At 44.7% G+C, this 288358-nt stretch overlaps 2 protein-coding genes across 2 annotated transcripts; one reads left to right on the top strand and one right to left on the bottom strand.

The window, feature by feature from the left end:
* The first annotated feature begins 30436 nt into the window (after nt 1-30436).
* On the top strand, nt 30437-54645 carry LOC137327163 (pyruvate dehydrogenase E1 component subunit alpha, mitochondrial-like). Its single transcript, XM_067992683.1, has 11 exons — nt 30437-30574; nt 40926-40994; nt 42443-42616; nt 43647-43773; nt 44849-44940; nt 45133-45225; nt 48848-49003; nt 50302-50373; nt 51350-51417; nt 52660-52768; nt 54126-54645. Exons 1-11 carry the CDS (start codon nt 30524-30526, stop codon nt 54288-54290), a joined length of 1176 nt encoding a protein of 391 aa, XP_067848784.1. The 5' UTR covers nt 30437-30523; the 3' UTR covers nt 54291-54645.
* A 2917-nt stretch (nt 54646-57562) lies between these two features.
* On the bottom strand, nt 57563-217655 carry map3k15 (mitogen-activated protein kinase kinase kinase 15). Its single transcript, XM_067992682.1, has 28 exons — nt 217144-217655; nt 188386-188525; nt 179840-180033; nt 172152-172320; nt 169795-169901; nt 156474-156644; nt 151069-151181; nt 147190-147349; nt 144033-144183; nt 127632-127739; nt 121593-121642; nt 119158-119253; nt 116920-117004; nt 114702-114835; nt 112320-112447; nt 97865-98001; nt 97088-97193; nt 94191-94348; nt 93314-93497; nt 86334-86511; nt 82128-82302; nt 80876-81061; nt 75504-75609; nt 72231-72474; nt 70857-70966; nt 70095-70201; nt 61479-61555; nt 57563-58717 (listed from the first exon to the last, which is right to left on the bottom strand). Exons 1-28 carry the CDS (start codon nt 217499-217501, stop codon nt 58654-58656), a joined length of 3996 nt encoding a protein of 1331 aa, XP_067848783.1. The 5' UTR covers nt 217502-217655; the 3' UTR covers nt 57563-58653.
* Nucleotides 217656-288358: the final 70703 nt, after the last annotated feature.

Genomic DNA, 288358 nt, shown 5'->3' on the forward strand with positions numbered 1-288358 from the left:
GCGTGGAGGGATTTGAAAACAAAGATGAGAATTTTAAAATCGAAGCGTTGCCGGACCAGGAGCCAATGTAGGTCAACGAGCACAGGGGTGATGGCTAGGAAAATGGATAGCTGGATAGTAATGCCCTCGCTGACATGGATTATACTCGGCTTATGAAGCTCTCGCACATAATGGGCCTGAATTTGCTGCGAGCTCACACTATAGTAATGATGTACTAATGGTGTGCGCCATTGTTAAGACGTAAAAAGTTCCAGGAATATTGGAGGAAGTGAGTTACGCCATGAGTTGTGTTGCGCCATTGTTTTCTGCAATATTTGCACATTAGCCTCACCAAAGCCAATAAAAGTCTGTTCTCGCCTCTCAGCCCTCCATTGTTGTCAATGCCGACCAGCAACTTGCTGGATTTTCGCCATTATTCGTGCTGCAGACAATTAGACTGGTGTATAACGGTGTGGGTGACCTGGTAATGACATCATTTGTGGCCAACACATGACTCTCAGCCTGGGAGGCCAAAAAAGGGCAGTGTCCTAGGCCCAACCATCTTCAGCTGCTTCATCAATGACCTTCCCTCCATCATAAGGTCAGAAATGGGGATGTTCGCTGATGATTGCACAGTGTTCAGTTCCATTTGCAACCCCTCAGGTAATGAAGCAGTCCGTGTCCGCATGCAGCAAGACCTGGACAACATCCAGGCTTGGGCTGATAAGTGGCAAGTAACATTCACACCAGACAAGTGCCAGGCAATGACCATCTCCAACAAGGGAGAATCTAACCACCTCCCCTTGACATTCAACGGCATTACCATCGCCGAATCCCCCACCATCAACATCCTGGGGTCACCATTGACCAGAAACTTAAATGGACCAGCCACATAAAATACTGTGGGTACAAGAGCAGGTCAGAGGCTGGGTATTCTGTGGCGAGTGACTCACCTCCTGACTCCCCAAAGCCTTTCCACTATCTACAAGGCACAAGTCAGGAGTGTGATGGAATACTCTCCACTTGCCTGGATGAGTGCAGCTCCAACAACACTCAAGAAGCTCGACACCATCCAAGACAAAGTAGCCCGCTTGATTGGCACCCCATCCACCACCCTAAACATTCACTCCCTTCACCACCGACGCACAGTGGCTGCAGTGTGCACCATCCACAGGATGCACTGCAGCAACTCGCCAAGGCTTCTTCGACAGCACCTCCCAAAGCCGCAACCTCTACCACCTAGAAGGACAAGGGCAGCAGGCACATGGGAACAGCACCACCTGCACATTCCCCTCCATGTCACACACCATCCCGACTTGGAAATATATCGCTGTTCCTTCATCGTCGCTGGGTCAAAATCCTGGAACTGCCTTCCTAACAGCACTGTGGGAGAACCTTCACCACATGGATTGCAGCGGTTGAAGAAGGCAGCTCACTACCACTTTCTCAAGGGCAATTAGGGATGGGCAATAAATGCCGGCCTCGCCAGCGATGCCCACATCCCATGAACGAATAATAAATAAGAGACCATTAAAGATGTGGAGCTTCACCCCAGCAGTTTGGAAATTGTTCTCAGAGTTTTCTTTTTATAATTCTCTCAGTTTTGGCAGTTTATTCTTGCCAGCTTTGTCATCCAGAACGCTGTTAGTGTCTGAAGGCAATTGCTTTCAGGGCCCCCACCTATTTCTACTAGTAAGGAAGGTGAAAATGTTGTAGTGGCCTGTTCACTGGGCATTCCCCTGTCCCTGAATATTATGGATGACCTGAAAGAGGAACAGTGAGAGCCGAACTATTATTATTCCAAGAAGAGCAAGAGAGCTTCTCCAGCATTTCTCCAGCCTCAATCAATATCTAAACCTGATGATCTGATTTGCAGTTTGTGGGATCTTACTGTGCGCAAATTGGCTTCTATGTTTCCTGCCTTACAACAGTGACTATTTCAAAAGTACTTCATTGGTTGTGAAGGGCTTTGGGATGTCCTGAGGTCGTGAAAGGCGCTATATAAATGCAAGTTTTTTCTTTCTTTAAGTGTCTCCAGCACTAAATATTCATTATTTAACAGCGTTCTTTGCTACCATTTGGTAAATGTTTTTTTTTATTAATCAGACTGTTAGAATTCCTACTCTTCTCCTTTTCCTGCACACTTTATGCTTTGTGCACCATCTTCAGATTAGCAAGATTGAAATGTTCAAATGTTCATATAATTTTAAGTGTCATTAAAATACATGGAATGTGAACAGCAGCGTTTGAAAGATGAATAATTCACATTGGAGAGCTTTAGAATAGATGTTTTAATCACTGCTTGTTCAGCTGTGATAAGCGGCCAGGGTAGCAGGGATCATATTTTACTCAGGGCGTAATGCGTGAAGCAAATTTCGTTGTGCGGTTAAGTGGTGTGGGAATTCTTTCATCGCACCTCAAGTACTTAAAATAAAGCACTATTTCTTGATTCCTCAAGACACCTTTCATTACATGAGGAGCCCGATATAAATTGTTGTTGAGGGAATAGATGAAAAGCTATACCGCAAAAAAACACTTTACAGAAAGATCTATTTAAAAACTTTTTAAGAACTCTGATGGCCTTGTTGAGGTCATCATGCAAAACTGGCTAGAACTCTGCTATGCTCAAGATAAAAGAAAACAGTGACAGAAACGGCAATGCAGAGCACACCTTCATTTTGTAAAGGAGGCAAGTCCATCAGCTGAGCTGAATTGGCCACAAATTTTCAACAGCACATCGGAAGGAACAGCATAAGAGCTGGTCCTCTGTTTAAGCATGAGGTGGGAGAGCAGCAGATGGAAGAGACAGTGGAGATGAATGCAAAGTGCATAGGAGGTGGACTATAGTATCTAAGAACGTCAAGCCCCAAATGGCTATCGCAAGCTCACATCAGACCAGTGCCTCATGAGGCTGAAGCTGTCCAAAGGCACAATATTTAAGCTGGGCTGTTTGCTCCATCCACAATTGCAGGGTCAGCCCATCTTTAGCACTAAATGCTGAGAGGATGTTTCCCCTGGCTTTTTTTTTATTCGTTCATGGGATGTGGGCGTCACTGGCGAGGCCGGCATTTATTGCCCATCCCTAATTGCCCTTGAGAAGGTGGTGGTGAGCCGCCTTCTTGAACCGCTGCAGTCCATGTGGTGAAGGTTCTCCCACAGTGCTGTTAGGAAGGGAGTTCCAGGATTTTGACCCAGCGACGATGAAGGAACGGCGATATATTTCCAAGTCGGGATGGTGTGTGACTTGGAGGGGAACGTGCAGGTGGTGTTGTTCCCACGTACCTGCTGCTCTTGTCCTTCTAGGTGGTAGAGGTCGCAGCTTTGGGAGGTGCTGTCGAAGAAGCCTTGGTGAGTTGCTGCAGTGCATCCTGTGAATGGTACACACTGCAGTCACTGTGCGCCGGTGGTGAAGGGAGTGAATGTTTAGGGTGGTGGATGGGGTGCGGGCTGCTTTGTCCTGGATGGTGTCGAGCTTCTTGAGTGGTCTTGGAGCTGCACTCATCCAGGCAAGTGGAGAGTATTCCATCACACTCCTGACTTGTGCCTTGTAGATAGTGGAAAGGCTTTGGGGAGTCAGGAGGTGAATCACTCGCCACAGAATACCCAGCCTCTGACCTGCTCTTGTAGCCACAGTATTTATATGGCTGGTCCAGTTAAGTTTCTGGTCAATGGTGACCCCCAGGATGTTGATGGTGGGGGATTCGGCGATGGTAATGCCGTTGAATGTCAAGGGGAGGTGGTTAGACTCTGTCTTGTTGGAGATGGTCATTGCCTGGCACTTTTCTGGCACGAATGTTATTTGCCACTTATCAGCCCAAGCCTGGATGTTGTCCAGGTCTTGCTGCATGTGGGTTCGGACTGCTTCATTATCTGAGGGGTTGCGAATGGAACTGAACACTGTGCAATCATCAGTGAACATCCCCATTTCTGACCTTATGATGGAGGGAAGGTCATTGATGAAGCAGCTGAAGATGGTTGGGCCTAGGACACTGCCCTGAGGAACTCCTGCAGCAATGTCCTGGGGCTGAGATGATTGGCCTCCAACAACCACTACCATCTTCCTTTGTGCTAGGTATGACTCCAGCCACTGGAGAGTTTTCCCCCTGATTTCCATTGACTTCAATTTTACTTGGGCTCCTTGGTGCCACACTCGGTCAAATGCTGCCTTGATGTCAAGGGCAGTCACTCTCACCTCACCTCTGGAATTCAGCTCTTTTATTCATGTTTGGACCAAGGCTGTAATGAGGTCAGAAGCCGAGTGATCCTGGCGGAACCCAAACTGAGCATCGATGAGCAGGTTATTGGTGAGTAAATGCCGCTTGATAGCACTGTCGACGACACCTTCCATCACTTTGCTGATGATTGAGAGTAGGCTGATGGGGTGGTAATTGGCTGGATTGGATTTGTCCTGCTTTTTGTGGACAGGACATATCTGGGCAATTTTCCACATTTTCGGGTAGATGCCAGTGTTGTAGCTGTACTAGAACAGCTTGGCTAGAAGGCGCAAGTCTTCAGCACTACAGCCGGGATGTTGTCGGGCCCCATAGCCTTTGCTCTATCCAGTTCACTCAGCCGTTTTGTGATATGACATGGAGTAAATCAAATTGGCTGAAGACTGGCTTCTGTGATGATGGGGATATCGGGAAGTGCCCGAGATGGATCATCCACTCGGCGCTTCGGGCTGAAGATGGTTGCAAACGCTTCAGCCTTGTCTTTTGCACTCACGTGCTGGACTCCGCCATCATTGAGGATGGAGATGTTTACAGAGCCTCCTCCTCCCATTGGTTGTTTAATTGTCTACCACCATTCACGACTGGATGCGGCAGGACTGCAGAGCTTTGATCTGATCCGTTTGCTGTGGAATCGCTTAGCTCTGTCTATGGCATGTTGCTTCCGCTGTTTAACACGCATGTAGTCATAGAGTCATAGAGTCATAGAGTTATACAGCACGGATAGAGGCCCTTCGGCCCTGTCTACTCTAATCCCATATTCCAGCATTTGGTCCGTAGCCTTGTATGCTATGGCATTTCAAGTGCTCATCCAAATGCTTCTTGAATGTTGTGAGGGTTCCTGCCTCCACAACCCTTTCAGACAGTGAGTTCCAGACTCCAACCACCCTCTGGGTGAAAAAGTTCTTTCTCAAATCCCCTCTAATCCTCCCGCCTTTTACCTTGAATCTATGTCCCCTTGGTATAGAACCCTCAACGAAGGGAAAAAGCTCCTTAGTATCCATCCTATCTGTGCCCCTCATCATTTTGTACACCTCAATCATGTCCCCCCTCAGGCTCCTCTGCTCCAAGGAAAACAAACCCAATCTTCCCAGTCTCTCTTCATAGCTGAAGCGCTCCAGCCCTGGTAACATCCTGGTGAATCTCCTCTGCACCCTCTCCAAAGCGATCACATCCTTCCTGTAGTGTGGCGACCAGAACTGCACACAGTACTCCAGCTGTGGCCTAACCAGTGTTTTATACAGCTCCATCATAACCTCCTTGCTCTTATATTCTATGCCTCGGCTAATAAAGGCAAGTATCCCATATGCCTTCTTTACCACCTTATCTACCTGTTCCGCCGCCTTCAGGGATCTGTGAACTTGCACACCAAGATCCCTCTGACCCTCTGTCTTGCCTAGGGTCCTCCCATTCATTGTGTATTCCCTTGCCTTGTTAGTCCCTCCAAAGTGCATCACCTCGCACTTTTCCGGGTTAAATTCCATTTGCCACTGTTCCGCCCATCTGACCAACCCATCTATATCGTCCTGCAGACTGAGGCTATCCTCCTCGCTATTTACCACCCTACCAATCTTTGTATCATCAGCGAACTTACTGATCATACCTTTTACATTCATATCCAAGTCATTAATGTAGACCACAAACAGCAAGGGACCCAGCACCGATCCCTGTGGTACCCCACTGGCCACAGGCTTCCAGTCACAAAAACAACCTTCGGCCATCACCCTCTGCCTTCTGCCACTAAGCCAGTTTTGTATCCAAAGTGCCAAGGCACCCTGGATTCCATGGGCTCGTACCTTCTTGACCAGTCTCCTGTGGGGGACTTTATCGAAGGCCTTACTGAAATCCATGTATACCACATCCACTGCGTTACCTTCATCCACACGCCTAGTCACCCCCTCAAAAAATTCAATCAAATTAGTCAGACATGATCTTCCCTTGACAAAGCCATGTTGACTATCCCTGATTAATCCTTGCTTCTCCAAGTGGAGACTAATTTTGTCCTTCAGAATTTTTTCCAATAATTTTCCTACCACTGATGTTAGGCTCACTGGCCTGTAGTTCCCCGGTTTTTCCCTACTCCCCTTCTTGAATAATGGTATTACATTAGCGGTTCTCCAGTCCTCTGGCACATCCCCTGTGGCCAGAGAGGTTCTGAATATATGTGTCAGAGACCCCGCAATCTCCTCCTTTGCCTCACACAGTAGCCTGGGATACATTTCGTCCGGGCCTGGGGATTTATCCATTTTTAGGCCTGCTAAAACCGCCAATACCTCCTCCCGCTCGATGTTAATATGTTCGGGTATATCACAGTCCCCCTGCCGTATTTCTATGTCTACATCGTCCTTCTCCATAGTGAAAACAGATGCAAAAAATTCATTTAGAACCCCTCCTACATCTGCCGGCTCCACACACAGATTGCCATTTTTGTCCCTAATGGGCCCTATTTTTTCCCTAGTCATCCTCTTACCCTTAATATACTTATAAAACATCTTAGGATTTTCCTTTATTTTGCTCGCCAGTGTTATTTCATGGCCCCTCCTTGATCTCCTAATTTCTTTTTTAAGTATCCCCCTGCACTTTTTGTACTCCTCTAGGGCTTCCTCCGTCTTTAGCCTTTTGTATCTGCCAAAAGCCCTCCTTTTTTTCCTAATCCATTCTCGTATATCCCCTGACATCCAAGGTTCCCTGGAGTTCTTGGAACCACCCTTGACCTTTACGGGAACATGTTGCCATTGTATGGTCTCAATCTCCCTTCTGAAAGACTCCCATTGCTCCGATGCGGATTTTCCTACAAGCAGCTGATCCCAGTCCATTTTGGCCAGATCCTGCCTTATCCTATTAAAATCGGCCTTCCCCCAATTTAGAACCTTTATTTCCGGCCCCTCCCTGTCCTTTTCCATGACCACCTTAAATCTCACCGAATTATGGTCACTGTCACCAAAGTGCTCACCTACTAGCACTTCTTCCACTTGGCCGGCCACATTCCCTAGAATTAGGTCCAGTACCGCCCCCTCTCTTGTAGGACTTTCTACATGCTGGCTCAAAAAGCTCTCCTGGATGCACGTTAAGAATTTTGTACCCTCTAAGCCTTTTACACTCTGAGTATCCCAGTTAATATTGGGGAAGTTGAAATCCCCCACTATTATTACCCTATTATTTGCACAATTTTCTGAGATTTGCCTACATATCTGTTCCTCTATCTCCCCCTGACTGTTTGGGGGCCTATAGTACACTCCCATCAAAGTGCTTGCCCCCTTTTTGTTTTTAAGCTCCACCCATTAGTCCTGAGTTGTAGCTTCACCAGGTTGGCACCTCATTTTTCGGTACTCCTGGTGCTGTTCCTGGCATGCTCTTCTTCACTCCTCATTGAACCAGGGTTGATCCCCTGGCTTATTGGTAATGGTAGAGTGAGGAAAATGCTGGGCCATGAGGTTACAGATTGTGATGGAATACAATTCTGCTGCTGCTGATGGCCCACAGCACCTCATGGATGCCCAGTTTTGAGCTGCTCGATCTGTTCTGAAACTATCTCATTTAGCACGGTGGTAGTGCCACACAACATGTTGGATGGTGTCCTCAGTGCGAAGACGGGACTTCATCTCCACGAGGACTGTGCGGTGGTCACTCCTACCAATACTGTCATGGACAGATAGATTGGTGAGGACGAGGTCAAGTAAGTTTTTCCCTCGTGTTGGTTCGCTCACCACCTGTCACAGACCCAGTCTGGCAGTTATGTTCTTCAGGACTCGGCCAGCTCTGGGTGGGGGACTTCAATGTCCATCATCAAGAATGGTGCTACCGAGCCACTCTTAGTGATGGACATTGAAGTCCCCCACCCAGAGTACATTCTGTGCCCTGGCTACCCTCAGTGCTTCCTCCAAGTGGTGTTCAACATGGAGGAGGACTGATTCATCAGCTGAGGGAGGGCGGTAGGTGGTAATCAGCAGGAGGTTTCCTTGCCCATGTTTGACCTGATGCCATGAGATTTCATGGGGTCCAGAGTCAATGTTGAGGACTCCCAGGGCCACTCCCTCCTGATTGTATATCACTGTACCGCCACCTCTGGTCAGTCTGTCCTGCCGGTGGGACAGGACATACCCAGCGATGGTGATGGAAGAGTCTGGGACGTTGGCTGAAAGGTATGATTCTGTGAGTGTGGCTATGTCAGGCTATTGCTTGACTAGTCTGTGGGACAGCTCTCCCAATTTTGGCACAAGTCCCCAGATGTTAGTGAGGAGGATGTTGCAGGGTTGACTGGGCTTGGTTTGCCTTTCTGAGTAGTCCCAGATCCCAGAGGTACATCCCCATCGCAAAGACTGGAGAGTTGACAAATCTGAGCGATAGGAAATCTATGCTTTGAGAATGACAGGGGAGATAAATGTGTCCGGAAGGAAATCTTTGGGGAAGATTCTTTTCTCTTGAAGTTCCATGTAATCCCATCAAAAAGCATTCAGTTATTCTTGGAACAGAAATTTACATGGCATTCCTATGTTTGCCAGTCACAAATATTGGCACTTTAGCCTGGATTTTCCATTCCCACGTGAGCCTGACAGGGTAGCGCATGCTTCGCGCCCACCCAACATGTTGAACATTGACCCCATGATAGCTTCCCGCGCAGTCTCATTCAAACATTATGGGCGAGCTACATGCATTAGAAACGCCTGCGATTGGGAGTTTGCTCACTGGGAGACAGGAAAGCACAAGCTGCCACAGGATTTAAAAGCCTGCAGCAACTTAAAGGGGCAGGCATTGTGCTACTGCCAATTAACAATGAGGCAGCAAAAGAATGAAAAATAAACTATTGAAAACACTGCCAAAAATCAGCAAGATAGGAAACAAGTAAGAATATGATCAATAGATTGGGAAGCATTCTTTTTATTTGTTCATGGGATGTGGGCGTCGCTGGCAAGGCCAGCATTTATTGCCCATCCCTAATTGCCCTTGAGAAGATGGTGGTGAGCCGCCTTCTTGAACAGCTGCAGTCCATGTGGTGAAGGTTCTCCCACAGTGATATTATGTAGGGAGTTCCAGGATTTTGACCCAGCAACGATGAAGGAACAGCGATATATTTCCAAGTCGGGATGGTGTGTGACTTGGAGGGGAACGTGCAGGTGGTGTTGTTCCCATGTGCCTGCTGCCCTTGTCCTTCTAGGTGGTAGAGGTCGCGGGTTTGGGAGGTGCTGTCGAAGAAGCCTTGGTGAGTTGCTGTAGTGCATCCTGTGGATGGTACACATTGCAGCCACTGTGCGCCGGTGGTGAAAGGAGTGAATGTTTAGGGTGGCGGATGGGGTGCCAATCAAGCGGGCTGCTTTGTCCTGGATGGCGTTGAGCTTCTTGAGTGTTGTTGGAGCTGCACTCATCCAGGCAAGTGGAGGGTATTCCAACACACTCCTGACTTGTGCCTTGTAGATGGTGGAAAGGCTTTGGGGAGTCAGGAGGTGACTCCACATTGATGCAAAACTGTCAGTAAAACTCCTGGATGCAAGACTCTTTCGGACTATGGCACACACTAAAATAAAGGGTTGTGAGATTCCCTCCAGGAACCCATCTCACACAGCATAGGTTTGGCACCAGTAACGTATAACTGCAGTCTGTGACTGTAACATTTGTTGACTTTCTTCTTTAAATGTCTGTCAGTTCTCTTCTTCCTGTCTTATTGGCTAACACTCCACGAACCATTCAGAGGAGTGTTGACAATGTCTGAGTCAAGACCACAGCAGGAGTGCTGCTTCAGAACAGGAACAGAACAGGAGACCTGGACCTTTAGGGAGGAACCAGAGTAAAAATCAGAGACTGTGCTCCAGACTCCAGGCTACCCATGAGCATCAACATGGAAGGCCTACAAGTGTTACATATATTTTATATAAATCATGCCCTTTGTTACTAGAGGAGGGAAAATACAAAAATGAATCCAGCACTAAATTCCTTCGTGATGCTGTTGCTCTCCTTGTACTGATGCAGTTCCATGTCTTATTGAAAAACCTATTAAATCCTGACCTTAATTGTTAGCCAAACAACAGTCTGTCAATTTCCTGACAGAGCACTGATATATTTTATTGTGACTTTTCATTTAGGAATCTTTAGCAATCCTTTAAAGGTTATGGTTTACTTTATGGAAGCCGAAAACCCCGTTTGAGTTAATAACACGTTTTTTGTTGACTCTAATTTTAAAAAGGGAGTGCAAAAAGAATAATTTCTCAATGACTGTGGATTACAATTACTTTAGGACATCCTGTGAAGCACTTTGAGATGTTTTACTAAATTAAAGGCACTATATAAATGTGAGTTGTTGTTGTTGTTGTGTCTGTAATCACCAAGCATTGTTCTGTGAATTATAAATGCGATTTCATTTCGAGGATTTCATTTTCACATCGTTCACCTGACGAAGGAGGAAGCCTCCGAAAGCTTGTGAATTTAAAATAAAATTCTGGACTATAACTTGGTGTTGTAAAATTGTTTACAATTGTCAACCCCAGTCCATCACCGGCATCTCCACATCATTACATCTACAAAGTGATGAAGCAGATTCACCCTGCCACCAGCATCTCCTCCAAGGCCATGAGCATCATGAACTCCTTTCTGAACAATAGTTTTGAGCGCATCGCGGGTGAGGTTTCCTGCCTGGCCCATTACAACAAGCGTCGACCATCAGCTCCCGGGAGATCCAGACCGCTGTGCGTCTGCTGCTGCCCGGGGAACTTGCCAAGCACATCGTGCCAGAAGGGACAAAGGCGGTGACCAAGTACAACAGCTCCAAGTAAAACTGGTCAATGTACTGAAAAAACACACCAAACCATTTAGCAATTTCACTATGGGATTCTGTGAAACTTTCAGCCCATTTAGCATGGCAATTACTTTCATCTTATCAGCAAGAGAAAGAACTTACTGTTTTAGGAGTCGGTGTTTCCATTGTTCTCAGAGTTTCTGCCACAGTTTGTTGCCAAACAGTTTGTGCACCGCTAAAGCGTGGGTCAGTTATAAACACCACGAAGGTTGAGCATTAGCACCTGATGAGGCGGTTTTAATACCTAAACAACTTATCGTATTAATTGCTAAAGTGCTTGAGCCGTAGCATGTGACGAGGTGAAAAAGACTCTAAAAAGTCACAAAATTGTTTACTAGGCAATTTATACATCTAGACAATAACACTTGTAAAAAGAACTTAACACATTGATTGGCAAAAAGGGTTTTACATATTGGCGTTAGTGAGCCAGTACAACACTTAAATGAATAAATCCAAACTTTTGCAATTCATTTAAACATTTTATTAGTTTAACATTTATTCATTTAACAGGGACAGCTGTCTTTGAAAAAGATAGAAAAGGGATTTGTGCATGGAGATTTTATTCCCTTAAACATTTTATTCTTCTATCAGTTATTCATTTCAGTGGGCTCGACTACATCATGCTGCTAAAGTGAAGGAAGGTGTTTAGTATCCAGGTAATTCTTGTTAGAGGAGTTGGCGACATATATTAGAAGACAGATATAAGAAGTGATTTTAACTCTACCTGCCTGGTTAAAATTGACCGGGTTACTTATCTGCCAAAGTTCCGCACCAATCCAGCTGTTTCGAATTTTAACCTGCTCTTCTGAGCAGGTGGCAAGAACACCCTCCTGAATCCGATGGTGTCCTTCTTTAGATATGCAAATTGGGGTCCAATGATATCATTGGGCCTTGACTACAATTTAACTGGTGGCCTGAGCAGGAAAGCTGTTGTTGGGCACGACAATTGGAAAGGATCCGGGGCTAGAAAAGGCCCAAACAGGCAGGCTTTTTTAAAACTTTATTTTTCTGTCCTTGAGGGGCCAGGAGGCACAGGAGTGCTCGTTTGGGCCCACAGAAGGAAAGGTTAGATTGTTCCTGCCCCGGGTTCCCCTCCTTCCCTTCCCTGAGACCCTCCTGAAACCACCTTCCCATGACTTACCTTGTTGCCAGCAACTGTTCCTTAGATCCCAGATGGCAGTCTGCTGCCACCTGAAATTCTGCTCGGGCCCATTAGGCAGCTGGCTGGCAGAATACAGATGAGGCACCGGGAATTAAAATTGCCAGGGTCTCAGCCGAGGTCAGGGGGGTTTGGCGATCACCTTGCCCCTGTGTGTCGATGCCCATTCCCAGTTAAAATTGGGGTTTAGTAAACCCTTGATCCACAGTGCAATATGAAAGGTCATTTATGCAACTATTAATTTTAGGGGGTGAACAGTGTTTTGGTGCCCAATAAAGAAAAGAACAGCAGCTGGTCTGGTATCTTGCCTGCCCTCATCAGATCTGACATTTTTCCAGCTCTAGCCTACAGCCCTGGATGTGAGAGAGGTGACACTCATTGCCACTGCCACCCTGCTCCAGATGGCACACGAGAACTTTTTCTGATGTTTCCACCCATGGGCACCCCAACAGTTTCTCCAACTCTCTCCTTTGGTGAATTTTAATCATAGAATCCTGGAATCATCCAGAAGTGTCTGAAGGTTGGCCCCTTTAAAATGTTGGGATCTTCTTTTCTACGTCCTTTCAGTGCCCTGCTCCCATTTTTCCATTGTCTTGATTCGCCAGTAGACGACATTCCTCAAATGTGGCACAAGATCTCACATGATCCAACTACGACAGTTACCTGACAGTCAACTCAGTCTTGCAAAACGTTTAGTACTGATGTGCTGCTGCTTCAGCCTGCTGCTGTAATCTTCAGCCAGTTTAAAGACCACATTTTAAGTTTCCAACCTCGCCAGCGTAGTATGTCAGTCGTGGTTCAGTCGGTAGCACTCTCGCCTCTGAGGCAGAAGGTCATGGGTTCAAGTTCCACTGCAGAGACTTGAGCACAAAATCAAGACTGACACTCCAGTGTAGTACTGATGGAGTGCGGCACTGTCAGAGGTGCCGTCTTTCGAATGAAACGTTAAACCAAGGTCCCGTCTACCCTTTCAGGTAGACATAAAAGATCCCATGGCACTAATTCGAAGAAGAGCAGGGGAATCCTCCCCAGTGTCCTGGCCAGTATTTATCCCTCAACCAACATCACTAAGATTATCTAGTCATTATCACACTGCTGTTTGTGGGACCTTGCTGTGTGCAAATTGGCTGCCATGTTTCCTACATTACAACAGTGACTACACTTCAAAAGTACTTAATTGGTTGTAAGGTGCTTTGGGACATCCTGAGGTCATGAAAGGCACCAAAATAAATGCAAGTCTTTCTTTCTCACACCCATATTGCGTGGCAGTTGTGCTCAGCCAATGCTAGAGGGTATTTAAATCAGCTAATAGCCAATTGGCAGTGGAGTGGATAGGCGGGCAGAAGTCCCAGCTCAGCAGCGCAAAATTGGGGCAAATAGCCATGTGGAAGTTCGGGGCCTATCACTAATTATACGTGACATCCCCTTGCACAAAATTGCTGTACATCCTGGAACACACCACAATCTGATCTCATTAAAATGAGTCCAACTCAAACGATTACTGGGTTAAATTTTCGCATGTCCGACTTGGCCTCAGAAACAAACAAAAACATCCTTTGTCACCCAGCGGTTTATGGCTGGGATTAAGGAAGCTACTGGTTTGAAATTGCGAAATATAAATTTAAATCTGCATCAACTCTTTATCACCACCCACAGCAACTATACGATTACAGCGAACTATCACCACACACGGTTACGATACGATTACAGCGAACTATCGCCACACACGGTTACTATACGATTACAGCGAACTATCGCCACACACGGTGACTATACGATTACAGCGAACTATCACCACACACGGTTACTATACGATTACAGCGAACTATCGCCACACACGGTTACTATACGATTACAGCGAACTATCACCACACACGGTTACTATACGATTACAGCGAACTATCACCACACACGGTTACTATACGATTACAGCGAACTATCGCCACACACGGTTACTATACGATTACAGCGAACTATCACCACACACGGTTACTATACGATTACAGCGAACTATCGCCACACACGGTTACTATACGATTACAGCGAACCATCGCCACCCACGGTTACTATACGATTACAGCGAACTATCGCCACACACAGTTACTATACGATTACAGCGAACTATCACCACACACGGTTACTATACGATTACAGCTAACTATCGCCACACACGGTTACTATACGATTAAAGCAAACTATCGCCACACACGGTTACTATACGATTACAGCGAACTATCGCCACACACGGTTACTATACGATTACAGCGAACTATCACCACACACGGTTACTATACGATTACAGCGAACTATCACCACACACGGTTACTATACGATTACAGCGAACTATCGCCACACACGGTTACTATACGATTACAGCAAACTATCACCACACACGGTTACTATACGATTACAGCGAACTATCGCCACACACGGTTACTATACGATTACAGCGAACTATCGCCACACACGGTTACTATACGATTACAGCGAACTATCGCCACACGCGGTTACTATACGATTACAGCGAACTATCGCCACACACGGTTACTATACGATTACAGCGAACTATCGCCACACACGGTTACTATACGATTACAGCGAACTATCGCCACACACGGTTACTATACGATTACAGCGAACTATCGCCACACACGGTTACTATACGATTACAGCGAACTATCGCCACACGCGGTTACTATACGATAACAGCGAACTATCGCCACACGCGGTTACTATACGATTACAGCGAACTATCGCCACACACGGTTACTATACGATTACAGCGAACTATCGCCACACACGGTTACGATACGATTACAGCGAACTATCGCCACACACGGTTACTATACGATGACAGCGAACTATCGCCACACACGGTTACTATACGATTACAGCGAACTATCGCCACACACGGTTACTATACGATTACAGCGAACTATCGCCACACACGGTTACTATACGATTACAGCGAACTATCGCCACACACGGTTACTATACGATTACAGCGAACTATCGCCACACACGGTTACTATACGATTACAGCGAACTATCGCCACACACGGTTGCTATACGATTACAGCGAACTATCGCCACACACGGTTACTATACGATTACAGCGAACTATCGCCACACACGGTTACTATACGATTACAGCGAACCATCACCACACACGGTTACTATACGATTACAGCGAACTATCACCACCCACGGTTACTATACGATTACAGCGAACTATCGCCACACACAGTTACTATACGATTACAGCGAACTATCACCACACACGGTTACTATACGATTACAGCGAACTATCACCACACACGGTTACTATACGATTACAGCGAACTATCGCCACACACGGTTACTATACGATTACAGCGAACTATCACCACACACGGTTACGATACGATTACAGCGAATTATCACCACACACGGTTACCATACGATTACAGCGAACTATCACCACACACGGTTACCATACGATTACAGCGAACTATCACCACACACGGTTACTATACGATTACAGCGAACTATCGCCACACACGGTTACTATACGATTACAGCGAACTATCACCACACACGGTTACTGTACGATTACAGCGAACTATCGCCACACACGGTTACTCTACGATTACAGCGAACTATCACCACACACGGTTACTTTACGATTACAGCGAACTATCACCACACACGGTTACTTTACGATTACAGCGAACTATCACCACACACGGTTACTATACGATTACAGCGAACTATCGCCACACACGGTTACTATACGATTACAGCGAACTATCGCCACACACGGTTACTATACGATTACAGCGAACTATCAACACACACGGTTACTATACGATTACAGCGAACTATCGCCACACACGGTTACTATACGATTACAGCGAACTATCACCACACACGGTTACTGTACGATTACAGCGAACTATCACCACACACAGTTACTATACGATTATAGCGAACTATCACCACACACGGTTACTATACGATTACAGCGAACTATCGCCACACACGGTTACTATACGATTACAGCGAACTATCACCACACACGGTTACTGTACGATTACAGCGAACTATCGCCACACACGGTTACTATACGATTACAGCGAACTATCACCACACACGGTTACTTTACGATTACAGCGAACTATCACCACACACGGTTACTATACGATTACAGCGAACTATCGCCACACACGGTTACAATACAATTACAGCGAACTATCGCCACACACGGTTACTATACGATTACAGCGAACTATCAACACACACGGTTACTATACGATTACAGCGAACTATCGCCACACACGGTTACTATACGATTACAGCGAACTATCACCACACACGGTTACTGTACGATTACAGCGAACTATCACCACACACAGTTACTATACGATTACAGCGAACTATCACCACACACGGTTACTATACGACTACAGCGAACTATCGCCACACACGGTTACTGTACGATTACAGCGAACTATCACCACACACGATTACTGTACGATTACAGCGAACTATCGCCACACACGGTTACTATACGATTACAGCGAACTATCGCCACACGCGGTTACTATACGATTACAGCGAACTATCTCCACACACGGTTACTATACGATTACAGCGAACTACCGCCACACACGGTTACTATACGATTACAGCGAACTATCACCACACACGGTTACTATACGATTACAGCGAACTATCACCACACACGGTTACTATACGATTACAGCGAACTATCGCCACACACGGTTACTATACGATTACAGCGAACTATCGCCACACACAGTTACTATACGATTACAGCGAACTATCGCCACACACGGTTACTATACGATTACAGCGAACTATCGCCACACACGTTTACTATACGATTACAGCGAACTATCGCCACACACGGTTACTATACGATTACAGCGAACTATTACCACACACGGTTACTATTACGATTACAGCGAACTATCAACACACACGGTTACTATACGATTACAGCGAACTATCGCCACACACGGTTACTATACGATTACAGCGAACTATCGCCACACACGGTTACTATACGATTACAGCGAACTATCGCCACACACGGTTACTATACGATTACAGCGAACTATCACCACACACGGTTACTGTACGATTACAGCGAAGTATCGCCACACACGGTTACTATACGATTACAGCGAACTATCACCACACACGGTTACTGTACGATTACAGCGAACTATCACCACACACGGTTACGATACGATTACAGCGAACGATCGCCACACACGGTTACTATACGATTACAGCGAACTATCTCCACACACGGTTACTATACGATTACAGCGAACTATCGCCACACACGGTTACTATACGATTACAGCGAACTATCACCACACACGGTTACTATACGATTACAGCGAACTATCGCCACACGCGGTTACTATACGATAACAGCGAACTATCGCCACACGCGGTTACTATACGATTACAGCGAACTATCGCCACACACGGTTACTATACGATTACAGCGAACTATCGCCACACACGGTTACTATACGATTACAGCGAACTATCGCCACACACGGTTACTATACGATTACAGCGAACTATCGCCACACACGGTTACTATACGATTACAGCGAACTATCGCCACACACGGTTACTATACGATTACAGCGAACTATCACCACACACGGTTACAATACGATTACAGCGAACTATCGCCACACACGGTTACTATACGATTACAGCGAACTATCGCCACACACGGTTACTATACGATTACAGCGAACTATCACCACACACGGTTACTATACGATTACAGCGAACTATCGCCACACACGGTTACTATACGATTACAGCGAACTATCGCCACACACGGTTGCTATACGATTACAGCGAACTATCGCCACACACGGTTACTATACGATTACAGCGAACTATCACCACACACGGTTACTATACGATTACAGCGAACTATCGCCACACACGGTTACTATACGATTACAGCGAACCATCACCACACACGGTTACTATACGATTACAGCGAACTATCACCACCCACGGTTACTATACGATTACAGCGAACTATCGCCACACACAGTTACTATACGATTACAGCGAACTATCACCACACACGGTTACTATACGATTACAGCGAACTATCACCACACACGGTTACTATACGATTACAGCGAACTATCGCCACACACGGTTACTATACGATTACAGCGAACTATCACCACACACGGTTACGATACGATTACAGCGAATTATCACCACACACGGTTACGATACGATTACAGCGAACTATCACCACACACGGTTACCATACGATTACAGCGAACTATCACCACACACGGTTACTATACGATTACAGCGAACTATCGCCACACACGGTTACTATACGATTACAGCGAACTATCACCACACACGGTTACTGTACGATTACAGCGAACTATCGCCACACACGGTTACTGTACGATTACAGCGAACTATCACCACACACGGTTACTTTACGATTACAGCGAACTATCACCACACACGGTTACTTTACGATTACAGCGAACTATCACCACACACGGTTACTATACGATTACAGCGAACTATCGCCACACACGGTTACTATACGATTACAGCGAACTATCGCCACACACGGTTACTATACGATTACAGCGAACTATCAACACACACGGTTACTATACGATTACAGCGAACGATCGCCACACACGGTTACTATACGATTACAGCGAACTATCACCACACACGGTTACTGTACGATTACAGCGAACTATCGCCACACACGGTTACTGTACGATTACAGCGAACTATCACCACACACGGTTACTATACGATTACAGCGAACTATCTCCACACACAGTTACTGTACGATTACAGCGAACTATCGCCACACACAGCAACTATACGATTAGAGCGAACTATCACCACACACGGTTACTATACGATTACAGCGAACTATCACCACACACGGTTACTATACGATTACAGCAAACTATCACCACATACGGTTACTATACGATTACAGCGAACTATCACCACACACGGTTACTGTACGATTACTGCGAACTATCACCACACACGGTTACTATACGATTACAGCGAACTATCGCCACACACGGTTACTATACGATTACAGCGAACTATCGCCACACACGGTTACTATACGATTACAGCGAACTATCGCCACACACGGTTACTATACGATTACAGCGAACTATCGCCACACACAGTTACTATACGATTACAGCGAACTATCACCACACACGGTTACTATACGATTACAGCGAACTATCGCCACACACGGTTACTATACGATTACAGCGAACTATCACCACACACGGTTACTGTACGATTACAGCGAACTATCACCACACACGGTTACTATACGATTACAGCGAACTATCACCACACACGGTTACTATACGATTACAGCGAACTATCACCACACACAGTTACTATACGATTACAGCGAACTATCACCACACACGGTTACTGTACGATTACAGCGAACTATCACCACACACGGTTACTATACGATTACAGCGAACTATCGCCACACACGGTTACTATACGATTACAGCGAACTATCACCACACACAGTTACTATACGATTACAGCGAACTATCGCCACACACAGCAACTATACGATTACAGCGAACTATCACCACACACGGTTACTATACGATTACAGCGAACTATCACCACACACGGTTACTATACGATTACAGCGAACTATCGCCACACACAGTTGCTATACGATTACAGCGAACTATCGCCACACACGGTTACTAAACGATTACAGCGAACTATCACCACACACGGTTACTATACGATTACAGCGAACTATCGCCACACACAGTTGCTATACGATTACAGCGAACTATCGCCACACACGGTTACTATACCATTACAGCGAACTATCACCACACACGGTTACTATACGATTAAAGCGAACTATCGCCATACACAGTTACTATGCAATTACAGCGAACTATCGCCACACACGGTTACTATGCAATTACAGCGAACTATCGCCACACACGGTTGCTATGCAATTACAAGAAACTGCCACAGGTTAGAAAGAAGTAATCAGAAAGCAAAGTAAGAAAACACATTTGAATAAAAGCTACTGAACAAAAGTGGGAAGAGAATGCGCCTTTGGTGTATGTATGTTGGTAAGTAAATACCCTCCTTTAATTTCCCTTTTTGAATATGTGCCCATGCAAATTGATCTCAGCAGGGTGCCTGAGGAGACACTACAATTGGCCTCATTCTCCATGGACCAGGGATTGAATTTCAGACATGACATGGAGGCGGTGGGGAATGTTGTGCCTTGGGCATTGTGCCCAACTGAGCTGTGCCAGCCAATCATGAGAAAGGCAACAGAGAGTTGGGATAATGGGTAGGTACTCACATTGGCAGGATGTGACTAGTGGAGTCCCGCAGGGATCTGTCTTGGGGCCTCAATTATTCACAATATTTATTAACGACTTAGATGAAGGCATAGAAAGTCTCATATCTAAGTTTGCAGATGTCACAAAGATTGGTGGCATTGTAAGCAGTGTAGATGAAAACATAAAATTACAAAGCGATATTGATAGATTAGGTGAATGGGCAAAACTGTGGCAAATGGAATTCAATGTAGACAAATGTGAGGTCATCCACTTTGGATCAAAAAAGGATAGAACAGGGTACTTTCTAAATGGTAAAAAGTTAAAAACAGTGGATGTCCAAAGGGACTTAAGGGTTCAGGTACATAGATCATTGAAGTGTCATGAACAGGTGCAGAAAATAATCAATAAGGCTAATGGAATGCTGGCCTTTGTATCTAGAGGACTAGAGTACAAGGGGGCAGAAGTTATGCTGCAGCTATACAAAACCCTGGTTAGACCGCACCTGGAGTACTGTGAGCAGTTCTGGGCACCGCACCTTCCGAAGGACATATTGACCTTGGAGGGAGTGCAGCGTAGGTTTACTAGAATGATACCCGGACTTCAAGGGTTAAGTTACGAGGAGAGATTACACAAATTGGGGTTGTATTCTCTGGAGTTTAGAAGGTTAAGGGGTGATCTGATCGAAGTTTATAAGATATTAAAGGGAACAGACAGGGTGGATAGAGAGAAACTATTTCCACTGGTTGGGGATTTTAGGAGTAGGAGGCACAGCCTAAAAATTAGAGCCAGACCTTTCAGGAGCGAGATTAGAAAACATTTCTACACACAAAGGGTGGTAGAAGTTTGGAACTCTCTTCCGCAAATGGCAATTGATACTAGCTCAATTGCTAAATTTAAATCTGAGATAGATAGCTTTTTGGCAACCAAAGATATTAAGGGATATGGGCCAAAGGCGGGTACATGGAGTTAGAGCACAGATCAGCCATGATCTTATCAAATGGCGGAGCAGGCACGAGGGGCTGAATGGCCTACTCCTGTTCCTATGTTCCTAATGGTGTCGGGCCTCAATGAGCACGAGGAGCGAGCCCTCGGCACGTAAGCTGACGGTGATTGGGAGCTCGCTAGTTTGGGCCCGTGAGATCTGGTGCAGTTGAAAAAGGCCTTTCGAGTTTTGTTGGGATGTGCAAAATGGCACTGCACATTCACAGAGAGGTATTCCATATGCTGCTACTATTTTTTAAAGGGATGGGGACCCAATTCTGAAGTGGGTAAAATTCAAATGTTCTTGCAAAAAAAAGACAGACGGATGGATAAACACAACCTAGCCAGTTTTGGCCATCGATCAAAATCAAATAACAATAAAATAAATTGTCTTCTTCTCAACTTCTTTCAGAAGAAACAAATATCACTAAGACAAGGCTTTAAAAAAAAACATTTTCCCCTATTTTCTCCCCTTTCTTCTCCTGTCCTGAAGGTATTAACTCCTTGTCAGAGTACTCTTTGATGGGGGTTGGTTACCCTCCAGTACCTTGTCCCAGTAACTGTTATTCATGAACCTTCACAGTGAGTGTTGGCAGACTACTGAACCAGAAGGGGTATCACAGCAAAGTCAAATCTTGTCCTCATGTGGCGTTTGCACAATAGGGGTCACTGGATAATGTTCAGGAGTGAATCCTGACCAATTTTCCCCTCCCTAACCTCAGAGTGTTGAGGCTAAATGTAGCACTGCTACTAGCACGCAACTTAAACCAGCTAACTCGGCATCGGCCAAGGATTAAAGCTGGGACCTCCCAGGTCTACATAGGCCAGCTACTCACTGTCTTAACCAACTGAATCATTGTTGAAGCCTCAACACTTCCTTTTAAACTCCCTCCTTTCCATCCTCACCTATTTTACTGATCTATTTTACACTGTATTTGTAATGGAAGTACTTTATTACTGTTCAAACAGACTTCGGATTGACGATCAGTGGTCCAGCTATTTGCAATTTTTACTGAAGCGGTTGAGAAGTAAGCAGCATTCCAACAATCTTGATCATTCAATGTCATTGAATTCCGAAACCTTCCTGAGAGCTCAGCATTGTTTATTACTATTACAGTGATCTTTACTAAACCCATAGTATTCTCCACACCCTCAATTCTTATGTATTGACTGTATATCCAAACAAACCTTTCCATTGACAAAGTGCATTCTGGAGCAGGCTTGCATTCTACCGGACTTCCCCATTCCAGTTTTGTAAGTACACCAAATCCTTGCTTTTGTTAGGTTCGTCCTTTAAAGCTTTATTGTGTTTCAATAGTTCCATTCACTAGTTCCATTCTGTTTGTTTGTTTCAATTGTGTTTTGTTCCATGTCTGTAATGGTGATGCTGCAGTTTTTTTCTTATTCCCAATTGCAGCTAAGCAGGTGTCCTGTCCCATGCCTCAACTCGCCCTCGCCATCTCTCCCTGAGCTCTGGCACTAAGCTAAAGGCCCTGAAAATACACAGGGCGTCACCTACCCGGGACATGTACAACTGGCCCTGTCAAAGTTCATGGGGTCGGGAGGAACATAGGAATTGCTAGATGAAAAAAGCCCAAGTTAGTTTGCCTTCTTCTATCCTGGTAGTTCCATGATACAATGATAATGGAGTTGTTGACTAATCATAGCAATCAATGTCTTATCAATTAGTCTACAACAGACCCAGACAGCTTTGGGAACCATAGTCACCCATTCCTCCCAAACCTGCTACTCTTACCATACCACATTCCAGTGGGGTCCTGTGATTAGCCTTCGGTGAGCTTATGGTGTATCTGGCATCACCGACCTCACTATAGAAAAGGCTGGAACATTCAGCTAAAGATTGGCCTGCTGGTAGAGAGGATGGTGCCAGGTTCCCCTGGAAATATCATTCAGCTGTTATGCAGCAGGGCTACATTTAAAGTACATTTTTTGAAAACGCTAAGGACCTCTTCAGAGGTGCCGGCCTGGACTCCTAGGTGGGCCTCACTTTTGTCTTGGAGGTAGCCAATATGCCTGCTTTCAGCCATGCCTGTGTACTGCTGCCAAATACATGCCTGATCCCTTTGAAGAGCAAAGTCACAGGAACTCCTGACGTATGTAGCCCCAGCCATCCCCCCGTTCGATAATGGACTAGTTTGGGGCTGACAGAGCATCCTCTCCCCATAAGACCACCAGGAAACTGAAGAAAATGGACCGCAACTGGTGTATCCAAGTCCCAGCCTAGATTCCAGTCATTCCGGAAGACTCCCACCAAAGTTATAGAGGGAATGAGCCAGAATGGCATGGATTTTCCACCCCAATATCTTTAGAACATCTTGGTAGTTTTAGGAAAAGGTACTGGCTTTCCAACTCAGAAGATATAGAGATTAATCTGAGCAGCTTAGTTTAGTTGGTACTGAAGCATGGGCCCAGGGGGTCAGGCCCAACTCCTAGACTTGAGCACATTATTTAGGCAGGCACTTCAGTGAAAAATTGAGGAAGTGCTGCACTGCTAGAGGTATCTTCCTGTTCAGATGGAAATAAAAGACTCCAAGGTAATATTCAGCCTCCCACCAATACCACCAAAACAGATTATCTAATCATTTATCGCATTTGCTGTGCACAAATTGGCTACCGAATTTGCCTAAATAACAAGAGTGGCTGCACTTCAATAGTAATTAATTGGCTGTGAAATGCTTTGGGACATCCTGCGAACAAGAAAAGCCTTATATAAATGCAAGCTCTTTCGTTCAGTCAAATGAGATTTCTTCCCGTACTGGTGAAGTTATGTTGAGGTTCTGAAGAACCAACAGCACTTCCGTGGAAATGCAAACATAGCTGAATTAGTTAATCTGGATATATTCAGAAAGGACCGATTTGAATGGGCATACCCCTTTAAACATGAATGTGCATCTATGTGGATAGATAAATTTACACTTTTGCATTGACTAACAAAATGGATTTCAAAGTTTTGAGGTGCTGTAGATTCCACTATAATTTAAATCTCCGCAACACCCTTTTCAAAATTTGTTGGCATCTGCCAAAACTAAATTTTAATTTTAAAATTAAAATTATGCTATTATGTATTTTTTCCAGTTGTTTTGCAGCAGTGTCTAATGAGAAAAATGCAAATCCACCTCCCTTTTTTTTAAACAGTTCCCACAAAATTATTCTGAAGGATAGCTCTTTGTCTCCCTCTGCTTGCATTTCTGGAGTATACATCGTATTACACAACGCTGCATAATGGACAGGTGAAAAGGGTAAATTCACTGACCCTGCACACCCAGAGTGGATGCACGGATTGGAATTCTGGCCACAACACGATTCTCCAACTTCCCGTTTGGGAGCACAGACTCGGTCAATTTAAACAACAATGAATTGTTTAATGACCATGGCGATCAATTAAAGACCCGGGTACTGCTTTCCCTCTGAGTTGTGCTGGCTTCCTAGTGTAACTGCAGCCGTCAGGGGCTCTGCTGGCTTCCCGCCACCTGCCACCATATATGGGATGTCCCGCCAGAAGTAATGCCAGGCATAGAATGCATCTGCCCAAATAAGGGCAGGCATTTGGTAATGAGGTGCAAATGACAGGAATACATCATACACAATGTTTCTGAATTTTTGCGGACTTTCGGCGAAGTTACGCTGGCGCAGTGGCAGAAAGTTTGAGGAAATTCGGGGCCCATGTTTCCCATCACACATGCTCTAGTAACGCAGGGCAGCAGGAACACCAGTGCATTCCTGGTGTTCAGGGATGCTAAGGCTGTGGCAAATGGACTTAAACTTTAAAGGGTCAGCTTGCCCAGTGCAATTGATTGCGCTAGGCAAGGAGGACAATTTTAAAAGTAATTCGACTCAGCAGCAACAGAATTTTCCTGCCCAGAGCCCCTGGCACACTCCCAGCGCAATCTGCCCCATGACTGGATCCAGCACCAAAAAGTGGGGCAGGAAACAGGAACGCCCAAGCAGGCTTGAGAAGGTGTACTCTTGGCCACCGGCATTGGTGCCTTCTGGCTGCCGGTGGAGAACAGCAGCCAGAAGGCCCCGCGGCTTAAAGATTGTCCAGGGAGGAGGAAGGAAAGTACCTGGACAATCTTCTCGGATGGTCTCCATTACAAGTTTAGGCTGTGCCTTAGATAGAGTAGTGCTGGTCACTCCCTTAAGTGGTCTTAGCATCTTACATTTAGAGGTATGCCCACACTGCCCAATGGCTAACTATATGATAGTCTAACTGAGGGGTGTAACAATAGGACTACTTTGTGATCTGAACTGGATATCTTGGGGTCTAAATTTGTTAGCACACGAAAAAAAGGGCAAAATGATCAGCCTGCTCCGATTGTGAGCCTGTTGATGTGGGTGTGGAGACTGTGTTAAATTGGTCCCTGTGCCTCCTTAACATGAAATTAGCATGCTGCCAGCCCTATTGGCATTGTTCATTGACAGATCGCCTAGTTGGGTTGGCAGGAAATCGGACATCACTGACATCAATTAAAGGCAGCCAGCACTTATTAAAGGTGAAGAAGTGTGGTGAGCTGTTCTTCCGGCCTTGAAGAGGAAAGGAATCCCTTCCTGTTGTAATAGAGGCCTTCTACGAGAGTACAAAATGCCAAGCAGGTGCATTCGATTGCCCCCCTGCACCTGAGGAGATCCAGCAACTCCCACAAGGCCCACCGTTCTCTCCTCCTCATTGGCAGCCTCCATTGGGAAGGTGATGAATTGGTGTTGCCTGCTTGATTGCAGTGTGCACAGCAAAATGAGAGATGTTACTGATGTCGCCTGTTGGATGTCGAATGGAGGCCGGAGCATAAATGGTTAGGGCCACAGTGACCTTCACAGCTACAGGCAGCACTGTGGATGCCCTGGTGCTGGGCTGAAATTGTTGGTTCAATACGTGGCAGAACTCAGTGACTGCCTCTCTGGAGAAGCGGAGCTACCTGGCCCACTGATCCTCTTCTAAGCTGAGGTAGGAAATCCCTTTCCTGTACACTCTCTCGGTGTAAGGCCTCCTCCGCTCTTCCTTCCTTCGCCCTCATGTGGAAGCAGCCTTTGCAGCCCTCTGCTGCTTTCCTTGCTGCTGCTGCTGCTCCACCTCCTCCTCTTCATGTTACAGCCCCAAAGGCAGAACAAGCAGCATACCCATTTTCCACTAATGTTCGCAAGTCAATCATGTGAAAGTTTGCAGGACCTCCAACACATCACTCTCTGATGTGATCAGCCAAAGAACCGTCAAAAATCAGTAAAACCACCCACCAGCAGCTTAAAAAGACAAACCAGTGACATATCTTGATGGCACTGAAGAGCCCTTTAAATAGCGCATCAGTAGTCTGCTTCCCAACTCTTCCCTCTATGATTTGCTGGGTGGGCTTAAGGACCAGCGAATCAGGTGCTGCCATAAACAGATTAATCAAAGGGTTCCTAAATCTAGTGCAGGACCCACATTTTAATGCAGTCAGTGCCCGTTGCAGGTGGGCACCAGGGTCGCCTAAAAAAAGGGCCTGAATTTAGTGACAGCCTGAACACCCACGCCTGCTAAATTTGTCATCATTGCACCCATTTTACGCCTGTAAAACAGGGGCATCGATGTCGAATTTATGCTCCTGTTTCTCTCATGTGTACTTTCAAGTGCACTTCTCCAACCTTCTCGAAGTTGTACTAAGAAATACTTGGTGAGACAAGGTCAGGTTGAGCTGCTTTATTTCAGAGACAGCAAGAGAACACACAAAGGAACAGTCAAAGCAAATTCCACTTACTTAACTCTATTTCAACTTCTATCTTTGAAAAAATGAGGAAAAAAATAATAAATTATTTTGCCAGCCGAGTCACTTGTTTTGGAGATGCTTTTCTCTCTAGACAACTTCTGATCATAACATCCTGTATTTTTAGCTTCCAGCTTTGCAGCCCTTTTATTCAAAACCTGACTGCCTCTGAACATGGGTTTTTCCTTATTGTTGGTTTTGACATTAAGAAGCATGGGGGCGGTGTCTCTGATACCTTCTGGAACAGGGACTCCCCAGCAGGTCTGTCATCCAAACTGATTACCCATCTCCTTGAAGTATATTCTCTGCTGATATCCTATACTGTGTCCACAGTGGGTGTGAATATTCGTTGGCCACCTGCAACAAGATGATGAACGTCCCTGGTCATCTTAGCTAATAGGCCTAGGAGGAGCCAATAGGTCCTTGTTGTACCAGTTTGAAATAGACTGCAAGTTGTGACACCTCCAAAACTGGCTCATGTAACTGTCCTGCAAATCGTCAATGCCTGGACCCTGTCTTTTTAAAAACCTGTGCATATTAACTTTTGTTTTAAAGCCTTAAACCTTTAAGGCTTTAAAACCCTTAAACATAACTCAATCCCAAAACCCTTTCTGTGAAGAAGAAAAAAATGATCAAAAGTCCCAAACATGTGACAGCTCCTCTTCAGTCTTCGGGCTGCCCCAGGACCCCAGCAGATCCCCTGGCCCTACTACAGACACAGGAGAGCCCTGTGAAATCTCGGGGGCTGTGTTAAGTCTGATAACACTGATTTCCCGGGCACAACAAAGGGAAAATCCACCCTAAAAAGACAAGTCCGATATACTGCAAAATGTACCGGGTAAACTGTAAACAAAACTAAAAATCGACATTTTCTGTGGGGGATCCCTGGGCCCCATGGGTAATAAATCTCCTCCTTTCTGACATTTCTCAATCAGCCATTGGGTAATTTTGAGGTAATGCCAGAAAGCGGTATTGCCATTGGAGATGCTGCACATCAGTCATCAACTCCATTTTAGGCTGTTCTAGAGATTTCAGCTTTTTGGGGGCTGTTGATCAGTTTTTTGCTAGCTTTTCAGGTAGGCATATCTGAAAATAAAAAATAAAAATAAGGAGTGGTATACAGGATCGTGGAATATGGCAGCAGTGACGGTTTGAAATTCCAGCTATTCTCATCAACAACAAAGAGGCCCCAGGTCTCTCCTTCTTCAGGGTTAGTGATCTTTCAGAATTACAAAGTCTTTGCATAAAGATCACTGGCTAGGTATTGAGTGTGGTCCCTGGTTTATATATTGCATCATCATTCCTCAGGATATATTTTCCAATACGGCTGAAAACCAGCTCTGGGACACAGAAGCAAGCATAATACTCACTGGCCATTTGTCCACCAACCAAATGTCCTATATATTAAAATTAATATGGTTATGTCACAGATGTAACGAGATTGATCTATGGCAAAGGTATGTACTCATTGGTGGGCCTGTATTCTTTATTTAAATAACTTTTAATTGAAGTTTTGCTTTTGTAGTTTTCCAAAGGATGTCACTTTGCCCAGTAGTAATTATGATCTGATTACAGCTGTAGATTCCCACACCCAGGGAGTGTGAGGAACAATGACCAATACTATTGGTTCAGTACTACGTCAATCATTCCAGCTGAATGAGAGACTGGATGAGTGGAGGTGGGATTAACAGGTCCATTACCTCGAGACTGAAATACAAAACCATAATATGAGAAGAATATATTATAACCACAGGTGGAACATAGGTATGAAACATTACAGTTGTAAACAATAACCCTTATGCTCACATACCTACATTGGCTCCTGGTCTGGCAATGCCTCGATTTTAAAATTCTCATTCTTGTTTTCAAATCCCTCCGTGGTATCTCTGTAACCTCCTCCAGCCCTACAGCCCTCCGAGATCTCTGCGTTCCTCCAATTCTGGCCTTTGGCGCATCCCCACTTTTAATCGCTCCACCACTTGCGGCCGTGCCTTCAGCCGCCTAGGCCCTAAGCTCTGGAATTCCCTCCCTAAACCTTTCCACCTCTTTCTCCTCCTTTATGACGCTCATTAAAACCTACATCTTTGATCAAGCTTTAGGTCACCTGTCCTAATATACCCTTCTGTGGCTCGGTGTCAAACTTTGTTTGATAAAGTTTCTGTGAAGCAGCTTGGGATGATTTACAATGTTAAAGGTGCTATATAAATGCAAGTTGTTGTTGTTAAAAATGGCAGACGGGCTCCTAAATGGACAGGCTTCATGGAAAGTATTTCACAATGTTTTATCTCTAGAGGAACGTGTGAGTTATTTTTATTGTAATGGCATCAGGCACACATGCATTTTGTTTTGATTTTATATTATCGCACGAGTATTTGAAAAGAGGCGAAAGTTTTTCCTTTAAGTAAGAGCTGCTGTTATTACCGGGTTCGGAGTTGCAGTGTTGTTGCGACATTGTCTTATTTTGTGAGACGACAGTTTTGGATTTAATATTACAGAGTATGATACTTTCACATCTCACTGTAATGTGATGGCATTAAATTATCTGACTGAAAATACACCTACACTAGTTCACACAAAACTGTCAACATTAGGGAAATGTTAGAAGTTTTGCCAAAATTTGTGATTACATCGACAATTTGTTGATTTTTCTCTATTGTTTTAATACCTGAGATTAATGGGAACAGAAGGGGTGGAGAGTAAAAACAAAATAGTGCTAAATCAACAAATCATTAATTCAATGACAAATATTGGCAACTGATTAACAAGAGTGAGACAGATTTTAACCTGTTTAAACATGCTTTACAGAATGATCTTCATCAAAATAGGTTATAGTTTTCAACCAAAATGAGTGATATTTGCAGATCTGCTCAATTATGTGAATGGCAAGAAATCCCTGAAAGAAACATTCCTCCAGTGCAGATTGGGGAGAGTTAGCTCTGGTTTCCTATGTGTTAAAAATTCCAAACAAGAACAAATCGGGGATCATTTCCTCTCACATTTCCAGTAAAACATAAAGCCTGTTCTTTCAGAACTCTTTTGCAGCTTCGCCAGAAATAATCTCCTCCCAAATGTGAGATCTGAGAGTTGGTTCTCACTCCGGTGTATCTGTCAGTCGGCCAGCCGCCACCTCTCTCCCTCTCCCCTCCTCCACTCCGGTGTATCTGTCAGTCGGCCGCTGCTCTCAGACTCGGGGCTGCGCGGCCTGGAGCTCGGGTTCCGGGGTGATGACAAAGATGCTGCGGCTCCTGGGCAACCTGATCAGGGGCGGCAACAGCGTGAGTACCGGGGCCCGGGGCCCGGGGGGGAGGAGGTGACGGGGTGACCTGGCCGGGTGTCGCCGAGCTCGGCACAGGCCGCCGCCGCCGCGTCTCACGAAATGGAGGTTCCGGGAGCCGAGGGGCCCGGGGGGGCGGCGGGTCGGAGCCTCGGTCGATGGAGGCCGCTGGCACGGCTCCGGGGGGAGACTGTTCCCGGGGCCGGCTGCGGGCCCGAGTTGCCGAGGTTGCGGATTTCCGTAGGGCCCCGGCGGGCTGTGAGTCGACTCTTCCCACGGGCTGTTGCCTGGTCACGCACCCCGCCCGGGCTTCAAGGTCACCCGGGCCCCCGGGGGGGGGGGGGGCGCTCCTGTCCGCCCCTGTCCGCCCGGCGGGTGCCCCGGGGGGGGGGGGGGCGCTCCTGTCCGCCCGGCGGGTGCCCCGGGGGGGGGGGGGGCGCTCCTGTCCGCCCGGCGGGTGCCCCCGGGGGGGGGGGGGCGCTCCTGTCCGCCCGGCGGGTGCCCCGGGGGGGGGGGGGGCGCTCCTGTCCGCCCGGCGGGTGCCCCCGGGGGGGGGGGGGGCGCTCCTGTCCGCCCGGCGGGTGCCCCCGGGGGGGGGGGGGGGCGCTCCTGTCCGCCCGGCGGGTGCCCCCGGGGGGGGGGGGGCGCTCCTGTCCGCCCAGCGGGTGCCCCGGGGGGGGGGGGGGGCGCTCCTGTCCGCCCGGCGGGTGCCCCGGGGGGGGGGGGGGGCGCTCCTGTCCGCCCGGACTCGCTCCTTCTGGTTTAAAGATGTCAGTTTTGATGTCTCTCCCTCTTCAAAGTAAACAGCAGTGGTGTGGGGAATGGCGGGGGGACGGTGTACGCACCGTGCGTACAGTCTGCAGGCTGGTGCAGCAGTAAAATCAGTTTGTCCAGGCAAATAATATAGACAAATAGCTCATGGAATTGTGAAAGTGCTGTAAATGCACAGATTGTTCCACATTACAACAGTGACTACATTTCAAAAGTACTTCATTGACTATAAAGCGTTTTGGGATGTCCTAAAGGCACTAGATAAATGCAAGTCTTTCTGTTTCTGGTCAGAAAAAAGACCGAGAAATGTTTCCGCTGTACATCTGTTTAAGATGCTGACTGACATGCTGTGTATTCACAGTCATTTTAAACACCGCTCTGGGTTTTAAATGGGTTGCTTCACACTGCTTGTGTCTCTCCCCTAATTGTTTTCTGATCAGGGCAGCTATAGATTCTGTTGCTTTAATTACCTGAGACGGAAAATATTGTGGAAATGCCTCTTCAGTAATGTCTGTCTCTATAAAACCCGAAAAGCTGTTGGCTTTTATTTAATGGCTTTTTCTATCTGCACTTGCACTTTCACAAAGTTCATTAAAACCTTCAGTGTCTTTCCATCGAGGGTATACTCCCAATCCTTATTTTTCTTCCCACAATATATTGCCTCACACATCTCCACATTAAGTTGCATCCAGCACCTGTCTGCCCATCTTCCCGAAGTCTTTTACAGTTCTGACTGTTTGCCACCCCCCCCCCCCCCCTGATTTTTGTGGCATCATTGAATTTTGAGATTGTGCTCCCCACGTCCAAATCCAAAACAGTGAATGCTGGAGTTCTGATTCAAACCAAAATTTGGTTTTATACCTTGTTTGTTTAAAACTGGCAGCCACATCAGTACGGGAAAATTTGATGTTAGATCATGATTGTAAGTATTGCATATTTAATGGAATTTGAGTCAATAAAACCCACTGCTGAAAATGCACAAAAAACTTGGCTACAGATTCTTGCCTCCTCCACTTTCCCTTGTGGCAGCAAGTTTAAAGCTTATGAAGAGTTTGAGAAAGCTGATCCAGTTGCATTGTTGACGGTGGCAAAGCTGTCTATTATAGAGGAACAAAAGTTAAAAATTGGGAAGTTAGGAACTAGAAGGAAAGTCAGGCAGGATTTTTTTCATCCAAATAATATTAGAATTGTGCAGTAAGTAATGAGGAAAGGCCACTGAAGTGGATATTATAATTGAGTGTAAGAGGCAATTAGAAGTGTTTCTGGAGAGTTTCGGGATTGAGGGATATGGTGAGAAGGAAGGTAAATGCAATTGTTATATCAAAAGGGGATGAGCTTATTGGGCCTAATGTTTCCTGTTCCTACAAATTCAGTTTAGCCAAGCCTCACCTGCCCTGCTGCTTCTACTGTGCCCTGTCAAATTAAATGTAATTGGACGAAAAGGACTGAAAATGTCTTTGTACACATGCAGCAGGATGCTTTTGTAGAATATAAAAGATAATCCAAGTTAATTTTGGGGCATGGTGAGATCAGAAGTGGTGAGCCAAGTAAATGCTGTTAACTGTCCCTTTATACCACTTCTTGTGGAAGTGGAAATGTATTGTGTGAAGCTCCCAGTCCTCTGGAATCTGCCCAGTTACATTGAGGGGTGGGTTTCAGAGCACTGGCAGCCCAAAGAAATAGTTGTCAATGTGCAGTTGCTCAAGTGTGTATTTCTGCTGCAGTTGTAGCGTCAATACTTACCTTCGCACAGATGCTGAGTGTAAATGCAGCCTGAATCCGGAGTTGGGGCCTGATCTGAGCTGAAAGTAATGTGAAGTTAGATTCCCTAGAGGAGGGAGCCTCACTTCACTCCTCTTTGGAATCAGTTCAAACTTCGACACCCAATTTACTCCACACAGATTTAGGCTTGGTGTGAAGCTGAAACTACTTTGCACCAACGCTAAACCTGTAGAGTAAATAAAAGAGAGACTTGCATTTGTATAACACCTTTCACAACCTCAGGACGTCCCAAAGCAGTTGACAGCCAATGAAGTACTTTTGAAGTGTAGTCACTGTTGTAATGTAAGAAACGTGGCAGCCAATTTGTGCACAACAAGGTCCCACAAACAGCAATGTGATAATGATCAGCTAATCTGTTTTAGTGATGTTGGTTGCACCAGAAAAGTTGAAAATACTATTTTTCAAGTTCTAGCCACCATGTCTGATGTAGTTCTGCACATGTCATCAATGTGAAAACTGCATTGCATCCTTTATAGGTAGAGAAAAAGCGCTCCCACAGTTGGCAATGATGGCGAACCTCCTCTTGACATGGCATTTTAATGTGCTAACACCAAAATCTGGGCCGCAACCAGCAGCATATTAATATAAAGGCAGTAAAAATGTGAGCCACTGCAAATGTGGTGTCCCTGCACCATGAATAAAATTAGCCTCTTATATGAATGTCAGGTTCTCAGACCTAGTGGCACATTTGTAATGCTTAGACCCAATTTGCAGTCCCAGTTTTGAGTACAAACAGTTTTTCTTAAAATGATCACCAGATGTTTCCTGGGTACAGTTCAGCACCATACTGTTTTTGAACTATAACTTTAGATTGCTTTTTATCCACAATTCTAATTGTAGTTAAATGGCCCTTTTCAGATTTGGGATTATCCTTCAAATTGTTTTCTTATAATTTCTCAGTATTGAGTGATAGAATTAAACTTTGAAATCTGTCCATATAGCAAAGCTGTAGAACAAGATCTGAAACTAGTTCTCTTTGCATTTTGCAGCAGAAAATTGTATATTAGATTGTAGAACTGTAATGTGTAGTGAGTACTTTAAAGAATGAGCAACTACCATGCAGCACATCTGGTTAATGCCTGTTTGTCAGTGCTCGAAAGGCATGGGGTATGTTAACAGCCAGCAGTAGCACAACTGCCCCCAAATCAAAACAAATGAATAGTCACCAATTTGAAAATCCCCAAATATCAGGCAGGGAGTTTTAAGGGTGGATTAAACCTGACTTCATTTGATGGTTATAAACCGCTTGTCCAGTGCTATTGTGGCTCATGATATTGCCTGAATTCCTTGGGTAGATTCTATCCTTGTAATTCAATCCAGATCCCCGCTGAACAATACATTTCACTGTATTTCTATTTCTAGTACAGGGCTACGTATACAGAAAGTTCGATGCAAGTGGATTTTAAAAGTTTCAAATAACAACAGTAAACCTGCTCATTACTCGTCAGAAGAGATTCATCTATTTTAAAAAAAAAGATCAGAGAGTTTTAACAGTTTAGTTTCTTTAAGTGTAAGGAACTGAATTGTGGAGTGGCCTGACCCTATCACCTCACAGAACTAGGTTCATTTCTAGCCTAGACTGATGAGATGAAAGTGGTTCAGTCTTTCTGCTAACTGAAATTATTTGGTATGTTCTCAACCCAGTTCCTGGTGAGCATAATTCTTTCATATAATTTCAACACTAAAGGAGATCGATTCTTGGACAAAAATGAGAGACTGCCTGCTTTTCCCTGTAGTTAACAATCTGTTAATAAAGTCTCGTTTTTACAAATCACGCACATCAAAGTAATGTGTTCCCACAAATTTGTTAGTTCCAGAGGAAAACGGACATTCTGCCACCATTTGTTCAGAGGAATTTATCCCCCAATTGGCCATCTTATTTGGAATACAAAAATGGCTTGTGCTGGAAATGGAAGCGTCACACTGTGCAGTTAGAGGGGGTGTTCTCAAATTCAGGGAGCGAAGGAGATGGAGCTTTACCCTGCTTGTGATGTAAGCTGTACCTGAGCTTGGAGTGCTTGATGCTGACACCTAGTGCAAAATGTGAGAAATTGCTAAGAGGTTGCCTTCCGCAGTGCTGACCTCCTCCACCTTGAGCATGAACATTTAGGAGCAAAGTCATAAGTGCAACTGGATCCATTTTTGATAGGCCTGTTTTGTATACAGGACTGAGGCTATGGTACATTGTGTTTGTAGAATGTCAGGCATGTAATAGCCATTCACATATAGTACTGTGTTTGAGGGTGACCTTGGATCACCTACGGCTGGATCAGTGGGAATTTGTTTATCGTTAAAGGTGAATTGTACCTATTTCAATAACATAAAAACAATTTTCACAATAATACTTCTACATGGCTCCTTATTAATGCCGAGGATTCGTGTTTTGAGTCCTTCGAGCGAGCACCAGTTTCTTTTTCTTGGCCTCGTAAGTGACTAAATTATAGTCAAGGTTAATGTTTATTCCTAGGAAGCACATTAGGCTGGAAAAAATCCAACTTAAAGGAACAAGATCAGGAAATAAAGTTAAAGTATAATAATGGAACTTGAAAACTTTTTTCCTAATATGTGGGCAGGTCCTGTCTTGAAGGTTTTATCATACCAAATATTTTGTAATTTAATAATGTTCCCATTAACCACAGTCCTCAGCATATGTACCTGCTAGAGCTGTGAGAACAAAATTTGACAGAGTGTATCCATTTTTAGACATCTTTAAAATAAGTATTTTAAAGAATATATTTTAAAATGATCTGACTCTGATCTACTGTACATTCCTCCCCCTCCACACTTCACCATCAGACAATTTCAACTGTCTCGCTCTCAGTTTCTGAATTCTCTTCCTAAACCCTTGCATCATTTCCTCCCATCTACAAAAACCTTAAAACCTGACTTTCTGACCGTACTTCCAGTCATCTCCCCCAACTCTTCTCCCTACTCTTGCTCGGGTTTAACTCTCATCTTCCAATGGTGCTCTGGAGTGTTTTCTGCATTAAAGGCGCTATGTAAGTGTTAATGTAAAATGGATGAGCACCATACATCATTGAAAATGAGAAACATTAAACCAACTCCAGAGTGGGGTTGCAAATTGACCATTTTATGCATTCAGTGGTCTATCTTCTTCATATCTCGGTTCTAATTTATACAACACAGTGAATATCTTGGTAATGGGCAGTTAAAAGTAATTTTCACCTTGCTGTCATGATGACATCCCACTGGGAGTGAACCCAAATGGTGATGGCAGCAGATAACACAGAGCTAAAGTGCAAGCAAAGGGGAATCTGTCTACGTATATGCGAATGGATGAGATTTTTTTCAAAAATAACTTGAATATTGTGTTCCAAATCTAAAACAAACTATTATTTTATATTAGTCAGTAAAATTCTAGTCTGTTCACATGGTACACATCATTTTGTACTGTCCGCTACAGTACTCTGCAGATAAAAAGTAAATGGTAAATTGAACATAAAGGAAAGGTAAATCATATGAAAAAGGACAGGAAAAAAAACAGCTAGTTCATCAAGCCTGTCCCTAAAAGATAACACATTCTGGAGAATGTTCCAAAGCAGTAACCCTTCTTCAAGCTGATTAACTACTGGATCTAAATCTTCTCGACTCCCATGATACCCCCTTTTAGCACACACCCAACACTCAATTGTATAAAATCATCACAACAGAATTTAATTGATTTCTGTTGCCTTGCTGCTTTATCTAGCTGTAACATTCTTGTGATTTGATAGTGAACCTTAAATACATTAACCGCATGTGACGTGCTCACAGTTGCTCTTAGTGTTTGACGTGTTTAAAGATAGTCAATCCCACTTTATGACCAAATTCTCTTTTGTATCCTGTCTTGTAGATTTCCTGTTCCAAAACCAATCAAGTTCAATGCATTATATTATTGATTATATAGAAATCCAGCATGTATGCAAGTAAACTATTCCTCCCTATCCCTAAAAACATGTCCTTTGTGCTTCTCCGTTCCCTTGGTTGCCTAGCTTTCTACACCAGCTGCCAGGACTGCTCCCTGCTTAGTAGTAAGAGGGGAGAACATTGGAGGTGCAACCATCAACAGTTTGAACTGGAGCGCTCACTACGGTCTCGCTGTGTACAGTTAGCAGAGCCTTTACACTTGCACTGCTACTGAGGCTGTCTCCCCATAAGTTTTTCTTGTTTTCCTGTTGAGGGAATCTGCCTCAGACAGCCCAGAAACTGAGGCAAAGGTGGAGAGTGGGCTGGATGAGCCGAGGAATGATATGGAGGCTGAGACCTAAGGATCAAAGTACTCTTGTGTTGGTAGGACTTCCAGTTTTATCTGTAGCCAACTTTTTGCTTGGAAAATTGGACTGGCATAGAAGTGGGTTTGATTGTAGATTCTGACCATTCTCCTTGAAACCCAAATAAGATTGGGTTTTGTTAGATTTTTAAAAAATTTTTACCCCACAAGTACCATAGTTCCATGTATAGTGTCCTTGAGCAGCTGGAGATGTAGGTAGAGTTTGTAAACTTGATTATGACACACATCAATGCGAGCACCTGTAATGTGTTTTAGTACCCCTGAAGTGATAAGTATTTTAAAAGATCTTCTGTTAGTTAAACCGAAAAATCAAAATGCAGCATTATACTGAATGAGCAGGCCCCCATTACACAAAAAATAGTGCATAATGCTGCATTGGTGAATTGTGATTCGAGTTGTAATTATTTGTGGTGCATTCACACTACAAATTTAGTGTCATATGTGGAGCACTTCCAATTTTTCACTGATGCTAAACATGAAGTATAAATGAGTGTCAAGGCCTGAAGTAACTTGGAAATAAAACTGGGTGAGATTACCTCCTCCAGGAGGGGTGTCTCTTCTATATCGGGTTGGGCTCTATCTCCACATTCAGGCTGCATTTCACTATAGTGTAAAACGAAGTAGCTTCCTGTTAACACTCCAGTTGTAGTATAAATGCACCCTTAGTTTTCAGAAAATGTATTTTACGCTTCCTTCTTTGAGCAGGTAGGCCTTCATCCTGTTCCTAGGTTTCTGCCATTGCTACTTATGAACCAAGAGCAGGACAGGTTGAATCTCCTTTTTTCAACATCTCTGAGAAATATGCCTTCTCTTCCCCTTGCTTCTCTCCCACCTCTCCGTGGCCTGGTTGAGTTTGATAACTCACCATTTTGGAGAATCAGCTGCATTCCACAGAGAACTGTTAGATTTTCATAAAGAGTGTTTTAGTCCGCACAGAAATGTTTATAACCTGAAAAAGAAAGTATTTAGATGAAGAAATTGGAATTTACACAGAGGGTTCTGCTAAAACTGTTGGTTAACTTATGAGTACTGTAGGCACAAGTGGGTTATGGTGGTTTCAGTTACTTGGGCAAACTAAACGTAATTTCTCAAAAAAGATCAATGTGTTGTATATTAAAACTGATCACACCCCAGTAACGTGATTTATGAACAAATCAACTACCTTTATCCTAAAAACTTCAATTTTATTTAAAGCACAGAGATATCTATATAGTCATTTTTTTTGTGCCTGAAGCCACTTATGAACTTTTTGATTGGCTCAGTCTAGACTCTTTTTCCAGTTTTCTGATTAGTTGAACCGATGCAGTAGAATAAGAAATTGTACTTCCCCTTTCTGATTGATTCCAACCAGATCATTGTTACTAATGAATCAATCAGAAAGCTCAAAATATAATCCAGCTCCCTGTCAGTCACCATCACTGCTCTCCACACAGCCCAGCAAGCATAGAAAACAAAAGCCTTAACTTACCTCTATAGCACATGTTAGCAAGTGCCCAACCAGCAGTGCCTCAGACCTAGCCTGCCCCTGGCTCCCCAACCTGCTGCCACTTGTTCCCTATGCCTCCCACTCATATGCCCTCTCCGGCCTCCGTTCTTCAGCCTGCAAGCAACTCGATGGGGGATGTGATCTGTCCATTGGTGAATATTCTAAATTTTTAAATCAAATGTTGAAGTGTTCTTTTTTATGATGGTATCTAGCTGTGGCTTTAAAAGCTACATTCATGTAGATTTTCTAATTAGCAGCAACGGTTCCCTTAATTTAGAGAAAGTCGGTTGGTAGTTGTTCACTGTATCCCACTATCGACAGATATACATTAAGCACTGGCTGTGCAAACAGAACCAAGTGATCTGGCACCATGATGTTCGGCTCCACTGAAAGGAATGTGGGCTGTCTATAATAATCAACCATTCATACTTGCACCGGAGTGGAATTCTTAATGCCACATCAGAACAGATTTAGGCAAAATGTTTGCTCCTGAGCTTCCTCTAAACAGCAGTTTTAAAGCTTTTAGTATGGTAACAATGGGAGACTGATGCTGATCACTGTATAGCTATACCCCATCATAGCATTCAGTAGAACACTTTAGGTTTCATCATAATGGGAAAAAAGATGTTAATGCATATACTGTACTATATTTTACAATATTGTGATAATAAAAGAATGAAATATACATGTATTGGGGCCTCTTGGGCCTTATATATTCATAGCCAATAATGCGTGGTGTAGCCTCATGGTCTCAAACACAGGATCAGAATGCTATAATTCATCTCTGACTTTTGTTCCAGTTGTAATTTGCAAGTTTTATGACACAACATCCAAATTCTCTTCCTGTAATTTTGAGTACCTGATGTCATGTTAATTTGTTCTACCATCATCAGTGACCTCATGTGTATAACCAGTTTACCTAGATTTAAAAACCCAGAAGCAGGGAGAGGAACTTCAGTGTAGTCAGCTTTGGCTCAGTGGTAGCACTCTCGCCTCTGAGTCAGAAGGTTGTGGGCAAGAAGGAAGAAAATCGGAGGGAGATTTTTTTCGTCAGTCCCCCCTTGTACTTTCCCAGTTATCTCGGAATGGCATTGATAGAGACTTGGGAGCAGATCACTGACTGCTCTTTTGGCTACAGTGGGTGGGGAAGAGTTGTGTCCGAACATTAAAAAAAACTGTGTGTCCTCTTTTAAAGTTTATTTTTTCCTTTCTCTTCCTGTCCCTTTTTTTTTCCCCGTTGCACTGCACCCCATCTCTAACCCTATTGTTGACTGCACCCAGCTCTCCACCAGCCACCTGTGGAAATCTGTTCAATGGTGCAAAGTCAAAGTCCCTTCCGAAGCAGAAATGACATTTCGAGATTTGAGGACTGCTGTTTTCGGGTTTGTTCAGACTAAACATTGTTTTTTGAATTTTGGAACATTAAAGAAAATGTCATTGTGGGTCCCGAATCCCACTCCAGGACTTGAGCAAATAATCTGGGCTGACACTTCAGTGCAGTAGAGTGCTGCATTGTCAGGTCCATCTGTTTGTTCTGATGGTTCAGATGGTACTTTTTGAAGAAAAGCAGGGAATTCTCCTAATGCCTGGCCAACATTCTTCCTTCACTCAACACCACCAGAAGCAGATTAACAGATCATTCATCTCATTGCTATTTTTAAGGTCTTGCTGTGTACAAGACATGTGCCCTGTTCACTCACCTAATAACAGTGACTGCATTTCAAAGTAATTCACCTTATATATGTAGCATTTTAGGATGAATCTGATGAAGCACTTTTGGGTAAATTCAGTGATCCATCGCTCCCAACGGGAGTATGAGTCCAAGATAACGCTATAACATTGTAATCTGCAATTCCATTCACCAATGCTTCTGCTGGGAGTGCAGGATTGCTGAATTTACCCTTCTATAAATGATAGTTTGTTCTTACTAACACACAATAGTCTGTGCTGTCCAATATGGATTTGGTTTCTTTCTGTTATCTGTCGCTGGGCATTTAGAATTGTGTATTTAATTTCTTTCAGCCTGCCAAAGTTCTGGTGGGATCCCGCAGTTATGCAGACTTTGCAACTGAAGCAACATTTGATATTAAGGTAATAAGTTTTTGTATATTTTCTCCCCAAAACCATGATGATTATAGAATACTAGTTCTGCATCAAGTAAAGCCTTGAGCTTCCTTATTTGAAAAGATGGAAAAAATTTGAAAGCCAGACACACACGATGTAATGTAAAATGAACATGTAAGAGCATGTCAGTGACTCGGAGGTAGTGTGGTCAGGAGTAAATTGCTACTTTGTTTAGTAAATTGCTACTTTGTTTGAAAAACTCCTTAATTTTCAAATGGAGTATTCTATATTTATTTGAAACGTCATTATTTCATTTTTTGAAACTTTGTCAATATTTTTACCGAAAGGAAATAATATCCCCTACAAAAAGTCTGCTGTATGAACTGGTGATTGTACATTCTGTTTAACCTTGTAAGAGAACAGAAATGAATTCATTACCACAGCCTCAACCAACCCCGTCTCAACACATTTTGTTTGAGCATTACTTCATTAGGGTTTGTGCCCCAGAAAGGACTTGCAAGAAGTATGTACTAACTGAAGCCCAAATTAGCAATTTTGTGCTATAATTTTTTTTTGTATTTTGTGGAGATGGTGTTATTAAGGACAGGCAGCACTGTGAGAAAAAGCTCACAGTGACACCTTATTCAATAGGATTTTATTTAAAGTTAGTATTTCCAACTGATTCTAATTTTATTATTTGCCTAATATGTGGTATGAATGTTGATTTGGAATAGAATTGGTTAAAGGGTTAAATACAAATTGAAAGGAACAAATATTTTGCAGGACCTGATTTTTCCTGTGCCTGAGCCTCCCTGTTGGAATAGTCTGATGTTCTCTGTCCAGGTTCATATGCGAGAATGGGTGAAGTACTAGGAGTACCCAGTACCTGTGGAACTTTACCATAGCTTGAGACACTACCTTGGGGAGAGCAGGTGTATGGCAGGAAATTAGAAAAGGAAAAAAAATCCACCTAGGAAGATGGAAATGATTTGCTGCCATCCTTGATCATTTTGGCACATTTCCAACAAAATCAAATCAGGCATCTTCATACCTCCACTCTCCTCCCCCTCCATATGTTTCATGAAGAAAAATCAGGTGAAATATTTAATATTTAAGAAAATTGTTCTAATTTTTTTTTTAATTCAAAAATTATTGGATCACTAGGTAAACAAGCCCTCACCAATAATTCTGCCAAAGCTTTGGTCAGTGACAAATCTTTATTTATCTAAACTCCAGAGACTCTCAGCATTGAAATGACTGATTCCATTCAGTACAGAATTCACGGTAGTCTGATCTCCGTGTGCTCTGATACTCTATCCAAATTCTCCAAAACGATTCCGTGCAACATTAGTATAGAACTTTTATTAGTTATGCATTCATAATTAGCATTTTTAGGAAAGTCTTTGTTTAATATTTTCTGCTGTAATTATTGCTGTTTTAGGACATTTGTCATAAAGAATTGTTTTTAAACATAGAAATGTGACTTGCATCGTCTTGAAGAAGGACCTCCAACCACAGCCGTCCTGACCAGAGAGGATGGCCTTACATACTACCGAACAATGCAAATGATTCGACGTATGGAGCTCAAGGCAGATCAGCTATACAAACAGAAGATCATCCGAGGGTTCTGCCATTTGTATGATGGCCAAGTATGTACAACAAAATGGATGCGAATGGCTCCTTCAGAGGAAATGCCTATATTAACCAATCTATAAAACAAGGTTTAGTCCTAATTAAAAGTGCATTGTAGGATCACATTAATTATACATATTCACTGTAGTGGCTCATGAAAGTCAATGGGGAAGATTTCCATCGTTGGGTATTTATAGCAAAATAATTTTTATACATGTGTTTACGATTGTGCTATAAATGCTGTACTGTGGAAATCTTCCTTCTGCAATGCGAGAATATTGGAATCTTATCAGGGTGATTCAAGTTTGAATTGCAGTGTTTAATAGCCATCGTTCTTGAGGTTCTCATAAAGGACAAGTTTGGAAACCTAAGCTGAGATGCCTAGCAGGGGAACAGGCTTATGGAATTGATCCTTCCCATGTAGCCCAGGAAGGAGTGGCGTAGGTCTCTGATGTTCACCCTATCAATTGAGGAGGATATTGAGAGATGATCAGGCTGCTTCTAGATATTCTTATTATTCATTTGCTATGTTCTCCTTTGATGTTTGCACTTTTTTCCTTTTATTTTTTAGTCATTTTCTAACTCTGTTTTATTTGTTTTCATTTTACTTTTTTGCTCCTGCTTATATTTTGTTTTGTCCCCTTTCTACCTTTGTAGTTTTTTGAATGCTGCCTTTTAGTTCTGTAGATTTTATCTGTATTGGTACTGTTGGTCTGACTTGTTAGCTTTGAGAACCAATATAAAGGTACAAATTGAAGTTGGTCACAGTAGTTAACCTTAATGTTAAATTGTACTGGCCAGATATGATGTCTGTGCTATTATGGCTGTTCCATTGTGCTCCACTTTCTAAGTAATGCATTGCCGAGTTACAATTGCTGTTCGGCCCACTTGCAGCAATACTCGAGTGTTCACAGTTGAGAGCCAGTCTGGGTGGCCCGCGTGAACACAGCCAGAAGTCCTTGTGATCTATTGTGAAAGTGCTATGTTGGATTACGACACACATTAAATGAACTCCTAAATGTAAGGCTATTGCATTTCTTACTACAGGAAGCTTGTTGTGTTGGAATTGAAATTGCAATCAAACCAACAGACCACCTTATAACAGCCTATCGGGCTCATGGCTACACCTACACACGTGGGGTCTCTGTCAAAGAAATCCTGGCTGAGCTCACTGGTAAGCAAAGTTGTGTTTAACCAAAAAAAAACAGCATTGTAAAGAAAATCGCCAGTGTTTTAAATTTGTCTACGTCTACATCATATTGAAACAGCAAGCAGATATCACATTGATGCTTAGATAAATTGAGGTTTATTACATTCAAATTAATTTTTGATCTGCTGCATCTTGTTTCATGACAGCCCCTGAACTTCAGAAAAGTAATTAATTGTGTAAAGTGCTTTGAAAAGTGTGCGATTAAAGCAAGTATTATTATATTACTATCTAATGAGGTGTCACAGTGAGGAAACAAAGGCCAGAATCATCCACATGTCAGGAAATTCTCAGACTAATTTCTGATTAAGTAGAAATGTGGGTTAGAGTTGAAGTTGTACCAGTTAGTCTGAGCTATCTCATAGAAACATAGAAAATAGGAGCAAGAGTAGGCCATTCAAAATTATCATGGCTGATTGTTTAACTCAGTACCCTGTTCCCGCTTTTTCCCCATATCCCTTGATCCCTTTAGCATTAAGTGATCCCATGTGAAAGTGGCAGGAGGAATTTTCCTGCAGAAAGTATTTTTTTCTCTCAATTATGATGCATCATTTAGAATAATGTGTATAATACAACAGTTCTTACCCACAACTTTCTAGTATACTTTACTGGGTAAATTTAGTCTTTGTAACTGTCCCCCTCCCATCCACACAACTTAGTATCACCTGCAAACTTGGATATACAACTCTTTATTCTTTCATCCAAGTTATTAATATATATGGTGAAAAGCTGAGGCCCCAGAATAGATCTCTGGGGAATATCACATGTCACATCCCGGGGTCTAAGGAGGATGTACGGGGGTCAGAGCTTAGAAAACAGGGCCTGATGTCGCATATTGATTATAGATTCTAAGAACATTGTCACATACCACAAAATTCAAATAGTTATCTTCAACTTATTATGTGTTAGCATTATATTAATATTATTCCCCACTCCTTTGACTCATGCAGCATCTTTTGTTTAACTAAAAGAATATCCTGAATGTATAACTCCTGGTTACCTCTACTCGTGAAAGTTAAAGTGATGTGTTTGCTCTCAATAGGTAGACGTGGTGGTTGTGCTAAAGGCAAAGGTGGCTCTATGCACATGTATGCTAAAAACTTCTATGGTGGCAATGGCATTGTTGGTGCACAGGTAAGGATGAGTCTGTAGGATCACACTGGCTCGGAGAATGTTTTTGATATAAAATACTGTGCAGATTAATTAATGGCTTTTGAGTAAAGCTGAGACTTGACACATAACATGGCATCTAATAGGTAATATAATTTTGCTAGATGGAAATGTTTTTGCACTAACACCTGAATTATAGTTGTTTCTCTGAATTAGGTTCCTCTTGGAGCAGGGATTGCACTAGCTTGCAAATACTTTGAGAAGAATGAGATAGCCGTGAGTTTGTATGGTGATGGTGCAGCTAATCAGGTAAAGCATGCTTTCTATTCAGTCATATAGTTGTGCACGACGACACAGCTAGGTAATCCTGCATTACAACAGTACCACAAAGAGTGGTGTGCGAATATATTGTGAGGTACAGCAATAAGACATGTCGTCTGGATACGAGAATGTGGAGATTTTGCTGGGTTGCCAAAGTCAAACCAAAATTGCTGAATTCAGCTTTGACTGTGTAATATGCAAGCCAATCTAAAGCCAGCAAACAATAATGCTGCAGCTGCTTTAACCAGCTCTGTAAATCTGGCAGAAGCTGCTTTGAGCCAATTTAGAATGCATCAGATGGGTTTATACTGTCAGTTTTTTTTTTATTCGTTCGTGGGATGTGGGCATCGCTGGCGAGGCCAGCATTTATTGCCCATCCCTAATTGCCTTTGAGAAGGTGGTGGTGAGCCGCCTTCTTGAACCGCTGCAGTCCGTGGTGAAGGTTCTCCCACAGTGCTGTTAGGAAGGGAGTTCCAGGATTTTGACCCAGCAACGATGAAGGAACAGTGATATATTTCCAAGTCGGGATGGTGGTGTGACTTGGAGGGGAACTTGCAGGTGGTGGTGTTCCCATGTGCCTGCTGCTCTTGTCTTTCTAGGTGGTAGAGGTCACGGGTTTGGGAGGTGCTGTCGAAGAAGCCTTGGCGAGTTGCTGCAGTGCATCCTGTGGATGGTACACACTGCAACCATTGTGCGCCGGTGGTGAAGGGAGTGAATGTTTAGGGTGGTGGATGGGGTGCCAATCAAGCGGGCTGCTTTGTCCTGGATGGTGTCGAGCTTCTTGAGGGTGTTGGAGCTGCACTCATCCAGGCAAGTGGAGCGTATTCTATCACACTCTTGACTTGTGCCTTGTAGATGATGGAAAGGCTTTGGGGAGTCAGGAGGTGAGTCACTCACTGCAGAATACCCAGCCTGTGACCTGCTCTTGTAGCCACAGTATTTATATGGCTGGTCCAGTTAAGTTTCTGGTCAACGGTAACCCCCCAGGATGTTGATGGTGGGGGATTCGGCGATGGTAATGCCGTTGAATGTCAAGGGGAGGTGGTTAGACTCTGTCTTGTTGGAGATGATCATTGCCTGGCACTTGTCTGGCACGATTGTTACTTGCCATTTATGAGCCCAAGCCTGGATGTTGTCCAGGTCTTGCATGTGGGCTCGGACTGTTTCATTATTTGAGGGGTTGCGAATGGAACTGAACATTGTGCAATCATCAGCGAACATCCCCATTTCTGACCTTATGATGGAGGGAATGTCGTTGATGAAGCAGCTGGAGATGGTTGGGCCTAGGACACTGCCCTGAGGAACTCCTGCAGCAATGTCCTGGGGCTGAGATGATTGGCCTCCAACAACTACTACCATCTTCCTTTGTGCTAGGTATGACTCCAGCCACTGGAGAGTTTTCCCCGATTCCCATTGACTTCAATTTTACTTGGGCTCCTTGGTGCCACACTCGGTCAAATGCTGCCTTGATGTCAAGGGCAGTCACTCTCACCTCACCTCTGGAATTCAGCTCTTTTGTCCATGTTTGGACCAAGGCTGTAATGAGGTCTGGAGCAGAGTGGTCCTAGCGGAACCCAAACTGAGCATCGGTGAGCAGGTTATTGGTGAGTAAGCGCTGCTTGATCGCACTGTCGACAACACCTTCCATCACTTTGCTGATGATTGAGAATAGGCTGATGATTGATTGAGAATAGGCTGATGATTGATTGAGAATAGGCTGATGATTGATTGAGAATAGGCTGATGATTGATTGAGAATAGGCTGATGATTGATTGAGAATAGGCTGATGATTGATTGAGAATAGGCTGATGATTGATTGAGAATAGGCTGATGATTGATTGAGAATAGGCTGATGATTGATTGAGAATAGGCTGATGATTGATTGAGAATAGGCTGATGATTGATTGAGAATAGGCTGATGATTGATTGAGAATAGGCTGATGATTGATTGAGAATAGGCTGATGATTGATTGAGAATAGGCTGATGATTGATTGAGAATAGGCTGATGATTGATTGAGAATAGGCTGATGATTGATTGAGAATAGGCTGATGATTGATTGAGAATACGCTGATGATTGATTGAGAATAGGCTGATGATTGATTGAGAGTAGGCTGATGATTGATTGATTGATTGATTGAGAGTAGGCTGATGGGGCGGTAATTGGCCGGATTGGATTTGTCCTGCTTTTTGTGAACAGGACATACCTGGGCAATTTTCCACTTTGTCGGGTGCATGCCAGTGTTGTAGCTGCACTGGAACAGCTTGACTAGAGGTGCGGCTAGTTCTGGAGCACAAGTCTTCAGCACTACAGCCGTGTGTTGTCGGGGCCCTAGCATTTGCTGTATCCAATGCACTCAGCCGTTTCTTGAGATCACGTGGAGTGAATCGAATTGACTGAAGACTGGCTTCTGTGATGATGGGGATATCGGGAGGAGGCTGAGATGGATCATCCACTCGGCACTTCTGGCTGAAGATGGTTGCAAACGCTTCAGCCTTGTCTTTTGCAATCACGTACTGGACTCCGCCATCATTGAGGATGGGGATGTTTACAGAGCCGCCTCCTCCTCCCGTTAGTTGTTTAATTGTCCACCACCGTTCACGACTGGATGCGGCAGGACTGCAGAGCTTTGATCTGATCAGTTGGTTGTGGAATCGCTTAGCTCTGTCTATAGCACATTGCTAAACAGCAGAAGCATACCTGGAGTCCTGAGTTGTAGCTTCACCAGGTTGGCACCTCATTTTTTGGTACGCCTGGTGCTGCTCCTGGCATGCTCTTCTACACTCCTCATTGAACCAGGGTTGATCCCCTGGCTTGTTGGTAATGGTAGAGTGAGGAATATGTCGGTCCATGAGGTTACAGATTGTGCTGGAATACAATTCTGCTGCTGCTGCTGATGGCCCACAGCACCTCATGCAAACCAGAATGTTCATAAAATATAAAGTTCTCCAGTTTCCAAATGACTTTAAGCAGAGTGCAAGGCAGGAGTGTCCAACATCTGGGCCCTGAGCCTGACATGCAGCCCTTGAGCCCAGGCAACTCGGTCCAATTTGCACTTACGCTCTTTTTTTGATTTGTCGTGTAAATTTTGTGAGCTTGGAGATTTGGAAAGGCTGTTTTTAGTGCTGTTGCCTCACCAGTGGATAAATCCTAAATCAGAAAGCAAGATCTGCTAGTATCAGTGACTTGAGGTATATGTAAATTAATCAGATCCTTAAACTTGGTATGTGGCTGTGAGGTTCTATCTATACAGCCTGGAACGCACCAACCAGGACAGTTCTGATGTAAGAGACCCACGGGTGGTTGACTCGCACCACAGCATTGCTTTAATTCGATGGCAGGTGAGAATAGGTCTGCAGAAATGCATTTTGTTAAATGTGTATATTGCTGTATGCTTTTTAGCCAAGTTTTGAAGGAATGAGCTTGATGGACTCATGGGTTGCATCCTAAATTTCTGAGTCATCCCATTGGATAGGATTTTCTGAGGTGTTGCAGGGTTTGAGAGGCTGTGGAAGTGAAGGGAAAATGGCACTGGAAGATTTATTTGAACACTTATTTTGTCATTTAATCTCTTACTACTGCATTATTTATGTTAATCTTCACCTTTTAGGGTCAGATCTTTGAAACCTACAACATGGCCATGCTGTGGAAGCTGCCCTGCATATTTATCTGTGAGAACAACAGGTATGGTATGGGTACCTCTGTGGAGAGAGCAGCAGCCAGCACAGACTACTATAAGAGAGGTGACTTCATCCCTGGTCTGAGGGTAAGATGCTGACCCATTGAAGAATATTGCACAAGTATTGTAAATCAGGGACAATTCAATCTGCTATGTAATGTACATCTTATTCCTTTCATACCCAGACTGGAGATGTCACCAATTGCATTTGTAGCTGGTATTTTTTCTGCACAATACGTAATTACACTTAAAATTACAGAATGGCACATGGCCATCCAATTGGGCAACAATGATATCCTAAGCAAAAAAGGCCCTCCTTTAAAAATAAAAGAACAAATTAGCATGTTTTTTGTGATCTGTAAAAGATTATCTCCTATTTTTAAAAGGTACAGAAAAATCAATAAATTTATAATCCCATCTTTCATATTTCTTTTGGTTTTCATTCATTTAAGCTCACTGCCTCATCAGATGTGGGAAACCCCTTTGAGAATCATTGAGTCTGAGAAAAGACTTTTTACCTGAATAGTTAAATTGCCTGACCATATTTTATCATAATATTCAATAAGCTGATCATTGTTGAGCTTATGACGCTTATTAGTATATTATAATTCGCAAAATGTGATTGTGCCATCTCTTCCCTTGGAACCATCAAACTGTATCAAATGCTGTTGGTGTTGGGTCTAGTCACATTTTCAACCACAATGCAAGCGTACACAAATAAGGCATGTATCATAAATAACAGTTTTGTTGGATTGAAACATGCAAACGAATAATGAGGTAAAATGTTACACCTTAGTTGTACCATAAGTACTTTGTTTAGACATAATAGAGACCCACAAGTGAACTATGAATGATGTAAGTTAGTACTGTTTGCAGAGATCACAGTTACCACTGCATTCGTGACTCGGGTAACTATGATGCAATGTAACTATGATGCAATGTAAATGCGTGTTCACGTTTTAATTTTCTTTTGTACAATTTTTGACTGCTGCTTGTTACCAGACTGAAGCGAGTTGGTTTATTTAAAGAGTGTTTATTTTTTAATTGCAAGGGTCAGTGTGGCACGACAGTTTCTTGGTGCTGTAGCACATTGCTACAAAGCAGCAGGATACCATCTAGTGCCTGCTGTTCTTTATAGAGTGTGATCCTGTTCCCAGATGTGTCAGACATATCCCACAGATTACTGTTGCATAGGAGCAACACTGCCGCTGATCTGGGAACAGACTGATGCTCCCTCCTGACAAAGGAACAATATGACAGAACAAAGGATAGGGGAGAAAAATAGAACAACAATAATTTTATTCATTTTTTGATGATTCTTAAGGGTATCTCTGCAGTTGCATCCATGTTATACATTAATCCATCTTATGCAAATCTGTTTACAGGTCGATGGCATGGATGTGTTAAGTGTCAGAGAAGCAACAAAGTTTGCAGCAGACCACTGCAGGTCCGGAAAGGTAACTTATTAAGAATGTGTCATTATTGAAATATGTAAGGTTTGCCTCCCTTTTTTAGTCAGGAATGGTTCGATTGTTAGAGCACTGGAGAACACTTTAGTTTTCTACTAATGTGCTTGGCTCAGTGAATGCTATTTATGCAAGTAAATTTATCAAAATAACTTTTGGACATGTGATACAGCAATGAACAGTGGAAGCATTCAGGAGTGTGTAATGAAGATGGGAATTCCTCCAGAGGTTTGGACATAAATCTTAAGTGATATATAAATGCCATATAAACGCTGAGATTAAATTGGTTGCCTATTGTGCCCCCTGTCATTTGTAACTTTTTACAACTTGCTATAGTCTAAATAAAAAAATACACCCCTAATAAATGACAAAGAAGGGAAATCTGCAAATACATTTATTAAAGTTTATGACAGCCTCTTATGTCCTATGGAATGTCATAGGAATGTATAGAGCATAATAGGTATTTGGGACTGCTACAAGGCAGTCAGCTCATTGAAGGATTCAAGCAGCACCATGAACCATAGGAATGCCACCTGACTAGTTTATAGCTGTTATCTTTTACTTGAGATACAATAATAGCCTTTAATTCTCTCTTATGTATCCGTGTCTTTTAATATAGTGCTAGAGACTTTCTGGGGGTGATTTTATTTTTGCATTTTTGCTACTGGTAGGTTTTAATGATGAAAGCCAGTAGCCTGTACACTTTGTAGTTGACGATATTCGCCCATTACAGGATTACCTAATGATAACTCACAGTTGTCCCCAGGGAAATAAGTCGGGCTGTTCAGGGAATTAATTTACAATCTGGAATTAGAATTGTAAGGAAATTAAGAGTTGTATATGTATCTAAGGGAAAAGAAAAACAGTAATAGAGGAGGATGATGTATTGGAATAATCATATTATGAATAGCTGGTATTGCAGCTTATTGCTATGTTCATTGAATTCTCACACTTTGTTCAACTCTAGGGCCCTATCTTGATGGAACTGCAAACCTATCGTTATCACGGACACAGTATGAGCGATCCTGGTGTCAGGTAATGATGCGTTGGATCTGAATGAGATATTCGAACACATAGAATATAGTGCAAGCATCAATTTTGAGTCAGATATTGGCCCAGGATATATCAATATACAAAAATGGATGCTCGCTGAATCACAGATACTTACGTTGAGCTGCTTTTTCAAGGCCAGAACCATCAAAGGATTCCATGCAAGTCATTGGTTTTCCCTTTGCTAGTTTATACCGTGTATACAGAGACTTTTTCTCTCCTGCGCATCTGTTTGTAGGAGGAAATGGCTGATGGGAAGTTGGAATGTTGTCGGTGATGAAGAACAATCATGTGTAATGTCGCAGAAGCAAGATTACAATGGCAGTTTCATGCCGGAAGTGCAGAATTAAAGACGTATAAGCATGTTGTTTACAGATTTCAGGCTTATAAGCAGTAAGGTTTTTAAATGGAACTGAAAGAAAAATGCAAACTTTTGTCAGTCACTAAATCTGCTTCCAGTGGTAGTGCTTTAAACTGCACCAGTAGTGAAGGAGATATGTAAACACACATAGTAATTTTGTAGCAGAACATACTGTTTCGTTCATGGTAACTGGTTGATCCCACACATTTTGTGTCAAGAATCAGTGCACTGTGCATCAAGTTCTTTTATTACCTGTTTTGAATTGCTACTTAGAGACAGCCTGTAACCTCTAAAAGTTGTACTTGAATAAACCCACTGTTCTTGTTCATACCACTGGAATGGAATATCATGTCAAGTTCACTACAAAATGACTACCCCAGGGCTACCACTAACCAGTAATTCTAAAATATAAAATATCAACAAGGACAACTGAGAGCCACCCTTATAAATACCTCCTTTAATAAACATTAGCATTATAGGACATCTCATTAGAGTATACTTCTCCTTTACTTTAGCCAAAAATGTCTATCATTGCTGCAGTAAATTTGTTTTATTGTTCGTGCGACATGTTTATTCCAGGCAGGGCTGGAAAATTCTTCTTTTCATCAGCTTCAGCAAGGTGGAAAATGAAGCAACTCGACAAACTCACAAGTTCACAAGATAGCTTTTGATGTGTGAAAAATTAACTTAACCAAGTTCACAGATATTCATAATGATTAAGAATTGAGCAACTTTTTTAAAAACAAAAAGTCTCCAAATTATTTCTCTCTTCAATGGGATCTGATAGTGTTCCAGATATCAAAGAAAGTTGGTGTCCTGCAGCATGTTCTAAAGAAATGTTTCTGGTTTTATTTTGATGTATGCAGTTATCGTACTAGAGAAGAAATCCAGGAAGTGAGAAGTAAAAGTGACCCTATTACCATGTTAAAGGAGAGGATGCTGAACAATAACCTGTCCAGTGTAGAAGAGCTGAAGGTATATTTCTGTCCATGGTCTTTGCTGGTAATTTGAATGTGACCGATGATCGTGAGCGTTAAGTCTTTGATTTTAAAATGACACATATTGATTGTGGGACATTCCTAGTGCAGAATAGTTGTCACATTTGCCTACATAAATTGCACTTCAAAAAGTGGTTTGAGATATTTTGTTGTGAAAGGCAACATGTAAACACAAGTATTATTATGAACAAGGATTTATTCAGCAAGGATGCTGATAGGACATAATTTTTCTCCTATCTCACTACTGCAAGCAAATGAAGTCCCGTAAGTGGGCCTCCTTTCTCCATTTTATACCAATCTGTTGAGTGATCGTTTAATTTTTGGAGGTAGGACAAAACAAGGTAACTAAAAAAAAAAAACCTTCCTTATTGGGTCTTTTGTGCGTCCATTCTTCTTGTAGCAAGTGGAGTAATGGGTTTTGAGAGTATGTTTGTTAAAATTGGCTGTGGTTTCCAGTCATGATCCCTGTTCTGTCACTGCAGCTAGAAAGTGCACTTTGGGCATTAGGGGAGGGCAAAGGAAGGTGTAATGTGTGCAGCAGTTTGGCAGAGGGAAAAGCTCTCTGATATTGGTGATTAGGTATTGAGAAAAGATGATGAATGATGTTAGAAAACTGAAAGTGGAATGAACTGAAGCAAAGGAAAGATGATCAGGAGCAGGGAAGCCTGCTGCTTTGAAAGAAGTTAAGGAAAAATAACAGACAAAAAGTCACATTGTGAAGGTGAAAGTAATTCGATTTTCAAATCTGTGAGAAAGAGCAACTGATTTCAGAAACTAGATTTTAAATGTTTAAGAAACCGCAATAAAATGAAAATGGGTGAATGCTGCATTAAACAAAGGCAGAAAATGCTGGATGGGTACAACTGTTCAGTCAGCATCTGAAAGAGAAGATTAACCTTTTGTGTGTGATATGTCTTTTACGGGTGCTGTCTGACCTCCTGTGCATTTCCAGTACTTTGTTCTAATTGGGGAAAAATGAAGTAATCTGTTTGAAAAATTAGAATTGTGCACCGTAAACAGTAACTTCCATGTGTGTAGACATAATTGGGGTAAAATTGGTCTTTGTTCAAAGGACTCATAGCGAATCGGCAGCCCATTTTATACTGCAACCAATTTTCTTTTCTATTTACCTCACTGGCTACCGATTCACTATGAGCCCACTTCGCGCTGCTGGCATAGACCATTGTCACTTCAATTCGTACGAGTGTAGCGACATAAGGGTTTACTCCCAGTGATGATTCTGTCTTTTCATGCCATTTTTACTACTTGATGGTTCTTGGTGTCGCTGTGCAGTGTTTCACTTGCAGTAATGTAACACCAGTATTGTTTTATAGGAAATTGATGCTAATGTCAGGAAGGAGGTAGAGGAAGCAGCACAGTTTGCCACCACTGACCCTGAACCAGCCCTAGACGATCTGGCCAACAACATTTACTGCAATGAAGCAACTTTCGAAGTCCGTGGCACCAACCCATGGATTAAGCATAAATCTGTCTCCTAAAAGAACAAAGCCCTTGGAATCTGTCACACTACCGCCTACAATCAACATGTACATTCTCAGATGGGATCAGAAAGCCAGGTTCACAAGGTTAAGCTTTAACTAAACAAAACTGCATATTAAGAAAATTAGGACCATTTATTGTTTTTGAATTTTGCCTCCCTTTTTATATGTACGTATGCAGTTCATTAGCCACAATGAAACTTTTATCTCCCATGATTTATTTAATATTTACCATCTTGTCCTAGTTAGGTTTATTTTAATTGCGGATGTTCTGTAAGTTGATCAAGGCTGCTGTTGATTTAGTTGATAGCTGCAGTGTCTGACATCAATGTAATAAAGACATATCTCAAAACTAGATGGCTGTGGCTTTGTGTAATGGTGGTTTTATGAATTAGAAGCCCTTTTCTTCCCTCCAGGGTCTAATTTATAGGTACACAAAAGGTTGGGGGTTCAATTATCTATTTTCATTAAACCGTATCTAAAACCCCCTCTGTCTCAACAGTGCACCAGAAGCCTAACTCTTGCGAAGAATGCTCCCTATTGAACCAGTGCAACACTTTACAACCAGCATGTGTTGTTATGGCCTCACTGAGTGAGATTCGTAATTTAATGCAAAGTTATGGCCGTTTTTATTTAACCACTGCCAGAAGAGATCTTCATTTTGTTGGTCTGGGCTGGATCCTGACCCACGTCCCAGAGATGAGAGCCTTCACACTAACCGATAGCTTCGTCAGTTCGTTGGGATCCAATAAGGTAGATATTATGACTGTGCACTCCTAGTGCACAAATGTGTACATCAGGAATTCAGACACGACGGTCATTAACATTAATACACAGAAAATGCTGTGACGTGTGCCTGAATTCCTAATATGTTAAAAATAGCCCTTATATACTTAATTTGTAGATTCTCTTTGGATTAGATGCAAGTGATTGGTTGGGTGTCTTTGATAGAATTTTGCAAGAATTAATGATCCAGTGAGAGACTTACAGTGTAAATGAACTTTTGATTTTAGGGTTAAACCCAAAAGGAAGATACAGGGACATTGAAAGAGAGCAGGACAGTAGGTTTCGTTTTGGATTATTCTAGCAAAGAGCAAGCATACAGACATTCTGGGCCGATTGGCCTCTTTCTGTGCTATAAGCTTCTATGTCATACAGTTTATGGAGCTGAAACTTGCACATACAGTGAGTAAAAAACATCAAATAATAATCATGGGAGATTTCAACTACCCCAAATAAACTGGTAAGAAGAGGTAGAGAAAGGAGAAAAGGGAATGGAGTTTTTACAGTGTGAACGGGACTCCTTTCTTACCCAGTATGTGAGAAGCCCAACAAGAGAGGAATCACAGCTGGATCCAGTAATGGGAAATGAACCAGAACAGATAGAAGTGTAGGGGAACATCTAGGCAATAGTGATCATAACATAAGGTTTAAAATAATGATTTGAGAAAGACATAAGTAAGACAAAGACTAAAGTAATAGATTGGAAAGAACCTAATTTTGAGGGGATGAGAATGGAACTAGGGCAGGTAAACTGGGAAAAATAAATCACAGACAAAGAAATAGAACAGCAGTGGGTAATATGTAAAACGGTGATCAATAGATTTCAGGAGAAATATAATCCTCTAAAAAGCAAGAACAAACTAACCAGTAATGAAACATCATGGAGGAATAAAGAGATAAGGGTAAAATTGAAACTAAAGACAAAGGCATACTCTAAGTACATAGACAATAAAGGAGAGGATGACAAAAGAGCATATAAAGAGGTTAGGAAAGAAGTAAAAAAAAAATTAGGAAATTAAAGAGGGTCTATGAGATTAAATTATCAAGGAATTATTCCACAGATAAATAAATAACAAAAGAAAAATCAGAATAGGGATAGGGTCACTAAGGGATACACATGATAAACACATAGGTAACGACAGTGAAATGGCAGAAATATTGAATAATTACTTTGCCTCCGTATTTACCAGGGAGACTAACATGGTGAGCAAGACATTAGAAAAAGAGGTGAAAAAAGATATTAAAACATTTAAGATCGAAAGGGTGGAGATAATTGATAAACTAATCAAATTTAGGGAGGATAAGACAACTGGTCCAGATGGATTACATCCGTGCAGCTTAATAAGGCCATTTCTAGAAGGATAGAATTGAAAAGCAAAGGGGTTATGTTAAACTTGTATAGAACCTTGGTTAGACCACGCTTGGAGTATTGTGCACAGCTCTGGTATCCATATTATAGAAAGGATAATAGAAGCATTGGAGAGGCTGCAACAAAGATTCACAAGGATACCAGAACTGAGATGATCTACTTATCAGGAAAGGCTGAACAGTCTGGGACTCTTTTCTCTCGAAAAGAGAAGGCTGAGGGTGAACTGATAGAGGTCTTTAAGATAATGAAAGGGTTTGACAGGGTAGATGTAGAGAAAACGTTTCCAATTGTGGGAGAGTCCAAAACTACAGGTCATAAATATAAAATAGACGTTAATAAATCCAACAGAAAATTCAGGAGAAACTTCTTTACTCAGAGTGGTAAGAATGTGGATCGTGCTACCACAAGGAGTAGCTGAGGCAAATAGCATAGATGCATTTAAGGGGACGCTAGATAAGCACATGAGGGAGAAAGGAATAGAAGGGTATCCTGATAGGGTTAGATAAAGTAGGGAGGGAGGAGGCTCATGTGGAGCATAGACACCGGCATAGACCAGTTGGGCCAAATGGCCTGTTTCTGTGCTGTAGTTTCGATGTAACAGTTAGTCTACCCACTACACTAACCATGGCTTGTGGGGTTATTAAGACAGTTCAAGATCTATCGTAAGTTTTTGCAAAAACTTCGCAGTTTAAAATTTAATTGTAACTAGTATTGTTTCACACAAAAATACTAACACCCTAGATTATTAAGTGGAACTAATATTCTCCATACTATGTACAAAATGGATTTGGCTTCTGAATGCAGGAAACAGCAATAATGTGGAGAATTGCATCCATTTTAATAACCATTCATCAGCCATTGAATGAAGGTAAGCACTTTCAATCAGATCGTTACTGAAACATCCCAAGAATTTTATACAAATGGGAAGAAGCAGGTAAAAGTTTTCTCAGAAACCTCTGCAGGAATACAAACTTTGCCACTGAGCTGCTGTAGCCACAGCAGAACAGCCCAGCCCTCTTCCTTCTACGTCCCATCAGGAAAGCAACTGAACATCTGTGAGTTGTGCAATGGTTTGCAATCTGAGGACTCTCGGTGATATCAGTAATTATTCCCAGACTACTCCAAGTAACATGTTTATTTACATAGAGATATGATGTACAATAATTCACCAAATACTAAAAGTGGAGTATATCTATACATACAATAAAATAGTCCTTAATGAGAATGACTTCAGAAGAATATAAAAGATTCAGATCACTGTTGAATAAAGATTTATTTTTTCTGACAAGAAAATTCAGCGCGATATTTTCTGTAATGGCACCATAACTTATTACTCAGGCTAGTCGTGACATGGAGTTGCTTTTGACTGATCACTTACCAAAATTTCAAAAAGAACTAACAGACAAACTCTGGTTTTTAATCCTTTCGATGTTGAATCCATCCATTCGGGAAACTCAAATCATTACCTTTCTCAGGCCAAATGAAATAATGGCTCCTGCCAGCCAATTGGCAAATGAGATTATTTAAGCAGAAAAAATAATGCTTCTAACATAAGATCCGTTAAACACAGTGTACAGATTCCACTACACATTCTGACAAACATGACCAATTTGCATAGCTAAATTAAATACAAATCTTAAACAAAGAATAAACTATTTCCTTCAGATGAAAGGTCCCTTACTGTTGATTACATCCAGGAAACCAACTCTTGATTTATTGGTCAAAATACACAATCCGTTCTTTAATTAAAAATGAAACAAGCAATTCAAAAACCATGACATATATATATATATAAAACCGTGTCTATAATGGAATGGGAAGAGGGAAATATAATTAAATTGACAATGCACTATATTCTTATAATGTTACTGAACTGAAGGAGGCAATGGGACTTGTCAGAATGAGTCAGCTTCAAGTTTGAGGAGGTTCAGCTGCTCTTGGATTGTTTGCTAATCCCAGATCCTGCAGACACCCACTATGTGACTGAGTACTCCACAATGGTTCTCGGTGTTACTGAGCATACACAATACAAATGCTGTACCCAAGGGTTGTGATGGCTTCAGTACTACACATACATCAAACTAAATCTGTGCAAACATGCAAATTCAATACATGCATAATCACTCTCAGTAAAATAGCAGCTTTGGTCATTTGTGTAATAAAAATATCACTGAAAAGGCTGGACAGCATAATTACTGTTTTTGACCTTATTCAATCCTTGGTTGTTTTCCTGAACTTTAATATGCCATTCCAGATTCGACAAACAATCCCTCCTCTGAAACATGGAAAACGACAGTGTTAGCTCCCAGTGCGCTCTTCTGAATGGGAACATTTGCTAATTTAATAGGATGGGATCATCTAATAAAGTGTATGTGACATCCATAGTTGCCACATGTCTGCATTATGTGCAGGCAGTATATGTTTCTGACCTCCGTTGGCACTGCTCGCTCCAAGCCTTATAACGATGTTATAAATTGCCCCCAAATACTTTGCACATTTTCCCTTCTGCACATGCAATGAAGTATGGTGCAGGATAGAAAAGAGAACACCCAACAAGTATTATGGGCATGTTCATCAGTCCCTGGGGCTCCTCATGTGAGAAGCGTTGGTAGGCATAAATGAAGCATGCCAGTGTCCAAACTTTCCAGTGTGTGAGCCAGATCGTCCTGCTGATCTAAGGATCAAGTTTCCAATTCGTTTAGCATAGCATGCAATTGCTCTTGCATAGAGCTGGCACGGACTCGATGGGCCGAATGGTCTCCTTCTGTGCTGTAACCTCTCTATGATTCCAATGGTCAAAAGGCTCTCTGTATCTATAATGTGCCTGGTGGTCTAGGAAGGATCTTCATCTCCCTTCCCTATTCACAGCTAAGTGTCTGAAGTCACACTGTATGGTGGGAGAGGAATTACAGTGTTGCCCTCAACTGCAATCTGCATTAATTTCTTTTGCACGGTGTAGAGTTTCAGTGGGAGCACGGATTGGAGAATTGGGCTTGGAGGTCAAGGTTGTAGGTTTGCAGTGCTCCCGATCTCCAGTGATTCATTTAAAGATCAGGAAAATCCGAAAACCCACAAATAAGGCACACGGACCCACATGAACAGAAATAGCTAACCAATTGTTCAGGCCTGTTGTGTTAGTAAAGGACATGTTGGCACTAAATGCTGCTTGTCTCCAATCTTCTCATGTAAAAGTGGCATGGTGATGAGAGGCAATAAGACTTTTTAAAAAACAGAACAGTAGGCAAGTGCCAGGAAACCCCATTAAAAATGGCTTTGTAATAGAAATGAAGAATCGTTAGATTTGTTGTTACATGATTTGAAAATACTGCTACCATCTCCCAAGAAGCTGAAGCCCTTTCTTTATCTGAATGGAATTACAAATAGATTGTGAGAACCAAACAAGTGGGCAGGAATTAAAGTCACCATATTGCAGCATTGCCACCAAGATACCTCGTTACAGCAGGGCTAGAGGAAGGTGTTAACTGGCTTTTGTTCAATGTCCGTTTCTTATTGCTGTGAAATCAGGAGGATCCCAACCAGTAACAGGAAAATTCCTCTCCCCTCCCTTCCCAGTATAATCCATTCCATCCAAACAGTCTGGACTGCAAAATTCAAGCAATCCTCTATCAGCATCTATTCTTTGATCAACCAGCAGAGGGCAGTGTTCAAGTGGAAACGCAGCTTCTTCAATAATTCCGGGTTTTTGCCTGCACCACTCTACCTGGATGTTCATTCCATGTGTCAATCATTCTCTCTGTGGAGAAGAATTTCCTGATACCAGTCGTGTCCTTTTGCCCTACTCTCATGGTTTAGTTTGAAGTGCTGTCATGTTCCATGCTGCTAATTATTTTATATACCTCTATAAGATCATCTCTCTGTCACCTTCCGTCAAGCCTTAAAAGCCTGAATTTCTCAAGTCCTTCCTCACACCTACAATTATCTGATGCTAGGGATCAGCCTCGTGGCTTTTTGAATTATGCTAAAAGGATCCTTTGTCCATTAAATCCATAAAACACACACTTCTTGATGAATATTGTTCAATTGTACAATGATTCCTAATGCTGCAATATCTGTTTGTTATATTTTCCAGATACAGAATTCCCAACTAACTGGTGCAGTATGTTTGTACGTTATGCTTTCACCATCTACACTAACAGCTACCGTCAGTGCAAACACTGACCAAAAGTGTGCCCCCTTCCCCGGTAGAAAATTTAAACAGCAAGACTAAAGACTAAGGTGATTTCAAGAGTAATTTCATCTCAGGATTCAGAGGGCTGTTATAAAACAATCAAGTTTCACTTCTGACAAATTAGAATATCATTTGAATCCCTCGATTAGATTACAGCCCTGTAATTGCTCCCAGGTATCCAGTGTTTTACCTGTATTAGCCTGACAGAATGGATTTTAAAGGGGACTTCTCAAGAGTTCAGGACAGCCAGGTCAGCACTGTGTACAATGGGTTGTTCTTAGTATTTGTATACACATTGCCACTGCTACTGAAAGCTGCTTTTAACGTGGTGGAAACATGCAGCACTGAGTCAAAGTGTCAGTCTTCACAACGCTTTTAGATCAGGGAAAAACAGCACTGGACATACGTCCTTCAATGTCTGCACAGAGCTCTGCTTAGCAGTGCCAAAATCTGGTGAAACTGTTCACGTTAGTAACCAGCTGGTGTCCTGTCAACTCTTAACTAACGTTAGAAACTTAAAAGGAGGTTCACGGGACTGCCTGGGAACCTTTTAAATTTTAATTTTTAAAGTTTAAGAAAGTTCATGCTGCAACAGTTACAGTTAAAGCAATGAGAGCTTCCTTCTTACACTCAAAGCAGGAATTCAAACTCAGGCCAGCCCAGGGGCCCAAACTTTTTTCTGCAATGCAAACAGTACAGTGTCATTCCCCCTCTTCAAGTCCCATTGCTAAATTTACTTAAAAGAGCCAATGTTTTATTCTCTTCAGTGGAGTACGAAGGAATGTCATTTTAGAATGTAGAGGAGAACGAACCGTCTATCTCTTTCCCCATCTAAATCTGCACTTACCTGAGTTGGAGGTATCGCAAATCATCTTTAGTAATATGTTTAAGAACATCAGGCAATGAGTAACCTTCTGCACACATCTGGAGAAGAGAAAGCTATTTAGAAGTTGGAAAAAGCAGCCTAATGGAAAGCAGCAAAGGCAGTTTAACCCATTCCTCACCTCCCCCCGTGAAGATTCTTTCATAATTTATTGATTGCAAAACCTGAACCCATCCAGAAATGAACCAACAATCATAATAAACTTCGGATCATTTCCTAAAGATGTAATTTAAAAAAAAATTTGTTCATGGGATGTGGGCGTCGCTGGCATGACCAGCATTTATTGCCCATCCCTAATTGCTCTTGAGAAGGTGGTGGTGAGCCGCCTTCTTGAACCGCTGTAGTTCGTGTGGTGAAGGTTCTCCCACAGTGCTGTTAGGAAGGGAGTTCCAGGATTTTGACCCAGCAACAACGAAGGAACAGCGATATATTTCCAAGTCGGGATGGTGTGTGACTTGGAGGGGAACCTGCAGGTGGTGTTATTCCCATGTGCCTGCTGCCCTTGTCCTTCTAGGTGGTAGAGGTTGCGGGTTTGGGAGGTGCTGTTGAAGAAGCCTTGGCGAATTGCTGCAGTGCATCCTGTGGATGGTACACACTGCAGCCACTGTGCGCTGGTGGTGAAGGGAGTGAATGTTTAAGGTGGTGGATGGGGTGCCAATCAAGCGAGCTGCTTTGTTCTGAGAGAAGGATAATCAGTAAATACTGAAAGATTGCACTTGATTTCAAACACTCCCAAAATAAGAAACACATAAGTCATTCTAAATAGTGCCAGTAGATGGTGCAGGGGCAATGGAATTTGAGTATTTACATGGGTACAATAGTGCAGTGGTTATGTTCCTGGAATAGTAATCCAGAGGCTTGGACTAATAATCCGGAAAACGTGAGTTCAAACTGCACCATAGCAGTTTGAGAATTTGAATTCAGTTTAAACAATCTGGAAATAAAAAACTGGTATCAGTAAAAGTGACAAAACTGTCGGATTATCACAAAAACCCAATTGGTTCACTAATGTCCTTTAGGGAAGGAATCCTACCATTCTTACCCGGTCAGGACTATATGTGACTCCAGTCCCACATCAATGTGGTTGACTCTGAATGGCCTAGCAAATTACTCAGTTCAGGGGAACTAGGGATGGGCAATAAATGCCAGTCCTGCCAGCGACGCCCACATCCCAAGAATGAATTTAAAAATCCAACTTTCTTGCGGATTACATATTTCTTCCTGTAGATTAAACCCCTCCTCCCCGAACCTCCCCCTCCAAAAAAAAAATCCTTGTGTTATCACAAGACCCAGGGCATACCAAGAAAAGTATGGATGATATATAGAATAGTAAAGAAATAGTTTAATCTGTCTGGGTCAGCTGGACCTCAGCAGGAAACATTCACTGAAAGCTGCTGAATTTTCTTTGGGAGGAATCATACGTCATGTCTGTTCTGTTTTACACAGTCCATAGCGTTTCATTTTTAACATCACTGCAACTTGCTAGAGGGTTATTAATGATCCAACAGGATACACCTTCTCTCATACCGCTGTGAATTATGCCATTTCTTTTCTGTGTACAAGTCACTAGTAATGTTAAACAGTGGAATTCCCTCAGATATGGGCAGACTGGTTTTGTCTAAATGTTGAAATGATCATTCAGTAATCCTATTACTCCCACCTAACAAAGTCAAAACACTCCTTGCCACTTTATCAGAAGGGGCAATAAAAACATTGGTCTGATTTTATTTGTTCCAACGGTGGTGATAACAGAAACTTTCTGTCGCCCTAAATGATAATACACCGTTAGTACCCCTGTCACTCAATGATCCCCAAACAACCATACAAATATAAGATTGGAGGAATAACGTGCGACCCTACACTGAAGTTATGGGCCCACAATTTATCTCAACCAATTTTACCGGTGAACGCCATAGCAGGAAATACCTTAAAGGCCGGGTATAGATTCTCAGCTGCAAACCATTCTCCACATCATCATCAACAACAACTTGCATTTATAAGAACATAAGAAATAGGAGCAGGAGTAGGCCAATCGGCCCCTCGAGCCTGCTCCGCCATTCAATAAGATCATGGCTGATCTGATCCTAACCTCAATCTAAATTCATGTCCAATTTCCTGCCCGCTCCCCGTAACCCCTAATTCCCTTTACTTCTAGGAAACTGTCTATTTCTGTTTTAAATTTGTTTAATGATGTAGCTTCCACAGCTGCCTGGGGCAGCAAATTCCACAGACCTACTACTTTCTGAGTGAAGAAGTTTCTCCTTATCTCAGTTTTGAAAGAGCAGCCCCTTATTCTAAGATTATGCCCCCTAGTTCTAGTTTCACCCATCCTTGGGAACATCCTTACCGCATCCACCCGATCAAGCCCCTTCACAATCTTATATGTTTCAATAAGATCGCCTCTCAATCTTCTGAACTCCAATGAGTAGAGTCCCAATCTACTCAACCTCTCCTCATATGTCCGCCCCCTCATCCCCGGGATTAACCGAGTGAACCTTCTAGTATATATAGCGCCTTTAACATAGTAAAATGTCCCAAGGCACTTCACAGGAGCGATTTTCAAACAAAATTGACACCGAGCCACATAAGGAGATATTAGGTCAGGTGACCAAAAGCTTGGTCAAAGAGATAGGTTTTAAGGAGCGTTTTAAAGGAGGAGAGAGAGATAGAGAGGTGGAGAGGTTTAGGAAGGGAATTCCAGAGTTTAGAGCCTAGGCAGCTGAAGGCACAGCCGTCAATGGTGGAGCGAATAAAATCGGGGATGCGCAAGAGGCAAGAATTGGAGGAGCGCAGAGATCTCGGAGGGTTGTAGGGAGGGAGATAGGAAGGGGTGAGGCGATGGAGGGATTTGAAAACAAGGATGAGAATTTTAAAATCGAGGCATTGCCGGTCCGGGAACCAATGTAGGTCAGCAAGCACAGGGGTGATGGATGAACGGGACTTGATGAGAGTTAGTATACGGGCAGCAGAGTTTTGGATGAGCTCAAGTTTATGGAGGGTGGAAGGTGGGAGGCCGACCAGGAGAGCATTGGAATAATCCAGTTTGGAGATAACAACAACATGGATGAGGGTTTCAGCAGCAGATGAGCTGAGGCAGGGTGGAGATGGGCAATGTTATGGAGGTGGAAGTAGGTGGTCTTGGTGATGGAGAGTATATGTGGTAAGAAGCTCATCTCAGGGTCAAATAGGACACCAAGGTTGTGAAGGGTCTGGTTCAGCCTCAGACAGTGGCCAGGGAGAGCAATGAAGTTGGTGGCTAGGGACCATAGTTTGTGGCGGGCACCAAAGACAATGGGCTCGAATTTAGCAGGCCTGCGGGTTCCCAGCGGGTGGTCCTCCGGGAGCGTCGAAAACGCGGACGGGTAATTGTTCGCGTCCCCCACGCGATCGCGGGATAATTGGACCCATTAAGGCCTGCTTCCGGGTTCTGCGCTCCCCAGCTGCGTGCCGGCCGGCTGCGCATGCGCAGTACCGTCGACGCGATGTAGGAGCTCCAGTTAAAGGGGCAGTCTCCCAAAGCCCCTCCTGCTGCAAGCAAGAGGTCTGGGAGAATGGCTCAACCAAGGGGAAAGGCTGCGCCCCGTTTTTCAGATCTGGCACTGCAGCTGATGCTGGAGGGCGTGAGGAGGAGGAGGGAAACACTCTTCCCTGAGGATGGGCGCAAGTTCCCTGCCGCCGCAACCAGGAAGGCATGGGCAGAGGTGGCGGCGGAGGTGAGCAGCAGGGGCAACACCCCAAGGACTTGGGAGCAGTGCCGCAAGCGCTTCAATGACCTGACTAGGTCTGGCAAGGTGAGTACACCAACGCACCCTCCCACATCCCGTCCCCACCATCACGCCAAGCAGATCACAACCCCCTCCTGCACAGCCACCACTGCGCTCCATCAGCAATCCTCACAGCCACTCATTCACCATCCTCGCCGTGCACGCAAGTACCCACCGTCCCTGACCCCACCCGAACACTACCACACACCCCAATCCCCATGCAATGGGATGGGCACGTGGCCCACACTTCCTCCCATCCGTTCCGCGCCACGCTCAACCCAACCACACCGATGCTCGATGCGTCTCACGATGCAAGACGCACCCACTCACACATCTGTGTTTTGCCTTCACAGGAGAAGAGGAGCAAGAACAACCGCGAAAGGGCACGCACCGGAGGTGGGCCGCCGCAAGTGGTGGAGCTCACCGACGCAGAGGTGGAGGCGCTCGACCTCGCCCGCACGCGACATTGCCTGTCGGTGGCCGATGGCGAGTGTGTCGCTGCCGAAATGGGCGGTAAGGGAAAGCTGACACTCAACACCCATGATCGCGAGTGACCGTATCATCACCTGCCATCAGGCGCACTGTCAAGTTGGTCCACATGCCTCAAAGTGCCCTCTGTTCTCTTGCAGGTGCGTCTTTGGATCAAGCGAGCATGGAGGGCGATTCCTCAGAGGACATGGCGGTCTCTGAGGGTGCATCGTCACATCAGAGCCAACCATCCACCAGCGCAGAGACACGCACCTCGGTGGGTCCCCCTCGCCAACTAGTTGGGGTAGCACTTGGTGAGTCACTGCGCACGAGTGAGCATGAGCAGACCCTGGTGGCAGGGGCAGCCGCGGAGGGTCCGCGACGGAGGGAGCACTCATCTCCAGGCTCTGCTCAGCCGGACCCAGATGCTGAACCCAGGGGGCCACCAGAGAAAAGGAGAGTCGTCGAGGGCCACCAGCTAATTGCTGAGGTGCTGGCAGAGGTGCCGCGCGCATTGTCCACAATAGCGCAGGCGATGGAGGAGTCCACCTCCTGCATGTGGGCATTGGTGGCGCAGGCACAGGAGGGTACCGGCGACACAGTGTTGCGGGTAGGTGCGGGACTGTCTGCGGTGGAGGACAGGCTGGCCTCCCTCGAGCGTCACGCACAGCTCCACTTCGAGTCCTTGCAGGCCCTCACAACGTCTGTACGGATTCAGGGTGAGCAACATTCCGACGCCACCAACAGGCTGAGGGATACACTAGGGGTGGCCTTGCAAGGCCTCACACATGCCATCCAAACTGCCGTCCAGCAGGGTGGAAGGGGTGATGTGGGCCGAGGCCAAGAGAGGGATGATGGTGACCGGGGACATGGAAGCGGGGACGCCTCTCAAGGCGTCCCCACGTCCCACCCGTCGCCCACCTCTCAACCAGCACCCGCAATGGTGCCTCCTCTCCAGGTGGCCGAGTCTGCCCCTGCCCCGGTGCAGGAGGAGCAGTCTGTGGAGGTGCCCTCACGGGCACCGAAACCCAGGGGCCGTCCGCCAAAAGCATCTACCCGGTCAAGGCAAGAAGACGAGCAACCTGCCACTACCTCTGCTGGAGCCACAGGGGTAGCACCACGTAGGGGTTCCCGGAGAAGAATTCCAAAGGCCTTATAATCACAAAGGGAATACACCAGGGTGTTTATTATTTTGTACTTTGTTTCTTAAATGATGTCACATTCCACATATTAAATAGTCTATTCTCACCACTCCTGCCACCTCTCGTCCATTCTTCCGCGGCTTGTGCAGTAGTTGCGTTCCGTGGAGGCCATCATGACGGCGAACACCTGCTGCCACCCATTGGGCACACTGCTGTGGGTGCAGGATTACTGGCAGCACTCTTCAGTGGAGGGGGCTGGTATGGCCGCTCGCATGTGCAGGTGAGGAGATGCGAGCGCCTCGCAGTGTCTGACTCTAGGAGAACCGTTGACGTATGAGTGCGTCCCTGGCCCGGCGACCATCCCGGTGAGTCGCGGCTCGGCGCATGGGTCGTCCAACATCCTCGGGCGCGTCCTCCTCCTCCTCCTCCGCCTCCTCCTCCTCCTCCTCCTCCTCCTCCTCGCCCTCGCCTTCCTCAATGTGGGTGGCGGGTGTGGATGGGGCCTCCTCCAGCGGCACCCCTCTCTGTTGGGCCATGTTGTGCAGGGCACAGCAGACAACTATGATTCGTCCCACTCTGAATGGTGTGTATTGGAGCGCTCCCCCAGAACGATCAAGGCACCTGAAGCGCATCTTGAGAAGCCCTATGGTCTGCTCAATTGTAGACCTGGTAGCAGTGTGGCTGTCATTGTACCGACGCTCCGGCTCGGTGATGGGGTTCCTCAGAGGTGTCATGAGCCACGTGTGGAGGGGATACCCCTTGTCGCCGAGGAGCCAGCCGTTGCCGGCGTTGGGTGCCTGCAGGATGGGCGGGACGGCGGACTCCCTGAGGACGAAGGCATCGTGGCAGCTGCCGGGGTATCTGGCGCACACGTGTAGGAATCTCTGGCGGTGGTCACAGATGAGCTGGGCGTTCATGGAGTGATACCCCTTCCTGTTGATGAACAGCCCTGGCTCATGCGGAGGTGCCCGTATTGCGATGTGGGTGCAGTCGATTACACCCTGCACCCGTGGGAAGCCGGCCATGGCATGGAATCCAACCGCCCTCTCCATCTGGCTGCGCTCGTCCATGGCGAAGTTGATGTAGTGGGAGGCCCTGCGGAACAACCCATCGGTGACCTGCCTTATGCACTTGTGTGCAGAGGACTGACAGACCCCGGTGATGTCCCCGGTGGCACCCTGGAAGGAACCAGATGCGAAGAAGTTGAGGGCAGTGGTGACTTTGACGGCGACAGGTAAGAAGATGCTGCTTGGTCCATCAGGGAGCAGCTCGTCGTTAAGGAGGCTGCAGATGTCGGCGACTACCTGGCGATTGACTCTGAGCCTCCGTATGCACTGCTCCTCGGAGAGGTCCATGAAGCTGAGCCTCGCTCTGTACACCCTGTGCGGAGGGTAGTGCCTCCTGCGACGCATCTCTCTCTGCGGTTGCCCTCCCTCCTGCTGTGCAGGTGGGTGTGCCGCAGCACCGTGTTGGGGGGCCCCACCTCTCCGAGGCGGACGGCGTGGACTGTGAGGCTGCTGGGGCTGGTCATCCTGTTCGTCCTCCGACGATGTCAACGCACCACCCATCTGGCAGGTGTTGGTGTGAGGGGTTGTGCAGGGTAGGTGGGTGGGTCCTCGGACTGGGGCTGCGGTTTCGTGTCGGTCTGTCCTCTGGCTTGGCGGGGGTTGGTGGAGGGCAGGGGTTGCCCTATGTGACGCGGTGGCCTCCTGCGTGGGTGAGGGCGCTCCCCCGTGGAGCGCACCTTGGCACCTGGCACAGGCTGCTGGCTGCAACACGCCTGGTTTGAAGGGTCCTGTTTCCCCCAGTGTGGGAAACTGACTGCTTTGACCGTAAAATCCCACACTTCCTCTTTTGACAGCTGCTTCAGCTCATTAACTGACCACAACGAGCAAGTTAAGTGCTCTCAAGTGGAACCCCGCTGGCTTTAATTGCCTGCGGGATTCCCACCAGCGGGGCTTGCGCGCGCAGCCCCGCACGTCAGCGCGGTACCCGGAAGTGGCCGGGATTTCGTCCGAATCCGGTCACGTGATCGGAGATCGGGATTTTCGGGGCCCCCCCGCTGGAAACCCGCCGGAAACCCGACCCTAAAATCGAGCCCAATGGTTCGGTCTTCCCAATATTTAGTTGGAGGAAATTTCTGCTCATCCAGTACTGGATGTCGGATAAGCAGTGTGACAAATGAGAGACTGTGGAGGGGTCGAGGGAGGTGGTGGTGAGGTAGAGCTGGGTTTCAACAGCATACATGTGGAACCTGATGTGTTTTCGGATGATATCGCCGAGGGGCAGCATGTAGATAAGAAACAGGATGGGGCCAAGGATAGATCCTAGTGGGACTTCAAATGTAGCAGTGCCATTTGTAACATCTGTAAATGACTTTTTATATGGAACGATAGCAAGTTGGGACTGGTACAAGAACAGACCCTCAAGAAAAAAATCAAACCATACCATAAAATCAATACTATACATTACTTAAAAAATAAATGCCCCAGACGTTTTTTCAGTCACCGTTGTGGCTTTTGTATCTTTTGCTGCTTGTTAATTTGCATAGTATAGGGGAAAGAGAGAGATAATAGAAAGGAGTAACAAAGAAAAAGGGAGAGAATGGAAAAAGAGAAGAAAAATAAAGAAAGAGATTGAGAACAGAAAGAATAAAAAGAAAAGCTGGGGAGAGAGAAGGGATAAAGACAGAGATGGGAGAGAGCAGGAATAAAGAGAGAGACACCAGGGAGAGAGGAGGAACAAAGAGAGAGACAGGGGCGCGAGTAATAGAAAGAGCAAATAGAGAGTCTGGGGAGAGAGGAGAAATAGTGAGGCTAAGAAGAGAGGAACAGTATAGAACAAGACTAGGAAGAGAGAAGGAATAAAGAGAGACATTGAGGAGAAAGGAAGAAAAAAGAGAGCGAGGGGAACAGAGAAGGAAAAGAGATGACTAAAGAGAGAAGCTGGGGAAGAGGAAGGATAAAGAGAGGTAAGGGAGAGAGAAGTGGAAATGAATAAAATGAGAAGAACAATAAGAACAATTACTAGTGGATACAAATAGTTCTTCTCTGGTCCAATTATATGGAATATATGCCAAACATAGTAATAAGCAGTTCAGTAGGAGTAATCATCCCATGGAAAGAATGTATTTTTGTAGTTTTAATCAGTTTTCAGAGGAAGGACAGCCCTAGTGTAATTTCCCCATCACAGATGCCACCCTTTACCCTGTTTATAGTGTCCTGGTCTGCTCCTTGTTCTTGCAGCCAGTTAGTGAGCTCTTGATCCAATGTGTGATGTGCAGGAGGCTGTGACACTGAAGGACCTGAGACATCTGGGAATGAAGAACACAGGCAATGCAGTCAGTTATTCAGTCTCGGCCCTGACCATTTGTTTTTCAGGAGTGAGCTAGTACAGGAATGTGCTGAAAGAGCCAAAATGATGAAGAAACTTTTTAAAAATGAGCTTAAACCAGTTTTTCATGACTTTAAACAAATGCAGTAGATGTGCTTCAGTGAGCAAGTCAAAATAAAACTAGCTAAACCTCTAATTCCAGCACATTCAGTATAAATGAATATTTCATCCTTTACAGCCAACGAAGTATATCTTTACAAAAATGTACGTCACTGTTGTAATGTAGAAAATACGACAGCCATTTAGCGCACAGCAAGCTCCCATAAATAATAATGAAATAAATGACCAGGCCATCAGTTTTAGGTGTTGGTTGAAGGATAAATATTGGCTAGGACACCAAAACTAAGGGCCATAAATATAAGATAGTCACTAATAAATGCAAGAGGGAATTCAGGAGAAACTTCTTTACCCAAAGAGTGGTTAGAATGTGGAACTCGCTACCACATGGAGTAGTTGAGGTGAATATTATAGATTCAGCAAGAAGAAAAGGATCTAGAGGAAGAAGATAATCTGCAACAGGCAGTTTTGAGAGTGGTTCTGGTCTAGGGTGTTCATGCTCAGTTTTATATACTTACTTGGCTTGGATTTTAACTGGAGATGGTATATGTCCTGGTGTCTCTGTTCAATTGTTTGTCGAAGAAGTTTCTGATATTCTTTTTCCTTCTGGACCAAGTCCTCCAAAAGCCTACAGGATCAGAATGAGATCATCTCACAACTCAACCAGAAAGAAAGTACTTGTATTTATATAGCACCTTTCATGACCTCAGGACGTCCCGAAGTGCTTTACAGCCAATGAAGTACTTTTGAAGTGTAGTCACTGTTGTAATGTAGGGAAACTAAACAGTACCTGGATTGCTTGCAGCAGTGTCCTGGAGATTAATCTTCATTTCCTGGAGACATCAGGACAATCCTGGAGCGTGGCAATCCTAGATTACATGACTGAAGCTCAACCAATTTAGAATCATGAAATTAGGCAACAACTTTGAATTGATGCTCCAGTTCCTGTTGTTTATAATAGAGACCTTTTAAATGTAATGATGGGGTGATATTCTTATAATTCACCAAGGACTATTCAGTTGCCTGTAACCCCCACTCTCCAATGAGTGAGTCTATATCCAAATTACATACAGGAGTCAGCCACAATCTCAGGATGTCCTAAAGACACTTTACAGCCAACGAAGTATATCTTTACAAAAATGTACGTCACTGTTGTAATGTAGAAAATACGACAGCCATTTAACGCACAGCAAGCTCCCATAAACAACAATGAAATAAATGACCAGACCACCAGATTTAGGTGTTGGTTGAAGGATAAATATTGACTAGGACACCAAAACTAAGGGCCATAAATATAAGATAGTCATTAATAAATGCAAGAGGGAATTCAGGAGAAACTTCTTTACCCAGAGAGTGGTTAGAATGTGGAACTCGCTACCACGTGGAGTAGTTGAGGCGAATATTATAGATGTATTTAAGGGGAAGCTAGATAAACACATGAGAGAGAAATGAATAGAAGGATATGCTGATAGGGTTAGATGAAGAGGAGTGGGTGGAAGCTTGTGTGGAGCATAAACCCCAGCACAGACCAGTTGGGCCGAATGGCCTGTTTCTGTGCTGTACATTCTATGTAATTCTATCTCATATAGTGCCATGGGATCTATTGCATCCATCTAAGAGGCCAGACAGAGGCCTCAGTTTAACAGCTCATCCGAAAGACAGCACAGCACTCCTTCAGTACTGCACTGAAGTGCCAGCTGAGATTATGTACTCTGGAGTGGGACTTGAATAGACAATCTTCCGACTCAGAGGCACGAGTACGACCAACCGAGCCGAGGCTGACACCAGAGTTCAGCCTCGCCGAGATTTTGTAGAACACTGAAGCTGTTGAAGGTGACACATAGGAATGAGTTACTACCTTGAAAGGACAGATAAAGACAAAGGCACAATACCTGTTTGTTTCCAGTTTTAATTTGCCCAGCTGCACACTCAGAGGCTTTTGTAGGTGCTGGAAGTCTTGAGATGCGACTGAACTAAAGGGGCTCACTCCGGAGGCAATGGGAGGCTCCTCGTTTACAGGTTGCCCTTCCTGTTGGTACACAGGGTCTTCCTGTTGGTACACAGGGTCTTCCACCTCATCTGTATCTTTTTCTGCCCCTTCACTCTCAGAGGCAGGGCCAAAGTGAGAACGCAGCTCTAAATAAACACCAAAATAACCATGGAAATATTAGTACACAATCAATAAACAATAAAACAAGAAGCTGTGGTCTTGTTCTTAAAAAATCATTTTATTAGAAACTATTATAAGACTATTTAATGTTCCACATGATTTTATACAAAATGTTTCTTCTAGCTTCAGATCTGTAGCTGTCTCTGAATTTCCTCCAGGATTCCGCAAGCCACCTGCCATAATTCTGGTGGGAGTCCAGTGGAACTCACCAGAAAAAGGCAGGGCCCACTTACGCCAGGCCCCTATCGACCCTGGGAGTTCCTGGTTGGCCTTGTAAGTGGCAGAACCTCCACTGCTCCTAACAAGGCCAATGATGTCAAGTGAGCAAAGCTGGGTGCGGGGACTCCCTACACAGGAAGTTCCCACTTCCTTGGCTCAGAAGGGACCTGTCATATTACTAGAGGCCTGTACGCTGAGAAAGAGGCATCCTGGCCTCCAGGTGGGCAGAAGTCAGAATCACCAGGAAGTAGTCCAAACAAGGGAAGCTGCTTGGACCCCAGGTTGCTATGTCAAAAAAAAATTAGATTGGCCTCATTACACAGGGTCTGAGGGGGATCTGGATGGGGCCTAGGGAAAGGGCCTTGACATCCCCTCCCTGATTCTGGTTGCATGGGGCCAGTGGGCCTAGAGATGCACCCTTAATATCATGGGCACCCACTGGCCTCATGCAAACAAGGTGTGCACATTGTCAGAGTCATCACCGGAGGGCGTTGGTGGGTTCAATCTTGGCATAACTGCCGTGATCTCAGCCTACCGATTTTCAGGGCCATGATATTTTGGCATAATATAAGGCGTGGTCTGGAGCCCAGCAGTTTTAACTTTACTTTCCACCTGGACCAGCTGATATGAAAGTGTATTTGTATTTTCAGTGCCAATGGGACATGGTGATAGAAGTTTAGACTAGATCCACAACAAATGATCAAATTGTACTGTTTTCAGCATGTTGATCATGGAATTTGGGGTCTATGTCAAATAAGAAACTAAGTTCAACCCAAGCACACAAATAAGTTACTTTTGATCGGAACACTATCAACAAGGTATAGTTTCACAAATACGTTCACTGCTGTCACTGTTCCATCACACTGATCTCTGGGAAATATTGTTTCATCAATAACTGATCCCAAGACTCAAACAGCACTGGAACCAATTAGTGCCTCACGCACCCCAGAAGGACAAGGCACATTCCTTCAGCATAAGTCACAGGCCTCAATTTTGCCATCGTCTTGGTCCTGGTGCACTTTAAATTATGTATTACATCTACAGAATACTGATCTAAGCACCATGAAGTTTGGAACCTAACCTATGGCAATTAAGAGGATTGAGCTACAACTACAATTCTAATTTTGTTTATATGATTTTCTTGTAGGTTCCAGAAAGTCCCAGAAAACTTCTGAGGCCGAAATTAGGTGGGAAAGTAAGCTGTGAGGAGGACACAAAGAGTCTGCAAAGGGATATAGACAGGTTAAGTGAGTGGGCAAGAAGGTGGCAGATGGAGTATAATGTGGGGAAATATGAGGTTATTCACTTTGGTAGGAAGAATAGAAAAACAAAATATTTTTTTAAATGGTGAGAAACTATTAAATGTTGGTGTTCAGAGGGATTTGGGTGTCCTCGTACAAGAAACACAGAAAGTTAGCATGCGGGTACAGCAAGCAATTAGGAAGATGAATGGAATGTTGGCCTTTATTGCAAGGGGGTTGGAATACAAGAGTAAGGAAATCTTACTACAATTGAACTAGGCTTTGGTGAGACCACACCTGGAGTACTGAGTACAGTTTTCGTCTCCTTATCCAAGGAAAGATATATTTGCCTTAGAGGGGGTGCAACAAAGGTTCACTAGATTGATTCCTGAGATGAGAGGGCTGGCCGACGGGGAGAGATTGAGTTGAATGGGCGTATACTGTCTGGAGTTTAGAAGAATGAGAGGTGACCTCATTGAAACATATAAGATTCTGAGGGGGTTTGATAGGGTAGATGCTGAGAGGTTGTTTCCCCTGGCTGGAGAGTCTAGAACTAGGGGGATTAGTCTCAGGATAAGGGGTCGGCCATTTAAGACTGAGATGAGGATGAATTTCTTCACTCAGAGGGTTGTGAATCTTTGGAATTCTCTATCCCAGAGGGCTGTGGATGCTCAGTCGTTGAGTATATTCAAGGCTGAGATCGATAGATTTTTGGACTCTAAGGGAATCAAGGGATTTGGGGATCGGGTGGGAAAGTGGAGTTGAGGTCGAAGATCAGCCACGATCTTATTGAATGGTGGAGCAGGCATGAGGGGCAGTATGGCCTACTCCTGCTCCTATTTTTTATGTTCTTATTATTTGAGGTGAGGGATATTCTGGCCTTTATATCTAGTGGACTAGAATACAAGGGGGTAGAAGTTATGCTACAGCTATACAAAGCCCTAGTTAGACCACACCTGGAGTACTGTGTTCAGTTCTGGGCACCGTACCTTAGGAAGGATATATTGGCTTTGGAAGGAATGCAGCATAGGTTTACTAGAATGATACCTGGACTTCAAGGGTTAAATTACGAGGAGAGATTACACAAACTAGGGTTGTATTCCCTGGAATTTAGAAGATTAAGAGGGGATTTGATTGAAGTTTTCAAGATATTAAGGGGATCTGATAGGGTAGATAGAGAGAAACTATTTCTGCTGGTTGGGGAATCTAGGACTAGGGGACATAGCCTAAAAATTAGAGCTAGGACTTTCAGGAGTGAAGTTAGGAAACACTTCTACACGCAAAGGGTGGCAGAAGTTTGGAACTCTCTTCTGTAAAAGGCAGTTGATGCTAGCTCAATTGTTAATTTTTAATCTGTGATTGATAGATTTTTGTTAATGGTATTAAGGGGTGTGGGGCTAAGGCGGGTATATGGAGTTAGGTCACAGATCAGCCATGATCTCACTGAATGGCAGAACAGGCTCGAGGGGCTAAATGCCCTACTCTTGCTGCTATGTTCCTGAGCTGCCTTTCCAGAAGCCGGGGGAATTATGTACCTGGAACGAGAATGGTGACTGCAGCTTGTACTGCACGGCGGATAATGTTATCCATTGCAAACATCCAGTGCGGCTTGATGTGATGGTGTCGCAGAACCCTATTAACCTAAAGCACGGCAAAAAGAAAGCAAATGAGTTATATCTGATGTAGAAGTCTTTATTTTATTGGAAAGAGAAAGAAACTAAAATCAACCATCATCTGCCAACTTCTGAAAACCCACTTCATTCATTTTGTTCTCAGTGTTGAGGCTTACCTCCTAAAGCTGAATCAGAACAATCTGCTTTGGACATACCTTGGAACAGTTGAGTGACTATAGATGTACCTGTGGTATGTGCTGCCAAACTCAGGGTAATTGAATTGGACAGTTACACAGAATTACATAAAAGTTACAACACTGATAAAGGCCATTCGGCCCACATCGGTCTATGCTGGTGTTTATGCTCCACCTGAGCCTCCTCCCACTCTATTTACTTCATCTCACCCTGTTAACATATTCCTTTCTCCCTCATGTACTTATCTAGCTTCCCCTTAAATGCATCTATGTATTGAATGATGAGAACAAAGGCTGACGTCCATCCAGCTTTGGTTTGACAAAATACTACAAAGATGATTGATGTTCAAATCACATGGTATAAGTTTGTACATCACAATTTGTGGCTCAGTTCTGTAGAATAGCATCACTCCACCAATGTGATATCAAGGTATCTGCAATCTGATTCAGTAGTCCCCAAATAACCATGTTTATAACTATTCAAACTCATCAATACTTGATAGCAGGACAAGTTTTGTTGGTGATTACTCAGCAGCTGCCGTGCAATTCAGGTACCAGTATGTGATTTTGCATGTTACACACAGTATCTCCTTGGTTAGTTATACTTTGAGTTTGATTGGTTAGTTGTCCCTGATGGAATTTAATATTCCTGGAAGTTTTCATCAAGGCCTGAGGCTGACACCATCATTTAGCAACACAGATTGGTAAGAGTTTAACGGAGAATTGGTTCTTTAACAGCCACATTATTACACCATTCAGTCAGTGTCATTGTTAGAGATGCCACAAGACTTCACCATCACATTACTGCCTCTGCCAGCTTCCTGTCTATTGTCACTTTTCCATTTAGAATCATAGAATCTTACAGCACAGAAGTGTGCTGGTTCTTTGAAAGAACTACCCAATTAGTCCCACTCCCTCGCTCTTTCCCCATAGCCTTGCAATTTTCTCCCCTTCAAGTATTTATCCAATTCCCTTTGAAAGTTACTATTGAAACTGCTTCCACCACCCTTCCAGGCAGTGAAAGGTTTTCCCATACAAATTCCCCGTATTTCCAAGTGTTTTTATCTCAGTTTTCCAAGGGCACCGATTGTCAGCCATACAGCACACGTGCCTGAATCTGTTCAATCTTCCTGCTGTAACACGCTCTGCTACTACACACAGTTCACCCCTTCTCGTTACTTCAGCTCAATGTGTCCTCTCAGCAGGTACCCAACATACTTCTTGATCATTGTTCCAAAAGTATCAAGTCTGTTTCTGAGCATTCAGCTCTCGGCACCACACGGTGCTGACTTCATGGACTTTATTTCACATCCTATGGTACACCTCTCCTCTTCTAGGATGGTTTCCATACTTTTTCACAAACTATTCCATTTTAAACAATGAGTTTCCGCACCTCTTTCCCACATCCACCTTCATTGAGTGTACAACTTCTCAGGCATACAACCTTAGCCGCCATTTCCTCAACATCCATGTTCACTTTCTTCAGCATTCTTGTAAACTTTCATGCTCTTCCTCACACTACATGCGTAATTTTGGAAAGCAGAATCTGAAACCCCACTTTGCTCCTTCATCTCCCAGGTTCTTTAGTCGTCCTGACGGCAGCAATCAAGAACATGCAGATTAGCACACCAGGTCCAGATCTTCATGCCTTCAGGATCACTGCCTTCAGTGCCTCTGCTTCCCATTGCTTATGATATGGTCTGATACAACCCTGTCAGAAATCTGTCTTTAAACTAATCGGACACTTTTCCTTAAACTTGCACACAAATAGTCTGACTCTTTCGAAGGTTATCGGGGGGATCTAATAGAAATGCTCAAAGTTTTGAAAGACTTTGAGAGGGTAGAGTGGAAGATTATTTCCACTCATCACTGAATTAGTAACAAAGGGGAATCAATCTAAAAGCCTGAGATTTAGAAGAAATTTATTCACACAAAGGATCATTAGAATTTAGAATGTATTAGTGCAAGTGTTTATTGAAGCTGAGTAAATAATGACATTGAAGAGGGACTTAATTAAACACTTGAAGAGGAAAAGTACTAAAGGGAATGGGGAAAGAGCCAGTAACCCTAGAAACTATTTATCCACAAGGAATTGTAAAGAATCATGGAGATTTCTGCACAGAGTGAAGCCTTTTATCCTATTGTACCTATCTCAGTGCTAGCTCCATATCAGAACTATCTAGCCTAAATTAATTTCCTAGCTCTTCCATTGCACTAATACATTCTAAATTCTAATGATCCTTTGTGTGAATAATTTTTTTCTAAATCTTATGCTTTTAAGTTGATTCCCCCCAGTGATGAGTAAAAATAATCTTCTACTCTTTACCCTCTCAAAGTCTTTCAAAACTTTGAGCTTTTCTATCAGATCCCCCTTTAACCTTCTCTGCTGTAGTGAACAAGTCTTTCATTGTAACTATATCCTCTCAACCCTGCTTTAATCCTAGTAAATTTACATTGCAGTTTTCCATAGCTTTCTGGACTGCGATGCCCAAAACTGCACATAATACTCCAACTGGGGCCTAACTAACGCCTTATACAGTTTTATCATCACCTTCTTACCAGTGGCAGAGCCAGTGGGGTTCAGTGGGGGGAGGGGGTTGCTGGTGGGTTGCTAGTCATTTTGAGGATATGGAGGACCACCTCCATTTCACTGCCAGGAATCTCTGTCACCCATCTCTGGCCTCCAGGTTTGGCCTGCAGGTCCGTGCAGTTCCCAGCTTGGCCTTCGGACTAGGTATGTCGGCATTCCCCAGTTCCCATCTTGTCCCATTCCTGCAAGTCGGTCAAACCTAGCTCCGTCACTGCCTCTTTGTTTTTGTATTCAATGGCACTATATATAAAACCCAGAATCCCATTTGCCCTTTATATGGCTTTTTCCCATCTGCAATCTTACTTATGAAGATTTTTGATTCTAAATCTCTTCTTCACTCCATTGAAAATTTTACCATTTAGATCATATTTGCCTTTTCTGTTCTTGTTCCCAAAATATACTACTCTGCGTTCATCTATGTGGAACTTCATTTGCCACATATCTGCCCACTTCCACACCCTGACTATGTCCCCCTGTAAGTTTCTTAGATTATTCCTCAAAGTTTTTTTAAATCTGGTGTGATCAGCAAAGTTTGACATTATTCCCTCTATGCCCGTGTCCAAATCATTTATGTAAATAGAGGTCAAGAAAGGTCTCAATACGGATCTCTGGAGCACATTACTTGTTTCATCTCGACTATTTGAGAAATATCCAATTAGCCCTTCTCTCTATCCTTTAGCCATCCCTCTATCCCTGCTGTCATGGCCCTAAATCTTTCCAAAACTCAAATGTATTTTGAAAGTCCAAATATCTACTGCATTTCATTTCTCCATAGGGTTGGTAATTTCCCTAAAGAATTAAAATTAAATTAGTCAAGCATGACTTGCCCTTTATATATCTGTAGTTATAGTTTTCTTTTTGCATATTAAGAGTGCTTTTTAAAATCTGTCTGAGTGGAAAGACCTGAAGAGCACATCGTGTCCTCTCCTGAAGCCACACTGACTTTCCCACAGCCTTCAGTCCAGGTGTCCCTGCATCCTGAAACAAAAACAGAAAATGTTAGAAGTACACAGTAGGCTGGCCAGCATCAGTAGAGGAAAGACAGCTTAAAGTTTCGAGTGTAACCCTTTGACAACTCAGGCAAATGGTTATACCCGGAATATTAACCTGTTTTTTTTTACAAATGCTGACTGACCCACCGTATAATTCCAATATTTTCTGTTTTTGTTGCAGAATTCCAGCATTTGCAGTTTTTTTATTTTTATTTATTCCTGCATGCTATTCAGGAGCAGACTATTGCCTTGAATTCTTGTACTCTTTACATTTACAATTGTAGGTCCTTATTATCATCTCTTCTCTTCACCGTTTCCATTTCCACTGATCAACTGGAATTCTTCCCTTTTGCATCTGAGTTTACAGGTGAGTTTTTGCTGCCTTTCCCTGAGCCCTTTTTACAACTCACTTTTCCTGCTCTTACCCACAGTTTCCACTATCTGCCCCTTTCCTTGTAATGGAATTATCTCAAATGAAACTCTTCCACCACTTCATTCCCCTGCCTCATCTTTGAGTATTTCAGCTGCTGTTCTGCATATGCTTGAGGCTTTTCCTTTCTTCATCTGCCTTACTGCCTGTTCAATCTCCTCCAGCGTCACTTCTCTCTCCACCTCTCTTGCTAACTTGGTCAGCTCTCCAGTTAGCCCTGTCACATTATTAGCTACAACGTGAGCCATAGTTGGAACTACATCCCCTTATTCAAGAGTTGCTATAATCAGTGCTAGAAAACATGCATGATTCCTTCCTCTTCACATTATTATGTTTTGCCTTCATCCTTTACTGGCTCAAAATACATATGAGTTCATTACCAATCTGCAAAGGGTTTCTTGCTACCAAGCTCTTCTCCTTTTCTCTTTAATTTCTGTTGCTTTATCCACCTAGAACTCTTGCCTCTCGTATCTCACCTTACTTCTGAGTTTTTGCTGCATTTTTCTGAGCCATTTTCACATCTCACTTTAACCTGGTTTTTATTTACAGTTTTGATCATCTGTACCTTTGTTTCTTTTACTTTCTTAATTGACTGAACGGTTACTTCAGCTGCTCCTGCTTTGTTTTTTCTTTCTTTGACCAAGTACCTCCACTGCGTCTCTACCACAACCTATGGTATGTAACTCACAGCCTCTGCTCATCTCCTTTCTTGAGCAGGTCAATAGGAAATGGTGAAAATCATCCACCTATTACCATCCTGAACTGAAGCTGCTTTGCTGGATCTTTCAGTTATTCAAGGTCCACACCCAGAACCAATCTCTGCTTGTTTCTTCTTTCTCTGCTTCACTTGCACTTTAAATGGAAGGGTCAGATCCAATTTCGGCTAATCATCTTGCATATGGATGTGAGGCTCTCCACTCTCAGCACTACATAGTCAAATTAAGCTTTCAGTCAACCTCATTTGATGAGCTCTAGCTCAGATCACGACTTTTCTTCTGGTGCCAGTGGGTGTTACAAATTACCAGTTGGCTCAGAGTAGAACAATTTGAACCTTACTGTTTACATTATTCCATTGTCTGGGAACTTACCGCATCCTGGAACCCAAACAAAACCAACTGAAACTGGTTTATGGAGATACTATCAAAATCCAAGTCCAGTTTGAGTTTGGAGATGGTGTTGGCCATCACTCTCCGCTCTGGGGAGCGAATGAAATCCCGCAAAATACCAATGATCTGCTTTATGTGGTCAACTGACAGCTTAAGCTCTTCATGACCCTACAAAATAAAACATGTAAGTATTATAGGTATGAGGAAAACTGGTGGGGAATGACTGCGAGCTTAAAGTGAAGAGCAACTAATAATTGAGTAAAAAAAGGTAAAACAGAATACAGGAGTACAGGTTATCCAGAAGGTCACAATGTTAGTGATTATGGAGGTGCACAGTATAATTTTAGCAAAGGTATGGCAATGAAAATCAGATATGGAGAACTGGATAATGGGTTAGACACTAACCTCTCATTTCTTGGAGTTAGTTCAAATTCAACCCAAATTGATAGCATATGAAGGTTCTACATGACATGAGTTTAGGCAGTCTCAACCCAGATCATACTGGGTGTGATTCCACAGCACAAGACTGCTCCTAATTAGCAATTTTACACAGAATGGGTGTAACAGGAAATAGAACAATGTGTTGTCAGTGCAGTTGTGGGTGCTCCCCTGAAACTTGGAGGGGGTGCGGTGGGGGGGCAGACTCATTGGTGGGGGAAGCTGAAGGAAGCTTTGTCAAGCATCTAACCATTCTGTTTCTGATACACATGGTGCAGACACCAGGTAGCCAGAATGGAAAAGTGCTCCATTCTTCAGCACTGACATCACTCATCCCGATCAGTACTAAATTCTTACTGCAGTGATCTTCTGAACCTCATTAAATTAGCAAAAATATTTGATGCAACCATCATAGGGGACAATTTTCTCTGTGCACTATGTGTAACAGAATTGTAAACCCATTTATACAGCCACAGGGAGTGTGGAAGAGCCCATTTATACAGCCACAGGGAGTGTGGAAGAGCCCATTTATACAGCCACAGGGAGTGTGGAAGAACCCATTTATACAGCCACAGGGAGTGTGGAAGAGCCCATTTATACAGCCACAGGGAGTGTGGAAGAACCCATTTATACAGCCACAGGGAGTGTGGAAGAGCCCATTTATACAGCCACAGGGAGTGTGGAAGAACCCATTTATACAGCCACAGGGAGTGTGGAAGAGCCCATTTATACAGCCACAGGGAGTGTGGAAGAACCCATTTATACAGCCACAGGGAGTGTGGAAGAACCCATTTACCTGCGTCAGACTTTCCAACAAGTTGGAAACAACCTGATCCTGGTCTGCATTCAAGATTTTATGGAGAATGGATCTGCGCTCACTGTCTTTCTTTAGCAGGAAGAGTCCTGTATCTATCTCATCAGAAGAAACTGGACTGTTTCGATCTTCTATTGATGAAAATTCATCAGGGATACTGTGACATGGAACAGTGACAGAGAAAGCAATTTTAAAGATTTCATCATCAAAACAGTACATTTTGGGAATATGTCCATCTTTTAATTCTCAATATTGCATTTATACGATTCTGACTGATGCGGTATCAGTGCTGCTGGATCTGCATGTATCCTTTCCCAAATGGAGGATATGTCACAGATCAAACTCATGAACAACAACAACTTGTATTTATATAGCACTTTTAACATAGTAAAATGTTACAAGGCGCTTCACAGGAGCGAAACCAGACAAAATTTGACACCGAGCCAGAGAAGGAGACATTAGGACAGGTGATCAAACACTTGGTCAAAGGGATAGGATTTAAGCAGCGTGTTAAGGGAGGAGAGAGGTTTGGGGATGGAATTCCAGAGCTTATGGCCTAGACAGCTGAAGGCATAGCTGCCAAGGGTGAGGCGAAGGAAGTGGGTGATGCACAAGAGGCCATAATTGGCAGGTTGATAGTGTGGCACTGGGTGAACCAAAAACAACTTCAAGCATTCTCATCAGGGCCAGGGGAGCGCCATTAATAAATCCTTGGCGACCCTCCCAAACTAAAAGTGTGTGCCAGTAACTTGTTACACGATAATTGTGAAATTGGGGTCAGAGTGTCATGTCAAAAACAGGCACCACTTGTCATTAAACAATGAAACAAAATTGTAGGCTTCTTGAAAACAACGGGCAACAATGCTTCTTTCAGTGCTGCATTGTGATTCTGGTCACTGCATGACTTCAATGCATTCATTCGTGGTAGGTAATTCCCTAAGGGAAAATGTGCTGCATGAATAGAATTTTAATTGAAATCGCTGCCGAAACCAGATACTTCCACGTAACAGGCAAATGAAAGTAACTGATGCAAGTCAACAGGCTCCTCTGAATCCCGTTAAAGATCACGTTTAATTTAATGAACATGCTGATTTGCTCTTACAATGATGGGTGTTCAGAACTGTCTGTTTTGATGCAAAATGGAGTTTGCAGCTTCTCAGGAATGAAAGTGGCTTCTACTTTCAGTACTTTAATCAAGTGCTCTTAAAATAAAACACAACTGGCAAATGAAGGATTTGGCTGTGTAAATGTACCTCATGCACAACACAAAAGATACAAATTAATTTATGAAGGGAATGGATATAATGACCAAAGCATAGAATTACATGGAATCTACAGCACAGAAACAGGCCCTTTGGCCCAACTGGTCTATGCCAGTGTTTATACTACATATGAACCTCCTCCCACTCTAATTGCCTCTTCTCGCCCTGGCCCCCATATCCCCTTCACCCTCGTGTATGCATCAAGCCTCCCTCTAAATGCATCACAGCTTTCTGCTTCAACCACTCCAAGTGGCAGTAAGATTCACGTTTTCAACGCTCGGGTCGATTTTTGTTTCGGGCATGGAATCGGTGTGGGATGGGCGAGGTGACTGCACCGTTCGCCCACGGCAAATCGCAAGAGGCTCAAACCATTTTGATGACCAGGCCTCATTATCCTATCACAGGCGAGCCGCTAGGGTTCCCAACCCGAGTCTCCAAGAATTAAAGATTAATCTCCAGGGCACTGCTGCAGGAAACCCAGGAGAAAAATCATAGGGGCATTAAAGAAAATTGTGTTTTTTTCATCTTCATTGACCATTTTCATTTATTAGTTGTAAAAATATTCAGTCAAGATTAAACCAATTGAGTAACAAAGAGTTTGTTTGCTTTCCAATTGGCAGAATGCTCGCGGGATGGACCAATGTCTGGAGAGTGGAGGTGGGATAGTTCAAGGCGGGAGGCCATGTGATGAAACCTCCAGGATTACGCCCAATCACAGCTGGCAACCCTACGAGCTGCCCATGAGTTTTCCGGTGTTAACAGGGCAGATCGCCAATGGGAGGGGTGCGATTTCCGGTGAGCCCATTGTCATGAAAAGGGAGGGGCAGCATCTCTTAAAGCGAGGACAGCAGGTTAGAATTGCAGCACTGAGAGGTCACACTTAGCATCGGAAATGTCCCAAGAAAGGGCACCACGATTCTCTGATGCAGCCCTGGAAAATTTAATGCAGGGTGAGGGCACGCCTGGATCTCCTGTTCCCCTCTACAAAGACCTGCATTCCCAAGAAAACAGTAGGCCTGAAAGGACATGACTGAGCAGGTCAATGGTGCTTCAACCCCAGGACATGGCTTCAGTACCAGAAGAAATTTAATGACCTTGCATGTTTGGCCAAGGTAAGAATTATTTCTTGTCATCACTCCTATTCTGCATCACATCTTGCCACATCACTCATATGCCACACTTCCCCAAGCCCTCTCATCCCCCTCTGCACCTGCTTATATTCGAATGAGCAATAAGCCTTTCCTCCTTCAACTTGCAGCTGAACTATCAGCAGCTGTTGTTGTTACCCTCACAGCAAGCAGATGGCCCATGCTACATATTGTTGGCATATGGTTGAACTGGGAAAGCTGTGCACTCTTTTCTTGTCCTTACCACCACATATCACCCTCCAGTCTCTTTCGTGCTCTGTAACACCTCCCCATTCTGCCCACTGTTTGTTCAGTGTCACATATCCCCAGCCTCACAACAAGTCTCAAGCCTTACATGGGGCCACTCACTAATAAGCTCCCCTTCTTTCTGCAGGTCAAGTTGGAACACAATGTCAGGGACCGGGCAAGGCAGAGGGCCTGCTTGCATCCAGGTCCTGACTTCAATGGAGCAGGAAGCCCTTCCTCTCAGCATCAGAGATGGAGAGGTGGGAGTAGCGGTTTAGCAGGGTCTGTGATTTGATCTCTTTTTTTCTATTTGTCTTTGATGTGCATCTCTTTCAGGGAGCTGCTGAAATTGTGGATGCCTCCCCACTCCCACATGTATGAGACTCCCTAACCTGCCTGGTACTTGCTATTCATTCATCCTTTTTCTGCTTCCAGATCTCTCTGCAGAATTGAACCCTTTAGAAGATATTGAGACGAGCCAGCATCACAAGCCTACACCGTCACCCCCTCAGCCTTCAGCACACACCAGCTCAGAGGTCAGCAGCCAGTGTGGCAATGATAGTGAGTTAGAGGGATCCGCACAGGGTGAGGTTCACATCGCAAGTGAGCAGGAGGTGGGAGTGGTGGAAAAGACAGCAGAGGACAGAGGAGGCAGGAGGGCAAGTCTGGATCCAAGCATTAGTGAAGAAGGTTGGGATATAGACCGCTCCCATGGCAGACATCGTGTAGATGGAGCGTAGCCCTTGTTGCCAAGGAGCCATCCATGAACTTGCTGGTCTTGCTTGAAAAATGTAGTCAGCATGCTTGGTTTCATTGGTCAGAACATTGAATGCAGGAGTTGGGATGTCTTATTGAAGTTGTACAGGGCATTGGTGAGGCCACACTTGGAGTACTGTGTACAGTTCTGGTCACCCTATTATAGAAAGGATATTATTAAACTAGAAAGAGTGCAGAAAAGATTTACTAGGATGCTACCGGGACTTGATGGTTTGACTTACAGGGAGAGGTTAGACAGACTGGGACTTTATTCCCTGGAGAGTAGGACGTTAAGGGGTGATCTTATAGAAGTCTATAAAATAATGAGGGGCATAGATAAGGTCGATAGTCAAAATCTTTTCCCAAAGGTAGGGGAGTCTATAACGAGGGGGCACAGATTTAAGGTGAGAGGGGAGAGATACAAAAGGATCCAGAGGGGCAATTTTTTCACTCAAAGGGTGGTGAGTGTCTGGAACGAGCTGCCAGAGGCAGTAGTAGAGGCGGGTACAATTTTGTCTTTTAAAAAGCATTTGGACAGTTACATGGGGAAGATGGGTATCGAGGGATATGGGCCAAGTGCAGGCAATTGGGACTAGCTTAGTGGTATAAACTGGGCGACATGGACATGTTGGGCCGAAGGGCCTGTTTCCATGTTGTAACTTCTATGATTCTACTTCTATGATTCTATGACTGTCGCAGTCTGGCTATAAATTTAGTAAAGTACTTTCATTAAACAGTAGAAAATAGGAGCAGGAAGAAGAACGTTTTTAAACAGGACAGAAAATGTTTTATTTTACCTCAGTAAAGGAGACCCTAAAACTCTGATCTCATTTTCTAGATTTGGTCTCTCATTTTTCTCAAAGAATACGTTGTTCTTTGAATCGGATTCTGGTGACACTGATCCATGGTCACTTCCGCTGCTGCCCAGGTTTTCGTTCTGGGCCGTGACAGGAAGGGACATGCTCCGACCACACTCTAGACAGCAAACGAGAGAAAAAAAAGAATTCACCTTCCTTATATTACTATTTCTCTTGAATTTCTCTCGGGCAGTTTTCTTTTAAGCTCACTCGACAGGGGCGTAGATTGGACAATCGGGTGCAGAGGTCAGTATGTCTGATTCGCAGTATCCAGCATACCTAAGTTGCAACGCTCTCGATTATGCGACCATTAATCTTAATTGCATTGAACGCAGAGAATCAGGCGCAGCAGCCTCCATGCCTAATTCTAGGATCTGCACTCCCATCAAGCGAGACTCTCTGCTGAAAGTGAAGTCTCAGAATTTTGATTTGTCTTCACTAATTTTCTGAATCTAAGCTCATCCTATAAGGTGATTTTCCAATCTCACACTCCCAGTCCCGCATGCCAGGAGTACCTATTGGAAATATATGCACGCACTGTACATGATTCTTAGCCCATTTCTTATATGTGCCCTAATTTCCAATATTTAGCACCGGTGGGAAAGGCTCCCTGCTGGAAGCATGAAGTCAGAAAATGACTCCTTATATTTGTTCATCTTTTGCACTCATCAAAATGAAAGGCACCAATGCTAGGAAGTTCAATACTTTCTCACTTTTGGCATTTATTGTCAGTATCAAGTATTCACACAGTAGGTGCAGCACAGCCATAAGCAGTATAATAGCCCTGTTGTACAGAGTATAATAGTACATTACGGTGTAGTAGTGGGAATGGCGAGGGCTCGGTTATACTGGCTGCTCACACTGCTGCACGGGTAGGTGAAAATGACCTGTTACTCACATTGCCTTCACAGCCAAGCCTGGCCTTTGTAGTCATCCAAAAGCCATAAATTTGTACTCCTAACAGGGGTCACATGATCATGGTCAGGAGAAGAACTCTGATCAAACTTTTCCCTCTTCAACTCAAGGACTAGCCCTGGCCGAGATCAGCTACCTCAGTACAGACAAGGGACTGAGCCTGGGACTTTCCACATCTGTATGGTTCAGTGCAACACCACTTAGGTGCTTATGTTACTTAACCATTGGGGTAGTATCTGTGTGCTCTTTCCAATCAATAGAAAATAGAAGAGCAAAATGGGAAGCATAGGAACCTAGGAATAGAGTAGGCCATTCAGCCCCTCATGGCTGATCTGTGATCTAGCTCCATATACCTGCCTTTGGCCCATATCCCTTAATACCTTTGGTTGCCAAAAAGCTATCTATCTCAGATTTAAATTTAGCAATTGAGCTAGTATCAATTGCTGTTTGCAGAAGAGAGTTCCAAACTTCTACAACCCTTTGTGTGTAGAAATGTTTTCTAATCTCACTCCTGAAAGGTCTGGCTCTAATTTTTAGACTGTGCCCCCTACTCCTCGAATCCCCAACCAGCGGAAATAGTTTCTCTCTATCCACCCTATCTGTTCCCCTTAATATCTTATAAACTTCGATCAGATCACCCCTTAACCTTCAAAACTCTAGAGAATACAACCCCAATTTGTGTAATCTCTCCTTGTAACTTAACCCTTGAAGTCCGGGTATCATTCTAGTAAACCTACGCTGCACTCCCTCCAAGGCCAATATGTCCTTCTGAAGGTGCGGTGCCCAAAACTGCTCACAGTACTCCAGGTGCGGTCTAACCAGGGTTTTGAATAGCTGCAGCATAACTTCTGCCCCCTTGTACTCTAGTCCTCTAGATATAAAGGCCAGCATTCCATTAGCCTTATTGATTATTTTCTGCACCTGTTCATGACACTTCAATGATCTATGCACCTGAACCCCTAAGTCCCTTTGGACATCCACTGTTTTTAACTTTTTACCATTTAGAAAGTACCCTGTTCTATCCTTTTTTGATCCAAAGTGGATGACCTCACATTTGTCTACATTGAATTCCATTTGCCACAGTTTTGCCCATTCACCTAATCTATCAATATCCCTTTGTAATTTTATGTTTTCATCTACACTACTTACAATGCCACCAATCTTTGTGTCATCAGCAAACTTAGATATGAGACTTTCTATGCCTTCATCTAAGTCGTTAATAAATATTATGAATAATTGAGGCCCCAAGACAGATTCCTGTGGGACTCCACTAGTCACATCCTGCCAAGGTGAGTACTTACCCATTATCCCTACTCTCTGTCGCCTTTCGCTCAGCCAATTTCCTAACCAAGTCTGTACTTTTCCCTCGATTCCATGGGCTTCTATCTTAGCTAACAATCTCTTATGTGGGACCTTATCAAATGTCTTCTGGGAGTCCATATAAATAACATCCATTGACATTCCCCTGTCCACTACTTTAGTCACCTCTTCAAAAAATTCAATCAGGTTTGTCAGGCACGATCTACCTTTCACAAATCCATGCTGGCTCTCTCTGATTAACTGAAAATTCTTGAGGTGTTCAGTCACCCTATCTTTCTTATAGACTCCAGCATTTTCCCCTCAACAGATGTTAGGCTAACTAGTCTATAATTCCCCGGTTTCCCTCTCTCTCCTTTCTTAAAGAGCGGAGTGACATGTGCAATTTTTCAATCCAGAGGGACAGTTCCTGAATCTAGAGAACTTTGAAAGATTATAGTTAGGGCATCTGCAATATGCTCACCTACTTCCTTTAAAACCCTGGGATGGAAACCATCTGGTCCTGGGGATTTGTCACTCTTTAGTGCTATTATTTTCTTCATTACTGTTGCTCTATTTATGTTAATTTTATTGAGTCCCCGTCCCCGATTCAATATTAGTTTTCTTGGGATTTCTGGCATGCTATCCTCTTTTTCTACTGTAAATACTGACGCAAAGTAATTGTTCAACATGTCCGCCATTTCCCCATTGTCAATGACAGTATCCCCACTTTCAGTTTTTAAGGGGACAACACTGCTCCTGACCACCCTCTTTTTCCTAATGTAACTATAAAAGTTCTTCGTATTGGTTTTGATATCCCTTGCAAGTTTCTTTTCATACTCCCTTTTTGTAGCTCTTACTATCTGTTTTGTGACCCTTTGTTGATCTTTGTTTCTTTCCCATTCGCCAGGATCTGTGCCATTTTTTGCCTTTTTGTATGCCCTTTCCTTATGTCTTATACTGTCCCTTACCTCTTTAGTTGTCCATGGCTGTTTTTTATGGCAAGTAGAGTTCTTGCCCCTCAGGGGTATAAATCGGTTCTGTATCTTGTTAAATGTTTCTTTAAACATTTCCCACTGATCATCAGTCGTTTTACCCATTAACAGATTTGCCCAGTTTACTGTGGACAGTCTCTGTCTCCCATTGAAGTCGGCCTTACCCAAGTCTAGAATCTTAGCAGCTGATTCACTTTTTTCCCTTTCAAACACTACATTGAACTCGATCATGTTATGATCGCTATTGGATAGATGTTCACGCACAGTTAAACCTTTAACTAAATCTGGTTCATTACTCATTACTAAATCTAGTATGGCTTGCCCCTTGCCCGCCTCTAGGACATACTGCTGTAGAAAACTATCCCGGACACACTCAAGAAATTCACTACCTTTCTGACAGTTGCTAGTCTGCTTTTCCCAATCTATGTGAAGGTTAAAGTCCCCCACTAAGACCACTATGCCTTTCTTACACGCTTGTCTAATCTCTGCATTTATACAGCACAAACTTTTAAAACTAGGTGAGTAAATGCGTCCACTTTACACCTCAACTACTGGAAACAGACTGCTTGGGCCCGATTTTACCAGGGGTGCGGGTTCTCGGCGGGTGGGCCAGCGGGCGCGTTGAAAATGCACCCGGTGAAATTAGTGGGTTGCCCGCGCGATCGTAGCAGGCAACACACTAATTGGATCCACTTACCTGCTCCTCCGGGTTCCCCGACGCTGATCTGCGCGTCGGGCGGGCTGCGCATGTGCAGTAAGATCTGTCAGCTGGAGGAGCTCTATTTAAAGGGGCAGTCCTCCACTGACAGATGCTGCCACAAACAGCAAAAATTACAGCATGGAGCAGCCCAGGGGGAAGGCTGCTCCCAGTTTAATGATGCCTCACCCCAGGTATCATTAGATGGGGTGAGGAGGAGGGGGAGGACAGAGATCTTCCACCCAGAGGGCGGGAGGAAGCGGCCTGCCTCTGCCACCAAGAAGGCCTGGCTCGAGGTGGCAGAGGAGGTCACCAGCGCCACCAACATATCGCCCACCTGCATACAGTGCAGGAGGCGCTCCAATGACCTCAGTAGGTCAGCCACAGTGAGAACACGTAGTCTTTCCCCTACACTCCGTCTGCCACAACACTGCCCCCACCCCACATCTCCTTCGGCACTGCCAACACTACTCTGTCACATCACCCCTCATACCCACTCAAACCTCATCCTCATCTTACCTGCACCTACTCACCTCGCCAGTACTCATCCCGCCACTACCACGCAACCCAATCCTCATACAATCTCATGGCTCTATCTCATACTCACCCTCTCGTGCATCTCTCTCACGGCCAGCCTCACTCAACCTGCCACCACCTGTGCTGCAGCCACAGGGCATGCATCACATATGTGCAGTAGGCAGCGTAAGGCAAACGTGTCGTGAGCATGAAGGGGATGCACAAGGGTGTTTGAGGGTTTGTCATGGTTCTTACTTCTATTGAATTAAAGAACAACTCACATCACACATTATATTGGCACCACTACTGCCATGTCTTCGCGAATCCTGTCCGGTTTGTGCAATATTGCCCGCTCCTGGGTATCCCTATGAGGACCCACCACTGATGCCACCCAGTGTGTCACTGCAGAGTGGGTGTAGGTGTATTTGCAGGGCTCTTCTGCGCAGACGACTGAGAGACATCGGGGATGTCCCCAGTTGCAGCCTGGAAGGCTGTGGAGCAGAAGTTCGGGAGGGCAGTGGTGACTTTGACAGTGACAGGTAGGAAGATGGTGCACGGGCCAGCCAGGAGCAGCTCGGCATGAAAGAGGCTGCAGATGTTCACGGCTACATGTCGACTGACTCTGAGCCTCCGTGTGCACTGCTGCTCAGAGAGGTCCAGGAGGCTGAGCCTCGGTCTGTGGAACGTGTGGCAAGGGTAGTGCCCTCTGCGACGCATCTCTCTCTGCGGTAGCCCTCCCTCCTGCTGTACAGGTGGCTGTGTCACAGCACTCTGTTGTGGAGCTCCACGTGTCAGAGGTGGACGGCGTGGATGGCGAGGCTGGTGAGGCTGGTGATGCTGTTCGCCCTCCAAGGAGGTCATGACTGCAGCTACGGCGGCCCCCATCCGCAATATGTACATCTGAGGGGGTCCGCAAGGTAGGTACATGTCTCCGGACCCCGGGGTAAGTGTGAAGGTTGGTGACTTCGACCATCAGGAGGAGGGTGGTGGAGGCCAAACTTTGTCCCAAGTGACAGAGCGGCCTCCTGCAATGGCTGAGGGTCTCCCCCCCAACACCTGTCAAATGGACCTTTGCAGCTGCCACAAGCTGACAGCTGCAACACGTCCATTTCAACTGGGAGTGTTTCCCCCAGTGTGTGAAACAGTCCCATGTTTATCCAAAATCACACACAGTCCCTTAATCAGGTCAGTTAATGACCTGAACAAGCAAAGTAAATACTCTCAAGTGGCATCCCGCTGGCTTTAATTGCCTGCGGGATTCCCACCAGCGGGGGCTGCGCGCGCACGCCGGCGCGTCATCGGGGAACCCGGAAGTGGGCGGGATCGAGGCGCGATCCGGTCCCGCACCTGGATTTCGGGATTTTCGGGGGCCCCCCGCCAAGAACGCACCCGATAGCGGGTGCTAAAATCGGGCCCCTTCTCTCTACCCTCTCCTGTCCTTTCATAATTTTAACACTTCTTTCATGTCCAGTAATCTACATTGTTCTAATGAAAAAAGACTCAATTTCTTTGTACTTGTATTTCTTAATATCAGGCAGCATCCTAGCAAATCTCCATTCTACCCTTAATATCCTTCATATATTGTAGAGGCCAATACTGCACATGGTACTCTAACTAAGGTCTTACTAATGTTTTATATAGACTCATCATTACCTCTTGGCTTTTATACCTCTTGTAATAAAATCTAGAATTCCATTTTTTTTAAAACCTTATCAACCCAAGGCACTGCCTTTAATATTCTGTGAACCTGTACTCCCAAGTCTCTCTGCTATTCCACAGCACCACGCTTACCTCAATTCAAAGTATAATTACTATTGGGTTTATTAAAATCAAAATGCATCACCTCACACATTGAATTCCATCTGCCATTTTAAGCCCATTCCCCCACCTTATCAATATCCCTTTGGTCTTCTAAAGAATTAATTATACTCCCTATTTTGGTATCATCTGAAAATTTTGACACTGCTCCCTCTAGGTCTATATCCAAATCCGTTGATGTACACAGTGAACATGTGGCCCCAGAACAAAACCCGATGAGACACTGCTACCTAACTCCAACCACTCTTAAAAACTACCCTTAACTCCTACTCTCTGTTTTCTTTCTTCTAACCAATTTTTATTCCAGTTTGCTATTCTCCCCCTGATTTCATGCATCTTAATCTTCACTAGTAATCTCCCACGTGATACCTTGTACTTCACAAGCCCTCACTGCTGGTGGGAAATCTTGCCTGCCAGGACTGCTTATAGGAAATTTGAACATGTGCTGCCCACTTTTTTCCAACTGTTATGGTCAGAAAATCAGAGGCAATGTGTGCTCAAATTTCTAGCATGCGTTGCCAATGGGCAAGACTCTGCACCTGCAGCATGGACTCATAAAATTACCCAGTGTGAGCCCAGTGTATATATAATGCAGCAGCCCCTATTTAATCATTTAGATACAGTGCTGGCTTCGCCAAAGGGCACTGGACCTTTGTGCATCTATCTCCTGTGCTATAGCTTACCACTTGGTTTGAAGGCAATTATATTCTTCTTGCTCCTATTTGTCTTCCTGAGGAAGGGGTCTTTGAGCAGCTCGGCAGCCATGGCTCGGATACAGGGATCAGGCTCAAAGCAGCGAAGAATAAAGGACTTTGCCTCTGTTGGCATAGATTCTGGGATTTCCGGATGGATTTTGAACATTCCGACCTGTTGAAGAAGCCCATCTCAGCTAAACAGGTGAATATCAAGACAGAACAAACCTTCATGGAGAGTGCCACATTCACACTATCTGTATTACACTCTAAAGATGGGAATATGGGGATGATAGAAGATATAGAAAACTTTTGGCTTTATTACGAACATACGAATAATGATGAACAGGAAAAAACCCTCTGGTCCATCCAGCCTGTCACACACAATTGCGATACCTTGTATATCACAATATATACACTCTCCACCCAACCCAAAGCCATGTGGTCTCCTGAGAGAGGCAAAAAAACAGATAAAAACCCAGGCCAATTTGGGAGGAAAAATCTGCGAAATTCCTCTCGGTCCCCCCTAGGCGATCAAAACTAGTTCAGGAGATCACTCCGGCCCTGATAATTCTATGCAGTACCTAACTTTTGCACAAGGTGATCTCTGCCCCAGCCAGAAACAGGTCCAGCTCTCACTTGAAGGAATATTGGGCAGGGTTTTCTTCAACCTAAATCATCCCTTTTCAATCTTGTTTTCCATTTCAAGTTTTTGTTACTGATTTTGTGGAAATATGCCCATTGTTTATTATTAAGCTCTACCCAGTTTTCCTTTTTCATACTAAGGGTTGAGATAGAAATACTTGTGAGCCTTTAGCAAAAAGGTTGTGCTTTGTAACAGCAAGGAGAAATTTAAGAGCAATCTTACCTTAAACATGGCTACTTGGGGCTCCCTTAATTCATAGAATGGTGGCTTCCCAGTTGCCATTTCAATAATGGTACAGCCTAAAGACCAAATATCTGCTGGGGCACCATAGCCTCGAGGACCCTTGTCTAAAATCTCGGGAGCCATATATTGTAACGTTCCTAAAGAAGGTTTGAATTAGACAAAAAAGCCAATTAAAAACAGAAAGCCCCACAGTCAAGCACATCCAAATTCTTTTGTCACATTTTAGAAGTTGTAGGATACTATGCAATGTTTTAGGGTAGATTTAGTGTTGGTATCACAAGGTAGTGGCAAGCAGAGGGCAGCTGCTTTTCCTCTCGGGAAGGAGGAAGGGAAAATTACCAGGCATTTCACCAGCTCGAGGGACATAGTCAGAAGCCTGGGGATGGGATATCATTACCACCTTCTGTGATTGAAAGAGAGGAAAAGAAGATAAAAATAAACAGAAAAAGCAGAGAAATTAATTAAATAAACAGAATGCATAGTAAGACAACTAAAAATTGAGGACAAATTTAAATTGTAAACAAGCTGCAGGGGGGCGGAGGAGATAGATCTTGGCTTTGTGCGTTAGTGTAAAATGTGTGATAGTGAGTCAGCAGCCCATTTTACATCTCTCCCGATTTTTATTTCCATTGACTTCCTGGGGCCTCATCATAATAATTAGAGTGCGCTACGGACACCATTCAGGCACCACAACGTAGCTCGCTTGTCAGGGCTTTTCCAGTTTCGCCCCGTGCCGAGGCCCATGGGTAAGTCAGGGGGCTGGATGGGGGACGGGGTAAGGTGGGCCAGCAGCGGCCCACAGTTGCTTTGTGGAGTCACGAGGAGCACTCCAAAAATTACAAAAGTGTTCAACGTTTTTGGGCCTTTTTTGAGCGATCACCAGTGGTCCCTTTAAGAACCGCTGGGTAGGTTGCTCAGGACCCAGAAATGCCAGTCGGAACTTGAGCGTCGCATTTACCATACGGGTCGGAAATGAGCGCAGGAGTACTACGCTCATTTTAGGCAGCTGCCAGGGCCACCTAAAAAAAGGCCCTGACCAATTTAGCAGTGGGCCAAACGCCCATGCAGATGTTGCACAGGTCACTGCCTTGCCTATCGTCGCATCCGCTTTAGGCCCATAAAATGGGCCCAACAATGTCAAATATAGACCCTTGTATTCCTGCCTTCAAACACTTGACCTGCATAGCTTTCACTTTGCTGCATGTGCCCATCATTCACAGAGCAGTTGCTCTCCATTCTAAAGATAGATGTTATATAATTTGAGCTCCATTGAAACATGAGGGGAAGTTTTCTGCTTTGATGTTCCTGGCACATTCCAGGGTTACACATCAGGAAATTTCGCACCCCAACAGATGACTTTCCACCATTAGTTTTAATGGATGGAAACTCACAGCAGGGCTGCACAATTTTCCAATATGCTGGGAGTTCCAAAGCAGAAAATCGGCCCTATGATGCCAGTTGAGATTGACACGATTATTTTATATAACATACATTTAAAGGGGTTTGTTCCTCATGAAGGATTGAAAGAAAGAAAGACTTGCATTTATATAGTGTCCCTCATGACCTCAGGATATCCCAAAGCGCTTTACAGTCAATGAAGTACTTTTGAAGTGCAGTCACTGTTGTAATATGGGAATTGCAGCAGCCAATTTGCTCACAGCAAGGTCCCACAAACAGTAATGTGATAATGACAAGATCATCTGTTTTAGATGTTGAATGAGGGATAAATATTGGCCAGAACACCGGGAAGAACTCCCCTGCTCTTCTTCGAGATAGTGTCATGGGATCTTTTACCTCCACCTGAGAAGGCAGACAGGCCCTCGGTTTAATGTCTCTTCTGAAAAACAGCACCTCCGACAGTGCAGCACTCCCTCAGTACTGCACTGGAGTGTCAGCCTAGAATTTGTGTTCAAGTCTTTGGAGTGGGACACAAAGACGAGAGTGCTACGGCTGACAGGTAGAGGTTATATCCTTCCCCAAAAAGAAAGGGGCAAAGAAGGGTTGGACTAGTTGTTCCCAAGCTACTGTCAGACAATCTCTGAGCCACATTTTCGGAGTTGCATTGATGGTGTCTGGGAGCAGAGCCCCCTGATGTAGGATAATGGGAAAAACACCATCATTGTCATCAACCACTTGTCTGGTAGGCCCATCATGAGTTAGCAAGATGGTAAATTAACTATGGCCTCAGCCATTTTTATATTTGCTTTGGAAATAATCTTAGTAATGAAATTGGTGAATCTCATACTTCTTGTGTAGTTACTACAGACAAAAGAACACATGAAAATATGCAATGGGACAAGGCTATCAGTCCAGCAAACCCGGAGGAGGCCACCGTAGCCCTGTAATTGCAGGGATGAGCTCATTACCATAATCAGGGTGGCGGGCCGCACCTGTAAGGATGCTTCAGAGGTGCCCTCCCCATTCCATTGGCGGAAGTTGGAGCGGCACCCAACTGTGTCACTAGGGGCAACGCTGAGACCCAGGAAGGGCTGAAGACAATAGTAAGAAATTATTTCTACTGCTCATAAGGAAGCCAAATGCCACATTAAAAAAGGTAATCGATCCCTTGGGGCCTCTATTAGACTGCGAATGGAACTCATGCCATGAGTTCCATTCATGGCCAGATGAAGGCATATAGCTGGAAATCCTGCAATGGCCTAGGAACTCCCCCATAAGTGCCCCCAAGATGCTGGGGAGGGGGCAGATAATTCATCCGCTCCTCCCAAAGACTGGAATCTGGAAGGTGGAAATCCGGCCAATCCGGGTTCTGCTCCAAACTCCGGAGCCCTGGCAGGTGATGAACCCGCTTTCTCTCCTCTCCAGCTCCTGGAATTTTGAGGCCTAAGAATCTTAGGCCTTTGGGTCTGACCTCTTACCTGCAAATGTTTCAGTGCAAGGATTCACTCCTGCCAGTCGTTTGGACGTTCCAAAGTCCGAAATCTTCACCACTCCGCTGTACGTATTTACAAGAACATTGTCGCCCTGAAAGTAAAAAGATCTTCACAACTTCAAAAATAATCTGACGAAAATAGAAGAGGAATAGGTGGCCAGTATACTAGCCAAAAGAAAATTAGATATTCTTTTATTGCAGTCCTGTGCAAAAGAAATGGACAATGATATTTAAATATCAGATATTAAGATCATAGCAACATAGGAACAGGAGTAGGCCACTCAGCCCCTCGAGCCAGCTCCACCATTCAATTAGATCATGGCTGATCTGTATTTTAACTCCATTTACCCGCCTTAGCTCCATATCCCTTAATACCCTTACTTAACAAAAATCTATCGATCTCAGTCTTGAAAGCTCCAATTGTCCCAGCATCACAGAGGGAGTTCCAGATTTCTACTTTAGATATCAATTAACCATCATATGGGATCTCATTTTTTGCTTAAAACAGTTGGATTATCCAAGGCTGTTGTGTTGGTGATGCTTTAATGAGAACAATACTGTTTATATTCTGGGACCTCCAAAATAGCTTAGCTAGGAGCATGTGCATCTCTGAAGGACATTTCAGGCATGACACAATGTAATTTCCCCAATGACCCATCTTTTGTACATACAGCTCTATCTTTTACTTAAGTATTATCTTGGCAGTCCAATTTGAACTCAGAGTGACACGGCGCCCTTTCTCACACCAACTCAAGTCAGTCACCTTGATGTCTCTGTGTACAATCTGGTTCTCATGAAGATATCGGAGGCCCTCCAGTATCTGTCTGGTGTAAAACACAATGGTAGACACGTTATCTTTCAATGGACCCCACTTTGATCTGAGGAGTGCAGAAAGGCTCCCTGTAAAGAATAAAGATGTACGTTACGACCAAAGCTTAATTTGTGTATTTCATTGCAGCTCACCAACTGAAATCCACATCCAAGACCGTATGCTGAAGTGTTTTTTATGGTGCAACTTATGGTCCTGATAGATCCAGAGTACGTGCCTTTGGAATCAGTGCTCAAGGTCAAGCAGATCAATTCTCTTAGTCTTCAACTGTATCCTCATCCTTAAGGCAATAATAAATATCCCTTGGCACCATACCTCATGTGTGCTGAATGGGTAAAGTGGAATGCACTGATACCTCCCACTGTGGACCTGTTCTGAAATTCATAGGCATCTGTATGAAGGAGAAATATATTTGTCTAACTACCTCTGACTCATTCTATTGTTCTGATGACAGGTCATCGACCTGAAACGTTATCTCTTGTTTCTCGCTCCTCAGATGCTGTCTGACCTGCCAAATATTTCCAGCATTTTCTGTTTTTATTTGGGATTTCCAGCAGCCACAGTATTTTGTCCTTCTTTCATTCTATTGTCTATTGGGTCTATTCAAAAACATTTCTCCAGATCCACATACAGCTAAGTCTTTCAGCAGTACGAATCATCATATTACGGAACAGCCTGGAAACATCTCTCCAGCACTTTACACAGCTGAAAACTCCGTGGGCAATAGTATTGCTAGAACAGGCCATTACTCACTTGGACCGTCTTAGGGAAGATTTCGGGATAAAAATGAGCTGCCTTTTGAGAATAGTGTGAAAATTATCTCTATCAGCACCAGGTATATTTATATTTGGATCTGAATATTGCAGAATGGGAAATGGTCGAAAAAAATCAGCATCATTTTCATTTCAAAATAATTTTAAGCCAAAATGTATAGGATGGTTAGTACAATGTACACGAAGCCGACCTTGAAACATGAATTTGATATTTATATCGGATTGGGTAACTGTGTCTATTCTGGACTTTTCAACTGATCTTCATATTGAATTGGTCACAATTTTACTTTAATTATCATGTCCTCCACCACAGCTGTACATGTGTGATATACAAATAACGTACAAAAATATGGTAGTCCTGGCTTATTAATAGACAACATCACCAGACTTAAAGGGGCTCAATTTTAACTCGGCAAAACAGGGCGGTAAGGGCATCGAAATGGGGTCGGTAGAATTACTGCTCCATGAACACTGGTGTTCTGGCCACCGCCATTTTTGGTGGCCACAGCTCCCGCCTGAAGCAGGGGGCAGGCCCCTTACCCATGCACATCGAGGTCCTAATGGCGAATACTGGCATCGAGCGGTCTAAACAGAGGTCCTTGAAGGGTCCGCTGCTCAAGAAATCGGCACAAACATTTTTTACATTTTTAGTTGAGCCAGAAGGAACAAGAGTTCTCCTCCAGGCTCCCGCTGGTGGCTCAAGGCATGTCACCTTCGACCTCACTTCTCCCCCCCATCTCCTCCCTAACCACCTCTCTGCAGGCCTGGGGCCTCAAAAATCATGGTGGCGGAATGGGCAGCTGGTCGGCCGCCCAAAGGTCAAAATCTAATCGCAAGACTTTCCTCATGACACAGGAAAAACTGTGGAACAAATTGAACTGAACGAAGCAACATGTAACAAGTCTAATTTTTGTTATATTCTGCTCATAAATTCCAATTCAAATAAAGACTAACGTTTCTGATTACAAATTGCCCATGATTTGTTACACAAATGCAGTAAATATACAATGTCCCTTCTTTGTGAATCTTTGGAATTCTCTACCCCAGAGGGCCGTGGCTTCTCAGTCGTTGTGTATATTCAAGACTGAGATCGATAGATTTTTGGACCTAAGGGAATTAAGGGATATGGGGATAGGGCGGGAAAGTGGAGTTGAGGTGGAAGATCAGCCATGACCTTATTGAATGGTGGAGCAGGCTCTAGGGGCTGTATGGCCTACTCCTGCTCATATTTCTTATGTTCTTTAGAGTACACAATTAAAAGTACCATACAATTTACATTTGGAACTATATTTACTCATTACAAACAGCTTCCAGAACATGGCCAGGTTTCACAGTCAGCTTCAATTGAATTAAATTCTCTTCAATTATCACAGGAATGTAAGCATAAAACAGGGAAATATATTTAGCCCATTGAACCAATTCCTTCCAACTGACCATGCACTGAATCCCCCAAGGGAGCTGATTTACCACAGATATATCTTCCAGGAGGAGAAAACTCAAACTTCTTCTGGATGCCTAAAGATAACCAATCTCCAGGAGATGAGTCCATCGTATGGACCCTGACCAGGTGACATTCTGATAATCTCAACTGGACTTGGGCCCCAGTATTCCATATAGTGTTTGATTATCTGTGTCCACAACAACAACAACTTGCATTTATATAGCGCCTTTAACGTAGTAAAACACCCCAAGGCGTTTCACAGGAGGGTTATCAGACAAAAAAGTTGACCACGGACCACATAAAGAGATATTAGGAAATATGACCAAAAGCTTGATCAAAGAGGTAGGTTTTAAGGAGTGTCTTAAAGCCGGAGAGAGAGGCGGAGAGTTGGAGAGGTTTGGGGGGGATTCCAGAACTTAGGGCCTAGACTGCTGAAGGCACATACTTATATCCCTATCAACCTCAATCATTTTCACAGATATTCATCTAACTCAATATCAAAGAAGATAGTTGAGATTGTATTAACTACCTTTGATGACTAATTATCATTAGGGCAAGTAAAGTGTTGCGTGAAATAATTTCTTCCTGCTCACATCTGCTGAGAAACAGGCATGTTCATCTCCACCAAGAATTCTTAAGCAAAACTGCATTATATGGGAAGCAAATCACATTACACACAGCAAACGTAGAAATTCACAGGATGTTGCAGCATGCTATATCAATTATCTTAATGGCCAAGTCAGAAAATCCCACATTTGCAAATATTTGGTCACCCGTCTCTTTAAGCTCACCCCTGGAAATGGGCATCTTTAAAGTCTATATTGGTCTTTTCTCACTCTACGGAATCACACTTTCTTAATCCCTTGCCAGATTTTAAGGAGTAGAAAGGGGGGCTCTGTTATATTTGCCCCTCACTGTGGGAGACTGGACTGAGAATGGCCAGTAAAAACTGAACACCATCTCCACCTTCTCTCAACTTTTAAACATTCTCAAGTGCCATCCTTGGTCTTTTATAGGCTCACAAGAAACTGCACATTTTGACTTTAGATTTGAAATCATGAATAATTAAGGAGCTTAAAATACTATTAATTCTCTAGGAGATTATCATTTTAATTGTTTCCACAAAAGCCCTGAAAGGGTAGACAGGGCCTTGTTTTAACGTCTCATCCAAAAGACAATGCATCACTCCTTCAGTACTGCACAGAAGTGTCAGCCTAGGTTATATGATCAAGACACTAAAGTGGGACTTGAACTCGCAACCTTCTTATCAGAGGCAAGAGAGTGACCAACTGAGCCCAGGCTGACACCTATTCACAAGTTTATCTACCAGAAATTAATTACACACTCATCTCTTTTGTATTTGAAATGCTTGGAAGTGTAGGTAACCCTGACAGTACAAAGGAGCTGAATTATATTGGTAGGTGTATTTTCAAAAAAAAAGTTTTAAAGTCCCTTTTTAACTTTTTTATTAAATATCAGATGCTGCAGAAGAGTTTACTTGTTTGTTTAAATGAAAATGATTAACCACAGATTCAATAGTTAATAAGCAGCATTTCAGATCAACTGTGTGCATTAATATGTCTCCCTCAAATTCTGCAGCAGTATCTCAAATGATATTAGCAGCACTTGCTGATACATCACAAAAAAATGGAGGGACAATAAAAAAAATGTCAGCATTAATCCTAATTTTTTGCAGTGTTGTTATATTTTTAAAAGGGGATCTAATAGGGAAGATTCCTTCCTTAACTTTTCTTGTGCTATCTGACGCTGAATGATACAAGAATGTTCCATTCTCCAGCTGTGATATTCTTCATTTTGATAAAGAAAGAAAAAAGGTCACTGAACAAATAGCTAGCAGTCAGCTCGAGGCATTAGTTCAGTCTTGGGAGAGAGGGAGCCACTGACATTGATAAACCACTTAAGCTTTGCTCTTACGGTTTACAGCATTACTGGAGGCACTTAGTCAAATGACTGCCTAAATAACCCATTCTCAGTTACCTGTTGTCCGCTTTATAGACAATTGCAAACAGCGGCATGGCAACATCTACCATAGTTTTGAAAATCTTTCTCTTTTTGACATTTCAACTCTCTGAGATCTCTGTGCTCCTTCAATTCTAGCCTCTCGTAGCCCTGATTTTCATCGCTCCACCATTGGCGGCCGTGCCTTCAACTGCCTAGGCACAAAGCTCTGGAATTCCCTCCCTAAACCTCTGTGCCTCTCTACCTCTCTCTCCTCCTTTAAGTCACTTCTTAAAACCTACCTCTTTGACCAAACTTTTGCTCACCTATCCTAATATCTCTTTATGTGGCTTGTGTCAAATTTTGTCTGATAACGCTCCTGTGAAGCGCCTTGGGATGTTTTACTACATTAAAGGCGCCATATAAATGTAAGTCATTGTTGTTGTACTGAAATCTTTATGTGAAAGAGTGACATTTTCGAAAAGTTAATAAATAATTCCTGCAACTTGAAGGACAGTAGTTTAGGAAGCAGTCAATACATTTTGCTTTTCTTGTTGTCTTAAACAGTAACAAACTTTACCTAGTTTGCACCGTACACAATGTTAGCTATTTCTTTGAGACAAGGCCTTTGTCCAATTGTATCTTTGCAGGACAAAACTGACTTCAGTCATAGAACAAGGATTATTTATAGCACAAAAGAAAAATATAACCCTTTCCTTAATCCTCATCAAAATTCAGAAGAGAAAAGAATGGGAAATTTGATATATGGAGGAGAATTTAATTAAAACAATAAGAGCTACAACTCGTTATGAGTGCTGAAACAAATCTAGGAACTGAGTCATGCTTTGTTAATGCACAAAACCCCTTTTTGTCCAATTTTGAGATAGCCAAGCTAACAAGATATGCGGATCACAAAACTATTTTCTCACTATACTGGCAGTTAGTGGCTTGCATCTATGACTGTTTTTAAATGATTTCAAGTCAATTGGCACCAATTTTAACTCCACTCACCTGGTGGAAACCAGGTGGAGGTGGCAGTTAAAATGGAACGGGGGACTTACCTACTCCTTTCTCGCCTGATCTGACCACCTGCAAATTTAAATGGCAAGTGGTAAGGTTACCAGCCCCAAGCTTGTGGGGTCCTCTTTAAATATGCAAATCGGGCTACGATGATGTCATCAGGGTCTGATCTCCTACTTTAACCTGCGGCCTGAGTGGGAGAACAGTGGTGGCTTCTCAGCCAGGTCAAACCTGCCCGGAGGTGGATCGAGGGCTAAAAGATGCGCAGAAAGGTAAGTTTCACATTGGTTTTAGTTTCCCTCTGGGCCAGGAGGAGCAGGTATACTCCTTCGGGCCCCACAAGGAAACATTGGACCTTTCTTGCCCCGGGCTTCCACCCCTTCCCCGATTACCCATGGACCCCCACCCCCCCACCACCACTTAGTGACTGCCAGGGACTGTTCCCGCGAGTCCCTGGGGGCAGCCACATGCAGCCCAAATTCCAGCTCTTGTCCACCGGCCAGGCAGTGATTCCTGCCAGGTCCGGGTGGGAGTCAGGGCCTGAATATTAAAATGAGGCCGGGAGTTATAATCTCTCCAGGCCTCGACATGTGAGCTTGTTGCTCGCCCCAAACCCCCGCACAGACCAACCCCGTCCCACGATAAAATCGGGGCCAATGATTTTACTTAGCTGGGGCGCGGGGTGTAGGCGGGAGAATCTATCGGAGCTTTTGCCCAGCATGGCCTTTACTGCTTCTTTATAGTTGATGAGACTTTTTTCTTTAATTTGGTCATCAAACAATGGTGCATGAAATAAAAGACCAACTCACTTTCTATGTTTTGCTATTGCTGTATTATATAATAAACCTTCAACTGTTCCTGTATACAAATCTAGTTATCCACACCAGTCTTTTTAATATGGGCTGAGGGCTGAGCAGTAACCCTGGCAGGAGTTTGCAATTGTATACAGTTTTCCTGCTTGTTCATATGTAAAGGTAAACTGTGCCTCCAATATTATCAATGTCCAAAAGCAACCAGGCAGTCGGGAGTCCATGATCTGAGGGTACAAAGTCAAGTCATTCAGTGACAATTTTCCTACTCCTATCTGTGCTGAGTTTTACACCATGCACTATGGTGAAGTGATCTACACACTATCATTGGGACACACTTAAGAGGACACAAGCCTTGGCCTGGAAAGCATGTCAGTGATCTGCACCACAGAGAACATAATATAAGAAGCCTTCGGAAACCCAGAGGTAACAACCTCCAGGATACTCCTCATTGCAACTGCCACCTTACAGAAACATCCCAGTGGATTGGGTAGTGCTGATGTCATGCCTTTTGGTTACAAATGATAATCCCATCTTCCAAGGAATTGAGATAGAATTACACACACATCTAGATTTGTAACTCTAAGCTCACTGTTTGGGGAAGTGTCCTAATGCTGTTGGCATTCCTCCATCAAATTCTTCAGTGCAGCAGTCATGGAACCCGGGTCATGCAGGATCGGAGCAGAAGGTGCGAGTGTAACTGAGCTACATGGCTTCAGTTATCAAAATACAGCTGATGAGCATTCTGCCCAGGACAACATTTACCACAACCCATGTTTCCTAATATAAAGAACTGATTGGTATTGAAGTCCAGCAACCTGTCATCAATAATGGAAGTTATGTGTTTATTGCTACGTTCAAGATAACAACTCAACTTGGCATTTGATACTTCTCAAGTACATGTACCAATAAATTTGTAACTGATGCAACATGAAAAACATGAGTGGAAGCCAAGATAGATTACTCCTTTTTGCCAACGTCCAGAATGAAAATTCCTGTCAAAATTGTTAACCCTAGCCTTTGCCTGAAGGCATCCCATGAACCCTTATCTGGATTGACTTTGGGATTTCTCCTCCAATTGGTTTGTTTTGTGCCTCTTTGACTTACCCATGAATACTTCATATTAGTCACTGATATAAGGAACTCAACTAATGCATCAGTTCCAGTTGAAGCAAAAAAAGGACAAGTGGGATGATTTAAAGACCGTATATTATTGGCCGTAATGAAGGTCACTGCTTCAGCATGCCTACACGTTACTTTCTAAAACTTCTCGTGTTGATGTTTATTAAAATTTCTCCGGAAGCTCTACCAGAATTAGCACACTGCAAAACTATGAGGAAGTCAAAGAGAAGATAACAGCAGCAATCATCAGTGGCATGAAAAACCTTCCTGCTTCACTTGTAAGTCTTAAAAGCAGAACTTGGCTACTCCCCCAACAATGTTTTCATATTCGGAGCAAAAACACTGATGTCAAAAGTTATCTAAATTCATTTCCACAGTTTGAAAGTGCACAGGGAATTATTTAGGGTTTCTTTCTCTTATTTTTCAAGCAGCATAAATGTGACAGTTGTTGACAAATGGACAACAAGAATGGATGAGAAAGGGCAGGTGGGAGCTATATTGGGCTGAGCAATGGAAAGGCACATAGCAGGATGACAACATGTTATCAGACCAGCACCTGCTCAAACAGGCCTCTGTGGAATGTTTTGACTTCATAACATTACCCATTCCGTGTGGAGGAGAGGAAATAAAAAAGTAATGATAAATCTTTTTATGTTTATGAGTAATAAATAAAACAGAATGCTAGCCTTAAAGTTGATGTTGATTTGTGTCATGACGTTTTGTAGTACAACAGGTTACAACTCACTGAATTCTTTCCAACATATTCACTCACTGTCCAGAGGCCCTCCATGTTAAGCCTGGATTCATGGAGGTGGGGAGGGGGGTGAAACTGGCCTTTGCCAGTAGCGCAAAATCGGCTCACAGCCAACTGGTAGGCCACTTTACACCTTGTTTTTTTTTTCCAAGTCAATGGTAAACAAAAATGGGCTGCCGATTGGTAGCGAGCTGGTTTCGCACTACTGACTTCCAATTTCATCGCCCTCCCCTATGCTGTTTATCCCCACTCACCCCAGCCATCGGTCAGTAATGGTCTGCGTCCAGAAAGCTTTACAGCCGATATCCCCAGCACAATCTGAATCTCAAAACATACAAACACAGAGACTGTTTTCAAACCAAACATTGATCGCAGCTCCTTTTCTTTCCAAAAATAAAGCTGTGTCTCTTTTCACATTTTGTTTGATCAGAAGAACTTTGCAGCGTTTTAAAGCCAAAGTGTTGAAGTGTGAAAAAAGGGGCTACTCTGAAAAATAACTGTAGCCCTATATTTCATGGGCTGGCAAATGTTTTCCTTCCATTCAAAATACTGCAGACATATTTTTTGCCTCCCCTCGTGTTTTAGTTCCCCTGGCGACGCAGTTGTTAAAACTACCACATTATATGGTACTGAGCCATACAAATTAGAAAGGTCCCAGGTTCAGATTCTAGTCTGCGCTGAGTTACCTAGACTGGTGGTCAGATTGTTACAAATGGTTTCGGTGCCACTGGACTAGGAAGGGATAAAAATCAGCCAAGGTTCCAACTCCTGATTGCCATATAATAAGGCCCGCTAGAAAGGGCACATGTGTATACACTGGATGTGGGCAAGACCAGGTTCAGCTGTGATGCCTTGCAGGTGAAATAACCTGCTATCACCGTCTAGGCCCACACTATTTGGTCACGGTACTGAGGGTCAGCTGACATCCATGGAACTGTAGTCTACCAGGAATCAAAACATTCAGGAGAGGAGGCTAGAAAATTGGAGGGGGCAAAAAGAATGTAAATTAAAAAAAACACTTCTACATTATTTAAATTTCTAAGAAGTCAGATTGCAATAGCGCCAAAAAAATGTATATTTCCTGTGTATCTGATGCAAATCCCGAGCAATTATGACATAGAATCATAGAAAGTTACAGCACAGAAGGAGGCCATTCGGCCCATCATGTCCGTGCCGGCCGATAAAGAGCTATCCAGCTTAATCCCACTTTCCAGCACTTGGTCCGTAGCCCTATAGGTTACAGCACTTCAAGTGCACATCCAAGTACTTTTTAAATGAGTTGAGGGTTTCAGGCAGTGAGTTCCAGACCCCCACCTACCTCTGGGTGAAAAAAATTCTCCTCAGCTCCCCTCTAATCCTTCTACCAATTACTTTAAATCTATGCCCCCTGGTCACTGACCCCTCTGCTAAGGGAATAGGTCCTCCCTCGCCACTCTATTTGGTGCCATCATAATTTTCTATACCTCATTTAAATGTTCTCTCAACCTCCTTTGTTCCAAAGAAAACAACCCCAGCCTAGCCAATCTTTTCTCACAGCTAAAATTCTCCAGCCGTGGCAACATCCTCGTGAATCTCCTCTGTACCCTTTCTAGTGCAATCACAGTACCCAAGCTGTGGCCTAACCAATGTTTTATACAGTGCTAGCATAACCTCCCTGCTCTTATATTCTATGGGCCCGATATTACCATGGCGGCGGGTTCGCGGCGGGGGGCTATTGGGCGCGTGGGTAATGTGCCCGGTGAAATCAGTCTGCCCCGCGCGCAATCGCAGCCTAATTGGATCCACTTACCTGGTCTTCCGGGTTCCCCACTGCTGATCTGCACATCGGGCGGATTGCGCATGCGCAGTAAGGTCTGTCAGCTGGAGGAGCTCTATTTAAAGGGGCAGTCCTCCACTGACAGATGCTGCAAGAAATAGGAAAAATTACAGCATGGAGCAGCCCAGGGGGAAGGCTGCTCCCAGGTTTAATGATGCCTCACTCCAGGTATCATTAGATGGGGTGAGGAGGAGGGGGAGGATAGAGATCTTCTCCCCAGCAGGCGGGAGGAAGCGGCCTGCCTCTGCCACCAAGAAGGCCTGGCTCGAGGTGGCAGAGGAGGTCACCTGCACCACCAACATATCACGCACCTGCATACAGTGCAGGAGGCGCTTCAATGACCTCAGTAGATCAGCCAAAGTGAGTACACTTACTCATTCCCCTACACTCCGTCTGCTACATCACCGCCCCCACCCCACATCTCCTTCTGCGCTGCCAACACTACTCTGTCACATCACCCCTCACACCCACTCAAACCTCATCCTCATCTTACCTGCACCTACTCACCTCGCCAGTACTCATCCCGCCACTACCACTCAACCCAATCCTCATACAATCTCATGGCTCTATCTCATACTCACCCTCTCATGCATCTCTTTCACGGTCAGCCTCACTCAACCTGCCACTACCTGTGCTGCAGCCACAGGGCATGCATCACGTATGTGCAGTAGGAAGCATAAGGCAAACGTGTCGTGAGCATGAAGGGGCTGCACAAGGGTGTTTGAGGGTTTGTCATGGTTTTTACTTATATTTAATTTCTAAGCAACTCACATTACATATTATATTGGCACCACTACTGTCATGTCTTTGCGAATCTTGTCTGGTTTGTGCAATAATGCCCTTTCCTGAGGATCACAATGAAGACCCACACCTGATGCCACCCATTGTGTCACTGCAGAGTGGGTGTAGGTGTATTTGCAGGGCTCTTTTGTGCAGACGACTGAGAGACGTCGGCGATGTCCCCGGTGGCACCCTGGAAGGATGCGGAGGAGAAGTTGTTGAGGGCAATGGTGACTTTGACAGCGACAGCTAAGAAGATGGTGCTCGGGCCAACCGGGAGCAGCTCGGCATGAAGGAGGCTGCAGATATCCACGACTACATGTCGAGTGACTCTGAGCCTCCGTGTGCACTGTTGCTCAGAGAGGTCCAGGAAGCTGAGCCTCGGTCTGTGGACCCTGTGGCGAGGGTAGTGCCCTCTGCGACGCATCTCTCTCTGCCATTGCCCTCCCTCCTGCTGTGCAGGTGGATGTGTCACAGCACTGTGTTGTGGAACTCCACGTGTCAGAGGTGGATGGCGTGGCCGGCGAGGCTGGTGATGCTGTTCGCCTCCGAGGAGGTCATGACTGCAGCTACGGCCCCCATCCGGAAGGTGTACATCTGAGGGGGTCCGCAAGGTAGGTACGCAAGCTAAGTGTGTAAGTTGGTGAATTTTGTCGTTAGGTGGAGGGTGGTGAAGGCCAAACTTTGTCCAAAGTGACAGAGTGGCCTCCTGCAATAAGTGAGGGTCTCCCCCCTCACCTGTCAAATGGACCTTTGCAGCTGCCACAGGCTGGTGGCTGCAACACGTCCATTTGAACTGGGAGTGTTTCCCCAGTACGGGAAACAGTCCCAATTGTTTGCAAAATCCCAACCCTCCTGAAATATCACGTTACTCAGGTCTCTAAATGACCTGAAATACCTAGATAAATACCTTAAGTGGCACCCCGCTGGCTTTAAATGCCGGCGGGAGTCCCACATGCGGGGGCTGCGCGCATGTCAGCGTGTCAGTGGGGAACCTGGAAATGAGGCGGGTTGGAGCCAGGCTCCCGACCCGCCCTGGGAATCCTCGATTTTCGTTGCCCCCCCGCCACAAAAGCACCCGATTGCGGGTGCTAAAATCGAGCCCTATGTCTCGGCTAATGAAGGAAAGTATCCTGTATATCTTTTTAACCACCTTATCAGCCTGCCCTGCTACCTTCAGGGATCTGTGGATATGCACTCCAAGGTCCCTTTGTTCCACTGCACCTCTCAGTATCCTCCCATTTATTGTATAATCCCTTGCCTTGTTTGCCCTCCCCAAATGCATCACCTCACACTTCTCTGGATTGAATTCCATTTGCCACTTTTCTGCCCACCTGACCAGTCCACTGATATCTTCCTGCAGTCTACAGCTTTCCTCCTCACTATCAACCACATGGGCAATTTTTGTATCATCTGCAAACTTTTTGATCAAGCTCCCACATTCAAATCATTAATACATACCACAAAGAGCAAGGGATCTAGTACTAAGCCTTGTGGAACCCCACTGGAAACAGCCTTCCAGTCGCAAAAACAACTGTCAACCATTACCCTTTGTTTCTTGCCACTGAGCCAATTTTGGATCCCATGGGCTTTTACTCTTTTGATCAGTCTGCCATGTGGGACCTTGTCAAAAGCCTTGCTAAAATCCATGTATTCTACATCAAACACGTTACCCTTATCAACCCACCTTGCTACCTGCTCAGAAAATTCAATCAAGTTAGTCAGACATGACCTTCCCTTAACAAATCCATGCTGTCTGTCCTTGATTAACCCATGCCTTTCTAAATGACGATTCAAGCTGTCCCTCAGAATCGATTCCAATAATTTACCCATCACCGAGGTTAGACTGACTGGCCTGTAATTACTCAGTCTATCTCTTTCTCCCTTTTTAAACAACAATACAATGTTAACAGTCCTCCAATCCTCTGGCACCACACCAGGGAGGATTGGAAAATGATGCTCAGAGCCTCCATTATTTCCTCCCTTGCTTCTCTTAACAGCCTGGGATACATTTCATCCGGGCCTGGTGATTTATCTACTTTCAAAGATGTTAAACCCCTTAATACTTCTTCTCTCATTATGTTTATCCCATCCAATATTTCACACTCCTCCTCCTCAGCTACAATCTCTGCGTTATCTCTCTCTTTTGTGAAGACAGACACAAAGTATTCATTAAGAACCATACCAACATCTTCCTCCTCTACACACAGGTTACCTTTTTAGTCTCTAATAGGCTCTACTCTTTCCTTAGTTATCCTCTTGCTCTTTATATATTTATAAAACATTTTTGGGTTTTACTTAATTTTACTTGCCAGTATTTTTTCATGCCCTCTCTTTGCTTTCCTAATTTCCTTTCTAACATCCACAGAAAGATGGTCTAGAAATTAGTCTAAGCCTATTTTCGGGCCTACATTCAGTACGTCTGAACTGAGAGGCCTAAGGATTGATGGAAAGCTGTCCTTGGGCCTCATCAACATAATCGGAGCGAGCTGCAGGCGTTTGTCGTGCCTCCACAGGCAGCTCGTCCGAGCGAAGACAGGCCCCATGAATTTAGCAGTGGGACCAACGCATGTGCAGATTGGGCACTGGCAGTCCCACTGCTACACTGGTATGCTTTGTGTCCATTTGTGCATGAGAAACGGGCGCAATGCACATCAATTTCTACCCTGATGTCTCTACTTAAATTCATTCCAAATGCTTATGGAAGTATCAGAAGACCAACAAGCACTTTAAAAATAGCACAGATTCTGCCATATCTGTTTGCATAGCAGCAAAATTCAGCATGTTTTAAACACAGTCTCGTGTTTTAATCGGCTCTCGTTGCTTATCCTATGATAAAGTACACTGACTCTCCATTTATATTGGGTTTAGTGGAGTAGTACGGCCATCAGCACCTCATGTGCAGGAAAAATCACAAAGCAAACTTGCCCAGATTTACTAAGACTAGCAGCTAGGGAGACTCAGTAGGAACATAAGAACATAGGAACGTATGAAGATAGGAACAGGAGTAGGACATTCAGTCCTTCAAACCTGTTCCGCCATTCAAAACTGGATCATGGCTGATCTGTACCTCAACTCCATTTACCTGCCTTTGCTCCATATCCCTTGATACCCTTGGCTAACAAAAATCAGCCTTGAAAATGTCCATTGATCCCCAGCATCCACAGCATTTTGGGGGTGAGAGTTCCAGATTTCCACTACCCTTCGTGTGAAAAAGTGCTTCCTGATTTCACTCCTAAATGGCCTGCCTTTAATTTTAAGATTATGCCCTTTATTCTGGATTCCCCCACCAGAGGAAATCATTTCTCTGCATCTACCTTATTGAATCCCTTTTATCATTTTAAACACCTCGATTAGACCCTTCAACCTTCTAAACTCACAGGAATACAAGCCAAGCTTATGCAACCTGTCCTCAAAAAATTACCCTTTAAGCCCTGGCATCATTCTGGTGAATCTGTGCTGTACCTCCTCCAAGGCCAACATATCCTTCTTGAGGTGCGGTCCCCAAAACTGAATGCAGTACTCCAGATGGAGTCTGACCAAGGCGCTATACAACTGCAGAATCACTTCCTCATTTTTGTATTCCAACCCCTTTGAGATAAAGGCCAACAGTCCATTAACCTTTTTGATTCATTTTTGTACCTGTGCACTAGCTTTTTAGAGATTTGTGTACATGGACACCTAAATCCCTTTGCTGCTTCACAGCTCCTAGTCTCTCACCATAAAGAAAATATTCCGATTTGTCTTTTTTGGATCCGAAGTTGATAACCTCTGCCTTAGTGAATGTGCCAAGTTTATTTTAGGGTTGCTATTAGCTGCGGGAGACCTGCGAGCTGGCAGAGCTAGCAGCCACTAAACCCAATATGAAAACAGTTTGAAAGTGCTAGTGTACAAGGAGAGATTTAATACACCTACCTCCTGGCACTTGCTCCATAAAAATCTTGATGTAGCCATCTTCAGAAATTGAACCGAGGTATTGAACAATGTTCCGGTGCTTAAGGTACTTGTGTAGAGCTATCTCTTCATGAAGAGGTTGGGAGTATCTAGGGATTGAAAATTACGATTTACTAAAGAATAAGTTGCTAGAATTTTTACTCGTTCATTAATATGTATAATTTTAAAAGGGAATTTTGTGATCAAGGTGAAAGATATCAGTATTGGGGGACTTTTCAGTTTCTGCACCCAGTATTAGCATCGAGCACTTTCAGATCAGGTCGAGCACAAGTTCAATACAGACTGAAATTGCTTCCTCATGAATGTATCTTTTGGTGCATTCACACTACGGGCTAGTTTTCCAATCCAGAGCTATGAGCCCGCCCTTCCCGGTGACCACTGACCCCACTGGAATTCCCAGGCTCATTTACTTGTTGTTGGTGGACTCACCAACCTCAAGTGCGGGTGAAGGAAATGGCTGTGGCACCTGCTGAAATGTAGCATTGCCAACAACCCTAGCTGAAGAAAAACAAGTCTTCCTTTATCTTGATTTCTCGCCCTGTATTAGGCAAGTGGCCCATTCATTTTTAAAACCTCCCTCTGCCACCTTATCAAAGCTAGTTCTAGGAAAGCACAGTTTTCCTGAGGCCCAGTGATGCTAAAGCGTTAACGATTGGGAAATCCGTCGGATGACCTATTCCCATCATTAACATCTAATTTGAATACTGTTGGCCAAATATGCATGGACGCATTCAATGCCTGCTGGCATTTCTGACTGGAAATCTCGGAAGTGGCAGTGGACTTTTGGGGGCCAACATAATGTCTCTCGGCTCCTCTCCTAATCCCACTACTGCCAGTTGTGAGAAAGATCCGCTCCTACAAGTTTAGTGTCAGTGTCCAGTCCAATACAGTGCAAATGTGGTTTTGGCTTTGCACCAAAATTAAACTTGTGAGCCCGGAATTTTGCTGAAATCTTGCACCGTAGTAATAGCGCATCAATGATATGACATGAGTGACTCAGGCCATTACTTACAGCAGACCAAAAATTTCCTGAAACCCTCTGCACTGCGTCACTGTCAACCTCGCCGAAACAGTGAGAATATCATTACCATAGCTCCGCTCCCCCGTATAAAATCAATGGCGATATCCAATTTGCTGGATTAACGCTGCTTTGATCACCATTGGCACTTAGACTGGACCAGAATGGCACTGGTGACCTGGCAGTGGTGTGATTTATTGCTCCAAGATCGATTTCCCATTACCATAGATGTCTTTTCACTGAGCTTAGCCGATTTATTTAGCTAATGAATAAATAATTGGCTTTCAGATATACTAGCTGGCCGAAAAGTTTCCTGTTAAATGGAATTGAATTTTTGAAAGGTAATTAATGTTTCTATCCATTCACTGATCTCCGATTCCTTAACAGTGCCACTCATTAATTTTAACATAGAGTATCGATCCAAATAAATGTTGTTTTCAGAATTCATATTGATAAATACACTCAATTCCACATCAAAGGGGTATAACATCAATAAATATTTTATTGAGGGAATAAATGTGAAAATGGTCTATTTAAAGAGAACCCTCTCCCCACTGGGGTGACACAGCTAAAAGAATAACAATATATTTATCATTAATACTAATAAATTGCCTATGGCACTGCCCACAGCCAGTAGATGAAGATATTTCGGCAAACAGAGTTGGGATAGCCTTCAGAAATTTGCTCCACAGAGCCACCTAGTGGTCAAAGCTTGTAACTACATGGTGACGGTTGACATAGCAAAATTCAATGGGAAGTGTTGACATACCAAATTACAATGGTAAATGTTGACACAAAAACTGTGACCACAAATTCTAATAACAGGAAGTAAGGTTTGTGGCTAGGAAGTGCAAACTTATGCAAGACTATATTATATAGGTATATAATACTCCATGATCAGATTATGAGAAAATTTACATCTCTATGTAAAACCTAGTGCTACTGTCCAGAGCTCATAGTGTTCTCAATTAACAAGAATGACTGAATAACTTCTCAAGGTGGAAAAAGAGCATTGACTATTTGTCCTAAGCTCTTCTACTGTCAACAAGAAATCTGTAATGCAGATGCTAGTGGAGATTGGTTCACTAACACAGCCATATCTTCTGTCTTTCACTACAATTATCTATATGGCATCCATTAAGAGATATACACTGAACATTCAATGCAGATTGACAGGGTGCCTCTCTTAGTGCATGTAAATGTTTTGTGCTCATTATCCTTGACATACGTAAAAAAAGAGCTGGAAGCAAATTTTATTTACCACCAATCTATATTTGTAGTGGCCCAGGAAGACTAAGGGACAAACAGAGATATCCAACACTCACCTGTTATCTTTCTCTGGTATTTCTTTGATTGCTATTCTCACTTGATTGCTGAGATCCCGCCCAGCATAGACCACTCCGTATGTGCCTTTACCTAACACCACCCTCTCTTCAGTCTCCTCATAGTCATACTCATACTGGAAGGGAAGGGAAAACACAATTAGTCACTGGTGGAATGCTGGAACTGTGGGTTCAAGTCCCACTACAGAGACCTAAGCACAAAATCCAGGCTGACACTCCAGTGCAGTATTGAGGGAGTGCTGCACTATTGGTGGTGCTGTCTTTCGGATGAGACGTTAAATTGAGGCCCCATCTGCCCTCTCAGGAGGACGTAAAAGATCCCAAGGTGTTATTTGAAGAAGAGCAGGGGAGTTCTCCCCGGTGTCCTGGTTAATATTTATCCCTCAACCAACATCACTAAAACAGAATATCTGGTCATTATCAAATTGCTGTTTATGGGACCTTGCTCTGTGCAAACTGCCTGCCGCATTTCCTACATTATAACAGTGACTACACTTCAAAACAAAAAGTACTTTATTGGCTGGAAAGGACTTTGGGACGTCCTGAAGTTGTGAAAGGCGCACTATAAATACAACTCTGTCTTTATTTCTTTAAAAGAAATATTTTTCACAAATGAAAAGATCAGACACAAATTTCTGGCCCTGCAAATCCATGGGTCTCTGGTTCTGATCGAAGTGCTGGGATCAGCCTGCCCAGAACCTCTACGGTCATTCAAGTATCCAAGGTTGGTGGCCGTAGTGGGGAGGCTCCCTGATCTCCATTTGACTGGTGGGAGACGAGGAGACTAGTCATTTGGTCCGACTGCGGAAACTAGACACTTGGTCCGACTGTGGAGACTAGACACTCGGTCCGACTGTGGAGACTAGACACTCGGTCCGACTGTGGAGACTAGACACTCGGTCCGACTGTGGAGACTAGACACTCGGTCCGACTGTGGAGACTAGACACTTGGTCCGACTGTGGAGACTAGACACTCGGTCCGACTGTGGAGACTAGACACTCGGTCCGACTGTGGAGACTAGACATGCGGTCCGACTGTGGAGACTAGACACTCGGTCCGACTGTGGAGACTAGACACTCGGTCCGACTGTGGAGACTAGACACGCGGTCCGACTGCGGAGACTAGACACGCGGTCCGACTGCGGAGACTAGACATTCGGTCCGACTGCGGAGACTAGACATTCGGTCCGACTGCGGAGACTAGACACTCGGTCCGAATGCGGCAGCCCCAACCAAAAGTGCAAAATTTCAAAGGGTCTATCAGCCCCCTTTTGAAGGAAGCCAATCAGGCCACAAGGAGAGCTGAGATCCTTGGGAGGGGTCCAGGTCAAGACACAGGCTTGGACCCCAAGATGGGAGCTCACATCCATCAGCTGAGGTCGAAATAAATGCTTATTTTCTCTTGGCATACCGACCATCTGGCACAACCCAGGCAAGAGTCAAGGAAACGTCTAATTTGAGAGCTCCCCCTCCCCCGGCCATATTCCTTCTGACATAGGGGACCATGTTTAGAATGGATGGAAGTTCCACCCCAAACAGGGTTTTCAGGAAACTAGGAGTTTAGACCTTATGCTCAGAGCATATGGTTTTTGGGACCAAAGGAATAGCATGTAAAACAGGAGACTATTAGCAACTACATTGCCAATACAAGTTTATTTTACTAAATTGAACTGTCAGAAACATGGGAGTGAAATTGATCATCGGCGAAAGCACAAAATGAGCCAAATCAAAGCAGCACTACGCCCGCGCTGTTTTACACCGCGCCCGCCCTGTTTTACACCGCGCCCGCCCTGTTTTACACCGCGTCTGCTCTTCTTCTCCTTTGACTTTGTGCTTTCGCTGAAGAACAATTTCACTACCATGTGGCCATATTTAAAGTGAACAACTTTGCCTCTGTTCCCATTTTGTACTCCAATGAAGCCTCAAGGAGAGGTCCATTGATGTCGCATTGTTGCCCCCGGAGTCACATGATTGCCTTGAAAATGCTCCAATAGATTCAAGTGGACAAATCTTTAACATTTTGAAATTCCTCGCTACTATTTTAGGTACAGACCCCTGCAGAGACCCCTGCACCGATCCCCGTACAGATCCCTCCACAGACCCCTGCACAGGCCCTGCACGAAACTCTACACATAGCTCTTCCATTTCAAGGGATCACCACAGACGTGCAGCCACCATGAAGGACTGTTTACCATCATACCTCCAGTGTGTCTCCATCAGTGTCGCCCTCCAGTTCCACACCGCTTGCCACTTCATCATTAATTTCCTTTACTAAGCGATAAAACCTGGAAGATGGTTACAAAACAATTCAGAGTGGCTGGCAGAGAATTTAAAAGCACCCAAGTGTGCGGGGGATGTGGTTAAAATAATATTAATCCAAGTTGGTTAAAATAAATTAAAAGCAGACAGGCCCTGAAGTTACATGGGCCTCCTGGTACGCTCCCACTGTAATTCCAGCAGAAGGTGCAGGGAAAGGGGCCAGGGCCCCAAACATCCTGCACCTGAGGGAGCAGGGTCTATGGCGGGTACTCCCTGTCCAGCCTCCTGAATAGAACAAGTATGTGCCCCTGAGGTGAAAAAGGGGAGGGGGCCCAAGCCAGGGAAGCGGTCTGAGCCCCTGAAGAAAATTTAATTTAAAAAAAAAATTATTATTGGCTCCCTTTGTGAGTGGAGCAAAGTGGTCAGAGAATTGTTTCTCTGAGCAGGGAATGGAGGGGGTGGTGGTGGGAGGGGGTGGTAAGACCCCCTGAGCAGAGCTTGTGCCCTGTGTGGATTAGCACATGGGTCGGTCATAAAGTGGGCACCTGCCAGGCCCATGCTAATTAGACGCCCTCCCCTGACCCCATGTACGCTGGCGTGGTCCACACTGGAAGGCACCAGTTGGCTCAATCCCAGCGTCACTGCCAGGATTGCATCCCAGTGAAATTTCAGGACAAAGGGGTAGAAACTGGTCTGCGTTTCTCCCATTTCTCGGGCCTGCGTCGTGCATGCTCCGACTAGCTTTTCCAGCTCTACAGAGGCCTAACCAACGGCCCTTAATGGGACCGCTGGAGGTCGCCGAAGAAATGATAGGGAAGGTTTTTTTTCATTCCCTTCCCGTGGAGCTGGAAGAAGCAGAATGCCTTGCCTCTGCTAGGTGTCTTCCTACAGCAGCATGGCTTAGATTGGGAACTCACCATGGTGGGGAGAGGAGAACTAGAAACTGTATCCCAACGCACTTGAGGACATATTTAATGACAAAGTAAAGATGGAACTGTTGTATCATAGTAGGTATGGCACAGGAGGAGGCCATTTGGCCCATCGTGCTTGTGCTGGCTTTTTGAAAAAGCTATCCAATTAGTCCTATTCCCCTCTTGACGATTACCTTAAGTTTGTGTCCTCTGGTTACTGACCCTTCTGCCGCTGGAAACAGTTTCTCCTTATTTACTCTATCAAAACCGTTCATGATTTTGAACACCTCTAACAAATCTCCCCATAACCTTTTCTGTTCTAAGGAGAACAACCCCAATCTCTCCACATAACTGAAGTCCCTCATTCCTGGTACTATTCCAGTAAATCTGTTCTGTACCCTCTCTTGACATCCTTCCTAAAGTGTGGTGCCCAGAATTGAACACAATACTCCAGCTGAGGTTTAACCAGTGTTTTATAAAAGTTTAGCATAACTTCCTTGCTTTTATACTCTACGCCTCTATTAATAAAGCCCAGCATCTCATATTCTTTTTAACATCCTTCTCAACTTGTCCTGCCAACTTCAAAGATTTGTGTATGTGCACCCCCAGGTCTCTCTGTTCCTGCATCCACTTTAAAATTGTACCATTTAGCTTATATTGCTGCTCCTCATTCTTCCTACTAAAATGTATCAAGTCACACTTCTCTGCGTTAAATTTCAACTGACATGTGTCCACCCATTTCACCAGTCTGTTTATGTCCTCTTGAAGTCTGTTACTATCCTCCACATTGTTTACCATGTTAACTTAAAGGGTCACTATCAACTGTTAAGCTGCCTTGCAAAATTAGTAATGATATTGCAATCAATGCATAGACATCTCCTCAGATGCAATGCAAATAGAAGCTAGCCCTATAATTCAGTAAGTACAAATATTACACCTAATATAGAGCAAACTTTCTCTGGCAGTCAGCACAGCAGTTAAAGATTTAAAGAGTTATTCAAGCAGAATGGGGGCAATTGTGACTTTGGGCGATGGTATAAAATGGATGATCTCGGATCAGATGCCCATTATACATCTCTCCCCATTTTTATTTACACTATCGTCCAAAGTCAAAAAGCAAGTGTCTCTTGCATCACTCCCCATTGAGGCAGTGATAGGCCTTTCATAATCAATCATACGACCATGACATGGTGGATAAGTTCTAGCATAAACAGGACTCTTTCTCCCAAATTATCCGGGCAGTGATGGTTTATCTGTTTACACCTCACCTGCTGCACTGAGCCTCTGTGGAAAAGTAGACCTGGAAATCATCAGAGTTGTCATGGACGTACAAGAAGCAGCAGCGCTCGTCACATTTGGATATACTGGAATGAACACAGAGAGAAATGCACATTAGGATTCATGTCATGTCCAAAGCCAGTGACATTCAAACTGAGGTCCATGAGGAGAACTGTGATCCAAATGCACCATCTGACATTGTACCATCCTACATTACAACAGTGACTACACTTCAAAAGTATTTAATTGGCTGTAAAGCACTTTGGGACATCCTGAGGTCGTGAAAGGTGCTATATAAATTCGAGTCTTTCTCTCTTACTAAGGAACAAGTTAGAGGCCTTGTAGCCGTGAGAGATACACCATTAAGCTGACAGTAGGTAAGTGTTTGAAGGACTCGCCACAGTTCATTAGACTATTGAACATGGCAACACGATGGAGTTTAACTCCGGGTGGACATCGGATGGCACTCGCCCGATATCCTCAGTATAAGGCCCAAGACATTTGAGCGCCCGGCCTCAATAATATTAGACCAGCGCTCACCAATCGGCCTGGGTGGGAAATCCGGCAGCTCCTCCGAAAGTAAAGAGTTTAAGGGGGAGAGGCAATCACTGGGTGGGGGGGTGGGGTGGAGGGTGTTGCATGGATAGGTTAGCAATAGGCTAGAAGATTTTTATGGGGCCAGGAGGAGCATGATTGCTCCTGGCCCCAAAAATATCTCCAAAAAAAACTTGTACTTACCTTTTTCTGAATGGTCTACAGTGGATGCTTTAAAGACCACTGTTTAGGCTACTCTATGCCTGCTACCAATGGACAGAGCATGGCTGGAGCATGCTGTGCCCATTGGTACTTCAATATTGCGTTGGGCTCAATGGACGTCATAGGACCTATTAGCATATTGAAAATAAGCTCCCATCTGAAACAGTTAGGCACCTGGGCCACCCACGTAAAAGCCCTAAAAAAACTGGCAGCGGCCATACCAGGAGCAGGAACAGGGCAGAAACTGGTGCACTGCCATTTTCAGCACACTATCACCCTATTCCTGTCCAGCGGAGGCCAGGAAAATTGCCCCCAAATGTATTTCCATGGTTTAGACTCAGGGAAGAGCACTCAGCATCCTACGACAAGAGCCTCTAGCTAGACAATAGTCGCTTTCCTTCACAGTTCCCATCAGACATTACCCAAAGTCTTGAACTTCAAAGGGCAGAGTCTAATAAAATACACGAATGAAGTGATCGTGGATTTGCTGTCTGACGTTTTGAAACCTGTCAACGGAAATATTGCACTATTTGCATCTTCATCATTGGCACTGTGCTCATTCCATGTCCGCATTCTTCATTGTAATGGAGATAGTCTTACTAAATTTACAATAAATCATGAGAACATCAACTGCAGCCGTTGATTTTATGAATGCTGAGGAATTAATAATTGTCCTATAATTTTATTTAGCCCTCCTGTAGATAAAGAACAGTAGAAATAAAAATCTCATTACTAGAGTGTCAGGTCATGCATTGTATATCTCTTTGGTAAGTTTTATGACAAGGTGTCCATGGGAGTGTCGTTCTATATACAGGGGATCCCCCACATAGATAAAATAGAAAACCACTGCCCTAAACTGTGAAGCACTATCATCACCTAATGGGGGTAATTCTGACTTTGTGCGATGGTGTAAAACGGGTGATAACAAATCAGCCGTCCGTGTTACATCTCTCCCGATTTTTATTTCCATTGACTTCTATCGGGAGAGATGTAAAACGGGCTGCAAAAGGCAGCTCACAATACTTCCATCCATATATGGGTGGATGGACTAAAATTTGAGGTAAATGATGAAAATATGTTAACATATTTTCCATCATTTCCACCATAGCAATGCTGGACACAAAGAAGGTCTGTTTGTCCCTGGCATGCAGCATTGCTAATGGGTGGTGGCAAGGCCCTTTAAATTTTAAATCAAAAGCAAAATACTGCGGATGCTGGAAATCTGAAATAAAAACAGGAAATGCTGGAAAAGCTCAGCAAGTGAGGTCGGGAAGACCTGAAACGTTAACTCTGTTTCTTTCTCCACAGACACTGCCTCACTTGCTGAGCTTTTCCAGCATTTTCTGCCCTTAAATTTTTAGTTGGCGCAAAAGGCCTATGCATTCAATCACAGATAACATTCCTGTCTTGGAATCACTCCTCAGTAACCATTATTATCTACAAGTAACCTTGCGTTATTTTGCATCCTGCTCTATTATATATCCTGCTATTGCATTGCATCATTTGTCCCTTTTAGCCAGGGGAGTTGTCAGGACACAAGACATCTCCCTTTATTACATACATTGCCTCATTTAAATGCACACACATCATGCACACTCACACCTTTTAAAGCAAGGTTACATCCCTGATTTCTGCTTTGTAAAGTACTGGTATTATTTCACACACCCACCTTATTCCTTTGATAGATAGGGATGTAAAATTCCATTCATGAATCCCCTTCTGTTAGAAAGATAACAATACGTACATTAGTTACATTAGTTACACGGAACAGTGAAGCAATGACAATAAATGCACCGTCGATGCAAATGTCCCACTCTCCTAACAGTGCCTGTAATGGCCAAGAGTTTTAATAGTAAGCAACCATGACAAATGGGAGAGCCACATCGAATATTCTTGAACGTTCTCCAGTTTAATGTGTCTATCACCCATCCATTCATCTCCTCTAAATGCACGGCAAGACGCTGACGATTTGCTCACTCTCAACCGAGTGTTTTCTGTAACTCTTACTGTCAAGTCCAGTATGTGGGTGCTGTACTGGATAAGGTGAGAATCCAGTATGATAGAGACACTAAGATTGGAGAGTGAGGCAGGCCATGCTGAGGACAGGGGGCCATTTATTTGTCACTTAGCACCTCCGGTACATGCAATAGCTGTACAAATAACATTTATCTTCTATAGAAATGCATACAGCTCCAGTATGATTGTGTGTGTGTGGGTGTGTGTGTGTGTGTGTGAGACATTGCCTCTGATAACAACTTTGTCGTTTTGCTTATGTGAACAATGATCAATGAACTGAAAAGCCCCTGTTTGAATTTCTGGAACAAATCAAGTCTCACAATTGTTTGGCATTTATATCGTCGGATTTGTTTCTAGGTTAACAGCCATGGAACTCCTAAAAAATGAAGCTTTATCACATCATTAGCATATAACAGGCATCACTGTAGCCTGCAGGGAGTCTAATGTCATAGTGTAAAGTGCCTCATTTTATGGTAAGACAGGCTTTCAAGGCGTATTTGAGTACCGAATGAACATACAAAAACGAATGACAGAAAAAGGCCAGCTAGTCCGTCGTCCTTTAACAGTAAGAAACCATGACGAATGAGAGAGCCATGCCTAAAATACTTGAATTTTCTCTGGTTCAATGTATCTATTCATCTTCTCTAAATACATGACCCCCGTCGACCCACCAACCACACAATGTGCATGGAGAGGGAAAGAAAACCTTAGACCAATTTAAGAAAAAACTCAATGATTCCGGAAGGTGATCAAACAAGTTCCAGGAGAACATGGTGAGTGGTAAACACATCGGGCATGATTTTAAAAGTGAAAAATGGGTGGATTGCGGGTGGGGGGACCATTCAAAATCCCAACCATTTCACACCCGCCCCCAACCCACCTCCAACCCGCCCATTTCCGGTTTTCACCAGGGCGGGCGACCACAGTTTCCGATTTCAACCCTGGGGGGCCGTGATTCCCGGGTCTTCTCTTTCACGCCACGTGAACGGAGGAGAGAAGACCTGAGACTAAGAGGTAAGTGCCTTTCTGGCACAGCTTGTTGGCCCGGAGGAGCAGGAGTACTTCCCCAGGTCCAAAAAGCCTACCTGCAGCGACCCCCCAATGATCACGGACCCCCGCCCCCGATCTCCGGCTCCCCCCCACAATGATCGCGGACCCCCGATCCCCGATCTCCGGCTCCCCCTCACAATGATCGCGGATCCCTGATCTCCAGCTCCCCCCCACAATGATCGCGGACCCCCGAACCCACCCAACGATCGTGGATCCCCGCGATGACGCCCGATCCTGACACCTCCCCACCCCCGACTACGCCCGATTCCTCCCCCATGACTGACTCGCCCCATGCCCTCGTACCAACCATGTCCCCCTGTGCCAACCCATGTCCCGTGCCAACCTTCTTTCCCTGAGGAGGTCAGGTAGGTTTGAACTTTGGAGGGTGAATGCATCTTGACAACTTCCAGCATATCTGCCAATGATGTATAGGAACCTTTGCATATTGTGTAATTCCTCTGGATCTGCTATTTTAAGATTAATTAAAATAGCAGACAAAGAATTTAATTCTTTAGAAGGAAGGTGGGGTACTGGGGGTGAGGGGGGGGGAGTGTCTCCTACTCACCGTGGACTCCTGGAACTTCTTTGATCAGCTCTAGAAATCAAAGAGTAATTTCCCAGGGTTTTTTCCTAAATTGAGATAAGGGACTTCATTTTAGCACCCGCTATCGGGTGCGTTCCTGGTGGGGGGGCTCCGAAAATCGGGGAATCCCGGAGCGGGTCCGGAGCCCGGCTCCAACCCGCCCACTTCCGGGTTTCCCACAGACGTGCCGACGTGCGCGCGCAGCCCCCGCATGTGGGAATCCCGTAGGCAATTAAAGCCAGCGGGGTGCCACTTAAGACTATTTACATTGCTATTTCAGGTAATTAACAGACCTGATTAGGGGAATATGTGAGGAGGGGTGGGATTTTAGAGACAACTGGAACTGTTTCCCATACTGGGGGAAACACTCCCAGTTGAAATGGACGTGTTGCAGCTATCAGCCTGTGGCAGCTGCAAAGGTCCATTTGACAGGTGGAGGGGGGAGACCCTCACACCCTCACTCATTGCAGGAGTCCACTCTGTCACTTGGGACAAAGTTTGGCCTCCACCACCCTCCTCCTGACAATCAAATTCACCAACTTGCACACTTACCCCGGGGTCCAGAGACATGTACCTACCTTGCGGACCCCCTCAGATGTACATCTTCCGGATGGGGGCCGCCGTAGCTGCAGTCATGACCTCCTCGGAGGGCGAACAGCATCACTAGCCTCGCCGGCCACGCCGTCCACCTCTGACACGTGGAGCTCCACAACACAGTGCTGTGACACATCCACCTGCACTGCAGGAGGGAGGGCAACTGCAGAGAGAGATGCGTCGCAGAGGGCACTACCCTCGCCACAGGGTCCACAGACCGAGGCTCAGCTTCCTGGACCTCTCTGAGCAGCAGTGCATACGGAGGCTCAGAGTCACTCGACATGTAGTCGTGGACATCTGCAGCCTCCTTCATGCCGAGCTGCTCCCGGCTGGCCCGAGCACCATCTTCTTACCTGTCGCTGTCAAAGTCACCACTGCCCTCAACAACTTCTCCTCCGCATCCTTCCAGGGTGCAACCGGGGACATCGCCGACATCTCTCAGTCGTCTGCACAAAACAGCCCTGCAAATACACCTACACCCACTCTGCAGTGACACAATGGGTGGCATCAATTGTGGGTCTTCATTGTGATCCTCAGGAAAGGGCATTATTGCACAAACCAGACAAGATTCGCAAAGACGTGGCAGTAGTGGTGCCAATATAATATGTGATGTGAGTTGGTCAGAAATTCAATATGAGTAAAAACCATGACAAACCCTCAAACACCCTTGTGCATCCCCTTCATGCTCACGACACGTTTGCCTTACGCTTCCTACTGCACATATGTGATGCATGCCCTGTGGCTGCAGCACAGGTAGTGGCAGGTTGAGTGAGGCTGACTGTGAAAGAGATGCACGAGAGGGTGAGTATGAGATAGAGCCATGAGATTGTATGAGGATTGGGTTGAGTGGTAGTGGCGGGATGAGTACTGGCGAGGTGAGTAAGTGCAGGTAAGATGAGGATGAGCTTTGAGTGGGTCTGAGGGGTGATGTGACAGAGTAGTGTTGGCAGTGCAGAAGGAGATGTGGGGTGGGGGCGGTGATGTGGCAGATGGAGTGTAGGGGAATGAGTAAGTGTACTCACTTTGGCTGACCTACCTCGGTCATTGCAGCGCCTCCTGCACTGTATGCAGGTGCGCGATATGTTGGTGGTGCAGGTGACCTCCTCTGCCACCTCGAGCCAGGCCTTCCTGGTGGCAGAGGCAGGCCGCTTCCTCCCGCCCGCCGGGGGGAAGATCTCTGTCCTCCCCCTCCTCCTCACCCCATCTAATGATACCTGGAGTGAGGCATCATTAAACTGGGAGCAGCCTTCCCCCTGGGCTGCTCCATGCTGTAATTTTTCCAATTTGTTGCAGCATCTGTCAGTGGAGGACTGCCCCTTTAAGTAGAGCTCCTCCAGCTGATAGAGCTTACTGCGCATGCGCAGCCCGCCCGACGCGCAGATCAGCAGTGGGGAACCCGGAAGACCAGGTAAGTAGATCCAATTAGGTTGCGATCGCGCGGGGGGCAGACTGATTTCGCCAGGCGCGTTACCCACGCGCCCAATAGCCCCCCCCCGCCGCGAACCCGCAGCCCTGGTAACATCGAGCCCAAGGTTTTTTTGCCTCTCCTACGTCACTACAGTGACCGCACTTCAAAAGTACATCATTGGTTGAAAAAAAATGCTTTTGGATATCCTGAGGACGTGAAATGTGTTAAATAAATACATGTCTTTCTTTTCTTTATTATTACACGCGGTCTGTACATCGAGCGACTGGAAACTCTTCTTGTTGAGGTAGTTGAGGTGGATTTTCTAACAGAGCTCGCAAAGCAACACGGACGCCATTGATTGCATCCTGGACCTTGGGAAAGACAGCAACCCCTTATAACTACTGCACTGCCATGATATCAAAGGTATCAAAATTGCCCAGCTCTCTTGTAGAGTGGGACAGTCACCTGACCGACGCACAGCTATAAAGCAGCCTGGTCCATATTGCACAGATTGCTTGTGGCTGCCTGAAATGATCCTGTTCCAAAAATGTTGAGTGCGGCGGTCGCCATCATAGCTACAGTGTGGCTGTGGATCATCATGCTGTAGGTGACTGAGCTGCCTTTGTCCTCTATGGTGAAGTGTACTCTTCTTATGCACATCTCCTCATGAAGGCCCTCATATGACCTGTACTGCCTGTATATTCTATGGAGGGGAAAGAATATCTGGTGGTGTGCATCCTCCTTAAATGCTGCCAGATTCTCCTTTGCTCCATCCTGTGCTGTGTCTCCTCCATGATAATGATGTACGAGGATATGCCCATATGGAATGCCATACCTGCACCTTGGAAGGAGTGGTGGTGGGGCGGGGTCGGGGAGGATGGGGATGAAGATCTGACAGTGTTCTGATCCGGTCGTAAGCAGTGAGACACAAGTCATGCTCTGTGTAGGCAGAATGGCAAAATAAATTGTTGAAACAAGTGTTTCCCCGCTGCAGAAATCGCTAGTGAAACACTCCTGACTCTCAGGCACAGAAACTCTTCACCTCCACCTGTCTCGGCTGATGCTGGCAAAAGCTGGCTCAGTTACCCAGAGTGAACGGCGAGTGTAAGATAACGTAAGTCGGAACTGCAGTGCCAATGGCCCTCATTATAATATGTGTAAATGAGGTCACTTGGGAATTGGCGGTCAGATTGCGGAAAGATCCAAAAAGCACAAGGGAATCTGGGTGGGAGGTGAGGTAAGGGAGAGCAATTCAAAGGCGGAAAACAGTGGAATTGGCTTCTGCCCAAGTTTCCTGCCACAAGAGGTTATCTGCCATGATTATGCACTGGAACAATGCTGAAAATGGTAAGGAAATTCACCCCTTTAATATTTGCTTCTTTTCTCAGTTCTCTTCCCTCCTCTCCTGAGGACATTGGTTCATGATGGAGTATAGTTCCATAGGTACCAGCAGCCCTTCAGTACCTCAAACAAATGACCACCCTTCACGTCTGAACTTAGATGATGAATTTTCACAAAAGCTATGTGATCAAGAGGGAGGGTCATGTCGGCCAAACCCAATTCTTTCCTCAACTAATATCCTCACATGTATACTTCTCATCTTGTTGCATGTCAGTAAAATTTCTCTGAAGGATATATGGGTTTGTACCCAGATCATCCATTGACTTGACAGACTAGAGGAGCTATGCATGTGATGCCTCTGTAATCTGGGGAAGGGCAAGGGGTCTGCTGTTTGTTTGAGGCCATGGCTGATATTTTCCTCCCTGCTTAAGCTGGGGTGCTGAGGCCAACTTTCGCACCCCCAATGCTGCCTGGGCTGAAATCAGGCAACTAAACCATGGATTTCCTTGGTCTGCCAGTGTCACACCATGGAATACAATTGAGCCACCAAAGCAATTCCAAGCACACACCGTTTAAACACAAAATATATAAAGAAAGGAAACAAATAACGATTGCGTTGCTTCATTTTAAAAAGGGACATGAGCAAAACAATTGGCAAACAAGAATCCAAAATACATTGTGACTGAGAGGGTAGGACTGACATCTCCTATTCTTACCACTTCCTCTGATGAGACATGCCATATGGAGACTGTTTTCTCATCTGCTTCACTATTTATTGATATGTAGGATGGTTGGTAGACTTTGGTTGGCTCTAGAATCAAAACCTAAAACAAAACAGAGGAATCTGTTACCCTTTAACGGTAAACACAGCAATATGGTTGTTCAACATTTCCACAACATTGGCTAAATTGCACTGTGCAATTACAGTATCAAGAAGACATTTGTATGAAATTCTTTGTCCGCTATTTTAATGAAGGCATTAATCTTAAAATAGTGGATCCAGAGGGATTTTATACAACCACCCCCACCCCTATTAATAAAATAATTACTGGTATCGTACAGCATAATTTCAACTCCAAAGTATTATTCAAATTATTGCTTTCACAAAAGGCATTTTTCCCCAGATGAACAAATTGAGATATGGCTATAGTAATAATTAATAAAAATGTGAACATAAGAACATAAGAAATAGGAGCAGGAGTAAGCCATACAGCCCCTCAATCCTGCTCCACCATTCAATCAGATCATGGCTGATCTTCAACCTCAACTCCACTTTCCCACCCAATCTCCCGATCACTTGATTCCCCTAAAGTCCAAAAATCTATCCATCTCAGCCTTGAATATATTCAATGACTGAGCATCTGCAGCCCTCTGCGGTAGAGAATTCCAAAGATTCACAACCCACTGAGTGAAGAAATTCCTCCTCACCTCAATCTTGAATGGCCGCCCCCTTATCCAGCGACTATGCCCCCTAGTTCTAGACTCTCTAGCCAGGGGAAACAACCTCTCGGCATCTACTCTGTCAAGCCCCCTCAGAATATTATATGTTTCAATGAGATCACCTCTCATTCTTCTAAACTCCAGAGAGTATAGGCCCATTCTACTCAATCTCTCTTCACAGGACAACCCTGTCATATCAGGAATTAATCTAGTGAACTTTTGTTGTACCATCTCCAAGGCAAGCATATCCTTGCTTAGATAAGGAGACCAAAACTGTACGCAATACTCCACGTGAGGTCTCACGAAAGCCCTGTACAACTGTAGTAAGACTTCCTTACTCTTGTACTCCAACCCCCTTGCAATAAAGGCCAACATGCCATTTGCTTTCCTAATTGCCTGCTGTACCTGCATGCCAACTTTTTGTGTTTCTTGTATGAGGACAGCCAAGCTTCTCTGAACACCAACATTTAATAGTTTATCACCATTTTAAAAATATTCTGTTTTTCTATTCTTCCTACCAAAGTGAATAACCTCACATTTCTCCACATTATACTCCATCTGTCACCTTCTTGCCCACTCATTTAATCTGTCTATATCCCTTTGCAGACTCTTTGTGTCCTCCTCACAGCTTACTTTCCCACCTAGCTTTGTAATGTCAGCAAACTTGGATACATTACACTCGGTCCCTTCATCTAAATCGTTAATAAAGATGGTAAATAGCTGAGGCCCAAGCACTGATCCTTGCGGCACCCCACTAGTTATAGCCTGCCAACCTGAAAATGATCCATTTATCCCTACTCTCTGTTTTCTGTCCTTTAACCAATCCTCTATCCATGCTAATATATTACCCACAACCCCATGAACCCTTACCTTGTGTAACAACCTTTTATGTGGCACCTTATTGAATGCCTTCTGAAAATCCAAATAAACTACATTCACTGGTTCCCTTTTATCTACCATCCATGTGATGTTACCACAAGTGCCAAATAAAAGGCTAAAACAACATATCCAAGAGTGACTGCGATAAAAATTATGAAGATATTTGGTTTATTCATGTAGCATTACAATTGGTTGGGAATGTGGCAGCAATTCTATCAGTGGGTTCATATGACATCAAGGGGAATGACTGAATGTTTTAAGATTGCCATCTGAATCCTGAGATTGTTACAGCTTAATGTTCATTCCAATGTAATTATTACTCTCTTTAATAATGCATTATGGTATTTGTGTAATTAGGAGTGGGTACAGTATTTTAATGCTAATTGCTGCTTTGGAAAGTGGCACTATCTGTAAGTGTTTGCCATTTAATACATTTCTAAGTAATGTTGGGATTTTGGTTGAATTGGGATTTTGTTCTTTTTTATATAGTCTGAAATTTGGTCCTTAAATCTTAACTGCAAAGATGAGATTTCAATGTTAAAACCACTGTACCCTCGTCAAAACATAAGCAGTTCTTAGCCATGCTTCTGAGTGCAGCTTAAAGACCTATTTAACAGATTTCAGTTCCACATTCAGTTCCAGGATTTCAGTTCCACATTCACCTGGGGAAGGAGGAAGCCTCCGAAAGCTTGTGGATTTTAAAATAAAATTGTTGGACTATAACTTGGTGTTGTAAAATTGTTTACAAATGCCTTGAACAGTAATATTTCTGTATTATATCTTTTTATGTGTATCTCTACCAAACCGAATATTGTGAATTTAAACGAACGTTGTTTAACTGAGATTATCCTTGAAAGAGTTCCTTTCTCTTTGTGGAGGAAAAAGGTAATACACAAATACTGTCTAGGGATACCTACATGATTCTGGAGGATACCAGGCGCAGCTAGTTTCCAACAGGGAAGTTGTTACATATATTCCACAAGTTAATTGTATCGGAAATTTCCTCTTACTTCTGAAGTATTAATACAGATTCATATTGGAGCCAAACTGACTACACAAGAGCCCAAATGCAGTCTGACATTGGAGTTAGGTGCCAAAAACAAACAAAACCATCAAAATGCTGTTCAAGTCCTACCTATTTGAATGCTCAAAGTGATTCAAACGCCAATTGCCTGCCCACTGATCTTGTGTGTTGATATCCCCTTTGGAGTCTCAGATGACTTGTATAAGAAGGGAGTGTTGTCCAACATGTTAGCCACTAGCCACATGTGGCTATTTGGGAATCCAGATGTTGCGATTTGCATTCCTAATTAGTAAATTAAAATGAGTAATGGACACTGTCGTTGGGCATGTGGTCTCAACACCCATATTCGCACATGTATGCATGTAAACTTTAACCTTTTTGTGCATTTGTTGGTAAAATTGTAAGTCGAAAAGCAGAGTGTGCGAGTGTTTCTTGATCGTTGTGAGTGCTTTACTTCCTTGATTACTGAATGCTTGTAGATGTTTGTTAGGTAAATGTTCACATGTGAAGCACATTTACCTGTATTGTGTGAGTGTGTGTAAAGCATGTTCCACTAAAATTAGTGTATGCAGCTAAAACGGTGTCGCTGTAACCATACCTGTGGCTAGTCACAGATAAGTAAGTATTTTTGAACAATATCCTCAGGAAAGCTGCCAAGGTAAGACTAGCCAGTATTACACGATATCAAATATGCACTCACTCAGCCTTGGTCCAAACATGGACAAAAGAGCTGAATTCCAGAGGTGAGGTGAGAGTGACTGCCCTTGACATCAAGGCAGCATTTGACAGAGTGTGGCACCAAGAAGCCCTAGTAAAATTGAAGTCAATGGGAATCAGAGGGAAAACTCTCAAGTGGCTGGAGTCATACCCAGCACAAGGGAAGATGGTAGTGGTTGTTGGAGGCCAATCATCTCAGCCCCAGGACAATGCTGCAGGAGTTGCTCAAGGCAGTGTCCTAGGCCCAACCATCTTCAGCTGCTTCATCAATGACCTTCCCTCCATGATAAGGTCAGAAATGGGGATGTTCGCTGATGATTGCATAGTGTTCAGATCCATTCGCAACCCCTCAGATAATGAAGCAGTCCATGCCCGCAAGCAGCAAGATCTGAACAATATCCAGGCTTGGACTGATAAGTGGCAAGTAACATTCGCGCCAGACAAGTGCCACGCAATGACCATCTCCAACAAGAGAGAGTCTAACCACCTCCCCATGACATTCAATGGCATTACCATCGCCGAATCCCCCACAATCAACATCCTGGGGGTCACCATTGACCAGAAACTTAACTAAACCAGCCACATAAATACTATGGCTACAAGAGCAGGTCAGAGGCTGGGTATTCTGCGGCGAGTGACTCACCTCCTGACTCCCCAAAGCCTTTTCACTATCTACAAGGCACAAGTCAGGAGTGTGATGGAATACTCTCCACTTGCCTGGATGAGTGCAGCTCCAACAACACTCAAGAAGCTCAACACCATCCAGGACAAAGCAGCCCACTTGATTGGCACCCCATCCACCACCTTAAACATTCACTCCCTTCACCACCGGCGCACTGTGGCTGCAGCGTGTACCATCCACAGGATGCACTGCAGCAACTTGCCAAGGCTTCTTCGACAGCACCTCCCAAACCCACAACCTCTATCACCTAGAAGGACAAGGGCAGCAGGCACATGGGAACAACACCACCTGCACGTTCTCCTCCAAGTCACACACCATCCTGACTTGGAAATATATCGCCGTTCCTTCATCGTCGCTGGGTCAAAATCCTGGAACTCCCATCTAACAGCACTGTGGGCGAACCTTCACCACATGGACTGCAGCGGTTCAAGAAGGCGGCTCACCACCACCTTCTCAAGGGCAATTAGGGATGGGCAATAAACCCTGGCCTCGCCAGCGATGCCCACATCCCATGAACGAATAAAAGAAAAACTAACAGTTTCCTCTCACCTGTTAAACCCTGCATGAGGCTGCATACTATGACCTCAGAAAACAGCTCTTTCCAAACTTCTCATGCATGTCCATACTACAGTAGGGAACACCCGTTACTACCAACACCCAGGGATGTGATAGGTTCACAGGGCACGAGTGAGCAGGGTCAGTGCAGGAGCAGGAACCAACTGATCTGGAGGCTAATTCATGTCCTTCCTCATCTGCAGAGCCCTTTGATTAGCACTTCACAAAGCTTGCGTTGAAAAGATGATGTTTGAGCACTAATGGTCTCTGGAGTTACTACATTGTGCCAAGCTACGTGTAAGATCTGGACCAAGTGCGCAAGTGTACTACCCATATATGTGCAGTTGTGAATGACAGCTTACAGGAACTGTTGCTCACCACAGAGCTTATGGCAACTTCAAGCTATTTCAGCAGAGGGTGAGTAACGATTCTGATATTGTCTCATAGGTAGGGGTGAGTAACGATTCTGACATTGCCTAATGGGTAGAGGTGAGTAACGATTCTAATATTGTCTCATGGGTAGGGGTGAGTAACGATTCTGATATTATCTCATAGGTTGGGGTGAGTAACGATTCTGATATTGCCTAATGGGTAGAGGTGAGTAACGATTCTAATATTGTCTCATGGGTAGAGGTGAGTAACGATTCTAATATTGCCCAATGGGTAGAGGTGAGTAATGATTCTGATATTGTCTCATAGGTAGGGGTGAGTAACGATTCTGATATTGTCGCATAGGTAGGGGTCAGTAACGATTCTGATATTGTCTCATGGGTGCAGGTGAGTAACGATTCTGACATTGTCTCATGGGTAGGGGTGAGTAACGATTCTGATATTGCCTCATGAGTAGACTTGAGTAATGATTCTGATATTGTCTCATGAGTAGAGGTGAGTAACGATTCTGATATTGTCTCATAGGTAGGGGTGAGTAACGATTCTGATGTTGTCTCATGGGTACAGGTGAGTAACGATTCTGATATTGTCTCATTGGTAGGGGTGAGTAACGATTCTGATATTGTCTCATGGGTAGAGGTGAGTAACGATTCTAATATTGCCTCATGGGTAGAGGTGAGTAATGATTCTGATATTGCCTCATGGGTAGAGGTAACGATTCTGATATTGCCGCATGGGTAGAGGTGAGTAACGATTCTGATATTGCCTCATGAGTAGAGGTGAGTAATGATTCTGATATTGTCTCATGGGTAGAGGTGAGTAAAGATTCTGATATTGTCTCATAGGTAGGGGTGAGTAACGAATCTGATATTGTCTCATAGGTAGGGGTCAGTAACGATTCTGATATTGTCTCATGGGTGCAGGTGAGTAACGATTCTGATATTGTCTCATTGGTAGGGGTGAGTAACGATTCTGATATTGTCTCATGGGTAGGTGTGAGTAACGATTCTGATGTTGCCTCATGGGTAGAGGTGAGTAAGGATTCTGATATTTTCTCATGGGTGGAGGTGAGTAACGATTCTAATATAGCCTCATGGGTAGAGGTGAGTAATGATTCTGATATTGCCTCATGGGTAGAGGTAACGATTCTGATATTGCCGCATGGGTAGAGGTGAGTAACGATTCTGATATTGCCTCATGAGTAGAGGTGAGTAATGATTCTGATATTGTCTCATGGGTAGAGGTGAGTAAAGATTCTGATATTGTCTCATAGGTAGGTGTGAGTAACGATTCTGATATTGTCTCATAGGTAGGGGTCAGTAACGATTCTGATATTGTGTCATGGGTGCAGGTGAGTAACGATTCTGATATTGTCTCATTGGTAGGGGTGAGTAACGATTCTGATATTGTCTCATGGGTAGGGGTGAGTAACGATTCTGATATTGCCTAATGGGTAGAGGTGAGTAACGATTCTAATATTGTCTCATGGGTAGAGGTGAGTAACGATTCTAATATTGTCTCATGGGTACAGGTGAGTAACGATTCTGATATTGTCTCATGGGTAGAGGTGAGTAACGATTCTGATATTGTCTCATGGGTACGGGTGAGTAACGATTCTGACATTGTCTCATTGGTAGGGGTGAGTAACGATTCTGATATTGCCTCATGGGTAGAGGTGAGTAACGATTCTGATATTGCCTAATGGGTAGAGGTGAGTAACGATTCTGATATTGTCTCATAGGTAGGGGTGAGTAACGATTCTGATATTGTCTCATTGGTAGGGGTGAGTTACGATTCTGATGTTGTCTCATGGGTACAGGTGAGTAACGATTCTGATATTGTCTCATTGGTAGGGGTGAGTAACGATTCTGATATTGTCTCATAGGTAGGGCAAATGTAAGGAATCTTACAACACCAGGTTATAGTCCAACAAATTTATTTTAAAATCACAAGCTTTCGGAGATTATCTCCTTCGTCAGATGATTGAATGAAAAGATTCTCAAATCGCATATCTTATACGATGTTGGGACAGCATCACACCAATCAAAAGGTGTCGTTGTTATTCAAACAGGCCAGTCACGGAGAACAGCACGTCCCAGTACACTCGATATACATTGTGTCTTTTACACAGGCAGGCAGAAAGAAACTCAAAATGGCAGAGAGAGAGAGAGAGAGAATTTTAAAAAACATATAAATTTTTTCCCCCTTTTTGCTGGTGGGGTTACGTGTAGCGTGACAAGAACCCAAGATCCCGGTTGAGGCCGTCCTCATGGGCGCGAAACTTGGCTATCAACTTCTGCTCGACGATTTTGCGTTGTCGTGTGTCTCGAAGGCCGCCTTGGAGAACGCTTACCCGAAGATCGGTGGCTGAATGTCCTTGACTGCTAAAGTGTTCCCCGACTGGGAGGGCACCCTCCTGTTTGGCGATTGTTGCGCGGTGTCCGTTCATCCGTTGTCGCAGCGTCTGCATGGTCTCGCCAATGTACCATGCTCCGGGGCATCCTTTCCTGCAACGTATGAGGTAAACAACGTTGGCCGAGTCACAGGAGTATGAACCATGTACCTGGTGGGTGGTGTCCTCTCGTGTGATGGTGGTATCCGTGTCGATGATCTGGCATGTCTTGCAGAGGTTGCCGTGGCAGGGTTGTGTGGTGTCGTGGACGCTGTTCTCCTGAAAACTGGGTAACTTGCTGCGAACGATGGTCTGTTTGAGGTTGGGTGGCTGTTTAAAGGCGAGCAGTGGAGGCGTGGGGATGGCCTTAGCGAGGTGTTCGTCGTCATCGATGACATGTTGAAGGCTGCGGAGAACATGGTGTAGTTTCTCCGCTCCAGGGAAGTACTGGACGACGAAGGGTACTCTGTTGGTTGCGTCCCGTGTTTGTCTTCTGAGGAGGTCTATGCGATTCTTCGCTGTGGCCCGTCGGAACTGTCGATCGACAAGTCGAGCGTCATATCCCGTTCTTACGAGGGCGTCTTTCAGCGTCTGTAGGTGTCCATCGCGTTCCTCCTCGTCTGAGCAGATCCTGTGTATTCGTAGGGCCTGTCCATAGGGGATGGCCTCTTTGACGTGGTTGGGGTGGAAGCTGGAAAAGTGGAGCATCGTGAGGTTGTCCGTGGGCTTGCGGTAGAGTGAGGTGCTGAGGTGCCCGTCTTTGATGGAGATTTGTGTGTCCAAGAAAGAAACCGATTCTGAGGAGTAGTCCATGGTGAGTTTGATGGTGGGATGGAACTTGTTGATGTTATCGTGTAGTCTCTTCAGTGATTCTTCGCCGTGGGTCCATAGGAAGAAAATGTCGTCGATGTATCTGGTGTATAGCGTTGGTTGGAGGTCCTGTGCAGTGAAGAAGTCGTGCTCGAACTTGTGCATGAAAATGTTGGCGTATTGGGGTGCGAATTTGGTCCCCATGGCTGTTCCGTGTGTTTGGGTAAAGAACTGGTTATTGAAGGTGAAGACATTGTGATCCAGGATGAAGCGGATGAGTTGTAGGATGGCGTCTGGAGATTGGCTGTTGTTGGTGTTGAGTACTGAGGCTGTTGCAGCGATGCCGTCATCGTGGGGGATACTGGTGTGTAGTGCCGAGACGTCCATCGTGGTGAGAAGTGTTCCTGGTTCAACTGGTCCGTGGGTGCTGAGTTTTTGTAGGAAGTCTGTAGTGTCGCGACAGAAGCTGGGGGTTCCCTGTACAATGGGTTTCAGGATGCCCTCGACGTATCCAGAGAGGTTCTCACACAGGGTTCCGTTGCCTGATACGATAGGACGTCCGGGTGTGTTGGCTTTGTGTATCTTTGGGAGGCAGTAGAAGTCTCCCACGCGGGGAGTACGTGGGATGAGAGTGCGTAGGATGCTTTGAAGGTCTGGATCGAAGGTCTTGATCAGTTTGTTGAGCTGGTGGGTGTGTTCTTTGGTCGGATCTGCGGGTAACCGTCTGTAGTGTTCCTGGTTGTCCAGTTGTCGGTATGCTTCTTTGCAATAGTCCGTTCTGTTCTGTATGACTATGGCTCCTCCTTTGTCCGCTGGTTTGATGACGATGTTTCGGTTGGTCTTGAGAGCGTTGATGGCGTTGCGTTGTGCTCGGGTGACATTCAGGACTGTCTTCTGAGTGCGCCTGATGAATCTGGCATTGACGCATTTCCTGACAGCTTGGGCATACATGTCAAGCTGAGGGTAGCGACCCTCCGGAGGAGTCCAGTTTGACTCTTTCCTCTTCGGTTGCTGTACCGCGGATCCCTCTGTCTGCTGTTCCGGATCGTCGATTGTCTCATTGGGTTCACTGTTGAAATCTTGGGGTTTGTGGTAAAATTCCCGGAGCCTCATTCTCCTGATGAATTCCTCTGTGTCCGCCGCGAGACTAGTGGGGTCCATTTTGGTAGTGGGGCAGAAATTGAGCCCTCGGCTGAGAACTTCGATTTTGTCTGGTTGAAGGGTGTGGTCGGACAAATTGATGATAGACTTCCCTGTGGTTGTAACCGTGGTACCGGGGGAGGCTTGGTCGTTGCTGGTGGTGATGCCGAGTTTCTCAAGCTTCCTGCTCTTGGTTTTCATGTAGGCAGTGTAGTTCCGTTGCCTCGTCTGTTTGGCGGTATATCGTAGCTGGTCTGCTGTGTCCTGAGTACAGGTTGAGAGTATGGACTCTATCTTGGTTTCGAGGTTGTGGCGTCTGCTGTAGAGTTGGTGTATGAGATGGTTGCAGAGTGTGCGAGAGGTACGGCGGCAGAGTCTCTCAGCGTAATCCGAGTTGTATGTGGACTTGAGTGGGTTCTTGATCTGTAGTCCTTTCGGGATCTTGTCTGCTTTCTTGCAGCTCTGTAAAAACTTGATGTCTGTGTCGATATGCGCAATCTTCATGGAGATCCTTAACACTGTGAGCCGGCAGTTTGTGGTGTCGATAGTAGCCATGATGTGGAGATGCCGGTGATGGACTGGGGTGGACAAATGTAAGGAATCGTTCGCAGCAAATTACCCAGCTTTCAGGAGAACAGCGTCCACGACACCACACAACCCTGCCACGGCAACCTCTGCAAGACATGCCAGATCATCGACACGGATACCACCATCACACGAGAGGACACCACCCACCAGGTACATGGTTCATACTCCTGTGACTCGGCCAACGTTGTTTACCTCATACGTTGCAGGAAAGGATGCCCCGGAGCATGGTACATTGGCGAGACCATGCAGACGCTGCGACAACGGATGAACGGACACCGCGCAACAATCGCCAAACAGGAGGGTGCCCTCCCAGTCGGGGAACACTTTAGCAGTCAAGGACATTCAGCCACCGATCTTCGGGTAAGCGTTCTCCAAGGCGGCCTTCGAGACACACGACAACGCAAAATCGTCGAGCAGAAGTTGATAGCCAAGTTCCGCACCCATGAGGACGGCCTCAACCGGGATCTTGGGTTCATGTCACGCTACACGTAACCCCACCAGCAAAAAGGGGGAAAAAATTTATATGTTTTTTAAAATTCTCTCTCTCTCTCTCTCTCTGCCATTTTGAGTTTCTTTCTGCCTGCCTGTGTAAAAGACACAATGTATATCGAGTGTACTGGGACGTGCTGTTCTCCGTGACTGGCCTGTTTGAATAACAACGACACCTTTTGATTGGTGTGATGCTGTCCCAACATCGTATAAGATATGCGATTTGAGAACCTTTTCATTCAATCATCTGACGAAGGAGATAATCTCCGAAAGCTTGTGATTTTAAAATAAATTTGTTGGACTATAACCTGGTGTTGTAAGATTCCTTACATTTGTCCACCCCAGTCCATCACCGGCATCTCCACATCATAGGTAGGGGTGAGTAATGATTCTGATATTGCCTAATGGGTAGAGGTGAGTAACGATTCCAATATTGTCTCATGGGTAGAGGTGAGTAACGATTCTGATATTGTCTCATGGGTACAGGTGAGTAACGATTCTGATATTGTCTCATGGGTAGAGGTGAGTAACGATTCTGATATTGTCCAATGGGTACAGGTGAGTAACGATTCTGATATTGTCTCATTGGTAGGGGTGAGTAACGATTCTGATATTGCCTCATGGGTAGAGGTAAGTAACGATTCTGATATTGTCTCATGGGTAGCGGTAAGTAACTATTCTGATATTGTCTCATGGGCAGAGGTGAGTAACGATTCTGATATTGCCTCATGGGTAGAGGTGAGTAAGGATTCTGATATTGTCTCATGGGTAGGTGTGAGTAACGATTCTGATGTTGCCTCATGGGTAGAGGTGAGTAAGGATTCTGATATTTTCTCATGGGTGGAGGTGAGTAACGATTCTAATATTGCCTCATGGGTAGAGGTGAGTAATGATTCTGATATTGCCTCTAGGGTAGAGGTAACGATTCTGATATTGCCGCATGGGTAGAGGTGAGTAAAGATTCTGATATTGCCTCATGAGTAGAGGTGAGTAATGATTCTGATATTGTCTCATGGGTAGAGGTGAGTAACGATTCTGATATTGTCTCATGGGTAGGGGTGAGTAATGATTCTGATATTGTCTCATGGGTAGAGGTGAGTAACGATTCTAATATTGTCTCATGGGTAGAGGTGAGTAACGATTCTGATATTGTCTCAAGGGTAGAGGTGAGTAATGATTCTGATATTGTCTCATGGGTAGAGGTGAGTAACGATTCTAATATTGCCTCATGAGTAGAGTTGAGTAATGATTCTAATATTGTCTCATGGGTAGGGGTGAGTAACGATTCTGATATTGTCTCATGGGTAGAGGTAAGTAACGATTCTGATATTGCCTCATGGGTAGAGGTGAGTAAGGATTCTGATATTGTCTCATGGGTAGGGGTGAGTAACGATTCTGATATTGTCTCATAGGTAGGGGTGAGTAACGATTCTGATATTGCCTCATGAGTAGACTTGAGTAATGATTCTGATATTGTCTCATGAGTAGAGGTGAGTAACGATTCTGATATTGTCTCATTGGTAGGGGTGAGTAATGATTCTGATATGCCTCATGGGTAGTGGTAACGATTCTGATATTGTCTCATGAGTAGAGGTGAGTAATGATTCTGATATTGTCTCATGAGTAGAGGTGAGTAATGATTCTGATATTGTCTCATGGGTAGGGGTGAGTAATGATTCTGATATTCCCTCATGGGCAGAGGTGAGTAAAGATTCTGATATTGTCTCATGGGTAGAGGTGAGTAACGATTCTGATATTGTCTCATGAGTAGAGGTAAGTAATGATACTGATATTGCCTCATGGGTAGAGGTGAGTAACGATTCTAATATTGTCTCATGTGTAAAGGTGAGTAACGATTCTGATATTGCCGCGTGGGTAGAGGTGAGTAACGATTCTAATATTGCCTCATGAGTAGAGGTGAGTAATGATTCTGATATTGTCTCATGAGTAGAGGTGAGTATCGATTCTGATATTGTCTCATTGTTGGGGTGAGTAATGATTCTGATATTGCCTCATGGGTAGAGGTGAGTAACGATTCTAATATTGCCTCATGAGTAGAGGTGAGTAATGATTCTGATATTGTCTCATGAGTAGAGGTGAGTAACGATTCTGATATTGTCTCATGGGTAGGGGTGAGTAATGATTCTGATATTGTCTCATGGGTAGAGGTGAGCAACGATTCTAATATTGCCTCATGAGTAGAGGTGAGTAACGATTCTGATATTGGCTCATGAGTAGAGGTGAATAACAATTCTGATATAGTCTCATGAGTAGAGGTGAGTAACGATTCTGATATTGCCTCATGGGTAGAGGTGAGTAACGATTCTAATATTGCCTCATGAGTAGAGGTGAGTAATGATTCTGATATTGTCTCATGAGCAGAGGTGAGTAACAAATCTGACATTGTCTCATGAGTAGAGGTAAGTAATGATACTGATATTGCCTCATGGGTAGAGGTGAGTAACGATTCTGATATTGTCTCATGAGTAGAGGTGAGTAACGATTCTGATATTGTCTCATGAGTAGAGGTGAGTAACGATTCTGATATTGTCTCATGGGTAGAGGTGAGTAACGATTCTGATATTGTCTCATGGGTAGAGGTGAGTAACGATTCTGATATTGTCTCATGGGTAGAGGTGAGTAACGATTCTAATATTGCCTCATGAGTAGACTTGAGTAATGATTCTGATATTGTCTCGTGAGTCGAGGTGAGTAACGATTCTGATATTGTCTCATTGGTAGGGGTGAGTAATGATTCTGATATTGCCTCATGGGTAGAGGTGAGTAACGATTCTGATATTGCCTCATGAGTAGAGGTGAGTAACGATACTGATATTGCCTCATGGGTAGTGGTAACGATTCTGATATTGCCTCATGGGTAGAGGTGAATAACAATTCTGATATAGTCTCATGGGTAGAGGTGAGTAACGATTCTGATATTGCCTCATGAGTAGAGGTGAGTAATGATTCTGATATTGTCTCATGAGTAGAAGTGAGTAATGATTCTGATATTGTCTCATGGGTAGGGGTGAGTAATGATTCTGATATTCCCTCATGGACAGAGATGAGTAACGATTCTGATATTGTCTCATGAGTAGAGGTAAGTAATGATACTGATATTGCCTCATGGGTAGATGTGAGTAACGATTCTGATATTGTCTCATGGATAGAGGTGAGTAATGATTCTGATATTGTCTCATTGTTGGGGTGAGTAATGATTCTGATATTGTCTTATGGGTAGAGGTGAGTAATGATTCTGTTTTGTCTCATGGATAGGGGTGAGTAACGACAGACTTCCCCTGATGCAAATTTGACATACCTCGTATCCCTCCTTTCATCTTCTGAATAATGTGAAAAATATAATTGCAGCAACAAATAATCTTGCAGCCAAAACTCTTGAGCAAAAGCCTCTGAAAACAACCTGACAAAAAGTAACATTGAAAATACAAAAGTACAGAGCTGAAGAAAAGTACCACTTTTTGACATTCTTCTCAAACGTCGTGGCCCCCCTTTAAATGCTGACTTCCTGTCAACCAAACGTCTTTGGCCCATTACCCATTTCATATGGTTGAACTGAGTGCACAGTGCATTCCTGGTGAGAATCACAGGAAATTGAGCATGTGCTGATATAAGAACATAAGAACATAAGAACATAAGAAATTGGAGCAGGAGTAGGCCAATCGGCCCCTCGAGCCTGCTCCGCCATTCAATAAGATCATGGCTGATCTGATCCCAACCACAAATCTAAAGAACACAAGAAGTCGGAGCAGGACCCGGCCACATAGCCCCTGGGCCCTCTCCGCCACCCACAGGGCATTGACCGATCCGAACTCAGCTTCATGTCCAATTTCCTGCCCGCTCCCCATAACCCCTAATTCCCTTTACTTCCAGGAAACTGTCTATTTCTGTTTTAAATTTATCTAATGATGTAGCTTCCACAGCTTCCTGGGGCAGCAAATTCCACAGGCCGACCACCCTCTGAGTGAAGAAGTTTCTCCTCATCTCAGTTTTGAAAGAGCAGCCCCTTATTCTAAGATTATGCCCCCTAGTTCTAGTTTCACCCATCTTTGGGAACATCCTTACTGCATCCACCCGATCAAGACCCTTCACAATCTTATATGTTTCAATAAGATCGCCTCTCATTCTTCTGAACTCCAATGAGTAGAGTCCCAATCTACTCAACCTCTCCTCATATGTCCGCCCCCTCATCCCCGGGATTAACCGAGTGAACCTTCTTTGTACTGCCTCGAGAGCAAGTATGTCTTTTCTTAAGTATGGAGACCAAAACTGTATGCAGTATTCCAGGTGCGGTCTCACCAATACCTTATATAACTGCAGCAATACCTCCTTGTTTTTATATTCTATCCCCCTAGCAATAAAAGCCAACATTCCGTTGGCTTTCTTGATCACCTGCTGCACCTGCATACCAACTTTTTGATTTTCTTGCACTAGGACCCCCAGATCCCTTTGTACTGCAGTACTTTCCAGTCTCTCGCCATTAAGAAAATAACTTGCTCTCTGATTTTTCCTGCCAAAGTGCATAACCTCACATTTTCCAATATTATATTGCATCTGCCAAATCTCCGCCCACTCACCCAGCCTGTCTATATCCCCTTGCAGGTTTTTTATGTCCTCCTCACTCTCTACTTTCCCTCCCATCTTTGTATCATCTGCAAATTTTGATATGTTGCACTCGGTCCCCTCCTCCAAATCGTTAATATAGATTGTAAAGAGTTGGGGACCCAGCACCGACCCCTGTGGAACACCACTGGTTACTGGTTGCCAGTCCGAAAATGAACCATTTATCCCAACTCTCTGCTTCCTGTTTGATAACCAATCCTCCACCCATGCCAGAATATTACCCCCAATCCCGTGATTTTTTATCTTAAGTAATAATCTTTTATGTGGCACCTTGTCGAATGCCTTCTGGAAGTCTAAATACACTACGTCCACTGGTTCCCCTGTATCCACCCTATACGTTATATGCATACTATTATAATATTTCAGCATATTAAAATGAAGCTGTTAGCTGTTTTTGTGGAGAGTTCAACTCTCTCTTTCAGAATTCATCAAGTTAAAGGTCTTTTTTTAGCATAAGATTGTATTTAGTATTTCCCAACATTACAACAGTTACTACATTTCAAAACCACTTCATTGGCTGTAAAGTGCTTTGGGACGTCCTGGGGTCGTGAAAGGAGCTATGTAAATGCAAGATCTTTCTTCTTCTTTCAAGTGCCGCACTTAGGAGCGGTTTGTAAAGTTTTTATTCCTACCAGTGCTCCTCCTGAACCCAGCTGTCAGGATAAGGTGCTGAGCAAAATTAAGGGTTGCCCACCCATGGAGGAGAGAGAATGTTTGTGAGCTAGTGGCCCCTTGGTCACTCTTGTGCTCATCTTTATGATCAAGTACAAAGTAGCAATGAGGGAAGCCACAGGTAAGATCTGACTCTGAGCTAAGAAAACCAAAGAACACGCTAGCGTACAATTAGACTTGTTGGCCTAGATTTTCCTTTTCTGCCCCAATGGCAATGGGTCACCAGCACAGCACGACTTCTACCCAATCCCTGCCTGCGATTCTGACCCAGGCCCATTTTGTGGGCTCAGGGTAGCTTCCATGTGGAGAGTGAGTGTCAGGACCATTCACAGAGCCATTTACTGGGCTTCCAGTCTCCGTGGAGAGGAGGGGGCAGCACCTCATCACAGCGGGGCGCGACTAGCAGCGCCGGCTGAAGACTTAAAAAATGTAAAGAAAGCTTAACATTTTCGATTTGCCGCTTTGACTAGTCAAAGTTGCTGTTTTATAATTTAACCCTCCCAGCCCCCATGCTGCCATGACCCACAGTAACGCTAGATGCCTAATGATGCAAAGGCATCAATGAATGGAAAATAAATTGGATGACATATTTCCTTCATTAACAAGACAGATAGTGCCATTCCTCAGATAGAATCCCCACCCTCAGGGCAGGAGGGGAGAAAATTGTAAAAAGACAACAACAAAAGAAAATCTCATACTGGGAACCGTAATCCATTGGTAGTGGTCTTGGTCGCTTCTACAATAATGTCCAGCCAGAAGTTGAGACACTCCTGCTTTGGGGAATGATCAGTATTGATCTTCTGGAATTGCTGCAGTAACATCAGGTTCTGAACTACTGATCTCAGATACCTGAAAAAAAAGCAGAAAAGAAAAGCCCAGCATTTACACTCCAACTGTTCTTTCAATGTTGTGTGATAATGGTCAATGCTTTTGTTAAACACTGCTACACTTAAGGTACTTACTGCATTTTTAGTGAGTCTTGCCATTTTGAAAATCAAAGATATAGTTATTAAACTTTACTTTTGTTTACTTATCTGCTTTTTTCTTTTGATATTTTTTGTTTAAGCAGTGAGTGTTGATGAAACCATCATATAATCAAGACCTGGAAGAGCGTAGGGATGGCAGTATTCCAGGGGATGAATATATTTTGGCAGCTGTCAGCAAACCTGGCATTAACATGGAGGATTATTTGCATCTGATCACACACAATATGGACATCCAGTGAGTGGTACTGCTTCTCATTAAGAAAGTTGACGAAGTTAACAGTAGGAACTTGCAATGTTACATGGGCACCATCTACTACACCCTGCACTTTGGGAAACCCAGCAATGCAATAAAACTGAATAGCCCTATCATGCCGCTGCCTTGGTGTCATATCAAATTGGAGGAATTCCCCAGCTCTCCTAAAAAGTGTGTCAGTTGCCCGATGAATGTAGGCCTGGTGATATTGCACTATGGGCCTTGTGACCGATTGAAATGAGGCTATGGCATACAAATTGAGTATGCCATAGTCATTACTTTCACAGCTAAAGGAAGAACTGTCCAGACAGAAGATCATGGCCACACCTCTTCGTGCAGTAGCTAGTACAGCTCCCCATCTCTCACATAGAGCTCCTCACTGAGATCTTCATAAGATCTCTATAGGAACATAGGAACAGGAGTAGGCCATTCAGCCCCTCGTGCCTGCTCCGCCATTTGATAAGATCATGGCTGATCTGTGATCTAACTCCATATACCTGCCTTTGGCCCATATCCCTTAATACCTTTGGTTGCCAAAAAGCTATCTATCTCAGATTTAAATTTAGCAATTGAGCTAGTATCAATTGCCGTTTGCGGAAGAGAGTTCCAAACTTCTACAACCCTTTTTGTGTAGAAATGTTTTCTAATCTCGCTCCCGAAAGGTCTGGCTCTAATTTTTAGACTGTGCCCCCTACTCCTAAAATCCCCAAACAGCGGAAATAGTTTCTCTCTATCCACCCTATCTGTTCCCCTTAATATCTTATAAACTTCGATCAGATCACCCCATAACCTTCGAAACTCTAGAGAATACAACCCCAATTTGTGTAATCTCTCCTCGTAACTTAACCCTTGAAGTCCGGGTATCATTCTAGTAAACCTACGCTGCACTCCCTCCAAGGCCAATATGTCCTTCCGAAGGTGCGGTGCCAGAACTGCTCACAGTACTCCAGGTGCGGTCTAACCAGGGTTTTATATAGCTGCAGCATAACTTCTGCCCCCTTGTACTCTAGTCCTCTAGATATAAAGGCCAACATTCCATTTGCCTTCTTGATTATTTTCTGCACCTGTTCATGACACTTCAATGATCTATGTACCTGAACCCCTAAGTCCCTTTGAACATCCACTGTTTTTAACTTCTTACCATTTAGAAAGTACCCTGTTCTATCCTTTTTTGATCCAAAGTGGATGACCTCACATTTGTCTACATTGAATTCCATTTGCCACAGTTTTGCCCATTCACCTAATCTATCAATATTCCTTTGTAATTTTATGTTTTCATCTACACTGCTTACAATGCCACCAATCTTTGTGTCATCGGCAAACTTAGATATGAGACTTTCTATGCCTTCATCTAAGTTGTTAATAAATATTGTGAATAATTGAGGCCCCAAGACAGATCCCTGCGGGACTCCACTAGTCACATCCTGCCAATGTGAGTATCTTCCCATTATCCCTACTCTCTGTCGCCTTTCGCTCAGCCAACTTCCTAACCAAGTCCGTACTTTTCCCTCAATTCCATGGGCTTCTATCTTAGCTGTATGGCCAATAAATTCTTCTAGACGCATTCTCCTTAAATGCTGCTTCAATCTTTTTTCCTCCATCCTGTATTTCTCCTCCTCCTCCTCCTCCATTAAGATTACAAACAAGGGAATGCACATTGGGTTTCCCACACCTGATTCTCAGAACCTCTCAGTGCGGATGGCGGCAATAATATCCACAAGTAGTCTCCCATGGCTTCAGCTGTCAAAGGCAGGTCCAGCTCCATCCAGGTACGAGGCAAAAAAAAAACAAATTAGATGCTCTTTTGTAACTTCAGCAAAGACTTCTCAAAGTTTCTTTCACAGGCTCCAAAGGTAAAGCACTTCTGCTAGTCTTAACTGATGCTAGCAACAAGTATGCCTCTTTTAACTAATTTTTAATTTGCTTTAGTGCAATGGGAGTGGATGTCACAGGTACTGGGCATTCTCATTTTAATATATTATAATCAGCGTTCCAACACTGGGCATTCTCATTTTAATATATTATAATGAACATTCCAACGCTGGTCATTTTCATTTTAATATATTATAATGAGCATTCCAACACTGGGCATTGTCATTTTAATATATTATAATAAGCATTCAAACGCTGGTCGTTGTCATTTTAATATATTATAATGAGCATTCCAACACTGGGCATTGTCATTTTAATATATTATAATAAGCATTCCAACACTGGGCATTGTCATTTTAATATATTATAATAAGCATTCCAACGCTGGTCATTGTCGTTTTAATATATTATAATAAGCATTCCAACACTGGGCATTGTCATTTTAATATATTATAATAAGCATTCCAACACTGGGCATTGTCATTTTAATATATTATAATAAGCATTCCAACACTGGTCATTCTCATTTTAATATATTATAATAAGCAATCTAATGCACTCCGCCAGGCTTAGTGTATAACAGGCGGCTAATTCAATATCGACCATTTTACGCTATCCCCCAAAGATAAAATTACCCCCATTGTGTTCGGAAGTGGGTCAGGTCCAAACTCAAACACCCAACTTATTCAGATGCAGTTTGTTCAGGTAAATGGCGTAACATGAAGACAGATTCCTCAATCTTACCAGAAAGGAGGTTTGAGTTTAAAGAGCTTCTCAGCTGCTTGCACGGCCTTGTTGATGTCCTTGGCCAGCATGCTGACCACGAAGAAGTGGCCCACATCGTAGTAGTTGTTCATTTTTTCCAGACTTCCTTTTCTGCCCAGCAGACTGTTCAGTCGCACGCCTGTCCAAGAGGTGAATGGATAGAAGTAAGCAACAGTTGGGCAGCGAGAGTCCTTGCTGTCATCTGAAACTTGGTATGGAAAGCTGTCTTTGCCAAATGGCTTAATTATTTCTATGTGTCAGATGTTCATGGTTACAGGGCTTCACACAATAAATAAAACAGCTCTCCAGTTGGCTTAGTAGGTAAATGCACTGCCCATTTGGTACTGAGCTATAAATATCAGAAATGTTCCATGTTTGATCCCTGGTCTGCCCTGAGATAACAGATCTCAGCTGTGGCATCAATATGAATGCTACAATTTGCTTCAATCTGCCTGGGCTAGGAAGGGGGGAAAAAATCACCAGAGGTTCCTGCTTCTGTTTGCTATTCAGTTCCCCCTGCAGTAAAGGATTGGACTCTGCTGTGAGATGTCCTCTATAATTGAATAGTCTGTCAACACTTGGGTCCAGAAAATCCATAAGGCATGATCCCAGTTGTTACACTGGAACTTCCCCCCACTGCAGAATCCCACCACTGACCCTGCTGAAGTTCGAAGGGTATGGGGTGGGGCCTCCAGGAATGGGCCCTTATTGGTTAGTGGGAAGATTTGCAATCTCTGTGACAGGCACTCCCATAATACCAGTGGAAACTGGCTGGCTCAGGGGACATATGCTAGGTCTGCCCTCGATCCCGGCCTGGACCTTCAGGTAGCCCCACTTCCATGGTTTTGGCAAAATACGTGTGGTGAGACCAGGCTTACCTGCGCTGATGCTATGCTGGGCTGCAACTGAGGATCTGGAATTCCCAACTTCGGAAGTCCCTGCCTCCGACCGGACTCCCGCCCTTTTGTTGATGGCCTTGTAGGGGTGGGCAGAGGCTCTGCAGCCAAAAGGCCACCCAGGAAACTGCCTAATGGGCAGAGCCTGGCATATCTGGGTCCCAGAAAAGTTGGTGGGCATTTTGACGGATGCCCAACAAACCTACAGCAGGAGACCATTGAAAAGAGCACAGATTTTTGGAGCCTCATGGTCAAGGCTCACATATGAAGAATGATTACTTTGATAAGATTCAATAGAGCTACCAGAAACTATGGAACTGTAGCACAGAATGAGTCAGCAACATCGGGGGCAGGAAAATAAAGCAGTAACTTTTCCTTAAACCTCATTATTTTAAATTATGAAAAGTGCAATATTAATTCCAAATATACCTTAAAATGTCTGATGAGTTTTACTGCTTGACTCCAGTGGTTGTGAATTCAAATCCCCTTCCCTTAGCAAGTTGTGAAATTAAATTGAATAAAACTGGTTATTTGTAGGCTTACATCAGTGGAAAATGAACCCAAAAGCTACCTTTAGGGAAGGGACCCTGCCACCTCTACGTGGTCTGGTCTCAAAACTTGTGACTGCAGTCCCAGACTCATCTGGTTGAATCTTAAAAGTCCTCCGAAGTGACCTAATAAGCCACTCAGTTGTAAAGACAATTGTTCTGATGGGGTAGATTCCTGTCTACGTCTAGGTCATAGCTCTGTCTGCCTCTGTGGCAGTACTAGTACATCTGTTGCTTCGAGGGGCAGTTTCCTACTTGCCCTTTAAGGGTCCTCTGTGAGGAAAGCTTATTGCTTGGATGTGTTGGGCGGCTTCATATCTGTGGGCATTTAACAAATTCATCTAAACTACCAGGGGGCGGGGAGGGTGGGGAAGATGAGGAGAAATCCTTTTTCCCAGCGAGCAGTTATGATCCGGAATGCAACGGCCTGAAAGGGTGGTAGAAGCAGATTCAACAGTAACTTTCAAAAGGGAATTGGAGATATACTTGAAAAGGAAAAATTTGCAGGGCTATGGGGAAAGAGCAGGGGAGTGGGATTAATTGGAAAGCTCTTTCAAAGAGCTAGAACAGGGATGACAGGCCGAATAGCCTCCTTCTGTGCTGTATGATTCTATGATTCTAAGTTCTGTTCATTTAATTTTTAATGTGAATGCTGGTGAGTTCCTTTCACCTTTTTCTTCATAAATGCCCCTTCAGTAACAAATGTTTCTTCTCTCTGTTTCATATGTGCATTCGCAGCTATTGGCACATTGCTTTAACAGACGATCTCGAAGATAAAATTCAATCTAATTTGGTGGAAATAAGAAGGGTCAACACCTTGGAATTACGTTGTGCCTGGTTTAAAGCTACAATTCAGCACAGTGAGACCTAGGAAAAGAACCAGCCTCACCCTCAAATATATTAAATCAATCAGATCAGTTCAGTTGAACAGGTTTGCCCTGCATATCCAATCACAACACTACACAGGTATTGCTTTAATTTTTTAAGTGATATAAGAGAGGTCATTTTCCATCCTGTGGTGGGGAATCTCATCTGTTGTCAATGCAACGGTTGGAAAATCATCAGCAATGAACACATGAATATCCGAAGGTGAAGCTCCCCACCAGAAATTCAAAGTTGGAAAGTTAACCCTAAGGTGTCAAGTCAATGTGAAGAATATTGGCTGATGATTTCCAAGGGATGCTTCATCCAAATCAATACATTCCACCTCAGGAACCCAGAAGTGATTAGCAAAAATGGCTGCACATCACTAAAACTGATCCTTCCTGCAGGCACTTAAAGCGAGATTGTGCCCCCTGAAAAGTTATTGATCTATCTTTCCAATGGTGTTAATGAATGTGCATTAGCAAACAACAAGAACAGCAATAACTTGGCTTTATATAGCAGCTTTAACGTAGTAAAACGTCCCAAGGCGCTTCACAGGAGTGTTATCAAACAAAATTTGATTGATAACCATTTGATTGATAGGCGACCAAAAGCTTGGTCAAAGACGTAGGATTTAAGGATCCTCTTAAAGGAAAGAGAAGTAGAGAGGTGGAGAGGTTTACGGAAGGAATTGCAGAATTTAGGGCCTAGGCAGCTGAAGGCACAGTCATCAGTGGTGGAGCCATTAAAATCAGGGATGCGCAAGAGGCCAGAATTGGAAGAGCACAGAGAGCTCGGAGGGTTCTAGGGCTGGAGGAGGTTACAGAGATAAGGAGGGGCGAGGCCATGGAGGGATTTGAACGCAAGAATGAGAATTTCAAAATTGAGGCCAATGTAGGCCAGTGAGTACAGGGATGATGGATGAACAGGACTTGGTGTGAGTTAGGATACGGGCAGCAGAGTTTTGAATGAGCTCAAGTTTACAGAGGGTGCAAGATGGGAGGCCAGCCAGGAGAGCATTGGAATAGTCATGCCTTGAGATAACAAAGGCATGGATGAGGGTTTCAGCAGCAGATGAGCTGAGGCAGGGGTGGAGATGGGTGAGGTCACAGAAGTGGAAGTAGGCGGTCTTGGTGATGGAGCGGATGTGGGTTCAGAAGCTCAACTCAGAGTCAAATAGGATGCCAAAGTTGTGAACGGTCTGGCTCAGCCTCAGACATTGGCCAGGGAGAGGGATGGAGTCGGTGGTTAGGGATCGGGGTTTGTGGCGGGGACCGAAGACAATGATCTAATTGGTGTTAAAAAACGTCTCTGCTGCACTTGCATCTAATACCACTGTGACAAAAAGAGATGCGGAAATCTTCTGAGCTCCTTTCCCTCCCGAGAATGCCAGAAATCACCCTTGAAATAGTGGGTACAAGGGATCCGATATACAGTGATGGGTCTTCTTAGTTGCTCCTTGTAACTGAGAAATGTTTAATCACAATGGGACTCAGCAGCTTTAACGAGAATAGAAACAAGCATTCACACTTTAACACTGAAGCACCCACCGATTTTTCTCAGCTCCATTGAGCTTTCAAACTGTTGACCAGCAGCAATTAGGAGGACGGCCAAATTAATGCCCGAGTATAAGGTTGGTTGGAGCTCAAAGCCTTTATGGTACCTAATCGTTAACAGAAACAAACAGGGATTTATTCATTTGTGTCATATTGAATAGCAGAGAAAACAGTACTGTATACATGCTAACCCCCAAATCTACCAATATCTGTCCAACAGTTCAAAACCAGCCCTGAAAATAGGCCTGCGACATGTGGTTACACTAGAAGTGCAGCGGAGCACAGGATCGTCATAACCTAAGCTTCAGATACACTCAACATTCTGACTCTTGCATAATAGGCAATTATGGGGAAATTGCAGGGATTTTCCTTCATTTCTTGTGGAGAAATTGCAGGCTATTGTGAATATATACTGGTAGAGCCCATTGCTAAATCTTACTGTTAATTTGTTTTAAAGTTGTTCATAATTTTGTCACATTGACATGATGGCACTCTTCATCCCCTCCCCCCAGTTCATGCTGGCATTTGACTGCCCCTCCCCCCCGTTCAGGATGGCACTTGACTGCCCCTCCCCCCAATTCATGCTGGCACTTGACTGCCCTTCCGCCCAATTCATGCTGGCACTCGATTGCCCCCCCCCCAATTCATGCTGGCACTTGACTGCCCCTCCCGCCAATTCATGCTGGCACTCGACTGCGCTTCCCCCCAGATCATGGTGGCACGCGACTGCCCCCCCCCCCCTCTAGTTCATGGCGATTCGACTGCCCCTCCCACCAGTTCATGGTGGCACTCTACTGCCCCTCCTCCAGTTCATGAGACAGGAGGCTGATTTTCATTTGCAAACTCAGGTAGGCAGACCCCGATCGCCAAGCAATGCCCGTTCATGTGGAATGTGGACACTTGGTAGGTATAGTGCTGAACTCGTAAGGGTTTACCTCCCACTGAACAGGTGCAACATGTCACCTCCAATACCAATTAGTCAAGTAATCGGCACACATATTCCCCGCCGGCTGACCGGGGCCGTTTACTTAAACAACTTCAGTGTCGGTGGGAAGCTGTCCTTTTGCATCTGAAATTATTGCTCCCATGAGTGGTGAAGGTGAGTGCAGACAGTCAGTCCATGTTGGTAAGTTAAAAGCTGCTCTGGGCGATGGGGTGGGACGGGGTTAACAGTGCCAGGAACCACAGACTGACCCCACAGCTGTCATTGTGAGGCTGGTGAATAGGATCCTGTTTGACGCATATAACGATAACAACAACAGCAACTTGCATTTATATAGCGCCTTTAACGTAGTAAAACGTCCCAAGGCACTTCACAAAAGCATTATCAAACAAATATTGAGGTAATTGACAAAAGAACCAGAGGGGAGATGCAGAGAGTCTTTTTGTCATCTGGCAAGTTGTAATGATCTGGAATGCACTGCCTGAAAGGATGGTAGAAGCAGATTCAATAGTAACTTTCAAAAGGGAATTGGATAAATACTTGAAGGGAAACAATTTACAGGGCTATGGGGAAACAGCAGGGGAATGGGTCTAATTGGATAGCTCTTTCAAAGAACGATGGGCCGACTGGTCCCCTTCTGTGTATGATAACAAAAGGGACAGCACTTAGAGAAATTTGAGCTGATTAGAGAGAGCCAACATGGATTTGTAAAGGGTGGGTCATGCCTAACAAACCTGATTGAATCTTTTGAGGAAGTAACTAAAGTAGTAGACAGGGGAATGTATAAGGATGTAGTTTATTTGGATTTCCAGAAGGCATTTGATAAGGTTCCACATAAGAGACTGTTAGCTAAAATTAAAGCTCACGGAATTGAATGCAAATTATTGACCTGATTAGGAGATTGGTTAGGCAGTAGAAGACAGACTGTAGGGATAATGGGTATGTACTCGAATTGGAAGGAAGTGACTAGCTGTGTCCCACAAGGATCTGTGCTGGGGCCTCAACTATTCTCTATATTTATGAATGACTTAGATGACACAATATAGAGCCATATATCCAAGTTTGCCGATGACACAAAGATTGGCGGCATAGTAAGTAGTGTAGATGGGAGCATAAAATTACAAAGACATATTGATAGATTAAGTGAGTGGGCAAAACTGTGGCAAATGGATTTCAACGCAGGCCATCCATTTTGGACCAAAAAAAGATAGGTCCAATTATTCTTTAGATGGTGAAAAGCTAGGAACAGTGGAGGTCCAAAGAGATTTAGGGCTCCGTGTACACAGATCACTAAAATGTCAGGTACAAATAATAATCAAAAAGGCTAATGAAATGTCAGCCTTTATAACTAGAGGGCTAGAATATAAAGGGGAGGATGTCTTGCTATAGCTATACAAAGCTAGACCACATCTGGAATACTTTGTACAGTTCTGGGCATTGCATCTTAGGAAGGATATATTGGCTTTGGAAGGAGTGCAGTGCAGATTGACCAGGATGTTAACAGGGCTCCAAGGGTTAGATTATGAGGAGAAATTACATAAATTAGGCTTGTATTATCTGAAATGCAGAAGGTTAAGGGGTGAACTGATTGAGGTTTTAAGGATTTTGAAAGGAATTGATAGGGTAGATAGAGAGAAACTTTCTCCACTTGTGGGAGAGTCTAGGACAAGGGACATAAACTTAAAATCAGAGCCAAGTGCTTCAGGAGAGAAGTTAAGAAACACTTCTTCACTCAAAGGGTGATAGAAGTGTGGAACTCTCTCCCACATAAAGCAGTAGATGCTAGCTCAATTAATAATTTTAAATCTGAGATCAATAGATTTTTGCTAGCTAAGGATATTAAGGGATATGCAGCCAAGGCGGGTGGATGGAGTTAGGATATAGATCAGCTATGATCTCACTGAATGGCGGAACAGGCTCGAGGAGCTAAACGACCTAGTCTTACTCCTATGTTCCAATGATTCGATGATTCGATGTATATCCTGGGTTTTCCACGGTGCAGTTGCCGCTTTTATCCACAAGAAGGGGAATCCAAGCAAACTACTGAAGAATCGCACTAATATCAGTGACTCTTAAGGTGATTCTCTGAGTTTTTGCGGCACATATATTGGGTGCTCTGGAGCAACTAGAAAGGAACAAGCTGGATTCCACCCTTGCGCGGAGTGTACAGGGCAGGTTGTAACTTTATTGGAGATTGCAATACTTCATAAGACTGAGTGCCATTAACCCTTGGTAAAGCTTTCGACCTGGTGCTTCACGAAGAAGCTAGAATCTACGGGAGTCCATGGCCAAATCTTGGGCTTTAGCTGAAATGTGTACACAAGTGCTAAGATCTGTGTGAGGGGAGACAGAAGACTCACTTAACCCAACAGGAGTGAGGCAAGGTTGTCCACTGCCATCCTATTCAATTTCTTCAAAACATGTTGCCACCAATTATATCTAGATTTCTTTTGTCAGGGTATCAATGCATGTATTTTCTGATGGGCTGTGCATCATCTCAAGGCAAGAGGGCAAGGCCATTTATTCCAAGGCCTCTACTAATGGCCATACAGCTCTTGGCTGGGTACCACAGAAGAAAACGACAGCAATCTAATGACAGCACTCCCTGTGATTTTACTTACCTCTCAGCGGAGACACTGAGGCCCGATTTTCCGAGCATGGATAGCAGGGAATTGCAGGCACGCATATCGTAAAATCATGAGCCGCTGCCAATAATTTGTTTTGTCTATTGAAATTAATGGACAGAAAATCATGGGCAGCCTGCCAGTGATTTCCTGATGTGGCCAGTGAGCAGGGCTTTCCATTGGGCAGCAAGTACTCACAAAATCAGCTCTTAGCTTCAGCTCAGTCCTAACTTACAGCAGCATAGCTAAGATCAGTAGTCAAGTGGTGTGGAGGATAGAACCTGCAGTATGCTCGTGGATAGTTAGCACTCAGCAGGGATACAGTAAAAAGAGAGTTTTCATTCAAAATCTATAAAATTATCAGCAATTTAATTACATCGAATGTACAGCACAGAAACAGGCCATTCGGCCCAACAGGCCCATGCCTGTTTATGCTCCACATGAGCCTCCTCCCTCCCTATTTCATAAGAACATAAGAAATAGGAGCAGGAGTAGGCCACACGCCCCCTCGAGCCTGTTCCGCCATTCAATAAGATCATGGCTGATCTTCTACCTCAACTCCACTTTCCCGCCTGATCCCCATATCCCTTGATTCCCTTAGAGTCCAAAAATCTATTGATCTCAAACTTAAATATACTCAATGACTGAGCATCCACAGCCCTCTGGGGTAGAGAATTCCAAAGATTCACAACCCTCTGAGTTAAGAAATTTTTCCTCATTTCGGTCCTAAATGGCTGACCTATTATCTTGAGACTATACCCCCTAGCTTAGACTCTCCAGCCAGGGGAAACAGCCTCTCAGCATCTGCCCTGTCAAGCCCGCTAAGAATTTTATACATTTCAATGAGATCACCTCTCATTCTTCTAAACTTATCTAACCCTATCAGCAGATCCTTCTATTCCTTTCTCCCTCATGTGTTTATCTATCTTCCCCTTAAATGCATCTATGCTAGTCGCCTCCACTACTCCTTATCCTCTACTGCATTACCCTTGTCTACACTTTCTGTTACTTCTTCAAAGAATTCAATAAGGTTAATCAAGCTTGACTTTCCCTTTTGAAATCCGTGCTGACTATTCCTTATTATATTTTCGGTTTCTAGGTGTTTTTCTATTACATCTTTGAGTAAAGATTCAATTATCTTTCCTACTACCGACGTTAAGCTAATTGGTCTATAGTTCCCTGGACTTGTTCTATCTCCCTTTTTAAATACAGGAATCACATTAGCTGTCCATCCAGTCCTCTGGGACTATTCCCTTGTCTAATGAATTTTTATATATGTGTAATAGTGCCTCTGCTATCTCTTCCCTAACTTCTTTAGAGGGATTTACCTTCTCTAAGTTTGATTAGTTTATCAATTAGCTCTCCCCTTTCTATCTTAAATGACATTATATCATTTTGATCTCTTCTTCCAATGTCATGCCCATCATGATAGTCTCCCTGGTAAATACTGAGGCAAAGTAATTATTTAGTATTTCTTCCATTTCGCTGTCATTACCTGTGAGTTTATCGTGTGTATCCTCTTAGTGGCCCTATCCCGATCCTGATTTTTCTTTTGTTATTTATGTGTCTGTAGAATACTATTTCTTGATAGAACGTAGTAAGACCTAATAACCACCGAGGAGATTTTTCTTTCAATGTAAACGGACATCTTTTACAGTAAGAATATTACAGAAAATCTCTTCCTCCCTTCGTTATATTCTGATCTTCCTGCCTTATGTATGTGCTTCAGGTCAGAAAACAGCTCGACTAAGAAGTATGAATAAAGAGAATTTCCTACTGAGAAGATCGTCATTGCTTTTCTCCTGCATTTCTAACAACTTCAATCTTTTTACCATTCTATAGAATTGTCCCGGTTGACTGTATCCTTGTAGTACGAATCGAGAAAGAGATCTTTGTATATTCTTCCACACAAGCAGTACATGTCAGGGGCAGGCTGATCACTTGACTCCAGGACCTCAAGCATTATATTTAAGGCTTTTTCTCTGTCACCCTGGTGATTCCTCCTGCAGATAAAAAATAACAAGACCACAACAGCTATCATCAAACTAGAAAGTGATAGTACCTTTCAAATGCTAAGTCACTTCAAACACCTGTGTTCCTCAGATCCTGCTTCATAGCATAAGAAAACTGAGTTTAGAAGGCAGCACTGGTTGTTCTATGATGCAAGTCTGTGCCCACAATAACCCTGTGGTAAGAGGCCCATTTTTCCTGCAGAAGCTACTTTGCCATATGAAGGGCTCCAATTCACTTTGATTCTGATGTTTCAGTCACTTCTCCTAACTCTCTCACCATGGCTCAGCATCAAGTCCCTTTATCTATTTATTCTTTTCCCCTCTGTGAAGTGTCTTGGGATGTCTTCTACATTAATGGTACTACATAAAGGCAAATTGCTATTGTTATTGTAAGCCGGGGTTCTGTAATGAATTATATAAATTCCTCTGGAATCAATAAAAGGGATCGCTTCCTGTCACACGCTCCAAAGATGAGGGTCAAAGTGCACGGTCATGTGCATTCAGCTCCAACTTAACACCTGCGGCCAGTAGGTTTCCATGGCAACATGGCTGATGTGTGTATAGGCCTAGGGAAGCAGGTCACACACGCTGAAAGATATAGTTTCATCTGAAACTCAGGGGCAGGCTGAGCATGTGCACAGGCCCAACTCAAATTGGGTAAAGTGTGACACGAGGCAAGCAGTGCTGTTTTAATGCAGCCTCCCTCGCATGGTGTAGATGTTGTGTGACTCTCACAACTGCATCAGTCAACAACTCTTAAACTGCAAGGGGTGCTATAAACCGAAACCAAAATGAACGGAAAGTAAATACTCAAACTGTCATGCACTGCGAGCGTGAAGTCGTGTCCAACAACAGAAGTGCTCTTTCCAGAAATCAGCAAGTTCATTAAAGAAATACATTAATCATCATAAGTACCTGAATTGATGCTGACAAGATCATTAGTGGAATAAATGCACTTATCTATTACATAAATAGGTATTGTAACCGGAATCTATATGATTGGCACATTGGCAGAAAGGTTGAGTCAAAATTTAAACTGGATCGCATATGCCCCTTCCCAGAGAAGTCCCTGAAAATATTTACAGACACTGTAACAGATCAGAGGTCCAACTCGTTTTGAATGATAAGAATCTCCACATAACATTCTTAAATTAATTTCCAACTAATCCAATGCCTTGTTTTTGTAAACTGTTTCAGTCGGGCCTGTGAATGCATGAGCAGCCTCTCCACCTAAAGCAGGAAGGCTCTTTTTCTACGCAAACCAGGGTCTCACGTCGGTTGTAGGCCCTGATGCAAAGTTCAGGTAAAAATAGGCGGAGTTTGCGCCGCACAAGCTCCGCCTAGCTGTACCAGATGTTGAGCAGTGTAACCAGTGATCCTTAAAGGAACCACGGGTGGCCGCTTAAAAAATGGCCTCAAAACTTTCTCAAAGTTATATTTTTGTGGAGCCAGAAGAAGCAGGAGTGGACCTCCTGGCACCACAAAACTACTGCGGGCTGAAGCCGGCTTATGCACGCCTCCCCCCCAACCCCTGCCTCAGTTTCACCTCCCCCCCCGCCCCAGAACCTACCTGTGGGCCGGCTCAGCGTCAAAGCTGGCCGGGATTCGTCAGGCCCTGACCGGGGGCTGCAAAGGGACGTCCGCTAGATGCCTGGGCTTGCCGCTTCATAAGAACATAAGAAATAGGAGCAGGAGTAGGCCATACGGCCCCTCGAGCCTGCCCCGCCATTCAATAAGTTCATGGCTGATCTTCAACCTCAACTCTGCTCTCCCGCCCGATCCCCAAATCCCTTGATTCCCTTAGTGTCCAAAAATCTATCGATCTCAACCTTGAATATACTCAACGACTGAGTATCCACAGCCCTCTGGGGTAGAGAATTCCAAAGATTCACAACCTTCTGAGTGAAGAAATTCCTCCTCATCTCAGTCTTAAATGGCTGACCCCTTATCCTGAGACTCTGCCCCCTAGTTCTAGACTCTTCAGCAAGGGGAAGCATCCTCTCAGCATCTACCCTGTCAAGACCTCTCAGAATCTGATAGGTTTTAATTTCCATTCAAATAAGGCCTGATGCTGAATTTGGTTGAGCCTTGTGCTGGTACGGACCGGCATGAGGAACAATCGCTCCACCGGCTTGTTGCTCAATTTGGGCGCAAGTCAAATTTTCCCCTCCTAAGATTCAATCACATATTGTAGGACTGGGATCTCCTGTAGTCCAGACTGGTGAGGGGAGGAAGGTGCCCTTTCCTGAAGAACAGTAGTGAACCAGTTGTTTTTTAGCTCTGATGATCATTTTATCTTGATTCCAAATAACAATATACTGATGAGGAAGCGGGAGAGTTTAATTGACCAAACTGTGAAACTTCCTTCCAGCAAAAGCCGTGACAAGGTATTATTTATCTGTTATTGATCAACAGAAGTTAATGCTGGCCTTAACAGTGAGTATTGCTCCTTGCTCCAGTCTGGTGGTTAAAGAAAGCCATAGTGCCCCTATCATTCCACATGCCAGCCCTCCCTTACCAAACTGAAGTAAAATGCAACTGGCCAAAACAACATGATGATGCCAGAAATGTGGCATGTGAAAAAAATAATAGAAGCATTAGCAGCAGGAGTAGGCCATTCAGTCCCTCGAGCCTGCTCTGCCATTCGATTAGATTATATGGCTGATCTGTACCTCAACTCCATTTTCCCGCCTTTGCTCCATATCCCTTAGAACTCTTACCTAACAAAAATCCTATCTATCTCAGTGTTGAAAGCTCCAATTGTCCCAGCATCCACAGCCTTTAGCAGAAAGAATTCTAGATTTCCACTACCCCTTGTGTGATAAAGTGCTTCCTGATTTTGCTCCAGAAATGACCCAGCTCTAATTTTAAGATTATGTCCCATCGATTTTAAAATTCTCATCCTTGTGTTCAAATGCCTCCATGGTCTTGTCCCTCCCTGTCTCTGTAACCTCCTCCAGCTCTACAACCCTCCGAGATCTCTGCGCTCCTCCAATTCCTGCCTCTTGCGTATCCCTGATTTTAATCACTCCACCATTGGTAGCCGTGCCTTCAGCTGCTTAGGCTTTAAGCTCTGGAATTCCCTCCCTAAACCGCTCCGCCTCTCGACCTCTCTCTCCTCCTTTAAGCCGCTCCTTAAAACCTATGTCTTTGACCAGGCTTTTGGTCACCTGTCCTAATATCTCCTTATGGAGCTCAGTGTCACATTTTGTTTGATAACTGGTCCTGTGAAGTGCCTTGGGACGTTTTACTACCTTAACGGTGCTATATAAAAGCAAGTTGTTGTTGTTGTACTTGATTTAACCACCAGAGGAACTAATTTCTCCTATCGAATCTTTTTAACAATTTAACCACCTCTCATAGTTATCAGCTCCCCGATAGTTTAGTGGGCGTGAACCATACAGACAAGGAAGGTTTCAGGTTCACTCTGTGGTCTGAGCTGAGTCAGTCGATCTCAGTCACACAGGAGTTGAGAAGCTACAGTTGATTTCAGTAACCCAGAAATTACTGTTGCCGATATTACTGGATGGATGATGAAAGTATTTGCATGACATGTCTCTGTTTAGCAGAGGCGTTAACCCTGTTAAAATAAACAAGTTAACAGCTACGCCATAATGGCTCACAAAGGAATGCCATACAAATGGGACAAACTCCATCAACTAATGTCACTAACAGCCATTTCCAGGCTAGTGTCCCTGAGTTAGGAAGTGGAAAAATCCATCCTGATTACTATCCAGAGATTGCTACCAGAAAGTGCACATCTGTGGACAGAACTGGACTTGGCCATGAGCCCCATCACTGTCAGATAACTTGCTGATACTCACAGTCTGGGCTCACATATGAAGATGACCAGTTGGTCAAGGTTAACACCTCTGCTAAAATAGCTACCAGTTGCCATGGAACTTGATTTAGGACAATTGGAGCTTTCAAGACTGAGACAGATAGATTTTTGTTAGGTAAGGATGTCAAGGGACATGGAGCAAAGGCAGGTAAATGGAATTGATCTCAGCCATGATCTAACTGAATGGCGGAGCAGGCTTGAGGGGCTGTGTTCCCATCCCAGCAATGAGGAGAGGAAGGAGGAAAAAAAGGCAGATAATCGGAAGAAATTTTTATTAAACAAAATGTCATGTCATGTGGTATAACTTACTGTAAACCATTGCTCCAATAAGACTACATTTATCTTTAGCCTTTCCAGTGAAAATAACGTATCTCGGATTTAATTGCAGAACTTAAGGTTCTTACAGCAGACTTGGTACTAAAATGGAAACTGTCCTTCTGTAGAATGCACAAGGTGACAGCTGAAATATCTCACCCACTTACACTAGATTTGGTGACCTGACATTGATGAAAGAAAAAATTACATTTAACTTTCTCGTAAAAGTGACTTTAAGAACAGTGCCGATAAAAAGTTTACCATAGCCCGGAGACCATTAGAGAAACATGGCAAAATAGAGCCGAGCCGAGCCGAGCCAGTGTACTGTGACATCCAGACTTCCCACTGAACTAATCTCTACCCACCTCAGGGCACTAACCAGAGACCATACTGAAGGAGACTCAGCAACTTTAGGGTGATATCATATACAACAGTGCATTGGTATGAAAATGAACAAAATTATACTTTAAAATTTTGTTCTTTAGAAACTTGGAGGAAGATTTGCTGACACCACACAGTCGCTGTAGTGCTTCAGTAGAGTGGGCCAAAGAATTGAAGAAAGAATGTGCATTTTTGTAAAGCCTTTCACACATCCTCAGGATGTCCCAAAATGCTTCAATGAATTTTTTTTTGAAATGTAGTCATTGTTTTTTTTGTAGACAAACACATTAGCTAATTTGTGCAAATCAAAGTCCCACAAACAGCAATGAGATAAATGACTAGCTAAATTGTTTTTCTGGTGTTGGTTGAGGGGTAAGTGATGGCCAGGACACCAAGAGAACTCCCTGCTCTCCTTCAAATAGTGTCATGGGATCTTTTGCAGCCTGAACCAACTGACAGGGCCTCGGTTTAACGTTTAAAAGATGACATGTCTGACAGTGCAGTACTCCCTCATGTACTGCACTAAAGCATCAGCCTAGATTACATATTCAAGCCCTGGAATGGGGCTTGAACCCATAACTTTCTAGCTCAGAGAAAACAGTGCTACCACTAAGCCAAGCTCAGTTAAGTGTATACAGTTTTGGTCTCCTTACCTAAGAAAGGATATACTTGTCTTAGAGGCGATGCAATGAAGGTTCACTAGATTGATTCTTGGGATGAGAGGGTTGTCCTGTGAGGAGAGATTGAATAGAATGGGCCTATATTCTCTGGAGTTTAGAAGAATGAGAGATGATGTCATCATATAAGATTCTGAGAGGGCTTGACAGGGTAGATGTGGAGAGGCTGTTTCCTCTGGCAGGAGAGTCTAGAACTAGGGTGCATAGTCTCAAGATAAAGGGTCGGCCATTTAGGACCGAGATGAGGAGGAATTTCTTCACTCAGAAGGTTGTGAATCTTTGGACTTCTCTACCGTAGAGGGCTGTGGATGTTCAGTCGTTGAGTGTATTCAAGGCTGAAAGCGACAGATTTATGGACTCTAAGGGAATCAAGGGATATGGGTATAGGGCAGGAAAGTGGAGTTGAGGTCGAAGATGAGCCATGATCTTATTGAATGGCGGAGTAGGCTTGAGGGGCCGTATGGCCTCTTCCTGCTCCTATTTCTTATGTTCTTATGTAAACAAAACGGCCGGGAAGTTGGTGGGAATCAGCTGTCGGCCATTAAACCAGAGTGGCAGAAGGTCACCGCTGGGAAGCCAGGGGATCAGTCCCCAGCACAAGATGTGCTCCAGGAAGGGAAACCTAGTCGGGGGAGGGAGAAGCCTGGGGTAGGGGAAGCTGAAGGTTTCCTTGTGGGGCTTGGAGGAGCACTTGCTCCTCCTGGCCCACAAGGAAATGGGATTTTGTTTTAAAATTCATCTTACTGGGCCTCCTCTGGCCCTGGATGTTGTTTCTGGCAGTTTTGATCTGGTCAGGTAGCAACGACTGCTCCCCCGCTTAGGCCTTAGGTTAAAATAGCAGAGCGGGCCCTGATCACGTCGTCAGAGCCTGATCTGCATATTTAAAGGGGACTCCGTCGGCTTGCGGAGGGTGTCCTTGCTGACTGCAATTTAAAATTACAGTCGATGAAATTAGGGTGGGAAAGGAGTGGGTAAGTCCCCCCCCTCCATTTTAACTGCCCCTCACCTGGCCTCTGTCAGGGAGTTAAAACAACCCTGTACAGTCAACAGAAATCAAGAGCAGAAATCTTGGTCGATTCTTTCCTCTCTGGACTGTGGACACTACAGCCACATTACAAAAGAAGTGTCAGATTTGTCTAAGTTAATACTGAAAACTGAAGTAACATCCCCACCAATGGCACAACTGAGATCAACTAACTGAGCACAGGCCCAGAGATTGAAGCTGTGGCCTCCCTGAGCTTAATATCTCAGCACCATACATGGTGCACATACACACTACGTCCGCTTCAATTTATAATGCAGAGTAGCCACTGCTGACCTTAAAGGGTTAACGATAGCTCACTTGCTTATTTTGTTTACTCACTATCACAGTTGTACTGATTCTGCTCTTGTGAATGTTTGGAATTCCTCCCACTGAATTCAGATATTTAAACAAAAGCTGTGGGTTCTTCATTCTTAAAATTCCTTTCATACGATGAAGCATAACAAGCAAAGTATTTCAAAAGATGATTTTAAAACTCACCCACTGCTATCAACAACAGATTGATATCAATTCCATTTGCTGTTCTATTTGAAGCTGGTGTTTTTACAAATTTATAACAGTGATAAGTGTACAGTAGCTGCATAAACTCTACATTCCTGAAGCATCTGAATGCTTTTAGAAAAGCTCAGTGTATCATTGAATGAGCTTTAGACATTACATTCACGTTGTGGAATATTTCATATCCCATAGTCAATTTTATGATTTGACTGGTGTGTATCCATCCAATTCAACACAATTGAGGATAACTGTAGCTGACAGAGGACAACCTCAGCAACCACTCTACTGTTACCAGCTTCAGGTGACAACTGTGCCATTCAAACAGAAAATCTCAAAGTATTCTTTATACTCTGGTGCTACTCCTAGATAGATATTGGATAGCAAGAGGGAGTCAGCGTGGATTTATGGGAGGGAGATCTTGCCAAACAAATTTACTGGAGTTCTTTAACAAAACACTGATGACAACTAAAATTCTTTGATACCATACCACATAAGTGATTAGTCCACAAAGAAAGAAAGACTTGCATTTATGTAGTGCCCGTCACGACCTCAGGATGTCCCAAAGCGCTTTACAGCTAATGAAGTACTTTTGAAGTGTTGTCACTGTTGTAATATAGGAAATGCAGCAGCCAATTTCCACACAGCAAGCTCCCACAAACTGCAATGTGATAATGATCATCTGTTTTAGGTGTTGGTTGAGGGATAAATGTTGGCCAGGACACTGAGAGAACCCCCCTGCTCTTCTTCAAAATAGTGCTGTGGGACTGAAAGTTGTCACCTCCAACAGTGTAGCGTGCCCTCAGAACTGCACTGAAGTATCAGCCTAGATTGAGTGCTCAAGTCTCTGGAGTGGGACTTGAACCCATAGCCTTCTGACTCAAGGCATGGAAAGAAGGCCAGCTCCTGACATGGGCTAAGAAGCAGCTAAACCAGAAAAAGCAAAGGGTGGTTATGAACGTTGGTGTGTCAACAAGGCAAGGGGTCACTAGCAGGGTGCCACTGGGATGAATGATCAGACTATTACTGTTCACAATGTATATAAATGACTTGGAGCAGGTTACACCAAATTGGATAGGAGGAGGCTGTTCAAACATTAGGGGAGAAGCAAACCAAATACAAAGGGATCTGGATAAATTGGGAAGGTGGGTTAATATGTGCTAAATGGTATTTAATATGGGCAAATGCAAGGTAATGAGACTAGGGGAAGGGGAATAAACAGTAGGAATATAAACAAAATAGTTTTAGGCTACAGGACACAACCCAGCAGAGGGATTTGGGAGTAATGATGAATTGTGCAGTGTGCTAACTAGACCTTGGGATGTATAACTAATGGGATGAAACACAAATCTCAGGAGGTGATAATAAGTCTGTACAGCCTCATCACCACACTACATCATAAATATACGGTGCAGAAAAGAACAACTAAACTGATGTCTAGCTTAAGGCTTCGGAGCCATTATGGAGGTGTTAAAGATCCAGGGATTGTTTACTCAGGAGAAGAAAAGATTCGGGAGAGATATTATTCAAGTATCCAAAATTCACAAAAGAATAGATAAATTAAACCCCAATATGTCTGAGATTGCCACAAACTCCAGAACCAGAGGACATGGGTTCTGGGTTAGGAAACAGAAGGTGCACACATGTTTTAGATTTAACTAGATTTAATGACTTTACACAGAGGGCATGTAGAATGGACTCCCCAGGAAGGTAAATAGTGGAAGGACCCATAAGTACCATTACCATCTGCGGGACTACCAGAATATGGGCCGCAACCCAACTTCTTCAGGATTTTGCCCCATTAAACCCGGACCTTTAAATTCCAGTCAGGGGGAAGGGGATGGGGGCTTGGGGTAGATCTTCCATCTGCTCCCCCGCATCAACGGGATGTGTATGGGGAGTTCCTGGGCTTCATTGGCGATTTCCCAGCTTTACGCCTTTGAAACATAACCCAATATCTCACATCAGGTCCCACCTGGTGTGTGTCCCTTTGAGGCTTACTGAAGGCCCCAAACCTTTATTAGAATAAAGTAATCGATTCTGGAGGAAACCGATGACCTTCTCGAGCATCAGACCAGCTCCAGTGGGGTCTAAAGATTGATTTATTTTTTCTCAGTCCATTTAGGCTTTAAGGGGTCCTATAGTGGAGAGGCAAGGCTAGGCGGGTGCCACTGATGTGCCCTTACAGGTGCAGTGGTTTGCCCTGAAGAGGGCATTTGAGACAAGGGGCATCATTTTAGCACCCGCTATCGGGTGCGTTCCTGGCGGGGGGGCTCCGAAAATCGGGGAATCCCGGAGCAGGTTCGCAGCCCGGCTCCAACCCGCCCACTTCCGGGTTCCCCACTGACACGCCGGCATGCGCGCGCAGCCCCCGCAGGTGGGAATCCCGCAGGCAATTAAAGCCAGCGGGATGCCACTTGAAAGTATTGATGTTGCTTGTTCAAGTCATTTACAGACCTGATTGAGCTGTTTTATTAGGAGGGGTGGGATTTTACACTGAACTGAGACTGTTTCCCATACTGGGGGAAACACTCCTAGTTCAAACGGAGGTGTTGCAGCCAGCAGCCTGTGGCAGCTGCAAAGGTCCATTCGACAGGTGTGGGGGGGAGACCCTTCACCATCGCAGGTGGCCACTCCGTCACATTGGACAAAGGTTAGCCTCCACCACCCTCCTCCTAACAAGAAAATTCACCGACTTGGACCCGCAACCCCGGTGTGAGGACACACTTACCTACCTTGCGGACCCCCTCAGATGTACATCTTCCGGATGGGGGCCGCCGTAGCTGCAGTAATGACCTCCTCGGAGGGCGAACAGCATCACCAGCCTCGCCGTCCACGCCGTCCACCTCTGACACGTGGAGCTCCACAACACAGTGCTGTGACACATCCACCTGCACAGCAGGAGGGAGGGCAACCGCAGAGAGAGATGCAACGCAGAGGGCACTACCCTCGCCACAGGGTCTACAGACCGAGGCTCAGCTTCCTGGACCTCTCTGAGCAGCAGTGCACACGGAGGCTCAGAGTCACTCAACATGTAGTCGTGGACATCTGCAGCCTCCTTCATGCCGAGCTGCTCCCGGCTGGCCCGAGCACCATCTTCTTACCTGTCGCTGTCAAAGTCACCACTACCCTCAACAATTCTCCTCCGCATCCTTCCAGGGTGCCACCGGGGACATCGCCAACTTCTCTCAGTCGTCTGCACAAAAGAGCCCTGCAAATACACCTGCACCCACTCTGCAGTGACACAATGGGTGGCATCAGTTGTGGATCTTCATAGTGATCCTCAGGAAAGGGCATTATTGCACAAACCAGACAAGATTCGCAAAGATGTGGCAGTAGTGGTGCCAATATAATATGTAATGTGAGTTGGTCAGAAATTAAATATGAGTAAAAACCATGACAAACCCTCAAACACCCTTATGCATCCCCTTTATGCTCACGGCACGTTTGCCTTACGCTGCCTACTGCACATATGTGATGCATGCCCTGTGGCTGCAGCACAGGTAGTGGCAGGTTGAGTGAGGCTGACTGTGAAAGAGATGCATGAGAGGGTGTGTATGAGATAGAGCCATGAGATTGTATGAGGATTGGGTTGAATGGTAGTGGCGGGATGAGTACTGGCGAGGTGAGTAGGTGCAGGTAAGATGAGGATGAGCTTTGAGTGGGTATGAGGGGTGATGTGACAGAGTAGTGTTGGCAGTGCAGAAGGAGATGTGGGGTGGGGGCGGTGATGTGGCAGATGGAGTGTAGGGGAATGAGTAAGTGTACTCACTTTGGCTGACCTACTGAGGTCATTGGAGCGCCTCCTGCACTGTATGCAGGTGCGTGATATGTTGGTGGTGCAGGTGACCTCCTCTGCCGCCTCGAGCCAGGCCTTCCTGGTGGCAGAGGCAGGCCGCTTCCTCCCGCCCGCCGGGGGGAAGATCTCTGTCCTACCCCTCCTCCTCACCCCATCTAATGATACCTGGAGTGAGGCATCATTAAACTGGGAGCAGCCTTCCCCCTGGGCTGCTCCATGCTGTAATTTTTTCTATTTGTTGCAGCATCTGTCAGTGGAGGACTGCCCCTTTAAATAGAGCTCCTCCAGCTGACAGATTTTACTGCGCATGCGCAGCCCACCCGACGTGCAGATCAGCAGTGGGGAACCTGGAAGACCAGGTAAGTGGATTCAATTGGGCTGCGATCGCGCGCGGGGCAGACTGATTTCGCCGGGCGGGTTACCCACGCGCCCAATAGCCCCCCCGCCATGAACGCGCAGCCCTGGCAATATCGAACCCTAGATCTCCAACCTGGGGCTAGGGCAGGAGAGGGTTTCACTCCACTGCACTTACACCAGCAGAGCAAGCCCCTAGAAATTCTGCACCCAAAGAATTTAAGAGAAAATTGGATAGATAATTGAAGAAATGGCGGTAATAGTTTTTGGGATTGGCCAGATGATAGCAGATTCCTCTGAAGTGGATATACCCTTTCTGGTGCTTGCAATGGGTGGAGTGAATGACGCGAGGTATCATGGCACTGGGAATTGTGGCTCATTCTTGGGTGACGTTTATAGAAACAGAACAGAAATGTACGATAGAATTCTGGCTAAATGAGATCCGTTCAAATTTTACTTATCTGGCAATATACTGTGCGCCATGGTGTTGTGCTTGAGTATACGCCTGGGTGACAGTGAGTTTGGGATGGATAGGGATGTTATTAGCCCACGAGCTTCACCCCTTCCCGCCCCCCCCCACCATCCCCTGAGCTCTCATCTACAATTCTGACAGCTGACTCCTCAGAGCCATCCAAGGACTTTCAATTTCAGGGGTCTTCCTCACATACTGCTCCCTCCTGTTACACGCCAACTTGTTCTGCAAGTTGTGCAGTTGTGTGGAGATGGTGGAACTCTCAAGAGCGACTCCCAAGTGCCGATCTTGCGTCTCAGCACGCGTGCGAGTAAACAACCATGCATTGCATGTTTTGGCTTTTGATGGCAGGACTTTATCACGGCTTTCCTTAAAGATGTAAGTGTGACAACATTTCCAGTTGTCATTTACAGGTGAAAAATGTGCCTTGCTGCGGTCTGGGTACACGTGTTAACCACTGAAAGAGCTGTAAGAATGTCTGAGATGTGATGCAGCCGTCGTCAATGTGTAACACGTTAAGATGAAACCAACCCAGCAACGATGCGGATGGGGCCAGAAGATGCCCAAGAAAGGTTAATTTTTAAAATTTTTTTTACTTTCTTTGTGGGACCAGGAGGAGCAGGAGTGGTCCTCGGGTCCCCCACAAGAAAAGCTTAGGCCTCCCCTGCTGCTTCCTCACAAAACCCCCCACCCGCCCCGATGACGGGACCCCCATGGGACGGCCCCGGCATCTGATTCCGCTGCTTACCTGCCACTGGCGGGCAGCCTCCGAGCCGTGTGATTCTGCGCCACTTCCCACCAACGAGAGCGAGCAGGAAGTCAGCCGGCGGGATTTAAATGAGGCCCAGATGTTAAAATACCCCGAGGCTCATTACTGGAGCAGTGGGTGAGTTTCCACCTCACACCGCTGCTCACCTGCCAAAATCTGGCTCAGATTTAAAGTCAGCCTGTACTTATTATTGCCTCATAACACACTCTAACCTGTGTGTTATCCTTGGCCTTGGAGGAGGTACATCGCAGATTCACCAGAAAAATACCAGGGCTTAAAGGGTTAAATTATAATGACAGGTTGCATAAACAGCTTGTATTCCCTTGAGTTTAGAAGATTAAAGGGTGGTCAAATCGAGATGTTTAAAATGATAATGGGATTTAATAGTTAGAAAAATAATTTTTCCTCTGGTGTGGGAAGCCAGAATATGGGGGCATAATCTTGAAATTAGGGCTAGGCTGTTTAGGAGTGAAATCAGGAAGCATTTCTTCACACAAAGGGTAGTGGAAATCTGGAATTCTCTCCCCCAAAACGCTGTGGATGCTGAGTCAATTGGAGCTTTCAACACTAAGATCGATAGATTTTTGTTGGCTAAGGGTATCAAGGGATACGGAACAAAGGCAGGTAATTGGAGTTGAGGTACAGATCAGGCATGATCTAACTGAATGGCGGAACAGGCTCCCATTTATATACCTTTGAAACTGTTAGTCAATCATGTGGGTGTGACGAGGATCACAGGCTTCAGTGGGTCTGTCTAACCGCGGTCTCTGTCACAGGTCGAGAAAAACAGCATTCTTGTGACTACCCATTACTGCATTTTAGTAATCGAACAGAATTGGCAGCCAACCTCCATTCAGCATTAATTTCGGAAGTGTCTTACAATGAAGGAAATTAGAAGGTCACAAAGGTTAAACTCATATAATCAATCCCGCGAAAGCCACCCCAGAATACAAGAGTCGACGTGTTCTCCCCGCTGCCTCACAGCGGTCACCGTACCTGTTCAGCGCAAATGCGTAGTGAAACTTGATGTTGTACTGATCAGCCAGGTCACAGGTCGGCAGCATCTCTAGGGTCTCCACCAGCGTCACCATGCCATTATAATCCTATCAGAGGGAGAGTAAAAGAACTCATTAAAAAGCATCAAAGGCCAAAATAAGATCTGAAAAATTCCAGAGGTATATCTTTTTAAACGACTGGGTAGCTTAACTAAAATGGACAGGCAGAGGAAATTTCCAGATATTTGACATTTGATTTATGAATACAATCTAGAAGCCCACTTCTGATATTTTAAAACAACGCATTTAACTCAAAATCATACAAAATAGTCAGTGTCCTGATGGCTTAGTGGAAAATACATTTCATGGTCATACAGACCACCAGGATCTGGGTTCAGAAAAATTATAGAGATCTCGCCCCTGATCGCAATCCAATGATTCCGGTTGAACAGACTCAGGCTTGTCCACAATCAAATAACCAGCTAACACTTACTGTCCTGACTGCCTCACACGTGAAGAGTGATCACTTTGGCCTGATCCCAGAACTATGCTCTAGGATGAATCAGCACCTTCAGTAGAAGAGGTAAAGGCAGGAAACTAAAGAGCATGCGTCCTTGAGTAAGACCTAATCCAAGAGGGCCTCATCAACATGCAGATCATGGTGCCGGTTTTCAGGGAAGAAGTTGTACAGCCAGGGACTTACAGCTGCTTTTGTTGAAGCTTTGAAGATTTTTGTGAGTTTGGATACTAGCTGCTCAGGTAATGGCAAACTCTGACCGGGCCTAGTTTTGGGTGGCCTTTAAAAGACTTGCATTTATATAGTGCCTTTCACGACCTCAGGATGTCCCAAAGTGGTTTACAGCCAATCAAGTACTTTTTGAAGTGTAGTCACTGTCGTAATGTAGGAAACATGGCAGCCAATTTGCACACAGCAAGGTCCCACAAACAGCAATGTGATAATGACCAGATAATATGTTTCTATGTGATGTTGTTTGATGGATAAATATTGACCAGGACACTGGGAGAACTCCTCTCCACTTCTTCAAAATAGTGCCATGGATTCTTTTACGTCTACCTGAAAGGGCAGAAAGGGCCTCAGTTAATGTCTCATCCAAAAGACGGCACCTCTGACAGTGCAGCATTCCCTCAGTACTGCACTGGAGTGTCAGCCTGGATTTTGTGCTCAAGTCTCAGGAGTGGGGCTTGAACCCACAACCTTCAGACTCAGAGGCAGGAGTGCTACCACTGAGCCACAGCTGACATCATTTACAGACAGTGGATCAATTATTAATGATATTGATACTGATATTGGTGTGAACATTTGATTCAAAATCCTTCCACTGCCTTTTCCCCACCCTACCTCTGCAATCTCCTCCAGTTCTATATCCCCTCCCAAATACTCCGTTCCTCGATTCCTTTTACCTCACCATTGATGGCAAAGCCTTCAGCTGACTCAGTCCTGCTCTTTGAAACTCCTTGCTGAATCTCCCTAGCTCTATAGATCCATTTTTATCTTTAAAAACCTCTGAAAAACCCATCTTGTTGCCCTCACTTTCAGTCGAACCTCCTAATCTCTTACTTGCTGGCTCGGCACTAGCTTTCATTACCTCTATTTATGAAGCAGCTTGGTAAGTTTTTTTGACATAAACAACAACTTGCGATATTGTGTTATAGCATCTTTAACATAGTAAAACGTCCCAAGGCACTTCACAGGAGCATTATCAAACAAATTTGACACCGAGCCACATAAGGAGATATTAGGACAGGTGACCAAAAGCTTGGTCAAAAAGGAAGGTTTCAAGGAATATCTTAAAGGAGACAGAGGGAGAGAGGTTTAGGGAGGGAATTCCAGAGCTTAGGGCCTAGACAGCTGATGCACGGCCGCCAATGGTGGAATAATTAATGTCGGGGATGCATAAGAGGCAAGGATTGGAGGAGCGTAGAGATCTCGGAGGGTTGTAGGGCTGGAGGAGGTTACAGAGATAGGGAGGAGTGAGACCATGGAGGGATTTGAAAACAAGAATGAGAATTTTAAAATCGAGACGTTGCAGAACCGAGAGCCGATGTAGGTCAGCGAGCACAGGGGTGATGAATGAACGGGACTTGGTGCGAGTTAGATTACAGGCAGCAGAGATTTGGATCAGCTCAAGTTTATGGAGGGTGGAAGATGGGAGGCTGGCCGGGGAGCATTGGAATAGTCAAGTCTAGAGGTAACAACGGCATGGATGAGGTTTTCAGCAGCAGATAAAGGTCCTAAATAAATACAATTTGTTGTTGGCCCTTTGCGGTCTCTGTACGCATGTTCCTTTGCTTTTCCTGCATCAAGCATCTCTTCAGACCCACTTCTTTTCACTGTACCTGGATGTCCCTGTATGAGAAAAGCAGGTTTGTGATAATGTCAGGCGTGACAACCTCGGTGCTTTCTATACGCAGCTTAATGCCCGAGAGCTGTTTGGCAAGCTCTTCCCCTTGGTACTTCTCCCTGGCTTGTCTAATGTCACTCAGCAGAGTATCCTTGAAATATGTGCTGTGAACACAAGAACAAAGAGATTGCACAACAGGTATTAAAGAAGATGTGTTAGAAATGAGAATTCGACAGGCTTCTCAGATTATGTTACAGATAAAACAGGAGGTCTGACATGAGGTGGAAGCTGTAAATATCAATCTATCTGTTTGGTACATTTTCCATAAAAGTGCTCCTAAAATAGAAAAAACTATGACTGCAGGCAATTGCAAAAGTTCCCATTATGATTAGCAGATTGATAGTATGGACAAGCTGGACACTAATTTAAATGTTGAGGGAGGGGAGAAAGAAAAAATAGATTGTGAAGCAGCACGTTATATGTGGAATGTAGCATTACTACTGTTGAGTTTTGGGTTGGGCAGTCATGTTTATGAGCAAACTTTTGAGAAATTTCTAAAATGCAAACCAACACCAAAGTCATTTCAAACAAAAGTCCATTTTTCCACCTACTTCTGAGCCTCGTGAAATCTTTAGATGAATATTCATTTTCAGCAAAGCGAACGTCTAGCCTTGTCTAATTTTGGACTTGGTACGAACTGCTGCACTAGTGGGACTGTAAGAGAGATTTTTTATTTGGCTTAGCTCAACAATGTCACAATTATTAAAAGCGTAGCTAATTCTCACAAAATGGAGCACGGAGTTGCTTGTGGAAACGGACAAGATGAATTTTTACATTTAAAATGCTGGTTGACTTTATTTTATACACCGGATACCAGAGTTTGTGTTTTGTTTTTCTTGACATCTCCTCTAACTTTTTCAGGTACTTTCCAAGTAAGTTCTAAGCATGGGCCAAAACATTCACTTCAGCTGAAATAAAATGGTTCACTCGAATTTTTACTCATCAGCAATGGGAACATTCCACACACTTAGTTTGCCAGGTTCAACTTGGCTCAGTTGGTGTCACTTGCATTGCAGAGTCATAAGGTCATGGGTTCAAGCCCCACTCCAGGACATTAGCACATAATCTAGGCTGACACTTCAGTGCAGTACTGAGGGAATGCTGCACTGTTAGAAGAACCGTTTCTCAGATGAGATATTAAACTGAGGCCCAATTTGCAGTCCCATAGTTAAAAGTATTTCTCCTGGTGCGTGACTGATATTCTTCCCTCAGCCAACAGCACCAATTAGCTGATCAGTCATCTGATTGCTGTTTGTGGGGCTTTATTAACTCTCCCCTTCCTCTTTCATAAACAACACAACGCACCCTACCTGGCTTCTGAGCATCCTCAATTCCGGATACAATTTCTTCCCCAGGCCTCCCAGCCCCAAACCATTCTCCGATATGAATCCTCAAACGAGACTACAACTTCTAAAAGCCACCTTGTAGCTGACAATCTGCCAGCTACAAAGACATACTGTTCTCTCCATGGCCCACCTTCCCTTCTCAAAACGCTTTTCAGTGGCCTGCATACTCCTGGTCTATGGTCTTCTTCAGTGGCCCACTCCCTCTCATGCAGCAGTGCAAACATAGGAGGGAAAATCATAGAAACATGGACAGGTAAAACAGAAGAATTAGAAATGGGAGAAGTAAGTGAGAATGAAAATAGCAAGAGAAGAAAGAAAGAAAGAATGAATTTGCATTTATATAGCGTCTTTCACAATCTCAGGACATCCCAAAGCGCTTTACAACCAATGAAATACTTTTGAAACATAGTCACTGTTGTAATGTTTTGCTCACTGAGCCTTACACTTGCCCCCCTCCCCCACAGTGCTACAGTCTAACCCCATTCCCACATTTATTGACCCCACTTCCCAGCCCTCAGAATGACACTGGAGAAGGTATAGCATTACACATGGGCATACTTCTTTGTGCCATCCTTATGGAAGAGGAAGAAATACAGCAGTACATGGAGGTGAGGAGAATAAGGCTGCATGGCAGTGGACACCAGCCCACCAGGTACTTCCCTCCACAGCATATCTATAGGCAATATAGATCCTTCAAGGATCTCCTGAAGGAGCTCTATGTTTGAAGGATGCAATTGTACATCGGTGTGATCTACTTCACAAAGATCTTCAACCTCGCTCCACCGCCAGAACAGCTCTGCCCGTCGCCATGAAAGTGACCATAGTCCTGATTTTTTTTTTGGCATCGGATCTTCTCAAGCTGCCACAGTGGATCTGTGCAACATTACCCAGGAATCAGTCGCTCCTGTCTTCCACCTCTTTCAGATGGGCTTGAAACATTCACAGCCCTTTGGCGAGATGCTGCCCTGTCATGGTGTCCCATGGGCACAGCTGGTCTCTGACTGGTCGTGGTTCTGGCAAGAGGCACTTCAGATGAGGGAGGGAGATGGCCCGCATGGATAAAAAGCAAACTGGTCGAGGAAAAAAATCTCTGCACCGCTTCTGCACTGAAGCATCCTGGGGCCTAAGCTCCTCACTGCGCTTTTAGAATGCAATTACATAGGTACATAAGAACATGAGAACTAGGAGCAGGGGTAGGCCAAGCGGCCCCTCGAGCCTGCTCTGCCATTCAATAAGATCATGGCTGATCTTCCACCTCAACTCCACTTTCCCGCCCTATCCCCATATCCCTTGATTCTTAGTGTCCAAATATCCATCGATCTCAGTCTTGAAATTAATCAAGGACTGAGCATCCACAGCCCTCTGGGTGGTGAATTCCAAAGATTCACAACACTCTGAGTGAAGATATTCCTCCTCATCTCGGTCCTAAAGGCCGACCCCTTATCTTGAGACTATGACCCCTAGTTCTAGACTCTCCTGCCAGGGGAAACAGTCTCTCAGCATCTACCCTGTCAAGCCCTCTAAGAATTTTATACATTTCAATGAGATCACCTCTCATTCTTCTAAACTCCACAACTTACCCCACTTCATATGCAAATTAACTTATGCAGGAAACTAGCGTACAACTCCCTCTGCTGTTGAACAGCATAACTTACTGGCACACCAATGGCTCAACGGAAATCTAGGACATTCACGGCCATAATCTTTTTTCAGTTTGTGATCCATATGCCATTCCTAGTATCTATATATCTGCCAGTCAGTGTTATTGATTGATTTGCTATGTCTATTTAAGGGATGTAAAAGGAACAACAACAACAATAACTTGCATTTATATAGCAACTTTAACGTAGTAAAATGTCCCAAGGTGCTTCACAGGAGCGTTGTCAACCAAAATTTGAGACCAAGTCACATAAGGAGATATTAGGAAAGTTGACCAAAAGCTTGATCAAAGAGGTAGGTTTTAAGGACCATCTTAAAGGAGGAGAGATAGAGAAGCGGAGAGGTTTAGGGAGAGAATTCCAGGGCTTAGGACCTAGGCAGCTGAAGGCACGGCCGCCAATGGTGGAGCAATTAAAATTAGGGCTGTGCAAGAGGCCAGAATTGGAGGAGTGCAGAGATCTCGGAGGATTGTATGGCTGGAAGAGGTTACAGAGGTAGGGAGGGGCGAGGACATGGAGGGATTTGAAAACAAAGATGAGAATTTTAAAATAGAGGCATTCCCTGACCGGGAGCCAATGTCGGTCAGCGAACAGAGAGGTGATGGATGAACGTGACTTGGTTCAAGTTAGGATACGGGCAGCAGAGTTTTGAATGAGCTCAACTTTATGGAGGGTGGAAGATGGGAGGCCGACCAGGAGGGCATTGGAATAGTCGAGTCTAGAGGTAGCAAAGGCACGGATGAGGGTTTCAGCAGCAGATGAGCTGAGGCAGAGGTAGAGACGGGCAATGTTACGGAGGTGGCAGTAGGCGGTCTTGGTGATGGAGTGGATATGTGGTCGGAAGCTCATCTTAGAGTCAAATAAGTTGTGAATAGTCTAGTTCGGCCTCAGACAGTGGCCAGGGAGAGGGATGGAGTCGGTGACTAGCGGGGATCATAGAAAATGGCTTCGGTCTTCCTAATACTTAATTGGAGAAAATTTTGTTCATCCAGTCCTTGATGTCGGACAAGCAGTGTGACAAATGAGAAACAGTGGAGGGGTCGAGAGAGGTGGTGGTGAGGTAGAGCTGGATGTCGTCAACGTACATGTGCACTCTGACGTGTTTTCGGATGGTGTCACCGAGGGGCATCATGTAGATGAGAAAGAGGAGGGGGCCAAGGATAGATCCTTGGGGAACTCCAGAGGTAATAGTGTGGGAATGGGAAGAGAAGCCATTGCAGGTGATTCTCTGGCTACTCTTATCTATTATCTGGATAGATAAGAATGAAACCAGGCGAGCGCAATCCCACCCAGCTGGACGACAGAGGAGAGGCCTTGGAGGTGGATGGTGTGGTCAATCATTGGTCAACCACTGCAGACAGGTCGAGAAGGATGTGGAAGGATAGGTTATTATCGTCACAGTCACATAGGATGTCATTTGTGACTTTGATAAGGGACGTTTCAGTACTGTGGCTGGGGCGGAAACCTAATTGGAGGCATTCAAACATGGAATTGCGGGAAAGATGAGCATGGATTTGGGAGGCGACAATACGTTCAAGGAATTTGGAGAGGAAAGGGAGGTTGGAGATGGGGCGGTAGTTTGCAAAGACAGAGGAGTCAAGGGTGGGTTTTTTGAGGAGGGGGGTGATGACGGCACATTTGAAGTGGAGGGGGACAGTACCTGGGGAGAGGGAACCATTGATAATATCAGCTAACATGGGGGCCAGGAGGGAAGTTGGGTGGCCTGCAGTTTGGTTGGAATATAGTCGAGGGAGCAGGAGGTGGGTCTCATGGTCAAGATGAGCTCAGAGAGGGCAATGGGGAGATAGGAGAGAAATTAGAGAAAGATGCAAGTTCAGGGCTAGGGCAGGGGGGAACCCTAGAGGAAGTTTGGCTTGGTGGGCTAGGGGAAGGGAGGGGAGCAGCAGAGACAGCTGAACGGATGGTCTCAATCTTAGTGACAAAGATGTCTATGAGCTCCTCGCACTTATTGTTGGAGATGAGGGTGGAGGAGGCGGGAAGAGGGGTTTAAGAAGACGGTTTGTAGTGAAGAGAAGCCGGGGGTTATCTTTGCACTCCAGGATGATCCTGGAATAATGAGCAGTTTTGGCAGAGGAAAGCAGGACCCAATAGTACTTTATGTGATCCAGCCAGATCTGGTGACGAATGGCTAAACCAGTTGTCCGCCATAAACTTTCAAGTCTGCGTCCCTTGGACTTAAGGGAGCGGAGATGAGGGCCGTGCCAGGAGGAATGACCAGGGTGAGAGAGAGTAATGGTTTTAATTGGGAACAAAGGCATCAAAGGTGGAGGTGAGGGTGTGATTGAGCAGATTGGTAGCTGCAGAAATGTCATGGTGAATGGAGGGCCAAAGGCTAGACAGTTAGGAATTTCAAAGTGCAGTTGTAAGTGACTTGGGGGAGAGTTTTTTCCAAGGGCGGACTCAGAAAGAAGTGGGATTGGGAGGAGGAAGGGGATGTGGGTGGAGAGGGATACAAGGGAGTGATCAGAGATGGCCGTATCCGTGATTGACATGATGGGAATAGAGAGGCCTTGTGAGATGGCAAGGTCGAGGGTGGCCATGAATATGGTTAGGGGAGTTTATATGGAGGGAGAGATTAAGGGAGGATAGGAGGGCAGTGAACTCAGAGGAGAGAGAGGATGATGAGTTGAGATGGAGGTTGAAATCACGGAGGATGAGAAGTCACTCGGTGCAGAGGCTGAGGGAAGAAAGCAGTGAAGATATCTCGGTGAGAAACTTGGCATGGTATTTGGGTGGGTGGTGGAGAATGAGGATTTTAAAGGAGAGGTGAGAGGGGTGGAACAAAGTGAGATGCTCAAAGGAGGAGAAGGTGCCAGAGGAATAGAGGGACAGACCAGGGTGTGATTTGGTGATAAGGGCCACACCACCACCGCAGTGATCTGGGCAGGGCAAGTGGTGGAAGATATAGCCAGGCGGGGAGGCTTCATTAAATGGGAAGGTATCATCACCCATCAGCCAGGTTTCCATCAAGGCCATGATGTCGATGCAATCATCCACAATAATCTCATGGATGGCAAGGGCCTTGTTCACAAGTGAATAGACATTCTGGAGGGAGATGCGGAGAGAGGCGGTGATAGCTGATCTGCTGGCAGAGTCCACAGGGTCAATGCTGGGAGGGGTGAGTGGGACGGGATGGAGATTGGCAAGATTAGCCCCCAGCGGGCATGCTGGGCGGGAAAGTTGGTGAGAGAGTAGGATGGGGCAGTTGGGGTTGCTGCTTGTAAGGAAGCAGCGATGAGAGCCTCGATGGGCCCTTCAGAGGATGCCAAGGGGGCACAGAGGGAAGCTGTGTCTAAGAGGGAGTCAAGCAGCAAGGTCAAGGAATGCTGAAGGGCAGGGGTAGGGATTTTTGGGGGGCAGAGTACCCGAGAGGGGAGAAATGAAAGGAGGCATGGTGACAGGAAAGAGGGGCCTTGGAGGGGTAAAGAAAAAAGAAGAAAAAGGGGGGAAAAGGGGAAATAGAAGCGATGGGCTCTGGTCCGATCAGTAGATAAAAATGAGTTTGGAAAGCTGTGCGTATTACATAATAACTAAAGCAAATGTTTATGTGCTATTTTCATCCTGCTAACTGGGTCATTAGATAATCCATTCAGCACCATGTCTGAAGTGAAAGCCAACAAAGGGACTGCAGGGTGATAAACTATCAAAGCCATTTGAAAGGAGATGGTATTATCACTGTGATTTTTAGGAAAGGGCTTTAGTTCTATATGTTGAAGGTACTTTTTGGTTGATTAACGATCAACTAGTGACTAATTTTCCTAGAGGGAAGTAAGTGGGGTCTCATTGGGGTTGTGTTGGTTGTAGGATAACACATTTGGCGTTGGGAGATTGAGACCAAGTCAGTCCTCTGAGCCAGACATCATTTATACCTGTGGTAGGGAGATCTGCAGTCCTCCATGGTGCTATTGATCATTGATCAACCAGCCTGGTTCATCCATGGGACCTGAAATTCCTCCAACTCAACTCCAGAATATTCTGTTAGCCAATACACTGTAGGGTAGGGTAGTCTTAACTGGACAAGCAGCAGGAAGCTCAACAGTGCTGATAAGCTGCATGGTTTCAGCCAGTTAAACAACAACTTGCATTTATATAGGATCTTTAACACAAAAAACATCCCAAGGCACTTCACAAAAGGAAAAAGGTAGAGCAGCTGGCACTGACCCATGGAAAAAAAATGATTAGAAACTGCCGACCAAAAACCCGGTCAGAATTGACATCCCACACGATGATGAGCGCAGAAATTCATCTGCATGTTCTGTCCATAGCTCAGATTTCAATTCGCTGTTTTCTTTTTAACCTCTCCAAATCAATCTTGGAATTTGCTTTGATATTCCCTCCTAATTTTTGCCATATTGTACAACATGCAGACTGTGCAACAGTGATGGTAATGCCACTTTCCTGGGGGCAAAGGTCAGGAAAATCAGCCTTGATAAAACACGCTATAAAAGTAAATCTTGTTTTTGATTAGGCCGTGTTGATTTTTTTTTGGGGGGGTTCAATGTTTGTGCTCCCCTATTCTCCCCCCCCCACCATATTTTCAATTACCACATCAAACCTGAGACTCTGATAAATATCTCTCGTGACATGAAAGTAATTACCATGAGATAATATCAATATCTTTCAGGAGACTGATTAATTTCTCCACCAATGGTTGGCAGAATGGTCCCAGTAAGTTGTCCCAGTTCGGTTGTAAGTACTCAGAGGCTCTCCGTTGAATATCATTCTCACAGCACAGGAAATCGTCGTTAGTAGTCGTCACATAGGGGATAAAATGACAGTTCCCACTAGCAGCCTGGCAAAAAGAAAATACATTATTAAGTCAACTTATAAAAAAGATCCATCCTATTCGTAAAACTTTGTGTCATGTGGCACCATAAGGGATTGAACCTTATGTTATAGATTGTAGGTTGGAGAAATTAGTGTCGCAGGAAGAGGATGGCGCAAGTAACGGAAACCCGAAAAGCTGATCGTTCAGGACAAGCGCAAGCAATCGGCAACTCTGAATGCAGTGTTCACAGACAGAAGGCTTCAATAATACATCTGGGCCCTGGCTCTCACCCCACTTCAACTCTGGCATAGTAAATTGGAGATGGGGAGGGGTGGGTTGGTGCCAATGTGGCACCTGCAACACAATAGTTATTAGCACTTTGCAATGAAAATGGGCATAAAACCTCATACTGCTTCTACACACATACCATTGAATTCTGATGGTTCTAATGGTTTAGCCCCTATAACTTGTCTTTCAAGATCCATTTTTTCCCTGCCTCATAACAAACTTAAGTAGAGCTCCTCCAATATCAGGTCCCAGGGAACATTTGTCTGATAGCCCTACAAGGTTATGTGAACAACTGACTAGCATTTACTATAACAAATAATAATTTCAGATGTAAAATAAATATAATTATTGATATGAATTTGGTGGCATCAGTTGTTGTGTGATTTGTTATGATTAAGATAATTCACCAATGAAGATATCCTGGACAGATTCATGTACACAGTAGCTCCATTATACCCAGATTATCAGCGTTAAAACAAGACTGGGTATGATTGCAAACTACCACATCGAGCCCAGTCAAAAACTATACTAGTTACCATTTCCCACCAGCTACTTATCTCTTGCTCTGAGTGGTCGCTGAGAAATGTAAAGGATATTCAGTTCGTAAGTAACTAACAATGTAGGAGGTCAGTGGGATCTACAGGAGCATTTTAATTCAAAATACTACGATATTGCTTTGCAGGGTTACTGTAGCTTTACAGGCCAAGGATCTGACAAAGGCACTAACTCTAAAATATTAAATGATCTTTTCCCCTTTCAGATGCTGTACGATGTGCAGTGTATTTTCAGTTTTTATTTCAGATTTCCAGCATTTTGAAGGTCTGTTTTTTAATCGTAACTACCTGATCTCGATCCCTGGTTTGTGTTGGCTTAGTTGATCTCACCCGGAATGACAGCAGGCCGCTACAATTGGTCTCAGAATCCTTGAAGTAAGGAGGGGAAAACTCAGCCAGGGATCCCACTCCTGATCACTATCCAGTCAGTCCTGCTGGAAGGTACATGTGCGTATGAGGTATGTGTAATAAAATCGTGTGGAAGCGCAAAACGGAGTCTGTGGGCAAGTGACAGATTAACACAGCACCTGTTTAATGGCTGGTACTGCCGTATGAGGAAGATGCGAAGAGGGTCGCCCCGTTTGACATTCCAGGGCATCTTCCACAGAGAATGACCGTGCACCATGGCAGGAGATGGCTCAATGCTATGTACACTATCAGAGGGAGACAAGAACAGAAGCAGGAGAAAACAGCATATTTTAAGGAATGTGGCAAGGCAAGACAACCCAACAATAACAAATTTGCATGCCAAATGCTTGTAAATGTGTTTCATAGGTATTGTTGACACATGCAAAGCCCTCACACAACCTCCCAGCTCTCACATTGTATACCCATACTTCAGCAGGCCACATGTTCAAGATGCAACTTACAATTGAAAACCTTGGCACATTTACATCTTCCAAGTTCATTATAACACAAAATGGTTACTTATTGACACATAGGATGGGGAGCAGGTTGGGCCCATTCCTCTCATTGCGTATATGCACCTTCAACTTACAACTTCTCAAGGCTACTCCTCCCATGACAAGATTGTGCATAATTAGAGAAGACCCAAACTGGAAGGCTCAAAGATCACAGGCCCTTGACAGCCTTGGAGAAGGCCACCCTGGACATCCCAGCATAGACTGAGTAGATGAAGCAACAGGTTTCAGAGAGATAAACGGCCATTAGGAAAGCAACAAATCGGCAATGAAAAAGCTGGGAAATAAATCTGGGCCTTTCTGCCATTCTGCCTAGACTGAGTCGTGGGCTCCTCATTTCTGTCCTTCTGTAGTTTTCTGAGGCTTCTGAACCAGTAACTCAAACAGTTAGCAAAATGGGTCACGATGCAACATAAATGGCTGTGGCCTGAATGAAAAGGCCTAAAAACATTGATAAGTGGTAGTGCAGCAGCAATGGTTTATCCATCTTAATCACCAGCCATAAAAATAAGGTTCATTTAATCACGCGTTATGCAATGATGATGACATTTTATGCCAAACAAACAGACATAATCCATTTGCCTAATGGAATAAAATCTTGCAAAGTTCATTTTTTCTAAATTGAATGCTTACTTAATGATAGTAACTCACTGGAAGATATCCTTAAAATTGCCCTATTCTTAGCGTTTAATAGAACCACTTGGCCAAGCAATTTTTATTTCCGTGAACAAAAAATCTTACCTCCTGCCATCTTAAATCAACATTTTTTTACAACTGAGTTATAAAAGCTTTTCTAAAAGTGAGACTTGTCGACAGCAGTAACCACTAAAAGAAAGTTGTCCAAACAATCTGAGTTAATCCAGCAGAGGCAGAAGGCCTACCCAGGGCTAGATTTTTTTTATTATTAATTCTCAGGATGTGAACATCACTGGCAAGGCCAGCATTTATTGCCCATCCCTAATGGCTTTGAGAAGGTGATGGTGGGCTTTCTTCTTGAACTGCTGCAGTCCTTGTGGTGAAGGTGGTTTGACACAATTGAGGCCCCTTCAGAGGGCAGTTAAGAGACTGATGGTGGACTGGAGTCACATAAGGACAGCAGGTTTCCTTGCCTAAATGACATTAGTGAGCCAATTGGATTTTTATGACAATCCAACAGCTTCATGGTCAGTTTTACTGATACCAGCTTTTAAAATAAAAATAAATAAAGATAAATCAAATGAAAACATTTTCATTATTAAATCAGTTGTTAAAAATACATAAATAAAGGGCATGATTGATGGAGGCGGGAAGGGACTGGGGGAGGGGGGGAAGATAATCGGCCGCGAAACCCGGAAGGTAAGTTGGCACACGATTGCGACCTTAATGAGGTCAATAAATTTTACTTCCGGTCTGTCGGGCGGGAAGGCCGGGAATTGAATAAGAGGGAGGATGGGATCGTGGGCCGTAGAGGACATTGGGGGAGCTGATGCCGGGAAGAGATTGGAGGTCGCTTTAAGATCGGAAGACGAGATCAGAGGTCGCTCGAAGATGTTGAAGAGATCGGAGGTCAGGTGAAGAGTCGGAAGCAGGGTGGGGACCACCATCTGGGGAGGGGGTCAGCATCAGGGAAGGAGGAGTCTAGCAATCGGGGAGGGGGGGCCAGCATGGGGGAGGGGGGAGGGATCAGCTGATCGCAGGGGTCCTGTTGCACCAGGTGAGCTTGTTGGGCCTGGATGAAGCACTCCTGCTCTTCTGGGCCCACAAGCAGTGTAATAAAGGCACTCACCTCCTGGATCCGGCCCTTCCCGCCTGCTTTCACCTGACGTGAATCGGAAGCAATGGGAAACCCGAACAGGTAAGATTGAAGTTGTTTTACTCTTGTAATACACAAAAAATGAAGTACCTCAATTATTTCAACGAGGTACATTGCCCCTTTAAGGATCATCCCACCCGGCTTTAAATGGGGGCGGGACTTCCTGGTGTCTGTTGCATGCACACGTCCAAACGCGCCTGGGTCAAACCCGGAAGTAGTCGTGTTGGAGCCGGGGTGCGGTCTCACTCCAAAAATCCACGATTTTTACTGCCCACCTGCCCCCAACCCACCCGTTCTTGGGGGTTAAAATTACCCCCAAAGACTCAGAGGGGCTGAGGTTTAACTTCAGCAGAAAACGGGCAGTAGCGGATCTGCTGCCCATTATACACCTCGCCTGATTTTCCTTTTCTTTGAAGTCAATGGCGGGGTATGTAACAGGTGCCTGATCCACTACTGCTCATTTTCTCCCTCTGCCAAAGTTGAATTTTACCTCCAGAATCTCTTAAATTGAAGCAACCCTCTCTAAAATACTCTCTTTCTTTCTCTCCCCTCCACAATGACACATCTCTGCAGTTTCCAATGCACGTCCATTCCACATTGCCCTTCAAAATGTCCACCTCCTTGCAAATAAGACTTTCCCCACCCACAACCTCATCCTTGGAGAGTCTCTCGAATCCCTGGGGTTAACCAAAATCTGGTTTATTGACAGTCACTCTTCTCCCTTCACTGAGGGGCTCTGTCCAACTATATATTTTCAATCCAAACTATGCTGGCAGCAGTGTAGGCTCCATCATGACCCATTCCCTTATTTCTCCAGCACCTTTTCCTGCTTTGAGCACCTCACCTTGTACCTTCCCATCTCTCTTTCAAAGCGCTCATTGTCTTTTTTTTATTCATTCATGGGATGTGGGTGACACTGGCAAGGCCAGCATTTATTGCCCATCCCTAATTGCCCTTGAGAAGGCGGTGGTGAGCCGCCTTCTTGAACCGCTGCAGTCCGTGTGGTGAAGGTTCTCCCACAGTGCTGTTAGGTAGAGAATTCCAGGATTTAGACCCAGCGACAAAGAAGGAACGGCGAAATATTTCCAAGTTGGGATGGTGTATGACTTGGAGGGGAACGTGCAGGTGGTGTTGTTCCCATGTGCCTGCTGCTCTTGTCCTTCTAGGTGGCAGAGGTCGCGGGTTTGGGAGCTGCTGTCGAAGATGCCTTGGCGAGTTGCTGCAGTGCATCCTGTGGATGGTACACACTGCAGCCATGGTGCACTGGTGGTGAAGGGAGTGAATGTTTAGGGTGGTGGATGGGTTACAAATCAACCAGGCTACTTTGTCCTGGATGGTGTCGAGCTTCTTGAGTGTTGTTGGAGCTGCACTCATCCAGGCAAGTGGAGAGTATTCCATCACACTCCTGACTTGTGCCTTGTAGATGATGGAAAGGCTTTGGGGAGACAGGAGGTGAGTCACTCGCCACAGAATACCCAGCCTCTGACCTGCTCTTGTAGCCACAGTATTTATATGGCTGGTTCAGTTAAATTTCTGATCAATGGTGACCCCCAGGATGTTGATGGTGGGGGATTCGGCGATGGTAATGTCATTGAATGTCAAGGGGAGGTGGTTAGACTCTCTTTTGTTGGAGATGGTCATTGCCTGGCACTTTTCTGGTGCGAATGTTACTTGCCACTTATCAGCCCGAGCCCTGGTGATTTCCTTGCCAAAATCTCCTTCTTTCTTCAATCCAGCTCAGTACCAGGCAACTCCTCATCCTCGGTGATTTCAAGCTTCATCTAAATTTCCCTTCCCCTCCCCCCAATTTGTCTGCCTCCTGTCCTTACTCAACCTCACTCTGCACATCAACTGCCCTACCCATACCCACTACCAATCCCTTGACCTCACTATCAAGAGAGGTCACGACATCTCCAAGTTTTTGATCATTGATAAGGCCTTGTTTAATCATTTCCTTGGTTCACTCAACATCCATATTTCCGTACCCACTTCAAATCAGACTACTATCCCTCCACGCCCCAGAGAAAACTTCTCCCCCTCTCTCACCAACACCCTCTCTTAACTCCCTATTACCTCTCATCTGGCCTACTCTTGTCATGACATCAGTGTTGCTGTTGAACTACTCAATAGTTGTTTCTGTCTACAATGGCCTTCATCCCCACCAAATACTTCAAAGTTCCCTACTCCTGCTGTTCCTCCTGATCAAATTCCCTAAAGTCTGAGGGCCACAGACTTAAGCAGACTTGATGCACAACTGGCCTCATCATCACTGCTAGACTGCCATAAAAATGATCGTATTTCCCTTCCTACAGCCAAATGTTCCTACTACTCTAGGATTATCCTGGAAATTAAAAACAATTCTAGCCCCTCTTCACAAACCGACTCCTCCGACGACCTTCCTCTGTTCCCAATATCTTTACCTCCAATGCCAAATGCAAGGAGCTCATGGGATTTTTACGTCTTGAAGACTGAGTCCCTGGACGATCTTCCCCTCCTCAGCCCAAGAGTTCTAAGGCCAATTTTAGCACCCTTATAGCTGCCCCAGCTGAAATTAGACCAGACATCCAGAAACCTTTGGAAAGCTCAGCAACGTCTGGTTATTCAAACTGTCAACTAGCCTATCCATAAGTGACCTGAGGATCTCAAGAAGTTCACAGCTTATGTTACCAAAGTTACATTACATTCACTTCACCTTATTGCTGTGGTAAACTCCACTTGTGACTTTGGGTGCAGTGTTTCTTTTGAAATGGGATCAGTGGTGGATGACTCGAGGATGTGGTTAAGCATTACAAAGAAAATCATTCAGTGGGGTGACTCTAAACAGTGGATATCTTTAGCACTGATACCACTCAAAGAAAAGCCTTGGCAAAGCCTGTTAGTGCCATACATAATTTTGACTGTTGACAAATCAGACAAGTTGAGGAAGGAAATCGACTGGTTCATATTGTTTCATGTCTTGTATAACCCCATACTCTAACATAGGGAACTCCGCCTTTTCAGTAAATGAAAGTGGGCTTGTTCAAATTTCACCTGTACGAAGAACGCTAATTATATAAGAATTTAGGTAGGTTTAAAAGGAATTCCATGACATGGGATGGGATGGTGATGTAATGCATTGGGAGCACACAGTGCTACAGAGTGAGAAGAAACTTTGTCACTGTAATTCCCCAGCTCTGCTAAATGCCTTGACCTCAGCTGTGTCATTGTGGGGAAGTACTGAGTAGAGGCCAGGCACTCTCACAAATTAAAGGGAAGGAGGAGAGTCACTGCCCCCCCCCCCCTGCCAAACCATTCTGATGTAACGCTAAGCAGCTGGATGAGGGCAGAGACCCAGGTGCCGGTTAATCACAGCTAGAGCATGACCCGAGGAGACCAGGTACATGGCAGATAATAAATAGAACATATGATTTTGTATCTGAACAAATAAACCAGAAATGAACAAGCTGATTAATTTAGCTTCTCTGCCTTTGAAGTCTGGAAAAAAGTTGCTAACTTATATAAATGCAAGTTTTCTTTCTTTCTTTCTTTCTCCTTCTTTTTCTCTCAGTGGAGAGATATACCTTACACCGTCTAACAACACTGATAGTAAAGTTTTCAAGAATGGTTCAAAAAAAACCTAAACCTGGCAAAAATGTAACAAGTGTAGACACAAGTCATTGAATGCTGAAAATCTACTGAAATTATTTCCAAACTGAGCAGAATAGCAAAGATGTGAGGAATTAATAGCAGAAATGAAAAAAGGGGGGGGGGGGGAATCATAGCCATAAATTCCAAACTAGGCATAACCTAATCTCAACTTCTCACATTTATCTGGTGTTTCTCATGGAGCTTTTCAACTTTGGCATCTTGCATTATTGATCTTGGTCTACCACTTGGGTTTCTCAGTAATAAAAATATTTTAAATAATGATTAATCTTTTTTTCCAAGTTGTGTATTTAAGTGTGGCAGGTTGAAAAGAGGCTCACCCCAACCTCTTCAGAACCCCAAAAGCTCTGTCAACCAGAGTAGAAATATGGAAAGATATGGGCTGATGATAACCAACCTTCAACATTACTGACAAGGAGTGTAACTGTAAAACCTAATAAAACCTGCAAAAGCCAATGAGCAGCTTCATAAGAATTGATGGGCCCCCAAAAAATCTGACAACTCAAAAAATCAATAACAACTCAAAAACAACGCCGAATGTAGATCTGTGACTCGGACCACTGCTTTAAAGTGACTGGACTGTTTTCGATCGCCTGAGGAGGTCGGAGAGGAATTTTCCAGAGTATTTTTCCCTTATTGGCCCTGGGTTTTTTCTCTGTCTTTTTTGCCTCTCCCAGGAGATTACATGGCTGCAGGGGTGGGAGGGGAGAAGAGTCTAGTCACGATGTTCCAGCCATCATGGTGGGGGGGCAGGCTTGGTGGACCAGCTGGTCTTTTCCTGCCCGTCAATTTTGTATGTTCGTATGTCCGTAAGTCTGAGAACAAGTTAAATACTTTAGGATTCAACCTGAGCTGGTTAGGGGATATAAGAGTGGGGGGAATTGTGTGATCCCATGATGCCTGCAGAGATCTGAGCTCTTAGGTTGCAGTCTTAGCTCCGAAATCTTGTGCAATGGTCAGCATTGTAGGATCTTGGGCTTTGCAGAAGCCTGAATTCTGGTTCTCATAAAGATTAATTATGAAACCTAATTCCAAAAGGAAAAAAAAACTACATAGGATGGCTTTAATTTGAAATGGCAGATCTGTGCAACTATCAATTCAGGTATAATCTAAATGGACTGGCAGCAAACATGTTCAAACGCATGTCAGAAAAATTATGAATATGAAAATGACTAACCTTGAGTGACTGAGCGGTTTCCAGGTCAGTGTTATGGTAGAGAATAACATTGTTGGTCATGCTGAAGCTTTCTCGTATACCTAGATGATAAAAGAGCGTTGGCTGCCTGAAGACATCGCTCATGTCCACCACAGCAATGTCTGTAAAACAAAAGCAAGATCACGGTTGCAGTCCACCATTGCTGTCTGGTAATGGCCACAATAACATCTACGAAATCGTCAGAGACTACAGTACAACAAATTTACTTCTGGCTGTTTCTTTTTTATATCTTCATTCTCAGGATTTGGGCATTGCTGGCAAGGCCAGTATTAACTGTTGACCTGAGAAGGTGGTGGTAGGCCTTCTTTTTTTTGACAACTAAGTGGCTTGCTCGACCACGTCAGAGGGCGGTCAAGAGTCAACCCTGTTGGAGTGGGACTGGAGTCACATATAGGCCAGACCAGGTAAGGATGGCAGGTTTTCTTCCCTAAAGGACATTAGTGAACCAGCCTGGTTTTTACGACAATCCGACAGCTTCGTGGTCACTGTTACTGATACTAGCTTTTTATTTCCAGATTTTTTATAAAAACTGAATCCAAATTCTCAAACTGCCATGGATTACTAGTAATATAACCACTACACTACCATACCATTCTGTTAGTGTTCTGCTGACCTCTGCAAGAGCAGTGATGAGAGTACTGTAATCAACCAGATCGCTATTCAGTGACCTCTGGTGGAGATTTCATACAGGTGGCCATCACGTAAGGACAGGATCATTTGTGATGCCACCTGCTGTTTATTAGCCGACCGTGTAGCCTCACACAGGAGAAAGGCCACTGGGCAAGGTACTGTAGGGGTACTGATATCCAGAGAACTATATTCTAGCATGACACATCCCTGTCAGAACAGGGAAAGAGACAATAGAGACAAAAAAAACTCTGGGCAGGGTGAGAGAGACTGTAAAAGATTCCAACAGGGTCAAGTATGCCAAAATACAGGAAACTTTTGGTTGGCTTGGGAATGATTCTGTGGGTCAAAACAGGCCAGGAATGACTCTGCACAGGCCAGTCTGCTTAAGAATACACAGGAAGCAGATCAAGTCAAACCATTGCAGGGAGGGCAGGATAGAGGTTAATCCATTGGAGGTGGTGGGTGGAGCCAAAATTAAGATGGATGTTATCTCCTGGTGATTGACAGGGAGTGCAGCCAATAAGAAGGAACGAAGGCATTTGCAGAAGGAAAAATTCGTCAATAAAGCCCAACCCAGAATTTAAAGCTACAACTGAGTACTCTCGCCACTAAAAGTGCTGCACTGCCCACTGCCAGCGGGATGACCTCATGTCCCTGTCAAGTACAGGCCTCATAACGCGACACGTTGAAGAAAGTCTGGGACAATTTGTGCACCGTGATGTCATCTGTCGATCGTGCCTTAGTGCAATTTACCCTAGCTGCTCCGCACATGTGGAACCCCCCATCTCCCCCAGAACACACTTGGCCATCAAGTCAGACTGAGACTGGTGGCCCGACCACAGTGTAAGTTCAGGAGAACAGTGTGTTTAGCCCACTTTCTGTCATATATAAAGGCCCATTTTCCCCTTCAGCTGTTCAAACTGCCACAATTATGCTGCAACGCAATTTTACGATAGAATCTAGAGGATTATAAAGGAACTTTATATTTGCGAAACCTTCCAACTTCTGCATCTTGGTACACTTTTGAACCAGTTTTCTGAGAGATGGGATTACGTTATTTTTTAAAACAACTTTCTAAAAACCGCTTTTCCAGTGCCCCTTGTCAACACAACAAATATATGAAAAAATTAAAACACCATTTGATACAAGTTAACATCAAAACAGTGCTCATTACAGTACTATTAACCAATCAGGCAGGAAAGACCAACCTTTTTTCAACACAGCTTCCTGTTTGCATCATGAACGAGATTGAAGTCTATAAGGTTACAGCCAGGCTTGTTTTGTACATAGTTGGGTGCTGCTACTGGAACAGAGCCGGGGAATTCCTATTTGCGACTGCATCACAACTAAAGAGAAAGTTAATGGGCCGGATTTTGCTGTGAGAGTGTCACGTTTGCTAGACCTGCACTTGCCCATAGATTTTCTATGGGATTTTGCACGGCAAGTTACTGTAATTTCAGCACGGCGCCCTCTACAGGACATCTGGGACCTGTGTGAACAGGGCAAGCAACTGTGTGTCTCCTTAACCAAACAGATTGAAGAATTGTTAATGATCAGCTCAGAGACTGAACCAGGAAGTATAAGTTAGAATAGTGAATTCAATGTCAAAACAGGTACAGAAAGCAAAATAAAGACAGGGAATGAAAGATTGGATTAAAAGAGAGAGATAAAAGAGACAGAAAGAAAAAGTAATAATTAAAAGCTGAAGAAATGAGACTCCACACTTGTAAATGTTAATTTTCAGTGCCAGCGAGGTTGTTTGGCAGTAATTAAGACTTACCACACCATTAAAAGGGTACTTCCACTGGAATGGACAAGCCCTAACTTTTTGTTGCGAGTTTAGTCCGTATCGATGGGGTAAGTACAGGAACTTCATTACATTTGAATGGCATGAATGGCATGAAGTTGCTGTACTCCCTTCCTAACAGCACTGTGGGAGAACCTTCACCACACGGACTGCAGCGGTTCAAGAAGGCGGCTCACCACCACCTTCTCAAGGGCAATCAGGGATGGGCAATAAATGCTGGCCTCGCCAGCGACAGCCACATCCCATGAATGATTAAAAAAGAGTCAGATGGCGAGATGCCATTTTCATGCAGCTCTTGGAGAAGCAGTGCATCTCGGACAGCAACTTCCGGATTTCCACGTTTAACTGCGCATGTGCAGTTGCCGGAAGTCACTGTCTGATTTGTACATGAATGACGGTGAACGTCGTTAGCCTCACCGTTATTTGTACAGCAAAATCCGGCCCAATGTATCACCTTCACCTCCGGGCATTCCATCAGCAACATTCCCCAGAAACTGCGCATGATCAATGTGTCATCTTAGCTCGTTCATGATCTTAACCGATCCCACTCTTTTACTTCAGCACCTTCAGATGTGATGTCAATCATGTCTGTTCTTCCACTGTACAACTAGAGATAAAACATGAACTATTCGTCCTTCAGTCAGACCACCAGTATAGCCATGCATGCAGTAACTCATGCTGTTACAGTGATAGTCACATAGGGTGTGATTTTTACCTGAAGCCGGGAACTCAGCGGGTGGGTAGATAATCGCGTGGGAAACCCAGAAGTAATTTGAGCGTGTGTCAGAATCTGTGATCGCAACTCAATTGAAGGCACTTAATTTTACTTCCGGGTTTCGCGTCTCCAAGCTGTGCAGCAGGCGTACTGCGCACCCTTCTGACGTGGTCTGAAGTCCACTATTTAAAGGGACAAAGCAAAAATGGATTTTGGAGGAGAAAGGAGGGAAAACACAGATGGCTTCCAGGAGAGTAAAGGCAGTACCCAGGTTCATTAACGCTTCACTGGATGTACTGCTCGATGCAGTGAGAATGAGGAGGGAGGTGATTTACCCAAGTGATGGGAGGAAGAAACCTGGTTCTGCCACCAAGGAGATGGCAGGAGAGGTAAGCAGCAGGAACACAATGCCTGGGTCTTGGCTGCAGTGCAGGAAGCGGTTTAATGACCTAACCAGGTCAGGAAAAGTGAGGACATTTGCTGATTCACCCACATCCTGTGTTGTGCAATGCTCCCTTCTCACTCTGTATTGGTAAGCCTACTCCATCACATCACTCCTCACACTCACTTAAGTTTCACCAGCAGCCATCCTTCACTTTCAATGCACTTGCTCACTTCCCCATTTGTGCACCCACCACTGCCACTCACCCCAATCCTGATGCAATGTGATGAATCTGTCTGATAGTCACCCTCTGATGCACCTGTATGACAGTCAGCCTCACCCAATGCATTGCAACCATCAGGTGAATACGGCACCTTCAGTCACTCACAGGTCTGTTCTATCACCCCTTGTAGGAGAAGAGAGCGCAAAAAGCAAGAGAGAGAGAGAGGGCAAGGACTGGAGGTGGCCCTCCACAAATTGTGCAACTGACTGATGCAGAGGAGGAGGCAATGGAGATAAGTCAGACCGCTGCATCCCTTTTTATAAGAGATGGAGAGACTGGGAACCCGCAGATGCTTGGTGAGAGAACTTAAAGATCTTCCACACACATGGTGACTTTATTTCATCAATGAGTGAACTATAATAAACCTGAGTATGATGATTGGCAAGATTGTTACTTTGCCATGACTAATTCATATCGCTTTCTGTTATCTTCCAGGTCCTTGACGCGTAGAAGAAAAATTTGGTGAGTTGGATGACATCGATTCCTCAGAGAACCTCATTCTTTGAGGGTGCACCATCACAGGACATACAGCCATGCACCAGCACGGATACTGGCACTTCGGAGGGTCCTGCTACACGATTAGTTGTGTTTTCACCTGGTGATTCACAATTCACATGTGAGCACGAGCAGACACTGGTGGCAGGGGCAGCTGTGGAGAGTCCACGTCAGAGGACGCACTCCTCTCCAAGCTCTGCTCAGCTGGACGCAGATGCTGAACCCCGGGGACTATCATTGAGAAGGAGAATGATTGAGGTACAGCTGCACCTTTGCAAGGTACTGGAAAATGTACACCGCACACTCCCCACAATAGCAGAGAGGATGGAGGAGTCCAACTCCAGCATTGGTGGATTGTTGTCGCAGGTAAGTGTGAGAATGTCTGCAATGGAGAGAGTGGCCGCCTCCATTGAGCTTCAAGCACGGCTCTCAAATGAGTCTATGCTGGCCATGACCACGGCTGTGCAGACTCTGGATGCCAACATGAATGCTGTCTTAAACAGGTTGACAGATACCTGATCCGTGGCCTTACAGTGCATCACTGATCTGCACCAAGCTGCTCTCCATCAGAGTGGTAGGAGTGATGCGGCCCTGGCCCTGGAAAGGCATAATGAAAAAAGGGACATGGAAGTGGGAACTCTACTCAAAGCGCTCCCCTGTTTCACCCATTGCGCCCCCCGATCAACCAGCACCCAAAATGCTGCCTCCTCTCCCGATAGTCGGGTCTGCCCCTGCACAGGTGCAGGTGACGCAGGCTTTGGCGAGGCCCTCATGGGGTCTAACACCCAGAGGTCATGGGCCAAATGCATCTTGGTAGGGATCTGAGAAGCCTGCCTCTACCTCTGCTGAAGCCACAGGGGATGCACCACGTAGAAATGGTAGAAAATGTAAGATTAAGGGTATGCACAAGGGTGATTGAAGAAATTATATGTTGCTAAGTTTTCTTTTTTCTTATATTGGCGCATAAATTTTTTAAATTATCCCCACTGCCACGTCTTGCCCATTATTGTATCCCGAGTGTCAAGTCGCCCTTTCATTTGCTTCGTCATGGGTGAATGTGCATTGGGCATATGCTTGGTTGAAGGACAGTTTTGTACAAAGGGAGGGAAGGAGGGAGGGGAGAGTTGGTGGTGGTTGTAACAGGTGGCCTGAGTATCTCAGTTTCTTTATTTTGCAACTCTCATTATGAGAACCTGTGAGAGACGAGGGTATCCCTGGCATCACAGGCAGCAATGTACGCGGATCATCTGGCAATTGGTGCCCCATCTTCATTTTCCACCTCGTCCTCCTCATCCTCCTCCTCGTCCACCTCCTCTTCTTCCTCTTCTTCAATGTTGTCGCCAACAGGTGATGATGGATGAGTGCCTTCGCCCTCCTCCACCACCTGTAAACCTCTCCACTGCGCTATGTTGTGCAGGACATGCATCTTCCTGAAACACATCTTCAACATGCTGATGGCTTGCTCAACGACACACCTGGTGGTCATGTGGTTCTGGCTGTATCGCTCTTGTGCCCCGTTGGTGGGGTTCCTCACAGGTTTCGTGAGCAATGTTTGTAGGGGGTAGCCCTTATCCCTTGCCTCCAATGAGCCAGTCCTTAATTCTGTCTCCTGTCTGGAAGAGGTCTGGAATATTGGACTGGCGCAAAATTAATGAATCTCAACAGCTGCCAGGGAATCTGGCGCACACCTGCAGGAAACTCTTCCGGTGGTCACACACCAGCCATGTATTGATGGAGAGATAGCACTTTCGGTTTATGAAGATTCCTCGCTCATGTGGTGGTCCTCGATGTGCCTGCAATCGATTGAGCCCTGCACCCGTGGGAAGCCAGCCAAAGAGGCGAAACCCACTGCCTGCACATTCTGGCTGATGTCGTTGCGGGGGAAGTTCACATAATCGGACCCCTGGAAAATAACCCATCCATCACCTGCCTTATACACATATGTGCAGGCGATTGAGACACCCTGGAGATGTCACCGGTGGCGCCCTGGAAGGATCCAGAAGTGAAGAAACTGAGGGCAGTGGTGACTTTAACAGCGATGGGTAATGCATGGCCACCAGGTCCAGTGGAGAGCAGCTCTTCCTCAAGGAGGCTGCAGATGTCTGCGACCACCTGCCAACTCAATCTGAGCCTGCGTAGGCACTGCTGCTCAGAGAGTCCAGGAAGCTCAACCTCTGCCTGTATATCCTCACGTGGGTAGCGCCTCCTGTGACTTCGGCCCCTCTCAGCTGTTCTCCACTCATCTATTCTCTCTGCTGTTCTTCAGGTCCTTGTTGCACACTTCTGTTTTGTGCACCAGAAGATCCCAACACAGCATGACATGGCTGGCAAACATCGTCATTTTCCTCCTTTTCAGATGTCCACTGAAATACGTCCATTACGCCCCCCCATCCTGACCTTGTCAGTTTGAGAGACTACAAATTCTTCCTAAAGCTGTCTCAACAAAGAGCTCTCAGTCACAACAAAGAACTCTCAGTCTCAACACAAGAAGAACTCTCAGCCAAAAGTTTGCCTGAGAGAACTGAGAGACCAGCTGCAATGCCTGAGCTTTTCTTGAGATGTGTAAATCACAGGTTTAAAGGCCCAAATCAACTTCTGCATGAATCTCGCCTCCATTTCGATGGCAAGATTGAGAAGCCATGGGAAACCCGTGCAGGTGAGGTTAAGTTCGTTTCTGGCTTAGAATCAACAAAAAATTAAGTACCTCAACTATTTCAATGAGGTAAATTTCCCCTTTAACAATCGCCCGCCGGCATGAAGTGGGGACGGGACTTCCGGGTTTCGGATCCGAGCGTGCATCCAAACGCGCCTGGGTTAAACCCGAAAGTGGAGCCAGGCTGCGGTTGCGCTTCAAAAACCTGTTATTTTAACCTCCCACCCATTCTTTGGGGTTAAAATTATACCTCCATAGTAACAGATCCAGGCAGGTCCATTTAGCCCACCTATCCACAGTATTCCTTTGGTGCACTTCGAATAACCCTGACTCCCAATTGTTGACAAGGACGTGTCTGGTTCCTTCTTGAAACCTATGAAGGATTCTTGTTCCACCACCTGTGCCGCCAATCTGTTCCTCTTACAACAGCTGCAGCTGCTCACAGTATATCACATAAGGGCCGATAATGTAATGGCTGGCGCCGCCTGCTGCACAGAGGCCTGAGGCCGAGAACATGCCCAAGGTACTCAATGCACCCAATGTGGGCAGTTAGTCCAAAGGAGCAGGGAGGCTGCCCAAAGGTTGCGTGTTAGGTCCATGCAAATGAGGCAGCCACTCCTGAATGAGGTTGGAATATCTGTAGAGAGTTTGGACTGGGTGTTGAAGGGGAAGTCACCGTTCCAATTTAAAAAAAATTCAGACAATCTTGTCCTCTTTCCCTCTATGGCCCACTGGTATCACTGACCCCCTTGTCTGCTGCCTCCTGAACCAAACCTGCCCCTTGCCCAGGGGAGAGGGCACCCCCCTTCCCCTCCCATGCCAGGAATTTACACCTTATTTTCTTACATTAAAATTGAAATGGTTAAGAACTATGACAGTGGATATCAGAATTGTGTTTTGTATGAGCTACACTAAGGCAAGGTTTCTACTCAGTTAATTAGCAGAAATTATTCTAACCCAGTCCCGGATACAATGAAGCAGAGACCGATCGATATGGTGAGTTCTGTCAGATCTCACGAATAAACTGAGTGTCAAAAGGAAGGTCTCTGCTGAGAAGTCTTTTCCTTTCTCTGCAACAAGGAGAAGATACATGAGCTGAATGGCCTCCCTTATCTGTACTCAATGTTGTGACCTTTATGTACAGCATAACCTATACTTTGTATGAGTGGCTTATTCTTTGACTTAACAAATATAAACTACAAAACAATGGTTCGAATAAAGCTACGTCTGAAAAGGTCCAGGTGGCTTAAATTTCTCAGGATTTAGTTGCTCCCTTATGAGATCTACGTTCAAGCACAACCCAAAGACAAATGTAATTTGTGAGAAATCTTTCCTCCAAATAGTCCTCACAAATGAGTTCATAAAAATCACAAAGACAAGTGCGGACGAGGGAGGCCATTCAACCTTTGGCTCATCCTTCCATGGAAATCTACAGATCTCCCATGAACAACAACTTGCACTTATTTAGTGCCTTTAAATGTAGCAAAATGTTCTAAGGCACTCTATAAAGGGTGTAGAATGTACACTGAGCATGTGTAGGGAGAAGGTGGCTGTGGAATAATCGAAGATCTAGGTTTTGATGAGGTTTTTGAAGGGGGGGGAGATATGTAGGAAGGCAGAGATTTTAGGGCGAGAACTCCATCTGGGTATGACATGCGAAGTCTCTGCCACTGATGGTGGAGTGAAGATTGGAGGACGCACGGTAGGGCAGAGTTAGAAGGTCGGAGGATCTGAGTTGGGATATGGGAGAAAAGGGCTAACCTCGGCATCCATGTCTGCTCACTCCACTGAGAAACCCCCTAACAGCAGAGGAGCACTTTGGCCCAGAGACCTCAGCATCTGTCCGTTAGCTGAAATCAGTGGAAAGGAAAATCAGACAGGGTGTATAAGGAGCAGCCGATCAACTACCACCCATTTTACCCCCCTTGCCGAAGTTGATTTTTACCCCAGTGTATCTAGAATTCCAAAAGATATTTGACAAAGTCCCACATGAGAGACCATTAGTCAAACTCAAAGCCGTGGGGATTTGGAGGAAACCCTGGGAATGGAGAAGGAATAGAAAATTAGTACTCGGTAGAGGAGTTACTTGAAGGTGGGCTCAGTGTCTGGATCACTAATGTTTCTCATGTGCATAAATGACCCGGACTCAGAAACTCAATGCAAAATGGCCACATTTACAGATGATACCAAAGGGGCAGTGGATTTGAAGGAAGCAGCTCAGAAATAACAGAGTTAGTTGGATAAAGTATGTAGCAGATCAAGGGCACATGAAATTTAAAGCAGACAAGTGGAAAATACTGCACATAGGATGGAGAAATAAGCACCACAGATACTGCCTCTAAAAATAGACAGGCTAGCAGACAATAGCAGATGCAATATAATGTGCGTCCTTTCTCTTTCACAATTGTTCTCTCTTCACATCAAATTGACCGATGTTACATTTGAGGCATAAAAAATGCAAGGTGCACAGCGTCATTGCATGAATCTTACAAAGTGGCTTGCAAACATCCTTTGGGGTACCCTAGTATCGGTCTTATGTTTCCCGACAATTCTCTAGCTAGGGAGCAAGAGAAAACAAGAGGCTACTCTGGTGGCTGGCCTATCCCAGCATTCATAGCGATAGTGAAAGCTGTCCATTAAAACTATAGGGACAGGAGTTTTAATAGAAGGCTAAAACTAATACTTTGGATCCCTGGGATGGTCCTGCCTCCATAAACGTCTCTTGTTTTCACTCTCTTTCCAGAAAGACTATGAAAGAGAAAACTAAAAGGAATAAATCACACAGCCAGGTTGGCTGTGAAGAAGGAAAGAGAAATACAGAAGGAAAGAATAAGAGGAAGGCCAGTAAAAGAGGACAAGAAAGATGCTCTTGCTTGTTCACACAGCTTATGTTGCACTGGCATTGTAGAAGACTCATTGGGTTCCCACTTTATCCCTGTCTTCAAGGCTCTGTGAAAATCCTACGGAAATTTGACTCACTGCATCCTGTCTTCATCGATTTCTTACTTGGAGCCAAGTAATATAGTTAACACACAGGTTAGTTGATTTGTCTCTAAAGAGATTGAATATCCTGGGCCCGATGTTAGCAGGGCTGCGGGTTCTTGGCGGGGGGGCTATCGGGCGTGTGGGTAACGCGTCCGGTGAAATCAGTCAGCTCCCCGCGCGATCGCAGGCTAATTGGATCCACTTACCTGGTCCTCCGGGTTCCCCACTGCTGATCTGCGCGTCGGGCGGGCTGCGCATGCGCAGTAAGATCTGTCAGCTGGAGGAGCTCTATTTAAAGGGGCAGTCCTCCACTGACAGATGCTGCAACAAACAGAAAAAATCACAGCATGGAGCAGCCCAGGGGGAAGGCTGCTCCCAGTTTAATGATGCCTCACTCCAGGTATCAATACATGGGGTGAGGAGGAGGGGGGAGGACAGAGATCTTCCTCTCGGCGTGCGGGAGGAAGCAGCCTGCCTCTGCCACCAGGAAGGCCTGGCTCGAGGTGGCAGAGGAGGTCACCTGCACCACCAACATATCGCCCACCTGCATACAGTGCAGGAGGCACTCCAATGACCTCAGTAGGTCAGCCAAAGTGAGTACACGTAGTCTTTCCCCTACACTCCGTCTGCCACATCACTGCCCCCACCCCACATCTCCTTCTGCACTGCCAACACTACTCTGTCACATCACCCCTCATACCCACTCAAACCTCATCCTCATCTTACCTGCACCTACTCACCTCGCCAGTACTCATCCCGCCACTACCACTCAACCCAATCCTCATACAATCTCATGGCTCTATCTCATACTCACCCTCTCATGCATCTCTGTCACGGCCAGCCTCACTCAACCTGCCACTACCTGTGCTGCAGCCACAGGGCATGCATCACATATGTGCAGTAGGCAGCATAAGGCAAACGTGTCGTGAGCATGAAGGGGATGCACAAGGGTGTTTGAGGGTTTGTCATGGGTGTTACTTATATTGAATTTCAGAACAACTCACATTACATATTATATTGTAACCACTACTGCCATGTCTTCGCGAATCCTGTCTGGTTTGTGCAATAATGCCCACTCCTGAGGATCACTATGAGGACCCACAACTGATGCCACCCATTGTGTCACTGCAGAGTGGGTGTAGGTGTATTTGCAGGGCTCTTCTGCGCAGACGACTGAGAGACATCGGCGATGTCCCCGGTTGCACCCTGGAAGGATGTGGAGGAGAAGTTGTTGAGGGCAGTGGTGACTTTGACAGCGACAGGTAAGAAGATAGTGCTCGGGCCAGCCAGGAGCAGCTCGGCATGAAAGATGCTGCAGATGTCCACGACTACATGTCGAGTAACTCTGAGCTTCCGTGTGCACTGCTGCTCAGAGAGGTCCAGGAGGCTGAGCCTCGGTCTGTGGACCCTGTGGCGAGGGTGGTGCCCTCTGTGACGCATCTCTCTCTGCGGTAGCCCTCCCTCCTGCTGTGCAGGTGGATGTGTCACAGCACTGTGTTGTGGAGCTCCACGTGTCAGAGGTGGACGGCGTGGATGGCAAGGCTGGTGATGCTGTTCGCCCTCCGAGGAGGTCATGACTGCAGCTACGGCGGCCCCCATCCGCAAGATGTACATCTGAGGGGGTCCGCAAGGCAGGTACATGTCTCCGGACCCCGGGGTAAGTGTACAGGTTGGTGACTTTGACTGTCAGGAGGAGGGTGGTGGAGGCCAAACTTTGTCCCAAGTGACAGAGTGGCCTCCTGCAATGGGTGAGGGTCTCCCCCCTCCATCTGTCAAATGGACCTTTGCAGCTGCCACAGGCTGACAGCTGCAACACGTCCATTTGACCTGGGAGTGTTTCCCCCGGAAACACTCCCAATTTGTTCTAAAATCCCACATAATCCCTTAATCAGGTCAGTTAATGACCTGAAATACCTAAATAGATACTGTCAAGTGGCATCCTGCTGGCTTTAATTGCCTGCGGGATTCCCACCAGCGGGGGCTGCGTGCGCACGCCGCGCGTCAGCGGGGAACCCGGAAGTGCGCGGGTTCGGGGCGGGCTCCGGTCCAGCTCCAGGATTCTCCGATTTTCGGAGTCCCCCCCGCCAGGAACGCACCCGATAGCGGGTGCTAAAATACAGCCCACTGTCTCTAAAAATCATAGAATCATACAGCACAGAAGGAGGCCATTCATCCCATCGTGCCTGTTCCAGCTCTTTGAAAGAACTATCCAATTAGTTCCACTCCTCTGCTCTTTTCCCATAGCCCTGCAAATTTTTCCTTTTAGGTATATATCCATTCTCTTTTGAAAGCTACTATTGAATCTGTTTCCACTACCCTTTCAGGCAGTGCATTGCAAAATAGACAGATCAGCAAAATGGGCAGATCGTAGCAGATCCACTATAATGTGGATAAGTGTGAGCTAATACATTTCAGGAGGAACAGCAAGAAATGGAAGTATACGCTCAATTCCGGACGAATATCTGATAGTTAAATAGTTAATGTAACACTACCTACCTACAACACACACAGTACAATGCAACAGACATGATGGCAGCTTGTAAGCTACAAACATTAATCAACTTATTTTGCATAATGCATAAATCTCATCTTTCACTAACCTTTGCTCGATACATAATAGTGCACTGCCAAACTATTGGAATTGTACTTTCCCTCTGGAAACAGGCAATGTGTTTGAAATAAGTCTCACCTCTCTGCTAAAGGTCAATTAGCTTCAGGGTGCTGGGGATTTGTCCAATATTAATTAAAGGGGTCAGAGGAAAGGTCAGGGGTGAATAGGTGGAATCTTACAAGTGGGTTAGGTTACTACTTGTGCCATTTCTACAACATATCAGCAAGTGTACATGGAAAATTATTAATAGAACTGAAATAAAATAGACACATCTCATTTTGCAGTGCAATCAATCCTTGTGACAACAAGTGCAGTGCTGGAGACAAATGCAACACCCAATTACCCAAGTCGCCACTTTCTGTACTCACACTGTATATGTGGACTTGATATTGATAGCTTATTTTCAGTGGACTATTTCTGAACTGAGAATCTTTTTTTGACTGCCAAATTTGCACAACCTGTCATGTGATGCACTTTTACACATATGCAGGAGCAGTCTTCTTTTTCCCCCTCACACCCAGTATAGACAATAAAATGGAGGGCCCTTGTGTGTCCCCTGCACCATAGCAACAGCAATCAGCAGGCAATCAAAACACCAAATGATTGGCAAACTGTACAAGGCTCCAGTCTCAAAATACAAAATGGAAAAGAGCAAATATTTGCATATCACAAACGGAAACTACTAAAAATGGAGATTATCCTAGCATTTCAATTAAATTTCGAATAAAGGATATCCTGATAGAAATTGCTGTTAACATCTGGAACAAATATTCTTCACTGATCAGAAGCTATCCAGCACAAGCATACAGAGGTTTTTTATCATTTAACATCGGTTTATATACTGGGGCAGTTGTGCATTTTGCTTAAACATCATTTACAAGTCGGTTAGCATGGTTAGACATACTGGCATGGGAGTGTCACATACTCCAGAATCAAAGTGTTTTTTTGGCAATGGCCCCAAGGAGTAGCATTGGTGCAAAACAGTGATCCTTCACAAGAGCAGTATAGTCATGGTTTAAATGGAGCCTAAATCTGGAGTCAGGACTATGGGATCCAATGGCCAACACCACCAAAACCTCTAGGGTTGACCTAATTCATTTTGCAGAGTGAGTTCCCAACATGGATTCAATGGGAATTGCCTGAATCCCCTGTTCTCTTGCAGCTATTTTAAAAGCTGCAGCAACCATTTAAAGGGAAGATGGGCACTTAAAAAGTGAACACGATGCATGGCAAAGCATTTCTGGCTGTCAAAATAATCAGGATGGCAAAATCCCTCCGGCGGTAAGGCGGGAAAAAGAGTTTCTGGCCAAGGAATGGACCGACGCAGGAAATAAGCCCTTGTTTGATGTAACTACTGCATGAGGTGGGTGCAAGGAAGGTTGCCATATTTGGCTCTCCAGGACACCCTCCACAGAGGAGAGCTGTGCCATGTCTGGCAGGATGTGGCAGGCAGGATCAATGTTATATACACTGCTACAGGGCATGCGAATAGATGCAGAATCAGATGGCAGATCTTAAGGAAGCTGCCAAGGTAAGATTATCCAAGAATGCCATCTACCAAGTAGATGGCCTGAGTATGCATACCACAAAGCATTGCCTATCAAGTTGTTCCAAATTTACTGCTGCCCGCAACATGGGGTAAATTTTAACCCTCAAAAACAGGTGAGTTGGAGATGGGTGGAAGGTTAAAATAACAGATTTTTGGAGCGGAACCGCATCCCAGCTCCGACTCGCCCAATTCTGGGTTTAACCCAGGCAGGTTTGTCTGCGTGTGCGCAGCAGACAGCAGGAAGACCCGCTCCCACTTAAAGCCGGCAGGCCGATACTTAAAAGGGCAATGTACCTCATTGAGATACTTGAAGTACTTAATATTCTGGAACATTAAAATTAATTTAACCTTACCTGTTCGGGTTTCCCATTACTTCCGATTCACGTCAGGTGAAAGCAGGCAGGAAAGGCCGGATCCATGAGGTGAGTGCATTTATTGCACTGCTTGTGGGCCCAGAGGAGCAGGAGTGCTTCATCCAGGCCCAACAAGCTCACCTGGCCGACAGGACCACCGCAATCAGGTGACCCCCCAACAATGGAGGACCCCTCCCCTTCCGATGCTGCCCCCCAAGATGCTGGACCCCCCCCCCCCCCGATCCCCGCTGCCGGCTGGCCCCCCCTGCCCGACGTGGTTCACGTTCCCCCCCGCCCTCCGATTTTTTCAAAGCCTGATGATCTCTCCCTCCCACCCACCCTACTCCCTGATTCGTGGCTCCTTTCACCGCCTACAGGCAGACAGCCTGTCAATCTGGTTGCCTGGCGCGTGGGAAACCCGGAAGCTCAAATACTTACCTTCAATTGAGTTGTGATCGCAGATTGTGGTGCACTCAATTCACTTCCGGGTTCCCCACGCGATTATCTGCAGATGCGTGGGGTATCCAGCTTGGAGTAAAAATTATGCCCCACGTCTCTTTCATGATGATCATAAATGCCCACACTCCAACATGGCACACATTCTAGCTGCAACTTACAACTGAATCCTTTTGTACACATACATCTTAAAAGATTTCATACAGCAACTCATTGTAATACAAACTAACTATAATTACTGACACATAAGATGGGCTGAAGGTTAAGCACATGTCTATCTCTACATGCACTCCCCCTACTTTTGTTAGGTAAGCACATTTCTATTAGATAAGAATATCAAGGAATATGGAGCATAGGCAGGTAAATGGAGTTGAGCTACAGATCATCCATTGACTGATAAAATGGCGGAACAGGCTCGAGGGGTTGACTGGCCTACTCCTGTTCCTATATTCCTGTGTAATTACAATATCACAAGGCTACTTTCCTGCTGGCAGGACAAGATGATACACAATACTAGGGAAAGAGACCTGAAATGGAGAAAGAGCCAGAAATGAGAAGTCCTTGATTCTCTTGGAGTAGACCACCTTCGTCAGCTTTACCTTTTAAGAGCATTGAGTGCGTAGGAGAAAGTCAAACCTGGGGCCTCGCCCAAACTTAAGGTTATTAGCATCTTCTTATTGGGGGCAATTTTCAATTTTGATGGGGGCGAAAAGTAGGCATTAACGGATCAGCCGCTCATTATACACCCCACCTGATTTTCAGTTCCAAAGGAAATCGCATGGGGTGTAAAACGGGCAACCAATCCACCACAGCCCATTTTTCACCCACCCCAAAACCAAAAATTACCCCTATTGTGTCTTGACTCCTTTTCATGTACTCACACACAGGTGTACATAAAACCACAAATCCATCATGGACATTGGCCCAGATTTTCCCGTGAAGACTTCCTGTTTGTTATTTGCAGTGAAATTGTAAATGAATTTTAAAAGAATAGGTTTACAATTCCACTAGGAATACTGAACAGAGGGATTTTGCATTTATGAAGCTGCGATACAGAGCAACCAGAGGATTTCCTATCCCACACTTTGACAAGGTTGAAGTATGTTGATAGGAATTAAACAAGGACTGAGTTTTTGACAATTTTAACTTTGAAATGTTTAACTTCCTTGGAGTAACATTTCTGTATCAACTGTCCAATCCTAGGTTTTTTTAAAATTTATGCGTAGCTAATTGCTTTAATGTAATTCATCCCTTTCAGTATCTTCCTTATTTTCTTCTGACACACAGTGTAGCTCATAAGTAATGAAAATTAAAGTTCAGATGGGAGGGTGAACTTGTCGTGATGTATTTTAAGGTTTAAAACGTTTGGACAGGGGCACAAAGGTTTCATGTGTCATAGCTGCAAGTGACTGTCTCACTTTCTCAGGAACTCTTTTGCAACTATTGATGTTTTTTGCCATTCTTATCAAATGATTTACAACATAGTTAGTGAAGGGTAATAGTTCCAACTTCTTGTAAAAGGAAATAGCTTTTTCTTAGAAAGGGAAGCAACGGTAACTTTGAAGCGAGAAGTGCTTATGACCCTGGGAAAGGAAATGGTCGTGACCTTGAGAGAGGGTGTCTGTGCCTTTGGGAAAGGAAGGTACACAGCCCTTGGAGCCCTGAAAACTGAAGAGCTCATTTCACCACAGTGGATAAACAGGGAGGGTGTCCTTGAACAGGGCAGAGGCCCTGGCCTTGGAGTGGAAAGTATTCAAAAAAGTCTTTGGTACGATACAAAAACAGCACATACCCTAAAAGGCATGGGGTCCACTTGTGTAGTTAAGCAATCATGGTCAACAAGTGAAGCAAGGGGCAGTATTAAGCTAAAAGAAAAGGCTTACACAAATGCAAGGAAAAGTAGAAATCCAGTTGACTGGGGGAAGCTATAAAAAAACAACAAAGGGATACAAAGAAAGTAATAAGAGTTACAGAAAAGAATATAAAAAACAACTTGGAAGTGATAACAAAGCAAACAGCAAAACATTTTATAAATATATTAAGAGAAAGAGGGTGGGAAAGGATAATGTGGGCCCATTAAAGATGTAGGTGGGACTATAATAGATAATAAGAAAATGGCAAACTTGTTAAATGAGTACTTTGTATCCATTTTCACAGTGGAGAAAGAGGACAAAGTATCAATGGTACAAGGGAACCTAAAAAAAAGTCAAGAGAGGGATTTAGTGGATTTAATATAAATAAAAAATGGTAATAGAGAAATAATAGGATTTAAGATAGACAAATCTCCAGGACCTGATGGTTTTCACCTGGGGTATTAAAAGAAATAGGTAAGGAAATTGCAGATGCACCAGCGACAGAACGACTGAGCACCTGGACAAATATTAGCTGATCAAAGAGTCAGCATGGGTATGTGAAGAGTAAGTCATGTCTGAATAATCTCATTGAATTTATTGTGGAGGTCACGAGCATGGTGGATAGGGAAATAACTATATATGTTGTCTATATGGACTTCCAGAAGACGTGGTAAGGTTCCGCACAAGAGATTATTAGCAAAAACAAAAATGCACTGAATTGGAGGTAACCTTGTGATGTGGGTCGGTAATTGGTTGGGGGGAAGGAGACAAAGAGTAGAAATAAAGGGTTCATTCTCTAATTGGCGGGATATGACAAGAGGCAGTCCCAAAAGATTGTACTGGAGCCTCAGCTTTTCACCATATATATCAATAAATTGGATGAAGGACAGAGAGTTGTATATCCAAGATGGCAATAAGTTAGGAGGTACAGTAAGTTGTGTAGATGGGAGCAGGAAGTTACACACATAATAGACTGACTAAGTGAGTGGGCAAAACTATGGCAGAGGGAGTTCAAAGTGGGAAAGTGTGTGTCATCCTTTTTGGATCTGATAAAGATAAATCAGAATATTTTCTTAATGACGAGAGTCTAGGACCTGTGGAGCAGCAAAGGGATTTAGGTGTCCATGTAAACAAATCACTAAAAGCTAGTGCGCAGGTACAAAAAGTAATCAAAAAGTTAATGTTGGCCTTTATCTCAAGGTCGTTGGAATACAAAAGTGTGGAAGCTATGCTTCATTTGTACAGAGCCTTGGTCAGACCCCATCTGCAGTACAGTATTCAGTTTCAGAAACATAAAAACATAAGAAATAGGAGCAGGGGTAGGCCATACGGTCCCTCGAGCCTGCTCTGCCATTCAATAAGATCATGGCTGATCTTTGACCTCAACTCCACTTTCCCGCCCAATCCCCATATCCCTTGATTCCCTTAGAATCCAAAAATCTATCGATCTCAGCCTTGAATATAGCCCTGTAGGATAGAGAATTCCAAAGATTTACAAACCTCTGAGTGAGGAAATTTCTCCTCATCTCAGTCCGAAATGGCCGACCCCTTATCCTGAGACTATGCCCCCTAGTTCTAAACTCTCCAGAGAAAACAGCCTCTCAGCATCTACCCTGTCAAGCCCTCTCAAAATCTTATATGTTTCAATGAGATCACCTCTTATTCTTCTAAACTCCAGAGAGTACTGACCCATTCTACTCAATGGGCACTGCACCTCAGGAAATATCTACTGGCCTTGCAGGTTGTGCAGTGCAGATTCACCAGGATGATACCATTGCTTAAAGTTTTAAATTATAAGGACAAGTTGCATAAATTTGGCTTATATTCCCTTGAGTTTAGAAGGGTGAGGGGTGATCTAATTGAGATATTTAATATGATAAAGGAATTTGATAGGGTAGGTACAGAGAAACTATTTCCTCCGGTGGGGGAATCCAGAACTAGGACTCATAATCTTAAAATCAGAGCTAGGCCATTTAGGAGTGAAATCAGGAAGCACTTTTTCACAGAAAGGGTAGTGGAAATATGAAAGGCTATAGTTGCTGGGTCAATTGAAATTTTCAAGACTGAGATCAAGAAATTTTTGTCTTTTAAGGGTATCAAGAGATATAGAGCAAAGGTGGGTAAATGGAGATGAGGTACAGATCAGCTATGATCTAACTGAACAGGCTCGAGGGGTTGAGTGGCCTACTCTTGTCCCTGTGTTCTATAATCATAGCCTTTGGGGCAAGCCTGAATTTCAGGATTGTATCTAAAGACATTTACAGAACATAAGAACAAAAGATATGGGAGTTATCACATTCACTTTCAATCCTCTCTGACATATTTACAGAGGTAGCTTCCAAGGGGGAGGTCATTATCATAGAATCATAGAATCATAAAATCATAGAAAGGTTACAGCAGGGAAGGAGGCCATTCAGCCCATCGAGTCCGCGCCAGCTCAATGCAAGAGCAATCCAGCTAGCCCCACTCCCCTGCCCTTTCCCCATAGCCCTGTAATTCTTTTCCTTTCAAGTACTTATCCAGTTCCCTTTTGAAGGCCATGATTGAATCTGCTTCCACCACCCCCTCGGGCAGTGCATTCCAGATCCTAACCACTCACTGTGTAAAAAGGTTTTTCCTCATGTCACCTTTGGTTCTTTTGCCAATCACCTTAAACCTATATCCTTTGGTTCTTGACCCTTCTGCCAATAGGAATAGTTTCTCTCTAACTACTCTGTTCAGACCCTTCATGATTTTGAATACCTCTATCAAATCTCCTCTCAACCTTCTCTGCTCTAAGGAGAACAACTCCAGTTTCTCCAGTCTATGCACGTAACTGAAGTCACTCATCCCTGGATTCATTCTAGTAAATCTCTTCTGCACCCTCTCTAAGGCCTTCACATCTTTCCTGAAGTGCAATGTCCAGAACTGGACACAATACTCCAGTTATGGCCGAACCAATGTTTTATAAAGGTTCATCATGACTTCCATACTTTTGTACTCTATGCCTCCATTTAGAAAGCCCAGGATCCCGTTTGCTTTTTTAATCGCTTTCTCAACCTGACCTGCCACCTTCAACGAATTGTGCATATATACCCTCAGATCTCTCTGTTCCTTTACCCCTTTTAGAGTTGTGCCCTCTAGTTTATATTGCCTCTCCTCATACTTTCAACCGAAATGTATCACTTCGCATTTTTCTGCGTTAAATTTCATCTGCCACGTGTCTCCCCATGCCACCAGCCTGTCTATATCCTCTTGAAGTCTATCACTATCCTCCTCACTGTTTACTACCCTTCCAAGTTTTGTGTCATCTACAAATTTTGAAATTGTGCCTTGTACACCCAAGTCCAAGTCATTAATATATATCAAGAAAAGCAGTGGTCCTAGTACCGAACCCTGGGGAACACCAATCTGATCATTAGATAGTGATCAGGCATTGGAACCCTGGCTGCTTTTTCCCCTCTTTTTTAACTGAAGCTAATTGCATGCCTGCTGCTACCCTGGGTGGGATCAACTTTTTCAAAATAGAATAAGAGGTCCTGAGAATTAGTGGGACTTTTGTAGATACAATTAGGCCGCACAAAACATTTGGGTTCCTACCCACACATCCTGATCACTATGTAGTGATCCCTGTTATGTGTGAAACTCCTTGTGTGTAGATGGTATTAGGTTCAGCTATGATACTCCTCATGACCTTATCCAGAAGAACAAAGTAAAGGCAATAGCTATTAGGTAATATATTGATTAGAATGCTTAGCAGATAGGGGTAGTAACAATATTTTCTGAAACTACCACAGAAACTTAGTTAGATTTTTTTATAAAGTCACTTGATCAAACAAAAAAAGTATCCAAAACACTGTCATCTCAGTCACTAGTTAAAAGCATTTAAACTTGTAGCTCAATAACAGTATGATACTAAGCCATATAGACCAAGAGGATTTCAGGTTCTGGTCATTGGTCTGTGTTAATGTCTGCTTTGTGTCTCGGCAACCAAACTGGACACAGTAGTTATGGTGCAGTCTGAGCGGAGCAGTGTGCGGTTTGATCGTGACTTTTTCTGACTTAACTCTTAATGGTTATGTAGTTCAACACTCTATTGGGTTTGTTGATTGCTGCTCTGCATTGGTCGGACATCGAGTGTGCTAAAGCTCTTGGATCTCTTTCAACTTCATCATTGGCTATTTTAACATCATTCATGGAGTGCATGCTTCTTATGTGCAACACTTGTCAGTATTAAATTTCATCTGTCATTGTTCTGCTCACATATGTATTTTACACAATTCTTTCAGTAATTGTTGAGCTGACTCCTTCAATTCCACTGCCTCTCCTAATTTGGTATCATCTACAAATTTAAGTGGCACATTACTTTATGAGTTTTGTAAGTTGGCAAGTATGTGAAAATCAGCGTATGCACACCGAGTGCGTAGACATGCACACACACACACACACACACACACACAGTCTGAGATCAGTTTGCTCTTTTGCCTTGTGCAATACATTCTTTAGATTACATCTGTAGCCAGTTCACTGTCATAGGCCATTTGCTTTGACATCTGAACAACATATGAAGAAGACATCAAACAGACACAATCAATGTGTACTGATAATCGATGAGATGGGGGTGAAATATTGGGAAAGAAGTGAAGCAGAATGCAAAAAAAACTTAAGAAACAACAACAAAAGAGATAGACCAGGAAAGCTTTCAATGCTTGTTCTGCATTTGTACCTAAAGAAAAAAATTGATAAAAACTCTTTGATGATGCAATGTAAGAGGAACCAGCAGGCAGCAGCTAGCCTCCACAGTGCAATTTTTCTAATGTATAAACCACCAAGAGCTATAATGAACCATGCAAACAAATTGAAGATAAGAAAACAGATCCCTAATTGTAGGAAACAATGCAAAGGTTATCTGCAGCCATTGGTCTCTTGGTGCATATCAGCCACTTCAAAACCCATTAAACAGATTTTATTGAATCTCTCTACGCTCCAGTTAGCAACTGAGGAACAGAGACCCTACAAAGTTAAAGGCTTTCAGCCACAATCCTGTCCTTTATTTCCATCATTCCCATATCACTCTAACATGATCTGTCCCAGCAGCTCTTGTGCTTCCAGTATACTTGGACCGGAAAATTCCTCGGAAAAACTGGCTTAATTTTGCTTGAAGTGCGGGCATTCTGACCAATGCATTAGTCACTTGTTTGATACATGTGTGGGCAGCATGATGGCTGATGTTGTATGTGAACCCTATGCTGGTCTAGATAGAGGCAAGAAAAGTTGAGGGCAGCATTGGCCTTGACTATCAAGGTCCATGGCATTCCTGCGTTGCAGGATAGCTGCAGGTGTCCTTGCAGCATATGGCATTCCCCACTTGATAGAATCTGCACAATTGGTCCAAGTCTCTCTGAAGATGATCTTTTTACTTCCTAGCTGTTCTCACAGACAAACTCGCATGTTTTGTGAGGAAATTATCCTTCGCCACCTCAGGGAATTTTGTATTTTCATCCTTCTCTTTTGGGTTTCCCTCATCTATTTTCCTTGATGTTGAAATCCCCATGATTAGCACATTAGTATGACTTGCAGCCCTCTTTATCTGCCAGAACAGCTCTGTCTGTCTGCTCACCTTGTGCTGGTGGTCTATAGCAGTTTATTAATGAATAATTTGCTGCCTTTATCATATTCTCAACTATACAGACTCGACTATTCCAATGCTCTCCTGTCCAGCCTCCAACTGTGCACCCTCCGTAAACTTAAACTCATCCAAAACTCTGCTGCCCGTATCCTAACTCGCATCAAGTCCCGTTCACCCATCACCCCTGTGCTCGCTGACCTACATTGGCTCCTGGTCCGGCAACATCTCGATTTTAAAATTCTCATCCTTGTTTTCAAATCCCTCCATGGCCTCGTCCCTCCCTATCTCTGTAACCTTCTCCAGCCCTACAATCCTCCGCGATCTCTGCGCTTCTCCAATTCTTGCTTCTTGCGCATCCCCGGTTTTCATTGCTCCACCATTGGAGGCCGTGCCTTCAGCTGCCCAGGCCCTAAGCTCTGGAATTCCCGCCCTAAACATCTCCGTCTCTCTACCTCTCTCTCCTCCATTAAGACTCTCCTTTAAAACTACCTCTTTGACCAAGCTTTTGGTCACCTGTCCTAATATCTCTTTAAGTGGCTCGGTGTCAAATTTTGTTTGATAATCGCTCCTGTGTAGCACCTTGAGACGTCTTACGACGTTAAAGGAGCTGGATAAAGGCAAGTTATTGTTGTTATTCTTTTGACATTTTCTTCTACTTCTGTGACATCCATCCTTTCTATAGCTGCTTTTCATTCCTTATCAATAATGCAACCTGCACACTCTTGGCCATCCTTTGCATCAGCCATGTTGATATCAATAATATCCATATCCTCACTGGTTGCATATACCTCTAACTCCACTAACTGATATCTAATACTCCTTGCACTTGTCTCAAAACATATTCCCTTATCCCTCAAAAAATTCCCTGTCTTAGTTGATCTTTCTACTATGGATGTCATTAACTTCCTTTATTTATGCTTGGTTATCCATACCTCCTGCCTTACTAGTTTAAATCCTCCCCACTGTCCTATTTAGCCCACCAATTTTTACCATAATGGAGCAGAATTCACTCCTGAAATAATGGTGAGCTCAACAACGCTCTCCGTTGTTAGTGCTGAAATGGAGAAGTAAGTTCCGGCGTTTGCACATGCTCAGTGAAACGCGGAAATCCGGAACTTGCTCCCAGTGGTTCGTCGGCGACATGACAGCTTCTAATTAAATGGTCATCGCACGCTGCAATCAGAGAAATCGCTGAAAAAGAACAACCAGGTGCCAGGTCTAATCCCACCTTCCAGCACCCGGTCCGTAGCCCTGCAGCTTACAGCAATTTAGGTGCAGGTCTAGGTACTTTTTAAAAGAGTTGAGGGTCCCTGCCTCTACCACCAATTCGGGCAGCGAATTCCATACACCCACCACCTCTGGGTAAAAAAGATTTTACTCATGTCCCCTCTAATCCTTCCGCCAATCATCTGCCCAGCTGGCAAGTAACTAATTACGCCATCAAACAGGTACACTTAAAAATACAGGTCTAAACTAAGTCTTAACACCGTGGTAAGTCTTAATGACTGCCAAACAACTAAAAATTAACTTTCAAAAATGTGGAGTCTCATTACTTCCTATTTTAATAGTTTTTGGTCGTTAAAAAGATTTTTTTTGAAAATTAAAAAAATGTTTTCTTACTTTTCCTTGTCTCTTTTAGAACCATAGAAAAGATACAGCAGAGAAGGGGGTCATTCAGCCCATCGTGTCCGCGCCGGCTCGAAGAACAACCAGGTGCCCGATCTAATCCCACCTTTCAGCACCCGGTCCGTAGCCCTGCAGTTTACAGCACGTTAGATGCAGGTCCAGGTACTTTTTAAAAGAGTTGAGGGTCCCTGCCTCTACCACCAATTCGGGCAGCGAATTCCATACACCCACCACCCTCTGGATAAAAAAGTTTTTCCTCATGTCCCCTCTAATCCTTCCGCCAATCATCTTAAATCTATGTCCTCTAGTTCTTGCACTCTCTGCTAGGGGAAACAGGTACTTCCTGTCTACTCTATCTGGGCCCCTCATAATTTTGTACACCTCAATCAAGTCTCCCCTCAGCCTCCTCTGCTCCAAGGAAAACAACCCCAGCCTATCCAATCTCTCCTCCTAGCTGCAATTTTCAAGCCCTGACAACATTCCTGTAAATCTTCTCTGCACTCTCTCCAGAGCAATTACGTCCTTCTTTTAATGTGGTGACCAGAACTGCGCACAATACTCCAGCTGTGGCCTTACCAGCGTTTTATACATTTCCATCATTACGTCCCTGCTTTTGTATTCTATACCTCGACTAATAATGGAGAGCATTCCATATGCCTTCTTCACAACCTTATCTACCTGTACTGCCACCTTCAGGGACCTGTGCACATGCACTCCAAGGTCTCTCACTTCCTCTACCCCTCTCAATATATTCCCGTTTACTGCGTATTCCCTTTTACTGTTTGCCCTCCCTAAGTGCATTACCTCACACTTCTCCGGGTTGAACTTCATTTGCCACTTTTCCGCCCATTCCACCAACCCATTGATATCTTCTTGGAGTCTACAGCTATCCTCTTCACTATCAACTACACGGCCAATTTTGATGTTGTCTGCAAATTTGCCAATCATGCCCCCTACATTCAAGTCCAAATCATTAATATATACCACAAACAGCAAGGGACCCAACACTGAGCCCTGTGGCACACCACTGGAAATGGATTTCCATTCACAAAGACATCCGTCGACTTTTACCCTTTGTTTCCTGTTACTAGGCCAATTTTGGATCCAATTCGTCACATTTCCCTGTATCCCATGGGCTTTTACCTTTCTGACCAGTCTGCCATGTGGGACCTTGTCAAATTCCTTACTAAAATCCATGTAGACAACATCCACTGCACTACCCTCATCAATCCTCCTTGTCACTTCCCCAAAGAATTCAATCAGATTTGTAAGGCATGACCTTCCCTGAATAAATCCATGCTGACTATCCCTGATTAAACCATGCCTTTCCAAGTGACAGTTTATCCTATCTCTCAGTATTGATTCTAATATTTAATTAGAATTTTTATTTAATTTAATTATTTCTTACCCTCTTTTTTTTTGCTGTCTACAACTGTTTTTACATTGAATTTAATGTTGTACCTTTCACTTCCTGGTTTAATGCTCCAAGCCTGCAGAGACAGTGAATGCAGCTGTTAAAAATGCTGCGATCTGATTGGTTGAGGGGAGAGCTCCATCCTCTCACTTCTCCCAGGGTCCTAGCTTCGCTTGAATTGACCCTGGGCTCTGTCCTTTTACTATTAGAGGAAGTGGCCAACGATGGATTAGAGGAGAATTGAGGAGAAATGTTTTCACCCAGAGGTTGGTGGGGGTCTGGAACTCACTGCCTGAAAGGGTGATAGAGGCAGAAACCCTCATTACATTTAAAGAGAACTTGGACATGCACATGTAGTGCCATGACCTACAAGGCTACGGATCAAGAGCTGGAAAGTGGGATTAGGCTGGATAGCTCTTTTTCAGCCGGCATAGACACGATGGGCCGAATGACCTCCTTCAATGTCATAAATTTCTATGATTCTATAAAAAGATCGCGGTAAGTTCGTGGAGTAGTATAAACCTTTGGAGCGGCAGGGTGTGTTGGTGTGCCACTCCGAGCAATTTCTACCCCAATAAGTAAAGTAAGATACATTTTCTCTGACAATAAGTTAATGCAAAATACATCTGGTTTTCACAGAGAACACTAAGCTCAGTGTTCAGCTGAAGTGTGATATACACAAACAGATATTGAATTCTGTGCACTTGTTGTTCAATGTACATCTAAAGAAAATATGGCAACATATATTTGTTAGCTTCCAAAAATATCTTCAAATTTGCCACTCAACAGGAACCCTTCATTTTGGGGCTCCTTCCTTCCAAAGTCATTCCAGTAGCATCAGTTGTGGGAAGGGGGCCTGTAAACCAAACCAGCACCATTCTCTTCAGTGGGAGCTAGCACTTGCGACTGGGCTGGGAACTACGCGTGGCCTACAAGCCCATCTGAAGCAGTCTGGAAGCATATCTGGACCAGTCTAGAGGCCAATCTGCAGTAGCATGGGAGCTGATGGCCAGAAAATTTGGAGGGGGGGGGGTTCAGAGTTTCCAATAAGTACTCCCAATGGGAGAAGCTCTACATCCAGATGCTGAAGGTGAAAACCTAGACCTATATCACTATTTTGTCTGATTTATTTTACTTCTGTGTAAAGCTAAGCCTTGCCATAAATTTGACAAGTAATCTTAGCCTGAACTATGTGTCTGTCAGCATGTGGAGAATTCAAGAGTGTATGGTGGACAAACCATACTATTGCTGGTGTGCGTTCCAGCAATGCAGGGGTGCATTGTTAACCATTAGGAGTGCCAGTCCCAGTCACTTGATGCATAAGGTTGGTATTCAATTGATAGAAGGTGCAAGATTGCCTATGGAAATTGCCTTTTGCAGTGAGTACAAAGAAAAATATGCTGTGATGGCTTCAGGTGCTAGGAATTGCAATATTTGTCTGTCAGTCACTAGCAGTAAAATATGATGGTGTTAATACCCAGCTTTCTTAGTAAACACTTTGTTGTTGCTGTTTTTCACCCTCTCCCAAGTATGGTCCCTCTAACCTTGTATCCCACACACTCTTCTTGAATGTGAAATTTTAACAGGTTGAAGAGACTAGTCCAAACATCAGTAGCTCTCTCTCTTATTGTCACTGATGCTTCACGGTTGAACACATTTCTGCCGCTAGTCTGTTGCATAAACAAAATTCAGCTACATTGCACAGCATTGAAAGGTGTCAGCCTTGGCTCAAAGGTAACACTCTTACCTCTAAGTCAGAAGGTTGTGAGATCACAGGCCCACTCATGGACTAGAATACATAATCTCAATTGACCTCTATTGCAGTACTGAAGAACTTTCATAATGTTGTCTTTCAGATGAGATGTTAAACTGAGGCCCCATTTGCCCTCTCACGTGGATAGAAAAGATCCCATGGTACTATTTGAAGAAGAGCAGGGAAGTTCACCCAGTGTCCTGGCCAACATTTAAAATGCAACCAAAGCAGATTATCTAGGCGTTATCTCATTGCAACTTGTGGGACCTTGCTCTGTGCATATTGGCTGCTATGTTTTCCTACATTACAATAGTAATATACTTAGAAGTACTTCATTGACCATGGAGCACTTTGGGACCTCCTGAGGTTGTGAAAGGTACTGTATAAATGTAAGTTCTTTTCTTTAGATTATGCATTCAGCACTTCAAGGACAATTCAATGTAAGGCTAATAAATGTGTTTTTATTCAACACCTGTCCTACTTCACAAAATCTTTTGAAGTGCACTCACTGTTGTTAGAAAGACAAACCTGGCAGCCAATTGTCAAAGGACGCACCTCTCAGTACTGCACTAAAGTGTGAGTCTAGATAGATACTTGAGTCTGTAGTGGGGCTTGAACCTACAACCTTCTGATTCAGAGAGCAGAATGCTATAAAACAGCAAAGACCTCCTAGAATCGGGGCAATCGTACTTGCTTCACTATTTCATACTGCAGCTTTGGACATTGCACTGATGGCTATTTATTAAAAGGGTTAATAACAGCTACTTTATTTAAAAACGCAATGCATTTATAATGGTGGTTTTTCAGTGAAAAGACTAATAACAAATACTATTTTAAAGTAATGCACTGTCTCCGATGGTTTTTCAGTGGAAAGGTTGATAACTACTTTTTAAAAGTTATATACTTGCACCGATGGCTGTTAAATTTTAAAGTTATATACTTGCACCGATGGCTGTTAAATTTTAAAGTTATATACTTGCACCGGTGGCTGTTAAGTTTTTTAAAGTTTTACACTTGCACCGATGGCTGTTAATTGTTTTAAAGTTATATACTTGCACCGATGGCTGTTAATTGTTTTAAAGTTATATACTTGCACCGATGGCTGTTAATTGTTTTAAAGATGTGGAGATGCCGGTGATGGACTGGGGTTGACAATTGTAAACAATTTTACAACACCAAGTTATAGTCCAGCAATTTTATTTTAAATTCACAAGCTTTCGGAGATTTTCTCCTTCCTCAGGCAAATGTTTCAAGAGCTCCTTGAAGCCTACGCATTTATACATGCGTAGGCTTCAAGGAGCTCTTGAAACATTTGCCTGAGGAAGGAGAAAATCTCCGAAAGCTTGTGAATTTAAAATAAAATTGCTGGACTATAACTTGGTGTTGTAAAATTGTTTACAATTGTTTTAAAGTTATATACTTGCACCGATGGCTGTTAATTGTTTTAAAGTTATATACTTGCACCGATGGCTGTTAATTGTTTTAAAGTTATATACTTGCACCGATGGCTATTTATTTTTTAAAGTAATGCACTGTTTCCACTAACCGGCATTGTAAAAGGAGTCGAGGACCGGGGTTTCCCCGAAGTCGAGCTTGCCGAAAGGCAGGGTGAGCAGATCGGTGTCCTGGCTCCGGCAGGCTCGCCTCAGGCACTGCAGCGCCCCCCACTCGGTGCTGTGCGGCTTGGCCGTCTCGTTGAGCACACAGACCGCCCGCAGGGAGCGCGACCGGGGCACGGCCGAAAACACCGTGCACTCCTCCGAGCCGCTGCCGGCCCCGGCCCCGGCTCCGGCCACCTGCCGCTGGCCGGGCACAGCCCCTCCTCTGCTGCCAGCCTGATCCCCGCAGAGTGACCCCTGGCCGATCTCAGCACGCAGAGAGCGGGACGAGTAGCTCTTGTTCATCCTTCCTGAGGAGCAAAGAACAAACTTTCCGGCGCTTGTCACTTGTTGTGGACAGATCGGTGCTTTCCGGGTTAAATTGGGCACAGAGCGACCTCTTGCTCATCTAAGTCAGGGTGTCTGCTCTCACATTGTGTGTTGCTGCCGATCAAGGCAGGATGGCTCAGCTGTCAGTGCCACTGAAAATACAGAATGCAGCATCCCCTGGCACCAGAGCGATCACCGTCCGAACGGCCAGCTCTCGGTTACATAGAATTACTTAAGAATTTACAGCACAGAAACAGACCATTCGGCCCAACTGATCTTTGCTGGTGTTTATGCTCCAGCAGCCTCCTCCCACCCTACTTCATCTAACCCCGTCAACATATCCTTTTATTCCTTTCTCCCTCATGTGTTTACCTAGCTTCCCTTTAAATGCATCCACGCTAGAGGGAGAGTTAAAGGTTCCACCAACACTACCAAACCTGATGCCATCAGCTCATTGTTTTTATTGTAAGAATAAACCATTTTAATCCATTTGCAATCTGCCTTTCGGTGTTTTTTTCCCCCTCTCTCTCCCTGAAATGTCACTGTTGGCAATGGTGTCACCCTGGCAGATAGCGCGCCATGCGTTGGTAAACTACAAACACATTCGAGGGGTAAAAGTGAGACTGAATGGTCCCATACGCCGTTTCCACCAGTCGTTTTACATTTCAATACCAGTCCTCAGAGTGTCGGTTAGTGCAGGTAAAAAAGGTTCTTAGGAACAGTGAGACATGGGGATCAGCTGAGCTGGGTGGAGTCAACTGGAACGCCTGCGTTTGTGCTGGATCATTTGCAATGTGTTCATAGCGAAATGGTGGCTTGCATAAGATGGTCAGTACCTTATATGTGCCATGTATGGGTAAGAGTGGCCAGATTTAACAATCAACCTCTAGCTGGGGTATATTTCTCACTGCAGATCACATGGCCTGCTTGCTATCTTCTCTCTGGCCCAAAAGGCATAAAATCATGTAGACTACTACTACTTGGTCAGATTAGGGTTCCTATGTAATCTCAGATCATCCATGGATTCAGATTGCCTCCAAGACTAAAGACCACGGCCTGGAAATTCCTGGGTCCTGCTCCACCAGCGTGTCCGGCAGAGTGGAACTCTCGCCAGCTATTGCCTCAAGCCAGAGACCCCGTCTCAAATCCTGGGGGTGCGATCATTTATATATCTAGAGTGGGCCACAGGCACCTGCAAGGATGCATCACTGGTGCCCGGCCTGGTCTGCCCCAAACCATTCTTTGAAGGTGCAGTGATGCTTTGCTGCTCCGCCTGAAGTCCCCTGAGTTCCCAAGTCTTTGGCTTCCACTACAGCCATTCTACAAAGATTAAGGGTCTTCAGAAAGCCTCATAAAGTCTCATACCAAGTCTCAACTGGTGTTTCTTCCACTGAGGCCTTTCCTGAACATAAAGGAAGGATTTTCCGAGGGAAGCCCGGGTACTCCCTCTGACATATAACATAGAATTACATAGAATGTACAGCACAGAAACAGGCTAGTCGGCCCAACAGGTCCATGCTAGTGTTTATGTTCCACACAAGCCTCCTCCCACCCTTCTTCGTCTAATTGAATCAACATATCCTTCTATTCCTTTTTCCCTCATGTATTTATCTAGCTTCCCCTTAAGTGCATCCACGCTAGTCGCCTCAACTACTCCCTGTGGTAGCAAGTTCCACATTCTAAGCACTCTGGGTAAAAAAGTTTCTCATGAATTCCCTATTAGATTTACTAGTGACTATCTTATATTTATGGCCCCTAGTTCTGGTCTCCCCCACAAGTGGAAACATCATCTCTACATCCACCCTTTCATAATCTATCAGGTCACCCCTCAGTCTTCTCTATTTTTGAGAAAAGATCCCCAGCTTGTTCAGTCTTTCCTGATAAATATAACCTCTCAGTTCTGGTATCATCCTTGTAAACTATTTTCACAGCTCCTCCACTGCCTCTATATACTTTTTTATAATATGGAGACCAGAACTGTTCACAGTGTGGTCTAACCAAGGTTCTATACAAGTTTAACATAACTTTCCTGCTTTTCAATTCTATCCCTCTAGAAATGAACCCCAGTCCTTGGTTTGCTTTTTTTATGGCCTTATTAACCTTCATCACTACTTTTAGTGATGTGTATCTGTACCCCCGATCCCTCTGCTCCTCTACCCCATTTAGACTCTTATTTTCCAGGAGTATGTGGCCTCCTTATTCTTCCTACCAAAATGTACCACCTCACACTTATCCATATTGAAATTAATTTGCCAATTACACACCCATTCTGCAAGTTTATTAATGTCTTCCTGTATTTTGTCGCAGTCCTCCTCAGTATTAACTATACATACCATTTGGTGACGTCCACAAATTTTGAAATTGTACTTCCGATTCCTGAGTCCAAATCATTTATGTAAATGGTGAACAACAGTGGTCCCAGCACCGATCCTTGTGGAACACCACTTCCCACCTTTTGCCAGTCTGAGTAACTACGTTTAACCCCTACTCTCTGTTTGCTGTTTTGTAGCCAGCTTGCTATCCATTCTGCTACTTGTCCCCTGACTCCACATGCTCTGACCTTAGTCATGAGTCCACTATGTGGTACCTTATCAAAGGTTTTTTGAAAGTCCAAATATATTACATCTACTACATTACCTTTGTCTACCCTTTCTGTTACTTCTTCAAAGAATTCAAGCATGCCTTTCCCTTTTGAAATCTGTGCTGACTATTCCTTATTATATTTTCTACATGTTTTTCTATTACATCTTTGAGTAAGGATTCCATTATCTTTCCTACCACCAATATTAAGCTAATTGGTCTATATTTCCCTGGACTTGTATTATCTCCTTTTTAAAATATAGGAATCACATTAGCTGTCCACGAGTCTTCTGGTATTCCCTTGTCTAATGTATTTTTATATATATGTAATAGCGCCTCTGCTATTTCTTCCCTAACTTCTTTTAATATGTGCGGATGCAATCCATCCAGACCAGGGGTTTTATCCTCTCTAAGTTTAATTATTTTATCAATTATCTCCCCTCTTTCTATCTTAAATGCCTTTATATCTTTTTTGATCTCTTCGTCTAATGTCATGCCTACCATGTTCGTCTCCCTGGAAAAACTGAGGCAAAGTAATTATTTAATATTTCTGCCTTTTCGCTGTTATTACCTGTGAGTTAATCGTGTTTATCCCTTAGTGGTCCTAACCCTATTCTGATTTTTCTTTTGTTATTTATGTGTCTGACGAATACTTTACTATTTCTTTTTGTAGTCCTTGATAATTTAATTTTGTAGTTTCTCTTTGCTTTCCTAATTGTTTTTTTGACTTCTTTTCTAACCTTTTTGTATTCCCTTTTGTCAACCTTTCCTTTTTTGTCTATGTACTTAGTGTATGCCTTTTTCTTTAGTTTCAATTTTGCTCTTATTTCTTTATTCATCCATGGTGTGTCATTATTGGCTAGTTTGTTCTTGCTTTTTAGTGGGATATATTTCCCCTGGACTCTATTGATCACCATTTTAAATATTTCCCACTGCTGTTCTATTTCTTTGTTTGTCAGTAAATTTTTCCAGTTTGTTTTCCCTAGTTCCATTCTCATCCCCTAAAAATAAGCTTTTTTCCAATTTATTACTTTGGTCTTTGTCTTACTTATGTCCTTTTCAATCTTTATCTTAAACCTTATTATGTCGTCATCGCTGTTGCCTAGATGTTCCCCTACACTTACTTTTCTTATCTGTTCTGATTAATTTCCCATTATTAGATCCAGCAGTGCTTCCTCTCTTGCTGGGCTTTTTACATACTGGGTAAGAAAGGAGTCCTGCACACATTGTAAAAACTCCATTCCCTGTCCCCTTTTACTTATCTATACTTGCCAGTTTATTTGGGGGGTAGTTAAAGTCTCCCATGATTATTATTCTATGTCCTTTACTTATTTCACATATTTGCTTACACATTCCTTCCTCCACCTCCTTTCCACTAATGGCGTGGGGTGGAGTCAGGTGGAATATCCACCCACCGCTCACCCCAACTGGACTTTAAAGGGCCGGTCTACCTACAGGTACGGTAGCATAGTAGTTATGTTACTGGACTATTAATCAGGACTCTATGAGTTCACAATCCTACCAGGGCAGCTGGGGAATTTAAATTCAATTAATTAAATAAAGTCTGGAATTTTTAAAAAACTAGTATCAGTAATGGTGGCCATGGAACTACCAGATTGTCCTAAAAACCCATCTGGTTTCACTAATCCCCTTTAGGGAAGGCAATCTGCTGTCCTTACCTGGTCTGGCCTATCTGTGTTTTCCAGACTCACAGCAATGTGGCTGATTCTTAATCGCCCTCTGAAATCCCTAGCAAGCCACTCAGTTGTACAATCTTGCCACAGAAAGTCACAATAAGAATATAAACCGCACCACTAAGCATCGGACACGACAAAGGCAAACCAAGCCCAGTCAATCCTACAAAGTCCTCCTCACTAACATCTGGGGACTTGTGCCAAAATTGGGAGAGCTGTCCCACAGACTAGTCAAGCAACAGCCTGACATAGCCATACTCACAGAATCATACCTTTCAGCCAACATCCCAGACTCTTCCATCGCCATCCCTGGGTATGTCCTGTTCCACTGGCAGGACAGACCCTCCAGAGGTGGTGGAACAGTGGCAAACAGTCAGGAGGGAGTGGCCCTGGAGAGTCCTCAACATTGGCTCCAGACCCCATGAAATTTCATGGCATCAGGTCAAACATGGGCAATGAAACCTCCTGCTGATTACCTCCCTCAGCTGATGAATCAATCCTCCTCCATGTTGAGAAGCACTGAGGGTAGCAAGGGCACAGAATGTACTCTGGGTGGGGGACTTCAATGTCCATCACCGAGAGTGGCTCGGTAGCACCACTACTGGCCGAGCCATGAAGGACATAGCTGCCAGACTGGGCCTCTGGCAGGTGATGAGCGATACAACACGAGGGAAAAACCTACTTGAGCTCATCCTCACCAATCGACCTGTCGCAGATGCACCTGTCCATGACAGTATTGGTAGGAGTGACTGCCGCACAGTCCTTGCGGAGACAAAGTCCTGTCTTCACACTGAGGACACCATCCAATGTGTTGTGTGCCACTGCCACCCTACTAAATGTAATAGATTCAGAACAGATCTAGCAGCTCAAAACTGGGCATCCACGAGGTGCTGTGGGCAATCGAGCAGCAGCAGAATTGTATTCCAGCACAATCTGTAACCTCGTGGCCTGGCATATTCCTCACTCTACCATTACCAACAAGCCAGGGGATCAACCTTGGTTCAAAGAGGAGTGTAGAAGAGCAGCACCAGGCGTACCTAAAAATGAGGTGCCAACCTGGTGAAGCTACAACACAGGACTACATGCATGCTAAACAGCAGAAGCAACATGCTATAGACAGAGCTAAGCAATTCCACAACCAACGGATCAGATCAAAGCTCTGCAGTCCTGCCACATCCAGTCATGAATTGTGGAGGAGGAGGCTCCATGAACATCCCCATCCTCAATGATGGCAGTGTCCAGCATGTGAGTGCAAAAGACAAGGCTGAAGCATTTGCTTCCATCTTCAGCCAGAAGTGCCGAGTGGATGATCCATCTCGGCCTCCTCCCGATATCCCCATCATCACAGAAGCCAGTCTTCAGCCAATTGGATTCACTTCACGTGATATCAAGAAACGGCTGAGTGCACTGGATACAGCAAAGGCTATGGGCCCCGACAACATCCCGGCTGTAGTGCTGAAGACTTGTGCTCCAGAACTAGCCGCACCTCTAGCCAAGCTGTTCCAGAACAGCTGCAACATTGGCATCTACGCGACAATGTAGAAAATTGCCCAGGTGTGTCCAGTCCACAAAAAGCAGGACAAATCCAATCCAGCCAATTACCACCCCATCAGCCTACTCTCAATCATCAGCAAAGTGATGAAAGGTGTCGTCAACAGTGCTATAAAGCAGCACTTACTCACCAATAACCTGCTCACCGATGCTCAGTTTAGGTTCCGCCAGGACCACTCGGCTCCAGACCTCATTACAGTCTTGGTCCAAACATGGACAAAAGAGCTGAATTCCAGAGGTGAAGTGAGAGTGACTACCCTTGACATCAAGGCAGCATTTGACTGAGTGTGGCACCAAGAAACCCTAATAAAATTGAAGTCAATGGGAATCAGGGAGAAAATTCTCCAGTGGCTGGAGTCATACCTAGCACAAAAGAAGATGCGAGTGGTTGTTGGAGGCCAATCATCTCAGCTCCGGACATTGCTGCAGGAGTTCCTCAAAGCAGTGTCCTAGGCCAAACCATCTTCAGCTGCTTCATCAATGACCTTCCCTCCATCATGATATCAGAAATGGGGATGTTCACTGATGATTGCACAGTGTTCAGTTCCATTCGCAATCCCTCAGATAATGAAGCAGTCCATGCCCGCATGCAGCAAGACCTGGACAACATCCAGGCTTGGGTTGATAAGTGGCAAGTAACATTTGCACCAGACAAGTGCCAGGCAATGACCATCTCCAAAAAGAGAGAGTCTAACCACCTCCCCTTGACATTCAATGGCATTATCATTGCCGAATCCCCCACTATCAACATCCTGGGGGTCATCATTGACCAGAAACTTAACTGGACTAGTCACATAAATATTGTGGCCACAGGAGCAGGTCAGAGGCTGGGTATTCTGCAGTGAGTGACTCACCTCTCTGACTCACCAAAGCCTTTCCACAATCTACAAGGCACAAGTCAGGAGTGTGATGGAATACTCTCCACTTGGCTGGATGAGTGCAGCTTCAACAACACTCAAGAAGCTCGACACCATCCAGGACAAAGCAGCCCGCTTGATTGGCACCCCATCCACCACCCTAAACATTCACTCCCTTCACCACCGGCGCACAGTGGCTGCAGTGTGTACCATCCACAGGATGCACTGCAGCAACTCGCCAGGGTTTCTTCGACAGCACCTCCCAAACCCGCAACCTCTCCCACCTAGAAGGACAAGAGCAGCAGGTACATGGGAACAACACCACCTGCACGTTCCCCTCAAAGTCACACACCATCCCGACTTGGAAATATATCGCCGTTCCTTCATCGTCGCTGGGTCAAAATTCTGGAACTCCCTTCCTAACAGCACTGTGGGAGAACCTTCACCACACGGACTGCAGCGGTTCAAGAAGGCGGCTCACCACCACCTTCTCAAGGGCAATTAAGGATGGGCAATAAATGCTGTCCTCGCCAGCGATGCCAACATCCCGTGAACGAATAAAAAAAAATGAGGTGGAATCCTAATAAAGCGAGGTTCCAGCCCACATTCCCAACTTTCCCAGGTAGAAATGGGACTTACAACCTGTCCCAGACCAGGAATATCCGGGCCTATGGGTGAATTTCACAGTAAAGAAAGAGCGAACCTGTATATTGTAACCTGTATATTCTCAAGGCATTCCAAAGTGCTTCATGATTAAGGAATTATGTTTTGACGTGTGATCATTATTGTTATGTGGACAAATATGGTAGCCAATGTGTGCGCAGCGAAGCCCCACAAAAAGCAAATGAATGAATCGCCAGTGCAAATTGGAATGTTAGATGGTTTAAGAAGAGGAATGGAGTATAGATCCAAGAAGGTTATTCTATCCCTCAATCGAGCAATGATCAGGCTCCACTGCACTGTTCTGGATCCATCACTACTGGAAGAATGCAGCTGAGTTGCCATATTGCGGAGAAGAGCTCCTAGAATGATTAGGGAACTAAAGTACAAAACATAAGATGAGAGACTAACAGAACTGGGACTCTTCCCATTATTGAGAACACTGAGGGGGATGTGAGTGAGGCTCATAGATGTAAAGGTTCATTCGGGGCCATTGATTTGGTACAAGATCGCAGAGCAAGAGGACATGAGTGTAACCTGAAAGGGGATGGATTCAGGAGGGATAGAAGAAAACAAATACCTCACTGAGAGGGTGATTGGTTTTTGAGAAAGCTGTTCGAGGGAGGTTGTGGGGGCAAGTAGATTAGTTCTCTTCGAGGTCAAATTGGATAAGTGTCTTGAAGAGAAAAATATTATTGGTAATAACTGCTAAGAATTATAGTTTTTGAGATTGTCTACGTTTCTATAGCTAATGCTATTTTTAGCAATGTTAGTCCCAGGACCTCTGGTGTCAGAACTGTCAATCATTCATTTTCGAAGACATAATAATAGGATTTGTTGCATCAAATGCTATTGAGCAGGTGGTCATATGTCATCTGGATTCTGATTAATTGTTAATGCCACCACCATGTACATTCAATTTGTACCCTGCATCTTGACAAATTTCCAGATCAATCAACCTGGCTTTGTCCTACGGTCAGCTGATCTCCCGACTTTCATTTTGAAATTTAATAAGGAAAGACAGCTTCCATTTAAAGTCTGTCTATTTCAAAAATGAAATAAAATGCAGAAATCTCCCTATTTAGTCACAGTGATGTTGGCGTCCAATAAATCCAAAACAGGAAAATGAGCATAAGCAAAATAATAATAGGATTAAAAACATGAACAGAAAGGACTGAAAGGAGAAAAGGAAAGTGTAATAACCAAAAGAGTGCAGGAGAGAGTGCAAGGAGATATACCAGACTGAATGCAGGAGAGTGAGAACCAGGGGGAGAAGGTGTGAGATAGAGTAAGGGGGGGTGCATAGGAAAGGCCAAAATGGAGAGGGAGAACAGAACAGAGACAGAACTTTAATCCAGACACTATCCCTATTTACTTTCCTCAGCAGTTATCCAACTGTGCCTCCAGAGAGCCTTTGGTGCAGGGAAGGGGGTGAGATGCAGAGCCCCAAGATCTGGAGAGCCTCAGTCTTAACTGTGGTGTAAGCACAGAGAAGTCCGGTGAAGCATCAGGAGATCAGTAGCTCAGCAGAGGAAAGAAAGTACCCTTCATAGAGCCTGGAGTGCTCATCAGCACAAAGAGAGATTGAGAACGAGAAAGAAAGAACTTGTATTTATATCGCGCCTTTCACAACCTCAGGACGTCCCAAAGCGCTTTACAGCCAATGAAGCACTTTTGGAAGTGCAGTCACTATTGTAATGTTGGAAACGCCAAATTGTACACAGCAAGGTCTCACAAACAGCAATGAGATAAATGACTAGATACTTTGTTTTTAGCGATGTTGGTTGAAGAATAAATATTGGCGAGGACATCAGGGAGAACGTCCCAGCTCTTCTTCAAAATAGTGCCATGGGATCTTTTACATCCACCAGAGACAGGGCCTCAGTTTAACGTTTCTTCCGAAAGATAGCACCACCAACAGTGCAGCACTCCCTCAGTACTGCACTGGAGTGTCAATCTGGATTTTGTGCTCAAGTCTCCAGCATGGGGCTTGAACCTTCTGACACAGAAGTGAGAATGCTGCCACTGAGCCACAGCTGAAATATTATGTAGTAACAAATGCACAAAGGAAAGAAAAATGGGCAACACACACACTCCACAATGGAGTTATAATAACTAAGGACAAGGTTCAGCCTAAATAGAGCTCAAAATAGTGGCAGCTCTCTCGCTTCTGAGTAAGAAGGTTGTAGGTTCAAACCCCGCACCAGAGAGTTGAGTATAAAACCTAGACTAACTTTTCACTGAGGGAATCACTGCAGTGTCAGAGTTGCTGTCTTTCAGGTGAGATGTTAAACTGAGGACCTATCTGCACTTCCAGGTGGATGTAAATGATCCCATGGCACTTTTGAAGAAGAGCAGGGGAGTTCTCCCCAGCGTCCTGGCCAATATTGATCCCTCAATCCACATTGCTTAAACAGATTATCACATTGCTGCTCGTGGGACTTTGCTGTGGGCAAACCGCCTGCTGTGTTTCCTAAATTATAATAGCGACTATGCTTCAAAAGCTGGGATGTGTGAGGTCGTTATAAGTTTACTTTCTTTAACTATTACATTAGGCCAGAAATAGCTCCTGAAATAACAGAGGAGCTCAAAAACACTCTCAGTTTTTAGTGGTGAATTGAAGGAGCAAGTTCCTGCGTTCGCACACGCGCACTAAAATGCAGAAATCGTGAACTTGCTCCTAATGTTTCACCGGCAATATGACAGCTTCGAATTAAAGGTCCATCGCACGCTGCAATTAGAGAAATCATTAAAACATCGCAAACCTGCCCAGCTGGAAAGTAGCTAATTACACCACCAAACAGGTACGCTTAAAAATACCAGGTCAAAAACACAGTTTTAAAAACACAGTTAGTCTTAATGACTGCCAAACAACTAAAAATTAACTTTTAAAAATGTGACGTCTTATTTTACTCCTTATTTTAATAGTTTTTGGTCATTTTAAAAAAATTAAAAATTAAAAAATCAACTTTTTAAAATTTTCCCTTCTGTCTCTTTAATTTAATTCGATTGTTTCTTTGGCTTTTTATATAAAAAAATAAAATTTTTATTTACAATGGCGTCCAGAATACTAACTTTAGATGAATGAAGTCCGCTTGCCTGCTTGAGCAATGCAGCCTGAATCTGTGGGCATGACTTCTCTTCCTGACAGATTTAGTGGGCGTGTCTTCTATTCTCACAGACTGTTCCTTGCGCAGCAACTCACGCTGCTCAGAGGCTGAGTTGATAGCGCACAATTTTTTTAAAGTTCAAAATCAAGTAATTCGACGCCACTGAGCCCACAGCAAGTATTTTCATTAATTTAATTCGCAGGAGCTGCGCTGAGCATTGCCTCGCTGCTCTGCGCGATTTCTGGCCCATTATTGATAGCTATGTAGTGACACTGGAGTGCTTTTCTCTTTTCAGAATAAAATAAATGTTATGCCCATTGTTTTTTCAACCCCAAGCCACTAATGGAATGTATTCTCACTTTGGCAGTCATAGTCAATCCAGGTGCATCTTGGCCTCAGAATCACACTGATCTAGTTTTAATATTCAGTCTTGATTCTTCATTATTTCATGATATATTTCATGCTACTTTATGCGGCATTCCTTAATGCATGTCTCTTTAAAACACACAATGACTTTGGCTCGCAAAGATCCTCTTATAATTTGTGAGGAGAATTATTGATGGAGTGGTTGTTGGGAGGGGAAGGGAATGTGAGAAACATCTTTGTCTAAATTACCAGAAGGAAATCAGGAAAGATTAAATTTAAGTCATTAAAACCTAGAGGCAAGTGTAAACGAAGGTACAACCACTTCACATTCATGCTGCACTTACACTGTGAAAAGCAGTGTGAGCCCAGTACTCTTGTCCAGTGTGGCACAATCAGATAAAGCATATTTATAATATCTGCTCATAGCACTTGGGTGAAGGGATAAAGTGGTGATTGCTGGATGTTCACAAAGAAGAGATGCAACAATTGTCTGTTAACAGTAAGAATAAGGAAAGTGGATTTAGATTGCAAAGTACAGACACTTACACGGGTACACAGAACCAAAGGGATTTTTGAGGGCAAGTGGATAGTAAAAGGCGGGATTTCAGAGCGCTGAGAACAGCTGAGAGGAGAGGATCGGAGCAGAGGGAGCTGCGACGGAGTTCGAAGTGACGTCAGGAATCAGAAAGGGACGCGACACAGGGGAGGCACCTGATTGGTGAGTAGGTTCAGGTGAGTATTTCTACTTATCTACAGTAACTAAAGTAAAAAGAAAGGTACGGTCTGCAGGGCTTATAGCAAGTAGCGTTTTTTAGTGAATCAAGGTCTCTAGTGTAGTTAACATTCTCTAAATTAAGAATAATTTAAAGGAGTAAACTCCTTAAAAGGAGTGGTAAGTAGTTTTTCTTTCATTTTTTTCTCTTGACATTGTAGTTGTTGTTAAGCTAATTTAAGGGTTAAGTCATGGCAGGAGATCCCAGACCCGTGTCATGTTCCTCTTGTGGGATGTGGGAATTCAGGGATCCTTCCTGTGTCCCTGATTCCTTCACCTGCGGAAAGTGTGTCCAGCTGCAGCTACTGTTTGACCGCTTGACGGCTCTGGAGCTGCGGATGGACTTACTTTGGAGCATCCGCGATGCTGAGAAAGTCGTGGATAGCACGTTCAGTGAGTTGGTCACACCACAGATAAAAATTACTGAGGGAGATAGTGAATGGGTGACCAACAGACAGAGGAAGAGTAGGAAGGCAGTGCAGGGGTCCCCTGCGGTCATCTCCCTCCAAAACAGGTATACCGTTTTGGATACTGTTGGGGGAGATGGCTCACCAGGGGAAGGTGGCAGCGGCCAGGTTCATGGCACCGTGGCTGGCTCTGCTGCACAGGAGGGCAGGGAAAAGAGTGGCAGAGCTATAGTGATAGGGGACTCGATTGTAAGGGGAATAGACAGGCATTTCTGCGGACGCAACCGAGACTCCAGGATGGTATGTTGCCTCCCTGGTGCAAGGGTCAGGGATGTCTCGGAGCGGCTGCAGGACATTATGGAGGGGGAGGGTGAACAGCCAGTTGTCGTGGTGCATATAGGCACCAACGATATAGGTAAAAAACGGGATGAGGTCCTACAAACTGAATTTAGGGAGTTAGGAGTTAAACTAAAAAGTAGGACCTCAAAGGTAGTAATCTCAGGATTGCTACCAGTGCCACGGGCTAGTCAGAGTAAGAATGGCAGGATTGCTAGGATGAATACGTGGCTTGAGAGATGGTGCAAGAGGGAGGGATTCAAATTCCTGGGCCATTGGAACCGGTTCTGGGGGAGGTGGGACCAGTACAAATTGGACGGTCTCCATCTGGGCAGGACTGGAACCAATGTCCTAGGGGGAGTGTTTGCTAGTGCTGTTGGGGAGGGTTTAAACTAATGTGGCAGGGGGATGGGAACCGATGCAGGAAGTCAGTGGGAAGTAAAGTGGTGACAGAAACAAAAGGCAGTAAGGGAGAGTGTACAAAACATGACCGGACAGATGGTCTGAGAAAGCAGGGCAAAGACCAAGGGAAGTCTAGATTAAACTGCATTTATTTCAATGCAAGAAGTCTGATGGGCAAGGCAGATGAACTCAGGGCATGGATGGGTACATGGGACTGGGATGTTATAGCTATTACTGAAACATGGCTAAGAGAGGGGCAGGACTGGCAGCTCAATGTTCCAGGGTACAGATGCTATAGGAAAGATAGAGCAGGAGGTAAGAGAGGAGGGGGAGTTGCGTTCTTGATTAGGGAGAACATCACGGCAGTAGTGAGAGGGGATATATCCGAGGGTTCGCCCACTGAGTCAATATGGGTAGAACTGAAAAATAAGAAGGGAGAGATCACGTTGATAGGATTGTACTACAGACCCCCAAATAGTCAACGGGAAATTGAGGAGCAAATATGTAAGGAGATTACAGACAGCTGCAAGAAAAATAGGGTGGTAATAGTAGGGGACTTTAACTTTCCCAACATTGACTGGGACAGCCATAGCATTAGGGGCTTGGATGGAGAGAAATTTGTTGAGTGTATTCAGGAGGAATTTCTCATTCAGTATGTGGATGGCCCGACTGGAGAGGGGGCAAAACTTGACCTCCTCTTGGGAAATAAGGAAGGGCAGGTGACAGAAGTGTTAGTGAGGGATCACTTTGGGACCAGTGATCATAATTCCATTAGTTTTAAGATAGCTATGGAGAACGATAGGTCTGGCCCAAAAGTTAAAATTCTAAATTGGGGAAAGGCCAATTTTGATGGTATTAGACAGGAACTTTCAGAAGTTGATTGGGAGAGTCTGTTGGCAGGCAAAGGGACGTCTGGTAAGTGGGAGGCTTTCAAAAGTGTGTTAACCAGGGTTCAGGGTAAGCACATTCCTTATAAAGTGAAGGGCAAGGCTGGTAGAAGTAGGGAACCTTGGATGACTCGGGAGATTGAGGCCCTAGTCAAAAAGAAGAAGGAGGCATATGACATGCATAGGCAGCTGGGATCAAGTGGATCCCTTGAAGAGTATAGAGATTGCCGGAGCAGAGTTAAGAGAGAAATCAGGAGGGCAAAAAGGGGACATGAGATTGCTTTGGCAGATAAGGCAAAGGAGACTCCAAAGAGCTTCTACAAATACATAAAGGGCAAAATAGTAACTAGGGAGAGAGTAGGGCCTCTTAAGGATCAACAAGGTCATCTATGTGCGGAACCACAAGAGATGGGTGAGATCCTGAATGAATATTTCACATCGGTATTTACGGTTGAGAAAGGCATGGATGTTAGGGAACTTGGGGAAATAAATAGTGATGTCTTGAGGAGTGTACATATTACAGAGAGGGAGGTGCTGGAAGTCTTAACGCGCATCAAGGTAGATAAATCTCCGGGACCTGATGAAATGTATCCCAGGACGTTATGGGAGGTTAGGGAGGAAATTGCGGGTCCCCTAGCAGAGATATTTGAATCATCGACAGCTACAGGTGAGGTGCCTGAAGATTGGAGGGTAGCAAATGTTGTGCCTTTGTTTAAGAAGGGCGGCAGGGAAAAGCCTGGGAACTACAGACCGGTGAGCCTGACATCTGTAGTGGGTAAGTTGTTAGAGGGTATTCTGAGGAACAGGATCTACAGGCATTTGGAGAGGCAGGGACTGATTAGGAACAGTCAGCATGGTTTTGTGAGAGGAAAATCATGTCTCACAAATTTGATTGAGTTTTTTGAAGGGGTAACCAAGAAGATAGATGAGGGCTGTGCAGTAAACGTGGTCTACATGGACTTCAGCAAAGCCTTTGACAAGGTACTGCATGGTAGGTTGTTACATAAGGTTAAATCTCACGAGATCAAAGGTGAGGTAGCCAATTGGATACAAAATTGGATTGACGACAGAAGACAGAGGGTGGTTGTAGAGGGTTGTTTTTCAAACTGGAGGCCTGTGACCAGCGGTGTGCCTCAGGGATCGGTGCTGGGTCCACTATTATTTGTTATTTATATTAATGATTTGGATGAGAATTTAGGAGGCATGGTTAGTAAGTTTGCAGATGACACCAAGATTGGTGGCATTGTGGACAGTGAAGAAGGTTATCTAGGATTGCAACGGGATCTTGATAAATTGGGCCAGCGGGCCGATGAATGGCAGATGGAGTTTAATTCAGATAAATGTGAGGTGATGCATTTTGGTAGATCGAATCGGGCCAGGACCTACTCCCTTAATGGTAGGGCGTTGGGGAGAGTTATAGAACAAAGAGATCTAGGAGTACAGGTTCATAGCTCCTTGAAAGTGGAGTCACAGGTGGATAGGGTGGTGAAGAAGGCATTTGGCATGCTTGGTTTCATTGGTCAGAACATTGAATACAGGAGTTGGGATGTCTTGTTGAAGTTGTACAAGACATTAGTAAGGCCACACTTGGAATATTGTGCACAGTTCTGGTCACCCTATTATAGAAAGGATATTATTAAACTGGAAAGAGTGCAGAAAAGATTTAGAGTCATAGAGTCATAGAGTCATACAGCACGGATAGAGGCCCTTCGGCCCATCGTGTCCGCGCCGGCCATCAGCCCTGTCTACTCTAATCCCATATTCCAGCATTTGGTCCGTAGCCTTGTATGCTATGGCATTTCAAGTGCTCATCCAAATGCTTCTTGAATGTTGTGAGGGTTCCTGCCTCCACAACCCTTTCAGGCAGTGAGTTCCAGACTCCAACCACCCTCTGGGTGAAAAAGTTCTTTCTCAAATCCCCTCTAAACCTCCCGCCTTTTACCTTGAATCTATGTCCCCTTGTTATAGAACCCTCAACGAAGGGAAAAAGCTCCTTAGTATCCATCCTATCTGTGCCCCTCATAATTTTGTACACCTCAATCATGTCCCCCCTCAGCCTCCTCTGCTCCAAGGAAAACAAACCCAATCTTCCCAGTCTCTCTTCATAGCTGAAGCGCTCCAGCCCTGGTAACATCCTGGTGAATCTCCTCTGCACCCTCTCCAAAGCGATCACATCCTTCCTGTCGTGTGGCGACCAGAACTGCACACAGTACTCCAGCTGTGGCCTAACCAGTGTTTTATACAGCTCCATCATAACCTCCTTGCTCTTATATTCTATGCCTCGGCTAATAAAGGCAAGTATCCCATATGCCTTCTTTACCACCTTATCTACCTGTTCCGCCGCCTTCAGGGATCTGTGAACTTGCACACCAAGATCCCTCTGACCCTCTGTCTTGCCTAGGGTCCTCCCATTCATTGTGTATTCCCTTGCCTTGTTAGTCCCTCCAAAGTGCATCACCTCGCACTTTTCCGGGTTAAATTCCATTTGCCACTGTTCCGCCCATCTGACCAACCCATCTATATCGTCCTGCAGACTGAGGCTATCCTCCTCACTATTTACCACCCTACCAATCTTTGTATCATCAGCGAACTTACTGATCATACCTTTTACATTCATATCCAAGTCATTAATGTAGACCACAAACAGCAAGGGACCCAGCACCGATCCCTGTGGTACCCCACTGGCCACAGGCTTCCAGTCACAAAAACAACCTTCGACCATCACCCTCTGCCTTCTGCCACTAAGCCAGTTTTGTATCCAAAGTGCCAAGGCACCCTGGATTCCATGGGCTCGTACCTTCTTGACCAGTCTCCTGTGGGGGACTTTATCGAAGGCCTTACTGAAATCCATGTATACCACATCCACTGCGTTACCCTCATCCACACGCCTAGTCACCCCCTCAAAAAATTCAATCAAATTAGTCAGACATGATCTTCCCTTGACAAAGCCATGTTGACTATCCCTGATTAATCCTTGCTTCTCCAAGTGGAGACTAATTTTGTCCTTCAGAATTTTTTCCAATAATTTTCCTACCACTGATGTTAGGCTCACTGGCCTGTAGTTCCCCGGTTTTTCCCTACTCCCCTTCTTGAATAATGGTATTACATTAGCGGTTCTCCAGTCCTCTGGCACATCCCCTGTGGCCAGAGAGGTTCTGAATATATGTGTCAGAGCCCCCGCAATCTCCTCCTTTGCCTCACACAGTAGCCTGGGATACATTTCGTCCGGGCCTGGGGATTTATCCATTTTTAGGCCTGCTAAAACCGCCAATACCTCCTCCCGCTCGATGTTAATATGTTCGAGTATATCACAGTCCCCCTGCCGTATTTCTATGTCTACATCGTCCTTCTCCATAGTGAAAACAGATGCAAAAAATTCATTTAGAACCCCTCCTACATCTGCCGGCTCCACACACAGATTACCATTTTTGTCCCTAATGGGCCCTATTTTTTCCCTAGTCATCCTCTTACCCTTAATATACTTATAAAACATCTTAGGATTTTCCTTTATTTTGCTCGCCAGTGTTATTTCATGGCCCCTCCTTGATCTCCTAATTTCTTTTTTAAGTATCCCCCTGCACTTTTTGTACTCCTCTAGGGCTTCCTCCGTCTTTAGCCTTTTGTATCTGCCAAAAGCCCTCCTTTTTTTCCTAATCCATTCTCGTATATCCCCTGACATCCAAGGTTCCCTGGAGTTCTTGGAACCACCCTTGACCTTTACGGGAACATGTTGCCATTGTATGGTCTCAATCTCCCTTCTGAAAGACTCCCATTGCTCCGATGCGGATTTTCCTACAAGCAGCTGATCCCAGTCCATTTTGGCCAGATCCTGCCTTATCCTATTAAAGTCGGCCTTCCCCCAATTTACTCGGATGCTACCGGGACTTGATGGTTTGACTTATAGGGAGAGGTTAGATAGACTGGGACTTTTTTCCCTGGAGAGTAGGAGGTTAAGGGGTGATCTTATAGAAGTCTATAAAATAATGAGGGGCATAGATAAGGTAGATAGTCAAAATCTTTTCCCAAAGGTGGGAGAGTCTATAACGAGGAGACATAGATTTAAGGTGAGAGGGGAGAGATACAAAAGGGTGCAGAGGGGCAATTTTTTCACTCAAAGGGTGGTGAGTGTCTGGAACGAGCTGCCAGAGGCAGTAGTAGAGGTGGGTACAATTTTGTGTTTTAAAAAGCATTTGGACAGTTACATGGGTAAGATGGGTATAGAGGGATATGGGCCAAGTGCAGGCAATTGGGACTAGCTTAGTGGTATAAACTGGGTGACATGGACATGTTGGGCCGAAGGGCCTGTTTCCATGTTGTAAATTCTATGATTCTATGATTCTATTAGATTCAGTAAGTGAGGATAGCATCAGATCTTGAGAGTGAGCAGGAGAACAGTATAATCAGAAACAGCGTTATCATTACTGTGGGACAAATGCTGAGGAAATGCTGGTAACAGAAGCAAGAAAGGTAGGAAACCCTGTGTAATTACCCAAGAGATTATATTGTGAACAGATAACAGGCACCATTCAACAATGCAAAAGATAATAAGGTCCCAGAAGAAAAGGTAGCTCGAAAACCAGAGAGGGCAGACTGAACAAAGATGTAGGTTGCAGGTCACAGAGAGATAGTTGATTCTTTGCTCAGAAAAGTGGACAGCCATGTTTGGCATAAAGACAATATGTACAGGAAACTGAGCTGTCTACCTAGTGCCAGAGTAGTACATGCTGAGGAAAGGGATATTGAAGGGGACAGATAGGAATGCTTGGTAGTAGTTCATGTAGGGGTAAATGACAAAAGGAAAAATAAGATAGATGCCTTAAAGCCACATTTATGAGGATTGGCTCAAATCTCATAGATAGTGGATGCAAAGTAATATTCTCTGGTATACTGCCAGTATCTGGGAAAAGAGGGGAGTTCACTAAAAGAATTAAGGAGGTAAACGAGTGGCTGAAAGAACGGTGTAAATACAATTAGGCTACCTTCATAATAAAATATTCCAGAATGAAAAGGACTGGTACAGGAGAGATAGGCTACACTTAAACCAAGTAGGGACAAAAAGACTTGCGAGGAACATTGAGACAGCAATAGAAAATCATTTAAACTGGACAGATGGGGAAGGAGGATGCAGGATGCTGGATTAGACAGATCATAGGGTAAAAGGCAGTCGGCAGGGAGATAAGGATTCAGAAAGTCAAACAGACACACATGAACTAGAGATCAGGAATAAGCACGCACTGGGGAATGTGAGATGAGGCAAATCTAATAAGATGCTAGAACTAGAGGCTGTTGTGGCAGTAAGGAGCGACAATGTGGTGGGAATATCAGAACGATGGCTAAATTTTAAAGATGGAAATGAATGTAACATTCAGGGGTATGGAGTGCCTAGAAATGAGAGAGTGGACAGAAAACGAGGTGGTGTAACTTTATATGTCAGGGGTAAAAGAGGTAAAAGAAGCTGTGGGAGGTGAAAAGCTAAAAAATGAACCATTCTGATTAGGTATCTAAAATGCTAAAAAAAATCCAAGCTAACACTGGGGATACGCGATAGGCCACCTGGTCAGAATAAGAAGAGCAATTTGCCATGGCGGGTATGCGAGGACAGGAAAGTTATTTTAATGGGAAGCTTCCGTGAACCTGATATAAACTGGGAAAATTCAAGCGGTTTAAAGTTACAGATGGTGGATGTCGTGCAGGACTGCTTCTTCACCCAGTGTATCAAGGAAGCTATTGGATGCAATGCAAATCTCAATCTGGTTTTCATTAATGCCAAGAAATGAAAGTCATAGCAACCCTGGGGAACAGTTACTTCAGAATGATAAAGCGTAATATGACCCGGCAGTCAGAAATACCTAAGTCTAGGAGTTAGTTACATAACTTAAATGAGGGAACAACTAAAACAAATAACTTGGGGAAAGTGATTCAACAGCACTTCAGTAGAAGACAAGTAGGACACCTTTAAAGGCATGATGCTGAGCATTCCTAAAACCAATAAGTTCCGACTAAGGAAACGTCACTCTAAATGAGAATGACTTGTACAATTCCTGCAGGAAAAGAGAGATGGGGGCCAACTGGGATGAATATTAGAAAATGCAGCAACATGTTAAAAGGTAATCAGAGGGGCAAAGAGAGACCTGGAAAAAGGCAAAGCAGGTGAGGCTGGAAACAACAGGAAGAGGGCATTCAGAAAACTGGTAAAATCCATAAAAGATGCAAGCTGGTTTGAAATGAAGGATGGGCACAAAATAGGGAATATTCTGACTAACTACTTCCTCCAAGAAACAGACTGATGGAGTGGTCTAGAACAAGGGGGCATAGATTAAATGTAAGATATTTATTACAGAGAGAAGGAAGAACTTTTTTTTCCACAGAGGGTTTTGGAAAGCACTATCAGAGTTAGTAATTGAAGCAGAGGCCACATCAACATTTAAGAATAGGTTATGTAGGTGGTTGAAGGAAAGGGGAATAAAGAGCTATGGGAACAGAGTAGGCACATGGGACTAGGACCACTGCTCATATGGGGGATAAACCTCAGCACGGACTGGTCGGGGAGAACGGCCTGTTTCCGTGTTGTAGTTTATATGCATGTAATTCTATATAAGTATTCACAAGGGAAAACATGACTAAGTATCTCTTGCTGCAACTGTCTCATTTTGGAGTCCCCACTCCTGGTTGACCCCTCCCCATACTTTTATCAGAAGACATGGACGTGTGCCTCAGTAACATCCCATCACAGCTTCAAGGAGGAGAAGGCCACCTCCTTCCTCTTCCAGTTGATCTGGAACTGATGAAATGTATGTGTGAGGTCACCAACTTTGGACCTAAGAAAGATAGATCAGAGTATTTTCTAAATAGCAAGAAGCCTGGAACTGTGGAGGAGCAGAGAGATTTAGGGGTCCATGTACTGAAATCACTAAAAGCTAGTGGACAGGTACAAAGATAATTAAAAAGGCGAATGGAATGTTCCTGTTCCTATGTTACTATGTTCCTATCCTGGAAGCAATTGTCCTCCAAGACAGACTTGTTAAAATGTCGGTACACAGGCCCCAACCGGACATGGAGCAAAGCTTTCACTACTCACACCAGGCAGTGGTTCGAGTGTGGCTCTAGGTGCATCCCATAGGGGAACTTTAAATGCAGTGTTTCCTGGATTGGCCCTGCTATGACTAACCGTCCCAACAAAGGTGAAACAGGTAGGTCCCTTAGCTATTCTGCTGTCACCCTTTGCCACCCTGAACAGGTATGGTTCTCAGCATCAAGGATACAATTGACGTCCTCATCGAGAATGATGCACTCAATGTTATCATGTAGGTAAATGCTTAGTCAAAGAACAGCATTTGTTCCATCTTATCATACAGGCTATACCCATGCAACAAGTGAAGTGGCAAGGTGGAGCAAGTAGCCCGGTACGACCTCCTGATGCCCAATATTTCAAGCTTAAAATCCAGCGTTTACAAGATAGCTGGCAAAGGGGATATGATGATGAGGTGACTCATGTGGACCTCCCCTCCCATCCAGGATCCAGTCGGCATCATATCCTTTAGGTTTCCTGCAGCAAACACATCGCGTACTTCCTTTCCTTAAGGACCAAGAAGTTGCAAAACCTCCAGTATTGTTCGCTAGTCTCATTAATATTGTGACTAGTGATGATGGTCTTCAAGTGAAGGTTTATGTGCCTTCATAATCCATGCCCCCCATCACTCATGAGCTTGAGGTGGAACATCTCCTCCTGCTGATGCTTTGATGTGCTGCCTGTTTTTGCTTCTTAGTCTGCCTTACAAATGGCGTGGACTAAGTGGATGAGCATCTTTAAAGGGCCAGCTACACTTTATTCCTGCAGCAATAGGTGCCCTGAATGAATTGATGCACCTCTACCTCAGGAATGCAGGCCAAGTGCACAGAGGGCACCAGGGAGTCCATCATCTCACTGGAGATGGACTTGGTGTCATCCCCAGCATCCCTGACAGACTCGCAATCCTCTTTGATATCAATCACAGCCGTCCCCTCTGACACTACCTTTCATAGTGATGTGAATATGACACTCAAGAAGGTGTAGACTTTGAGTGCACTCATGTGATGGGTGCAAGGAACTTGGTGACATGGGAGGAGGGTCTGTTGGTGCATTGGGGAGGACAGGGATTCTTCAAGTGAGCCTGTGCTGGATGATTTGCTGCTTCACAGCTCTGGCAGCTGGCTGAATTGATGGGTCTTGCTCTTCATTGGTATTTTCATCTCCCTGTTCATCTTCCTGCTCCTGCACTTCTTCTTCCCCAGGTGTTTCTAAATGTTGGGCCTTTTGCAGGGCAAAGTTATGGAGCATGTACCAATTTGAAGACTCTCTCAGGGCTTTACTGCACAATATCCAAGCAGCAGAACCTCTGCTTCAGAAGGCCGGTGGTCTGCTCTATCAGAGCTCTGGTGGAAGCCCGGCTCTGATTATAGCGCTGTTAAGCATCTGTGCTTGGTTCCTGGCAGGAGTCATGTGCCATGTGTATAGAGGATACCCCTTGTCCCTAAGCAGCCAGCCTGACACCCCCTGGTCTGGGTAAAAGAGAAGGGGTATTGAGGACTGGTGCAGGATAAAGGCATCAGGGTTACTGTCAGGAAACCGGGCACAGACCTGCACAGTGCACTGCCTGTCGTCATGCATCACCTGGACACTCAGGGAGAGGAATCCCTTCCCGAGCCTGGGTCTTCCCGTGGAGCACGCAAGGCAATGTATGTGCAGACTATGATGACTTACATCATGGCAAAGACCACAGCTCTTTTCCCTTGCTCTGCTGCCTCCATGGGGAAGGAGATGAATTGGTTCCTCTTGGAGTACAGCATTTCCATCACATCCCTGAATCAGCAGTGGACAGCAAACTGGGTGATGTCGCTGATGTCATCTATTGCAGCGTGGAATGACCCTGTGGCATAGAAATGATGGGCCACCATCACCATGCTGTCCATGACCTGGTGTGGGGCTCCAGTTGGTGCTACAATAGGAAACACTACTTCCCCAGTGAAGTGGAGACTCCTCACAGACTGGTCCTCAGTCAGGTTGAGGTAGAAAACGCAGTTCCTAATTATCTGCGTGGTGTAGGATCTCCTGCGCTCCCCCCTCCTTCGTCCTCTTCTAGCAGCATCTGCAGGTCCATGCACTATTCCTTGCTGAAGCTGTTGCTCCCCCTCATCCTCCACTCCCAATAATAGGCCCATCAGAACACCCATGATAAAAATAACTGTGCTGGACTCAAAGCCCAGAAAGACTCCTGTACCTCCAAAAAGTTGTTCAGGGAACTACTGCAGCCCAAAAAAGACCCACAAGCACTTTAACAGTCTAAAAAGACTAACCACGGACTTACTTTAATGGAGGTCACAATCCTTTTAAATAGCGCATCCGCAAGCTGCTTCCTGACTTCCCACCATGATTTGTTGGACGGGCTTAAGAATTAACAAATCAGGTGCTGATACAAACCAATTTCACAGCAGTCAAAGGACCTCGATTTAAATATTTTAATTGGCTCAACGTTTATTTTAATCAGGCACCCAGGATGACTAAAGGGGCACCCGATCCAAAATGGCAGACAACGCTCTTCCTGTGTACAGTGGATGCACACGATCGGGGCCTGATATTGGTAACCTGAATGATAGAAATCCGATACAAAATTAGAAAATGCTGGAAATGCACAACAGATTGATTGGAGAAAGCTTAAAGAGAAAGAAGGGTTGATGCTTTGGATTGTGGCCCTTATGAAGAGTTACATCAGAAATATTAACTAACTTGTGCTAAGCATTGGTAGTGTCTTATGCTTTTATCCATATAGTGCGAACTGAGTGTAAGTACAGCACCAGCAGCACCAATAAATACATTACTGTATTATCGTTACCACATCGATGCTACGTCTGTCTTAAATTGACCAAGGATACTTGGAAACTTGTAACTAAGATAGAGAACCAGTATTTCTGTGTGTTCGATTTTAGTGAATCATGTCTATGCAAGCAAATTAAAAAGATATTGCAACTTTAAAATGACAATACCAACTGGTGTTAGTCATGCACCTGTTGGGTGATCATAATAAAGAACCACTAGATGGTGTTAGCACCATACAACACTGTGCACTGGAGAATCAGGAGGTATATAGTACAGTGCAACAGCATGTTTCAAGTGCTGCATGTTGTATAGATACTGACAACCAACATAATATTAAAAAAGTATCTCCCAAAATTTACATCTGGGAGGAGGCGATGAATTAAAATTAAATTTTTGACTTTCTCTTCAGTACAAGAAAGAAGGATTTCCACTTCAGATAAACAACAGTCCAATTCAGTGCACAGACTAAACGCCAAGCAGTTTAGATAAAGTAATGGGCCAGAATTTGCTGTAGCAGGGCATCTAACTGCATCTGCCGTTAGCTAGACTTGCTCTTGCACCCTTCAGCTCAAAAAATGTTTGCGCCCTAAGTTGCTGAAAGTGCGAGCTGATAACGATGCAAGGAGGGAAACAGGACACCTGGGACCTGAGTGAACAGGGCAAGCAACAGGGTATCTCCTTAACCAATGAGATTTAAGGATTGGGAAATAAACACAGGAAGGACTGAGAAGGAGGGTGAATTAAAGGGGGTGAATTCAATGTCAAATCAGGTACAGAAAGAGAAATAAAGAGAGGGAAAGAAAAATTGGATTAAGACAGAGTGAAAAAAGAGACAGAAAGGAAAAGGAAGAATTCTTATTTAAAATTTGACATTATTAAAATCTCATAAAATAATTCACAACCTGAAGGAATGAGACTCCACACTTAGAATAGTTAATTTTCGGTGCCAGAGAGGTTGATTGACAATCATTAACACTTATCACATCGTTAAAAGGCTACTTATGCTTGTAATTACTAGCCCTAAATATATGCAGTGGGTTTAGTTCATATCTACTGTGCAAATACAGCAATTTCACGACATTCAATGCATGTCAATGGTGACACAGACAACAAAATGCCGTTTTTGCGAAACTATTGACGGAGCAGCGCAACTCGGACAGCAACTTTTGGATATTCATATTTAACTTGCCTGAAGTTTTTGCACCATTTACACATAAATAATGGTGAGCGCCATTAGCCTCACCATTATTTTCAGAGCAAAATCTGGCCCAATGAGTCTACTACAAAACTACTTTCCTGTACTTTATGGGAGGAGTTTATGCCAATGGAATATGCCTCAATGCACACAATCCATCTACCTGCATTGCAGTGTTCACCCATTGCCACATTTTGGACCTGTGATAAATACCATGACAAATTGCTGCTGCTTTCAGAAGCCAACCATTTGTCTCTGCATACCCGTGGAGCTGTACCCAGCAGGAGTGTGCAGAAACAAGGGCAGGGGGATAGAACAGCCCAGGAAGCAGCTCGGGTCCTACGCCTCCTGTGCAGGTACAGGTGAAGACATTGAGGGCCTACCATACATAAGAAGACTGATGGTAATCCACAGGGACCTTCTCAGTGCACTGGGCTGCCTGCCAGTAGGCAAGGAGGAGTCCAGCTCCAACTTGTGTGTTGTCTTTGACACAGCATCGAGATCGTGCAGTCAAACATGGAGCGAGTGGTCTGCTGCCACCTTGGCTTTGGGGTCCAGCGTCTCCTCTGGTTTACAAACCCTGAAGGAGGGAGTGGATTGGGGCTTTGAGAGCCTCCCAGCACGCCTGCACTCTGTGCTCACGCAGATCAGTGGGAGTGCTGAGGCTCAGCCCCCTGAGAATGGCATTGGCTTCATGGGAGAAGCACCTGCTGTCCTCGCTCAGGATGACAGCATGCCTACTCCACCACCAGCCTCTCAACCAGTGCCCTATTGGTACTAGACAGCCAGCTTGGCCAGGCTGCCCTGACTGAAGCCAAGTCCCAGCAGTCTGCAGCCAGCTTGTCAATGGCCACAGCTCCTCGAGGGCACCCAGCACAGTCACCTCAAGTGCCCTCAGCGGAAATTCAGCAGGCTTCCACCTTTCAAGCTGTAGCCACTGGGAAACCACCTTATGGAAGCACTAGACTAGGTAAAAGAGCACAAGACTGGCACTAGGACTTTGCACAAGGGTAATTTGTAAATATCTAGCAGTCATGTAACCATTTGTGAAATCAAGAATGGAGTCTGTTGGAATGTTTTGTTTCAGTTTAGCTGTTAGTTTTCATCTTAGTGACGTAACAGGAGATTATGACTTTTGATGGCATTGATTATGATGGGTGTCAGGACTGGGACAAATGGAAGGAGGGAGTGTTGGTGCTCTGGGCAGGGGAGGGATTGTTCAGGGGAATCTCTCAATAATTTGCTGCCTTACACTCTGGCAGCTGGCTGTACTGCTGGGCTGTGCTCTTCTTCTGCGTCATCCTGCTCCTCATTCCCTTCTTCATCTTCCCCCTCCACTTCTTCCTCCTGAGGCAGCTCCAAAGCTACTCCCCCTTCAGATGGCAAGATTGTGAAGAAAGCAGCAAATTATGTTGCTGCATGGCTACCGTTATATCGGCACTCCGCGTCTGTGCCCAGGTTCCTGATGGGAATCATCAGCTAGTAGGTGAGGGGAGAGCCCTTGTCACCCAGCAGCTAGCCTGCCAAAGTGGGTATTGAGGACTGGCACAGTATGAAATCGTCATGACTACTGCCAGGAAACCGGGCACCGACCTACATGAGTCACAGCCTGTGGTCACAAACAAGTTGAACACTGAACGAATGGAAGCCATTCCCATTGCGAAATAGCTAGTATATGATGGGGGCCACGTAGGGCTACGTGCGTGCAGTGTTTGATGCCCTGCACCTGCTGTAATCCAGGAATACGGGCAAATCCCAGGGCTCCTTCGTCCCGCTCGTCAGCCTCCGTGGGAAAACTGTTGATGCCTCGGAAGCAGAGAATCAGCGACCTGCCAGATCACCGTGTGCACAGCAAACTGACAGATGTTGCTGATGTCACCAGAAGTAGTTTGGAAGGAACCAGAGTAATAAACATTTAGAGCCACGGTGACCTTCACTCCCACAAACAGTGCAGTGCTTGCTTGGGCTCCAATTCTACCTCCAATAGATGTCACAGGTAAGTGACTGTCTCCATATTGAATCACAGCCACCTTACACACTGCTCCTCTGTGATGTTCGGGTATGATGTTCTGTTTCTGAATACCTGCGTGCTATATTGCCTCTTGCGTCCTTGCCTCCTTCGCCCTCTTCTTGCAGCCTGTGCAGGTCTTTGCTGTCTTCCTTGCTGCTGCTCCCCGTCTTGATTTGGGAGCCTCAAACGACTAACCAGGAACTTACCTTGGTGGAAGTGACGATCCCTTTAAATATCGCTTGTGAAAGCTGCTCGCCGATTGTTCCTGCCATGATTTGCTGGGCGGGCACGGACATCAATTTAACAAAAGGGCCCTGATTCCACCTCAAGACCCTTATTATCATATTCAAATGATGCCTGCGCTTGTTGCAGGCGGCCGCTGTGGATGCCTGTCGAGTGCCTGGACTAATATGGTGTCACGCGCTCCTCCGGCAAGGAATGTTACGCTGCTGTATTCGACTTCATCGCACCCATTTTGGACACCCCTCCGAAGTCTCCACCTCAGAGTGATAGAACAGGTTTGGTCTCCGGTCTATGTTGAGTTAGCGGACAGCTGCTAGAAGCACTACAATTGGCTGCAGTGCCCCTGGGTTAGAGAAGGGGAATATCCAACCTGGGCACCTGCTCCTGATCACCATACAACATGTGCGTGGACAACAGGTGAAGACAGGGTTGGAGGTGAAGCCAGGGTCAGCTATGCACAGGTGGGTCAGCCGGAAGTCCTACCCCACTGCACTTCCATCAATGTCATGTCAAGCTGAAAATTTTTCACTTGGACCTTGGCTATAAGGAAGCGATAAGTCATATTTTTGTTGCTTAAAATCTAAAGTGAGAAACAGCAAACTGAAACAAGAAGAAAGGCAATCCGTAGAACTTTGCCTGGATAATTTCGCAAAAGATTACACCACTCCACTGAGCTTAAACGCACTAAAATACAAACAACAACAACTTGCATTTATATAGCATCTTTAACACAGTAAAACATCCCAAGGCGCTTCACAGGAGCGTTAATAAACAAAAATTTGATACCGAGCCACATAAGGAGATATTAGGAGAGGTGCCCAAAAGCTTGATCAAAGAGGTAGGTTTTAAGGAGCATCTTAAAGAAGGAGGGAGAGAGGCGGAGCGGTTTAGGGAGGGAATTCCAAAGCTTAGGGCCTAGGTAGCTGAAGGCACGGCCACCAAACAATCTCTGAAACACAAAAAACAAAGAATTGACTAACTTCAGAGCACAGGCCTTCATATCACAAAATGGTTTTGGTGTGCTGTCATTGCGCTTATAAGCAGCAGTCTGCAATAGGAGATTGAGTTCCTTCCTGGACCGTTGTCTCTTTAAATAAATCTTTTCTGAGAAATCATCGTGACATAGTCCATAGACCTGTAGGGATCTTCCTAGTTGGTCGTCTTCTCTTTTGATGTATCCTTGTCCTCTGTGCCTCTGTCATTTCCCTGCCTCCTACTCCTCTTCTGCCTCCATCATGCGGTAAGGACATATATGGGAATGCCCCTAGTGAACCCCGTGGTAAGGGCTCTGTGATAGGAGGGTGGGAAGAAAATTATTTCCCTGCTGGAAACTGCTGAAAGGCTGTTTATAAAATCCTTTCTTAGCAGCACAACTGAGAAAAAAAATTCTAATTGATTTATTCAAAGCCAATGTTTCAAACAGTTTATGCATGTGTCCAATATTAAATTAGGAACAGAAATCAACTGGAGGAAAATAATCCAACCATATTACACATTCACGAGAAGGGAATGTTATTGATATCCCTTTTTAATGAAATACTATCTGGGACTAACAAGGGTGAAATAAGTCTTTCTAAATCAGGATGCTGAGTGCCCCGTGTATCCTATTGCTTTCTAGGAATTTGAGTGCTGCACAGTGAAGAAAGAAGGATGGCAGTGTTTGAAATGAGCTGCTTATAAAGAATTGCAGAGAGTTAGAATTACCAGTGATATTACCATATGCCACAGGCTAGGTGCAAAACCTTAACTACTAAGTTGAGTGCAAATGAAGCTTAAATGTGGTATGTTGGGCATGTTAGTTGATCAATATTAGTGTCTCCTTAACTAATGCAACTAGGAATCGTACCAGGAAAGAGGCTGAGGAAAACCCAGCTTTGGATGCTTCAACATCAATCTAACCTCTAGGCTACAACCCAAGGCAGGGCACACTTCCACAGGCATCTGGTGACTTTCATGCATCAAACTGCATTATATCCCAGGATGGAACAAAGAACAAGAAATAATACACAAGAAATGACAAAGAAAGGGGAAAAACATTTTGGAAAGTATAGAATAAATGTAATAAAAATTGAACAAACCTCAAACCACTTTTTTATTGAAATGTATTAAGCCATCGAACGTGACAGATAATGGAACTTTTTGACCATGGTTTCTTATTTCTTCTTTACCATGTTTCTTAGTGTGAATAAATGCTGAAACATTACTCTCAAAATGGAAAAGGCAACATATTGTCTTAAGAGACGAGGCATCTACAGAAACAGTGATGGGAACAAAGAATCCTTAATATGTGAGTATTTTGATTGCAAAGTACCACTTGAATCAATCACTTAATCCAATCAGAGAGGCTGCTTATGTTGATCCAGGTGTCATCAGATTGTGTCAGTGGCATAAAATGTTTTTTCAGAATTCTCATCAAATTCCATGGGCAGAATTTTAACTTTGAAAAACGGGTGGGTTGGGGGTGGGGAGCGTTGAAAATCGCATCAATTTCAGACCGGCACACAACCCGCCCATTTCCGGTTTTCACTGGGGTGGGACACCAACCTGCTCCCAGGAGGTGGGTTGGTCACTAAAACCTTTCAAGGAGGCTGCGAGCCACCATTTTCAAAGGTTTTTTGCTTTCAACCCCTGGGGGCCAGGATTCCCAGGCCTTCTCCTTCACCCCATGTGAAGGCCCGAAACTGCAGGTAAGTGCCTTTCTGGCGCAGCTTGTGGGCCCGGAGGAGCAGGAGTGCTTCCCCCAGGCCCAACAAGCCTATCTGCAGCGACCACCCCAACGATCGCAGACCCCCGCGATGACCCCTCGATCCCCCCAACGATCGCTGACCCCGTGATGACCCCGATCCCTCCCACAATGATCGCAGACCTCCGCGATGACCCCCAATCCCGACCCCCAATGATCGCAGATCACCGCGATGACACCCAATCCTGAATCCATCCCCCCCCCCGCCTGGTGACTGACCCCTGATCCCTCCCCCATGACTGACTTCTCCGATGACTGACACCTCCCCGTGACTTCCATTTCCATCGGTGCCCCCATGCCCACCCATGCCCATCAGTGCCCTCATGGCCATCGGTGCCCCCATGCCCATCGGTGCTCCCATGCCCACCCATGCTATCCATGCCCCCGCGTGCCTGCCCCATCCATACAATGAAAGACTTTCTTGAAGTCTTACCCTTTTTCGTCCCCTTCCTTGCTCTGCTCCCGTCCGACTCAGACCAGCCTGTCAATCAGGCCGGCCTGTCGGACGCAAACCCACAAAAACAAATAAAAGACGTCCTTACATCAAAATCGTAAGGGCATCCAGGAAACCCGTACTTCCGGGTTTCCCGTCCGCGATTTGAACCCCCCCTTCCCGGCTCCAGGCTAAAATCCTGGCCCATATGTTACCAGTGCCTGTCTTCAAAGAGCTTAGTACATATAAAAATCCTGCACATTTCATGTACATGAGGGTGAAAGGAATAGAAGGATATGTTGATAGGGTGAGATGAAGTAAGGTGAGAGGAGGCTCATGTGGAGCATAAACACTGGCACAGACCAGTTGGGCTGAATGGCCTGTTTCTGTGCTGTAAAATTCCATGTAATTCTATGTATCTGCAGTTCAGTTCTGTCTGGCGATGAGGTGTGGAGATATAGGGCTTGATTTTCGCACCCGCAATCGGGTGCGTTCATGGCAGGGGGGTTGCGAAAATCTGGGATTCCCAGGGTGGGTCTGGAGCCCGGCTCCAACCCGTCCCATTTCCGGGTTCCCCAGTGACGCGCTGACATGCGCGCGCAGCCCCTGCATGTGGGACTCCCGCCAGCAATTAACGCCGGCGGGGTGCCTTAAACAGGTACTTCAGGTCGTTTATAGACCTGATTGACCTGATATTTTAGGAGGGCTGGGATTTTGAAATTAACTGGGACTGTTTCCCGTACTGGGGGAAACACTCCCAGTTCAAATGGATGTGTTGCAGCCATCAGCCTGTGGCAGCTGCAAAGTTCCATTTGACAGGTGGTGGGGGGAGACCCTCACTCATTGCAGGAGGCCACTCTGTCACTTTGGACAAAGTTTGGCCTCCACCACCCTCCCCCTAACAATAAAATTCACAAACTTGCACACTTACCCCGGGGTCCAGACACATTTGCCTACCTTGCGGACCCCCTCAAATGTACATCTTCCGGATGGGGGCTGCCGTAGCAGCAGTCATGACCTCCTCGGAGGGCGAACAGCATCGCCAGCCTCGCCGGCCACGCCGTCCACCTCTGACACATGGAGCTCCACAACACAGTGCTGTGACACATCCACCTGCACAGCAGGAGGGAGATGCGTCGCAGAGGGCACTACCCTCGCCACAGGGTCCACAGACCGAGGCTCAGCTTCCTGGACCTCTCTGAGCAGCAGTGCACACGGAGGCTCAGAGTCACTCGACATGTAGTCGTGGACATCTACAGCCTCCTTCATGCCGAGCTGCTCCCGGCTGGCCCGAGCACCATCTTCTTACCTGTCGCTGTCAAAGTCACCACTGCCCTCAACAACTTCTCCTCCGCATCCTTCCAGGGTGCCACCGGGGACATCGCCGACGTCTCTCAGTCGTCTGCACAAAAGAGCCCTGCAAATACACCTACACCCACTCTGCAGTGACACAATGGGTGGCTTCAGTTGTGGGTCTTCATTGTGATCCTCAGGAAAGGGCATTATTGCACAAACCAGACAAGATTCGCAAAGACATGGCAGTAGTGGTGCCAATATAATATGTGATGTGAGTTGATCAGAAATTAAATATAAGTAAACACCATGACAAACCCTCAAACACCCTTGTGCATCCCCTTCATGCTCACGACACATTTGCCTTACGCTTCCTACTGCACATATGTGATGCATGCCCTGTGGCTGCAGCACAGGTAGTGGCAGGTTGAGTGAGGCTGACTGTGAAAGAGATGCATCAGAGGGTGAGTATGAGATAGAGCCATGACATTGTATGAGGATTGGGTTGAGTGGTAGTAGCGGGATGAGTACTGGCGAGGTGAGTAAGTGCAGGTAAGATGAGGATGAGCTTTGAGGGGTGTGAGGGGTGATGTGATAGAGTATTGTTGGCAGTGCAGAAGGAGATGTGGGGTGGGGGTGGTGATGTGGTAGATGGAGTGTAGGGGAATGAGTAAGTGTACTCACTTTGGCTGACCTACTTAGGTGATTGAAGCGCCTCCTGCACTGTATGCAGGTGGGCGATATGTTGGTGGTGCAGGTGACCTCCTCTGCCACCTCGAGCCAGGCCTTCTTGGTGGCAGAGGCAGGCCGCTTCCTCCCGCCCGCCGTGGGGAAGATCTCTGTCCTCCCCCTCCTCCTCACCCCATCCAATGATACCTGGAGTGAGGCATCATTAAACCTGGGAGCAGCCTTCCCCCTGGGCTGCTCCATGCTGTAATTTTTCCTATTTGCTGCAGCATCTGTCAGTGGAGGACTGCCCCTTTAAATAGGGCTCCTCCAGCTGACAGACCTTGCTGCGCATGCGCAGTCCGCCTCCCGTGCAGCTTACCCAGCGGGAAACCCGGAAGCACAGGTAAGTGGCTCCAATTAGCCTGCGATTCCGTGCGGAGCACACTGATTTCACCGGGCGCGTTACCCACGCGCCCAGTCAACCCCCCGCTGAGAACCCGCCGCCCTGCTAATATCGAGCCCATAATGCGTATCTGTGGGCAAGCTGGCAAAGACTGCATTCTGTTGGTTCACTAAGAAACCAGGCTGCTCTCTCTAAAAAGTATTTGTTTTGTCCCAAGTTTTGCAAGGACGCTTTCAAAGGATCTCATCTGTCTTGTTTGTCTGTTTAACCCTTGGTGAACCCTCTCCAAAATTCTGTTGTTGAACTGATTTGAATATCTTACTATTTTGCTGGTTGCTTCTGTCAGTAACTCTGTTCATGAATAAATCTATTTAGTAATGAAAATAAGAATCAAAACAATGTGCAGGTGCTGGAAAACAGAAATAAAAACAGAAAATGCTGGCAACATTCAGCAGTCAGTCATAATCTGTGGAGAGAACAGACAAGTTAACATTTCATCACAAAGTCTACACCTGAAACATTCATATTGTAATTGTATCGAAAGCCACCTCCAGTCAGCCTCCAACTTGTCACCCCCTAAATCACATCCTAACATGAAATGAAAACATATTTCTAAAGCCTTTCAAAATTAAACACCTCTGATGAAGATCGGTAATAAAGTCAGCTGCAACAGAACATTTATCATGCTTATTTAAAACAAAATCTGCCGAGAATATTACAAAACTGCAGTGAGCCATTTTATATCAGCAGCAAATTTAGCAGAACAGATTGTTTCCCCCAGGGATATATCTTGGTCCCTTGGTTCACACTTCCACTACCCTGCATTACTGTTTAGAAAATGGCTTGCTGCGTATTAACCTTTGACTTCTTCCTCGGCTGTATTTGAGAAGGGTAACACAGAGTTGGGTTAACTATTTTGAACAACCATCAGAGTTGTCTGGGGAAACAGAAACCCATTCAATGCATGGCAAATTAAACTAAGAAGGAACATCAACATCACTAAAGGAGACTTACTTTTACAGTCAAATATTTGGATACTTAAGCTTGGAAGGCACACTTCAGCATCAGAGACTAAGAAAAAAAAATCATGTGACTGGTTTACTTTTTGCTCCCATAGCTTTCTGCAGAAAAAAATCATTGTCCCTTTAAGAGCTGTATTGCACATGCAGCTTCCCTTAGACTCGCTCCAGGTGGGTCCACAGACAGGAAATTGTGCCGTGCTTTATTTAACCTATTTGAATATATTATAATAGTTAAATGGAGCATTTGCACATTTTGTTTAAGAGCACTTTAGACTGGCACATAGGACAGAAATCTGGTAAGAGCAATCTTGCCCTCCGTTTCTCGGCCTCTGATCACCTGTTCTACTCTGGCATCATCAACTATGATGACCAGGATATTTACCCCAGTTGGTACTTAGTCCTTCAATGAAAGTTCTCATTTAATAGTGTAGATACAACAGTATTAATGTATAAGAGACAATAAATGTATAAACATGCATAACAGATAGTATGAAACAACCTTTCAGCTTTTCTGATGATCGAAATGATCGCAAAGTCTTCTAAAAACTTTCCAAAAGTCATCCCAAAAACCTTCTCCGACCTTCAATACCTCGGGTTGCTATAATTGAACATCACCTCAGGCAACTGGAATTAAATCCAGAGGCGCGAACATTTCAATAGAAATAATTAATCCAGAAGAGATGCTTCTGCTAAGAAAAGTATAAGAACATATATAAGAAGTATATGGATACAATGTGCTATCAGCCTCAAGACCAGGGAGAATAGGTCCCATTTGTTTGTCTTTCACTGCATTGGGCAAAAGCACCAGAAATTGTATTCACCACATAAACTTTAATGTAACTGGCCACAAGACCAAAGAGAATAAATCCTTTTGTCTTTTGTTGTGATAGAAAGCCAGGTCCTAAAACACATCGCCATCTTGTTCAATTGATTTATTTGCCCATGCAATTTTAAATACAAGATATCATACAAAGTAAATCCCTTTTGTTTTACTCATTTTTTTGCTTTGTTCTAATTATATAATTTCAGTGTTGTTTACATTGCGGTGCCAATATTTATTGAATCTATTTGAAAGCGTGAACGCCCTGTTTCAATCTATAACCTTGTGATCTGCAATCCAGCAGAGGAAGCTACTCACAGAGATAATTATGTTACTCGTTTGGTAAGATTCAGGCTGGGACGTGTAGTTAGCAAGTTAGAAAATGTTTTGCTGAAATAGAGATAGAAAGAGCAATTTTGTAAAAGGAGGAGTTTCTGCTCAATTTTATTCAGGACCCAGGGTCGCACGGGACAATACCCATTTGGTTGAGGCTGCTGGCATCTGTGGACATGTACCCCAGTATAAGGTGAAGCGGAGAGAAGATTGAGAAAGAAACCCTGTCTAAAAAAATCCTTTTCAAAGTAATTATTTTTGCACAGTGTTCTTCCACACAAAGAGGGTCGCTATTCTTTTGCCCATCATAGTCATTTTTAGAGTATAAGTTTTATCCATTGCTTCAAGGTTAGCGCAAATTACTGAGGCGCTACAGCCATTTATAAATTGTGTCTCTGCTATCCTTAGTTATAGTCCGAGTTATTCCTCTCCATACTCAAATGGCTGCAATTCATCTGCTTTAGGGTTCATTAATCATATGTCCCTTTTAGTGCCTGTGTGAGATATGGAAGTTCAGGTGAATGGAGCACTTGTCCAATTTGGAATCAGTAACAGCACCAGGCACTTCAAGGACAGGTATGGAGCAGCTCAGATGTGATGTTGAATTCCTCTACCCACCCCTCTCTTCCTCACACCAACACATTACCCTGTAAGTTTGTATCAATCCTAGCTTCAGGAGAGCATTACATCAGTACGACAATTTCATGTTATGGGCTTGTGTGTACTGCGATCCACAGTGCATCTTTCCAGATTAATTTCAAGAAAGATACTGAAGAGCTATCACTGAATGGCTTTCACCCCATCAATCCTAGCTAGATTTAAAGTACGGCCCCTAAGGCCAAAGAACAATGGAGGTTAATTTTCATCTTCACCTCTTGGGTGATAAACCGGTGGAGTGAATCGCCACCTGTTGAGGAACTCGTCCCATTTTATTTCGATTGAAATCAATGGGAACAAAAATCGGCCGGTTTCTATAATGGGTCCCATTAATGTTACATTTTCTATAATGGGTTCCATTAATGTTACATTTTCTATAATGATTCCCATTAATGTTACATTTTCTATAACGGGTTCCATTAACGTTATATTTTCTGTAACGGGCGGGTGATTCGCCCCATCTGGTTACCGCCCAATCGGTGAAGATGAAAATTAACCCCAATGTTCTCATACGCATGTTCACCGGGGCGCTGGGAACTTCTAATTTGTCTCAATGGGAGTAATTTTCACCTTCACCGCTTGTGGCGCTAAACTGGCAGAGCAGATTGTCCGACCGTTACAGAAACCGCCTGATTTTCATTTCTACTGATTTCAATATAGAAAATCAGGCGGTTCCTATTAACAGGTGAATGATCTGCCCCATTGGTTTATCGCCCATTCCTTTATCTGATTTATTTTCTCCTGCTACTCTGTAAAGTGCTTGCAATATTTTCCATGTGAAAGGCCCTACATAAATGCATGCTGTCATAAAGGTATTAACCAGGCTTATAGCCCTGGCCACAGAAACGCAACAGAATGATATGACTTGCCTCATGAAGATGTTGTCATGGTGATTGCACAACACAGTTGTGATAAGCAGATGACAAAAAATATTGCTGCCCTCCTATACAAACTCACGACAAGCCCTTTTAAGCGAGCTTGTGGCAAAACATGATGACAACCAGTCTTTACATTTGCTATTCACATAATACAGGACCTGCACATTAAATGATTGAACTGATCCCGATCTCTGTTGCTAAATTAGAACAAAGTGTGGCTTTGACACTATATCTAGGTGAAGGCATTTGCCAATGTCTCTTTCTTCCACAGATAGTGCAGCCATGATTCAGCGGTAGCACTCTCGCCTCTAAGTCAGGAGATCATGGGTTCAAAGTCCCACTCCAGAGACTTGCGCACAAAATCTAGACCGACACTTCAGTGCAATACTGAGGGAGTGCGACACTGTCAGAGGTGCCGTCCTTTGGAAGAGATGTATAACCAAGGTGCCGCCTGCCCTCTCAGGTGGATGTAAAAGATCCCATGGCACTATTTTGAAGAAGAGCAGGGGAGTTATCTCTGATGTGCTGGCCAATATTTACCTCTGGATCCGTACCCCAACACTGTCGGCACCTGTGGACCTGTACTCCAATACAGTCGGCACCTGTAGACCCCTATCCTAATACCGTCAACACCCGTGGACCCGTACCCCAATATCGTCAATACCTGTAGACCCATATCCCAATATCATCAACACCTGTAGACCCGTATCCCAATACAGTCGGCACCTGTAGACGGCCACCCTAATATCGTCAATACCTGTAGACCAGTACCCCAATACAGTCGGCACCTGTAGACCCCTACCCAATACCATCAACACCTGTGGACCCGTACCTCAATACCGTCAATACCTGTAGACCCATACCCCAATACAGTCAGCACCTGTAGACCCATACCCCAATATCGTCAACACCTGTAGACCCATACCCCAATATCGTCAACACCTGTGGACCCGTACCCCAATATCGTCAACACCTGTAGACCCATACCCCAATACAGTCAGCACCTGTAGACCCATACCCCAATACAGTCAGCACCTGTAGACCCATACCCCAATATCGTCAACACCTGTAGACCCATACCCCAATATCGTCAACACCTGTAGACCCATACCCCAATATCGTCAACACCTGTGGACCCGTACCCCAATACAGTCAGCACCTATAGAACAGTGCCCCAATACAGTTGGCACATGTAGACCCCTACCCTAATATCATCAATACCTGTAGACCCATACCCCAATACAGTCAGCACCTGTAGACCCATACCCCAATATCGTCAACACCTGTAGACCCATACCCCAATATCGTCAACACCTGTAGACCCCTACTCTAATATCATCAACACCTGTAGACCCATACCCCAATACAGTCAGCACCTGTAGACCCCTACTCTAATACCATCAACACCTGTGGACCCGTATCCCAATACCGTCAACACCTGTACACCCATACCCCAATATCGTCAACACCTGGAGACCCATACCCCAATACAGTTGGCACTGTAGGCCCGTACCCCAATATAAATTTGTTTTTTCAGGAGACAAGCAGAGAAAATGAGAATGGATAAAAATATTAAAGTTTTAAAAAATGTACAGTGAAACAGGATTAAAATGCAAAACTATCGTATTTCATGTGATCATTTACTGAATAATAATTGGCTGTAGCTGAAATATTATTCTGTACTCAATGAAAAAAACTGCACACTACACTGACCCTGAATTGATATTGCTATGTTTAAGAGGAAGGAAGACCCAGGGCCAACATGCCACTTCTCTGATTAAACACGTGTAGGAAATAATTCAAATGGAGGATGCCCTCAAGGTTTCATTTCACTCCAATCAATGTGCAGGAACATTGATCTTCTCATTCTGACAAAATAAATGTGCTTCTGCTGCTCTATCTGGGATTCTAGCCTTAGACTGCATTTGAATGAGTCTAATTGGTCACGGGAAAGTGGCTACTGCTATTTGATTCATGGTAATTCTGTTCATTTTGCAAGGCCTACTGAAATGATTGCATTTATCACCACAGTTTGATGCATTTATTTAATTTCTAGTAAGAGCTGTTTATGTTGGTAAGCGTCCGTTAATAATGTCACCACTTCATACTATCGGGTAATATTTTACCATGTTATGAAATAGTGCCTTCGTTTTAATTGCATAATCCTCGGAGTGGCAATTATTGTACGGTTAGGTTGGTTGTGCAATCAATTGGAATGATTGTGGTCCATCTTCCATATTGCTTTCCCTCTCTAGAATCATTGTTTGTGTATTTGGGGGCTGTGATCCTGAACAGAACATAAGAGCAGCGTGATCATTTTGTGTTGGTGAATTTTGCGTTCATGTCAGTGGTGTGGATGGAACACTTCCATTTTGGGTGCCTGGGGTGTAATTTTCTAAATATGTACTGGCGGCAAGTGAGATTCCCAGCCACCATTGGGGTATCAGAAAATTACCCCTGCCACCCCCCCTCCCCAGTGTCAGTAACAAGACTGACATGTCAAAAATAAAACACAGCGGATACAAAGTAAAGCTTCTTTCTGCCACAATAACTTGGCTTAATAGCATCATCAAAGGAGACTTTCTACTGCACCACTGAGAACTTTTTCACTTCCAACACTTTCTTTCCAGCCTCCATTACTGAGATTTCCAATTTAGTGCCAACTTATGCTGAATTATAGAGTAGTTTTGTACTATAGACTCACATGAAGCATTTGGGCCAATTACAGCCAATAGAGAGAGGAGGCCTTCAATCCAGTTTCAAAATTAAAGCTATTTCCTACAAGCGAAAGGAGACTCTGCTACCCTTATGGACCACCCCAATCCCCACTTTCCAGATTTGATATACAATGTAATTGGAAAATGGATACATGAAACAGGTTTGAGCAGTCTCCATCCATTTTCTAGTGGGCACAGAATTAAGCTAACTCTACTTCCGCACTAATTGGCAATCTCACTCAGAGAGGTTACAGGATGGCTGGTGTGGGAAATGTTAAAATGTTACACAGATGCACTAAGGGAAGCTTTATTGAAATTGAAGCTGAGGCATACATAATAGGGGCCAAATAGAAAGGGCTTTATTCTGCAACTAACTGCAAGGGCTCGAATTTAGCAGGCCTGCGGGTTCCCAGCGGGTGGTCCTCCGGGAGCGTCGAAAACGCGGACGGGTAATTGTGTGCGTCCCCCACGCGATCGCGGGATAATTGGACCCATTAAGGCCTGCTTCCGGGTTCTGCGCTCCCCAGCTGCGTGCCGGCCGGCTGCGCATGCGCAGTACCGTCGACGCGATGTAGGAGCTCCAGTTAAAGGGGCAGTCTCCCAAAGCCCCTCCTGCTGCAAGCAAGAGGTCTGGGAGAATGGCTCAACCAAGGGGAAAGGCTGCGCCCCGTTTTTCAGATCTGGCACTGCAGCTGATGCTGGAGGGCGTGAGGAGGAGGAGGGAAACACTCTTCCCTGAGGATGGGCACAAGTTCCCTGCCGCCGCAACCAGGAAGGCATGGGCAGAGGTGGCGGCGGAGGTGAGCAGCAGGGGCAACACCCCAAGGACTTGGGAGCAGTGCCGCAAGCGCTTCAATGACCTGACTAGGTCTGGCAAGGTGAGTACACCAACGCACCCTCCCACATCCCGTCCCCACCATCACGCCAAGCAGATCACAACCCCTCCTGCACAGCCACCACTGCGCTCCATCAGCAATCCTCACAGCCACTCATTCACCATCCTCGCCGTGCACGCAAGTACCCACCGTCCCTGACCCCACCCGAACACTACCACACACCCCAATCCCCATGCAATGGGATGGGCACGTGGCCCACACTTCCTCCCATCCGTTCCGCGCCACGCTCAACCCAACCACACCGATGCTCGATGCGTCTCACGATGCAAGACGCACCCACTCACACATCTGTGTTTTGCCTTCACAGGAGAAGAGGAGCAAGAACAACCGCGAAAGGGCACGCACCGGAGGTGGTCCGCCGCAAGTGGTGGAGCTCACCGACGCAGAGGTGGAGGCGCTCGACCTCGCCCGCACGCGACATTGCCTGTCGGTGGCCGATGGCGAGTGTGTCGCTGCCGAAATGGGCGGTAAGGGAAAGCTGATACTCAACACCCATGATCGCGAGTGACCGTATCATCACCTGCCATCAGGCGCACTGTCAAGTTGGTCCACATGCCTCAAAGTGCCCTCTGTTCTCTTGCAGGTGCGTCTTTGGATCAAGCGAGCATGGAGGGCGATTCCTCAGAGGACATGGCGGTCTCTGAGGGTGCATCGTCACATCAGAGCCAACCATCCACCAGCGCAGAGACACGCACCTCGGTGGGTCCCCCTCGCCAACTAGTTGGGGTAGCACTTGGTGAGTCACTGCGCACGAGTGAGCATGAGCAGACCCTGGTGGCAGGGGCAGCCGCGGAGGGTCCGCGACGGAGGGAGCACTCATCTCCAGGCTCTGCTCAGCCGGACCCAGATGCTGAACCCAGGGGGCCACCAGAGAAAAGGAGAGTCGTCGAGGGCCACCAGCTAATTGCTGAGGTGCTGGCAGAGGTGCCGCGCGCATTGTCCACAATAGCGCAGGCGATGGAGGAGTCCACCTCCTGCATGTGGGCATTGGTGGCGCAGGCACAGGAGGGTACCGACGACACAGTGTCGCAGGTAGGTGCGGGACTGTCTGCGGTGGAGGACAGGCTGGCCTCCCTCGAGCGTCACGCACAGCTCCACTTCGAGTCCTTGCAGGCCCTCACAACGTCTGTACGGATTCAGGGTGAGCAACATTCCGACGCCACCAACAGGCTGAGGGATACACTAGGGGTGGCCTTGCAAGGCCTCACACATGCCATCCAAACTGCCGTCCAGCAGGGTGGAAGGGGTGATGTGGGCCGAGGCCAAGAGAGGGATGATGGTGACCGGGGACATGGAAGCGGGGACGCCTCTCAAGGCGTCCCCACGTCCCACCCGTCGCCCACCTCTCAACCAGCACCCGCAATGGTGCCTCCTCTCCAGGTGGCCGAGTCTGCCCCTGCCCCGGTGCAGGAGGAGCAGTCTGTGGAGGTGCCCTCACGGGCACCGAAACCCAGGGGCCGTCCGCCAAAAGCATCTACCCGGTCAAGGCAAGAAGACGAGCAACCTGCCACTACCTCTGCTGGAGCCACAGGGGTAGCACCACGTAGGGGTTCCCGGAGAAGAATTCCAAAGGCCTTATAATCACAAAGGGAATACACCAGGGTGTTTATTATTTTGTACTTTGTTTCTTAAATGATGTCACATTCCACATATTAAATAGTCTATTCTCACCACTCCTGCCACCTCTCGTCCATTCTTCCGCGGCTTGTGCAGTAGTTGCGTTCCGTGGAGGCCATCATGACGGCGAACACCTGCTGCCACCCATTGGGCACACTGCTGTGGGTGCAGGATTACTGGCAGCACTCTTCAGTGGAGGGGGCTGGTATGGCCGCTCGCATGTGCAGGTGAGGAGATGCGAGCGCCTCGCAGTGTCTGACTCTAGGAGAACCGTTGACGTATGAGTGCGTCCCTGGCCCGGCGACCATCCCGGTGAGTCGCGGCTCGGCGCATGGGTCGTCCAACATCCTCGGGCGCGTCCTCCTCCTCCTCCTCCGCCTCCGCCTCCTCCTCCTCCTCCTCCTCCTCCTCCTCCTCCTTCTCCTCGCCCTCGCCTTCCTCAATGTGGGTGGCGGGTGTGGATGGGGCCTCCTCCAGCGGCACCCCTCTCTGTTGGGCCATGTTGTGCAGGGCACAGCAGACAACTATGATTCGTCCCACTCTGAATGGTGTGTATTGGAGCGCTCCCCCAGAACGATCAAGGCACCTGAAGCGCATCTTGAGAAGCCCTATGGTCTGCTCAATTGTAGACCTGGTAGCAGTGTGGCTGTCATTGTACCGACGCTCCGGCTCGGTGATGGGGTTCCTCAGAGGTGTCATGAGCCACGTGTGGAGGGGATACCCCTTGTCGCCGAGGAGCCAGCCGTTGCCGGCGTTGGGTGCCTGCAGGATGGGCGGGACGGCGGACTCCCTGAGGACGAAGGCATCGTGGCAGCTGCCGGGGTATCTGGCGCACACGTGTAGGAATCTCTGGCGGTGGTCACAGATGAGCTGGGCGTTCATGGAGTGATACCCCTTCCTGTTGATGAACAGCCCTGGCTCATGCGGAGGTGCCCGTATTGCGATGTGGGTGCAGTCGATTACACCCTGCACCCGTGGGAAGCCGGCCATGGCATGGAATCCAACCGCCCTCTCCATCTGGCTGCGCTCGTCCATGGCGAAGTTGATGTAGTGGGAGGCCCTGCGGAACAACCCATCGGTGACCTGCCTTATGCACTTGTGTGCAGAGGACTGACAGACCCCGGTGATGTCCCCGGTGGCACCCTGGAAGGAACCGGATGCGAAGAAGTTGAGGGCAGTGGTGACTTTGACGGCGACAGGTAAGAAGATGCTGCTTGGTCCATCAGGGAGCAGCTCGTCGTTAAGGAGGCTGCAGATGTCGGCGACTACCTGGCGATTGACTCTGAGCCTCCGTATGCACTGCTCCTCGGAGAGGTCCATGAAGCTGAGCCTCGCTCTGTACACCCTGTGCGGAGGGTAGTGCCTCCTGCGACGCATCTCTCTCTGCGGTTGCCCTCCCTCCTGCTGTGCAGGTGGGTGTGCCGCAGCACCGTGTTGGGGGGCCCCACCTCTCCGAGGCGGACGGCGTGGACTGTGAGGCTGCTGGGGCTGGTCATCCTGTTCGTCCTCCGACGATGTCAACGCACCACCCATCTGGCAGGTGTTGGTGTGAGGGGTTGTGCAGGGTAGGTGGGTGGGTCCTCGGACTGGGGCTGCGGTTTCGTGTCGGTCTGTCCTCTGGCTTGGCGGGGGTTGGTGGAGGGCAGGGGTTGCCCTATGTGACGCGGTGGCCTCCTGCGTGGGTGAGGGCGCTCCCCCGTGGAGCGCACCTTGGCACCTGGCACAGGCTGCTGGCTGCAACACGCCTGGTTTGAAGGGTCCTGTTTCCCCCAGTGTGGGAAACTGACTGCTTTGACCGTAAAATCCCACACTTCCTCTTTTGACAGCTGCTTCAGCTCATTAACTGACCACAACAAGCAAGTTAAGTGCTCTCAAGTGGAACCCCGCTGGCTTTAATTGCCTGCGGGATTCCCACCAGCGGGGCTTGCGCGCGCAGCCCCGCACGTCAGCGCGGTACCCGGAAGTGGCCGGGATTTCGTCCGAATCCGGTCACGTGATCGGAGATCGGGATTTTCGGGGCCCCCCCGCTGGAAACCCGCAGGTAACCCGACCCTAAAATCGAGCCCCAAGTCTCTGATGCTGACACTGGGAGGCTAAAATGGAAAGTGTGCTATTCCCCAACAACTATTCCTCTCCGGAGTCTTCTATTTGCAGCTGGTTTGATCTAGAGGTTAATTCCTTACCAACATCACCTTTATCATCTGAATTTTGGTCTGTTAGATTCCCCTGCTGCATTGTTTTATATTTTAAAACGGCTAGAGGTAGCTTTGGAAACATGCATTTTGTATAGATCCACCCTAAGGTGGTTTTGTGAAGTTATGGTTCAGTGGCATAATGACTGGGAAGTGCTGCTCATTGTTCAGTATCTCCATTCCCAATGCAAGAGTAATAAAAATTCATGGTTTCACATCAGGAGGAGTTCTTCAGAAAATATATGTCTCTAGCAGAAGAAATAGATAACTGAAAGATACTAGTGTATCGATATCTTCCTTTCTCACATTTTAGATGATATGTCAATTGAGTAGAACTCATTCACGCATCAGCAATGAGTTAGAACCAGGCTCACTTTAAAAACAAAAATACCAATCCTTTTATGGAGAAGGACTGAGTATTCTATTTGTCATTCTTGCAGATTTTTGACAGTAAAATTAAGGAAAAGTGAAGCAGAAGGTAAATTGGACATCCCATTCTCCGAATAATTGATATTTATCCTTCAGAGATTCTATGAATGTGGACATAAATCTCTAAGCTACTTATCTATTAGCTTCAAAAACAAACAACCTCTTAGGCGATAGGAACTACTGAGGTAGGTAATGGCCTGATCGAGTATGATGACAAAGAGATGTCATCTTCTCAAGCAGATCTACTACAGTTCCTGGAGGCAATCCAGCTCACTCAAGCATTGAAATTGGGATAAACCAAACTGAATGTTCCCATATCAATGGGAGAAATTCAAGAAACAATTAACTCTTCAACTCTTAAATCAGAAATCATCCAGGACAGAGCAGTTCGCTTGATCGGTGCCCCTGCCACTGGACTCAATATCCACCCTCTCCATTAATGGTACACTATAGCTCCAGTCTGTAACGATCTAAAGATACATTGCAGCAACTCACCAAAGTTACTTCAACAATATCTTCCTCCCCGATGACCTCTACCACCAAATACAGCAAGAGCAGCAATGTCTTGGGGACACCATCTCCTCCAAGTTCCCCTCCAAGTTACACATCATCCTGACTTGGAAAAATAATGCCATTCCTTCATGGTCACTGCATTAGAATCCTGGATGGTCTGACCTAACACCATTGTGGGAGCAACATCGCCACAAGGTCGGCAATGGTTCAAGAAGCAGGCCCACAACCACTTTTTCAGGGCAACTAGGGATGGACAATGAATGCCAACCTTGCCAGCATCTCATCCACATCTCGAGGGGAAAACATTTTTTAAATCATCTTTCTTATGCATTATATTAAAAAATAAGACCAACTTTTTCTCTCCAATTCTAGACTCATAAATTTACTAAACCTTTATTTTATGATTCTGGCCAAGATTCGAGTAAAGTGGCTAAGTTGCACTTAAGTTAATGTAGATTTAATTGATATCTATAGTGAAACCAGTTAGATTGACAATGAAGTTGAAGAAAAGGTAAGTCGGGAGGGCTGTATAACGGGCGGCCCGATCCAATGTCGCCCATCTTATGCCATTGCCGCAAGTTAAAACTACCCCCAGTGACAGCCAAGTGTCCACCTCACACAGAGATACCAACATTAAATACTGAGATTTATATCCATTTAAAAACAGAAGTCCAGGAGGTGATAGTCAGAGAGAGCCATGGGAGACAGTGTCTCCACTGGCTGCAGAGATCTTTATATTAAATATGAGCAGCTTTATGATACTTTCTCTCTCCTGAGGAGCCACCGTGTTGAGCTGCAAAACTGGAGCTTTCCATACTGCATAATTTGCCCATCTAGCCTTACCTTGGCAGACTTCCCGAGGCAATTAACCTTTTCTTCTCATTTGCTCCTACCTCCCTTGACCGCTTGATGCAGCATTTGCTTTGTCCACTGCCTCCTGGCGGCAGTTTGGTGGAACCCCTAGAGAAACAATGTAAACAGCAAACAATGGCTCCTTGCACCAGCATATCAGCTGAAGTTATGGCCGGAGGTCGGGAGAATACCAATGGAAATTCAGGGCCTGAGTGATTGGTTATTGCATGTGTGTGTGTGTGTGGTGTGTGTGTGTGTGTGTGTGTGTGTGAGAGGGAGAGGAAGAGGAGGGGGGTGGTGTCCTGTGCCCCCACACAGAAACGATCCTTGACTTCACTTCTTGCAGAAGCATGTCCAAAGCCACACCTGAAAGTAGAGGTGTTCTGTTTCCTACATTACAACAGTGACTGCACTTCAAAAGTACTTCATTGGCTGTGAAGCGCTTTGGGATGTCCTGAGATCGGGAAAGGTGTTATATTAATACAAGTCTTTCTTTCTTTATGTTGTTGGCCTGCCATTCTACCTTTCTGCCCAACAGTGATAAAGTAGCCCCTTTAAACAGCAGTTCCAGGAGCTGGAACTGTGCACTATTTCCCGACAGGGAGCTCAGTCCAACAGGATGAATCCAGACCAGGAAACTTCTGGTCCGGAAATTGCGCTGAGCAGCCAACTGACATCGCCCGCCGCTTGTAAGTAACTAATTCACCCACAAACTTTTCGTGGGCTTCTGGGGCCCAACTTGCTTTATTTGAGACCTGGAAGAAGTGAAGTGGTCTTTGCCAAGCTACTCTGAGCTGTGAGAGGAGGAAAGAATCTCTGTGTCCCCTCCATCAATCAGCTGGAAGCATCATTGACAAGCTGTGCAGAACCAGGAAGTGAAGCTTCCTTCACAAGACTCGCAGACTAAGAACAAGGAAGTGCCAGGTAGATAAGTAAATTCTCTATAAAATTAGTTAGAGAAAGTGAAATAAAGAGGGGGTAAGATTAAAAGACAGAAGTAAATGAAACAGAAAGCTAATTTTCAGTGTCAGAGAGGTTTTTTGGCAATCGTTAATATTTACCATGCCGTTAAAAGTTAGTTTAGACCTGAAAAAAACAGTGTACCTTTTTTATGGAGAGATAAGTTGGTTTCCAGCTGGGCAGTGCAGCAAGTTCGCACTGGTTCATTCGTTCAGCCGGCGAGATCTCTTTAACGTGAAGCTTTCAAACGAGCAGGGCAAATGGTAGAGCAATGTCCAGACTTCCACTTTTGACTGCGCATGTGCGGTGTCCGGAACTTGATCTTCCATTTGCCCTGAAATAACGGTGAGCCCTGTTAGCCTCGCCGTTATTTCATGAGCAAAATCCCATGAGGTCACCCTAGTGCAATATCAGCAAGGGCTAAGCTCATTGTGCTCCAGTCCCACTGCTTCAATGTTGGGACAGGAAGATCCACTGTGTTAATCATAGTACTGACTATCTTTTGTGCTGATCCATACATTATATAATTCTCCTGCTGCACTCAACTCTATTAACAATGTGTCTGAAAGCATCAGCTTTAGCCATCTTGATGCTCAGCATGTCCATTCACTGTGGGACATCAATCAACAAAGCAACTGGAATGTTGAAACATATAACCAAAACAGTTGGAGGAAGTCATACTAAAACTGGTCAAACCACACATTGAGTACAGCGTCCACTTCAAGTCACCAGGACACAAGGGAGACAACTCAAGCTTTGGGGGCATTTCAGAGAAGAGCCACGAAACTGATCCCTGGCATCAAGCGACCGAGTTAAGAGAAAAGTATCGAGAAAGTCCTTCCCATTTGCGTCACTCACTGGATAAACTCACTGAGCCATTGAAGGAGCCTAAATTTCAGGATTTATTCTTGGAATAAAAAGTACTGAAGAATTTGTGAAACCATTGTCCATCTCAGAAGGCAGACTCTGCAAATCCAGTATTAACATGAAGCTCTCTGTCTTTGACCTAGCAAAGCAATTATTACTAGCTGGTCAGCAAAATTAAAACAGGCATCATAAGCATTGATATTATCTATTTCTAATTGGTGGAATTAATTGAGGTAACATTTAATATCTGCTTCATGTTGCAATTTAGTTTTTGAATATTATCTATATACTTGTCCCAAATCTTTCTGTGCAGAATGAATAAGCACATTTATTTGATTTATCCCTCATTTTAAAGGGCTGTTTTTATCCCCTTCTTTTGAGTTCCTGGAGGTTTGATCATGTGACGTTCTGACCACACATTGATCACGTGATGTCTGATCAGGTGATGTCGGCAAATGTTATTGCATTTACCTCATAAAGGCCGGCTCCCCTGTAGTTAAGTATCTTTGATCGTTGTTTCGTGCCAGCAGCTGTTCTGCAATAAATTCTGAGAACAAGGAGGCCACCCGTGAGCAAGTGAAGAAGGGAGACCGAGGGCGGGGCGAGAGGGGAGACCGAGGGCGGGGCGAGAGGGGAGACCGAGGGCGGGGCGAGAGGCGAGACCGAGGGCGGGGCGAGAGGCGAGACCGAGGGCGGGGCGAGAGGCGAGACCGAGGGCGGGGCGAGAGGCGAGACCGAGGGCGGGGCGAGAGGGGAGACCGAGGGCGGGGCGAGAGGGGAGACCGAGGGCGGGGCGAGAGGGGAGACCGAGGGCGGGGCGAGAGGGGAGACCGAGGGCGGGGCGAGAGGGGAGACCGAGGGCGGGGCGAGAGGGGAGACCGAGGGCGGGGCGAGAGGGGAGACCGAGGGCGGGGCGAGAGGGGAGACCGAGGGCGGGGCGAGAGGGGAGACCGAGGGCGGGGCGAGAGGGGAGACCGAGGGCGGGGCGAGAGGGGAGACCGAGGGCGGGGCGAGAGGGGAGACCGAGGGCGGGGCGAGAGGGGAGACCGAGGGCGGGGCGAGAGGGGAGACCGAGGGCGGGGCGAGAGGCGAGACCGAGGGCGGGGCGAGAGGCGAGACCGAGGGCGGGGCGAGAGGCGAGACCGAGGGCGGGGCGAGAGGCGAGACCGAGGGCGGGGCGAGAGCCGAGACCGAGGGCGGGGCGAGAGGGGAGACCGAGGGCGGGGCGAGAGGGGAGACCGAGGGCGGGGCGAGAGCGGAGACCGAGGGCGGGGCGAGAGCGGAGACCGAGGGCGGGGCGAGAGGCGAGACCGATGGCGGGGCGAGAGGCGAGACCGAGGGCGGGGCGAGAGGGGAGACCGAGGGCGGGGCGAGAGGGGAGACCGAGGGCGGGGCGAGAGGGGAGACCGAGGGCGGGGCGAGAGGGGAGACCGAGGGCGGGGCGAGAGGGGAGACCGAGGGCGCGGCGAGAGGGGAGACCGAGGGCGGGGCGAGAGGCGAGACCGAGGGCGGGGCGGGGCGAGAGGCGAGACCGAGGGCGGGGCGAGAGGCGAGACCGAGGGCGGGGCGAGAGGCGAGACCGAGGGCGGGGCGAGAGGGGAGACCGAGGGCGGGGCGAGACCGAGGGCGGGGCGAGAGGGGAGACCGAGGGCGGGGCGAGAGGGGAGACCGAGGGCGGGGCGAGAGGGGAGACCGAGGGCGGGGCGAGAGGGGAGACCGAGGGCGGGGCGAGAGGGGAGACCGAGGGCGGGGCGAGAGGGGAGACCGAGGGCGGGGCGAGAGGGGAGACCGAGGGCGGGGCGAGAGGCGAGACCGAGGGCGGGGCGAGAGGCGAGACCGAGGGCGGGGCGAGAGGCGAGACCGAGGGCGGGGCGAGAGGGGAGACCGAGGGCGGGGCGAGAGGCGAGACCGAGGGCGGGGCGAGAGGGGAGACCGAGGGCGGGGCGAGAGGGGAGACCGAGGGCGGGGCGAGAGCGGAAACTGAGGGCGGGGCGAGAGGGGAGACCGAGGGCGGGGCGAGAGCGGAAACTGAGGGCGGGGTAGTGATTTGCAGGGGGGGGACCAGAGGTGGGAGAAATTTTGATTCCACCGGTAACTATTATTAACTCGCTGAAATTGCACCAATAACTAATAGTAATACTGGTAACCCTCAGATTCCCCTTTTAACCAACAGTAATACAATAACTCATTGATAGTCCATATGTAACTTGTAGTAATAGGTGCAATGCCCCAATAGCCTATCTGTAACTAATAATAATCCTATAATCCTCTGATATTCACCCTGAAACTACAACTAGAATCCCCCTGCACTGCACAAAGTGTGGACAGGCTCCCTAGTCAATGCCACTTTAAACAAGCCCCATCTCTATCCCTATCTCCTTGGACTCTGGTTTGGACTCCAGTTCCATGTGAAGGTGACAACTCTGAACAGGGAGCCTCAGTCAGAGCTGACCTGTACTTGGACTTCACATGTCAAAACCAGCCGGCACAGACCAACCTGAACCAAACCGAGAGATTGCACAAAGGGCAGCGGGCTGGGTGTTTGGGGCACTTCTCACAGGGAACATTGTCCTAAACACAGCTCAACTTAGATTTCTAAACCTTTTTCTGGGCTCGGACTCAATAAAGGAGAGTTTTCATAGAATGATAGAAAGTACAACACAGGAGGAAGCCATTTGGCTCCCGGTGCCTGTGACAATGTTGGCGCTCTCTCCTTAGCCCCATTCCCCCCAGATCATTTTATATTACTCATTTTCAAATACTTATCCCATTCCCTTTTAAATGATGTTCTAGTCTCTGGCTCAATAGCCACTTGTGGTGAAGCACCCCGTGGTCTAATAGCCCTTAGTGCAAAAACCTTTCTTCTCCCATCCCCCTTAGCTGTTCCATGAGACCCCTGAGTCTCCATCCCCTTGTTCCCCATTCTTTCACCAGTCAAAACAATCTTTCACTATTTACCCACAGTAAAGTTCGCAGGTTTCGCTCACCCCTTTACTGGCTGCTCCTCTCTTGGTGCTGCTCCCACTCACCGCATTGTTGCTGCTGCTCCTGGCTCTAATAATCATAGGTATTAATTTATTTACGGCCAAGGAAAAGAAAATTTTACAAAACATGTGCTCCTCTCCTCAAATCCCCATTAACTACTATCAACTTAATTTATTGCCACTTTAATTTAATTACTTTTTAACTACCAATATTAATATAATTGATGATAGTAAGTAATTTTCTTTTCATGGTAATTAAACAAAAGTTCATCACGCAGGATGTTAACAACATGCAAGATGCCATAACAGAGTTGGTGCTGATGGGGTAGGAGTTGGCCAGCTTGAAGTGCCTGGCACCTCCTCTGACCAGTTCTCCTCTTCCTCCAAGCAATCCCCTAGGATGCTATAAGCACAAAAACCTCTTTAGCTGTGTGAATAATCACATGGCCCTTCTAAAATTCTCACCCTTCTATTCAAATCCCTCTGTAGCCTCGTCCCTCCCTCTCTCTGTAACCTCCTCCAGCCCTACAGCCCTCTGCTACCCTCCAATTCTGGCCTCTTGTCCATCTGCCACTTCCTTCGCCCCACCATTGGCAACCGTGCCTTTAACTGTCTAGGTCCTAAGCTCTGGAATTCCCTCCCTAAACCCATCAGTCTCTCTACCTCTCTCTCCTCCTTTAAGTCGCTCCTTAAAACCTACCTCTTTGACCAAGCTTTTGGACACCTGTCCTAATATCTCCTTATGTGTCAAATTTTGTCTGATAATGTTCCTGTGAAGTGCCTTGGACGTTTTATTATGTTAAAGGTGTTATATAAATGCAACATGTTGTTCTTCTTGTTCTTGAAGAAATAATGGTGAATTCAACACTTATTTAAATACTTTGATATTCCACATGGGACTAAAACACACTGTGCTCTCCTTTGCCCTGCCTTCACCAACCTTCTCTTGGGAGTTCACCTCCTACAGCCCCATCCTTGTGTGCCCTCAAACTTTGGAAAGTGGGGTGTTCCTCCTCCGGTTGCATTTTCTTTGTCACTGGTTGTGTGCAACCTTTTCCTTTGCCAAGAGAGAACATGGAGATGAAGGAGATGAGTGGCAGTAACACTTGTCTTTGCCCACATGTCCGCTTCCGCCCATGACTATAGGGCGTGCAGGCACAGGCTCCCTTTAAACTAGTTTCCTTCAAGACTAATACAACCCCTTGTGGCAGGCACTGCGAGTTCACCCAGATGGCCTGCTCACCACTGTACAGCTGTGCTGCTCACATCATTGCTTGTGTAATGGCGTTGTTTCCCGACATTAGGTAGGGGCGTTAACTGAGGAAAACTGCGTGCTGATCTTGGCCATGTACACCCTCCGTCCACTCACATGCAACGTGGCAGACTCACAGCAGGCAGTAATAGCAACTGACAAGTTTTACTGAGGGGCATAATGGTGAGTATTTTTGGAGGTGGGATTTTGAGATTAAGCCACACTGCTCCATTTAACTCTTTTTTACACCAAAAATGTGAATGGAAATGTACCCTTCTGTGCATGGAAACCATTTTCCCTGTCCTAGTGTGAGGAAAGTGGGCTAATTAGACTGTCCTGAAGTCTACTAATGTTATGCTGCTATTGATTTTTCTTTATATTTTAGTAATGTTAACCTTTAACTGTTGCCTGATAAGCAGGGAAGTACAAGTCAATTTAAAGTACTACTGGGCCGTAGGGCCAGGACTGACTCTGCGGCAATGGCCAGTTTCAGGATGAAGTAAGAAGAGACTTCATTAAAGCAGAGAACTTTAATCATTTGTTACCAAGTGCTGAAAAATAAGTTTGTTCAGCAAAGGAACACATCTGGGTATACATCATCCTTTTTAATTGGTACAAATGATACAGAAACAAAGACAGACTTAATGAAAGGTTTCACTTGGTAGAATAGCAATTATATAGAACAAGAGTGAAACTATCGATAAGATAATGAAGTAAGGGAGTTATACTTGTTAGTTCAATGGAAAAAGAGCTCATTAAGTAAGGAAAAGAAAGTTATTGATAAAAGATAAGTCAATTAAATTCTCCTTATATGGAGTTGTATTTTAACTTTTGTATAATTGTATAATGAAGAAACGTGTGGATTGTCACAAAGAGGGAGTGAAAGAAATCTATAAATACTGGCTGTTTGGATTCGTAAAGGCCTAAGACACTGAGCTCAGAATTGTAACACGTTTGAATCCCCAACCAAACCATTGTTAGGTGTATTTGTAAGTGCTACCTTTTAAGTGTATGTTTAAGTACTATTGCATATACTGTATGTTTAATAAACCTATGATACCTATTCAAAAGTCTTATTGAAAACCTTACACTAATATTATGATAGATTGCCCTACCTCCGTGCCATATGACAGGTCGCTTACGACAAAATCTGCAATAATGAAGGTAATAATGGGTTTTCTTAGGTATTAATTTTCTTTTGAATAGCTCCTACCCATCAGGGAAATTTCAATTTGAAGACAGCCCTCCACGCCCATCCCATGTGAAATGCCAGCTCTCTACGCAGGCACAGCACTGACAGTGGTGGCATTAGGACCATGTAACCTGTGCAATTGCGGACTCAGTCCCCATGACCAACCATCGCTGGCAGCATTGGTCAGTCCAAGTGGGCTGAACTCTCCATCTAACGTACAGCTGATCTGAATGGACCTTCCCAGCTGTGTAGTAAGACATTACAAACAAGGGGGCGGCAGCGTCATTGTCCTGGGTAAGTTTTGTTCATGGATCAGACACTTAGTAAGCTATTGAGGTGAAGCAAGGTACCCCTCAGCAGATCAGGAAAGGAATTCAGACAGTAAGACAGGGATCATGAGGAATTGAAAAGAGAATAAAAATAAAGAAACGTGCAGAGAGAGAAATACCAAGTAAGGAAGGAACAAGGGCAGCATTAGGACCCTGCAATCAGTTCAATTGCAGAGTCGGGGGTCTCGAGTGGATCCAGTTCCCAAACCTTTGCATGAGGGGAGTCCCTGCAAGCCAAACACCGCACCTGAGTGTTGCACTAATATTGACTTTTCTCTTCACCCGAAGAAATGTTTATCTTTCAAATCTGTATGTTTTGACATTGATCAGAGGAACTACTTTGCATTGAAAGTATTCCTCCCTACAGTACTAATAAAAATGATTAAAACCAACAGAAAGGTGTGATGAGAGAAATCGGCCACTTGAGGACAGCAGTGGGCAGCACTGTGCTATTAAAGAGGGACTGTCCATTCCATCGAAGTTCGGAACGATGGAAGGAAACATTACATTTGAAATACCAAAGACCTGGAGCAAAACCTAGACATAGATGACCAAGGGAAGACTGTTCTATTCTGCCTTGGCTCAGTTGGTAGCGTGCTCATCTATGGCGACAGAAGGTTGTGGGTTCAATTCCCATCCCAGAGACTTGTGCACCAAACCTAGGCTGACATTTCAGTGCAAGTACTGAGGGAGGGCTATACTTACAGGTGAGATATTAAAACGAGGCCCCGTCTACCATCTCAGGTGGATGTAAAAAATCCCATGTCAGTATTTGAAGATGATCAGGGGAGTTCTCCCTGGTGTCCTGGCCAATATTTATCCCTCAACCAACATCAAAAACTGATTATCTGGTCATTTATTTCATTGCTGTTTGTTGGATCTTGCTGTGTGCAAATTGGATGCTGCATTTCCCACATTACAACAGTGACTATACTTCATAAGTACTCTGTTGGCTGTAAAGTATTTTGGGATGTCCTAAGGTCGTGAAAGGCACTATATAAATGCAACTTCTTTCTTTATTTCCTATAACTACAGCCACCATTAACTCCTTGTTTGAAGGCTAAATTAATACATTGCGTTGCAATTGTAATACACTAGTGTTCCTCCTGCTTTTGAACCATTTCCTTCCCAATTAATGTTGGGAGAACATACAGAAGAGTTAACAACCTTTTTTGAACTTTCAGACACCATAAAATGCAGCCATGGGGATCTGAATCATCAGATGGGTCAGGCTAGAATTGGGAGATAAATTATCTAAACCCACTGTGTTTCCTCTAATGGTAGGGCGTTGGGGAGAGTTATAGAACAAAGAGATCTAGGAGTACAGGTTCATAGCTCCTTGAAAGTGGAGTCACAGGTGGATAGGGTGGTGAAGAAGGCATTCAGCATGCTTGGTTTCATTGGTCAGAACATTGAATACAGGAGTTGGGATGTCTTGTTGAAGTTGTACAAGACATTAGTTAGGCCACACTTGAAATACCGTGTACAGTTCTGGTCACCCTATTATAGAAAGGATATTATTAAACTAGAAAGAGTGCAGAAAAGATTTACTAGGATGCTACCGGGACTTGATGGTTTGACTTATAGGGAGAGGTTGGATAGGCTGAGACTTTTTTCCCTGGAGAGTAGGAGGTTTCGGGGTGATCTTATAGAAGTCTATAAAATAATGAGGGACATAGATAAGGTCGATAGTCAAAATCTTTTCCCAAAGGTAGGGGAGTCTATAATGAGGGGGCATAGATTTAAGGTGAGAGGGGAGAGATACAAAAGGGTCTTCCTATTGTCTACTACCCCGACTTCTTTCACAAGTGATCCTCCCACAAAACATCTTCACCTCTCTCTACCACTCGACCTTGAGTCAGTATCTCTTTCTTTGATAACTAAGCCATAGGTTCAAGAACATTCCTGTTATTATCAGTTACTTTCACATGAAAGCTTTTTATAAAGAAACCAAATTAGCAGAAATCAATTTAAACAGGTACATTCACAAACCTTTATAAAGAATACGTTACCAGAATGTTTACACTGAAGTGACAAACAACTGACCATTAAAGGAGTCGGTGCTGCATCAGTCCCTGACTCTTATTCCTTCTAGTATTTGTGCTTGGCAGGACCACAGCCACTTCTATGACCCATTATGACATCTCTGGTGCATTGGCACCCGGTCCGGCAACACCTCGATTTTAAAATTTTCATCCTTGTTTTCAAATCCCTCCATGGCCTCTCCCCTCCCTCTCTCCGTAACCACCTCCAAAACCTGCAACCCTTCGAGACCTCTTACGCTCCTCCAATTCTGGCCTCTTGCGCAGTCCCAATTTTCATCGCTCCACCATTGGCAACCATGCCTTCAGCTGCCAAGACCCTAAAGACTGGAATTCCCCCCCTAAACCTCTCCGTATCTCTACTCTCTCTCCTCCTTTAAAACGCTCCTTAAAAACCCACCTTTTTGACCAAGTTTTTGGTCACCTGCCCTAATATCTCCTGACTTGGCTCAGTGTCAAATGTTTGATAATCGCTCCTGTGAAGCGCCTTGAGACGTTTTACTACATTAAAGATGCTATATAAATGCAAGTTGTTGTTGCCTACTCCAAAACAAGCCGGCTGTGGTTAAAGCACAGTGTTGGGCAGTCACGCAATGCCTGAAGCAGAGCAACGATAAAACGATCTTGAATTTACCTTGCCCCAAAGAACAGGAAATATTCTTTTCAGTTTGACATTTTCCTCAGTCAACTCTGATTTCCATCAGCGGGATTATGTCATGCGAAACATGCACATCTCTCTCGCCTAAAACTGGGCACTTGTGATTGACAACATGTTTCTGTCTTGAAATGCCACAGCTGTCAAAACAAGTGAGGGCCATCACTGCTATCTTGTCATTAGGGAGATTTACTGAATAATTTAGAAGACATGAGGACTCTCTTATCCTCTCCTGCTAAATTTATCATTCACACACCTAACACTGCTTGTCATCAAATAAGTAACTGCCTCAAAGTTTCCTTCAGTTTGTTTTGCATTTTGCATTGTATTGCCTTTGTGTGTACAGTACGATCAAAGGTCTATCATCCAATATGTGCACAAAGTACCGATGTTATAGCTTATTGTTTCGTGTTGTGATCTTTAGCATTTTTAAATTTTACATGTTTGGTTTTTTTTTGCCTTTATATGTATGAGGTTCAACGAAGGGTCACCCAACCAGTGAGTGGGTAGACAGCTGATACTGCAGTGTGTTGCATGTATCCCTTTAGGGTTGTCAGCCTGATCCTGAGCAAATTAGTCAGCCAAAGAGTCGCTGTGTTACTCTGTGGCAGGCCTGATCGATTGGGAGAAAAATCAGCCTGCAAATTTAAAGTGGTAATAGTAAGTTAGAGGAATGGCTGTAAATTAAACCAAAGGCTTAAGACATTCTTTCTCGGCCGTTTCTTAAAATGCTTTCTTAATTTTTTATTCACTCCCCTCACATAGGGTGCCTGATACCAGCATAAAATTCCAGTAATCATTTTCTATTCATTCCATTCCATTGTATTCATGATACAGGCATACTTGTAATGTATAATCCTGATCCAATCAGAATCAGGTCATCACCCTTTTGCTCAGTGTACTGACTATTGTGAGTTATGGCCTTTCATGTTCATGTCCATGACTGGCGCCAATCAGTGAAATGTCGTCTGTAGCAGCGAGGGGATGGAAACGTGACCAGACTTTAGCCACGCTTTCTGCAGTTACATTAGGTTCGAATTTACACCACAAGAAGCCAGAGTTCCCACTGCATATAGCTGCAACAACACCTAATATCCACCAGCTGGGTAGTTACCTTATTTTAAAAGCTTTCTTTAAGCTTTCTTTCTTTACTGTGAAACCGCCAGAACGTGGTGGATTTTCTACTGGTGCTGCCCACGGTAAACGCGCTGCCATCTGGCACGAGGGAAAATGACAGCTTGTGACCATATGGTGTAAAGGGATCAGCTTCACCCTGTATCCAATCCATGCCGTGTGAGATCTGTGGCCATTTAATACTGACACTGGATGCAACAAAGCAGGGAAATATTTCATTCCTCAGCAGCACCAACATTCCTCAGCTGGATAACTCACAAGTGGATGGAAGGAAAGAATGAAGGAATGAAGGAAAGAAAAAAAGAAAGACTTGCATCTATATAGCTCATTTCATGACCTCAGGACATCCCAAAGCTCTTGTAATGTGTAGTTACTAATGTAATTTGCACACTGCAGGATCCCACAAACAGCAATATAATAATGACCAGATATCTATTTTTAGTGATGTTTGCTGAGGGATAAATGTTAACCAGAACGCCGGGGAGAACTCCCCTGCTCTTCAAACTAGTGTAAGGAATCTTACAATACCAGGTTATAGTCCAACAATTTTATTTTAAAATCACAAGCTTTCGGAGATTATCCCCTTCGTCAGGTGACGAATCCCATTCACGTGACGAAGGGGATAATCTCCGAAAGCTTGTGATTGTAAAATAAAATTGTTGGACTATAACCTGGTGTTGTAAGATTCCTTACATTTGTCCACCCCAGTCCATCACCGGCATCTCCACATCACTTCAAACTAGTGTTATAGGATCTTTTACAATCACCTGATCGCGCTCTCTGACCAATGTTACTTGCTATACCATCTCAACCAAAAGATGGCACCTCTGACATTGCAGCACTCTCTCAGTAATGCACTGAGAGTGTCAACCTAGATTTTATGCTCAAGTCACTAGAGCAGGAGTTGAACCCACAACCTTCTAACTCAGAGGCAAGAGTGCTACCAACTGGCTGATACCTACTTTGCCATTTAGAAAGGAGACAAAGGGGGTAAATTTTCATCTTCTCCTCCTGGACAGTAATATGACGGAGTAGATCACCTCCTCGTCATAGAAACCCACCCGTCATAGAATCCACCCTTGGTAGAACTCGCCTGCCGTAGAACCCGCTTGTCATAGAACCCGCCCATTGTAAAACCTGCCCAACATAGAACCCGCACGTTGTAGAACCCGCATGTCGTAGAACACGCCCAACCCGCCAGTCATAGAACCCACTGGCTTAGGTTTCAGTGGAATGAAAATCGGATGGGGTCCACAATTCGGGGGCCAGCCACTCAGCCAGGTGTCATGACGTGGCTATGAGCTGAAACTAGTCAGGTTACACCAGGGGTCAGTGACAGGTTAAACTGGGTGAAATGTTTCCGAGGTTCTAAACCAAAAACCATGATCAGATGCTCCCTGTGAAAGTTTTTTACAACTAAAGCAAGAAGATATTGGAAAGGCACAGCAAGACAACCAACATCTGGAAGAGAAAGATGTTTCAGCTGGAAGCTTTTATAACTCAGGTGTTTCTCTTACAGATGCTGATTGACCTAAAGTGCATTCATGCTTTTTTCCTTTTATCTCCAGTTTTTGTTTTATCTAAATTTTGGATGCTTTTTCCTGCGTACGCACATGTATGCACCAACAAAAATATTGAGGGTGAATGTTGAATCCTGACACTGGCATTAAACAGCTGGATGGGCTGGGAACCAGAGGCACTTGAACGATTGAAGCAAATCAGGAGCAATTGGGAATAGAGGCTGATGCACAGAGAGGGGAAATGGAATTGAAGGTTGGTGTGTTGGGGTAAAGAAGAGGCAAAACATCAAGGGAATCAAAGGCAGAGATATTGGGAATCATCGGCGTTAATAAGGGGCGTAGAAATTCATTTGCACTGGCTTGCCAGGGCGCAAGAATCGATCCCTGTGCCTGAACAAGTAGGCCCAAGGCTCACCTGACATTGGGCCTCATGTAGAGGGGATACCTCCATGAAACCAGCCTGCCACCAGGGTGGAAGACAAGGGGGAATTGAGGCCCAGCGCAGCATGAGGACAATATAACTACTACTATGGTACCGGGCACTGGCCTATACTCACTGCCTGTGGTCACAGACCAGTTTGAACATTCAAAGAGTGGAACCACTCCCTGTTACAAAACCTGGCCGATTCATGGCTAACAATACAGGGCAACATGTGAGCAGTCAATGACCCAGAAATGTGAACAAATCGGACAGCTCTCGCCTCATTATTGGCAGCCTCTATGGGGAAGGTGATGTATTGATGTTTTCTTGTGAGGAGAGTTTCTGTCACCTGCCTGATGGTCGTATGGACAGCTAACTGAGTGCCGTTGCTTATGTCACCCAGTATTTGGCTTCAATGCCTGCTGTAACAAGTGACATAGGTCAGTGACTGCCTGCCTGTTGAAATGCAGCTCCTCACAAACTGCTCCTCCGTCATGATGAGGTAAGATATCCTGTTGCAAGACACCCACAGGGTGTAAGGCCTACTTGGCCTTTGCCTCCTTTGCCCTCTTCTTTGACCCTCCACAGATCTGTGTTGCCGGGCTTGCTGTTGCTGCTGCTGCTCCCCTCTAGTGTGATGTGGAGATGGACTGGGGTTGACAATTGTAAACAATTTTACAACACCAAGTTATAGTCCAGCAATTTTATTTTAAATTCACAAGCTTTCGGAGATTTTCTCCTTCCTCAGGCAAATGTTTCCTGAGGAAGGAGAAAAAAACATTTGCCTGAGGAAGGAGAAAATCTCCGAAAGCTTGTGAATTTAAAATAAAATTGCTGGACTATAACTTGGTGTTGTAAAATTGTTTACAATTGTCAACCCCTCTAGTGTGGCAGCCTCCATGGTGATCCATCTTTCCCAGTACTCCTCCAGTCAGTGAAGTGACAGCGTACAGCTGCAACCAAAAGTCAGCTCTCCAACAGCTATTTAGTATTAAAGACTTTATAAACACAGTCAAAGCACGGCTCCAAAAATCTCACCAACAGCCAAACGACTATCCAGATTACTTACTTTAATGGGGTTGGGGATCCCTTTAAATACCGCTGCTTAAAAATAATCCAATCAAACACTCCCAGGCACGTGATTGGCTCACTAGATAACAAATCGTTATGTGCCTTCAGCATGGTGGAAAGACCCACATAGAGCGGCTAGCATTTTACCAGCCATTTTGATGTTGTAGATGTCCGAGTCCAGTACCAGGTTTACTCACCAGCAACTACTTAATCCAGGTCCTTATGTGAGGGGCTTTCAAAAAAGATATGCCCAGTGTGAGGCCTACATCCCTTCTAGGCTACTCAGTGACTTGAGTGCTCCCTCCTTACAGCTACTTTCCCTTTTTGGCAAAAATCCATTTCATAGCTTGGTCCTCAATCTTACATATGAACAGAATGAAGCCCGTCTGTTGCATGTCAAAGAATTCTGTACCAAGAAGCTGAACTGTTTGGACACATCTTATATACCACAAGCATTGTGTAACACTAGTGTCATTTGACTGAACGTTTGCCAGGCACATTGAAAAGGAATGAAAGCAAAATACTGCAGATGTTGGAAATCTGAAATAAAAACAGAAAATACTCAGCGGGCCAGGCAGCATCTGTGGAGACAGAAACAGAGTTAACATTTCAAGTCAATGACCTCTCCACAGATGCTGCCTGACCTGCTGAGTATTTCCAGCATTTTCTGTTTTTACATTGGAAAGAAATATTGGTGTCCTTGTGTATTATGACTGGGGTAGCCATTAAACCAAAACCTAAACAGAAATACCTAATTCCTGGTACAATGGCATACATAACAGAGGTAGGGTGTTAATAATAGCCAAATTGACCCTTTCGCACTCAAATTTTTTTTTGCCCAATATGGATCAAAAGGTTAAATTACTAATACTTCAGTGGATATTAAAGGATATGGGGCTAAGGCGGGTATATGGAGTTATGTCACAGATCAGCCATGATCTCAATGAATGGCGGAACAAGCTCGAGGGGCTAAATGGCCTTCTCCTGTTCCTATGTTCCTAGGAATAGCAAAAAGTGTATTCTTGTATAGATTTCAAATAACACCCTTTTTAATAAAAAGCAGTATCTTGAAATCCCTTCTTGTTGATGATATTAAAGTACTGTATCTCTAGTTGTCTGCTGGTGCAATAAATCTAAATATTCATAAATGACAATGTGGGAGAATCCTCTTGCAAGCTGTAGCTGTTGCCATGGTGATAGTCAGGGCCTACCTCTTTAATTATACTTTAGCCTCCTGAATGCCATCCTTTTATCTGCACTAGACAGCTTTCTGTGATAAGCGGCTGTTGGCAGTAATGAGACTGCCCCCGCCACGTTGCATTGATTGGAAATTCAGGATAGCTTCACTAACTATATCAGCTCACAAGCCCAAGGCAAAAACTAGAGACTATAATTTTACCATCAGACAGATAAACACGAATAAAGCGAACATACGTCTGTTACTCAGTAGACTTCAGAAGGAATGACCCAAGGACAAATTTTTGTCATTTGTTAACTATAATTCCTGATGATAGGTCAAAAATGGTCAAGTCTCTTCTGTCACAAAGAAAACGATCTGAACCACAGGTCAGCTCCTAGTAAGAATACACGGTGGAGGATTTTGTAAATATAACAACACATGTGAAAACAATGAACAAGGCCACATGTTATTGACTAGGAAATGCCATTATTTAAACAGCAGAATGCTTATAGCCTACAGTATGAATCATTCACATTGAAAACTGTTATACGGATATCATTATACATGTCACTTGTATTAAACATTGATAAATAAATAAATGCAATAGTCTCCTATTGTGTTAGAAGTGCCTGGGCAAAAATCTGCCATGCACATTTTTCCTCATGTGAACATAGCCTGCGTAGCCAGGCTATTACAGAAACACTATCCTTGGTATGAGCTTGAAAGGTTCTGTTTTCTGTTCCCCCACTGAAACTAGCGTGGAGTGAAATTTTGATGTTAATGCTCAGCAGGGCAGAAGGCTACTGAACGACTCTGTGGATGGACTGCACCATGATTCAGCATGAGTGGGGCTTGGCTGAGTTTGGATCAAATCTAACGGAGCCACCAATCCCAGGCCGCTAACTCATTCCTAATAAACAGTCAGCCTCGCCCAGCTAAAAGTAGTAAAATAATCTTCGTGGTCGTTTTACTCATTGGTTCTGAGTTATATATTCAATAGTACTTTCATTTAAAAGGAACATCTTCTCAGACGTTAATCAATGTCCCATACAGTGCCCACACGATATGAATAATTTGACAGATGGAGCATTCTGCTCAGGCCTCTTCCCATTAAGAGGTTTCTACTGTGGCATGCGCGTGTTGATTTATTCTTAAACTTGCACGGGAGTAGGTTTAATGAGGCATTTCCCACTTTAGAGCTCATTAAAATTAAAGGCCGAGAAATATTGGGCTGGGGGATGTGCCATTTCCCAACACACGTTCCAGGTATTTCTGAAGAGGAAAATCTCTCCTAAAGTTCTTTTTCTATTTGCCCAGATTCCTTAATGCCAAATTTGAAAATTTTGGTACAAGAACCCTATAAATGACCATTGACGATATTAATAGATAATCAGTCAGCACGTTTTTCTGACATCCCTCTCCCCGGTATTTTAACGGAGGCATTAATCCTTTAAATTAAGCATGGTAACTCTTCCATTAAAGTAGGGGACGGAGGAATATTATACAAATGTGTTAAGCATTTGCCCATTAGTATGAGCAACAATAACTTCAAGCCTCTGGAGTGGACACTAAGTGCCCCAAGTGACCCTAATGTCTTCTAATTAAGGTTGTGAGTGGTTGAAGTGTGCAGAGAGACCAGTGAGCATGAATATTTCATTGATGATACAGTGCTGGCATTGGTATTGGAGTGAGCAGGTAAAACAGATGAAGGGGTGGATCAGCATAAAGAGCTAAAGAGAGAAAGAAAGACATTGCTATAGTGCCTTTCACGACCTCAGGACATCCCAAAACACTTTACAGCCCATGAAGTACCTTTGAAGTGTAGTCACTGTTGTAATGTAGGAAACGTGGCAGCCGATTTGCACGCAGTATTCACTACAGAAGAAATCTTCCCTTGTGGTGCTGTGTACCAGATTGTATCCCTTCACCTCAAAGTCAAAAATATCTTCTGTCCATCACTGATATTTTTCATGATGTGGAGATGCCGGTGATGGACTGAGGACATCGTTCACCTGAGGAAGGAGGTAGCCTCCGAAAGCTTGTGAATTTAAAATAAAATTGCTGGACTATAACTTGGTGTTGTAAAATTGTTTACAATTGATATTTTTCAAACCACAGTTTGATTTCACACAGCAAGTAGAGCTAGCAAGTGAGATTCCACCCCAGGAAATCACCTCAACTGTTTTTTAAAATTCACTCACTGTTTTAATCCCCTTTTCCAAGATATTTAGTAATGGAACTCTAATGGTCTTTTTTAACGTGCTATGAAATTCCATTTACTCAATCACCAGGTTAGCAGACAGTTTTATATAAGCAATTATTACAGAAAAAGATTATATAGAGATGATCATTAATAGCACCATGCCAGAATATAAACAACTCTGCCACAGGCAGAAATAAATAAATTGGATGGATCAATACATTATTTGCATTGGACATACCAATTTCAGCCAAGAGAAGATTTTACTGTTTGTTATTAACCAGCAAATGTGACCAGAATTTTAATAATTCAGAGAACACATGAATTTTCATTGTAAGGCACTAGTAGTTCTCTGTACAAGTACTGTCCAGATCTAATCAAATTGTTATTATTGTAAATGTTTCTGCTTCTTTTGCTTAGCCTCATGTCAGGGGTTAATGTTTAAAGATTGCCTGTGCATATATATAACTTGAAGTTGTGTTACGTCTTGTTTGTAAATGGTTTAAAATGGCACCATATTGTGGCTCATTATTATTATAATGAAATACAAATAATGCAAATGTCACACCAATCTCCTCATCACCTGAGGTCTTTAATGACTTGATGACTACGTGAACATTTTAAGAATATTAAATATTATTTGTGGCTCAAAATTGAACTCTCAACAACATTGGCTTGCTTCTGAGTCACAAATACTATTAAATATCCTTAAAGTCTACATGCTGCTATATCTACTGAGGTTCTTCGGCATAACAGGAGAGAAAAAGGATTATTTGATTGGGCTCAAATCTGGTATCACAATAAGGTACAATCTCTAACAAAACAAAATGGTTTAGATTATAGGCTCTGCTCTGGCCATTTAACAAAAGGAAATGTATTTGCTTAACAGGAAAGTTCTGAAAGAAGGTGGTCTTCACTGGTGATCATCTGATCAACTGTACAGTATCAACCTCCTCTAATAACTGTAACCTAACCCATTGGGTGAGAAACCCGTGGGATCGGGTGGAACGCCGGTTGTACATCCCACCCAATATTATTCTCCATTGACTTCAATCAGATGGGTTGTAAAACCAGTATTTCAGTCAGTTTCCCGATGGGTGGATTCGGTTAAAATTTCCCCCTAAGGGGAAAGCCGGCAATTACAGGCCAATCAGCCTAACACCGGTGGTGGGGAAACTTTTTAGAAACAATAATCCGGGACAAAATTAAATGGCACTTGGAAAATTATGGGCGAATAAATGAAAGTCAGCGCAGATTTGTTAAAAGAAAATTGTGTTTGACTAACTTGATTGAGTTCTTTGATGAAGTAACGGAAAGGGTTGATGAGGGTAGTGCAGTTGATGTTGTGTATATGGATTTTTAAAAGGCATTTGACAAATTACCACATAATAGACCTGTTAGCAAAATTGACGCCCATGGGATTAAAGGGACAGTGTCAGCGTGGAGACAAAATTTGCAAAGGGACAGAAAGCAGAGAGTAGTGGCGAACGGTTGTTTTTCAGACTGGAGGGAAGTATACAGTGGTGTTCCCCAGGGGTCAGTATTAGGACCGTTGCTCTTTTTGATATATATTAATGACCTGGACTTGGGTATAGAGGGTATAATTTCAAAGTTTTCAGATGACATGAAATTCGGAAATGTAGCAAACAATGTGGAGGATAGTAACAGACTTCAGAAGGACATAGACTGGTGAAATGGGCAGATGGCAGACGAAATTTAACGCAGAGAAGTGTGAAGTGATACATTTTGGTAGGAAGAATGAGGACAGGCAATATAAACTAAATGGTACAATTTTAAAGGGGGTGCTGGAACAGCGAGACCTGTGGGTGCACATACACAAATCTTTGAAGGTGGCAGGACAAGTTGAGAAGGCTGTTAAAAAAGCATATGGGATCCTGGGCTTTATTAATAAAGACATAGAGTACAAAAGCAAGGAAGTTATGCTAATCCTTTAGAAAACACTGGTCAGGCCTCAGGTGGAGTATTGCACTCAATCCTGGGCACCACACTTTTCAAAAGATATCAAGACGTAAGAGAGGGTGCAGAAGAGATTGGCAAGAATGGTACCAGGAATGAGGGACTTCAGTTATGTGGAGGGACTGGAGAAGCTGGGGTTATTCTCTTTAGAATGGAGAAGGTTAAGGGGAGATTGGACAGAAGTATTCAAAATCAGAAACAGTGTTGACAGAGTAAATAAGGAAAAATTGTTTCCAGTGGCAGTAGGGTCGGTAACCAGAGGACACAGATTTAAGGTGATTGGCAAAAGAGCCAGATGTAACATGAGGCAACATTTTTTTACACAGCGAATTGTGATGATCTGGAATGCACTGCCTGAAAGGGTGGTGGAAGCAGATTCAATAGTAATTTTCAAAAGAGAATTGGATAAATACTTGAAGGGAAAAAAATTACAGAGCTATGGGGAAAGAATAGGGGAGCAGGACTAATTGGATAGCTCTTTCAAAAAGCCGACACAGGCTGAATGGCCTCGTACTGTACTGGACCTATTACGTTTACTATGAGGTCTCAACAATAGACCCAAGGGGCTGATTAAAGTTGACAGGTCTTTGAATCCGGGTGGCACATTTTTTTTAAAGCTAACAGTTTTTCACTGATGTGTTAGTTCAGAACATCCACACCTAATTTAGTGTCCATCTAATCATCTTCAATTGTCTCAGCTGTCTAATCTTGCTATTTTAAGTTGCATGCGGTGAGGCTGATGAAGTGCTGTGGGACTGTCATTATAGAACTGTGGTGTGTAAAACCACAGGAGAAACGTTCTAAAGTCAGTTAGAAAATATTTTTATGATTAAAACGCTTGCGCCTGGTGTGCGCCCATACTGTCACCAGTATGGGCGCACACCAGGCTCGCAGGCTCGCAGCTCGGGGTTGACATCACCGAAAGTAGCACACATTCGAAGAGGAAAAAGTTATCGATTGGCTTGAAGAACCACTTATTTGTTTTTATCAGTCAAATATTGGATTGGCTAAATGTCAACCAATCAACAATAGCATGAAGTGCCAATGAGGAACTAATAGCCAACAGAAAACAGAGCTATAAAAGTTTCTATTCATGAACCAGAAAATGCCAATTTCAGTTAAATAATTTCTTTACGTTGTGTTTGGCTGCCATTTTTCTTCACGGAGCCCTTACATTCGTAAATAACCAAAAGTGAGGGATGGAAGAGGAATGTAAATAATGTTGAGCTGTTGTATTTTTACAGGATAACAATATTATTCTCATTTACCTCCCAAGCAGCTTACATTATGCAGAATATTTACGCCCTGGCTCTGAGGGGAAGTATTCAGACAGTCCACAAAACACTGGACAGATTTAGAGACTTAAATATTAATAAGTTCACAGCTGACATTATTTACACATTTTATTGCAATACCTCTGACAATATACTTTTTATTAATGAAAGAAAGAGCATCACTCATTCACATTATTACTGCTATATGGAACAGGGAAGTACACTTTGTACAGGAGATAATGGCTTCTTCACTTAAGCACAAGCCTGATGAGAGCAATTAAATTCCTGTCAACAATTTCTTTCTGTAACAAGCTTTTCTTTCTTTAGATACAGTGCACCAAATGATCATTTTTTGAATTCATTATTGGGATGTGGGCATCGTTGGTAAGGCCGGTATTTATTGCCCATCCCTAGTTGCCCGAGACAGTGGTGGTGGGCATTTTTGAACCACTGTAATCCGTGTGGTGAAGGGGCTTCCACAACGCTGTTAGGTAGGGAGTTCCAGGATATTGATACAGCAACAATGAAAGAACGGTGATATAAAGTGATTGCACATCTTTCTGTACTGTTAGCTACTTGCATTTTGAAATAGTAACGCTCTGCATTGTTTAACAGGTTACTCTAGAAAGCAAGTGAGAAAATCATAACATTGTGGGGGAAGATTTCCTCTGGTCGCTATCTGCCAGTGACATTGTAAACTTAGCAAGATGATATCCTCTGTTTTTCAGTCTCTAGTGAAATTGTAAATGAGTTCTTAAGGATGCTTTTATGGGAAAGTTGATGAACAGGCTAGGTTAAAGAATGGAGAAAGGGGTTACCTCAAAGTTCTATTCAGAAGTGACAGCAGCATGAGGAACAAAGTAGGGGATCTAGAGATCTAAGCTAAGGAAGGAAACTATGACGTAGTAGGAATCGTGGGCACTTGGGTTTAAGGATATGGACCGGTGTGGGGGGGCGGAGTAAATTTACCAAGGCATGAATTGTTCTAAAGGGAAAAGGGGAGAGGGAGTTGTTAGTTATGTTAAAAGTGACTTCATGGTAACTAAATGATGGGCAGCACTGGTTTAGCTGTAATCTGCAAACTTTATCAGTCAGTTTGAACATAATGAAAAAGAGGAATTTTTCATTGCTGGTAAGGCCAACATTTATTGCCCATCGCAAGTTGCCCACGAGAAGATGGTGGTGGGCCTTCTTTTTTGATACAGCTGCGTCGATTGCTAGGCCATTTCAGTCGGCAGTTAAGCAGTAACCACGGTGGTGTGGTACTGGAGTCATAGTTAGGCCAGACCAGGTAAGGATGGCAGATATCCTTCCACAAAAAACATTCATGAAAGGTCAGGTTCTTACAACAATCCAACAGCTCCAACGTCACTTTTGGTGATACCAACTTTTTATTTCCATATTTTTTAAACTGAATCCAAATTCTCAAACTGTAATGGTGGGATTTGAACTCACATTCTCGAGATTATTAGACCAAGTCTGGGGATTTCTAGTCCAGTAACATAACCACTATCCTACCGCACCCGTAAAATAACAACCAGCACACAGAAGCAGGCAGAGGAATCCATTCTCTGCCTGAATCATCATTCTGGTACCACCTGGCGTTCTTACCATTGTTTGAACATTGAACACACCCATATATGGTACTGCCTGTTGCTAGTCTCATTGAAACTTGTTCAAAGAAAGGTCTGATGACCACAAGAAGAAAAGATAAGTATAACTTTTTTGCTTTAGTGAAGTTAAGTTGAAAACTTGATGAGTCAGCTTCATGCATGTCAATGGTCAAGGCGTGATCAGGTCATGTTGAACATGCCATACAAGGGCATTTTGATAAGAAACTTGTGGGCAACTAGGGTATATAGATCAGCATTCTGTAACGGGAATTTGGATTCAACCCAGGAAGATTGAGCTCAAGAATTGTAACTCGAAAGACATTGGCCAAGAAATTGGTTCCCGCCGGTGCAGTTTAAAATCTTGCCCTTTTGGTGGCAGCCTCCAGTGGTCCCTTTAAGGACCACTGGTCAGGCCACATGTGGACCTGTTTTCCTGAATTTAGCTGGTCCGGCGCCGGCAGCGTTCAGGGCAGACCAATTTCGGGAAGGAGACCTAAAACAGGCGTTATGCCTCTTATTTACATATGTAAAGGAGTTGGCACTTGTCTCAGGCATAGGCCCTGGACGCCTCTTTTTCCGCCTTCATCAGTACAACGGACAGCAGTTAGCTGGGCCTCAATTTCCCCAGTTACGCTTGCTTGTAAGTAGTTAACTTTATTTGAGGTATTAACAATTTGAATAAACGCACTTTGCTTGTGAGCTTATTGTCTTGCCGTCATTGAACGATTTTGCATAACTAAGTCAACCAATTTACAATACGCATACCAAGAATTTTACCAAACCAACGTTTCAATTTTTGCCAAAACAATCTCTGGCACAGCAAACCCCAAATACTTTCTATAAAAGTTTGGATTCATTATTAATACTGGCAAGACAAATTCCTGTTAACAGCATTGTGAGTTAAATAAGGTTTTGTTTTTGCTTAGAGAGGAATTGATTGTACATCCTGGAGAAAATCCCTCTGATTTATATCTCCTCTGTCACTGCTACATTTCACCAAAGGCACTGCTTATTTCAACACATAGTTAATGTTGACAGAAGTCCAATATATCAATAACTATGAACAGATGTAATTAGTGTCGATTGATTGTGGAAGCTGCCAAGCTGATATTTTTAGTGCTGCAATTTTTAAACAGTCCACTAAAAGCCAAGGTATTTTACATAACAACTTGTATCTACGTACCTCCTTTAACATAAAAAACGTCCTAAGGTGCTTCACAGAGGTGTAAGGAAAAAATGGACCCCAAGCAGAAGAAGAAGATATTAGGAGGGTAAAGAGGTGGGTTTTAAAAAGGGTCTTAAAGGAGGAGGGAGAGATGGAGAGGCTTAGGAAGGGAATTCCAGAGCAGGGGGCCTAGATGGCTGTAGGCTCAACTCCAATAGTGGGGTGAAGGGAGGGGGGAATCCACAAGAGGACAGGGGCATAACATTGCCTAAACAGCATTATAAACATTGGTGTTTTAAAAATAATATTTTAGAATTATCCATTTAACTTTCTTATCAGTGTTGATTTGAAAAACCATTGAGTATATGTTATTAAAAACCTCATGAAGGACCTCACTTCCTGTTGTCATGAGTTTTGGTCACACTTTTCTGTCAGCATTTATCATTGTGAAATGCTATGTCAATTTGTCCCATTCAAATATGCAATGTCAATTGTTACAATGCAGTTGCAGGCTCTGGCTGCTAGATGTCTTTGTGGAGTGAGTTTCTGAAATCCCTCTCGCAACTCAGTCACCATCTAGTATATAAAAAATTTAAATCATCAAGTGGCCATTGGCAATGCCACGAGCAATTTACTAGTATGTTGAATAATTGGCAACATCTTAACTTTACAATGGGGTAGAAATTGCTCGGAGTGGTGAACCAACACTGCTCACCGCTCCATAGATTTCTACTAACCCACTAACTTACTGTGGTCTTTTCTTCGGGCACTTCCTCTAATAGGAAGCGAAGATCCCAGCGTCAGTTCAAGTGAAGCTAGGACCCTGGGGGAAGCAAGAGGATCGATCTCTCCCCTCGACCAATCAGTTTGCAGCATTTTTTGACAGCTGCGTTCACTGTCTCTGCAGGCTTGGAGCGTTAAACCAGGAAGTGAAAGGTACAACATTAAAATCAATGTAAGAACAGTTGTAAATGGTGAAAAAAGAGAGGGTAAGAAATAATTGAATTAAACAAAAGAGACCTAAGGGAAAGGTTTAAAAAAAATTTTAATCAAAAAAAATAATTTTAATGACCAAAAACTATTAAGATAAGGAGTAATGAGGCTACACGTTTTTAAAAGTTAATTTTTTGTTGTTTGGCAGTCATTAAGACTTATCACGCTGTTAAAACTTAATTTAGACCTGTATTTTTAAGCGTACCTGTTTTGTGGCATAATTCGTTATTTTCCAGCTGGACAGATAAGCAAGTTTGCACTTTTTCAATAATTTCTCTGATTGCAGTGTGCGATGGCCCTTTGATTCGAAACTGTCATATCACCGGCGAACCAGTAGGAGCAAGTTCCGGATTTCCGCGTTTCACTGCGCATGTGCATGCTCCTCCATTTTGCCACTAACAAAGGGGAGCGCTGTTGAGCTCTCAATTATTTCACGAGCGATTTCTGCCCCATTGCTTATTCAGCATATATCTATAGTATTAAAACTCTAACATCTGTATGCACTTCCTGTATACAAACCATTCCTTCCTGTTAGCACATTTTTGTTCCACTGCTGTGTCAATGCTTTCCGTATAAATTCCTAACTTCAAATTTATAATGGATACTGACAGTG

Source organism: Heptranchias perlo, chromosome 11 (assembly GCF_035084215.1).
Source record: "Heptranchias perlo isolate sHepPer1 chromosome 11, sHepPer1.hap1, whole genome shotgun sequence".
NCBI classification, from domain to species: domain Eukaryota; kingdom Metazoa; phylum Chordata; class Chondrichthyes; order Hexanchiformes; family Hexanchidae; genus Heptranchias; species Heptranchias perlo.

Bases quoted from the DNA above. Each gene is read 5' to 3' on its own strand.
- LOC137327163 (XM_067992683.1), top strand. From the start codon at position 30,524: ATGACAAAGATGCTGCGGCTCCTGGGCAACCTGATCAGGGGCGGCAAC. The intron at 42,617-43,646 runs GTATGTACAACA...TTCTTACTACAG, and splicing joins GCCATTTGTATGATGGCCAA to GAAGCTTGTTGTGTTGGAAT. The intron at 50,374-51,349 runs GTAACTTATTAA...GTTCAACTCTAG, and splicing joins ACCACTGCAGGTCCGGAAAG to GGCCCTATCTTGATGGAACT.
- map3k15 (XM_067992682.1), bottom strand. From the start codon at position 217,501: ATGAACAAGAGCTACTCGTCCCGCTCTCTGCGTGCTGAGATCGGCCAG. The intron at 117,005-119,157 runs GTGAGGTGTAAA...ACCATCTTCCAG, and splicing joins ACAGAGGCTCAGTGCAGCAG to GTTTTATCGCTTAGTAAAGG. The intron at 82,303-86,333 runs GTAAAATAAAAC...TCCATGTCACAG, and splicing joins TTAGGGTCTCCTTTACTGAG to TATCCCTGATGAATTTTCAT.